Source organism: Schistocerca piceifrons, chromosome 1 (assembly GCF_021461385.2).
Source record: "Schistocerca piceifrons isolate TAMUIC-IGC-003096 chromosome 1, iqSchPice1.1, whole genome shotgun sequence".
NCBI lineage: Eukaryota > Metazoa > Arthropoda > Insecta > Orthoptera > Acrididae > Schistocerca > Schistocerca piceifrons.
In genome coordinates this window covers 512773059-513061416 of record NC_060138.1, presented here as the reverse complement: position 1 = coordinate 513061416, position 288358 = coordinate 512773059, and the positions used below count along the sequence as shown (strand labels likewise).

At 42.0% G+C, this 288358-nt stretch overlaps 1 protein-coding gene across 2 annotated transcripts; it reads right to left on the bottom strand.

Moving 5' to 3' along the window:
* Window positions 1–118727: 118727 nt before the first annotated feature.
* Window positions 118728–253315, bottom strand: LOC124797501 (inter-alpha-trypsin inhibitor heavy chain H4-like). Of its 2 annotated transcripts, none has more exons than XM_047260791.1 (17): window positions 253215–253315; window positions 233008–233174; window positions 232781–232891; window positions 230648–230786; window positions 229008–229122; window positions 225110–225270; window positions 212597–212800; window positions 208230–208383; window positions 194876–195219; window positions 193280–193552; window positions 183574–183667; window positions 182886–182930; window positions 168912–168974; window positions 159244–159306; window positions 143412–143530; window positions 141958–142126; window positions 118728–118943 (listed from the first exon to the last, which is right to left on the bottom strand). In XM_047260791.1, the coding sequence occupies exons 1-17, from the start codon at window positions 253293–253295 to the stop codon at window positions 118819–118821; spliced, it is 2427 nt and encodes an 808-aa protein (XP_047116747.1). In that variant the 5' UTR covers window positions 253296–253315; the 3' UTR covers window positions 118728–118818. The 2 variants fall into 2 exon arrangements, with proteins under 2 accessions (XP_047116747.1, XP_047116748.1); XM_047260792.1 differs by having other exon boundaries at window positions 141990–142126.
* Between the last annotated feature and the right edge of the window lie 35043 nt (window positions 253316–288358).

The window sequence follows — 288358 nt, the reverse complement described above, 5'->3', positions numbered from 1 at the left end:
GTTTGGCTACAGGAAGGGACAGCCACCAAATAAGCAGCTCCAACATTGCGCATAGTAATGGAGGCAGATTGAAGAAGGTTAATTTTTTTGTCGATTAAATTCAAGATGAGCTGCATGCGTGAGGAAGTATATTATTAGGACAAGAAGTAGGGTTCTATTTCGTGACGTCACTGTCGGTAGTATATCAAACAAGTTAATCCATCTCGCATGGTCAGTGGTTCTTTCTGTTGTGTCAATTGTGAAATGTGTCAGAAATCACGACCATTTTCTAGCACATTCGCTTGTTTAGGATCACGTACGTAATGTGACTGTCAAAGTCGGTTCCTGTACTTTCAAGCATTGTCCGACGAGGCTTCAGTTATAGGATCATATATCTCTACAAAGCGTGCGCCTGTTAATCTAATATCACAGAATAATTAGGATTTACGCTTCCAGACGTTTGTGCAGGAGTAACTGCCTCGCAGACTAAGGTGAGCACTGTCAGTTAAAGGGGGTATTTCTCTATGATGTAGCTGAGTGGGGTGGCGCAGTGATCAGCACACTGCACTCGCATCCGGGAGGATGATCGCTCCAGGTAAATGCCGTGTGGTTCCTTTGAAAGGGCACGGCCGATTTCCTTCCCCACCCGTGATACATTCCGAGCTTGTGCTCCGTCTCCAATGACCTCGATGTTGACGGGACGTTAAACCCTACTGTACTTTCCTTCCTTCCATTCTTCCTTCCTCGTCTACGATGCAATAGTATTCACAACATATATACAATCAGGCCTTCAAGAGTACGTACTGCCGCTAGCTGTCAGGCCAGCTAACTATAGTGAATCTGAATAGTCTACTTAAAATAGGCAAAACTCCACCAGTGGACAATGACATTGTCGTTATGGCTGCTTCCATAAATTCAAGCTAGAATTTCTAAAACAATACTGGCGTAGAAACAATGATTTATACGTTACGAAAAAGAAGAGAAATCAAAATATCAGTCAACGATTTACGCACAAGTATATGGAAAGCTAGCCCTATCACTTGATACTGAGTTACTGTTCTTGTGGTCTGAAGTCCGAAGACCGGTCTGATGCAGCCTTCTACTCTATACTGTTCTATGCAAACTTGTTAATTAAAAATAACTACTGAAACCTACCTCCATTTGAATCTACTTGCTGTATTCAACCCCTAGTCCTCCCCACTACAATTTTTGTCCCCCTCACCTCCGTCGAGTACCAAAGTGACGAATTCTTCGTGCTTCAGGATGTGCCCTATCAATCAACTCAAGGTTTTAGTTAAGTTGTGCCGTAAATATATTTTCTCCAATTCGATTCAATGCCTCCTCACTACTTACTAGATCTATCCATCTAATCTTCAGTATTCTACTACGTAGCACATTTCAAAAGCTTCTATTCTCAAGCTGTCCGAATTGCTTATCGTTCGCATTACACTTCCGTAGGATGTTACATTTCATAGAAATACCTCTATAAAATTGTTCCTAAAACTTAAATTTGTATTGGTAGCTAACGAATTCCTACTTTTCAATCATTCGTTTTGTGCTATTGTCAGTGTGCATTTTATATCCCCTCTACTTCGGCCATCATTAGCTATTTTGCTGCGCAAATAGCGAAACTCGTTTACTAATTTTGGTGTCTCATTTCTTCGTCTAATTTATTCAGCATGGCCCGTTTTAATTCGACTACATACCATTACCCTACTTTTAGTTTTGTCGATGATGATCATCTCTTTTCAAGTCATTATCTATTAGGTTCAACCACTTTTTGAAGTCCTCTGCTCTCTGTGACAGAACTTAAATGTTATTATCAAACTTACACTTTTTATTTCTTCTCCATCAACTCCCTCTTCTAACTTGTCCATAGTTTCTTTTACTGCTTGCTCAGGGTAAAGATTGAATAAGATCGGGGAGAGGCTACGAATCTACCTCAGTCCCTCCTCAACCACTGCTTCCCATACGGGCTCTTCTTCTGTTGTAACTGCCGTCTGGTTTCTGCACAGCCTTTCGCTTCCTCTGCTTTACACTTGATATCTTCGGAATTTCAAAGAGTGTATTCGAGTCAACGTTGTTGAAAGCTTTCTGTAACAAGAAATCCCTTGAGTACGAGGATCCAGGTTTAATCTTTAGTAAGGTCGGTTTGGAAGTGTTGTGTTAACAATTGTGATAGGGTAAAAAGCACTTGATAAAGGTTCACACCATCAAGATCGAAGGTGAGCTCCTTGGGAATTACAAACGGTGAATCTTAACGACGTGATAAAAACTGATGGAACGTGATGGCATGCAACCGAATGCGAAATGGTCCATCGTGGAGCTTTTCGAAAACTGGCTATCCTTTAAGGTGTAGCTGTGGATAGTGCGATAATATGTTTTACAGGCACGGAAAAAAACAAATAGCCAGAGGTTTAATTTGACCGATGACTTCAGGTGATATTAATGCTATGTCATACACTTTTCAAGAGGGATAGTTTGCTCTAAGAGAGTAATTTTTATACACAGTTCAGGAATCAGTCAAAGGCAAGTTGTTTCGAACAGCTTTTGGCCAGAAGCAGCGCTCATACAATAACTATAGTTGTCTTACGCCCAGTTTCCCGCTCTTGCCTGCTATGACGTAAATATTTCCTACTGCCCTTGCTAGATCACGCACAGGAGAAACAGTCGTAGAGTACGGAGCACCTTCAACTTCTCGCTGCGTAATAGGTAATTTTACAGCCAATTTACCGTCGTGGTTAACAGTTGGCGTAATTGTATGCGAATGAGTTAAGGCATTGATGTCAGTTGATCTTGATAGAACTCTCTTAGTAGCTCTAATCATACGTTTCCTCTTCAAATTCCGGTTGGTCAGAGTTGAAAACCAATTCCTTACTGAATGACGGGCTAAGTTTGTTTATCTCATCTACAAATTTTCGGACCGATTCCGCATTTTGCTGTGCAATATGTAGCTGACGCTTTGTTTGAAATTTCGCTATTTTACGTCTTCGAGCTCCGTAGCACTCTTTGAAGTTATGCAAGTATCCAATGCTTTCCTTGAAATCACTGGAAACTACGTCGCGCGCAGTTTGACGTGCATAAAGTACTAGCTGACTGTCATGCACGTCCTATAAGTTGTATGAAGCATCGTTGAAACGCACTAACACTAGTTTTTGTAACAAATCGTTCCAATGGCCCTGAGCACTATTGGACTTAACATCTGAGGTCATCAGTCCCCTAGAACTTAGAATTACTTAAACTATTCTGAGGACATCACACACATCCATGCCCGAGGCAGGATTCGAACCTGCGACGGTAGCGGTCGCGCGGTTCCACACTGAAGCGCCTAGAACCGCTCGGCCACCGTAGCCGGCTTTGTAACAAGTGTGTCTTGTCCTCCTTGAACATCCATAGTTCTTCTTATGAACAACATGGTCATATTACTGCGGACTTATTCAAAATCTGTTCATAACGGGTTTTTTTTTTTTACTATGCTGCCGTTTATCTGCAATTTACGTAATTATGTTTAGAGCCCGTTTGACGAACGTCGATTTTCATTCACTACGTTTCACTGGAGACAGGATTTGTAGCTCGCTGTCCGACAAGGATGATGAACTGGAAAACCCATCACCTGTTTTCATGACACTTTCACATGTCAGTCACGTGTCGTCATCACTGTACACCTCAAGTACAGTGTCCGTACAGTCGAGTGCATACGACACTACTTATTCCACTGACTCATTTTGCAGAAACGCTAATATTTCATCTACCATTTCTTTCTCACTCTGCGAAATTCCTTGGGTTCTTTTCCGATGAAATATCAACTATATTAACTGTTGTTGTAGATATAATGCAATATTTTCTCTGATTATCTTCGCCATTGCTCTGTTTTGTATCAAAACCACTAGCACTATAGAACTGTTGTTACTCGTCGCCTACTCATTTCAGCTACGCGTTGTGTTCATCATTGGATACCTTCAGTCCCGCCATCTGCTGCCACTAGCAGACAGTATTGTGCTTGCATGATAGAAAATACGTGGGGTGTCGTATGCTGTGGACATCATTGGCCTTGCAAGTGTACAAAAGATGTAAACGTAACTTTGCCATTATTCTTTTTGCGATTATCTTCTAAAAATAAGTCGTAGGGTAAGTAACGACTCGCGTAGTCGTGAATTTACCCGGAACATAATTCGTGTCATTAGTTTGCAAGCAGGTCTTATTAAATTGATATTTCTGTAATATTCACAGTTGTCAGTGCCTTCCTTTTTTGGAACGGGCGCTATTACAGTATTCTTGAAGTTCGAGGGTATTTCGCCTCTCTCATTTACGTTGCACACCATGTGGAATCGTTTTGTCATGGCCGGCTCTCTCAAGGAGCTCAATAATAATGAGGGAAAGCCCGCTACTCCAGGTGTCTTGTTTCGAAATAGGTCTTTCTTCACTCTCTAAATTCTTCATCATATACTGCGTCCTCTCTTTCTAATGTATTGTAATAAATTTCATTTCCTTTCCATATATTCCTTCTGCCTTTCAGTTTTCAGTTCTTTCTGGTTTGCGATCTGACGTACAACTACTTCTCTTTTCCCCAAAGGTTTGTTTAACTTTCTTGTACATGGCTTCTGTCTTTCTCCTAGTTATGCATGCTTCTACATCCTTACATATCGCGTGTACCCATGCCTGCTTTGTCATTTTGCACTTTTCTACAATCTCATTCTGTAGACATGTGTATTTTCTTTTGTCTGCTTCATTTGCTGAATTTTTATAATTTCTCCTTTGTTTGGCTAGATTCAACATCTCGAGGGTAGGAGTTATCCAAGGATTTCTATTGCGCGAGATGCTTTTGGTTGTTTGATCCTCTGTTGCCTTCAGTATTTCATCTTTTAAAGCTAGGCATTCGTTTTCTATTGATTTCCCTTACCTCGTTTCAGTCATTTGTTGTCTAACGCTCCTTCTGAAAATCTCAACTACTCTGGTTCTTCAAATTTGTCCAGGTACCATCTCCTCAGTTTCCTACCTCTTCATAACTTATTCAGTTTCAATCTGCAGTTCATAGCCAATAGTTTATTATCAGAGTATGCATGTGCCCCTGGAAAAGTTTTACTGTTTAAAATCTGGTATCGAAATCTCTGTCTTATCATTATGTAATCTATCTTAAACTTTCTTTTGTCTCTAGCTCTCTTCCAATTAAGTAACTTTCTTTCACGAGTTTTAAACCTAGTTTTAGCGATGACTACATTATGAACTGTGAAAAATTCTATCAAGTATCTTCTTCGGTCATTCATATCCCCCAGGCCATGGTCTCCTATTCTTTTTCATTCCCTTCTGTTCCAGCTACTGAATTTCAGCCCACCACAATTAAATTCTTTTATCTCATCATAAGTTCTTTCAGTTTCTTCTTTATCTGCGGAGTTAGTTGACATATAAACTTGTCCTTGTGTGATGGGTGTTGGCCTTGTGTCTATCTTGACTATGATAATGTGTTCACTATACCGTTTATAGAGGATTACCCACGTTCCTATTTGCTTATTCATTATTAGACCTACTCATGTATTACCGCTATTTGATTTTGTATTTATATTGACCAAAAGCTCTGTTACTCCTGCCATCGTACTTCACTAATTCCCACTTTATTTAACTTCAACTTTTCCATTTCCCCTTTTAAATTATCTAGCCTACATTCTCGATTAAGGGATTTAAAATCGCACTCTCCAACTCGTAGAATACAAAAACTGCACTGTCCAAAATTTTCATCCTTACCTCGTATATTCACATGTGTGGAGCTTCAGTATTTGTTGTTGTTCTCCACGTTCACCAAATACTGACACTATTGGTTTTTGCTATAGAGAGATCCGTCTACATATTTGCACGGTAAACGCAGCAACATGGCAGCTGCGTAATATCTGCAAAACATCGTTACTAAATGGTTGGTCTTGGGTATTTTAAAGTGTACCGTTGTATGTTCTTGAATCACTGGTAGGAAACTGTCGCTATCGGAGGTGGTCATGTAGGAAACGCTTAAAACTTCGGTGTGTTGAATTCCTAAGGGACCACACTGCTGAGGTCATCGGTCCCTAGACTTACACACTACTTGAACTAACTTAAACTGACTTATGCTAAGAACAACACTTAGACACCGATGCCCGAGGGAGGACTTGAACCTCCTGCGGGAGGGGCCCCGCAGTCCGTGCAATGTCACCTCAAACTGCGCGGCCACCCCGCGCGGCCAAAACTTCTGCTAAGGTTTCGAGTCCGTTTAGAAGTACGTGTTCATATAAATATTTTGAAGCCGAATCTGTAAAGTATTACGTCCAATAAACACTGCATACCAGAATATGTGGATTTTCCAACTTATAGTTCCGTACTGGCTAGAGCGTAAAGAAGGAAATGATTACCATCACCTGCAACCGAAGTTTAAATTCATGTCTCCAGCGGGAAGCGAATCTGCGACTATTGTATGTTAGGCACAAATACTATATTCAGTACAAAGACTTAATTATCCTTAAGGCATGTTAGTGATGGATAATTCTAAATGTAGTTGCCTTTAACGTCGCCAAATGGGAATTAATAGCCAAGTTAATACCAAGCAGCGTTTATGTGAAACATTTATCTCTGTATTCAAAATTTTAGTTATTGATGATCTTAATAACTTTTAATTTAGTTTTGACTCAATCCCTGAATTTTAGCATTCACATATAATACAGTTTTTCCAAAACTTTTCCGTTCTTACATGGAGGTTAGTTGTCCGCTGGAACTCGATATATGGCGTAATAGATCTTCCTTTCAGTTTCATTAACACCTTTATTTTAATACTTCACACCCACCCTATATCTTGTAAAGATAAAAATTAATAATAGGCTGTTGAATGTATACAAGGGATACGCCCCACTTCCATGTCAAAAATGAGGAAAGAGTTAAGCCTGCCATTCTGCAGCAACAGATGTAAACCTCAGCCTATCATGACCGAGGTGTAGATGAGAAGACAATGTGAAGGCTGATTTGAGGGGCCTAGGTATTGTAGGTGAATGGAAGGAAATAGCCCAAGACAGGGACAGATGGCGAAAATACGTTGCTGTGGTAATGGACTCTCGAGTCCGGTATGACTAGTGAATAATTAAGTAAGTAACATCATTTATTTAAACTCCCCTCGCATTTAGGAATCGTAACCTCTATAAAACAATACAACATTTTCAAATAAGCTTTAACTACGTCTCGTAGTAGATACCCGAGAACTGATGATAAGGTCTGTCAGTGAAGTGCAGTGAAATGGAAAGAGGATAAACCTTTCTGGTCAGACGAGTATTGAGTCGTAACAACAGCATCAAGTGGTATAATGGGAATAAGATTCGTCAAGAACGGGAAGAAAGGGCAGAGAATGAGTTGTTAGTAAATACAGTTCAGTGACAGGATTATTCTTATTAGAATTAGAAAACCAGCGGCAAGGCCAGTGCTTGAAGTATATATGCCGGCATCACAAGCAGCAGATGAAAACACAGAGGACACTGAACAGCTACCACTGTATGCAAAGGGAGACGAAAATTATGAAAAATCTAAAAATCATGGGAGACTGAAACGCTGTAGTAGGGGAAGGAGCAGAAGAAAAGAGTTATGCGTGAATGTAGATTTGGTTGTAGGAATGAGAAAGAAGAAAGGCTGATTGTGTCCTGCAGTAAATTTCAGTTAGTGATAGGGAATTCAGCGAAACTTCCTAGCACCAGGACTCGATATCAGATCTTTCCCTCCCATAGGCAAGGGATCTGCCAACTATAGTTTTTTTTCCCTTCTTACCCACACAGAAGAAACCACAAATAGGATAACACCGAATCCAGGAAACAAAAATAAAATAATCGTATGGCTTTATTGGCAGGTCTTTTATTGGTAGACCACCTGGTACAAGTATTATTTGACATCAATTCGGCGCCTTTCGTGTCAATGACGATGTGATGAAATGATTACAACAATCGAACATCTAGTCCAGTCCCAGAGCGAAAAAAATCTTCAAACTTAAAGAAGAGCAGAAGGGGGGGGGGGGGGGAGGGGAGTTGCGGGCAGTGAGTGCCCTTCCTGCCCAAATTCGCCTTCATCGGTGACGGCTTCAGCTGCCTCGTAGATGAAAATACCTTCTTCGATATTCCTTTGACATATGACGTTCATGTCATCATCTGTTACGTTTGTACTATGTCCTTTGTCCTTCTTGTAATCCTCAAATTACGAACTTAAAAACAAAAATCAGGCACATACATAATAACTTAAAATTCGTCACATAAAAGAAATACATGTTAGTGTCCTGACTGGAGAGAGGCAAAAAAAATTTACGTCACTTCGTAAAATGAATGGAACGGCCATTTTTATTTGTTTTTATTTTCTTAATTTTTTGTAATGTGACGTAATACCTAAACTTAATCATTTTCACTCAGTTATCATTGTCTTGTCTGTGTTGTTTCTGGTAATTATAACGAACGCAAGATAACAGAAAAGAAAAATGGTTGAAACACACCGTTCACTTCCTTCCACACGAATGTTAATTCAACCTCGGCACTGATGTTTTACATAACTGTGTATTTTTAAAAAATTGGCTTAAATTTTCTTATATTTATTTCCCGTGGTTAGATGCTTCGTCGTAAGATATAGCCAAACGTTTTCCTTGCATTTGGTGTCTTCTGTCAGATTGAAATGGATCGTATGTCCCTTAAGCCAAAAATTGCGTTTGTTTTCGCACTGGGGTACGTAACTCCATCCGGATGCAAAGAGTCTGCTGATACGGTCTCGTCTTGTCCCGGGCACATGTGCTAACTTCTGCCGAATGGTTTGTCAGATGCCCTTTAGTTTTTCACTCACAATTCTGTGTTCTTCAGTATCCGTTAAATTACAATTAGCACACAACGTATACGGAGTGGCCGAGCGGTTAAAGGCGCTACAGTCTGGAACCGCACGACCGCTACGGTCGCAGGTTCGAATCCTGCCTCGGGCATGGATGTGTGTGATGTCCTTAGGTTAGTTAGGTTTAAGTAGTTCTAATTTCTAGGGGACTTGTGACCACAGCAGTTGAGTCCGATAGTGCTCAGAGCCATTTGAACCCATTTTTAACCACAACGTATACACTGTTAGATGAACGGCGTGCAGTTTGGTCTTGGTAGTTATTTTTGTACTCACCGCTTTGTACCAAGTCGCTTTCACATTCGGAGGTAAATCCATATCTCCTTCCAATGGTAATATGGGTATTTCTCTTTTATCATATTTCTATTCTTCTATTAAAATAATTTCTGATATATACCTGTCATTTTTGTCCTATTTTTAGCAGCTGGCTTCATTACGATATAGCTAAATTCTATTAAAATTGCTTAAAATTATTAAATCCGTTTGGAGTGTGCCACACATCCATGGGCGGGTGCAGATGAATAGCAGTGATTTCGCTCCGTAAATGGACCGTTGGGTGACTTTGTCCACAGTTTGGAAGTGTTACATGCTTATAAAGGTTGTGATTTGAAACTTGCATGAGTGATGTTTAATCCATCGTTCTCTAGAGGGAGGGAGGGAGGGGGAGAGACAGAAAGAGAGAGAGAGGAGAGAGAGAGAGAGAGAGAGAGAGAGAGGAGAGAGAGAGAGAGAGAGAGAGAGAGACTGTGGAATTTCACGTTGAAATTAATGTCACGACTTAACGCTGTGTCCTAATGCCGAAATTATTCTCATAGCTATATTCCTCGGTAATGGTATAACTTGTGTCACATGAGTAAATTTGGATATTGTGCGTGAACTCGCAAGTCCTACTCTCTGAACCTCGCCCAGCTTCCGTGTGCTGTGTGCTTGGTGCAGAACGCATGGTCGCTAAGATTTTCTTGTAGTTAGCAGCCATGGTGTCTTTTATGTTACACCTATACTCAATGCCTAACGTTTCCATGTAAGAGACCAGTTTTATTTCGCCGGTGGGTTTCATGGGTAAACCTTGTCCTACGTTCAGTACAGTCTACTTGACTTTGTCTCGTTCAAATTTGCCCCTGACGGTAGTTCAACTCTGCTATGTGCTGGCACCAATTGATTTGCTGTAGGGTGGCAAGCAGAGGCTCAATAACGACAGCAAACAAAGCCATCGACATCAGGCAGCTGTGCCTCATGGAACCACTGACCTCAAAACTTCTCGATTTGATCATAATACATGATGAACCGTTTTATAGTATTTTAAGTATCTTGTTAATAAACTGTGTTGGGGACGCCATTGTCTCTAAAATGTTTACCTGACTTTTACGATGTCGAATGCCTTCTCGATATCTAATGATAATATTGCACGTCGAAGTTCAAGATCGTCTGCTATAGCTATAATGTCTTTATAATAACACTTGATCTGGAAGTTCCTTCCCTATACCAGCTTGTTAGAATAGGGCGACCACATGTTTTATCGTCGTGAGCCTTTCTACAAAGATACGATCCGTTATTTTGTAGTCATTGTTTAGCACTGGGATGGGTGGCAGGTTTCTGAGTGACAAAAATTGCGGGTTTTTCGGACCAAGTACAACGGTTCCTTCCAAGAAACCTTTGGGAATTTCGCAGTCAGGTAAGCTTGTTATAAACTAGCAATAATTTATTAAATACGTGTAATATGTTCGCAGTTACGCATATAGACAATAGCGGCTATAGAATGACGACAATGAAAATTACAAAGTACAATATCTCAATTAGGAATGCTGATAACGAACTAATTTATGTACGTAAAAATTATAATCAAAGTTTCTAAATGAAACCACTTTCCCTGCAATTAACTTTTATCCATTGACTAGAAATTACAGAATACAAGTAAGTAAGGAAATAATTTTGTGTGGGTCTGTTTTAGTTGTACACTGTAAAAAGAATAATAGAAAACTCCTTTATGTGACACAGGAAACAGAAAAAAACTCCAAGATGCTTCTGATGTGCGAAAGGAGATCGGCAACAGCTCGTTTTGAAGGCGCCGATTGGGGATAGGCCTTCGTAGGGCAAATACCGAGCCTTTGATGCTCATGAGAAGAGAGCTGCACGTATCAATGCCGCTTACTGGGAAGGCTCCAGCTGTCGAGCCAGTTGGAAAAAAAAAATGCTTCCAAAATAGTTAGCGAAAGTGGACAGGTATTTGACGTGTCGTCTCATTATGCAGAGTAGTGTTAGCATAAACGTCCAAAAAGCGATCACGTTCTTTTCTCCACCTCTGAAAAGATAAAGGATGGCCATTTCCCTCTATCTAGGTGACCGCATTCGTCTTTGACGGTGGAAAATACGCCTCGCCCGGACGGAGGAGCATACTGCGGACGATCATGTGCGGTGGCATCGGGAGATAAAGGAGCAGTGTCCGGTGGAGAAGGAACCACACGTCCGCCGCCGCACCGCAGATGAGACGGTGTTCGTCCGTGTCGTCCACATTAATCTCAGTTTGAGGGGTTCACGGGGGAGTGGACGGTGGGGGTGTCTGCCAGGGCCATGACATGGAATTCGTGTCCATGATTAGACTGCTGACACCAAAGTTTTTCAGATAGTCTGAGTAATCAGTTGTGCTGGCCACTGATGCAATATACATAGGGTTGTGTCAACACCTTCCGCATCAACTACAGCCTGAAGATGGCTCATTGAAGCACCGAAACAGGTTGAAAAAAATAAATAAAATCATAAGGAGGGCTGTAGACGTTTTATTTTATCACAATAGTAAACAGCCGTCGCCCAAAGACCTCCTGTCAAAAGGATGGACATACAAAGATGTGATGTACCATGTGGCGCTCGTTTCCGTGGTGAAGTATGGTTGATGTACTGCACGCCACACTGCCGGTCATCTAACCTCTGGGTGATGTCCTTCGACAGTGTCTCGGGAATGAGTCCGCATTAAGAGGTGATAAATATCTTGCGTAGTGGGAGTCCCAGTACGAGGAAAGTCTTCATGGACATAGCTGTGTTCCAGAGGAAAAATTTTTAATATGTGATAGCGCTGGTGCAATGTGAGCCAGGGCGATCGGAGGTAGACATGAACCAAATGCGAGTTCGTAGACGAAATGTCGAGTGATACAGCCGATGCCGTGATTCCACAACTTCAGGATTGTATGTGAGTAAAGAAATGTAGCGTGCGCGTTGGTATAGATCAGGGCAAGAACACCTCTTCCTTAGGGTGTGTGAGGGTGTCATACTTGACCACGAATATGTGAACTCTACTGACAAAATAACGGAAGGCCGCTTGGACCCGACGCGCCATCCTTGTAGAGACAGGCAAAATCTGTGCGATAGGTACTGCGGGGGATGCCATATACGTTAATAAAGTCTTAATAAAGTGAATTTCTCGGAATAACTAACGTCGAACACTTGTCCTGATGTTCTGAAGAAGACGCCGAAAGTTGACTGCCGTGGTGGGACAGATGTATCGAGTGAAAACTATTCCGAGTCAGCGTAGAGTCTCCGTCGTACTGAATAGAACCACACTATCATCCGGGAGCCCTCTTCCAGTGGTCATCGCGCAAGATTTGGCGACGTTCATATGGTTGTCCGCTCCACTCCCGTATTGTGCGATTCACTATGTTGCCTTTTGAACCTCTTCGTTGGTGCGCATTATAAAGGCGAGGTCTTCTGTATGGGCACGGAATCTGAATGTTTGTCCCCGCATGGTGGTCCATCATAGATGGCGTTGCAGGATGCAGAGAAGTGGTTCTCGTGTGATAGCGTACTTGATCGTTGAAGGGGACATCCTTGTTGGACTACCCACGCGATCGATATTGGAGGCGTCATCCGTCCATTGACGTTCACGCTAGACGAAACGTCACGAAGGAGGTGCTTTGTTGCGAGTACGAAGGCAGGTGGGAAGGTGTGGCATCTCCTCCCGTGCTGCGTGTGCGGAGTCTCACCCGTGTTTTGTTAATTATTCGCCTAAACTTCTCATGAACGTGTAAATTTTTGAATAATATTGCACAGGAGACGACACAATAACTAACTAATGCTCTAGCTGTATCCATGTGTGAGAGTCAATGCTGCGATAAAATCACTGATATCTGATAAATGTAGTCACTTCTAGCTACTGAGCAGATTTAAAAAGAGTTTTAGTTCATTTTTCTAGTTTCAGTATTGTCGGAAACAATGCTGGCGGGTGACATGACAAGAATGTAAAAATCGGCCATGAGCGGGGCCTGCCGCAGTGGTATAAAGGCGGAGAACGTAATGTTTTAGGCTATAGTGAATCTATGTCCTAAATGTTCCAGCACAGTCTGTGAGCTAGTCAAAGATCTGCCAAAGATGATGGCCTTCACTGCATGAATTTCATGCTGCTCACCGCCTATCGTATACTGATGGAGAAGCTGACTGTCTTCTGACAACGCTACATCGCAGAGTGCTGCCAGTACTGGACTTCAACACAGAAGTCAGCAACAGTGTCTTTTGGGATCCACGTTCCTGTTCCATACTTAGGCGCCTTCAGGTGCTGAAGCTTACCAAGGGTAGGGAGGAGATCAACTGACGCACCATTACCTACACCAGGTACATCGTGCATGGGTCGTCAAGGGTTAGCGTAGAATTCGGAGTGCGACCGAGTACACTTCGCAGCCAGCGCGAGAACCACTTCGCGTTGGGCAAACGTCGCACCGCCGGGGTGTCATCACCTCCTGGAAGTATAAACGGTGAGCTGACCCAACAGACGTGAGCTAGAATCTAACTCGCAGCTGAATTAACGAGTTGAAAACATTGTGAATAACTAACCGAACTCTAATAATGTTTTACTGGCGTCGTTGACGCTTCACAGGTTCCCAACAGGTACACTGACTTCACGCAGAGGTACCTCCGCTCGGCCGCCTGTTCTACACCTGCCACAACTTCTCTAAGAAAACTGTGTCACCAGCCAGCAGCAAGAGACCAGTGCTCCAAAGAAACTGATTTCTATTTTCTGTAGGATGCTGACGTACGTAATTGGCTATAAGAATCTATAACAATTGAAGAATAAACTCGTCCTAAGTACACATAATATCACCATCAAAATACTTCTTGAATGAAAGCGTACACCAGTATACATATCACTAAGCGACTAAAGCAGCAACAGTTGCACGACGCCTATCTACTGGCTTTCAGGGACGACAAAAGTTTGATTTACAGTATTTTGTATGTTATAATTACTGATCGAATTTAAAAATTTAAAATTATTTAATAATCTATTAATTAAGAGGTCTAACACAGTAATTCAACTATTAAAGTTAGAAACTGTCTATGGATCGGTGATTGCAAAAACAACCTAAGTCAAATTGATCTAATTTTAAGGAAAACAATGTAATTATTACATGGACTGTTAGAACTAGGTAAAACTTAAACTGAAGCTTAAGTAGCACCCAACAAGTTTATACGTAGTAGCTCACATCGACCTATTATGCTGTTTGGTCTGTAAATGACTTTTTTATACTGTTGATATAGATTGTTTTTGCAATCAATGCATTTGTTTATAAAAAAATTTCAAGATATGCAAAACCAAATTAATTAGTTTATTTAGAAAATAGTACTCTATTCTTGTGTTTCCTGCAGGACTGCTATACGAAATGCTAGATTTGTTTTGCAAATTAATACTCTTTTCAAAGAAGAAGAACATACAATAAAACAAAACAGTATTCTGCGTTTGCACTACAATAGGCCTACCTATCTTTCCTGTACATCTGCAGTACGCCACGTTAATATTTCATTCGAGAAGGATGATAAACATTCAATATCAGGAACTACAAGTCGTACACATTATTAATATTTTCCATTTTCTTCACCGCTATAGGTACTTTCGCATCCTTGTAACACTTTTCACCTGGCGATTGTGCTTGTTCCTATGATCAAATTTCAATGTGAAGTTATTGCTCTGAAGGCCAATAATGAACTTCGTTCCTTCCGCAACTCCTGGCATTAATGATTTATAACGGTAATGACGAAATTTTTAAATTTTTAAGGGCACCATGCCAGCCAGCCCTTGAAACATCTCGTCTCGGTGTCTTAATTAAAAAAGCAAGTCTTCTTGTAAATTAATGGCCACCGCTTCTTTAAGTTTACCATTTCATTTCCAGCCACCAGCTGCACTTTAAAATTACAGTTTGTAGTTACTATAAGCTTCATTAGTTCCTGGATTGTGGACATTCTCTTTAACTTCTTGAGAGTTATTTTTGCTACTACAAATACCCTATCACACGCCAGGAATGAATTACCGCGGATGGGGTGAAAGTGTTCCATCATTTCAAATAGTCTAACTCCATTAAAGCTAGGCAGGTGATTCTGTTTGTTCCGTCCCCTGCAGTTATCGCAAAACGGAAGTAACTTTTTCACATCTTGAGCTATATATTCATTGATTTAGCTTAATAGAAATGTACGAACTTCATTGGGTTCTTTCTTCGCATTCCCTTTGCGATAGAGATAAAATACAAATAACCTCGTATGTAGATTATGTATACAAAATACTACAACAGTTAACCGGCGCAGTCAACTTGCACTGGGACACGAGGAAGTTGAACATATTGCAAGTAGTCGAAACATAGAGCAGTAGATCCAGGATCAGTCTCAGAATGTCTTTTCCGTTTTGCAGAGCATCATAAAACTTCTTAGAATTTCGGATAGGAGCAATCTTCTCTATTACTGCTGTTGCTGACTTTTCGACCTCATTCAGTGTTTTTGACTTAATTTTCAACGTCAACTCTTCGGAGGTGCAGCACGTGTATACATTAGATCATCAGAAAGCAAGTGAAAACATTCACGGAGACCCTTACTGCAGTAGACGTTTTTCTCTGGCGATTTTGGATGCTTAGCAATAAAAAGTTGGTGCATTTTTTTTACAGCTCACATTGTATGTAATGGATAGAGCGGCTCCCATAATGATTTTTCATTTACGGGGAATAATGTAATGTGAACTGTAATTTTAACAATTTCCTCTGATGAAATACCATTAACGCTCTTAGCTTTCCCCCTTCCATCTTTCGGTGTCCTCAGCAAGCGAATCTTTTTAACTGTCTCATCACTTAATACATAAATACTTAGAAAAGGTTCTCTACATACCCCAGATCGTTTGTCTCCAACCAGAACAAAGTCACTAAAAAGAATATTCATGCCTCCATCCCTTATTTCTTGGGTAGTACCTTTTTACATCAGTAGCTATGATCAGACCTTTTACATTCCATGTTCAAAAAATATATTAGAGTTCTGTCGTCTTCTGCAATAATACTAAAACAGCCTCTACGACACTTGCAGTCTTCTCCTGTTACTTTTATCGGAACTGTTTTGCATCTATAATTCACATATTCCTCTTCCTGAATTTTAGCTTTCTTCATATTACTCATATTTTTCCGAGAGACACACCGTAAAACTCAACGCGCTCTTTACGTGCAGCAACTTCCCTTGTCAGCACGACCTCCAGACTTGGGTCTAGTCAAGCACATGTGTGATACGATGGGATGAGAAGTGACTCGTGCTACTTGTCAACCAGCAACTTATACAGAAATTTGTGAACAGGTCGAGCAGGCGTGGCATAACATATCGCAGGACAGTATCCGCCATCTGTGAGATCGACTGGATGCCATAGGTAGTGCTGCTTTGCCGCCTGTGGAGGCTACACCACGTATTAAGATGGATGTTTCAGGTGGGTTGATACCTGGTACTCATAACCGCTTGTGCTATTGATCGGTAAAAGTTACCGTTTCATACACTGTTGCAATAATAAATGTTGGGTGTATTGGAAAGCTCTAAAAGGATATACTATTTTTTTCAGGCAGTATGTGCGGAGACAGAAACGTTTTCGTAAAGTGGTTAGGACTCAGCACATCAAAAAACAGCTGCATTAATTTCCAGTATATTCGTTCGTATATTTAAAAAATAAAGTAGCAACCCCTGTTGTATCATAACACATATTGTTGTATATTTTATTTCAAAGAGCTTCGGCAACGCTTACATGTACTCTGGCACTGACCTTTTAACGGCAACGGCAGTAGAATGCGTGTGCCCCAGTCCCCCCTCTCCCTTCACGCCATTCTCATCTGCTGCTCTGTGCCATGGAGCAGGTCACGTCACAACAGCAGCAGCACATCCACAGGGTAAAATGTTCGCCAAATGTCCCAGAACACTCCTGCTAGTCAGAATCAATACCGCTAGTGCAGCATTCCCCTTCACTAGAACAGATGAGGTGAGGAGCAACCGCACCGTCATCTACGCCCTTCACGTTGGAAGTCGGCTAACTGTCACTGTGAAGAGAAAGGGTGTTACGTGAACAGAATGTGCTTCAAACAGGAAATGGTCTCTTTTGATCCACCTGCAGATTATGTGGAGTAAGTGTGATTTACGTGAAGATGTGTTCTTTTACAGTAATCGACGCTGCAGATGGTCGACTTACACTGGAAACACCAGTCCTTTTTTCTCCCTTAATAGGCAGTGCATTCACAATCAACCTAGGGATGTAACAACGTAACAACCTTTTGGTACCCATGGTTAGTTTTGGATCTTTCAGTTGGGTGGCCCAACAATTACTCCACAGATTATACAGGGTGTTTCAAAAATGACCGGTATATTTGAAACGGCAATAAAAACTAAACGAGCAGCGATAGAAATACACCGTTTGTTGCAATATGCTTGGGACAACAGTACATTTTCAGGCGGACAAACTTTCGAAATTACAGTAGTTACAATTTCCAACAACAGATGGCGCTGCAAGTGATGTGAAAGATATAGAAGACAACGCAGTCTGTGGGTGCGCCATTCTGTACGTCGCCTTTCTGCTGTAAGCGTGTGCTGTTCACAACGTGCAAGTGTGCTGTAGACAACATGGTTTATTCCTTAGAACAGAGGATTTTTCTGGTGTTGGAATTTCACCGCCTAGAACACAGTGTTGTTGCAACAAGACGAAGTTTTCAACGGAGGTTTAGTGTAACCAAAGGACCGAAAAGCGATACAATAAAGGATCTGTTTGAAAAATTTCAACGGACTAGGAACGAGACGGATGAACGTGCTGGAAAGGTAGGGCGACCGCATACGGCAACCATAGAGGGCAACGCGCAGCTAGTGCAGCAGGTGATCCATCGGCGGCCTCGGGTTTCCGTTCGCCGTGTTGCAGCTGCGGTCCAAATGACGCCAACGTCCACGTATCGTCTCATGCGCCAGAGTTTACACCTCTATCCATACAAAATTCAAACGCGGCAACCCCTCAGCGCCGCTACCATTGCTTCACGAGAGACATTCGCTAACGATATAGTGCACAGGATTGATGACGGCGATATGCATGTGGGCAGCATTTGGTTTACTGACGAAGCTTATTTTTACCTGGACGGCTTCGTCAATAAACAGAACTGGCGCATATGGGGAACCGAAAAGCCCCATGTTGCAGTCCCATCGTCCCTGCATCCTCAAAAAGTACTGGTCTGGGCCGCCATTTCTTCCAAAGGAATCATTGGCCCATTTTTCAGATCCGAAACGATTACTGCACCACGCTATCTGGACATTCTTCGTGAATTTGTGGCGGTACAAACTGCCTTAGATGACACTGCGAACACCTCGTCGTTTATACAAGATGGTGCCCGGCCACATCGCACGGCCGACGTCTTTAATTTCCCGAATGAATATTTCGATGATCGTGTGATTGCTTTGGGCTATCCGAAACATACAGGAGGCGGCGTGGATTGGCCTCCCTATTCGCCAGACATGAACCCCTGTGACTTCTTTCTGTGGGGACACTTGAAAGACCAGGTGTACCGCCAGAATCCAGAAACAATTGAACAGCTGAAGCAGTACATCTCATCTGCATGTGAAGCCATTCCGCCAGACACGTTGTCAAAGGTTTCGGGTAATTTCATTCAGAGACTACGCCATATTATTGCTACCCATGGTGGATATGTGGAAAGTATCGTACTATAGAGTTTCCCAGACCGCAGCGCCATCTGTTGTTGAAAACTGTAACTACTATAATTTCGAAAGTTTGTCTGCCTGAAAATGTACTGTTGTCCCAAGCATATTGCAACAAACGGTGTATTTCTATCGCTGCTCGTTTAGTTTTTATTGCCGTTTCAAATATACCGGTCATTTTTGAAACACCCTGTATATACATGTAGCACTTGCAGACGCTACATCTCTGCAGTGCCTATACAGCGCAACAGCTGACGGTTTCAACTGCTGACTTAGTTAATGAACTAGTTTCCTGGTGATGTTGGGGTTGATTTGGGAGAAGAGACCAAATTGCGAGGTCATCGGTCTCATCGGATTAGGGAAGGATGGGAAGGAAGTCAGCCGTGCCCTTTCAAAAGAACCATCCCGCCATTTGCCTGAAACGATTTAGGGAAAGCACGGAAAACCTAAATCAGGACGGCCGAAGGCGGGATTGAACCGTCGTCCTCCCGAATGCGAGTCCAGTGTGCTAACCACTGCGCCACCTCGATCGGTTTTCCTGGTGATGTCTTCAAGTTTCTAGGTGTTGCAATCTTTTGGCGGAGGATATGCTGTCTCATGAGATCAGATACGAAGCTGCTTCCGTAACTTAGTAACAATATTAGCAGCCATGTTCTATGGGGCATATATCTACTATTGCTCTGAACATGATGTGTTGGTAGACTCTTCAGCGTTATCATGCCAACTGAGAAACTAGCAATGTCATCTGGAAAGTCTTGTAAGCCAAATATCTGTGTTACAAAACTATTCAGTTACTTTAAGTAGGTTAACGACGTCATATTTATTTAATAAAATTGCAGCCAAATAGCCATATACAGTTACTTTGCTTAACATTTTACATTTTACATTTTTGCATATTCATTTATCGATTTCACTCTTTTACTGCACAGTTCTATGTGATATCGTTCACAGGCTTCGTTACACAGATCACATACACATGTTGCTGTTGGGTCGTGACAAGTTTTGTTTTTGCAGATTAGATGATGAAAGCCGTGAATAGAAAGTCTAGTTACGACATGACGCTGTTCGAAGTTTGGTGCTGTCCATGAGCGGTTCGTCATTGCTTCGGTGCCATAGAACTCCGGCCATATTTTTTCTCGTTTCTCCTCCATGATCTTCAGTTGCTTTCTGGAAGCCCTGGTGTGTGGCATCATATATCGAAGTCTGATGTCTTCAATTAGAAATGTCTCTCTCGCTAGCAGGTACATTAGTCTAGATCTTGTTGTCTTTGAGAGACCTAGTGCTCTTTTTAGATGGGTCGATATTACCTTTTTTAGTGTTTCTAGGTTTTTTCTGTCAGGTGGTCCCATATAACTTCCATCCCATAGGCCAGGATTGGCAAGATTTTTGTGTTGAATAATTTCATGGCTGTTTCTAGGCTGGGTAGGCGGATGTTTTTGTTGTCCTGTATTGCTGTTATTGTTTGGGCTGCACGTTCTGTTGTATGTTTTGTGAAGCATTTGGCTGTTGGTTGCAATGTCACTCCTAGGTATTTAAAGTCTGATGAGATTTTTATTTTTTGTCCTCTGATGCTGATTTCCGCATGCTTGGGTGTTTTGCCTCCTTTTCTGAAAATTACCATCTCTGTCTTTGTTATGTTTATGTGTAGTTTGTGTTCACTGCACCATCTGTCTGTTTTCTCAATGATTCTCTGGAGCTTTTGTATATCTGTTGAACCTACGGCTATGTCGTTAGCGTATGCATGTACACACACATCTTCTTCATTTTCTCCAATTCTGAGTACTTCTTCAGTGGCAAGAATGTACAGCAAAGGTCTCATTGGGTCACCCTGTAAGACTCCGTTCGATTGCAGAATGGAGTTCGAAAAACAGAGGTTGTCTGATATTGTGATTAAGTTGTATTCGAGGATTGACTTGATTATTCTTGCCCATAAGCTATCTTCTCCCATTGTGTTTTTCAGTTTTCGGACTATTATCTCTTTCCAATAGGTCAAAGGCTTTGGTAAAGTCTATGAACACTGTGTAGAGCATTTGTTTCTTTTGTAGCGCTTCGTCGATGTTGTTTAGAAGAAGCCTGACTGCCATAAGTGTTGATCCTCCAGATCTGAAACCCATTTGTTGTTCTGGGATATGACTGTTCACAGAGGCTCGGATTTTTTGTGTTATTATCTTTGAAAATATCTTGAATTGAGTATTTTCCAGGGCTATGCCTCTGTACTTGTTTGGGTCCATTGGGTCTCCTTTACCTTTGTAGAGAACCTTTATTGTCGAGTGTCTCCATTGTGTCGGAATTCTTCCAAGTTCCAGGCATTTGTTAAATAGTTTCGTCCATGTGTGTTGGAGAGTCTCTTTTGGATCTTTTATATGTTCATTATATATATTATCGGGTCCTGCTGCTTTCTTGTTCTTCAGTGCTCTTCAGTGCTTTTATTACTTCTTTCACATCTTCTTCATTTAGAGGTTCCCATATATTGTCTTTTTCCTTAGTTCGATGTTGTCTCTCATTCTTTGGGGGTGTTTTGATTCCTCGTTTGTTCAGTATCTTACTGAAATGTTCTTCCCATTCCTTCAGGTCTATATTTGGTGTCTGAGCCATTTTTCTTGGTGTTGCTGCTATGTATGGGTCTTTCTCTGCTTCATCCGCTTCTCTTTTGCCTCTCTTTCTATGTATTCTTTTTTCTTCTCTTCTATTAGTTTTTTGTATATTCTCCACTCTTCTGCGTACAGTTTGTATGTTTCCTGGTCATGCTGGTTTCTTAGTCTATGGAGCGTTCTTAAAACAGTGTTCCTTTTGCTGTAGCATTCAGCATCGAACCTTCTTTTTGCCGTCCTTGTTTTGGGGATTGTTTGTATCACTGAATTTGACGTCATATTACACTACACATAAACAGCAGCACTGCAAATCTCACAGCACTGGCATTAGTTGGACCATCTCTATTTCAATTTTACTTTTTGTCATATTGTAAAGTGTCAATTAATTTTGAACAGTTTCGTGTCATTACGTAAATAATGTGATCCTTTCAATCTATTATGACAGCAGCAAAATATCCTAAAGCAAATAATTCGTGTAAAAATGCTTTATGCCTTGAAACTGAAGTCAGTGTGTGTGCATGTTCTAGGAAAACCAGTATTGTAACCAGCTGTACAAGGGTTCACCCAGAAGCGGTAAAGACCATCTATGCGGCGGTGGCTGACAGGAGCAACGCGCGCCAAAGATCACCCTGCGCGAGGTGACCGCTATACAATGAAACGACAGCCACAAGAAATTATAAATTGTTTGTTAAGGAATAATTGTAGCGCCCTAAGTTTGTCTAGATTTACGGTTCAACTATGGTTTTGTGGAAAGAAGCAGTCAGTCATTATCGAGGAGCCGAAGAGTAAGTGAGCTCGAGTCGGTAAGACGACTGTTGTGTTAGTGCATGTGGGTCGAGACATGTTTACGTATTTCGCTATCGATACTTTGCTAGGAGAATCCGTTATCGATTATCAAGACAGTTGGAGAGTTTCCGTGGATTTTGTCGGAAAAGTTTCGGAAGCTTGCAATGAGTGGATTTAGATTTTTAAATGTAGCGTTAGATAATGCAGTAGCGATATTAGGGCACAATCAGTGGAACTGTTTGATGGATTTTATTTGAAAGTAGCTCTTCGTAATTTTGTTTTGTACTTGACCTGTAATCAAGCGATCTTTGAGTGATGGGCTTAGTGTGGCGTTGATGGTATGCTGTGTTAGTTTGAACACTGGTATTTGTGTGTCGTAGGTACGACCGTAAGTGGAAGTTTTAATGCCAACAATTGTGTCTGAAGAGGTCCGGTTTGTTGCCTGTGATAGTTTGTTGCACACTCCAAGGGATTTGGGTGTTGCGTATTGTCTGGAGATTTTGGGATAGGCACACTCTAAGGTAGTTGAGTGTTAGCCTTTTGTGTACATTTTTGGGAGATATTGTTATTATCAGGTAGAAACTTGTTGCACACTGTGGAGTCCTTAATAACCGAACGTCGTTCTCGAGTTTTTCTTGATCATAGGATCAAGTACAGGAACAAACAGACCGAAAGTGCATTGTGATTACCGGTGTATGTAGCACTTACTCATTGTTAGTGGCCGGCCATGGTGGCCGAGAGGTTCTAGGCGCTTCAGTCCGGAACCACGCGACTGCTACGGTCGCAGGTTCGAACCCTGCCTCGGGCATGGATGTGTGTGATGTCCTTAGGTTAGTTAGGTTTAAGTAGTTCTAAGTTCTAGGGGACTGATGACCTCAGATGTTAAGTCCCATAATGCTCAGAGCCATTTTTGAGCCATTGTTAGTGACGCGATTATAGAGATTCCCTTGCCTAGGTGAACCATCGGAATACGGAAAATCCAACTGCTACCATTATTCAAGTAGTACGTAACAAGAGACATTCCGTTTGATTTGTAGTGGGTACGCGGGAGGCCAACATCTGCAGTTGTTGAGTTTTTGAAAATCTGAATTTAAGTTAGGCTTCAAAGTGGTGGTGGCACGTAGATTTTACGTTGTATTTTTCTTCTTTTTATTTCGTTCAGTGTGGGGATTAGATCTGTGGTCCATCGCTCACATCAACTTTATCCTATGCAAAGATCTGATTCATTGTAAAGAGCTGGAAGAAACTCTGATTCGTCAAAATTAAAACCAAGTCCCCGTATTATTATTTTACCCATTATTCTAAATAAACTGAAAGAATAATCCAGTTTTGAACAATGAAAAGGGGAAAAAATAAATGTTGAGAGTTTAATGATATGACTTACAACACGTTGAGCAAGCACGCTCAAGGCAGCTATGTAGTATAAATAATTGAATGAGGAATCTTTAAAAAGAAAGCATAGAATTGTTTTATCAAGGTTTAACGACATGAAGTTTACTATTTACATAATTTCTTGAGAATTGGCGTTACAGTTAAAAATATTTTAGTTGACAATTATAAACCAATACTCAATGATTTACTTATGAAAGAATTTTAATTTAGTACAAAACACAATTTTTAAACTTTATTAGCAGAGGTATCGCTAAAAGGGGTTGTAAATAACTATTGTCTATTTCCGTAGTAACAAATGCATCTTTAGCCTGAGACGTCAACTGCTTTATAAAAATAAATGCAGAACCTTTTTATTCATTTTAAATGCGTAACCGTTGTAATTAAGAATTGGGAATAATCAAATGAAATAATTTAATACCAATTGCAGCGCTGCTAATATCTGAGTAACGAGTTAAGAGGTATCAGTATTACGTGGTAGAACATGACTGTCAAGTACAATTTTCATTAATAGTAATTTGTATGGGACACTCGTTTAAGGTGTGTTGATGATCGCTATAGTTATGTATGAGATTAAAGAGATCGGTGGGATTTTTATGATATTATAGTGTTCGAAAGGTTATTTACCAATTCCATCAGGTACACGAGCGCTGATTGCTTTCAGAAGTGCTCATACAGGGTTTCAAAGAAACTGTTATCTTATGAGAGGTTAGATTGACTTCTATTGCGCCTCTCTGCAGATTATTAGCAATTTATTGCATCTTCATTTACTTTTACTGGATTGGGGTGATGCCTGAACCTTTCATCAGGGCTAGATTCGTGGACGCTCGTAGGTGGCAATTCCGGTGCAGTGCAATATAACATGCCATTTAAAGATAAAAATTACCTAACAGATGAACACTGAAAGATGTTTCTCCATGCTTTCCACACCACCCTCCTCTTCAACCTCAGATTACTGAACAAAATCTATTTCACGTAACATAAAGAGAAAGCTGAATTCAGTATCTGGTATGTTAATAACTGTGCTTAAACAAATGTATCACAAAAATATATTTTTAGATTATCTTGGTTACAACAGCACTGGAAAAATCTACTTCAAAGCAAGGAACCTAATTAACTAAGAAGTGGCACATCAAAAAGTGAAGCGAAACATAATTAGTTTTTGTTAATTTTAAAACATTGCTACACAACGTGATGTGTCGCTATTATTGTAGATGGCCAAAAAGTTAGACAATAATGTTACGTGCACAAAGTATCTATGCGTCTTTTAATTTGATTTATATCATCTGTAAAAGTTAGTTTAGTGAGGTTGTTCCATTCAAGCTTGTTTGTAATAACACATATGGAACATTACGTTTTCAATTTTCCACCAGTTTCGTACCACTACCTTCACTAACAAAAAGTTTATATTTTTCGCTATCTTGGTTTGTGTTCGGCTGTTTTGGTAAGTGTTGTTTAAAACACTTTCAATAGCTGTAAAAATCAATAACCTTTTATTGTCAGTGCATTTATCGGCGTTAGTTAATATACGTGCTACAATACACTTACATGGCCGCTCTGTTTCGGTAGCCGACGTCTCTGTAGCTTAGACAACTTTTCTAGCCGGCATATGAGAACAGACTGAGTACTCAAGTAATAAGAGTAAATGTTGATTTGAAGAGTGTGGCGGTTATTTAAAGTAATGGCAATAGAAGCTAAGAAAGCAATTATAAGCAAGTCTTTTTCTCCAAGTTTTGAGTGTTCAAGAACTTGCCTACACCGTCCGCGTGATATTCTTACAATTGAATGAGAAATATAGCAGGTAGTAACACCAAAATACACATAACAGAACACTGATGGAAGAAATAAAGTCTTTGAAATTAAGCATGATACTCTGTTAAAAGTTACTGGCGATCTGCATTTGTCATGAAATTACATAATCAAAAGGCAAGCATGACCACCCTGTGACAATGCCAACGTAAACAAACCAAATAATGATCAAGTTAATTTTGTGTTATACGTTACTGGTGACATGCGTTTGAATTACGGCCAAATATTTGATCAAGGTGTGTATTTATCAGCTAGAAGACAACATGAACGAAATATACATGTGATGATTACAAAACAGATCATTTTGCTACAGTAAAAACAGAACAAACACTGGGACCAAACGTAAAGTATTGATAGTATGCGCAGAAGACAATTGTCTATTATTGACCTTGTAAGTGTTGGACGCAGTAGTTTCGTCGCACGTGACGTTCACGCTCACTAAGATATGAAGCTTTCTGGGACAGGGGCTACTGTTTTGGTTTGGTGGGATATGTCACTAGAGTCAGGCAGGGCGTAGAGTTCGACAGCTGTGGTGTGAGCATTCGCCCAGCTCCAAGAGGAGCTAATGCAGTAATTAAAAGTATTTGCAACTTTCTAAGACCTCAGTATGGCAGTTGTTCAATTGCTGGCGGAGCTGTCGTACTGTCACAAGTGTCCTGTAGATTCTCAAAGTCGTAGCAATCATCAGAGTTCAGACACGAAAGACGTAGTCAGAACTCATGGTACGGTAGTAGGAGATATGTGAATTGCGCTTCTGAGCTACCTCATATTTGCAGACTAACTTCTGCTGTCAGTGTTCTAAGTTTCTCATGATTGCGGATGCATTCCTCCGATCTCAACAATAAAGTTTTGGCTGCTTCAGTTTGTGTGAGTATTTGGATGAGCGGATGTGGCTGTGCAGACGACCAATCCCCTGTAAATCATCGCTCCTGGCGCCTGAGAACACGGCCAGTAGCTGCCGCTTTCCGTGGTGTGACGTCACTAGCAGACTTGCCTCGGGCTGCAGCCAAGCGGACGCCCTACTCCTGCTATTAAACGATTAGTGCCCAGCTGCCTGGTAGCACGCAGCGTTAAGGGTGCCACCACAGTGGCAGTTCCGGGGACTTTACGTGCAGAGCCTCCCTGCTTCCTGGAACCTCACAGCCGTGCCAGGTTCAGCCGGGAACCAGACGTCGCTCTGTACGTCATACGGACAGCCGTGATTACAGAGTCGATCAGGATTCCTCTACGAAACTGCTTTGACGTCTTTTGCAGTTCTGTGTGCATGCAGTGTGACGACCCTGTCTTCCTTTGTTTTCCACTTTCATGATTCCAACTGGGTCTGCGTAAGTACTGTAGGCAAGCTAATCATTCGTCGTTGGTACTCGTTCACGAGTGAAGTAAATTATACAGCATCTAAGTATCACCAGAAGAACACAACACGTAGGAAACAATACGGCACCATCTCTCATGGGCTCTTTTTACATGTTTTGCACTTCCTAACCAAATAAAGTAGCCATTTACAAAACATACCAGTAAATAATATTAATTGGCTTCCTCTCTCTGCAAAATAAGTAGGTAGGGGCATACTGTTTCTCTTTAAAACCCATCAGCATGCCAAGTTTCCCACTTGAGAAATACTAGCTGTTCACGTCGAGGCCTTGCAACTTTCGCAACACAGCAAAAACTGGAAACCGAGGATGCTTGAAACTGAAAAGCAAATTTGTTACTATGACGGAAATCATGATAGCAGGGCAATATCCTTAGTAGCCTACCAATTTAAATGTCCAGCAATGTGCCTAGTAGCATTGCAAACACAATCCCCCCTCCCCTCGCCTCCTCGACACATCTAAGATTATGGCAGGGAATTCCTGGCACTTTACAGAGACTTACCTGGGAAATGTACTGATTTTTGACCCTCTTCCAGGGGAAAGACAATAAATAGGTCATATATGCCAAAGTGGAATGCAATTTGTGATTGTACTGTTAAGGATATTAAGTACCATTATCGTGGTCAATCATGGCTCTCCTGCACAGCTAGTCATGACTGAGGTAATTCTTTGGCAAATGCCAACAGAACTTCAAAATCACAAAAGTTTCTGTCATTTTCGTGCAGTGATATTGCTCTCATAATGCTTCAATAAACTGTTCGAGAACTCCATTGAATTGCAATCAGTTTGGAAGTGAAACATTATCATCACGTATAAATTGGGAATACTGGAGCGACCACCATCGTTAGCGTCTACAAGACTCATGTTTGTTCCTGCCCAAACACTTTGTTGAACTCCTGTCCCCATTCAACAGTATATCTCGGACCACTAATGTTGGAAGTATAAATAAAACGGCGAAAATGGGATGTTTTGATTGGCTGGTCTGAAGAGCATTCCACCCTCCTTGTGTTTGATGCTAAAGGTCGAGGTACGTTCCTATCAGTAGCTTAACAGGGAAACCCTAATGCAGATTTCTGCGTTGTCCTCCAATAATAATAGACACCAAGCTGCAACAGCAGCACGTGAAGTTCACTCGGATTTCCCACTTAGTTAGCATCGTCCAATTCTCACTGAGCTTGGTACAAGTATCCCAGTAATGTGCTCTTTTTCACGGCCTAGGTGGAATCACAGAAAGCTGACTGAGAGCCATTCTCCATTAACTTAACCAAATTCATGAGATTGACGCCGCCAACAAGCAGGTACTCCCAGAGTTAAACTGAAGGAGCTATGAGTACAGGAAAAAAGTCATTTCCAAGGCTACTGGAAGAAATACAACGCCATTAGACTGTCATATGCGAGAACTTTTACGAGTTATCCCAGCTAAGCGGAGATCACCAATAGCCGATGAATCACTTCACAACACTGACACTGCGAGGCACGAAAAGTGGGCTGAGACTGTTCAAGACTTGGATTTTAGAAAGTCAAGTAGAAAGGCCTTATCCTTACTGAGGTCTGCGGGATGGCAGTAGTCCAATGGAACATGTGTGCAACTCTCTATCACAAAATGAAGTAGCTAATAATATTGTATTAAACTCAAGAGCTCCACAAGATCAAGAGCGTACAATTACGGTTAAGAAAGAGTTGAAGACCGCCAAAGCAAGCTGCAACACGAAAACCAATTACTCGATCCCCTTCAGCTTGGAAGAAATTACAGTAACTTATAGTATTCTCAACCTGTTGAAGTGACGATCACTATCTTCTTGTAACAGAGTGCTGTACGCGAGGATTGTCACCCGAGATGTACTACGTCAGTTACACCACCCAGTTTTTCTATAGTTCTCCGATATGGCGTCTTCTAAAGCTACCTCTCTCACTCAGCTGACGACGTTTCGTCATGTCTTCGTTGTTGATGTGATGCTGTACTGTGGGCATTGTAGAAAATTCTGCAACTATCTTTCAATAATGAGCAATTGATTTTTGTTTCTAGGGATACCACTTGTGTCCTGCTATAATTCTTAACTCAGCATTGTTAACTTTACGCACGAAGTGTTATCCAACATGCACTACGTGACACTTGTGTATGATAACACCAATTAGTACTGTTTCACACAATTCTTAATCAAACGTGGCCACACTGCCGTTGGCAGTAATAATGCAATAGTTCTTAACAACTGGGTAGAGCCATAACCTGCAGGACCTTACACTGTGGCAACCGCCACTCCACTTTTTTCATGTACCTTTGTGTTTCAATTACCATTTAGAATGAAAGAGTTAACGCACTAAGGAAAGTCCTTTAGAATGACCTCATGTGCATGACTCTCGCAGTGGCCGCTGCCACACGACTTTTCAGCGATGACATCAGAGTTTCTGCCTCAAACTTTTTGACTAATCATGGTCGAAAAGATTCCCTGCAACCCAAAAGCGTCTGCTTCTCTCAGCGAATAGGGAGCGGGGCGTTGTGACACCATAAACCCGTTACAATAACGCCTCTATCTCGTACAAGATCACCAACAGTAGGGCTAGTTTTCCATAATTATTACACATTTCCGCCCTTAATTTGTTTTTCGAAACGAAATTCTCTCGTTCAATAAAAATACTGAAAAATAAATGAGCCAGGAACTTCTTTGACATGTCGTTTTAAAATCATGATAAGAATTCTCATTTAGTAATTCTATACTGCTAACAATAGAATTCGAAACCCCCAATATTCTACCATTGCGACGCATAAGCTTAAATGGAAAGAAGACAAGCATTTCTGGTTAGATGAGTGTAGGCTAATACCAACAGCAAAAAAAAAAAAATGCTATAATGAGAATAGGATTCGTTACGATTAGGAAGGTAGGGCAAACAGGTCCTGTGAACAGTTCAGTGATAAGGCTGTCGTCATCAGAATCGACGCAAAGCAACATCGACAAGGATAATTCAGATATACATGTCGACTTCGCAAGCGGAAGATGAAAAGATAAAGTTAGTATATGCAAATATTGAAAGGGTAATTCACTACGTAAAGGTAGATGAAAATCTAATCGTAATTGTGGTTGGAATGAGTTCTTAGGGGAAGGGGCAAAAGAAAAGGTTACTTGACAACGTGGTCTTGGTACTACGAATTAGAGTGAAGAAAGACTAACTGAGTTCTGCAATGAACTTCAACTGATAGGAGCGAATACTCGGTTTAAGAATCAGAAGGAGAAGGAGCTATACATGGGAAAGGTCGGAAGATACGGGAAGATTTCAGTTAGATTCAATTGTGGCCAGGCAGAGATTAGGAAATCAGATACTGTATTGTAAGGCGTATCCAGGAGCAGATATAGATCCACATCACAATTTAGTAGTGATGAATAGTAAGCTGAAACTTAAGAGATCAATCAGGAACAATCTAGGCGCAAAGAAATTGAATACGGAAGTACTAAGGACTAAAGACATATGGTCGAAGTTTTCTGAGGCTATGTATACTGCGTTAAGAAATAACTCAATAGGCAGTTCAGTTGAAGAAGAGTGGACACCTCTAGAAAGGACAATCACACGAGTTGGAAAGAAAACCGTCGGTACAAAGAAGTTAACTGTGAATAAACCATGGGTGACAGAAAATATACTTCTGTTGATCGATGAAAGAAGGAAGCGCAAAAATATCCTGGGGAACTCAGGAACACACAGATACCAGTCTATTAGGAATGAAATAAATAAGAAGTGCAAAGAAACTAAAGTGAAACGGCTGCATGAAAAATGTGAAGAAATTGAAAAAGAAATGATTGTTGGAAGTATTGACTTAGCATATAGAAACGTCGAAACAAAAGTCGGTGAAATGCTAAATGCAGAGGAGAGGACTGATAGATATAAAGAGTACGCTGAAGGCCTCTGACGGGGAAGACTTGTCTGGTGATGTGATAGAAGAAGAGTCAGGAGTCGATATACAAGGTGGGGCACATAAAAGTGGCCCGGAGAAAAGAGTTCCAGGGCATAAAGAAACACAGCAGACGAAAGGAAATACAGTACTAACCTGACTATATAAGATGTTGAATGTGACCATCTCTTTTCACATTTTGGCCCTGGTCAACAAATTGCTGATGGTGGATCGAAGCTGAACAGCAAGAATTGCGGCATTCTCATCCGAAATGTTTTGCTGCAGTTCTAGAAGACTATGAGGGTTGTTGCTATGCACCGTAGACTTGAGGGCTCCGCACACAAAGCAGTCGCACACTGGCAAACCAGGTGACCTGGGTGACCAACTAGGGCCGCGACCAGACTGACCTCTGCTAACAACTCCGTCAGGATTAAAGAATGTGTAAATGTGCTCCAAGGTTCGGACGGTGGTATGGAGAGTTGCTCCATCTTGTTGGAAGTAACGTAGATCTCTTCTTCTTCCATTAATGCTAGTATTCACTAGTTTGGGCTACTTTTATTTGTCCAACCCTGCAGAAGAGATAGTGGATCCACTATTAGAATTTAAAGGAACTTTGGAGGATTGAAGATCAAATAAGACACAAAGGATAGCTGGCGTTTCATTGGAACTACTAAAATCATTCTGGGAAGTAGCAATAAAGCGACTGTTCACGTCGGTATGTAGAATATATGAGTGTGGCGATATAACTTTCTGAAAAACATCATCTACACAGTTCCCAAAATTTCAAAGGCTCAAAGGTGCGAGAACTATCGCACAACCAGCTTAGAAGGTCATCATGATATTAACCAACTTGGTTGGGAGCGTCAGTGATCTTACTTGTGAAAATTCCTTACGAGAAACAAGTCACGGTCGCAAAGTATCATTATTTAAAATGATTGGTTTCGGGACATACAGTAGGCTGTCATAAGACTGATTGCACTAAAGGTTATAGAAGTGCATGGCAATTAAGGAAGTCAGTCTTGCGTAAAGTGTACAAAGATTGGATTAAAATGGAGTAATTTTTTACCCATTTACTAGAGCTAGCGATGTGATGAGCACCTGCATGTTGTCAAGACGACAACTCCTCAAGTGGTTCAGCTTCCACGAGTTAAATAGTACTTGATGGCGCGCCAATTTTCTGCATTACGTCAACTGCAACAAGTAAGATCTTAGTTTACAAAAAAATATTTATGACGTGCAAAAGATGTACAAAACTAACAATATAGTTATATGTTTATGATCATATAAGTGCTGCTGTTTAAATAAGCAGTGCAGGTCGTTAAAAAAACTGCTTAACTTTAAACACAAGTGCACCAACACAGAGGTTGTGTGATCGTCGAACGCCAACTGGTGCTGCTTGTTGGTACTTCAATGCGACGCCTTTCCCATAAGAATAGCGGTGTGTTGGCCGTTACTTGGCAAAGATCGTGCTGTAGCACGCTGTTGTCTGGGCAACGTTGCATAGTGCCTACTGGCGTCCAGAGATGTATGTATATTACGCCGCTCGCGTGGGCTTGTCAAAGTGCATGCTGTAGGACGCTGTTGCCTAGGCAACGTTGTTAACTGCCTATTGGCGTCCAAAGATGGATGTAGATTATCTGTTCCCATGGAGACGTAGTCCTGGTGGCCGTTACTTCGGTTGATTCGGCGTTTCGCTCGAAATTTTCAACGTTGTACTTTTAAAATACTGTGGTTTATAAAATGCTGGGAGAATAAGACAACATTTTCACTAATTATAATGTGTGAATCCCCCCCCCCCCCCCCATGAGCCATGGACCCTGCCGTTGGTGGGGAGGTTTGCGTGCCTCAGCGATACAGATAGCCGTACCGTAGGTGCATCCACAATGGAGGGGTATCTGTTGAGAGGCCAGACAAACGTGTGGTTCCTGAAGAGGGGCAGCAGCCTTTTCAGTAGTTGCAGGGCAACAGTCTGGATGATTGACTACTCATCTGGCCTTGTAACACTAACCAATACGGCCTTGCTGTGCAGGTACTGCGAACGGCTCAAAGCAAGGGGAAACTACACCCGTAATTTTTCCCGAGGGCATGCAGCTTTACTGTATAGTTAAATGATGATGGCGTCCTATTGGGTAAAATATTCCAGAGGTAAAATAGTCTCGCATTCGGATCTCCGGGCGAGGACTACTCATGAGAAAGAAAACTGGCGTTCTACGGATCGGAGCGTGGAATGTCAGATCCCTTAATCGGGCAGGTAGGTTAGAAATTTAAAAAGGGAAATAGATAGGTTAAAGTTAGATATAGTGGGAATTAGTGAAGTTCGGTGGCAGGAGGAACAATACTCCTGGTCAGGTGACTACAGGCTTATAAACACAAAATGAAATAGGGGTAATGCAGGAGTAGGTTTAATAATGAATAGGAAAATAGGAATGCGGGTAAGCTACTACAAACAGCATAGTGAACGCATTATTGTGGCGAAGATACATACGAAGCCCACTCCTACCACAGTAGTACAAGTTTATGTGCCAACTAGCTCTGCAGATGACGAAGAAATTGAAGATATGTATTATGAAATAAAAGAAATTATTCAGATAGTGAAAGGAGACGAAAATTTAACAATCATGGGTGACTGGAATTCGGCAGAAGGAAAGGGGAGAGCAGGAAACGTAGTAGGTGAATATGGATTGGGGCTAAGAAATGAAAGAGAAAGCCACTTTGTAGAATTTTGCACAGAGCACAACTTAATCACAGCTAACACTTGGTTCAAGAATCTTAAAAGAAGGTTGTATACATGGAAGAAGCCTGGAGATTCTGACAGGTTTCAGATAGATTATATACTGGTAAGACAGAGATTTAGGAACCAGGTTTTAAATTGGAAGACATTTCCATGTGCAGATGTGGACTCTGACCACAATCTATTGGTTATGTACTGTAGATTAAAACTGAAGAAACTGCAAAAAGGTGGGAATTTAAGGAGATGCGACCTGGATAAACTGACTAAACCAGAGGTTGTACTGAGTTTCAGGGAGAGCATAAGGGAACAATTAAGAGGAATGGGGAAAAGAAATACAGTAGAAGAAGAATGGTTAGCTTTGATGGATGAAGTAGTGAAGGCAGCAGAGGATCAAGTAGGTAAAAAGACAAGGTCTAGTAGAAATCCTTAGGTAACAGAAGAAATATTGAATTTAATTGATGAAAGGAGAAAATATAAAAATGCAGTAAATGAAGCAGACAACAAGGAATACAAGGGTCTCAAAAATGAGATCGACAGGAAGTGCAAAATGGCTAAGCAGGCATGGCTAGAGGACAAATGTAAGGATGTAGAGGCTTATCGCACTAGGGGTAAGATAGATACTGCCTACAGGAAACTTAAAGAGACCTTTGGAGAAAAGAGAACCAGTTGTATGAATATGAAGAGCTCGGATGGAAACCAAATTCTAAGCAAAGAAGGGAAAGCAGAAAGGTGGAAGGAGTATATAGAGGGTCTATACAAGGGCGATGTACTTGAGGACAATATTATGGAAATGGAAGAGGATGTAGATGAAGATGAAATGGGTGATATGATACTGCGTGAAGAGTTTGACAGAGCACGGAAAGATCTGAGTCGAAACAAGGCCCGGGAGTAGACAACAGTCCATTAGAACTACTGACAGCCTTGAGAGAGCCAGTCCTGACAAAACTCTACCATCTGGTGAGCAAGATGTATGAGACAGGCGAAATAACCTCATACTTCAAGAAGAATATAATCATTCCAATCCCAAAGAAAGTAGGTGTTGACAGATGTGAAAATTACCGAACTATCAGTTTAATAAGTCACAGCTGCAAAATACTGACGCGAATTCATTACAGACGAATGGAAAAACTAGTAGAAGCCGACCTCGGGGAAGATCTGTTTGGATTCCATAGAAATGTTGGAACACGTGAGGCAATACTGACCCTACGACTTATCTTAGAAAATAGATTAAGTAAAGGCAAATCTACGTTTCTAGCATTTGTAGACTTAGAGAAAGCTTTTGACAATGTTGACTGGAATACTCTCTTTCGAATTCTGAAGGTGGCAGGGGTAAAATACAGGGAGCGAAAGGCTATTTACAGTTTGTACAGAAACTAGATGGCAGTTATAAGAGTCGAGGGACATGAAAGGGTAGCAGTGGTTGGGAAGGGAGTGAGACAGGGTTGTAGCCTCTGCCCGATGTTGTTCAATCTGTATATTGAGCAAGCAGTGAAGGAAACAAAAGAAAAATTCGGAGTAGGTATTAAAATCGATGGGGAAGACATAAAAACTTTGAGGTTCGCCGATGACATTGCAATTCTGTCAGAGACAGCAAAGGACCTGGAAGAGCAGTTGAACGGAATAGATAGTGTCTTGAAAGGAAGATATAAAATGAACATCAACAAAAGCAAAACGAGGATAAAGCAATGTAGTCGAATTAAGTCGGGTGATGCTCAGGGAATTAGATTAGGAAATGAGACACTTAAAGGAGTAAAGGAGTTTTGCTATTTGGGGAGCGAAATAACTGATGATGGTTGAAGTAGAGAGGATATAAAATGTAGACTGACAATGGCAAGGAAAGCGTTTCTGAAGAAGAGAAATTTGTTAACATCGAGTATAGATTTAAGTGTCAAGAAGTCGTTTCTGAAAGTATTTGTATGGAGTGTTGCCATGTATGGAAGTGAAACATGGACGATAAATAGTTTGGCCAAGAAGAGAATAGAAGCTTTCGAAATGTGGTGCTACAGAAGAATGCCGAAGATTAGATGGGTAGATCACATAACTAATGAGGAAGTATTGAATAAGACTGGGGAGAAGGGAAGCTTGTGGCACAACTTGACTAGAAGAAGCGATCGGTTGGTAGGACATGTTCTGAGGCATCAAGGGATCACCAGTTTAGTATTGGAGGGCAGCGTGAAGTGTAAAAATCATAGAGGGAGACCAAGAGATGAATACACTAAGCAGATTCAGAAGGATGTAGGTTGCAGTATGTACTGGGAGATGAGGAAGCTTGCACAGGATAGAGAAGCATGGAGAGCTACATCAAGCCAGTCTCTGGACTGAAGACCACAACAACAATAACAACAACAATGTGTGAATATATGAGTATAGCATAAGGGCAAAAAAATTTTACTAATTAACAGAAATTTCTAATAAGAACTATGCGGTTATGTCAGTTGTAAAATAAATAAAGTGGCGTTTCTAAAAGGTTTGTTTTTAAAATGCAAATTGTTTTTGCAGTCGTGACTATTTCTTCGTTAGTAATAACTAGCTCACGCATCAAAGTTGCTGACAACAATAATATACAAAAGATTGGAAAAGAAAATTGTGGATGCGTTAGATGATCAGTTTGGCTTTAAGAAAGGCACCAGAGAGGCAGTTTTCAAGTTGCAGTTGATAATGAAAGCAAGACCAAAGAAAAATCAAGACATGTTTATAGGATTAGTCGACCTGGGAAAAGCTTTCGACGATATCAAATGGTGCACAATGTTCGAAATTCTGAGCAAAAAGGGGTTATAGTTATAAGAAGGGACAGGTAATGTACAATATGTACAGGTTGCGGCAGAACCGACTAAGCAGTTTCTACCGATTACCGCTGGGGCTGTGGTGGGGGTAGGCAGTTGCACGTGGTCTGCCTTTGTTCAGTCGTTGACCCCATTTCAGTAACCAACATGGTCTGGACCGGTGCACATCGTGCTTTTGCCGTTCGCGCTTATTATGAAAACAACAGATCTGTGATCGCTACACAACGAGCTTTTCAGTTCAACATTCCACGCAACAATGCCGTTCCTAATGCAAACACAATTCGTTTCTGGATTCAGCAGTTGGAGTAAACTGGTAGCACACTAAGAACACTAAGAATAAATACATATGGCCAACGCAGATCCATCATAATGCCAGAAAATGTGCAGCGGGTGTGAACAGCAGTTCAACAATATCTGCAACGTTTTGCTCGACGACATACTGTTGCATTGGGGATTTCAGACAGCAGTTTCAAAAGGATTCTGCGATGGGATTTGAAGTGCCTTCCTTTCAAAATAATGATTGCGCAAGAATTACACCCAGAAAACTACTTCAACCGTCAAATCTGGGTGAGAAAATGCCTGCTCAGGGCCCTCCGAACGCAGCTTTCTTCAATAGTGACGAGGCACATTTTCATCTTAGTGGGTGCGTCAATAAGCAAAACTTTCGCTGCTGGGCTGAAAATAACTCCCGAATTATTCGTGAAAGACCGAAACATTCTTTTAAAGTGAGAGTGCGGTGTGCCATATCACAATTTTGGGTGGTAGGCCCTTACTTTTTTGAGGAGGAACGAATGACTGTGACAGTGAATTAAACACGTTGTGTTTGAATGTTGCAAAATTTTCTGCAACACAGAATGGACGAGATTGTCGAAGAACATGGACTGGGGGACTTGTGGCTCCAACAGGATGGAGCTACTGCTCACACAGCTCGAATTTCACATGATATTTTGAGAGAAATGTTTCCGGGATGCCACGTCTCTTTGAGGGGTGATGTCGGGTGTCCTGCATGGTCACCAGATTTGAGCATATGTGACTACTTTCTTTGGGGACATCTGAAGGCAAAGGTTTTCAAAAGCAGTCCTCACACCCTACCAGAGTTAAAAGAGCGGATTATTGACGAAGTGAATGCCATACCCTGAAATACGTGTGCAAGAGCTGAACGAAACTTCAGGGATCGACTACAACAATGTAATGATGCTAAAGGCCACCATCTTGGGGACATTATTTTCAAAACTAAATGAATGTAAAATGGTATTTTGTACTAATTTAGAAAATAAAAACTTTTTTCTGTTTACATCCAGATTTACCTTTTATTGCTCCTTAAAACTGCTTAGTCGCTTCTGCCACACCCTATACAGGGGTCAAGAGGGAAATCGTTTATAAGGCAGGTATGTAGTCTTTCGTTGTTTCTGTTCAGTCTATACATCGAAAAAACAATGAATGAAATAAAGGGGGTATTTAAGAGTAGGATTAAAATTCAGGGTGAAAGGATATCAATGATAAGCTTCGCTGATGAAATTGCTGTGCTGAGTGAAAGTGAAGAAGAATTACATGATCTCCTGAATGGAATGAACTGTCTAATGAGTACAAAATATGAACTGAGAGTGAATCGAAGAAAGACGAAAGAAGTGAGGAGTAGCAGAACTGACAACAGCGAGAAACTTAACATCAGGATTGATGGTCACGAGGCAAACGAAGTTAAAGAATTCTACTACCTAACCCATGATGTGACGAGCAAGGAGGACGTCAAAAGCAGACTGGCACTGGCAAAACAGACATTCATGGCCGAGAGAAGTCTACTAGTATCAAATATAGGCATTAATTTGAGGAAGAAATTTCTGAGAATGTACGTTTGGAGCACTGCGTTGTATGGTAGTGAAACATGGACTGTGGAAATACCGCTACAGAGGAGAATCGAAGTAATTGAGATGTGTTGCTACATAAGGATGTTGAAAATTAGGTAAGAACCGATGAGGTCCTGCGTGGAATTGGAAAGAAAAGGAATATGTAGAAAACACTGACAAGGAGAAGGAACATGATGATAAGACATCTGTTCTGCCACAGAACATCTGTTCTGCGACGTCACCCTCAGGGTCGGAGACTGTTCAAACAGCAAGGAGTCACCACATGAGAAAAAACGGACAGATCTCAGAAGTTGATGTGACGTGTAACAAGCATTAGTAGTGTTACATTTGCATCACATTTCACCATAATACTATCAACGTGTCACATGATGCGAAGGTCGTCACACCCGTTCTTAGACACATTTCACCTTTTCTTTTGACGTCTCTGCGATGGTGGTCAGAACCGCGACACCCAGCGTTATTACCAATCGATTTTTTATGCGTGGCAAGGACCCCATTTCGGACATCCAGCGGCTTAGAATCGACATGGAAAGGCCTCAGGAGATTGCAGTGAAACCAACCCATCCATTGGGGATCTGATTCCCACACCGCAGTCGAAAACGACAGTACTAAGTGCAGTGCGGAACAGGACGACGTTCTTGACAATGTTCGACAATTACCCACGCCGATCCCCCTCCCTGGACTATTAAACTCTCCTCTAAGGGCACTGTGGAGCTACAACCACACTGAACGCGATGTAACCTCTTTCGAGTGTAGTGCGACCTAACATTTTTCTCTGGTAAACACTAGCGAACATTCAAAACATTTGACGGAATTATAATGTTTTTTATGCTTTTTCAGCCCTCCGTTTCACGGTCTCCTGTGGCGTGATCACGGAGGGGTGCTACATTCACGTGTGCTCGAGTAAAACGGCGAAGGGTTCCTCTAAGAACCCTGTCTGGCAACAGAGTCGATGAACCCACGCACCTTTATTGAGCACATTAAAAAATGTACGTCGCAGAGACATTCAGCAGACTGGTGCACTACCGCTCCTCTAGTGCCACCTAACGGATGTCGAAGGGGCTGCTTACGCAAGAGCAGTCGCGAGCGACCACTCAGCTGAATGGGTGTTGAAGCCTCTGACATGTACATTTTTAATGTGCTCAACAAAGGCACGTGGGTGGCACCCTTAGGGCCCTTGCGTTTTATTCACGCACATATCAATATTGCACCCCTAGGTGATCATGCTACAGTAGAACGCAAAACAGGAGGGCGGAAAAGCAGAAGTACCCTTTGTTGCTTCGGATCACGTTCAAATTATATCGCATGCTTTTGAACGGTCCCTAGTGGATCCACCATGCACACCAGAACAAAAATTGCAGTCGCACTGCACTCCAAAGGGGCGAAATCGCGATCAGTGAAGTTGTGGTTCTTTGTTTATGATGACGTGGTGTACGGTAAGGCGTTGAGTGACTGTAGCAAGACGCAAGACGGCCCAGACAAAATTTCCAGTTTGCTGTGATGAATGACAGCTTGCCCTGAATGTGGAAGAATGTAAGTTAATACGGATGAGTAGGAAAATCAAACCTGTAATGTTCAGATACAGTATTACTAGTATTACTAGTGTCCTGCTTGACTGGGCGTAACGTTGCAAAGCGGTATAAGATGGAACGTCTAACATTCTGCGTGGTGTCTGTTTGTTCTAAGTCATGTCTTCCTACCACTTTCGCGCAACGGCGCTCTGAGCGTGTTTTTTTGGGGAACTAACTAGTTGGAACCTGGGACCTGTTGCTGGTAAGGAGATGCCAGACCACACTTGACATGTAGAGTTCAGAAGAGTTCAGTGAGACTAGCGATGATATAATCAACTGCAGCTCCACTACACTCCCTGTAAATGAATCTTAATACTAACTAAATTTGTTGGAAAGGGTTCCAGGTTTTCCTATTTTTAGTTAGCTGGTAAAATAACGTCGAAAAAGCAGCTAAGTTTACCACTGGAATATTTATTCTACTCACAAAATATTGTTTATAAATTGCGCTTTTGCTGAAAGGAAACATTTTAATACAGGATGATAAAAAGCAACTGCGTTCAACAAAAATGTGAACGAATATTCCCTGAATGGGTTTCCAAATTCTACAATGGATCGAAGGATGACCTATGCCATATCACATCTATGATCTAGGTTTAAATTAAGTTTCATAAAAGAGAAAACTATCAAAAATGGTTTACAGTGACCCTCAATTATCTTTAATTACTTATTTAACTTGTCGTAAATTACAGTGGCTGATGTGGCTTCTCAATAATTATATAATAGAAAAATCATAGCGTTTCAGATTTAACTTCAAGTAGCAAATGTGAATACCACGAAGTTTAATTAACGATCGACACTAGTATTATGTAAAAAGGGGATGTAACAGATGAGACTTCTGCAGTTATGAGTGAAGCCTTATGCGCTCTTGTGCGACATCACGTGTGTTCATTACCTTGTCGGTGGTTAGTCAGCGTCAGGGTCGGCGGGTGGCGCAGCTCCACACACCTCGCCGTTTCGGTAGCAACTCTCTCGAACTTCTCCTTACTACTGTTTACCGAAGTTGCATTAAGAAGAAGATATCTGACTGTGTTTTCACCTGACCAATCAGCATCTCAATGTTAACCTTAAGCTCCGCCTAAAAAAATTCTGTCTATCTAATGAGAAAAGTTATATTTTTCGTGGTGGGGCAGTGTTTTTAAAGTTTGCAACACAACAGAGACGCGAAAAAGTCTCACGCTAAAACTTGCGGCTCGTGTGGCCCTTTTAGTGTTATTGTAAGATCTACACTGTTCTTCTGGAGGGCTCTAGCTTTTAACATGGGCTGGGGGTGGTCCTGGTGGTTAGCTGGCGACGTGGGTGTCCGTCCCTTATCGTAGGGCCTTCTAGCTTAACACGGCTCTGGTCTCGGCTTCTGTTCTCATTTCTCCCCTCGGAACTGCATCTGTTTCATGGTGGGAAGATATGACATACAGTTAGGCATTCTTGTGTTAGTCTGTGGTTCCATTCGCTCACTCGTTGATCGTATTACTCTGGCTAATTTAATGTCAGGATTTATTTGGAGCTATGTGACGTATTGCAGGATTTGCTATCATCTCAGGGTTTTCGTGGAAGGTGTTGGAATTGCCTGACACCTTACATATCACCACCCTTCGAACTTAATTTTTGCACTGAAGTTAGGCAATGATTGAATCATTGTCTAAGTCAGTCAAAAATTATTCCTTTATCTAAATTTTGTTGCCTGCTGTTCAGCCACATTATTCTAGTTCTATGCTAGTTCGTATTACTAATTTATATTTTTATATTTTTCCACATTATTCTCAAAAATATGTTTATATTGACAAGAGAATAATATTTTTTTGCTATTATCATTATTAATTTTTGATTATTTTCTTTCTTTATTTAAGTGTGAAGTTTGTTTTTTAGTAAGTTTGTTATCGAAAGTGAGGAGTCTTTCACATCGATTTTCTTAGAAATATTTTTTTTTGTAAATGTAGTAATTAAGTAAAACCCATTCTTAACACATTTTCTAAATATCATGTATAAGTAAATACTGTGAATATTGTTGGTCATTATTCAAAAAAAATGTTTTTTTTTCTAGACATTCATTTCGACATTGTTACACTAAAAAATAAGAATTATTTCCAAGAATTGCTTTGACAGAGAAATATACATACATAAGTACTGAGATATTATCGTAACAAATGGTTCAAATGTTAAAAAAGGGAAAACATCCACCAAGATAATTTTTTATTCTTTGTTTTTATAAGGAGAAAATAAGTAAGATATAGTTATTCTTTTATTTTTATCAGCAGAAAATAAGTAGCATATAGTTTTAGTGTTTATTATGCCTTATTTTTTTTCTTTATACACTGTCCATTTCAGAACTAATGACTTATTTTTATGTATAGTCTATTTTTACTTAAGTCCATAGTCAATGATTGTTATTTTGTAGTTTATTAGCTGTCTGGTGTGCTTTACTTATTTAGTTTTTCACACGTTTGTTTTGCACAATTCCTACATCACATGATTTCACACATTTTCATGATCCTATGAATGTTTATGCATGAGGTTGAAGAAATTTTTTGCACGAAGTTGATGGACTTGAGCGAGATGGATGTGGGCAAATATTTGATGTAAAGCCTCGTTCGTCGTTCCTTGTTGGCTTTGCAACTGTGCACTGCTGTTGTGGAGGTCCCATAATGCAATGGAGCTGTGAGTGCGGAATCTCGTGCATTACTATCTTTGTATGCGTGAAAGTCATCGTTATATGTCGCTGAAAGTGGTTGTTTTTCGTTGTAATACTTCGCAGACGACTAGTTTACAATCAGATAGGGATTTGGGAAGGTATGTCGTCTATTCTTCACCCATCTTCTTTCTTGTTCTCAATCTTGCGAATATTCAACTTCCGTTCTTCCTACTTTTTCTCTGCTTCTTACTTCACTCTTGGTTCTTCTCAAGGCAGGATATGGGAATATTCATTGATAACTAGTCGCTTTGAAGTTCTCCTCTTAGTAACAGTTTGATAAATTGTTTCGACATGTCTTTTCTACTTTGTGGAAGTTTTCTTCAGTTTCGTACTTCGGCGTTGCTGTTTAATAGTAGTAGTGCGACTTTTACACATATTTTTGCCGAAGCCGTCTTCTCATCAGGCCGTTTTTTGCTCGCTCTGCTGAGTCTGACTGACTCCGCGTCCCGGTGTTTACGAGTGGCGAAAGTCTGGTGTTTGCTTGTCTGTCCCTGCAGTGTTCCCCTTAGCGGTAGATTTACTGCCGACATCGGATACAAGAGCCCTTTGTTGGTCTCACTGTCCTTTCCCTTCTCTCGACGCTTCTGCCTTGTAGGAATCGTGTCTTGTTAATTACGTCCTTTTCTTTCTTGATACTTCTCTTGTTGCAACTTGTGGGTCGTTGCATCTGGTTCTTGCTGGAGTTTTTTACAATGGTTCTTACAAAAAGTTTTACTTATAATCATCTAATATATGTCTAGTACCTACATTGTTTTACTCCTTTTTAAAAAGCTTTACAAATTTCGGCGCCCTTTCTGTTATATCCTAGCCAGTAATGCCAACAAACTTCGGCGCCCTTTCTGTTATATCCTAGCCAGTAATGCCACCCGAGCCCGCTGCCAAAAGGTTGGCAGCATCAAAGTCCGGACACCGTCCGCATAAGCAGCGCCAGCGAGACAGCAAATCGCCGCAAGTCTGCGCGCGCCACCGCTGGCTTCTGGGTTCTTAAGCGCGGGAGTCGCGAGCGCTAGGACAGTTCTGTATTCGCCGCTCAGTTGTATACTCGCCACCGAATTTTGTACTTGCTAGTCAGTTGTGTGTTCATAGCAGCAGAGTTGCTGTTTGTCGTCAGCCGACGCTGACCTAGCCGCTCCGACTCGAACTAGACAGATTTCTGTAGACACGGAGTTCACTACTGTATTTCTGTATCTTCGTAATAAAGATAAGTACCGACTTTTATTTAATTAGAGTGTTTGGGTTTTTCATCTTTCTGTTCACTGTTCCAGCGGACCGGTCGGCCCGCTAATAAAAGTGTGGCGGTGACTTCGTAAGCCGTTTCTACAGTGAATTGTTTGTCGCTACGAACACCGCCACAAAACTTTCCATGTTACAATTCTAAGATATAGTGAGTCTTAACACTTCTACTAGAATCCTCAAATTCGTTTTTTATTTTTGTGTAGTGTCATGGTGTATAGCATTTTAGTATTTCATGCTGTTGGACTATCTACACTTTATCCCTTCACCTTAATCTATGCTACTATTGGTGTTATTTTTTTTAATCTACCTTTTTCTTCACCTTCCTCTCTCTTCATTCTTCTTTCTCCTGATGATCGTATCTACAACATAAACTTGAAATATTGTGCTAATTATTTACCAGTAATAAAATTAATCTTCAAATTTTTTGATATGGCTCACATGTGAAGTCCTAAGGTTTTGCCTGTTTTTGGGTTCATTAGTTCTACAGCATTATCATGAGCAGTTCGGCTAATTATGACCAGTCCTTTGTATGCAGTGTAAAACTTATGTATTTTGTGTTTCTGTTTGCTGGAGAGATGGTGTGTTTTTACAAATACTTTCCGGCCTACTGAGAATGTTCTTTCAATTGCTGTTCTATCTCCTCTTTCTTTTCTTTTAATAGCTGCCTTTCTGATGGTGGAGAGTGCTATTGTTATGACTTGTTTGTGCTGTCTACGTGGTACAGTAGGAAATCTTACATTTTCTCTGGTTATGTTTGGGGGTTCAATATTTTTAAGTACAGTAACTAGACGTAGTAGTGTAGTGCTATGTGGCATTTCATTTATTACTTCTTGAAAATCTTTAAGGTATATATCCCAAGTGTTGTGTCTTTTGCCTGCATGTAATCAGCATAAAGTGCCTAAGTCCTTTGTAGATCGTTCTGCTGGATTTGCATTCGGTTTGTATTTAGATATGTAGATGGGTTTTATTTTGTGTTGATTTGACGTGTTCTGTCATTGAATTGATTTGTATTGTGGGCCATTATCTGAAATTATTCGTTCCACCCTATCTACTTGTTTGAGGAAATCTTGTCTAAATGCTTTACTTATAGTAAGACCTGTTGCCCGTTTTAATGGTGTCAAGGTAACATATTTAGAAGTAAGTTCCAAAACGACAAATATGAAAATATATCCATTTTTAGTGCATGGGAGGGGCCCCATCAAATCCGTTGCAGCAGTTTGTTTTAATTTTTTACAGATTATTGGAAACATAGGTGGTTTGATTTGGAAAGTGATGTGTTGCCCTCATACATATTTTGTCTTTGACTAATACTGTTCTAATTCATCTTTCCATATTAGGAAAATGGCTTGTTTGTTTTATTTTTAAAAAGCATTTCTTTGGTCCAAAGTGACCATTACTTAAATTGGTGTACCATATGTACTTATTAATTACTTCATCTGGGATATAAATTTATCATTCATTCGTTGCAACATTTCGTCTAAAAAATAAAACATTATTTTTTTGGAGATAGTGCTGTCGAATGTCTGGAAAATCCTTACTTCTCCACTTGTGTTTTATTCCTAGTATTTCGGGATCCTTGTCCTGTTCTTTGCCTATGTTTTTCAATGCTGTTGTAATGTAGTTTTCGAAAGGTATTTGTTTCATGTAGTACATTGTAAACTGGTCTTCTGTTGCTTCCAAACCTATGTTATTGGATGTACCCTGTGGACATCGTGATAAAGCATCTGCTAATACATTCGCTGGTCCAAGTATGTGTGTAATAGTGAAGTCAAAATCTTGTAGTATCAACATCCATCTGGCTATCCTCCCATGAGTTAGTTTGGCGGATAACAGAAATTCTAATGCTTTTTGGTCAGTGTATACTTTTGTTTTTCTTCCGAATAGGAAGTATCGAAAACATTGGAAGCCCCATACAATGGCCAATGCTTCCAGCTCCGTGACTGAATAGTTTTTCTCGCTTTTTGTGAGTACACGATTGGAAAACGCAATTGTTCTGTATGATTTGGGCCCTGCCTGTTCGTATTCTTGGAATAAAACAACTCCTAAACCTGTTTTCGCGCTATCAGTGGCCATAAAAAATTTTTGTGTTAGATCAGGATGTGCTAAAATCGGTGCTGTTGCTAGTGCGTTTTTAACTTTTAAAAATTCTTCATCGGCTTGCTGATCCCATTCCCATGGTGTTTTTCTCCAGTCAATGCACATAGGCGTGATGTTGCGAGAGAGTCGATCCAAACAAATATTTCAAAGAATCCCGTGAGACCTAGAAATCCTCTGAGAGTTTTCTTCTTATATGGAGTCCAGAATTCTTTGATTTCCGTTAATTTTTCCAGGTCGGGCTTTACCCCTTTCTCTGAAATTATGTGTCCTACAAATTTGACCTTTCGCCTTCGAAATTTGGATTTTGTTATATTTACTTTAACCCCATCTTCTTTCATGACCTGTAAAAACTGATTTAATGTGTCGTTGTGACGTTCCCAGGAGGGTTCTGCTATAATCATATCATCAACATAACACGTAACTTTTTGCAAAATTTCAGGACTGCGTATAGCATTAAATCCCCTAATATACGCTGCTGATGATATGCTTAAACCAAATCGTTTAAATTGGTAACAGCTACCGAATACGATAAATGCTGTAAATTTTCTACATTCTGGGGCCAATTCTAATTGCCAGAAACTAATCTGTACATCAATTGATGAAAATATCTTAGTACCGTGGAAGTTTTGTATCAATTCCTCTAATTTTTCTGGGCGATCTGTCTCAGTGATTATGATTGTGTTGATCTGTCTGGAATCAAGCACTAACCTGATGCTCCCATCTAGTTTTTGTACTAGATGGAGAGGGCTGTTATATGTGGAGGTAGCTGGTTCAATAATATCATCATCTAACATTTTAGATATCTCCCGGAATACTTTATTCCTATAGCTTAATGGGATTGTATAGGGTGGCACTCTAAATGGTTTGTGCTGTTTTACTGCAAACTTGTACTGAAAGTGTTTAATACTGCCAGTCTTAGGTAAAAATACCTCTCTTTTACTGTGTTCCGAAATACCTTGAACTTCTTGCAATTTTTCGTCGATTTCTTTATGGACTTCTAACGTGAGGTGAGGCGATTCCCCCTTTTGTGCATACCATTCTAATTTTTCATCCTCTTTATCTCGCATCATTCTTAATTGTTTGTTTATAGCTGGTATTTCTTCTAATTTTAGCTTTTGCTCAAAGAGAAGTGTGACATTCCCGAATGTTACGCTACCTTTCCCCATATCTATTAACGCTCGTCTCCATTTAGAAAATCTGCACCTATAAGCAAATCTACAGTTAGTTTAGGTATAATCATGAAGTTAGCTTCGATCTTTTGACCTTGGCACGAAAGAGTTAACCTTGTTTGTCTCATAACTTCGGCGGCATTGTTTCTAATAGGACCTGTTACTTTAATCTTACGTGTTTTCAGAACTGGCAATTCCTCATTGGCATTACACAGCATGAATAAATTTTCTGAGATCACGGTCAGTTCACTTCTGCTATCAATTACAATATTGACTGGGATCTGATTTACCATGGCCTTCACAATTGGTTGAATTTGAAAGGGTTGGTTCTGTTCTTCTTCTTCTTGCATCAACGAATCCTCCACTGAATCATACATGAGTTTTTTCAGGACTTTCCCCTGTGAATTCGAGCTTTCTGTAGGATAAGCTTCGACTGCTACTTCTCTCTCTTTTATTTCCTCTTCTCTATTTCTTCCTTCATTTACGCTTTCTTCAACATCCTCTACTTGGCGTACGTTATCCTCGTTATGGTGCGTTATCTGTCCTATTTCTCGCGATACTGCATCGTCTGTTGTACTGTCCTCTATTCTCCATCCGTCTTCATTCTGGGTCTCTACCTCAATTCGGTCAAGGTCTGGATCTGCCATTGCTAATATTTCAGATTCCCTTATTTTATGTTTTAAAAGCAATTCACGCGCCCTACTTCGCGTTAACATGCACTCATACGACCTCACACGTTTCATAAACTTTTTGCTCACATGACTTGACACTTATTATACACAAGACTGACAATCCATTCACTTACTTGTTGGGTCAGAACCAACTTGTCAACGATGTATCCGCCACCTGCGCGCTTGCATTGGAGAGAAAACTTTAGTCTGTGGTATTCCTTTTGCTCATTCGTTGATCGTATTACTTTCGTTAATTTAATGTCAGGATTTATTCGGAGCTATGTGACATATTGCCGGATTTGCTATCATGTCAGGGTTTTCATGGCAAGTGTTGGATTTGCCTGACACCTTACAAACGAGCGTGTGAGAACTGTGGTAGGAAGGCGAATGGTCGACCACCGTTTTTTGGGAGAATTTTAGAAAGCAATGGTTCACCTGTAAAGAAGACCGCATATAGGACGCTGGTGCGATCTGTTATTGAGTACTGCTCGAGTGTTAGGGATGTGTATCAGGTCTGATTCAATGAAGACATCGAAGCAATTCAGAGGCGGGCTGCTAGATTTGTTACCGGCAGCTTCGAACAACACCTAAGTTTTACGGTGATGCTTCGGGAATTCAAATGGAAATCCCTGTAGGGAAGGCGACCTTCTTTTCGAGAAACACTACCGAGAAAATTTAGAGAACCGGCATCTAAAGTTGACTGCCGAACGATTCTACTGCCGCCAGCATACGTTGTGTGTAAGGACCACGAAGATAAGATACGAGAAATTAGGGCTCATACGGAAGTGTGGCCATTAGTTTTTTCCTCGCTCTATTTGTGGGTGGACAGGGTACCCTCCGCAACGCAGTGTACGGTGTCTTGTGGAGTATCTATTTTTATATATATGTAGATGTACGGCCGTGTGATGTCCTTCGAGAAGGGTTGAATCGTACAGGAGGTGTTAGCAGCGTCAAAGGTTATCATGAACATCGTCCTGTTGCTCATCTTACTGCCAACTCTCTTTTTCTAGCCGAATTTTGTGAAAATTAACGCTGCTACGCGTGGGGTGTTTGCACTGACGCCCTTTGCGCCCCTTCATCAGTCATTTTCATGTCGATTCTGAGCGGCGGTCTGTCTCAAATGTTTTCCTCTGGTACCTGCAAGAAAACCGCATGATTTCAACTCCGGGTGTTGCGGTTCAGACCTCCATCGCAGAGGTTTCAAAAGAAGGGGTGGAAAGTAGGTAAGTGAGGGGGTTTGCCTAGCTTCTCATTGTGTGACACGTCCAGGATGGCGTTGGAAAGGCTTATCGTGAAGTTTGGTGCCAGTGTAACATCATTAGCCCACCTTATGCCTCAAACGAACTACTGTCTGGCGCAGTGAATGAATGGATGTTATTTTACAGGTTTCTTCCTCACTGTGTGGCAACACTTTTAGTCATTTTACCCACATTCGTTCATTTTAACACGTATGAGGGCGCTGACAACCTCGGCGTTGAGCGCCCGTAAGCTCCAAACACACACACACACACACACACACACACACATACACAGACAACTACAGTCAGGACGTTTTTCCGCATAAGTAGAAACTTTGCTATTTGAAGCGTCGCTGATCCCGCGGTTGGTATCGCAGGGGGCCACGCTTTTACTTTAATTCAGAGAAATGTTCTAGGCACCTTTGAGGCAAATTTTGAACTTATTCATCACAATGGGTGCCAGTTATGTGTTTTCGAAAATGTGATACATTCTTTTTTGTGGATTCTAGTACTGATTGTTAATCCACTTTAGCACTACCACTACAAACAATAATGTTGTCACTTATTCTAAAATATCAGCTTTACTTTTATAAAGATTTAAACTGTCTGTTTCTGTGTGGTATTTTTTCTAGCAACACTTTCCATTTTTGACGCACTGTCGTCTTCGTTCCACAGACCATTTCCTGTGCCTAAACACTAAACACAATACATCACAAATCTTCCATGTATCAGCACCTTGAATCTAAATGAATAGTCTTCTCATATACAGTAAAACTTGCTCAAAACGGAATCGCCTGGGACTAAAATAATTTTCCAAATTGGACAAGTTTCCGGATTACACAAAACTCAATGGGCTACGTAAAATTTGTCAGGTATCATGCACAAAAGTATCAGTAAAAAATTTTAATTATGCATGTTCTGTATTTAAGTACCTTCATTCCAGCATAGTAATGTTCATTTAGTGTATATTGGACAAGAGAACACAAAAATACTACACTAATTGATAAATAATACGGCATTTCTAAATTTTTAGTCGAACTTTAAATTCATTTATTATTGTATGTACATTCATATTACTCCCATGTTTATTTGCTTTGCATTTCACTGTTTTCGCCACATATCAAAGCGGGAAACTTGTTTTCTTAGGCGGTATTTGCCACCATACAATAGTTCCAACAAGTTGGGAGAAATTGTGTGTGCCGTAAATTGTATTACATCATTTATGCATGCAATGGCTTCTCAGGTTGTATTAATTTTTCTAGGGACATCATTCTGCTCCTCTTCTTCTTCCTTTGTTTCTTCCTTATCATCCTATGTGTCGCGGATTTCTGTTAAATCTGTTGCTGGAGTGAGTTGACAGAAAGTCATCCCTTCAAATGTAATCATCAGCATTACATGAATTGTTTCACATTTTCATTAATTCAGCAATTGCTGCTGTATTTTCTTTAACTTCGATGGCCACGGAAGCCTCTTGTTCTTGAACCCCAAACCCCGCTTTGTTGAAGCACTTGGTGACAGTTTCGGGTTTTATTTCCTTTACTGCCAAGCCAATCAAATTAGAACTATTTGCAGACTATAGAGCTTATAGACGAAGTTTACATTTTTCTCGCCAGGATAGAAGATGAAATGTGGCTTGATACTTTAGCTTATTTGGTAGACATTTTCTCAAAAATTAACAGTTGAAAATGATCTGTCCATAGGTCAAATATAAACGTTTATATTGTGCAACAGTGTTTCGAATCACTCACTCCAAAACTTAATTTTTGGGAAAAGTGTTTCAGTAGGAATCAAATCGAGTACTTTGATAGCCTTCAAGACTTCCTGGTGGAAAATAATCTTTCTGTGAACGAAAATATCAAAAACATGGTTAAAGCATATATGAAGGGACTTGAAAAAAATTACAGGGAATATTTCCCTATTTCCCTGTTATGTTCAATAATAACAACTGGATAACCAATCCCTTCGAAGAGTCAATAGTTGTAGAATCCGCATTAAGCGTAAATGAAATCAGCAGCTTCTCTTATTTTCCACTGATTTTCAGTTACAGAAAGGGTATAAATCTTGGTTATTAATTGGTTTTCGGTCAAGTTTAAAGAAGTTCCCAGTGATAGCGAATGGAGCCATAACGGATTATTACCGTTTTCATCCACTACCTGTGCGCAGAGTCGTTTTATTCATATGCTTATTTAAAAAATAGATGTAGGAACAGACTTTGTACTGAAAGTGATTTGAGACTGTAGTTAACTTCTGTGGTTCCTGACTTCAAAGCTCTGTGCCACGGAAAGCGGTGCAACCTTCTCACTGAATTCCAAGAAAGAGGCGAGTACAATAAAAACTTGTATTTAATATTGCAAGTAGGCTTACACATTATGTAAATTTTAAACCCTAACTAGAATAACTTTAGGTTTTAACCGTTATGGGTTAAGTTAATTTAAGGTTATTAAACCTTTTGCTTGGAATTAAATTTTATGAATGTCTGCTATATGTATATTTACAAGTAAGTGGTCCACCTAACTCGATCGTTGTAGAACTGGTACGAGAGTAGAAAAGCGTTAGGAACCTCTGATCTAGTGGATTTAAATCCAATTTGGAGAGCTTCACAGATTGCCACGTCTGTTCTCGTGAAAACCATGTTTATAATATATTTATTGAAATTGGCTGACAGGAGATGGCAGTTTTAAAACGTAAATCACTTCAAAAATGGAAAAATAAAACTGTAATGTGGCAGTCGGTCACGTGAACCTGTAACGACGGCCTAAGTCATGACAGTGAAGTGGTGAATATGTGCCAGTCGATTGTGCGGAATGAGCGTAGTAACAGTTGTCGACGTAAATGTGGGAGAATGACAGAGGTGAGCTATCTTGTTTGGTCGTACCATGACTACACCTTGAATGAAGGTATCCAGTATTTTCCTGTATTAACGCTGACTATCCAACGCTTCAGCTTCTAGCCAGATAATAAGACACAAGAACGGTGGTCGTAAGAAGATCCTTACCCGCAGCGACCGGAGACGAGTGCCATGCCTGGTAAACCAAATTCGATTTGATGCCCGGCAGGAACTGTTGCTTTCACTGAATGTAGGCCCGCCTTAAAACAGTTTCCAACCGAGCATTGCGAAGAGAACTGCATTGGACATGTGGCGTCTGGTAGCACGCAGAGGCCGTTGCTCGCAGCAGCACATCAAATTGCATGTTTGTAATGGGCCAAAAATCACAGAAACTGGACAGTGGCTGACCAGAGGTGCGTGGTGATGTCCGTGGAGTCGCTATTATGCCTTTTTTTCAGTAGACTGAAGACGTCGAGTGCATCGATAGCCTAATGAGGTGTTTAACCTGCAGGATATAGTTCAGGCCACAAGTGGTTCCGTGATGATTTGTTAGTGTTTTCTCGTACTATGACTTTGCCCCCCCCCCCCATGAACCATGGACCTTGCCGTTGGTGGGGAGGCTTGCGTGCCTCAGAGATACAGATAGCCGTACCGTAGGTGCAACCACAACGGAGGGCTATCTGTTGAGAGGCGAGACAAACGTGTGGTTCCTGAAGAGGGGCAGTAGCCTTTTCAGTAGTTGCAAGGGCGACAGTCTGGATGATTGACTGATCTGGCCTTGTAACAATAACCAAAACGGCCCTGCTGTGCTGGTACTGCGAACGGCTGAAAGCAGGGGAAACTACAGCCGTAATTTTTCCCGAGGGCATGCAGCTTTACTGTATGATTAAATGATGATGGCGTCCTCTTGGGTAAAATATTCCGGAGGTAAAATAGTCCCCCATTCGGATCTCCGGGCGGGGACTACTCAAGAGGATGTCGTTACCAGGAGAAAGAAAACTGGCGTTCTACGGATCGGAGCGTGGAATGTCAGATCCCTTCATCGGGCAGGTAGGTTAGAAAATTTAAAAAGGGAAATGGATAGGTTGAAGCTAGATATAGTGGGAATTAGTGAAGTTCGGTGGCAGGAGGAACAAGACTTTTGGTCAGGTGACTACAGGGTTATAAACACAAAATCAAATAGGGGTAATGCAGGAGTAGGTTTAATAATGAATAGGAAAATAGGAATGCGGATAAGCTACTACAAACAGCATAGTGAACGCATTATTGTGACCAAGATAGATACGAAGCCCACACCTACTACAGTAGTACAAGTTTATATGCCAACTAGCTCTGCAGATGATGAAGAAATTGAAGAAATGTATGATGAAATAAAAGAAATTATTCAGATTGTGAAGGGAAACGAAAATTTAATAGTCATGGGTGACTGGAATTCGAGTGTAGGAAAAGGGAGAGAAGGAAACGTAGTAGGTGAATATGGATTGGGGCTAAGAAATGAAAGAGGAAGCCGCCTGGTAGAATTTTGCACAGAGCACAACATAATCATAACTAACACTTGGTTTAAGAATCATGAAAGAAGGTTGTATACATGGAAGAACCCTGGAGATACTAAAAGGTATCAGATAGATTATATAATGGTAAGACAGAGATTTAGGAACCAGGTTTTAAATTGGAAGACATTTCCAGGGGCCGATGTGGACTCTGACCACAATCTATTGGTTATGACCTGTAGATTAAAACTGAAGAAACTGCAAAAAGGTGGGAATTTAAGAAGACGCGACCTGGATAAACTGACTAAACCAGAGGTTGTACAGAGTTTCAGGGAGAGTATAAGGGAACAATTGACAGAAATGGGGGAATGGAATACAGTAGAAGAAGAATGGGTAGCTTTGAGGGACGAAGTAGCGAAGGCAGCAGAGGATCAAGTAGGTAAAAAGACGAGGGCTAGTAGAAATGCTTGGGTAACAGAACAAATATTGAATTCAATTGATGAAAATTAAAGAGACCTTTGGAGAAAAGAGAACGACTTGTATGAATATCAAGAGCTCAGATGGAAACCCAGTTCTAAGCAAAGAAGGGAAAGCAGAAAGGTGGAAGGAGTATATAGAGGGACTATACAAGGGCGATGTACTTGAGGACAATATTATGGAAATGGAAGAGGATGTAGATGAAGATGAAATGGGAGATATGATACTGCGTGAAGAGTTTGACAGAGCACTGAAAGACCTGAGTCGAAACAAGGCCCCCGGAGTAGACAATATTCCATTGGAACTACTGACGGCCTTGGGAGAGCCAGTCCTGACAAAACTCTACTATCTGGTGAGTAAGATGTATGAAACAGGCGAAATACCCTCAGACTTCAAGAAGAATATAATAATTCCAATCCCAAAGAAAGCAGGTGTTGACAGATGTGAAAATTACCGAACTATCAGTTTAATAAGTCACAGCTGCAAAATACTAATACGAATTCTTTACAGACGAATGGAAAAACTAGTAGAAGCCAACCTCGGGGAAGATCAGTTTGGATCCCGTAGAAACACTAGAACACGTGAGGCAATACTGACCTTACAACTTATCTTAGAAGAAAGATTAAGGAAAGGCAAACCTACGTTTCTAGCATTTTAGACTTAGAGAAAGCATTTGACAATGTTGACTGGAATACTCTCTTTCAAATTCTAAAGGTGGCAGGGGTAAAATACAGGGAAGCGAAAGGCTATTTACAATTTGTACAGAAACCAGATGGCAGTTATAAGAGTCGAGGGGCATGAAAGGGAAGCAGTGGTTGGGAAAGGAGTGAGACAGGGTTGTAGCCTCTCCCCGATGTTATTCAATCTGTATATTGAGCAAGCAGTAAAGGAAACAAAAGAAAAATTCGGAGTACGTTTAAAATCCATGGAGAAGAAATAGAAACTTTGAGGTTCGCCGATGACATTGTAATTCTGTCAGAGACAGCAAAGGACTTGGAAGAGCAGTTGAACGGAATGGACAGTGTCTTGAAAGGAGTATATAAGATGAACATCAACAAAAGCAAAACGAGGATAATGGAATGTAGTCAAAATAAATCGGGTGATGCTGTTGGGATTAGATTAGGAAATGAGACACTTAAAGTAGTAAAGGAGTTTTGCTATTTAGGGAGTAAAATAACTGATGATGGTCGAAGTAGAGAGGATATAAAATGTAGGCTGGCAATGGCCAGGAAAGCGTTTCTGAAGAAGAGAAATTTGTTAACATCCAGTATTGATTTAAGTGTCAGGAAGACATTTCTGAAAGTATTCGTATGGAGTGTAGCCATGTATGGAGGTGAAACATGGGCGATAAATAGTTTGGACAAGAAGAGAATAGAAGCTTTCGAAATGTGGTGCTACAGAAGAATGCTGAAGATTAGATGGGTAGATCACATAACTAATGAGGAAGTATTGAATAGGATTTGGGAGAAGAGAAGTTTGTGGCACAACTTGACCAGAAGAAGGGATCGGTTGGTAGGACATGTTCTGAGGCATCAAGGGATCACCAATTCAGTATTGGAGGGCAGCGTGGAGGGTAAAAATCGTAGAGGGAGACCAAGAGATGAATACACTAAGCAGATTCAGAAGGATGTAGGTTGCAGTAGGTACTGGGAGATGAAAAAGCTTGCACAGGATAGAGTAGCATGGAGAGCTGCATCAAACCAGTCTCAGGACTGAAGACCACAACAACAAACAACAACATGACTTTGGCCCACTCATTCACGTTACGTGAACAGGAACAAGGACGTTTAGTTCAACATTGTAGGTGAACAAGTTGCCCTTTTGTTCTACACGTGATGAATATGCTGTGGACCCTTCCTTCTTCTAAATGACGAAACTCTTGTTTGTAGGGTTTCCTGGTTTTACGGTCATTCAGACACCCTATGACAGCTCTTCTGACCTAATAAATCATTTGATCTTAATCGCACAGAAAATTTTCAGGACCGTTGTATAACACTCCCTGTCCGCTACTGCTCTACCCTAACCTCAAAACCTGAAGCAGGTTGTAACATAAAACAATTTTGTAAAAGTAACTATGGCACAAAGCAACAGAGCAGTGTTACCCTCTGAGAGGAATTTTGTTAAGTTGACCGTATTGTTCCTAATGGAAGTGGCTTATCGGAAATGAAAGTCAGAATTACGTTAATATAGGAATAGTGACAAACAAAATTTTGCCTAGCTATACTGTTTATAGAATAAGGGAAACGGTCGCCAGCCTAATTAGGCAAGAGAAAGATTAACATTCTCGTTTATGAAAGTAGGTATAAGTAACTATAATGGACAACACAACAGACACAACCTAGACTTAGCAAGACGCGAGTGCAATGAACTCTAACACACATATGTTTTAAGATTGAAGCTAACAGTTAGAGCAGCAGGAACTATTTTCAAAATTATAACAGGTACAGAAAAACACTATCACTTTCAGGGTTTACACAAACTGAGTGGTCTTTATACTGTTAATATGAACACAAGAGAGACAAACACTTGGCATACATGATAATGTAACGTTTCACAACTGCAGCTTTCTCACTTTTACTACAACGAAACACAATGTTGACAAAATTGCAAGGAATTGACTCTCCTTTTTAGAATTTACTACAGACAACAACGTGATCATTTACTTTATAAGACTCAGCCTAAAGTTTGAAGTTGGTAACAGCACTTTAAATAACAGTTTCAATAGGAAAATTATTATTGGACAAATAACATTTGCTTTAACTCACTCTGTTACCACATTAGCTTTAACTATCTTTCAAATAAGTTCAAGAGGCATTATTTAACAAAGCTCTAGGCTTCAACGTACTTTGAGTAAGGACACTCGGTAATCACTTTACTTCAAACGGAGAGGACCCTGAGAGGTGTTATGATGAGGAGTAAAATCAAGGTAGGTAAATAAATTCCGATATGAATTACCTTATATTTCAGCACACTAACACATCCATTAGGCTGATCCTTCACTGTACATCAATATAGTATTACGTTACAGTGATTGCGCAATGTGGTGGCAACTGCATGTTGGTAGGTGGAATTACAGGTAGAATTGCCGGACTTTATCGTATCTTCATGGCGATGATTCATACAAATTCCAGAATAGATCCAGCTATTTATCCACCCATCCGAGGCATTGGAAAGAAGCAGTAAAAGCCTCTCTCTGAATCAGCATGATATGCACCTTTACATTGACATTGCACAGACTGGTAGCTCCTTTCCGACTCGTAGCTCGTCTCCGACTGACTATCAGTTCCACCTTTTCCACCTTGGCCAACCACAATTTGCGCGCGCTACACAGTTCCGTTCCCAAGGGGAACCACACTACCTCTTACATACAGAATAACTAAGAGCCCTAAGTGAGGATCAGCAGTTTACATAATAGCAACCAAATGTATTAAATAAAACAGAACATTTTCACATATTGACACTTCTACAAAAAATTATTCACACAAAATTACAATTACATATAATAAGTTCTGTTCCCTCCAAATGGGACAAAGAATATAAATTGCAGATACACTACTTTGCATAGAATCAAATCACGACATCAAAGGTTTGACAAAGAAAAGAATACACAATTTTATGCTATCGATTGAACACATTCACAGGCGATCAACAATGTAACATTAAATAAAGCAAAAGCAAAATAAATTCATACAGCATAAGAGCTGTGGTGTTACACATGCCCCATGTTTCATTGAAGTTTCCCGTCAGGGATACTTCAAGGAAACATCCATAACACCTAAGTGGTGCTGGCTGCAAAAAAAATGTATTCTGTTCCAACTTCAGTTGGGAAGAAAAAAAAAACATATTACAAACATACAGTATATACACTAAGAAACTTCATATCATTCTTCCAAAAGAGTTTCAAAATAAGGCATCTAAAGCAATTTTCAATTTCACACTGGTTTAAGGAAACTAATTTTGCATCATTACACAAGATATCTTTAAGCATGTTCATTTCATACACACATAGTCCAAATAATTGACAAACGGTACACAAACTAATCTACATATTAGTAGAAAAGGTATAGCGTTCAAAATAAAATAAAAGAATAAACACATATACAATAGCACAGAACATTTTAACTTAACAAAACAGAAGTTTGTCTCTCAATAATTTTAAAAGAATGTAAAATTTCACAGACACACAAGTATATTAATGATCACAGTACATTTTACAAGGTTCAGCAATTAATGAAATATTGAAAATATCAGTTTGCATCCACATATGTACAATTATTTATACAAACAACTATGAGAAACCTTTTCCAACTGACTCCTTAAATACCAAAGTAACTTTGCAAGGTTGTTTCAAAATAATTAACTTTAAAGCTGCTCTTCATTAATAGCAGTCCAAAATATTTGTTACACATAAACACACTAACATATTCAGAGCCTATCTTTAATCATCACTGCTGTGTTTTAAAACAGGGCAGTCCAAAACTACGTTATTTCAAAAAACCTAGTATCAAAAACATCTACATCCATTTAAATAAGATTCCTTTTACATTTTATAATAACTTTTCACTGACTTCAATAAGAATAGTCAGTTTATAACATATTGCTCAAAAGAAACCTAACTTAATTCACTGCTTGCCTCAGCACTAGCAGTCCATGTTACACATTCTACCCATTATTGGTTTAGCAGTCTTTTTACATACACATTAAGACACAAAAACACAATTTAGATTAAGAATACACAAAAAACACATTTTTAAATTGACACACTGCCCCATCCTCTAGTTTTGGCAGTTCATGACCACTTATCAGCTCCTTGCCCCACAATGGCAAGTCCTTTGGTTACTGCTCACATCGTATATTTTGTAGTCCTTAGCATCAGGACCACAGCATTTTTATTATTTTGTCTTGTTTTACTGCCCATCAACATATTTTTGAGCAGTTTATTGTCATCATTTCCAGGTTTTTTATCATTCTGACACACTTTTGGTAAAATTTGCATTAATGGTATAAAACATAAACCCTGCAACTTTGAAACAGCAATTAGACACTGGCAACAAAATCATTTCTTTTCAAATGACACAATCAGGTAACATATACATTAATCGAGAAAGAATTAAATGTCATATTCAGGGTCAAGTTAGGATAAAGTATTTCTTACTACTCCTTTATCATTGCTTTTCCACACACAGTAAGGTCATTACATACATCAAGATCAGGACAATAATTTCATATCCTATTGCAAGTGATTTCTGCCAACTCTTTTGCTGGCACTAGACACATACCTCACATCTACTTTACACATACCTTAGCCAGGTTCATCTCCTCAGTTTTAAACACATATACCGTTTTTCAACACCATATTTGCCCCTTTCTTTTTCAAAAACATTTACATTTAATTATATTATGGCATTCATTTACCTTTTCTTTTCAATATTCTTACCTTTTCTCATCCATATTTCTCTTTCCAATTACTTTTTAATTTCATTTTTCCTTTACAGTACCCACTATATTTTCATTATTCTTTGCCATTTTCTAGTGTACCCATATTATTTTTCCATTTACTTGTCCACAAACAATATACAATATCTTACATCATTGCCACACTATTCAATACACTCTGATAGAGAAGAAGGAAAGAAGATAGTAAAAGTTCTGAATGATGAAGAGGAAGGTTGGCAGCACGAAAAGAAATGGAAGTAGTGCTAGCAACGACTCGGGTCCCTGGTGCTCGTCAGGCACCTGACAATGCAAAGAGTGCATTGCCCCCTGAGGGTTAATAACCCTCTTCTGAGGACATGTATCTTTAAGTAAACCACATACTGCAAACATAAGCCCTTTCTGAATTTTAAGTATATTAGAAATAAATTATTATCTTGAAGAATTCTTTGCACTTTCATTAAGTTACCATAAGCATATTTATTCATAAAGTTTTCATGTTTCTCACACTACATGACCCTCTCATCATAATTAGACTGGCAACAGTAAGTGTTCAATTGAAAATAAACATTTCCTAAGCAAAGTTAAACAGTACACTATAATAAATAAGCAACAACCTCCAACAGGCCTCAAGAACAACAAAACAACAATCCACTTTCAGGTAACACTCAGATATAATAATAATAATAATAAATTCATGCATTATATTAACAACATATATACAAATACAGCACCCTGCCTCCAGTCTCTTTATTAACAAGGCAGTCTTTTATGGTTCATAAAATAGTTACTAAGTCTGGTGGCTTTTTAGGCCTCCTATTTTCTACATCTTTCACTAAGCTATTCAGATCTTGCCAACGTTTTGTTTCATCAGGTGGCTTTTTAGGTTTTGGAAATTCAAAATCTTTAGCAAGGTACAACATCTCCTGTTCTGCTATCATTTTATCAGGTGGTTCTTTTAGTTCCTGTAATTCACACTCCTTCAAAACATTTATTAAGGCTTGCCCCAGTATAGTATCATCTGGAGGTTCCTGCAAATTATGCCCCTGTGTTATACTACTGAATAATTCATCCGGTTTTGGCCCAGTTTCACTTTCTGTATCTTGCTTTGGTAAAATGTCACTAATTTTCTCATACCCTCTTTCAGTAAAAGTGTATTCACCTTCGTTTACACCCGAAAATTCATCTTCACTAGAGTCATCACTACTCTCTTCCTCACCATCAGATTCACTTAAAACCTCGACCTTTGCACAATAGGGAAAGTTAGCATATTCATTCTTATCTGTATTCGTATACCCTTCATCATCTGAGCTATCACTGATTTCATTTTCGTCATCAGATTCTAGCAGGAAAGCAACTTTTAAACAGTGGAGCAGTTCAACTTCGTTTTTCGACTCATTTCCTACACAATGCACATCGTTTGGACAGTCAGACACTTCCGTTATATAACTTTGAACGATTTCAGCCTTAACTTCATATTTAGTATAATCGTCATGTACTTCGATAACTTTCATTCCATTTTCCCCTTTGTTATCATTCTCAGGTAATCGTGCGAAATACTTACTAGACCCTTCTGCATTAGAATCATAAAACACTTTTCCATCAACAACAATTTCATCTGCACTGTTCATAATGTCATGATTACTAACGTCCTCCTCTACCCCATTTTTGCCTATTATTAATTGTGCACACGTCTTTTGCGTGGCATATTCTACCTCCCTTTCCTCTTTATTCATCACAACCTCCCCCACATTTACGTCTTTTACTTCATACACATCATTAACAGTACAAACATTCCCCTTTTCACTCGTCTTTCCTGTCTCCCTTTTATTCTTTAATAAAGTCTTTTCGCACGATTCCGATACCGAGTTATCTTTATCATATGACATATTAACTTTATTTTCATTTCTACATTCATCTACTACTGAAACCGGCCATCGGAAGTGTCCGATCCCGCCTCTTCTGTCTCTCTCTACGGCAGCCATCTTGTTCTGACGTCTGCCATTTGTGTCTGCTGCCAAGTGCAATGTACGAAAGTGAACGGTCACGTGACTTCGCACTGGGAACTAGAGATGGGTCGAACTCATTCATTCCCGTGAAGTACTTCATTCATTTCACTCTTTGCCGTGAAGCGTTCAAATGAAGTAGTTCATTCATGAAGTACGGAAGCCTGGCGAAGTTGCCCAGTTCGCCGCGGCTGCGCTCGCTTCGCCTCGCTCGTACAATAAAGCTTCGTAATACTTTATATTTTTACCAACAGATGGCCGAACTATGCAGTAACGTGCACGCAACGTTTTGCGTCTTACAGCGTCTGAGTTATCTTAAATACAGGATGGTCGAAGGGGACAAAGGAAAGAGAAACCGAGAAGCCTGTCACATATAAAGGAGGTATTACGTTTAATCTTGCTCGACATTTTCTCATGAAGCGCCAAAAAGAGTCTTCATCTGCCAAGTGAAACCTTATTTGTTGTATTTATGGACTGAAAACTAGGGCTACCAACGAAATGCAGTCCAAGTTTATGTTCCTTTTAAAATTTAATCCAAACTAGAATGAGTATGTTTACCACTGTCACAAAGTCTATATACCTACGTTAAGTAATTATTCAGAAGTTTTCCTGGAGATTTTATTTTTATTGAGAATAATAACCCTGTAAATTCAAAACATAAACTGTCACCTGTAGTCATTGGTACGATTTCAGGTAAAATCCCTCTTTATTTTATTCGAAAGCAGTTTTTGTGTCTGTTCACGCTTATACAATGGCTAGCAACACGCGATCGCGTAAAAGTAGTGAAATTTGGGGTTTCTTCGCCGATTTAGGTTATGTGAAAGGAAAGTGCAACTGCTGTTCTAAGTGTATTTCACCGCGTGATTCGTCGACAGGCAGTACAGGGAGGATTGAAGTGAAGGGAGAATGAGTGACGTAGCGCCAATGTAGTGGGAGAGGGAGAGGGGAAGAGAGTGAGTGAACGAACTAGAAAAAAAGTGTGGAGTGTACTATCTGTGGAGAGTTTGAAGTACCAGTTCATTGAAATTGAGTGGTTAGTTCACACTTCACTGGAGTGAAGCGTTCATTTAAACGACTCATTCACGAGCTCCCCATCACTACTGGGAACGCCACTATGTATCACTCCGCGCCCGTCTGCTATAGGCGCGCCCTTAACCTTCCTGCCCCACAGTTTACATCTTTCCTTCTCGAATCTAATATTTGGCATCTTTTCTTTGGGCCCAACACCGGTTTCCGCGTGAATCCGGCCCGCAACACACGCGGTCTTTAGTTTTCCATTTCGTCTCTAGTTTGGGAATTCCGTGCTATGTATCCTCTGCCGCGCGTCGTATAATTTCCTCTACCTCTCGCACGACCTCTTTGAATCGTGTTTACACGAAATCTATCGTTTTCCTGTCGTTCAGCTTGGTCATTACTTTCTCGCGAATAATTGTTGTTATTGTGGGGACGAGATTCGCGATTTCTTCGCCAGTGATCTTCATCCTCTACCCTTTCCAAGAACGCAGAAAAACTACTGTGTGTACTCCCAACATATCGTTTCGAATCCTCAGGCAGTTTCTGCCAAAGAACCCAAACGATCTCAGCTTCAGTTCTTCTAGCCTTCAAATGTATCAGTTTTCTGTACCATGATTCGCAGAATTCTTTCATGGTTTGCCTACCTCTGATGTCATACAACCTGGCCATTAGAAATTCACGCCACAACTGGTTTTGTTTTTGTTCTGACCAGTATTCGTCAATAAATTTTTGTTTAAACGTTTCAAAATACATCTGGTTAGTATCCAGATTCAACCCCCATCTTTTTGCTTCTCCTGTTAGTGCACTAATTACAACATTAATTTTTTCCTGATCAGACAAATATTCAGGAAAATTTCTTTCGCAATTCTTTACAAAGTCTAGGGGGTGCCATCCATTATGCCTCTTTGCAGGGTCGAATTTCTCTTCGCCCTCTAATATTTTACTGAGAGGCATTCTTTCAGTAATATGTGTAGGTCCGGTTTGTATTTTTCTTTCCAAGTCATACATTTTGCCTTGGATTTGTGAAGTGTTATGTTCACACCTCTTTTCGCAAGTAAGAATCTGTTTGGTTAGAGCCTTGCTTGTTTCTGTTACAGACTGTTTGATCTGTGCAAATTCCGCGTTACACTCTGTTTGTATTTCGGATTTAATACCGAATACCTTTTCGTCCACTTTAGTACAGACTAAGGGTTCTATTTGATCTTGAATTTTAATTACTTCCGTGTCAAATCTTTCGTTAATGTCATCAACTTGTCCCTGTATGTTGGCAATATTGCCATTGATGACAGTAATTTCGCTTTTAAGGTTTTTAATTTCATTACTCACAATGTCTACTTTTACATCAACTTTCTCAATCTGTTTACTAATATCGCTACCTTGTGTGGTAATTAACTGCCCCTGTGCTGCAATTAGCTGTCTTTGTTCTACATTTTGTTGCCCTAGTGCTGCGATTTGTACCTTAATATTGTCATTTTGCGCAGACAGTATTCTAAGCAAATCAGTCAGATCTGGTGTCTTTTCACTTTTAGATTCTACTGCCTTTTCGTGTTCAGATCCTACACCCCTTTCTGGTTTTGGTGATTCAAACATATCCCTCGATTCATCAGCATAGCCACTGTCTTCGACAACATCGCCTACATTGTCTTGCTTAGTACGCGCTACACACATAGCTTCGATCTGTTTATTAATGTCTGCGTGATAACGTACGTAATTTAACTCGCGCGTCATGCCATCTGTTGGTGTGCTGCCTGAACTGCTCTCGGTTGCATTTTGCTCTCGCGCGTCTAAATTTATTTCTAATTTCCTGTCCATTTTAGCTATTATTAAGTACTGATACCTTTTATTTTTAATTTAAACTGAACTTTCACTACTAGTTCTGTCAAGTAATGTACAGGTTCGTGCCGCTGGACGTTTTATGTTCACTCAATGTTTGTAAAATGCTAACTACTTATAATTTTTTCCGTCTGTAGGTGCAAACTGAACAACGTCCTGTCACGCGGCGCCACGTATAACACTCCCTGTCCGCTACTGCTCTACCCTAACCTCAAAACCTGAAGCAGGTTGTAACATAAAACAATTTTGTAAAAGTAACTATGGCACAAAGCAACAGAGCAGTGTTACCCTCTGAGAGGAATTTTGTTAAGTTGACCGTATTGTTCCTAATGGAAGTGGCTTATCGGAAATGAAAGTCAGAATTACGTTAATATAGGAATAGTGACAAACAAAATTTTGCCTAGCTATACTGTTTATAGAATAAGGGAAACGGTCGCCAGCCTAATTAGGCAAGAGAAAGATTAACATTCTCGTTTATGAAAGTAGGTATAAGTAACTATAATGGACAACACAACAGACACAACCTAGACTTAGCAAGACGCGAGTGCAATGAACTCTAACACACATATGTTTTAAGATTGAAGCTAACAGTTAGAGCAGCAGGAACTATTTTCAAAATTATAACAGGTACAGAAAAACACTATCACTTTCAGGGTTTACACAAACTGAGTGGTCTTTATACTGTTAATATGAACACAAGAGAGACAAACACTTGGCATACATGATAATGTAACGTTTCACAACTGCAGCTTTCTCACTTTTACTACAACGAAACACAATGTTGACAAAATTGCAAGGAATTGACTCTCCTTTTTAGAATTTACTACAGACAACAACGTGATCATTTACTTTATAAGACTCAGCCTAAAGTTTGAAGTTGGTAACAGCACTTTAAATAACAGTTTCAATAGGAAAATTATTATTGGACAAATAACATTTGCTTTAACTCACTCTGTTACCACATTAGCTTTAACTATCTTTCAAATAAGTTCAAGAGGCATTATTTAACAAAGCTCTAGGCTTCAACGTACTTTGAGTAAGGACACTCGGTAATCACTTTACTTCAAACGGAGAGGACCCTGAGAGGTGTTATGATGAGGAGTAAAATCAAGGTAGGTAAATAAATTCCGATATGAATTACCTTATATTTCAGCACACTAACACATCCATTAGGCTGATCCTTCACTGTACATCAATATAGTATTACGTTACAGTGATTGCGCAATGTGGTGGCAACTGCATGTTGGTAGGTGGAATTACAGATAGAATTGCCGGACTTTATCGTATCTTCATGGCGATGATTCATACAAATTCCAGAATAGATCCAGCTATTTATCCACCCATCCGAGGCATTGGAAAGAAGCAGTAAAAGCCTCTCTCTGAATCAGCATGATATGCACCTTTACATTGACATTGCACAGACTGGTAGCTCCTTTCCGACTCGTAGCTCGTCTCCGACTGACTATCAGTTCCACCTTTTCCACCTTGGCCAACCACAATTTGCGCGCGCTACACAGTTCCGTTCCCAAGGGGAACCACACTACCTCTTACATACAGAATAACTAAGAGCCCTAAGTGAGGATCAGCAGTTTACATAATAGCAACCAAATGTATTAAATAAAACAGAACATTTTCACATATTGACACTTCTACAAAAAATTATTCACACAAAATTACAATTACATATAATAAGTTCTGTTCCCTCCAAATGGGACAAAGAATATAAATTGCAGATACACTACTTTGCATAGAATCAAATCACGACATCAAAGGTTTGACAAAGAAAAGAATACACAATTTTATGCTATCGATTGAACACATTCACAGGCGATCAACAATGTAACATTAAATAAAGCAAAAGCAAAATAAATTCATACAGCATAAGAGCTGTGGTGTTACAGTTGGTAACAGCGAATGAGATATTACGACGAACATCTCTGCAATGTTGTTGCTCTGTGCGATCTAATTATCAATGTTTTTAGCTAGGTATGGCATATCTGAGAAACTTGAGGTCCATCTTTTCTTCGCCTAATTGAGTAGTAACTCCAAATGAATTGTTAGAGAATCAGAAGAGAAGGCAGAGTAGCTGGAGATATACACTCAAATCGTAATTTGGTACGATGACATGATGGTTGGAGTTTAAGCGAATCTTAAGGAACAATGTCTCAAGAAGAGGGTTACAAAAGTATTGAATTTGGAATTTTCTGGTGTTGTAGATATGTCGATAATGAATGGCGTGTGCCAATTCACTTGAAGAGGAATAGACCTCCTTAAAAAAGGAGAGGACAAATAAACGAGGAAGGTAACTGGAAAGAAACCTTGGCTAACAGAAGAATTACTTCAATCGATTGACGAAGGAAGGAAAACAGTTCTTCAGGAAAGGAGTGGAATAGAGTAGTATACACTAGTGAGCCAAAACATTATAACCAACTTACTGGATATTCTCTTGGTGTTTAACCAGCCGTGGTGAAACCGCCTAAAAATGGCTCCGAGCACTATGGGGTTTAACAACTACTCAAACCTAACTAAGATCATCAGTCCCCTAGAACTTAGAACTACTCAAACCAAACTAACCTAAGGACATCACACACATCCATGCCCGAGGCAGTTTCGAACCTGCGCCGTAGTGGTCGCGCGGTTCCAGACTGAAGCGCCTAGAACCACTCTGCCACACCGGACGTAGAAACCGCCTAGGAATCACACTCAGACCGGCCGGTGAAACTGAAAGACAATATGCAAAACGACAGCGAACTGTAGCGATTGTTTCCATTTGGCTGTTCCCATCACTATATTAGTGAATTCGTCCTATCATGTGCTCTTTAGAATTTCTCTTTGGTGGAAGCGTTCATGTTTCTCATATTCAGACGATAAAGCAGTCGGATCTTACAACCATAATGCGAGTAGCAGTGAAGAAATGATAACAGCTTCGTACACCAAAGCAGAGTGTTCGTTCAAAGATCTTTATTCATGACGACCTATTAGGATTACAAACGCTGTATGAACGCATGTTCTTCCCTTCACCATGTCTACATGTAGCGTCCTTAGAAATTCTGAGCAGAGGGAAAGTTTTATATATTGATAATAAGTCCAAAGCAACCATATGCCCTCTTGGACTATTCACTACAGTTACACTACTTCACTGTATATGCCCAGAATTAGAATTTCACTCAGCAACAGAGTGTGCGCTAAAATGAAACTTTCTCGCAGAATAAAACTGTGTGCCGAACCGAGACTCGAACTTGGGACCTTTGCCTTTCGCTGGCAAATGGTCTACCATATGAGCTACCCACGCACGACTCAGGCCCCGACTTCACAGCTTCACGGCTTTACATCTGCCAGCAGCTGGTCTCCTACCTTCCAAACTTCACAGAAGCTCTCCTGCGAACCTAGCAGAAATAGTACTCCTGGAAGAAAGGATATTGCGAAGACATGGCTTAGCCACAGGCTTGGGATGTTTCCAGAATGAGAATTTCACTCCGCAGAGGAGTGTGCGCTTATATGAAACATCGCAGGAGAGCTTCTGTGAAGTTTGGAAGGTAGGAGACGAGGAACTTGCAGATTAAGGCTGTGAGGGGTAGCTGAGATGGTAGAGCACTAGCTCACAAGAGGCAAAGGTCCCCATTCTCGGTCCAGCACACAGTTTTAATCTGCCAGGAAGTTTCAATCTATATGGTTACCTTTTGATCTAAGTCTGAAATATTTGAAAGGTCCTCGATCGAACCGATGTCTTAGTTAAAGAACTGGATTATCCTGTGGTATTTCATGACAAATGGCTGCGAAGCACGGAGAAAATAATGCCGGTGCCAAAACAAAGCCTAAATTTAGATTGCTGGCGACCAGAAATCGATTAGACAAATTATGTAAAAAATGAACGAACCACTTCTTTTTGTCGTGAAGACCTTGAATTAGATAAGCAAAATGCTGTGGATAGCGAAGGCGTTTCAGTTTTGCCCAGAAAGCGGGTATTGGAATTGAGTCATGTGATTCTTTTAGATATTAAGTATGAAGTGTGGGAGTTAGTGTTGCTATCTGAATTTTTCTTGGATTTGACTCCCATATCACATCGTGTTGACGTTATCTCTGGATGTCCCCAAACCATACTGAAAATCTCCGATCATAATCTCCGAAATAACTTGGTGAAGGAAAAAAATTACGTGAAGTGGATAGCAGCAATATACAACGAGTATTGTCAAAGGCACTGACTTCACCATTCTTGAATATCGTTACAATGGTGGTATTTTAAAACGGTCCAGCTACTTCTGGGGTTCCAAGATTAAGAGAGGAGACTTCAAAAGCCTCGCTTTTTAGGTAAGCCACGACACTTGACTAACTCGAGTGGAATGTCGACTGAAAGCAGGAGCCTCTCCACAAGGCAGTCAATTTAGAACTCTTGAGTTCTTGAATTGTTGAGGATTACGCATCCTTGGCTGTTGACGATGGTGAGGGACCTAGAGGGAAAGTTAGCTGCAGCGAAGGAACTGTTAAAAGCACGGAGAAATGTTGCTTCCAGTGCTCAACTGTTTCATAACTGTCCGTTAGAATGGTGAAATTGACAACTGCTTCCAATAGAACGTTGAATATATATATATATATATATATATATATATATATATATATATATATATATATATATATAAAATTTTTTAAGGAAAGCATTTCTTGCTTAATTTTGTAGAGCGAATATTGTTTGTATGAAGGTCTCCAGGAAGCTAGTTGAGTATACATATATAGTTTATATGAAGTAAGATTCGACTATAAAGATATAAAATATTGCCTCTCCGCTAGAAAAACACAGCTAAATCATCTAATGTAAGATTCACAATCGCAGAGCAGAAGAATCCGAACGTTGAGTCGCATAACTAATAAAGTTAAGTAGGTGTGTGTGTGTGTGTGTGTGTGTGTGTGTGTGTGTGTGTGTGTGAATTCCTAAAGAACCAAACTGCTGAGGTCATCGGTCCCTAGACTTCTACACTATTTAAACTAACTTATATTAAGAACAACACACACACGTATGCCTGAGGGAGGACTCGAAACTCCGGAAGGAGGGGCCGCTCAATCCTTGCCATGGCGCCTCAAACCCCGTGGCCACTCCGCACGGCTAGTTAAATAGGTTCAATCTCTTCTGACAATAGCTAGATTTCTCCTATTACAATCTTGCATTTAAATTTATGACTTACCTGAAATCACGTTGTAATTTCTTAAGTTCGTCAAAGCATCTCAAGTTCCTCAATATCCGTAAGTGATCAAAACTTTTTTAAAAATTACTATTACCAACAGTCAACTTGAAACTATATTAAACAAATTTATTTATAAAACAAAAATACTATTAGCTACAGTGTTATAACTTAACAAGTATACACGCATTAATTTGCGACACGTTTCCCATGTATGCTATTTCATAAATGATGATGATGATGTCCCATACTCCGAGGAGCGTAGGACACGATGTGGGAGGACCGCTGTGCCGACTAGGCAAGGTCCAAGCGGTGGTGGTTTGCCATCGCCTTCCTCCGACCGTAATGAGAATGAATGACGATTATGATGACACAACAATACCCAGTCATCTCGAGGCAGGGAAAATCCCTGATCCCGCCGGGCACTGAAACCAAGACCCCGTGCGAGGGAAGCGGGAACGCTACCGCAATACCACGAGCTGCGGATTTCCATAAATGAGTTTGTATTTGTACCTACGATGTGTAATATACGTTGTCTTTTATATGTCCTTTTAGTAATATCCTTGGAACAATGAGTCCAACCACCACAACTCTAACGAACTTGCAAATAAGGCTAGAACATCGTTCTTGTAGCAAAATTTGAAGACATGATAAATCGCCATTCGACATATGAATCATCTTTATGCACAGATACATAACACAAAACTGCGATCGCTAGCAGCTTTCCAATGTAAGTATGGCTTTTAGTACCGGGAATCTACGAAGAGATGTTCGGCTCGCTTTCGATGGATCTCTTTTCATTTAAACAGAGGGGCTGCATCCTTAAGAACTGGGATCTGTCAAGAAAGAAAGGAGTTTGGAATGTATTGGCTGTGGCCTGTAGTAAAGGACCAATCCCGGAATTGTTTCTAGCTTGAGAATCGGAAACCACAGAAAACCATTTTCAAGGTTGCCAGCAGATGTATTAGAACTACTTCGCCTCCCGAATCCAGGGATTGCTAACCCAGAGCCTCACGGCGCAGAGCAGCCGAGCACGGTGGCGAATTTGGAAAAACTGGTTGTATATTGTTTCCAAATAAAATAAAAGGAATCACAACATATGACAGAATTTTGATATTGCATGTTTTTCCTTTAAATCTACATGTTTCATCGTCTGATAGTGCATGAATATATACATATTTTAAGATTTAGTTGTTCCTGGGATTCATGGCTTCAGATATTATAGTATTATAACAGCGTAAATATATCTTAGACGAAATGGGAGGGCCACTCAGGGTACAGTCGGTTCTGGCGAATTCATGCAGCCCACTGAAAAAAATCACTTAGAAACGAAAGAGTGTGCTGTCATCGCAGAGTATTTCCGCTCTCCAGAACCCCCTTCCCATCGCTCCGTATCGGGACCGGTTTACAGAATTGAGTACCGTCCCGGTGATCAGACTGTACGATAATTTTGCCAATAATAATAGAATTCTGAGCAAATTTTTAAGGAAATTCAAAAATCAAATGGATCAAATGGCTCTGAGCACTATGGGACTTAACATCTGGGGTCATCAGTCCCCTAGAGCTTAGAACTACTTACTACTTCGAACCTGCGACCGGGGCGGTTGCGCGGTTCCAGACTGAAGCGCCTAGAACCGCTCTGGCACAGCGGTCGGCAAAGAAATGCAACCATCACCGTTTGGGCAACGTGTTTGTTGAGCAACGCGATTTTTGGGCTACACAGGAAATCCAAGTGTATTTTTATGCGCTGATTTTAATTTGATGTTTGTCTGTAACGATCTCTAGCGCTCCTCTGCTTTGTGAAGTACTGAAATATTACCACCCGAAAGCTCTACCCGTCTCCAAATAACGACTCTAGTGCTATAGACACGTAATTAAGCTATGACAGTAGTGCTTACATATTTTTAAGTTGTCGTAACGTTACTGGGCGGATCAAAATTCGTTTTCCTTTTGTTTCTTATTAAAAACTTATCCATTATTAGAAACTATCAGAACACCACACAGCACGATAACAATAAACGGTAGCATTTACATTAACTTCAACTGCATGAACTAAAACTTATTAACACCTCAAGTAGGGTCAACAATGGACCATATTTGGTCCTGACTAAAGTAGGAACAGGCGATATCAGATAGTGCTATCGTCATACCGATAATTTAAATCTATCGATGGTCTTGGTGGCTACCGATAGTGCGTATCCCTTTTTCATCGTATGATTGACAGTCAAAAATAAGAACGATCAGAAAGTTTCAGTTTGAAGATCCTACAGTCGAGAATTGATATGCCAGTCAGGCAAAATTGTCGTCGACATAGAGGTAATCATCCCACCGAAGCATCAGATTGAAGATACCCGTTTGGTAATCCGTAACTCTGCACATCCTTGTCCGACGGGACTCGTTGGTCCTACAAGGCTTCTTTTTTAAAGGACCGATGGTGGGTGCTCGAGTGTTTCCTTGGCGTAACTTCTGCGTCACGACATTTGCAACCCCTTCGCATCGTTCCACAAAGTCACTTTTAGACATACTTGCTGCCTGCTCTTCGGCAGCCAAGACAAGAATAACAGCACGTTGGTCCCGTTTGGACGAATTTGTTAATATCGTCGCCGTTTACCGCATGTACGTCGGAAAGACAACAATGAAACTCTGATCCCTTACTTACATGCCAATGCTTATATATCCACATCGGGGTCGGGCTACGTTTCAGATGCGCTGCAGCAACGCCCTCAGACGGAAACTTTTTGACCTCTTCTTGAACCTTTCAATTTCACTACACGGCAACGAGGTCTTGTATAATTTCATTTAGGTGATATGGGTTTAGCTAAGTCGTTGGAAGGACAAGGAATAAGCCAGCAACGATCGAAACGAAAGAAGTATATGTCCTGTCAGGTATTGTTCATAATCCATATGGTTGAATTTGACCTCCCTTGAATCTTGGAGCAATTTCCAAGTGCAGTCGTGCCTGACGTGGATGTAACACTATAGATTTCTTTATCACCAAGAAATTTCGGAGACACAGTGTGCTTACCTTTCTTTCTTAATGACATCATTAAAGTCGAAAATATATGGTGTGTATCTTCAGGTTATTAGTAACAGCTCTGCAGAAATTTTAGATAGTCAATTTAACCAAACGATTCGAAACAAATAAAGGAAACCCGTCTGTTTCAGAAATTTTCGTTGTTTATTATTATTTCTTGCTTCACTTACGTTCCATACACATTACACTTCAAACATGGGCGCTAACACTGCGCAATACTTGACACACACCAGACTAAAGAAATAAATGTCTCATAACGCACCTAAGTAAGCCTTACGCTTAGGGTTGCCATATTTACCTGGGACCTCGTCGGGACAGTCTCATATGGGGGCGTAGAACTGAAGAAAAAAGAATTATTTAATATATTTACTTTTTATGTAGAATAAAATTACATAGAACTTGTTGCGGCAGAAGTACTTGGTACACCATATTTTTCGTAATATTTCACCTTTCTCATCAAATCTTTTTTCCCTTTTACGTACTTAAGAAACTCCTTTAGAGTCACCTTGCGGTTAAACGGACACTGTAAGATTGATTCCACAGTCCGTGACAGCAGTCGATTTCTTTCATGAGCCCACTGGGCCGACACCACTGAAAATACTCTTTCCACAGTGGCTTTGTGTCTGGTAATAGGAAACAAAAAAATCACATAATTTTAGCAGTCGGCATTTGCGTTCAGGATTTTCGATTTCCTTAAGAAAGTAAATCCAGCTTTCTTCCTCTGAGTGTTTAGACTTCTTTTCTTCCGAGTCAAGCTTAGTTTGTAAAAAGCTCTACAGATACATTTAACCTTGAAAACAATTGTCGCCTGAAATTTTCACACAGTTTTCAAGTCAGATATGTATTAGTATTTTCAAGCATCACCCTATCTGGTATTTCAGATAGCATCATCCAAACAAATACTTGATATTCATGAAAAGAAAGGTCCCTTTTCTCTAAGTAATCAAATGTTATGATATAAAAAGCCATTGTCTCTGCCTCAAATTTCGAAACCAAATTGATTACTTCTAGGTTAGGGTCCTCATTCTTTAATTTCTTCAAATTCGTCTTGGTTTGCATGCCAATGAAATTGGCAGTCTTCCCTTTATTCAAACATTTTTGAGTGTCTATTAATATATTTCTTATTTCAGTTATCGAGGCTTTATTCTTCTCCAGCCTTTTTGTATTTTTTTCAAACAGGCTCAAGATTGACTGCAGAAACATGAAGCAAATTTCACTAATCGGACTACTGAAAAATACATGACATTATTTTAGGCGGCGCTTCTTCGGCGTAAAAATATTGTTCTGATGGGCATCAACGACAGTCGCGTTGTTCTTGAGTGAGATAGAAGAGTCTAATGATTGACATCAACGTTTAAGCAAAACTCTTTCAGCTTCTCTGTACCTACTCTGTGTATTGAAAAATAGTTAAATATTTTCATGATGATTATTTCAATATAGACTGTTAAGATTGCAGCAGAGCGCTGACATTCCTTCAACATATGTTCCTAGTTCTTCTTTAATTTCGTGGAACATGATCCGTTGGCCACGTCGATGAAACCCTCCTAAGTTGGCATTCCACCACAAAAAGCGATTAATTTGTGTAATGCAATTAGCAGTTGTGCTAAAGCGTCTAGACAAAGCTTTGCAAATGTCTCCGACGTTTCGTTGTTCAGCGAATGAAACTTCAATAGCGTCTGTTAGTTTCCGTCAGTTTCAGTAAAGTACTGAACAGCTCTTCAGCTTTGTGGTACGATGCGTCGGTGCATGTGCCGTGAAACGATTCTTGCAGTTATTTTGTAGATGCGGACACGGAGTGTAGTGGGATAATATATTTTACAATCCCTGTAGCTTTGGTTCTGGCTGTAAACTGCTTTGTGGCGACTGTGGATTCAGGATACATTGTGGCATTTGGTTTCACGATACAGTCAACTTAAATAAATAACTAATTATGCTTGACAACCTCATAAGCTGCTGTTATTTTTGCAGCAGCAACGAAGAATTCTTCCTGGGTATCATGTTTAATATGAATCTAGAAACAGGCTTTCATGTCGATGCTACTGCGAATCTGTTTGTATGATTCTTCGAAGAAATACGATGGCTCACATGTGCCTTACCTCCGTGAGTTACTGAAGTGAAGCAGCTGCAAATCTCGCACGACGTGATTGTGACACTTGCACTTGCATTTTTCTTTGATGGAACGTAGGACTTTTCTCAAAATCATTCTGATAACTAGAGTATGATTTTTTATTTTCATTGACTTTGCTGAAATTGGACTGTGCGCGCCGAATTATTTTAAATGTAACGAATAATTTCGCTCTCATTCCAGAACAGTGACTTGCTGACGAATCAGCAGTAGAATCAGTCCAATAACAAATGAACTTATGCCTTATGATTAAATGAATGCGTGGACACACTACAGCGAGTGGGAACGTGTCATTTAGAACAAACTTCGTTCTGTTTTGAGGTCTCTGCTTTTGAACTATAAATGCTGATCTTTCGACCGCTGCCATCTCCTCCATCGTTTTCAGAATTTAATGACCGCCTGGAATGCCATAGTGACCGGCTTAAGCCCAGTCCACACCATCAGCCAATGTTGTATCTGTTGCGCAGCTGAATCGAGCATGAATCTGCACTGCTGCGTTTCAGTTCTGCAACGTGTTCTCATGTCCCCGGAGTGTATAGTGAGTGTAAAGTGATACAAGATTTGAACCCCATCGAAAGGGCATTCTCTGAAACAATGTTGTACAACATTGCAGGTGTGGACGTGTTAAGGGGAAGTTTGGCTCAATCCGGCAAGTAGCCGTCAGTATTACTGTCTTGCGCTGGCGTGGTTGTATTTTATATTTTCCAATACGTGAACGACTGAAATTACTTTCAAACTAACTGTAAATCTTCAGCTAAACAACTGCTTATGGGATATTATACTCCAGCACGTGAAGGACTGAAATTACTTTGAAGCTAGTTGTAGGTACTCAAACGTACAACTGCTTGTGGCATATTGCACATATTGAATAAGAAACAGCGGAAAACAAGGACACGCATAAAAATGGAAGAGAAATATACCTGGTGGGAACACAAAAAATTAAAAGAAAGCAAGGAGAGAGAGTCTTCAAAAAAAAAAAAAAATTTCATGAATGACTCGCATATGAACCTCTCATGTTCCCCCAACCCGCCAATCGAGAGACAGCTGTAGAAGTGATGTAGAAGAATATATGTTACGATACTAGATTTTTTTTTAAGTTTGTGCTGAGGTCATCGGTCCCTAGGCTACTTAATCCAGCTTAACCTTCATGCGCTCGCGCGGGCGGTGAAGTGACCGCCTTTTTGCAATTTCGCGCCATACTTACTCCACAAAGGTAACGAGGCGGCGGGAGCGACATGTATTCTCTAGTTGCACATTTTTCCGACAGATGCTGCTCAAAGTTCGTCCAAGTCGCACCTCTCTGCCTCACAGAACAAGTTCAAATAGGTCTGAACACGTTCGGCGGTCAGTTTACCGCCTTGCGAGCGCTTACGAGACTTTGTTTTACTCGTCTACTTCGGAATGTAAGTATTTCTTTTTGTAATTCCCTTATAATTCCTCAATTTTACAGACTCTTCCAATTCTCTAGTGAATGTGCATTACTTTCTATAAATTTTTCCAGTCACAAATTCTGTTATTCTTTCTACTTTAGCGCTTCGTCATTCTAAGAAATTTCTGTTGGCAAAAGTAACCTTACGTCTGATGACATACATAGAATCTTGCCTGAATTGGAGAGAGAGGAAGCATAGGGGAAAGGCCATGAGGAATCCCTAGAAGATGACGTTCCCGATGACCGAGATTATGAACAAGAAGTGATTGAAGATGATATACATCAAAGTGAGTCGCAAATTGATTTCGAAAATGGGGGAGAAAACGACGTAGATCAACAGGAGCTACCAACAAATGACATCAGATTTTATATAGGTAAGGACATGAAAACTATTTGGGCTAGTAGTGCCAATATTACCAGCACAAAATTAAAGTCAAAAAATATAATCAAAACTCTATCAGGCCCTAGACGACAAGCCAGACAATGTGAAACTCGACTGGAAAGTTTTCAGTGTATAATAACTCCCGAAATGGTAGAAGGGATCGTAAGGTACACGAATATTTGTATTGAAAGGTAAAAATTGGCGCGTCAAGCACTGGCAGAAGGAAGCAGTGACTCTGAAGTACGTGAGAGGGACTGTAAGCCGACAACAGCGGCTGAATTGCTAGCATTCTTTGGTGCTCTGTTTTTGATTGCGGTCAAAAGAGGAAACCGTGCAAATTTCTCTGAATATTTCAATAGCAATGGAACAGGTATGACAATTTTGCGAGCCGATTTCAGCCTAATAGATTTAGATTTTTGCTACGAGCTATAAGATTTGATGACCTAAACACGAGATTGGAACGCCAAGCAACGGACAAACTTGATCCTATACGAGAAATTTTGTCTTCTTTCATTGCTAACAGCCAAAAATCAATCAGTTTAGGGGAATTTGTCACTGTCGATAAGATGTTGGTTGCGTTTAGAGGACGATGTTCATTCATCCAGTGCATGTCTCAAAAACCAGCCAAATACGGGTTAAAAATGTATTGTGTGATGCACGCACTTTTTATACATATAATTCAGAAGTGTACTGCGGAAAACAAGTGCCACGCCCTAACGTACTCTCCAACAAACCATACGACTTGGACGCTAGATTGGTTGAATGCATAGAAGGAACAAATAGAAATGTAACAACTGATAATTATTTTTCAAGTTACCCGTTGGCTGAATACCTCCTTAGGAAAGGTCTCACTTTTTTAGGTAGAATGAGAAAAAATAAAAATGTTTACAATATTGTGTGACATATCCTATGTTGATATTCTATGGAAGTATGACCTTTAAAAACGGAAAACCTCAAGAGATTGGTCAAAACTCTCGGGCGGTCGGCCGACCGCCAGCGCGAGCGCACGCGTGACTATTTCTAGCGCGAGCGCATGAAGGATAAACTAACTTACGCTAAGGACAACACACACACGCTTGCCCGAGGGAGGACTCGAACCTCCACGGGGGGAAGCCGTGCGAACCGTGACGAGGCGCCTCGGATCCCGCGGCTACCTCGCGCGGTATACTAGAAAACTGACAACTGTTATGAAATTCGATACGGAATAAGAATAAGGAAATGGGAGCTCTAAATTCATTTCTGATTTCCTGTAATTCATTCGGATATCTCTGCAGTGTAGCCCGTAGCCCTAGAAATTGCGATTCTTTTAGTTCTTATCTGTACTCTCCATGTATAAATCTTCCATCAGAATCTTCCTTGCCAAAACTGCCAGATCAAGTGCATTTTTTTTAATGGCATCATTAGAATTTATGCAAATAGTCACTTGGAAGAACCACTGTCCCATTTAGTTGGGATTTAGTTTCAGTAAAACACGAAATTTTGCAGCCCATATCCCAAAAACATTTTCAGTAATGCAGTGTGCATGGCTTAGGACTATATTTGACTAGTCTGTCAGTAAGTGATAATGATAGGTTGTCGTAGCCAGGATATAGCTTTATGACATTTCATAACAGAGGAAACGCATCATCTGGTACAAACACGAAAGGGACAAGGATTTTTCTCCTTGGCAATGAGGTGATCTGAGGCAATCCCAGTAATCCGTTTTTGCAATGAAGCATTGCGTATTAAAATACTTCACCAACAGAAATTCTTCCTTGACAGCCCACATCCAAGTATAATAAACTGTATTTGGCATTAGCTACAGCGGGCAATACAGTGCTGGAGAACCCGTTATGATAAAAATATGCTTCTGCTGAGTACTGGAGCCACAGTCAGTACGCGTTTTTCATCGACACTGTCGGCACAATTACGAAGTTTCTATATTCTTGAGAAATCGTGAACCACTGTGAACCATTTAGAGCTCGTGGTGTGGATGTAAAACGTTAAAAACAAGATCATTACTATAAGTCTTTGCTCTTATGAACCTACCTAAATAAAAAGTGTGAATGATATGACTTTATAAGGCACAGTGACACAAACGATTGTTTTGGTGAATACCATTTCTCGCATGTTTAGGGGATTTAACAATAATTATAAAAAACTAAGTTCCTTACTATTTTCAGATGTTTATTGTTCTTGTGGAAAATAAGTTACCAACCTTCAAATTTATTTCAGGAGCTGAATGCTGAAAACAACGATGCGGACGTTTAAACATAATAGTCGAAGAACAAGACGAGGAAAAGGCACTATGTGAGACAAAGAAATGCTGCTTCCTTCCGTCTACCAATAGTGCGCTCAAAAAAAAAAAAAAAAAAAAAAAAAAAAAAAAAAAAAAAAAAACTCGTAAAAATCCGATGTTTTTACAACGAAGCACTGAAATGCATGAAAACTGTGACCCAAGCTCTGGAAAATAGAAACAGTTTTACAGTCTGTGGGGACTTTGTTGTAAACTCATTGAGGACGAGGTGGAGACCAAATATGAAAATAACAGAAAGAAAATATTACCAGTATTCTATTCAGCTTGCAAAGAGGCGCTTATCAAGCGAATGACACGAGATATTTCATTCGACCTAATGATAATGTAAACTCTTTTTCTCTACACAACTTCACATTCCCTCCCCCAATCCAACAGGTATTCAATTTCTTGCGTGCAGTATCGGTTTCAACTCCATCTACCAATTCTGAGAGCGCTTCTCATAGGTTTTCCACCGGTTTGGTGGACATGATTCATCACACTTGCGTTGTAAGTCCTCTGAACACGATTTAGAGAGGTCTTCTGTTAACTATTGTAGCTAGATAGCGCTCTAAGACACACACAGAACACGCATTTGTGTATGAGTCAAACGCAGGCTATACCACACAACTGATACAAACCCAGAAAACAACGGAAGAAAAGATTGTGTCATAAGTGATCTGCCGCAACATTCTCTAGACTGCATCATCAGTCTACCATTATACAAAACCTCTTTCCAACCCCTCTCAGATGATTAATCCACCTACTCTCTAGCACCCTTTAACGCAGATCCATGTCACTTTAGAGGCAGATGATTCTTTTTTCCAGGACAGCATTAAAGACAGTATGTAACTCTATTACCTCAATGGACATACAGCAGAATGTTGTTCAAAACCATGCAGTAACTATGCTGTAAGGTGTTTGTTAACTGCCACCGCACGGTTGTGACTGGTAAGAGTACAGAAGCAGAGAGTTTAAAACCGTATACCCACTTTATAAAACTCTATAAGATGGTTGCCGATAGCTTCAGGGTCACACCTGGGCTTTTGATGCGACCTTAATTTATTTCTGTACATTTGGTGGTCACCCATTTAAACAATATTTTCCAGCTGTCTTATTGCCGTTTACGGAAAATGACTGTTTCCCTGGTTCCCGGTGCTTCCACGTAAACTTTTTCTCGTATTCCTCTTGCTATTACATCCTCGTTCCCATGTACAAGAATTTTCCTACCGGAAGCAGAAGATTCGCAAGCACTCCATCATTCCCGCTCACTTTCCCCGCATTTTGGCGTATTTTCCCTCATCGTATCTTCCATAAATTTTGACAATTTTATCGAATTTGTGTGACTTCTACCCGTACGATCATGACAAATTGTCGCCACGTATTTTACAATTGCCAACCCCTCCAACCATAACTCAAATGCACTATTTTTCTGTATGTGTGTGTGCCTGTATGGGTTTCAGGTGCCCCCTCCCCCTCAGACCATACTCCAAACCTACTGCTGGGCCGCGCCGAGCGGTCTAAGGCGCCATGTTATCACGGTCCGCGCGGCTCCCTCCGTCGGAGGTTAGAGTCCTCCCTCGGGCATGGGCGTGTGTGTTGTCCTTAGCGTAAGTCAGTTTAAGTTAAATTTAGTTCAAAATGGTTCAAATGGTTCTGAGCGTTATGGGACTTAACATCTGAGGTCATCAGTCCCTAAATTAAGTAGTGTGTAAGCTTAGGAGCCGATGATCTCAGCAGTTTGGTCCCATAAGACATTACCACAAATTTCCAATTTCCTACCGCTCGTGAATCCACCTTCATACACTGCACCAGACGTACAGTGAGTACATCACCTTCGAATCATACCCCATGCATGGTGGATCCACCTTCGAACCCTATCCTGAACACAATGCGCGGTGGATCCACGCTCGATCTCTATCTGTGACGTACGTAACCTTTTAGTGGATCCACCTACGACCTCTATCCTGATCCTATCCTGAATCTACCCTGTGCCATGGGGGGCCAGACATGTGCATGGAAGCATCTAAAGAGATTGCGTGATGTGAGTAAAATTGTTACAGAACAGTCTTCGCAGAACGGCAGTCACAGTACTGGAATGAGAATACCGCTCTATATCGTTAGCGTCAGTCAGTACAAGTTCGTAACACACATAGTACCCTTTGCGAAAGCAAAATATCCAAATGCATTGATTAAGTGGAACTCGGCTCATTCTGTTCCTTCATGAGACGTCGAATGTAGCAGGAGTAGTAGCCTCCTCCTTCCAGTCAGTTACCAATTAAATCGGAGACAATGTTGAAGGAAGGTTGGTTAAAAGCAGAGGAAGAGTTATGAGATCCATAGAGAGAGGCCATCTAGAGTTTCTCTCAGGGTCCTTAGCCGATAGATTCAACGAAGGGGCTCATTTCAAAATAGAGGCCAAGATGTTAGATCTATGAATCTCTGACTTTATCCTACAAATGTGAAAATAATTTGTGATTTCCTTCCACATGTGGGGAGATGGCAAATCGTAATAACATCTTACTGAATTTATACCTTCTCTCTGCTGATGGGTATTTGCTACACAGAGAAACAGTGATGTAGGCTGTGTAACAGGGTTCGGAATATGTCCATACATAGAAGACCCTCACAAAGTAATGGAGTTGGTGGTTTAGCAATGATACAGAAACTGAGAAAATGCTACAATGTCACTCGCTGATAGCATCACAAGACGTACTGCTGATGTGCCTATTCGTCAAGAGTGGTAGATTGCACCTCGAATAATTGGGTAAAATGCGTTAAATTTACGGAAAACCTGGTAAAATTGCGAAAATTGAAGGGAAATACGCAAAATTGATGAAAATAAGACAAAAAATGAAGGGTACTTACATGCTCGCTTGGGTGTATTAAAATGCTTCCATCAGTGGGGTTGACAACTGTCCCTGCTCTAAGTGCTTAATTCCTGCAGAAGACCCCCTTGCTTCACGTGTGGTTATGCATTGTAAGTCATAAAAATGAAATACGCAGCATCCAAAGATTTCGGGTCATGGTGACTACCGCCTAGGACACCGAAACAGCACTCATATACTTGGGTGCAATATGCACCACTGATATCAGGAATTAATGCTCTGTGTCTTTTCAAACATAGAACACCGAGACATCTGCTACCCCCATCAATGTGGAAGACGAGATTAAATATACTGTAGAGATGGCTGTTTGAAACACTCCACAATGCCGCAAACTCTTGCAGTTTCCCGTCCAGTTGTCTTCCAAATTTTTGTCAATAAGAAACACCGCCATTGTCGTTTATTTCAACCATTCTGTGTGTTGTGGTAGCAGCTTAGTTTACACAATGCAAGGTTCAGCTTTATGTGAGTCAATGGACTGAAGAATGTTAATGTCGATTTAGTACCTGACAAATACTTCCCAGTCATGGTAACAAATAATAATAATAATAATAATAATAATGGATGTGTGCACAGTTGTAGTCATACATTGATTCGATCTATTACAGCAAAAACCACTGTTTCACACAGATTATGAAACAGCTGCTGGTAAATCTTTCTGGATGTGAGGTTGTGGTCCAAGAAACTCTTGTGTTCCTGACGTTTCGTCCAGGACTGCACTGCACATACTCAGAGATGCTCCTCCGCTGAGTCTTGCCGACTGGTCGCTCTGACGTCCCAGAGCGACATACGACGTATGTCCACAAAGTAAGATCCGTTTGGCTATGTAAAACAAACGTGTACAGATACAGAAAAAATATTTATTATACAAAAATCTACAACTGTTAAACTACTTTCCTACAAAGATTCCGAAATTTTATAGGCACTTGTCATAGCGTGGCACAAGTTTTTGTATGCCTTCTTCATAGAAGGTTGCCGCCTGTGTATTCAACCATGTGGTAACATGTTCTTTCACCACCAAGAACAGATTTTAGGTGTAAGAAGAGATGAAAGTCGCTAGGAGCGAGGTCCGGGTTGTACGGAGGATGATCAAACGCGTCTCAGTGAAATTTCCGTAAGAGTTGTTTGTTTCACCTTCTCCCTTTTCCTATCACCATACAATATAAACATGACATCATACACATCCATTACAGTCACATACACTCAACAGATACGACGCAACTCTCGTACAGTGCGACGAAAATGGTGTCTGCGGACGCGGGGGAAGAGAAGCCTTTCCCATTATGCGGGTGAAGCTGACTCTCGGGCTCACCCGGCTTGTAACGCCACACGACTCTTCCTTTGCTTTCTTTACCATAGAACATTACATTTGACGAGCATGCAAGTTATCTACTTAGATACTTTCCACGCTGCTAAGGAGAAACAGGGGATCTTCTATCAGAGATTTTGAATTTTATTTCGCTTCGATACTGATAGTTCCTACCAGTACTACATGTACACGCGTATCTGCACGCAGCGCCTTGTGGTAGAGAACGCTAACAAGGTCCTTGTGAATGCCTCCCACATTAATGGTGACTGACTAGTCACCCAACGGCGCGTCTTCAGCGACGGCCAAGGCCAGCGAGAACACTGCGACGAGTGCCGTGTAACAACTGCCTCCCAGGAGCGCATGCTGTTTGTGACTGGCCGCGGCCACGCGGCCACCGTCGCCAATCAAAACACCGCCAGCAGTAGCCTGCCCGCCTTCGGCTTTCGCAGAACGTGACGTCTCCAGACGCCGATTCCTGGAAGCATCCGACCGCTGCTGCAGCTTCTACCATCCTCAATGGGCGCACACTATGCATACGTCGTCGTGTCACCTCGCGAAATATCACGTCTCAGCAACTTCTTTTCCCGTGCTGCAAAATACGCCAAGGACTACAGTTCTCGGGGTAGACGAAATATCAGCGAGACAGCTACTCAAGTAATGCGATTACGAAACATTTCTACAGTGAGCTAAAAATATAAATAAAATACACGTTTCTTTTAAGTTACCGGGCCTGCTTTATATAGCATTCACATTTCAGTAACAGGTTTTAGCGTCATGAGGAGACGAAACTTTAAATAGATGCATTCAATAGGAATTAAGACGACGTAAAAGTGTACATCGCAAATTACCATTATTTGTGAGGAGGACTTGATATTAATAGCCGGTATGTACGCGACAGCATGTGTACATACTGTGTTCCAAAACGGCGCGCATAAAAACATAATTTTCCGTTGCTCATACCTCGGGTTCTATTGGCGACCAAAATGTAGGGTCAAGTGTTTTGAATAGCCCTTGGACTAGGGACCGTTTGTATACCCAACAGAATCATTGCCTTAATGTCATTATCCTACAATAAAGAGTGGAAGTGTGAATATTGCACACTTCTTCCTTCTTAGGCAAATGGAGCAGATCGATTGGTTCTTTCTGCATTTGATATGGACTACGGTGGACTTGGTGGGACCTACGTAGGCACCATTCCTTCGTGGGCAAATAAAAAAGGTTTCTTAAATATTTTCGCCGTCACCAGCGAACCAAAACGCATCCGAAGATTACAAGACACCTTCGCACAGCAAATCTTGAAAATTTTCTTTACATCTTTATCCGTTTCCAGGATGTTCAGAGTTACATTACTTTTTACATCCTGCTGCAGCAGAGAAAAGAAGGGAACCATTGCAAAAGTGCTCCTATCGGAGAACAAAAAATGCGAATGAGTACCAGTTTATTTAAAAGACTCTGACTGAAAAGGGGGTTCTTCAGCACCATTAAAAATTTTCCCAAAACTTTGGCATGCGAACAGTGGTTGTGTTATAGAAAGAGCGCAGAAAACAATGGAAGTGAGAGAGAAAGAGAGGGACACAATAGTAGTGTAACATAGTTGCCAATGACAGAGCAGTGTTAGGAAAAGAGTGTAGGAGACAGTGCCGGGATAGCAGGAGGAATAAAGAGAAGGACAAAATGAAAGTGGGTGTAGCCTGTGATAATGAGAGATCATATAACAATGGCAAAGACGAAGAGATATATAGAGACAATGAGAAGAGACAACATCAGCAGGAGGGAAGAAATGAGATAGCAGTAAGAGAGAGCAAGAGATAGAGACAATGACACTGAGAGGAGACTACAAGGTGCGGCGCTTAAATCCGGACAAACGAATCTCTTTTTTAAAAGCAAATTTATTAAAACAAAATACAATGAAAATGAAAATGCATTTATATATAAGTAGTGGTATCTTTCAAAAGTATCATTACTCGATGTAACCCTTTCAGCCGCCATGACCGTCTCCAATCATGTCCTGAAGCGATCGCACCCACTCTTTAAAACAGCGCTGTCAATCTTCGTGAGTGGTGCTTCGATAGCGGTGCGTAGAGATGCGACATTAGGGTGCCTCGTCTTGTTGGTAACTCTTTCGACTACGCTCCAAACAAAGTAGTCGAGGGAGCTCAAATTCGGCCTATTCGGAGGCCAGAAGTCTTTTGACCAGAACATTTCAACTTTATCCGAGAGCCAGTTTTGGACTAAATGGTTCCTATGAGCCGGTGCATCGTCCTGTTGAAAGACATATTGTCTCGCCCGAAGCTACAACGGTTTCACGAAATTCGTCGAAACTTGCAAATAAACTTCTTTTGTGACAATTTGTCCCATTTCAAATAAATGTGGTGGCATGATATCACCCTCACTGGACACAACACCTAGGACGTGAACTCCGGGCTTCTCCGAAACATAATACTTCGCCACAATGTCGTAGACAGTTGATCTCGGGTACTCGAAGAATTGAACTACCTCAGTGAACGCCCCGCGCGAAGACTTACGATAATCGCGGCTCTTCGGTTGTACTCCTCATCTGTCCGTAGTATCTCGGCCATTTTGAGATTTTGACTGTTCACTAGATGCCTATGGCTTTCAACGACCCTAATCGCGACCTCCGGCGGAACTACGATATGACCAAAAATTCAAATCGAAATTTGTCCGGATTTAAGCGCCGCACCCTTTAGTAGTAAGACAGAAAGAAGGAGGCTGAGGCTGTGAGGAGGCAATCAGAGAAAGACAGAGAGAAAATCAGATACCATGAATTGGGCTCAATGAGTGAGTGGAACAGGGCAGCTGGGAGTGTATGGTGATGGGCGACTTACAATGACGGACTAATGGGTCCGAGAGAGTTACAACTGGGGGAGCTTGTGGCAGTTTGAGGTGAGCAACATGTTAAAAAAAGTGCGATTATGTTCGAATGCCAAAGTTTTTGGCAAACATTTAAAGGTGATGAGGAAGGTTGAATGAGGCCGCTGGTACCTCAGTTTTCAGTCAGTCTTTTAAATAAACACTAGCATATACATATTTCTTGTGCTCCGTTAGGGGCATTTTTCCGCTGGTAATTATTATTATACGTCGTAGTACAACTTTTTACACTGGCATGTGACGTATCACAGTGCAAATAATTGCACGGACCGGTACAAACTGCACTAAAAATTAAATTTAAAAATAAATAAACGTATGATAAGTAGGTATACCAGTAGCTGAAGTTGTGTGATTTTTTTTAGATCAGCTGCACTTACATTTCACATATCCATCTGGTTGACTTCCTCAGGTTGCTGTGTGTGTACCAGTTTTTCGTACTGAAACACCCAAAACAGAAAAGAGCACACACACACACACACACACACACACACACACACACACACACACACACTGCACATCCCCAGCTTCTCCATATCCTTTCTCGTTGTACACATAATGAGATAATTAAAGATGTTAAACTTTTCTTTTTTCTAGATGTATTTTGAATGACATTTTATGCTGTCTTGCTCTTTAATTTTCAGTATTATCATACGCTTATCACTAATTGCAGCCATTTTGTGCAAACGTGTATGTTTCAGAAAGTAGAAGCCTTTGTCAGTATGAGTAGTTGAAATACGGCTAAGTCCTAGAAAATTCATTAATATCAGGATATTTTTCTAATTATTCTTAAAATAAGTTATGTTTCATTCTCATTTATTTCTTTAGACAATGAACTGAATTTAATCTTTTCCGTTGTAGGGTCTTTCTGTGTACTTCTCTACCATTAAATTTTTTTTATTTTTACTTCCACAAGCGCGATCAATGAGTTCGGTGAAGAGAGCTTGCTGTATTTTACGTGACGCCTGTTCTATAAGTCTATTCTGATCGCTTTTTAGCTTCAAGCAGCATTGTTTAATACAGATTCATCAAGGACTCATCTTTACGAATAATTATCGCATCAATCTTGTGTTCACGAGTTCCTTGTAATTCTTTAAAGAAATATTGAAATAAATTTTTAAACATGAGCATGACTGCATCTCTCATTTAGTCTATTCATGTGCCACATCTAACTATGCCTTTACCGATCGCATGCAGTAATGCAAAAAACTATTTATTATTATTTAGTATTATATTATGTGTTACATTAGTTTCCTATTTCGCTGTCCTACTCAATAACGTTTCCTCCTTTAGGATAAAATACGCTGTACTACTTTTCATTGGTATAGTGTTCGATACTGAAACAATTTACGTACAGCCATCATGTACGTTAAGGACTCAAATAGTTTGTCTTCGATCATGGAGACATATTTATAAGGAACAGTCAAATGAAAACGAGACAGATGCAAAAACGTCAGTAAACAGTTTATTATTTCAAAACTAATCGCCGTAACTGTTTACACGTTAATCCTACCCCGAGACGAGACGGTCAGTACCCTCACTGAAAATTGTTTGTGGTTGCGTGCGATACCCAGACACATACCTCTTCGTCTGAAGCAAATAGACAGCCACGAATGTCTTTCTTTGGGACTCCAAAAATACGGAAATCGCATGGGGAGACATCGGAACTGTATGGAGGATGTGTAGGCTTTTTTCCTGCTGCTTTTCCCGCGTACGTATGTATTTCACACGAATAATTTCACATACATTTAACATTTTTCACATATATTTGTACACATATTTCATTCGTATCTCCAGAGACTTTTGCCCTACAGTTTTAACTGAATCCTTACGAAACTCGATATTTTGCCAGAAACTGATTATCATTTGAGGAAAAGGACTGTCGTTGGCAACTGTCTCATTCTCCTGTGGTTTACATCACACGACTCGTGAGAGGACGTTACATGTATCTACGGTATTGAGTTGTGTGCTTTATCTTTGGCTCCGAAATACGCTGGCGCAGTTATTGGCTCACTGCAAAGTTCATTCTGATGATAAGGTTGATGCACTGTAGAAAGCAAATAAGAGACAGATGGCGCCACATACTTTCAAAGAATACCAAGTCAAGCAATTGCAGGAAAGAAATACCAACAGTTCGTTTTCGGGCGTTTCTAAATGTCACTCATTCTCATTTTCACCTCCACCCATAGTGGTGGTGGTGAAATTTCTATACACATAGAACATTTATACAAATAATGAGTTATGTATGTATCACATTTGGTTGAAATTGCTCCAGCCGTCCCGAGTTATGCTTTTGTATCACCCCTTTTCACCAAAAGTGCTCAGCCGTAGCATTTATCTAAGTGTCTTACTGTTACACGAAGTGTTTCCAGACAGGAAGTGGCATGTGTGTGTATAAATTTCAGATCAGTGTCTATGCACCCGAGTCCCTCACCGACCGAATCTTATCTCTAATTCTAAAGGTGAAACGTCACCGTGACTGTCGCCAGTGAGTCTAGCGACCCCGAAAAGCATGAATTAGATTCTAATACCTCTCGTTATCGAATATTTTTACATGCTACGCAGTCTCGTAGTGGTGGTTGGGTACTTTATCCACACAATATTTTTATACAAATAGTGACGTATGTTAGCAGGGTGGTCAGAAACAGTTTGACAAGCTTGTAACGGTGTTACATGCTAGGTTATGCTGAGAAAGATTTATCAAGGAAAAAATTCGATACGTTCCGATTTAATTGGCGCTGCACTTGGCCAGTCATGCCCTTGAGCGCGCAGATTGAAGCAGCCGGCCAGAAGCAGTGCTGCCAAATGTGTTCTTCATTTGATTTCGTCAAACCGAACAAGAGAGCGATACGACAACTGGACGCTGGACGGTTGCAAGGATTTAACTCGATACCGTAGAATAGTTTCCCGCGTTTATTTATTGTCGTTTCCAGCTGTCTGCAAGTATCTCTTTGTCCCGCAGTCCCCACTCATAGTGCGCCCTCTGACGCCCAGGCGACGCTCGCCTCGGCCGCCATCATGTTGGAAAGTTCCGAAACTGGCAGCCGCGGGAGGGCGCCGGGTCCATCACGGCACATCCTTCTTCTCCCACAACGTCACCGTGGGGTAGCCACTTCCTGGTCAGATAACGCAGAAAGACATTATTAGTGCCGCCACTCCACGGGGACCTATAGTTAAATTGCTTTAGCTCCTACTTTCTTTCAGCATACATTTGTCTCCATTTAGGAATTAAATTTAAAGATAGCGTGCGTAGAGATAGTGAAGATGTTACATAACTACCGTGCCTCCCTTTAACAATACGAAACGTAACATACACTATATCTGCCTGGGATGTTATCTCGCAACCTTGAGAAAACCTGAAAATGAAATATATTGAATTACTCGTAGCCGCCCCGTAGCTCGTGGAATCTGAAAGAAAGTTTGGTGTCCTAACCGGCGGCACGTCTCGAAGATGACCTGAAAGAAAATTAGTAATTATTTTCTAGTATGGCGCCTAGCAATGATCAATGTTCCGTCTACTCAGGCCACGTCTACTCAGGACAAGCAAGGTTTATGTTTACATTTAATTATGAACCACACACCAGTTTGAAGTCATGAACAACTATGTTTTACTTTCGTTTACAACTTACGTAGACTGTTATAACAAGATGAACCTCAAACAATCGTTCTTTCCTCTTCGAGTCGAAGAACAGAAGAAGTCAAACAGAATACCTAGTTCAGACACAGAATCTCGGATGTTCGTGGAATATTCATCAAGGCATACATTGCAACATAATGCATTTGTTTACTTCAAATGGTTCAAATGGCTCTGAGCACTATGGGACTCAACATCTTAGGTCATAAGTCCCCTAGAACTTAGAACTACTTAAACTTAACTAACCTAAGGACATCACACACACCCATGCCCGAAGCAGGATTCGAACCTGCGACCGTAGCAGTCCCGCGGTTCCGGACTGCAACGCCAGAACCGCACGGCCACCGCGGTTTGTTTACTCTTTGGCATACATCGCCAGCCATTCATACAATAATTATCAATACATGACACTTACAAACTTCAAATTCATTACCACCCCAGGAGATACACTACAACCAGCTCAAAAAAGTTCATAGTTGAACATGATGATTTACAAATTAACTCACACGATATAAAGAAAAATAACTCATACTCCTTCTTTCCTCAGATCCTTAAAACAAGCGGAAAAAGTTAGAGTCCTACTGTGAAGCACATTCAGACCTCTCTAAATACAAAATCAGTTCATAAGTTAAAGAACGGTAGTGGTCGTTTACTAGCCAGAATCAAACATCTCCATGATCGAATACTACTTGTTATTCCAGGCAGGTCTGCCTTCTTCCAGAACTTGAGTAGAAATGTCCTGAGTCACTTCCTTGAGGCCGTCACTCAAGAAGACCCAGTCGCCATTTGATTTCCATAGTGTTCCACTACTGTCAGCTTTTCCATTGGCTAAAGGCCATCCCCACCAAAAATACATGTTCTTTAAGCTCTACAGACATGATTTGACCACTTCCGAGACTAAGATAATATATTACAACGATATTTAAATAAACAAATCGTCTACTACACATATAAGTAATAGTTGGTTCATAAATAAATATAAGTTGTTTAAACAATCATCCCTTTTTGACAGAAGCGTCTTTTGGTTCTCTTTTTCAATTGTAGCGACTGCTAACACATGCCATTGATCACTTTTAAATTAGCACAGTTTTAGTAGTACTTGCAATCAACATTTAAATAATGTTGTTGGCAAAATACTAAACTGTTCATTAAATAAATCCGCAAGTGTGACAAAATGTGAGGTACTGCTGCTGTGTTCATTTGCTGTGTAAATGTGGGGGTATACGGTGTTCGCCGTGCGGAGTGGCCGCGTGGTTTGAGGCGTCCTCGGGCATGGGTGTGTGTGTTGTCCTTAGCATACGTTACTTTAAGTAGTGTGTTAGTCTAGGGACAGATGACCTCAGTAGTTTGGTCCCTTAGGAATTCACATATATTTGAACATTTTGAACATACGATGTTCTGACAAAAAACTTGCGTACTAAAATAGATATAAAAGACGTCATAAGTCAATAAATAAAATAGATACAGATGAGTGGCTTTCTCATATGATAGCTATAGTGCTAGCTATCATCCGAGATATAGTATATTGAAGCCGCATGAACCGAATAGAAGTTGTTAATTCAGAGGTTCATTGTGTAAATGTTTATTCACTTCTATAGTTTTAAAGATATTGAAATATTGTTATGTCACTGGGTGTGCCTCATTTTTCTAAAACCGCAGGTGTGTTTAGATCTGCATTAATATTTGATTTAAATTATTCTGGTGTCTCAGAGAGCTATACGAAGCCGTCTTTCAGTTTCTCTCAAAGCCCGCCATTTCTGTGAGCATAGCCGGCTCCCTTAATCTATCGACGCGTCGTCCAAATTCCCCATACTGGATTTTCCGCGCATCCGGTCCTTCACAAACGCACGTGGGTCGCCTGAAGCAGCCTTGGCAGCCCATCCGGCCGGACCGTGCTCTTGGCCCTGGGACCTCACAGCATTGCAAACAAATTCATCTTACCTTGCGCCAATTGTAGGCGGCCGATTTGTTGCCCACATATGTATAACGTTACAGACTACGGCGAAGATCCGAATTACCTATCTAGCGATACGTCCCTTCCACCTCGGTCTTACCAGCGTTCACTAACGGCTTGATTATCAGTTATTCAGTTTGAATGTTGAATAGACGAGGCTACAGATACATAATGAATTTCTCAAGAGCAAACAGTATGGCCAACGCTTTCAATTCGTAAAGCTTGAATCCTCAGCTTAGTGGTGAATTCCCCCAACACATGCAGCTTACCTTCGAATTACGAACTTCCGTACACAAGTAGAATAAACCAACAAGATACTGGCACCTGTGATACTACTGTCGTGAAACGTAGGCCATAAAACGGTTCCTCCTTCGCACTAAGGAAAATAAATGGGAACAACCGGCGAAACCATAATCCTATTAGAAACTGTGGGTCTTCTCACATTTACCTTACTCCTATCCCTCGCCTCTAGTCAGTCAGAATCCTCTATGTTCTTTGGCTGGATGCCTGGACAATTTCGTTTAAAATGGTCAGCACTCCCACATCTATGATGCTTATACGTGGTCCCATTCTCTGTAAGAGATTGAAAAATTTATATTTATTTCAATGGGCTTCGATATCAGCTACGATAAATTTAATGTAGTATCGACTGATTTTAGATAACTCCAAAGGAGTTACACTGCACGCAGTCTGCGTACTTCAAACTCACAGGCCTTTGATCAAATGATAACTATCAGCGTCATTTTTTTTTTCACTGGAAATCTGAAATAAAGTTGAAAGTATGATAAATTATACTCCTCAAACAGATCCTTTGTAGCCGGCCGGGGTGGCCGAGCTGTTCTAGGCGCTACAGTTTGGAACCGCGCGACCACTACGACCGCAGGTTCGAATCCTGCCTCGGGCATGGATGTGTGTGATGTCCTTAGGTTAGTTAGGTTAAATTAGTTCTAAGTTCTAGGAGACTGATGACCTTAGAAGTTAAGTCCCATAGTGCTTAGATTCATTTGAACCATTTGAACAAATCCTTTGTATGTCTTTTCATTGTCTCAAAAAAAAAAAAAAAAAAAAAAAAAAAAAATTTGGCTATTTTTTGCTCATTCGAATGAGAACCTGGCCTTAACACAGGAATGGTTTCGGGCTTATGCCCATCTTCAGTTAGTTTGTATATTCATGTACATGAGTCCATATTCAGTAGTAGAAATCACTGTTTAAATCAAAAACAGATAATGTGATGACAAGTAAATATACACAAATGAAACATTAGGAAGTGCGTAAGCGATATGTGTTTTAATATATTATAGTACTTACGTATAATATTTTACAACACATTCGCTTATTCAGTACGTAATGTTTCAATTATATCTATGTAGTCAACATCACATTATTTCTTTTTTGTTTACACAGTGATCTCCAACACTGAGTATGGAAACGTGCATATGAATGCAAACCATCTGGAGATGGGCATAAACCCGAAATTGGTCATGTGTTAAATTGTGACTGGTAGCGGTTACTATACTACGCCGCAGCCGGAAAACATTTTGCGATGAACAGTTGCTGATGCTTTTGTGACATTGAGCTGCTTCCTGACGGAGCACAAAAAAGGGAATGACGTGAATGGAGAGGCGAACATATTCATTCCGCTGGCTGTGCAGTCAAAAGGTCATTGTCACACTACGTGTAAGCAAAGTCAAAGCTCGCGTTACGTATTCAAATCATCACGATTTAACTCTTTCGCTTTGGTATAAGACTTTCAAGGATGTGTTACTATACACTATACACTATACAAAAGTGTTGGTACTGTTTTTATTAATATATAAAAAGTTCCACTACAAATTAATTTTTACGTGAATTGCTGAGTTCTAACCACTTTGCGAAACTGTTGTCTTCTTACCCCATATATTATTTTCTGAATATGATTGTATAATGACTATTAACTCACTAGATCTTTGGGCGGTTAACTGTAACTTAAAAGCATAACCCCTGTGTATTTAGCGTAAATACAAACAGTTCACATACTGGAGCGAGGGGATGCACCTCTCAGTGATGCCAACATACATCGCCATGACGCTTACCTAGAACAATAAGGCCTCTGAATGAGTGAAAAGATTTATTCAACCTCTTTAGATATTGTGTTGGAATACCAGTTATAAGGAAAGAGAAAATATTAAACACATAGAACTTTTATTTTTGATGTAAAATGACGCTGTTTTTTCACACTGGTTTTAGCCCTTTTTCCTTTTTGCGGAATGCGGAAATAAATAGCAGCAGATGAATGAAGTACAAAATAATAACACACGAAGAAACCACGTTTATTAAAATATTCAGGGCTACTGTTGCTTGATCGAATGAATTTCTTGAGGATAACCAACGTTGCGTCCCCATGTGCAGTGATCATCTTCAAGGGAGTTGCAGCTTTGATGAATGTCTGATTTCACACCTTGCTTGCTAATGACGCTCAGAGACGTGACCTGACCTATTTTCAAAATTCGAGCTATTGTCGATTGCTGCTTTTCACTATTACTGTCACCCCATGATGGAAATTCACTCGACTATGGGATTATAGTGGGAATACATTAGCAAGAGTGACATTTATGGCCGTGAAAATTTACTTTTTCCACTCATCCCACTGCACTTTCATTTACGCTGTTAATTTCAAACAGCGACTGGCAAGAGGGTTGCATGAACCTTCGCGAATATGCCAACATCTGGAGATGCACAATATATCGTGGTTTAGTGCATGCACAGCGGTAGCAGTGAGGATATATGGATAATTTCCTTCACATTTTTGGAGCAGCTATAAGAATTGCTGCGGTTGAGAATAGTTTTACCGAGAAGGCAATACGACCATCGTAGTTTCAGATTTTTCGCGAGCCCTCACATTCTGGTGGTTGAGTTAAACGTATTTGTTGGTGGTGGGTGGGGGGAAAGTCCATCAATTTTCTGACTGATTTGTGTAGGTTGTCACGATTTTCTGTCCTATTCTGATCTCTTCCTCTTAAAGTAGCAGATTCGCTTAACGTCCTCGTGATTTGTTGTCCATTTTCCACTTCCTGTCTCCTTCCTCCCCCCCCCCCCCTCCCCGCCCCCGTTTTACACATTATTTTTCTAACAGTATGTATAGTGTAAGAACTGCTCCTACGGTGCCTTTGCAATGAATAAAGCCAAACTCACTGTCATGCAACGGATCTTAATTATATTTTAAACTATTCTAGTCAGCAGCTGAGATGTGTGAGATTGCAAGTTGAATGTACGGTAGTCTTTGCATTTAATTGCCGTTACCACCTTCAGCATCAGGTGGACGATATTCTTCTAAAAGTCTATTGTTGCGTCTCATGCCTCAAGGATTCAACTGTATATAATCTTTTGGATACTAGTTATCGTAATGATTTTCGAAATTCAGAAGGTATGGTACTGATCCTTTATGTACCTTGTTTTATCACAGGTCTTTCAAAGCACTGTTAAACTATAATTCTAGTATTGGTTCACCATATGTCTTTTGACATTTATTTATTTTTCTGTGACGGTAGCCACTTGTTTTTCTCCCTGTACATGATCGTTTCCTTTGTCTTATATTCTCCGAAAGTTATTTTGACTTCTCTACATGCTGAATTAGTTCTTCCAGTTTTTTCATATTTTTCATGCAGCCGTTTTAATTTAACGTCCTTGACTTTCTGTTAGCATCTACAGAACGTTAATTTTGCTTGGGTAAAACCAAGTACAGTTTTAAGCCCTGATGTCAGGAAAGCGCCAGATGATTCTGATTTAGGACGTATTTTGCAAGCGTACTTTAAATTTCCTGAACATGTGCATTAACTGCACCTATGTCTGCCACCATTACTCTAAAAATGGTATCACCAACTAGCAGCAAGACGTCAGTGCTCCAAAGATACTGATTTCTAGGAACGCAATGGGTGTAATTCGCTACAACAACAGAAAGCAGTTCAATCAGAAGCTCGTCCCAAGTACGCAGAATACTGTCATCCAAACATTCCATGGATGACAATAAACGTTGATATCACTACTAACAGATATATGAAAGCAAATTGTGGTTGTTAAAAGAAGTTATGCGAATTTGTGAATGATAATGTTTCGGTAAAACTATGCATAATACGATGAGAGACCCTGCAACATCACGAAAGTGTAGCTATGCTAAATACAATTTCGAAGGCGCCATTGTATTAACAGACAACAGAATGGCTACTGAATCAGATAAACTTAAGGATTTGTGCTATACAGTCATAGCAGAACTAACGCCTATTTTAGACATTTCAAAAACTCTTCTTGCGCATCTTCATTTTGAATATACGTTGAACAATTTTACACCAGGAGACGGGTAACTAAGCGACGCCAGTAACTGGAACTTTAATTTACCTTGTAACAACTCAGAAATGTATGAAGGTATCATTAAACATTTCATAACATCAAGGAACACTTGATATGAGGAAAACAAAAGAAAGCGGAAATATATCGAAACGGGCATCATATGTCAACAGCGCCATTAAAATATGAGATTCTAAATTATTTTTGTCGAATCTTAGCGAAAACTGAAAGTTCGCAAGGAGACTAATTAGAATCCTGTTAACTCTTTGCAATGAAATGAATGCTAGAACGTGTCGCACAGGATTTGAGGTTTAGGTAGCAGTAGTGTAAACGTGGGCTTATATTGAATAACTTTTATTAAAGGATATACCATAACATGGAGCGCATAACAAAATTATAATTTTTGTGCTTGATGAGGGAAATAGTCTCAGGAAAACTACTAATGTCAGAAATAAATGTCAGCCTCTATGCAGAAACAACAATGCTTGCTTAAAATTGGCAACAAAATAACAAAACTGAACACTTATTCCAAAGCACATTTTACGTATGCGTCTTAGACAAAAATTCTAGATTGGCGCATGTGACTCTACGAGTGGGCGCTTACTGGTATCAGCTCCTAATAACGTTTACGGACGGGTACACTGAAGCCCGGGATACAGGATTCGAAGGCTGCTAAGGAGGGTGGAAATGCCACCTTACAAAAATAGTTAATATTAACAAATTTCATATATTATTGGTATGAACTCCCAAGAAAAATGTTTGCTTCTCGGGGGCCAAATATGGAAGTTAATAGATTGAACCACTTTTCTTTTATGGTGCACACAGTTTTGAAAAATCTTTTGTCGAGAAAAACCTGTTTAAAGTTTTTGAAGAACTTTTATATGTATTATTAGTTCAGTTTGCGTAAAAACTACTTGTCATTACGTATATTTGATGTCGCTGAAGACGAATCTGGAGTTAGATTTTCAAAATTCATAATAGCTAATCCAATATGGCGGACCAAAAACTTTTATAACCAGGTCTGACCAAAATTTTACTAAAAAAGTCTTTTCATTACTTACGTTTAGTCTGCAGTTCCGGGATCGTATATCAATCCTTCCTTTAACTCGGATTGTTCCAAGAGAGCAATCCCCTCCTTTTGTTGGCTAGAAAAGCCTATCTGCCTGAGCTGGATACGCTGCATTCGGCAGCCTGCACACGTTGTTCGTCAGCTTTTTCGGTCAATACTTTTGTATGCGTACTGCAATGTAAATCATTTTGTGAACGTGCGTCACGGCACGACAACTTTTCTACCTGAGCTGGGCGTCTCCGGCTTAGATCATCCCACGGCGGCCGTGACACTGCTTCAAACAATGGGCTCCAAAAACTTTTGTAACGCACGGATTAAAAAACCTCTTCATCCCAACACTCCAGACGCATGTACCAATCGAAGATTGCAACAAAGAAATCGAACTTTCGGCCATTTTGAATGAGAACCTGGTCTTAAATAAAACCAACTTCTATTGTGACTGGTAGCGGTTATTATCCTACACCCTACAAAGGAACAGTCACTGGGTTCAACCGCAACCATTATGGGTAAAATACGTTTTCCAGATGTTCTAGCAATAACAAGCAATGCCAGTGCTATAACATTCCCCTTCAGTGGGACAGGTGAGGTGAAGAGGGACTTCGGCGTCGCCCACGTCCTTCACTTTGAAACTTAGATCACTGTTGCCAAGATCGGAGCGGATATTACACTGAATGGAGTGTCCTTCAAGCAGAAATTGACGCTTTTACTTCTTACACAGAGTATGTGGAGTAAGTACGGTTTACAGATGGGCGTCTTTTTTTTTTTTTTTTTTTTTTTTGTATGACAGAGCTTACGAGGTGTGATAAAGGTAAGGGAAAATTTTGTTTTTCTTAAATAACCTTTAGTTATGCATCAACATAAACGTTTTCCCCTTCAAAGTAATTCCCCTCAAATACAATACACTTGTTCAAATGGCTCTAAGCACTACGGGACTTAACATCTGAGGTAATCAGTCCCCTAGACTTAGAACTACTTAAACCTAAGTAACCTAAGGACAGCACACACATCCATGCCCGAAGCAGGATTCGAACCTGCAACAGTAGCAGCAGCGTGGTTCCGGACTGAAGCGCCTAGAACCACTCGGCCACAGCGGCCGGCCAATACACTTGTGCCAGCGCTTTTTCCAATCTTGGAAGCACTTCTGGAATTTACTTTTCGTTATGGTGCACAGCTTCTTCAGCGATTCTGTTTTCATTTCATCAGTACTGGCAAAACGACATCCTTTCATCCTTTACTTTAGCCTTGAGAAGAGAAAGAAATTTCAGGTGGCATATCCGAAGAATACTGTGGCAGAGGCAAAAAATCACGAACAAGCATTGATGTGTGAGCGGGAGCCTTATCGTGATGCTATTTCCACTGGTGGTTTTGCCACAATTGTGGTCGTTCTCTTCTGATTGCCTCATGCCTACGACGGATAACTTACGGGTAGTATTCCTTATCGCCCGTATGACCATGACGCAGGATCTCATGATGCACGATCCCATTGTAATCGAACTCGTCGAATTTTCTCGGTTTTGGTCCAACAGGCAGTTTCCATTGGGATGACTGGGCCTTGATTTCGATGGCATACCCATATAGCAATGTTTCGTAACCTTTTATGATTTTCTTTAGAAATTGTGGATCGCTGTGGACTTCATTCAGCAATTCCTGAGCGAGGTCCACGCAACGTCGTTTTTGGTCGAAATTCAACAATTTCGGAACAAACTTTGCTGCTATACGATTGATGTCCAAAATATCCGGAAAACGTGCTCGGCATGAGCCAAAGGATATGCTGACATCATCAGAAACCTGTCTGACAGAGATTCGGCGATTTTATAGAACCATTATCTTTAATTCTTCCACACTGTTTTCAGTAACTGATGTGCTGGAGTGCCCAGAGCGGTCTTCGCCTTCAACGTCTTCTCCAACCAAATGAAATGTTTTTACCATTTGTAAGCTCTTGTCTCACTCGTGGTAGATTCGCAGAGAGCCACATCAAGATTTCGAGGGCAGTGCTACACTGTTATTGCATTTTTCGAGCGAAATTTAATGCAAATTTTTTGATCCATCTTTTTCGAAGGTAAAACTTCGCCGATCAGTTGATAGCCTTTCCTACTGTCAACAATAAACGAAATATTCAAAACAGCTGAAAATGCAGACATACATCAAGAACCAACAAGATGACAAAAAAATTTGAAAAATGGATGTATGACTCCCGCGAAACTAAACAATTCTCGTTACTTTTCGATCACACCTCGCACATGCAGGACGAGTCAAAAGTAACTATACGCACTTCCTGGGTGTAATGTATGAATAAAAATACCCGCAAAATGTTAAATAAAGTATTATCTGAAATTGCTTTCTTCCAGAGGTACGCAGTAGATTAGGGAACACAAGTGCAACACTAACAAAATTAATTCTTTTCAGAAAGCGAAGGAATCCGAAATACGGAACAGCAACGTACTGTACATCATGCGGGCTTTCAGATAAAATGAAATGATGTGGATCATGTGGTGGCGCTCAACTACGTACCGTCAGACTCAAAGTTGAAACATTAAAGGTTTTGGCTGGTTTCGTTGTCTAGGGGCGGGGTTCCTAGTTGCCGCATTACAAGCCAAATACTGCTGAGCCTATAGTACACAATATGAATATACACATGAATCGAATGGTCGAAGGTTCCTATCACTCGGCAATCGCGAATGTAACGTAGAAATTTATAAGTAAAACATTAAATATACAAAAAACGGTAATGAGCGTTTGGCGTCATTTGCCGGTAGGCTCCCTACAGGACAGGTCCGGTCCCGTGGTGCAGGTCTCACTACATTCGACTCTACATGGGCGACCTGCACGCCGGATGGGGATAAAATGATGATGAAGACAACACAACACCCAGTCCCGGAGTGGAGAAAATCCCCGACCCAACCGGGAACCGAACCCGGGCCCCTTAGGACGGTAGTCCTTCTCACTGAATATTCAACTGTTGGGGCGGACATTAAATAGACATATATCAAAGGAATAGCACGCAAAAGTAGGCCAGTAGCCTAACGTCTCTATGCTTTCTAAAACACAGTAAATAATTGACCAGTTTCTTCATGAATAGTATATATCGATATAAACAAAGACGTAGACGAACAAATATATTTATAATCATTCCGCTACCGTTTTTTCGTGTAACTGTGGTCTGATGCGACCGATATTAATCGGCTACTTTGACCTCCAATAAGTCATGTACTATTCAAGTTGTTGTTGTTGTTGTTGTGGTCTTCAGTCCAGAGACTGGTTTGATACAGCTCTCCATGCTACTCTATCCTGTGCAAAATTCTTCATCTCCCAGTACCTACTGCAACCTACATCCTTCTGAGTCTGCTTAGTGCAGTCATCTCTTGGTCTCCCTCTACGATTTTTACCCTCCACGCTGCCCTCCAGCCCTAAATTAGCGATCCCTTGATTCCTCAGAATATGTCCTACCAACCGATCCCATCTTCTAATCATGTTGCACCACAAATTTCTCTTCTCCCCAGTTCCGTTCAATACCTCCTCAATAGTTATGTGATCTACCCATCTAATCTTCAGCATTCTTCTGTAGCACCACATTTCGAAAGCTTCTATTCTATCATTATTTAAACTACACTCCTGGAAATGGAAAAAAGAACACATTGACACCGGTGTGTCAGACCCACCATACTTGCTCCGGACACTGCGAGAGGGCTGTACAAGCAATGATCACACGCACGGCACAGCGGACACACCAGGAACCGCGGTGTTGGCCGTCGAATGGCGCTAGCTGCGCAGCATTTGTGCACCGCCGCCGTCAGTGTCAGCCAGTTTGCCGTGGCATACGGAGCTCCATCGCAGTCTTTAACACTGGTAGCATGCCGCGACAGCGTGGACGTGAACCGTATGTGCAGTTGACGGACTTTGAGCGAGGGCGTATAGTGGGCATGCGGGAGGCCGGGTGGACGTACCGCCGAATTGCTCAACACGTGGGGTGTGAGGTCTCCACAGTACATCGATGTTGTCGCCAGTGGTCGGCGGAAGGTGCACGTGCCCGTCAACCTGGGACCGGACCGCAGCGACGCACGGATGCACGCCAAGACCGTAGGATCCTACGCAGTGCCGTAGGGGACCGCACCGCCACTTCCCAGCAAATTAGGGACACTGTTGCTCCTGGGGTATCGGCGAGGACCATTCGCAACCGTCTCCATGAAGCTGGGCTACGGTCCCGCACACCGTTAGGCCGTCTTCCGCTCACGCCCCAACATCGTGCAGCCCGCCTCCAGTGGTGTCGCGACAGGCGTGAATGGAGGGACGAATGGAGACGTGTCGTCTTCAGCGATGAGAGTCGCTTCTGCCTTGGGGCCAATGATGGTCGTATGCGTGTTTGGCGCCGTGCAGGTGAGCGCCACAATCAGGACTGCATACGACCGAGGCACACAGGGCCAACACTCGGCATCATGGTGTGGGGAGCGATCTCCTACACTGGCCGTACACCACTGGTGATCGTCGAGGGGACACTGAATAGTGCACGGTACATCCAAACCGTCATCGAACCCATCGTTCTACCATTCCTAGACCGGCAAGGGAACTTGCTGTTCCAACAGGACAGTGCACGTCCGCATGTATCCCGTGCCACCCAACGTGCTCTAGAAGGTGTAAGTCAACTACCCTGGCCAGCAAGATCTCCGGATCTGTCCCCTATTGAGCATGTTTGGGACTGGATGAAGCGTCGTCTCACGCGGTCTGCACGTCCAGCACGAACGCTAGTCCAACTGAGGCGCCAGGTGGAAATGGCATGGCAAGCCGTTCCACAGGACTACATCCAGCATCTCTACGATCGTCTCCATGGGAGAATAGCAGCCTGCATTGCTGCGAAAGGTGGATATACACTGTACTAGTGCCGACATTGTACATGCTCTGTTGCCTGTGTCTATGTGCCTGTGGTTCTGTCAGTGTGATCATGTGATGTATCTGACCCCAGGAATGTGTCAATAAAGTTTCCCCTTCCTGGGACAATGAATTCACGGTGTTCTTATTTCAATTTCCAGGAGTGTATTTATCGTCCACGTTTCACTTCCATACATAGCTACACTCCATACAAATACTTTCAGAAACGACTTTCTGACACTTAAATCTATACTCGACGTTAACAAACTTCTCTCCTTCAGAAACGCTTACCTTGCCATTGCCAGTCTACATTTTATATCCTCTCTACTTCTACCTCCATTAGTTATTTTGCTCCCCAAGTAGCAAAACTAATTTACTACTTGAAGTGTCTCATTTCCTAATCTAATTCCCTCAGCATCGCCCGAGTTACCTCGACAACATTCCATTATTCTCGTTTTGCTTTTGTGGATGTTCATCTTATACTCTCCTTTCAAGACACTGTCCATTCCGTTCAACTGCTCTTCCAAGTCCTTTGCTGTCTCTGACAGAATTACAATGTCATCGGCGAAACTCAAAGTTTTTATTTCTTCTCCATAGTTTTTAATACGTACTAAGAATATTTCTTTTGTTTCCTTTACTGCTTGCTCAATATACAGATTGAATAACATCGGGGAGAGGCTACAGCCCTGTCTCACTCCCTTCCCAACCACTGCTTCTCTTTCATGTCCCTCGACTCTGATAACTGCTATCTGGTTTCTGTGCAAATTGGAAATAGCCTTTCGCTCCCTGTATTTTACCCCTGTCACCTTCAGTATTTGAAAGAGAGTATTCTAGTCAACATTATCAAAAGCTTTCTCTAAGTCTACAAATGCTAGAAACGGAGGTTTGCCTTTCCTTAATCTATTTTCTAAGATAAGTGAGGTGTCTGGCGGTGACACCACAGTCCCCAAGTACATCACCCTTGTACAGACCCTCTATATACTCCTTCCACCTTTCTGCTTTCCCTACTTTGCTTAGAACTGGGTTTCCATCTGAGCTCTTGATATTCATACAAGTGGTTCTCTTTTCTCCTAAAGTCTCTTTAATTTCCCTGTAGGCAGTATCTTCTCACCCCTAGTGAGATATGCCTCTGCATCCTTATATTTCTCCTCTGACCATCCCGCTTAGCCATTTTTCACTTCTGTCGATCTCATTTTTGAGACGTTTGTATTCCTATTTACCTGTTTCATTTACTGCATTTTTATATTTGCTCCTTTCATCAATTAAATTCAATATATCTTCTGTTACCCAAGGATTTTTACTAACCCTAGTCTTCTTACCTACTTGATCCTCTGCTGCCTTCACTATTTCACCCCTCAAAGCTACCCATTCTTCTTCTACTGTATTTCTTTCCCACATTCCTGTCAATCATTCCCTGATGTTCTCCCTGAAACTCTCTACAAACTCTGGTTCTGTCAATTTATCCAGATCCCATCTCCTTAAATTCCCACCTTTCTGCAGTTTCTTCAGTTTTAATCTACAGTTCATAACCAATAGATTGTGGTCAGAGTCCACATCTACCCCTGGAAATATCTTATAATTTAAAACCTTGTTCCTAATCTCTGTCTTACCACAAATATAATCTATCTGAAACCTTCGAGTATCTCCAGGCCTCTTCCATCTATACAACCTTCTTTTATGATTCTTGAACCAAGTGTTAGCTATGATTAAGTTGTACTCTGTGCAAAATTCTACCAGGCGGCTTCCTCTTTCATTTCTTACCCCTATTCCATATTCACCCGCTAGGTTTCCTTCGCTTCCTTTTCCTACTATCGAATTCCAGTCACCCATGACTATTAAATTCTCGTCTTCCTTCACTATCTGAATAATTTCTTGTATCTCATCATACATTTCATCAATCTCTCCGTCATCTGCAGAGACAGTTGGCATATAAACTTGTACTACTGTGGTAGGCGTGGGCTTCGTGTCTATCTTGGTCACAATAATGCGTTCACTATGCTGTTTGTAGTAGCTTACCCACACTCCTCTTTTTTTACTATTCAAGTTCCATGCCTGTAATTTATACCAATTTAGGTTTACACTAATAGCTTTCTAAAGACATGTCGGTCGACAAAATCGGATGAGCCGTTTACATTTTGGAAATTCGTTTCTGGGTGTTACTTGTATTATTTACATTCAGATACTAAACTTTAAACTAGTAAAGATATTGAAAATCTGATTACACCATCAGAATCATTGTGCAAATAATGGTAATGTACATGTTTCTTTTTGAGGTATCATGATTCATCTGGCTACTATTAATTTCTACACGAACTGTGAAATGTCTGCTATTATGGTTTCACAAATTCCGCCATCTTTGGCACTCCTGGCGTGTCTCCATCATCGACACAGCATCACCATGAAATTCCCAGCCACGCGGCTGGACCACGCGCTGGGGCTACCTCTGTTTACACAAAGATAGCGACGTGATCGACGTCTTCCTGTTTTAGGAAAGTTGCAAGCTCAATTTATCTCATTCTGCATGGTTCATCTACTATCTGCATCTACATGGATTCTCTGCAAATGCCTGGTGGAGGATTCATCGAACCACCATCACAGTAATTCTCTATTTCCAATCTCGAACAGTGTGCAGAAGAATCGAACATCAAATCTTTCCGTGCGTGCTCTGATCTCCCTTATTTTGTTCTGATGATAGTTTCTCCCTATGTAGGTCGGCGACAACAAAATATTTCCGCATGCCGCGGAGGAAGTTGGTAATTCAATTGTCGTGCCAAGATTCTGCCGCAATGAAAAACGACTGTTTTAATTATGTCCATCGTAAATCCTGTATCATGTCCGTGACACTCTTTCCCCTATTTCTCGATGATACAAAACGTGTTGCTCTTCCTTGAACTTTCTCGATGTACTCCGCTAATCCTTTCTGATAAGAATTCCACACCGCGCGGCGGTACTCCAAAAGAGAACGTACAAGCGTAGTATAGGCAGGCTATTTAGTAGATCTGTTGCATCCTCCAAGTGTTCTGTGAGCAAAACACAGTCTTTGTTTCGCCTTCCCCACAACATATTGTATGTGTTATTTTCAATTCAAGTTCTTCGTAAATGTAATTTCTAGGTATTTAATTGAATTTACGACTTTTAGATTTATCTGACTTAGCGTGTAACCGAAGTTTAAACGGATACCATTCAGCAGTCATGTGGATGAACTCACACTTTTCATTATTTAGTGTAAATTGCCACCATACAGATACCTTTTATAAATCGTTTTGCAATGTGTTTTGATCTTCTGACGACTTTACTAGCCGATAAACAGCAGCATCATCTGCTGAAAACCTAAGATTGTGTGCTAAAACTTTGACCTCTCTGATAGGAGACGTCAAATAACTCAGACGATATTTCGCAATCCCGCTTGTGAGGTACAATGTCAAAAGCCTTCTGGAAATCTAAAAACAGCTCAGGCATTTTCAGTCCGCTGCTCTAATCGTGTTACATTCTCAATTGCAACCCATGCATGAGCTCTTGGAGACGACACTAAAGGTAGGAGCCTAGGGAGTTAAGATCATGAGATCTGTCGGACCATGCAGCTGGTCCTGCACTTATCGGGATAAGCAACGCTGACATACTCTCTTGCCTCTCGATTGAAATATGCAGGGGCAGTGTAGTGCATAAATCATATACGTTGGTTCGTGCAGCCAGTGGGACATCATGAAGCAGACCAGCCAGTTCATGTTCCAAAAACTGTCTGTACACCCCGCCATTCAGGCACTGTGGAATAACAACCGGTCCGCGCAACTGACTATGCACGGTACCAAATGTTCACTGCAAAACAACGTTGATATCCTCGTACTGCAACTACGCGAGGACCCTCATGCGCCCACACGTGCACATTACAAGCGGTCATGACACCCGAACGAGTAAAGAGGCTCTCATCCGTAAACAGGACCCCGACGACTGAACAGTGGATCGGTGACTTGGCGCTCGAGTGACCACTGACAGAAATTCTGATGTCTACAGTAGTCTATAGGCGTCAGGTCATGTACCTTCTGCAGGTGATACGGATGGAATTGCTGTCTCCGATGCAGGCGCCACACTGTCGTTTGAGAAATCCCTCCCGTGGCGTACATACGGCGGGCACTTATGGTCGGATCTTCATCTACCATTTCCAATTGAGGCCCACCAAACCACGCCGCAACGCGAAAACCATATTCCTTCAAACACCTGTCCACAGCTGAGAAAGTCTCACGGTTTGGTACTATTCTGTTTGGAAACATTTCCATATACCATTGTCTTGCAGCTCGTGCATTGCCTTCTTCTGCGCCGTAAAGAAGATGCACACCCGCGTAATCACCAGTTGAGTGCGTCATCGTACCATACCCAAAGACTGCACTCTATGAACTACCGACATAATGAATATGTACAATACGTCTGGTGCCGCTACACTACAACACTACCATAGAGTACAAAGGAATGCACCAAAATCAAGTAAACAAAGGCATTTCGTGTCAATCATCAGTGCAGTGTAGAGGGATGTAGCAACATCAGTCGATATTGCAGGGCGAACACGACACGGCAAAGCCTGTACTGCCCCAAGAAGTAATGGCTTCCACAAATTATGCATCATAACTGGGAAATAAAGCAATTTCAGATAAACCTTTGTATAAGATTTTGCTCTTATTTTGATGCATACAATGCACCCACAAAGTGTGTATATTTACTTTTGAATCATCCTGTACGTATCAGTGCAGCGGGAAGAAAATGTCTGCAACAGTGGCTGCGCGAATGGTGGCTCATGAGGCATAACTGGTTCGTCGAGTATGGTGTATAAGTCAACAGTGGTCGACACTCCAAGCGATCGACTTATACTGCAAATAACAAATGATCTTTTTTCTACAATAGATAATACAGGCAGTCTAAGGATACGCCAATCTAACACCATTTTCCTATATGTATCTAGTTTCGAACCTTCAATTTGCATAATATCATAATAAATCCATCGGTTAGAGATGTATTCACTTCCGGAGACTGGAGCTGGTAATGGCTCTGTAGTTCAGAGTGGACGACTCCAGTTGCAGACTGTGTTCATGTGTTCGTTTCTTGGCGATGTCTTCGAATTCGTAGGTGCTGCAAACTTTTGGTACAGAATCTGCTGTCACGTGAGGCTAACTGGGAAGCTGCTTCAGTAAGTTAGTAGCTACATTAACAGGCTTGTTCCATGAGCGATATACATATCACTCCTCTAATCATAATTTTTTGGACGGATGTTCAGCGCATAGTGCCGACTGAGAAGCTCGTTCAGTAAACAAATAGTAATACTTTCAGCAAGTCCTGTCAGCCAAATATGTCTTACGTAGTTGTACAATTACTTTAAATTAGTTAACGACGTAGTATTACACTGTGCAAAGGCAGCAGCATTTCAAACGTTGTATCACTGGCAATAGTTGGATCAACTCTATTTTAATTTGATTTTTGTGATACAGTTCTATTTAAACAGAAAAAATGCGTTTTAGAGGCAGAAATTAAGTCTTTCAGCAGTTTTGTACTAATATTTTGAATAGTAAAAATGTTTATATTTTTCGTTATTTTTCAATATCATCTGAGATTGTGTTAAATATGGTTTAAATCAGTTTCAACAGCTGCAAAACATCAACACTTTTCTATTATCACATATCCTATAGTTGCTCGACCGATTAATCTGCTGGCGTTAGCTAAAAGAGATGCTGGGATAAATACACATGCTCTCTATTGCTAATTGACGCCTCTGTAAATTTCCCATTCACCATGACACAGGAAGCAGTCAAGTAAAAAGATTAAATGTTGTGGTGAAGTGTGTGACAGCTATTTAAAGTAATAGCCCAAAGTGCGTAGAAGTCATTAGCTCTTTTTTCCGGAACTATTGGCTCAAGAACTTGCACACACAGTTCGCATGTTGTTCTATGAATAAACGAGAAATATATCAGAGGTAGTAGCGCCAGAAAACACAGAATAGATCTGTGACGAGAGAACTAAACTAACTATTCTTACGCTGGCCGGAGTGGCCAAACGGTTCTAGGCGCTACAGTCTGGAACCGCGCTACCACTACGGTACCAGGTTCGAATCCTGCCCCGGGCATGAATATTTGTGATGTCCTTAGGTTAGTTAGACTTCTGTAGTTCTAAGTTCTAGGGGACTGATGACCTCAGAAGTTAATTCCCATAGTGCTCAGAGCCATTTGAACCATTAACTGTTCTTATGTATTGCGTTCTGAGAGAATTTGGCTCAGCAGATATGGCCCTTCAGGAGGCCAGTCTCTATAAACCACTGCGTTTGGCACCGGACTGCACGGCCGCCAGCCGTCAAGTTCCGGGGTGTGACGCCATCCTAGCAGACTGGCCTCGGGCTGCCAGCCAGCGGCCATCGGACTCCTGCAGTTAGACGATTAGTGCCCATGTCCCTGCTGCCACGTAGCATAGCAGTTCCAGGTTCCGCCCGGAACCAGATGTCGCTCTGTGCGTCATATGGAGGGCTCCAATATAAAAGTGCTCTCACATCTTATCCAGTTCTGCGAGCCGTTGTCGGCAGTGCAATAACCCTGCCTTACTCTCTTCTGTTGTTCTTTATTTTCCACTTTCACCACTCCCACAGAGTCTTCGTAAGTAATGAAGTCTACATTATCGAGACGTGGTTTTCATTGGTATTAAGGAAAACGTGGAAGGGAGGACTCAAAACCTCTTTATTTAACAATATGTAATCATAAATTGGTTTGCTTTACAAATTAACAAATTTGGGAAATGAATAAGCTCTTACAAGAGAAATCAAAACAAGAACAACATGACAATAATTACAAGTGCGCGGACCTGCAGCCTGCCTGTCATCGGGTGAAACAACGGTGTTTACTACCACACTGGACATAGTTACTCTTATTAAATGCCGTTCTACAACACATGAAAGCATGTAAGTAATATTTATGACAAGAGTGTTTCAATTACTCAAACAGGTGTCGCAATATTTTTTTAATTTGGTAACTGTTTGTCGAAAGGTTCGGGGTTAAGATGCGCATCTATGTTTAAAGGTTAATCAAAGTAGGAGACAATTACGACAATGATAAGGCTTGATTCAAAGCGAGCAAACTTTTCATCTCAATCAGCAACAAGGCGCGACTGGATCCCAACCCGTCCCTTTCGACAGTCTTACTCTAACTAAAGCCCTGGTGACAGTTGGCTGTTAATATGTGAAAAGTTAAATCACTTCTCAGTCATGAATCCGCTCTGAAGGAACGTTTTAAAACATTACGTATGAGCACTTATTACAAGAGAACTCACTCGGTGGAAGATCCAGATGAAAATACACCAATAATGAGCCAGTTTTCAAAGGCAGGAACGTACAGCTTAGTACAACAGATAGTTCAGATTATCTCAAATACAATTACAATCAAGGAATTGAACCGGTTAACATCTAAAACTGACCACAAGACTCCTATTTCTTTAACGGCAACTTGTGTCTTGGTACAGTTGTTCCGACTCTATTTCCGACCAGTAGATGATTCATTAAAACATAATGATAGCGTGTGAACTAGAAAGGAAGGGCAGTATAATAGTAGAAGATATTTTCAATCGACAATTAGTGTCTAGTAAAATACTACGATCTATATTTACGACCAAAGAGCCGATAGAGTAAAACTCTGAGGGTCGGGTACGAACCAGATAATAATTAGGACGTCGGGTAGACAATGACACCAATCACCGCGAGGATTACAGAATGTTACTCCTCCACCACCAGGATTACAGAATGTTTCTCCCCTTTATCAGCGAGCAGCTCCATGGAGCCACGGTGCGTCGCGGCTGTTGCTGAGTGATACCGAGACAGCCAGGTAGATGGGGGCAGGCTGGCCACGAGCAGTCGTCCGACACAAATGTTGCCAACCAACCGACGGGAAGTCGGCCTGCTGCTTATAGTCGACGCTGAGCCCGGTGAAGTACTCTGGCATCTTTCCTCTGCGCAGGCCCTCCTTGTAGCTTCGGCCGCTCGGACCTCGTGATCGCCTCTTGTCGCGACGCTACCGCCAGTCCCCAAACTTGGTGCCTTCCTTCTCGGGCCAGCGAACCCGTATATATATCGACGAGCAAAGAGCTTCTGAGGATACAACCCACAGATATCAACTCTTCCTCACAGATACTGGCAACGGGGACGCAAGAAGGATAGTCGATACTATCCTTGAGCTACTGGCGCCAGACAGAATAGTCTACTAACTTAATGGCCCACGGCTCAATTATCACTCATTCTTCGTACAGGTTGAAATTAGGTAGTATCTAGCACCAAATGCAGAACACCACATGTAGGTAACGGTATAATACACTCTCTCGTGGACGCTTTTTATATTTTTTGAGTTTTCTAAACGAACAAAGTAACTCTTTGCAAAACAGACCAGTACACAACATTCACATATTCACAGCCTGCCTCTCCCTCGGCAAAGTAAATAGATATTGTTTCCATTTGACACTCAAAAGCAAGCTTCTCGCTCGCGAAATAGTGACTGTTCAGGTAGAGGCTTTGTGACACTTGTTGACATAGAAAAAACCAGAAACTGAAGATAATTTAATGTGGAGGACAAATATGTTGGTATGAAGCAAATCGTGACAATAGAACAATATTCTCTTTAATTCCTATTAATTTCTTATCTATTTTTTATTTATTTTAATCTTTTTTTTTTTTTTTTTTTTTTTAGTCATCTTTCTTCTGACTGATTTGATGCGGCCCGCCACGAATTATCTCAGAGTAGCACTTGCAACCTACAACCTCAATTATTTGCTGTACGTATTCTGATCTCTGTCTTCCTCCACAGTTTTTGCCTTCTACAGCTTCCTCTAGTCCCACGGAAGTCATTCCCTAATATCTTAATAGATGTCCTATCATCCTGTCCCTTCTCATTGTCGGTGCCAGCCGGTGTGGCCGTGCTGTTATAGGCGCTTCAGTCTGGAACCGCGTGACCGCTACGGTCGCAGGTTCGAATCCTGCCTCGGGCATGGATGTGTGTGATGTCCTTAGGTTAGTTAGGTTTAAGTAGTTCTAAGTTCTAGGGGACTGATGACCACAGATGTTAAGTCCCGTAGTGCTCAGAGCCATTTGAACCATTTTTTCGTTGTCGGTGTTTTCCACATATCCCTTTCCTCTTCTATTCTGTGCAAAACTTCCTCGTTCTTTACCTGGTCAGTCTCCCTATTTTTCAACATTCGTCTGTAACATTATATCTCAAACGCTTTGATTCTTCTCTGTTCCGGTTTTCCCAAAGTCGATGTTTCGCTACCATTCAACGCATTGCTCCAAACACATTCTCAGAAATTTCTCCCTCCAGTAAAGGCCTATATTTGATACTAGTAGACATTTTCTTTCATAATTTTTTTAATTGTCATGACGAGGTATTCAACAAATAACAGTAGCCACATACGTCGTCACGACGACTGGAAAAAAAAAAAAGTATATATTCAAATCAAATCAAACATTATAAAGCATGTGTCTCCTAGGTGTTTGTGAATTTTGTGAAAAATTTTATGAAACTGGTTTTACCTATACTTTAAAGATTAACAAAATAATTGGCTAACTGTGAATTCATTTGGCTTTTTCTTTGTATCTCCTGATGTTGGGTGTTAAATGTGATAGTAAGTCAGTACAGCAATGTTAATAATTTTACTTGTATTTTATTTTACATTATTTTATTCCTACACAGATTGTAAATTTTATTGGAGACCGTAACTGCTTTACTATATGTATTACGTGCCCGCCCGGTTAGCCACGTGATCTTACGCGCTGCTTTCCGAGCGGGAAGGCGCCCCAGTCCCCGGCACAAATCTGCCCGGCGGATTAATGTCAAGGTCCGGTGTGCCGGCCAGCCTGTGGATAGTTTTTAAGGCGGTTTCACATCTACCTCGGCGAATGCGGGCTGGTTCCCCTTATTCCGCCTCAGTTACACTGTGCCAGCGATTGCTGCGCAAACACCGTTTCCACGTACGCGTACACCATAATTGTTCTACCAAGCAATCTTTTGGGATTACACTCGTATGGTACGAGACGTTCCCGAGGGTCTACTGGGGGCCGAACCGCACAATAACCCTGGGTCCTGTGTAGTACAGCGGTGGGGTGGGTGGACTGCTGTGGCCTGTTGTGGGGTTGTGAACCACTGAGGGCTAAGGCAGGACGCAGCCTCTACGTCATTTCTAGTTCGCCGGTTTAATACACACATATATTACGTAGTTCTTAGAGACAGTGCCACATGACCCACCAATGTGTTCTCTGCAAAGCCTTCCTTCATTACACAGTAGTCCTTAATGAACTGTGACAAGAGCCTGAACAACAGATTCAGAGGTCCTAGGGCATAAATAACAGCACCGAAACTGGTATGTAATTTAATGTGCAAGCGATAACATTTCTTGTTATTGTTGTAATCTTCAGTCCAAAGGCTGGTTTGATGCAGCTCTCGGTGCTACTCTATCCTGTGCAAGACTCTTCATCTCCGAGTAACTACCGCAACCAACGGCCTTCTGAATCTGTTTACTGCATGTTCCGCCATAACATCAAGCGCCGTCACGTCGGCCTGGAACGTTACAGCAGAGAGGGCTTTGAGGCAATGTCATCCAATAATAAGCTGACTGTGAGGATACCAAGATAACAGCGACATCTATATGAAGAGAACATAAGTGCTGCACCGCCTAGCTGCGGGGCAGGGGAAGACGAGCCATCGGCCAAACGCTCCAGCATTGACTTATGAACTGTTTTGTTTTGCTTGCATTTAACTTCTATATACCACAGGACATTGATTACTTGCATGCCGCCATTTGCTTGCGACACCTCTTTGTGAATACGCAAAATTAAGTGTTGTCAATTTAACTTACTGTAATAAACTCCATTAGTATGATTTGCTAGCGATCCGAGAAAACAGCTTCTAGGCACCCTACATTAGACGAGTGGGCAGGATACTACATTCGCGGCGAGTTATAAGAAAAACACAGTGGCTGGCGTGCATGGGATTTTCTTTTGTGTTTTGCTTGCGCTGAAATTCTCTCTTGTCCTTTATTTGCAGTGTTGTTTACTTGCTTAAACAGACTCTTATCGTGTTTTTGCTAATCAGTGTTTTCAGGTGGGCGTTGCAGAAGTTTTCTTTGCTTTTGTACTTATTTTTCTTACTTGCCTTATCTGTTTCTTGCATTTGTCTCTTCCAACATGCTCACCCAACCCATACCAACCCCTGATCAGGCGCCATAGCTGCCAGCATTAGATGCAACGCAATCAAGAAGAGGAATGGCTCGAGTGATTGCAGCAGTTTGAAGCCTACGTAATTGCTCACAATGCACCAGGTACTTGTGAAAGTTCCCTATTTTTAGTCTACAGTAGGAAGTGTAGTGTTCCACCTGCTACAAAAGTGAACTTTCTTAGGATCAGTTTATAGATTCGCTAATTAACTATTATGACCAACAAGTGAATGTCGTAGCAGCTAGGTATTAATTCTTTAATTGTAAAAAGCGGTCAGAACAAACTTATCACGAGTGGATTAGAAATTTGCATGGTGTGATGAGGCAGTGCATATTAAAATGTGCTTATGGTGCTTCAGATTCAGATGTTACGTTGCGTGATGCGATCGTGTACAATGTAACCGATCACAAACGCAGAGAACAGATTTTGAAGCAGTCCGATCCATTATTTCAGAAAGTGGTGCAAACACTAGATCAGTACGATTCAGGTGCTCTGTCGGCCGATAAATTTGAGCAGCCTACAATTTTTTGGGTTGAGTCCCTTGTTTGTGAGTGGCCCATTCGGCAGGGGCAGCTTGCGCTCGCCGCGCAAGCAGCGTAAGCAGCTCACTAAACAGGCGGCTACACAGGCGAACAGAAATAAGTCACGCACTCGGTGTTATTCACGACACAAATGCCAATACAGCCCCTCTTGACAAGCACAGTGCTACGCTTTTAACAAGAAAGGACATGTACAATCCATATGTTTACAATGAAACAAACACAAGAACTTGGCCCATTCACAAAAATCTAGTCACAAGTCCCATGTCATTTATGCAGTATATTCAGAGTCTGCAACAGGCATTAGCAAAACTAGCAAGCGAGCAGTTTCTTCAATGCTACGCTAGTTCAACAAACTTTCTGTTCATTTGCTTCTTTGTGGGAAATGTGGGAAATTTCAACTGAACACAGGTGCCTCTGTTACATTGCTAAATCGTTGCACACACGAAATGTTAGGCTCCCCACGCCTGTCTAAAACTAGTACACACCTGACGGCTTATAATGGACACGACACTCCTGTTCTCGGAAAATGTACTTTGCCTGCCATGTATCGCTCGCATATTTGAACAGTGACTTTTACAGTTCTACAATCACGCGACTGTGAGAACATATTTTGTCTTGATTCATCTGATTTGCTTGGCTTCATTCAGGACAATGTGTTGTCAGTGTATGCATACTATGCAAAATACAGGGTAGAAGAAAGAATTGCCAGAACTCTTTTTCTGAAGGTTTAGGCAAGGCTAACAATTTTGTTGCACATATTATTCTGAAAGACAATGCTTGGCCGAAATTTTGCCGGGCCAGAACTATTCCCATTGCATTATGGGACAAACTCGCTGCTGAACTAATTCCAAGATAGCGGAGCTATTGCGCCCATGCAAGCTAGTCAATGGGCAAGTCCACTAGCTTTGCTCCTCAAATCTACAGGTCACATTCGCTTCTGTGTTGACTTAAAGTCTACCGTCAATCCACAAACTGTGATTGATATTTATCCATTGCCACGCCCAGAGGATCTCATGGACAGACTAGGTACTGGTCGCTACTTTTCAAAAATTGATTTGCGGGACGCCTACTAAAATACCGCTTGATGAAGACTCTCAAAAAGTGTGTGTAGTGAATACTCATTTGGGCTTGTTTTAACATTTCCGTTTGCCTTTTGACAGTGCCTCCGCATCCGCCATTTTACAACGGTATTTGTAACAGCTGATGGCTCAAGTGACAATCTGTTCAAACTATTTGGACGATATTGTCGTAGCAGGTCGTACACTTGAAGATCACATTGCAAATTTACGTGCTTTGTTTCGTGTGCTATCTGATGTAGGAGTAAAGTGTAGACTGGACAGGTATGATTTTTTTAAACCTCAGCTGCAGTATCTTGGTCATGTCATAAACAGCCGGCCGAAGTGGCAGAGCGGTTCTAGGCGCTACAGTCTGGAACCGCGCGACCGCTACGGTCACAGGTTCAAATCCTGCCTCGGGCATGGATGGGTGTGACGTCCTTAGGTTAGTTATGCTTATGTAGTTCTAAGTTCTAGGGGACTGATGACCTTAGAAGTTGAGCCCCATAGTGCTCAGAGCCATTTTAACCATTTCATGTCATAAACAAGTAAGGTGTACATCCTCTTCAGTCGCATTTGTTAGTCATACGAGATTTGCCAGTTCGCTGCAATGTCACAGAATTGCAGTCAGTCTTAGGGAATATGAACTATTATACTCGGTCCATACTGACTGCTGCACAAATCGCAGCTCCACTGCATCGCTTGCGTCGCAAGAATGTCCCCTTTGTTTGGACAGATGAAAGCCAAGTAGCTTTTCAAAAACTTAAAGATGCATTGCTCAGTGATGGATGCTTAGTTCACCTTGATCCTGACAAAGCAGTTGTATTGCAGGTTGACGCTTCTTCTTACGGTATCGGTGCAGCGCTTTCGCACACAATTGGTGATAAAGACAGGCTTATCGCTTTCGCATCAAAAGTGTTGTCCAAAGCTCAGTGTAACTATTCGAAAATTGAGAAAGAGGCTTTGGCTATTGTATATGGTGCCGCCAAATTCCACCAATATCTGTATAGCAGAAGACTTGTTTCGTCCGACGAAACCGGTTCGTGTGCGAACTGTCAAAAAATTGCAAATATGGGCTTTGTTGTTGTCTCAATAGCAGTACGAGACTGTGTATTGTCCGACAGCTCAACATGGTAATGGGCACGCACTTTCACGTCTTCCGATTGTCCCTGATAGAGACTCTGACGCTTCTGCTGCATCTTGTTATCACATCGATGCTCAGGATTTTGAATTGCTTCAATCCTTTCCGTTTAACTATAGGAAAATTGCACACGCCACGGAAGCTGATTCAGATTTTAATATTTTGCTCACTTACATTCGCACATCTAGGCCTCACTCATCGCATAGCATACAGAATTCTGTCGTGCACCGTTACTTTGCCTGTCGGCATAGCTTCGCTATACAGGAAGGTGTGATTCTTGTTCAAAATGACAGTGGACAGCCACGTGTGTTGATCCCTAAGGCTTTTCAAAAAGAAGTGTTGCAGTTACTTCACCAAGGACACTGGGGGACTGTTAGTACGAAACCGTTAGCGCATCGACATTGTACTTGGCAGGGTATATACACCCAAACAGAGCAGATGACGTCACAGTGTCACTCATGTGCGGAAAATCTGTCCGCTCCACCACAAAAATTCTCTGCTTGGCCTAATTCGAAATCATCATAGCAACGTGTGCACATAGACTTTGCGGGACCTTTTTGGAACACTCGTTGGTTGATCGTGGTTGAGTCATATAGCAAGTTTCCTTTTTCTGTGCCAATGAACTCGACAAAGTCACGTAGCACAATTCAGGTGTTGTCCTCTATTTTTTGCCTCGAAGGTTTAATTGAAGTTATAGTGTCGGACAATGGCCCTCAGTTCACGTCAAATGAATTTGAAACACCTGTGAACGCAATGGAATACAGCATCTAACTAGTTCACCGTTCCATCCACGGTCACACGGCGAAGTGGAACATTTTGTCAGTATCTTCAAGCAGCATATGGCGAAACTTCTCTCCGCACTCACCAGGGATCAAGCATTGCAATTATTTCTCACCTCCTAATGTTCGCATTCACAAGAAGGACCATCGCCGGCAGAATTACTTCACGGCCGGGGCCATAGGCCACTGCTCCACATGCTCCAATCTCCTCAACATCCAACGACGAAGGAAGGTTGCAAGTGTCGCTTCGAGCCGAATGATATTGTGTTTTACAGGGTTTATAGCGGCAGCAGACAGTGGGAGCGAGGCGAGACCGTCCGTTGACTTAGCGCTTGCATGTATCTGATTTCAAGTCCAGCCGGCTTACAGCGCCGACATCACAACAGCTTCGCCGCTGTCATGTGCACCGTAATCCTTCTAGGTCTCTTCCCCCAGATTCACAGATCCCGAGGACACCGCGGCCACAGCAGCTCTTAAAGCGTGTCATCACGACACCGCGGGACGACCCTATGGAGATGAAGCCTTCGTCTTCTCCATCTCCTCTCGTTCTGCGATGGAGATGGACCCGCCCATACCGAATAAGCCGCCGCCTTCTACATCTGGTTCTTGGCCTCCGGAGATGGATGCATACTCTTCTGGTGGTTTTCAGCGGGATGGCAGGGCACGACGGGAAGCTTTACGTCCCCTGAAGCCACAGCTCCACGTTCAGCGTAGAGTCCGCCCTCCTGCTTCTCCCATCGTTGTCAAACTCCCTACTCGACGAAGGTCCGTGGCTTTGGAGAGAAAGAATGTTCCGGCGTAACATCAAGCGCTGGCACGTCGGCCTAGAACGTTACAGCAGAGAGGGCTGTAAGACGACGTCAGCCAATAGCACGCTGACTAGGACGATACCAAAACACGAGCGGCATCTATACGAAGAGAATGTAAGCGCCGCACCGCCTAATTGAAGGCCGTGGAAGACGAGCCATCATTCAAACGCTCCAGAAGTTACTTATGAACTGATGTGTTCTGCTTGCATTTAAGTTGTGTATAGCAAATGGTATTGATTATTTGCAAGTCGCCATTTGCTCGCGACACCTCTTTGTGAATACGCAAAGTTAAGTATTGTCAATCTAACTCACTGTAACAAACTCCATTAATAAGATTTGCCTTAATTGTTGTCTAGCGATCCGAGAAAACAGCTTCCTAGGCACACTATATTAGACGAGCGGGCAGGATACGACCCTGAAACTCGCAGATTAGAACTGTGTGACGGACTGAGACTCGAGCTCGGGACCTTTGCCTTTCGCGGGCAAGTGTTCTACCAGCTGAGCTACCCAAGCACGATTCACGCCCCGTCCTCTCAGCTTCAATTCCGTCAGTACCTCGTCTCCTACCTTCCAAACCTCACAGAAGCTCTCCTTTCTTCTAGTAGTGCTAGTCTGCATAGTTCGCAGGAGAGCTTCTGTGAGGTTTGGAAGGTAGGAGACGAGGTACTGAAGGAATTGAAGCTGAGAGGACGGGGCGAGAATCGTGCTTGGGTCCCGCGAAAGGCAAAGGTCCCGCGTTCGAGTCTAGGTCCGGCACACAGTTTTAATCTGACAGAAAGTTTCATATCAGCGCACACTTCGCTGCAGAGTGAAAATCTCATTCAGGATACTACGCTGTATTCATCTCTTGGTCTCAATCTACGATTTGTACCCCCTCTCCCCACCCCTACGCTTCCCTCCAGTACTAAACTGGTTATTGCTTGATCCCTTCTTCTAGTCAGGTTTATCACCAATTTCTTTGCTCCCTATTTCTGTTCAGTACCCCCTCGTTAGTTACGTGATGTATCCAACTAATCTTCATCTTTCTTCTACAGCACCACATTTCAAAAGCTTCTATCTTCTTTTTGTCTAAACTGTTTATCGTCTATGTTTCACTTCCATGCATGGCTACGCTCCTTACAAATACGTTCAGGAATGCCTTCCTGACACCTAAATCTATACACAATATTAACAAATTTCTCTTCCTCAAAAACGCTTTTCTTGTCATTGCCAGTCTACTTCTTATATCCTCCCCACGTCGACCATCGTCAGTTATTTTGTTTCCCAAATAGCAAAACTGATCCATCCCTTTAAGTGTCTCATTTCCCAGTCTACTTCCCTCAGAATCATCTGATTTAGTTCGACTACATTCTATTATCCTCATCTTGTTTTTGTGATCTTCGCCTTACTTCAACTGTTCTTCCAAATCTTTTGCTGTTTCTGAGTTTCTTACAGAATTTCAATGTCATCTGGAAACCTCGTAGTTTTTATTTCTTCTCCCTGGACTTGACTTCCTACTCCAAATTTTTCTTTTGTTTCGTTACCTGCTTGCGCAATTTACAGATTAAATAACGTCGTCCATAGACTCTCTTCCCAACCACTGCTTCCCGCTCCTGCCCCTTGACTCTTATAACTGCCACTTGGTTTCTGTATAAATTGTAAATAGCCTTTCGCTCCTTTATTTTATCCCTGCCACCTTTAGAATTTGAAAGAGAGTATTCCAGTCAACATTGTCAAAAGCTTTCTCTAAGTCTACAAATGCTATAAATATACATTTGCCTTTCCTTAACTTGTCTTCTGTGAGAAGTCGTAGAGTCAGTACTGCTTCGCGTGTTCTTACATTTTTCCAGAATCCAGACTGATGTTTCCTGAGATCAGCTTCTATCATTTTCTCCATTCTTTTGTAAAGGATTTGTGTTAGTATATTGAAACCGTGACTTATTAAACTGATAGTGCGGTAATTTTGACACCTGTCAGCACCTGCTTTCTTTGGACCTGAAATTATTATATTCGTCTATATAATATTCTTCTACATAATCATTTGTAGCCCTTTCATTTAAATCAATAGCAACATTATGCTGTTGAGAAGGGAATATTACGTGCAATGTGTAAACAAAATGAAACATATGTCGCAGCAAACATTTATTTCGTAGAATTTCGCAGTAGAGGAAAAAAGTTTACTCCTGTGTCTGCTAGCTTTGGCTAGGAGCAACCAAATTCACTGTGCATCCGTACACAAGGCGACCCAGCGACAGACGGACGCTGCGCTGTGAGCTGCAACCTCCCGATCACCCACCGAGGCTGGTGTCCTGCGCCCCGTCTGGACAGCACACTCCAACGAAGCTGCAACATATTTGTCCGCATTACACACAGAACAAGTACTACACTTCTCGCATGACTTATGGGGAAAGGTAGGGCGATTGTTCGGGGTGCGGGATAAGATTTATGCGTCGCTTCGAACAGCGAGAAAACATTCTGATGATCAGCGCTTGATACAGATTCACGCAGTTCATCGACAACACAGTTAAGTGAACTGCGTTATCGGCAATCAGCCATCTGAATAACGTATGACCGTCCAAATATCTAGGAGCATCTATCTGGAGCGCCCGTGAATGGTACGAACGCAGAAATTTAGTTGTCGGCATGGCAGAAACCAGTCAACGACGGAATTCCGAGGAAGTGCAATTTACCCACGAAAGAGGTCAATTATATTCTAGTTAGACACTTACCAAGTAAGGTTTTATGTAGGAGATCCAGAGAGCTAAGTACAAGAGTACCAATGCAAGCCGCTACAGACTTTCGGATGTGAGAAAGTCGACGCTTCATACCATTCATTCATATTACTTAACTCCGTTGAATATTACATACTTGCCTTGATAGTATCGTTACAGAAATTCTTAGGCATATGTGACATCGTCCCTCACGTTGACGACATGCGAATGGAAATGGAAGAGGATGAAGTGATATAAATAGACTAAGTAACCACCGTCAGACAACACATGCTGTCTTTTGAATTACACATGAAAATGCTGATGTTGCATCAGCTCAGTTCCAAGCTTTCCTTAACACTGACGTTTAATGTGTATATTGCATCAATAACATAGTCCATCAGATTGTTCACATATGTCACTGAACCCGCACAAAGATATAAACGACCATGTATGCGCAGTGCATGTGACGGATTGAGTAATGCAGCCGATCAGTTCCGGTCAAAACACAAGGAAGGAAGTACACTAGCTGCGTCGTCTGTAGCTCGGCCACGACCGGGAAGTCAATTTCTAAGTTTGATCGTTGTTAGAAAGGGCTCTCAACAACGGAAGTTTCCAGACGTCTCAGAGTGAACCAAAGCGACGTCGTTCAGACATGGAGGAGGTACCAGAGACACAGGAACTGTCGATGACTTGCCTCGCTCAGGCCACCCAAAGGCTACTACTGCAGCTGAGGACCGCCACTTATACGGATTTCAGTCCGCAGCTCATGGTCGTGCGGTAGCGTTCTCGCTTCCCGCACCCGGGATCCCGGGTTCGATTCCAGGCGGGGACAGGGATTTTCTCTGCCTCGTGATAACTGGGTGTTGTGTGCTGTCCTTAGGGTTAGTTAGGTTTAAGTAGTTCTAAGTTCTAGGGGACTGATGACCATAGCTGTTAAGTCCCATAGTGCTCATAGCCATTTGAACCATTTTTATACGGATTTGGGTTCGGAGGAACCCTGAGAGGAACGCCACCATGCTGAGTGGTCACTGATGGCAATGAAACGACTGTACAATACAGGGATGATATGCAGTATTTAGGAGAGGGACTCGTCTTAATGGACGTCAATTCTCGCGCTTGTCGAGGACGTATTGTAAATGTGTTCCTTCATGATAACGAAACCGCTGGATTAGAATGGTTAACATGTTCTCCAGACATTAACCCTATCGAACATGCCTGGGATACACAGTAATGGGCTGGCCTTGGATGAGATGACAAACCAACCAATCTCAGAGCTCTACGCCGTATCGCCGTTGAGGAATGGGGCAGCCTGAACCAACACTGCGTTGACGATCTAGTGGACAGTATGACACGACGAACACAGGAATGCATGAATGCATGAGGACGTCTTACCAGGCATTAAACATACCGTCGTACACTCCAGTCTGGAATACAAATTCAGAAAGTCTAGATTATTACTGTGCAACTTGCATTTTTTTTTATTTTTTTGTTTTTAGGAGCAATAAAGAAAGCTGAAATATTGTTTGTGTAAAGGGTCAGTAACTCCCACAAACATGGTGATACGAATTTGTTTTGCTGTGTGTATTTACAGGGTGTTTCAAAAATGCATGGTATATTTGAAACGGCAATAAAAACTAAACGAGCAACGATAGAAATACACCGTTTGTTGCAATATGCTTGGGACAACAGTACATTTTCAGGCGGACAACTTTCGAAATTACAGTAGTTACAATTTTCAACAACAGATGGCGCTGCAAGTGATGTGAAAGATATAGAAGACAACGCAGTCTGTGGGTGCGCCATTCTGTACGTCGTCTTTCTGCTGTAAGCGTGTGCTGTTCACAACGTGCAAGTGTGCTGTGGACAACATGGTTTATTCCTTAGAACAGAGGATTTTTCTGGTGTTGGAATTCCACCGCCTAGAACACAGTGTTGTTGCAACAAGACGAAGTTTTCAACGGAGGTTTAATGTAACCAAAGGACCGAAAAGCGATACAATAAAGGATCTGTTTGAAAAATTTCAACGGACTGGGAACGTGACGGATGAACGTGCTGGAAAGGTAGGGCGACCGCGTATGGCAACCACAGAGGGCAACGCGCAGCTAGTGCAGCAGGTGATCCAACAGCGGCCTCGGGTTTCCATTCGCCGTGTTGCAGCTGCGGTCCAAATGACGCCAACGTCCACGTATCGTCTCATGCGCCAGAGTTTACACCTCTATCCATACAAAATTCAAACGCGGCAACCCCTCAGCGCCGCTACCATTGCTGCACGAGAGACATTCGCTAACGATATAGTGCACAGGATTGATGACGGCGATATGCATGTGGGCAGCATTTGGTTTACTGACGAAGCTTATTTTTACCTGGATGGCTTCGTCAATAAACAGAACTGGCGCATATGGGGAACCGAAAAGCCCCATGTTGCAGTCCCATCGTCCCTGCATCCTCAAAAAGTACTGGTCTGGGCCGCCATTTCTTCCAAAGGAATCATTGGCCCATTTTTCAGATCCGAAACGATTACTGCATCACGCTATCTGGACATTCTTCGTGAATTTGTGGCGGTACAAACTGCCTCAGACGACACTGCGAACACCTCGTGGTTTATGCAAGATGGTGCCCGGCCACATCGCACGGCCGACGTCTTTAATTTCCTGAATGAATATTTCGATGATCGTGTGATTGCTTTGGGCTATCCGAAACATACAGGAGGCGGCGTGGATTGGCCTCCCTATTCGCCAGACATGAACCCCTGTGACTTCTTTCTGTGGGGACACTTGAAAGACCAGGTGTACCGCCAGAATCCAGAAACAATTGAACAGCTGAAGCAGTACATCTCATCTGCATGTGAAGCCATTCCGCCAGACACGTTGTCAAAGGTTTCGGGTAATTTCATTCAGAGACTACGCCATATTATTGCTAAGCATGGTGGATATGTGGAAAATATCGTACTATAGAGTTTCCCAGACCGCAGCGCCATCTGTTGTTGACAATTGTAACTACTGTAATTTCGAAAGTTTGTCTGTCTGAAAATGTACTGTTGTCCCAAGCATATTGCAACAAACGGTGTATTTCTATCGCTGCTCGTTTAGTTTGTAATGCCGTTTCAAATATACCGGTCATTTTTGAAACATCCTGTATGTGTGTACAGCGTGAGTACGAGTCTAATATTAGGGTTACACCTTTCACAAATCAAGAAGCCGCTGTTAGAGTCTGCGTAGAATACTGTGTCCGGTAATGCGCACGTCGCAGGGCACGCATGGGTAGAACGGTAATGGTGAGGGTTACGGGCAGGCGTTTAGAAGAAATGCGGAACACTGGAGAGGAAGTGCCATTCTAAACTGAAGCCTACACTCGTATTTCTTGTAAATATCAAGTGGGGTCCCTCGACGCCCACAATTGCATGGTGACCATTAAAGGTGGCTACACTGAGCCACAGCGCCAGAGATTACGCCAAAGAGTATTATTCCGCCGCCTCCACTGGCAGTGCTTATTGAGAAGTAGCAGTAGGCAGTGCTTGTTGAGATGTAGCAGTGGTGAGTCGTTGTTGAGAAGTTCCCATGGAGAGTGCTTGTTCAGATGTTGTCATATTGTTTTGATGGGCTAGACACCAGATATTGTTGGATTGGGGATGCTGTAATGATCAGAGTGTGCTTCTCGTCAATATATATGAAGGTAAAAAATTCCTTTTTTTTTAATTATTTCAATGTCTTAAACAATAATGCCTCTTGGTCACAGGTTCAGTCAACAAAGCATCTGGCTTGTGTTCTTGTATTAGACTGTATTTCTGGTTTCTATGTGCAATTATAGTATTTCAGGTTTTTTTAATTACTTCAGTATAAATGGTGTTTAAAATATCTGGTCTTATTGAGGAAGAACCGTGCCAGATGTGTACGTTGAATCACACTTCCACACACAGAACAGCTACACTTGTGTTTTGTTGTTTCCTAGGTTTTATAGTTGCTGGGGACTTAATTAATTAATTGTGTTAACGAAAGTTTTCTTTCATTCTTTGTTGTTATTCTATGCAGTCATATTGCGGAGTAATACTAGTCAGGGCCAACCGGTTACGAGACTGCGTAACCGGACAGACAGCTACTAAAATTAAAAATATTTGCATTATACAGATAATTAAGCCCCCATGCACGTGGCGACCGCTGCTTCGGATCGTCCCTTGGAATTCTTCTGATTGTAAAAATAGCAGACAGTAGTATTGTTGTAGTAATTTGTAGGTTAGTAATGGTAGTCTATATTGCATGTGTAGATTTGGTAATGAACATTTGTAGTTGTCTTGTCTTTCTTTTAATGGTATATTGGCAGAATTTAATTTTTGATGTCTTGTGTACAGGTCTGACAATTTTGTGCAATTGTGAAGGTTCTAATTGTTCGTTAGGCGTGTTTGTCGGGAAACATTTCGTGTGAATGGTATTGTTGGAGATAAAGTCTCATTGTGTGTAATTTTCGTATAGTGACGAGTTTCGTATGTTTTGTAAATGATTACGCGATCGATGAAAAAGGCAAAAATGATGAATAGTGAGAATGACGAAATTGTTAACATGGCGAACTCGCCAACACAGGAGAACAGGATGATGAATAATGGAGTTGAAAACAATTTAATAAGCAGGGAAAATAGTCCAGAACCAGTTCAAAATTTTTCACAATCAAAACATTTTCAGAATACGAGATTAACGACAGAAGACTCTGGAATAGTATCGAACACAGATAGCTTTACAGCTTTGACGGAAGAAGTTGGTTTTGCGGGAAATGTTAGGGGCGAAAAGAATTTCGAACCAGTTAATATGGAGCAATTGATGAGTGCAATATTTAATTTGGGATCTGAATTAAAAACAGTGGGATCACAGTTACGATCTGAATTTAAAACAGAGATGGGAACTTTGGCAACACAGTTAGACTCACAAATAGGAACAATTAAAACTGAGATGGGAACAATGGAAACACGGTTAGACTCACTGGGATCACAGTTAGGATCTGAATTAAAAACAGAGATGGGAACTTTGGCAACACGGTTAGAAACTGATATGGGAACAATGGAAACACGGTTAGACTCACGGATAGGGACATGCTTCAAAAACATGAAAGATGAATTAAAGAAAGAAATTAGAGAAGAAGTACAACCGATTTTGAATGCTCACAATAATAGATTAATTTCAATAGAAATCAGACAAAAGGAACAGGATAGAGAACAGGAAGAAAGAGATCGCGTGATAGTACAAAAATTTTCAGAGTTAAATGTACAACGTGCACACGATAAGGAAGAAATATTTGAAAGAATAGAGGAATCCGTACCAAATGACAGAATAAATAACCTAACACAACAGTATGAACAGTTAACTACTAAATGTGTCAATACTGAAACCCGAGTTGCGACACTTACGGAAGACGTAAATAAAAAGAAAGAAAAAATAGGTGACTTATCGGAAAGAGTGGAGGAGATTTCAGATAAATTGACAAATCTTAGTTTAAATTGGGACAGAGATTCGGATGATACAGCTCTATTACCATTTGCAGAAACCGAAGAGTACCAGAACATAAATAAGCATGTTGAAAAACATGGAAAATTTAATGAACGCGTTAAAAGGGAATTTGAGGCATTACAAAAGCAAGTCAAACAAATTGAAGGCGAAATCGTAGGAAAAGACAGCAGAAGAAATTTAGAATCACAGATAGCAGGGGGCTTTGAAGACAATAATTTATTTCATATACGGGATGCAACAAGAGAGCGCCAGGCGCGCGAACTTGACAATAATCGACATTCGGACTGGGACAGACGCGGTAGGTCTTTGTCGCCACGAGGAGAAAACTTTGACCATAAACACTTCTTAACTGGTCCGTGAAATCTTCTCGGGTGATCAGCCGAGTAAAGGCGTCGTCTTCTCGCAACGTTTCGAAGGGTTTCGTACCCATCATCTTCAAGCGAAGTGTCGAGATGCTGTGCTGCTGCTCACATCTTTTACTTTCCCCTCTTTGGGGAAGTGTGTGTGGGGGAGTTTGTAGCCTTTCGGCTTTTACTCCCCTGTGAACGTGTGTGTGTGATTTTTCTGTAGTTTTTTGGTGTCTGTGACTTGTGATGTTTGTTGTGAGTGAGTCTAGTACTTGCCTGATTCCGGGCGCCGACCAATCAGGTACCTGCGGAATCGGCCGCCGCGCCAGTGGTGGAGGGTTCGCGGCGCTGACCGGGCGTCGAGTCCCTGCCGGTTCCTAATACGTCTGTGGCCGCTACCGTCTTCGTGCCGGAGCGTTCTCTTCTAATTTTAGTTATTGCGGGATTCCAAGCTGTACTAAGTTGGAAACCAGTGTCTCGATTGATCAGGTTGCTGTTCAACCGAATTTCTACAGCCTCTTTGAAAACTGAATCCCAAAATCCTTTAGCGTCACACAGCTTCTTCGTACCCTCAAAGAGGAAGGTGTGTCCTTCGTTAAGGCTATGTTCCGCTACCGCCGATTTTTCTGTCTGACCAAGGCGTACATTTCTAATGTGTTCCGAGCGCCTCTGCGTGATGCAGCGCTGCGTTTGTCCGATGTATTTCGTACCACATTCACATTCAATACTGTATACGCCCGGAGTCTGCAGTCCTAGGTGGTCTTTGACTGAGCCAAGTATGTCCTTAATTTTACTTGGGGCATGAAAAATTGTCTTGATGTTGTGTTTCTCCAGAATGCGGGCAATCTTGGCTGTTGGCGGTCCCGCGTATGGTAGAAATGCCAGGCATCTGGTCTCATCTTCTTCTTCTGGTGTGTCTACCTTCCTGCTCTTGCGTAGGGCGCGCGAGATTTGCGTCTCATTATAACCTTTGCTGCGGAAGGTCTTCCTTAGGTGTTGTAACTCTGCAGGTAGGCTGTCATCATCACAGATACACTTGGCCCTGTGCACAAGTGTGTTAAGCACTGAGTTGCGTTGTGCTGGGTGGTGGCAACTCTGTGCATGAAGGTATAAATCCGTATGTGTCTTCTTCCTATACACAGCGTGACCCAAGGTGCCATCAGGGTGCCTCTTGATTAGAATGTCAAGGAAGGGCAAGCTTCCGTTTTCTTCCACCTCCATGGTGAATTGTATGTTGCTGTGTATGCTGTTGAGATGTCGCAGGAAGTCTTGCAGGTTCTCTCTGCCATGTGGCCACACGACAAAAGTGTCATCCACATATCTGTAAAAGGCTTTAGGTTTCAATGGGGCGGTGTCCAGGGCTATGTCTTCAAAGTGCTCCATGTAAAGATTAGCGATGCCTGGAGCTAAGGGGGACCCCATGGCTACACCATCCACTTGTTCATAAAATTTGCCTCCACACTTGAAGTAGGTGTTTGTTAACACATGCCGGAACAGCTTTATTGTGTCCTCACTAAAGCGTGTTTCGAGCAGCGCTAGGGAGTCCTCCAGCGGTACTCGTGTGAAGAGTGAGGTGACGTCAAAGCTGACAAGAAGATCTTCTTTATCCAGGCGAAAGCCTTGTAGTACCTTCACAAACTCCGCCGAGTTCTTGACATGGTGCTCACAGTGACCCACGATCGGTTTGAGCAGTTGTGCTAGGTACTTGGCTAGACCATATGTCGGTGAGTTGATGGTGCTCACTATGGGTCGCAATGGAACTCCGTCTTTGTGGATCTTAGGGAGCCCATATAGCCGTGGTGGTGCCGGTGCTCTGGGGTACAGCTTCCTGATGACGTCCTTTTCCAGTCCAGAGTCATTGAGCAAGGCGATGGTCTTGCGAGTCACGGAAGCTGTCGTGTCCTTGTCCAGTTGCTTGTAGGCAGTATCTTGTAGCAGTGAGTTTATCTTCTGCCAATAATCTTCTTTCCTCAGTATCACCGTGGCATTGCCTTTGTCAGCAGCTAGAACGACAGTGTCCTCATCCTCACGTAGGGCCTTAAGAGCCTTCCATTCAGCAGACGTTATGTTGTTCTTGGGCATTTTTGCCTTCACCAGGACCCTGCACGTCTCTCTCCTAACTTCCTCAGCTGCCTCCGTAGGGAGGCCGCGCACGGCTTGCTCGATGCTGCTGATAATGTCTCGCTTAGGTAGTGTCCTGGGTACTGGAGCAAAATTAAGTCCTCTCGACAGCACTGATATTGTGGTCTCGTCCAGTTCTATGCCTGCCAGATTGATGACAGTCTTGGCATTGGTTGTGTGGTCGGCATGTTGCCGGGCTTCAGACAGTCTGGTGAACTTGCCACATTGTTTTTCCGTGGCTTTTCTCTTGTGGATCTCACTGCTTGCATATGTGTTTCCGTCGATCCACTCCCATGTGTGTGGTGGGAGATAGGATGCCAATCGAAGGTGTTGAGTAAGCAGCATCCTTGCGTTCTTATCTAACTCCTGCCTGGTGACCCGTATGTGTTCGCGCACCAGGGCCGCACCGGCTCGTTGTAGTATGCGTCTGGATCTTGTCGTGCTAACAGGGTGTCGCAAGTTGGCAAATTTCGGCAACACTTCTTTATCTCGACACCGTTGTAAGAAGGCCAGTCTGCTAAGCAGCTTGCCCGTCTCGAGTCGTAGTTTCTGTAGCATCTGGTAGCTGCGATGGATATCCTCCCCGTAGAGGTATGTTAAATGTGATTTGAGACTTTCTCGGCGTATTCCATTCGTGAAATCTTCTCGGGTGATCAGCCGAGTAAAGGCGTCGTCTTCTCGCAACGTTTCGAAGGGTTTCGTACCCATCATCTTCAAGCGAAGTGTCGAGATGCTGTGTTGCGCGGTCCTATAAAGGCTCCTGGACCAGTGACTGATTACAGGCCGATTAGCCTCTTGCCAACTCTCAGCAAGATCTACGAGCGCCTCCTGCTAAGACCCATACAAGAACACATCACCAGAGAGCAAATTCTGCCGGATTTCCAATTCGGATTCCGGCAGAACCACTCTGCCCCACAACAGATCATGAGAGTGGTTGAAGCAGCCACAGAGGGCTTCAACCACAGAGGCTACTGCGGGATAGTGCTACTTGACGTAGCCAAGGCCTTTGACTCAGTATGGCATAGAGGGCTACTCTACAAGTTGTACACCCAAGGGTTCCCCGGGAGTATAGTTAAACAGATTAAAAGCTATCTCTCGAACAGAACTTTCTCTGTCAAAGTAGAAACGGCCACCTCCACCAGAAGGCGTATTCGTGCTGGGGTGCCACAGGGATCGGTCCTGGGGCCCGTTTTGTACAGTCTGTACACTGCGGACACACCAACGGCCCCCCTGGTGCACACTGCACAGTACGCTGACGATACAGCCTTCTACACAAGAAACGCGAACAAGGACCTGGTCATCCGTAGGCTACAAAGGGTTTTAGATGACACAGAAACTTGGGCCCGTCGCTGGCGAATCACCATCAATTCTGAAAAGACGCAGGCGATGCTGATCACCCGTAGGCTCGGAAGGCGCGAACCTCCTCAACGGCCCCCCCTCCACCTTCACCTAAACGGAACCCAACTCCCCTGGCGCAGAACCGCCAAGTATCTTGGCGTAACTTTGGACTCTCGTCTTACGTGGAAACCCCACATAGACGAGGTCCATAGGAAGGTCTGCGCCAGAATGTCCATCCTGTACCCAATCCTCAACTCATCCAGCTCCCTTTCCTGCTCAGTAGGAGTGAACGTGTACCAGGCCCTGATCCGGCCAGTCATGGAATACGCGTGTCCTGTCTGGGGATACGCGGCGAAGCAGCACCTGGACAAACTCCAGAGGCTGCAGAACCGCGCCCTCAGGAGGGCACTGCGTTTCCCCCCTGGATTCCCTATCGACGATTTGCATGCCGCTGCGGAAATCCCACTCCTGAGAGAGCGTTTTCAAGACCTGGCAAGGGCCTTCTACGAAGGTACTTCCAGGTCGGGAAACGCCCTCATCCACTCCCTAGGTCGGTACGACATGTCCCGCGAAAAACACAATCGCCCCATGACGATCTTCGACGACTAAGTCGAAGAGAAAAATCCCAATACCCATTCCCAAATCCTACTCCTACCCAAAATGCTACAACTATCTCGCCAAACCTCAGGCAAGTACCAGACTCACACAGAACAAACATCACATCTCACAGACATCAAAAAAGTACAGAAATAATCACACACACAAGTACACAGGGGAGTAAAAGCCGAAAGGCTACAAACTCCCCCTCACACTTCCCCAAAGAGGGGAAAGTATTAGATGTGAGCAGCAGCATCTCGACACTTCGCTTGAAGATGATGGGTACGAAACCCTTCGAAACGTTGCGAGAAGACGACGCCTTTACTCGGCTGATCACCCGAGAAGATTTCACGAATGGAATACGCCGAGAAAGTCTCAAATCACTTCTTAACTGTTCGTAAATTTAAGATCTTTCGCAATTCTAAGAACGACATACATCCATGTTCATGGTTAGATCAATTTATGTACGCACTTCCACCAAATTGGCCACTAAGTCACAAACTGGAATTTATGTGTGGATATTTAGAAAACGAACCGGCGACGCGCATGCGTGCACTTATTAGAGATTGTAATAATCTAAATGATTTTTATAATGCATTTCTATCGGCATATGGGTCCGAAAACACGCAAGACAGAGTCAAACATAGTCTTATTATGCAGCGTAATTTTAAACAGTCTGAGTTCCGCACGCCAGCAGAATACTTTGAAGACATGATTCGAAAGAATCAATTCCTGTCCAACCCTTATAGCCCGACTGAATTAATTCGCATTTGCTTAACTAAGCTGCCACAATCGATAAGACAAATTGCTTTAGCCGGAAGGTGTAAAGACGACATTGAGACTTTTAAGACGTTGCTACAAGAACTTGAGTATGACAACGACGACGGGACTCCTTGTAATTCTTTCAGTAACAGTAATTACAATAGATTTTCAGAGAAAAGGGATAGTGATGGAACGGACGTTATATGGGTAATTTTGAGAATGACAGACGAAACAGACAGGACAATAGATACCAGCCTTATGACCATAATAGACGTTCTAACGGAAATTACACAGACAATTATAATAACGGTAATTCCTACCGGAATGATCAACCATACGGAAACAGTAATCGGTATCAGCAAGACAGAAATTATTCATACAATAATAGAAATTCTTACTACAGAAATAACCAGGGTAGTAGATCTAACAGTGATTTCAGAAGTGACAGTCGAAATTACACAAGAAGTAGTTATGCAGACAGACAGGAAAGTAGAAATTTTAATAACAGACACAACCAAGAATTTTCATCTAACAGACAGGAAGGACCTAATTGGCATCCTCCACGTGACAGAACTTCAGAGAGACAAGTGCAAATCGTAGAAACCGATCCGCGAAATGACGCGAATAATCAAAGACGTGACGCAAACAATCGACAATGACTTGTAGCTTCGGCTTCTGGCAGCAATATAGACGATTCAGAAAGTAATGACACTACGACTTTACACTACGTACGCCTGGAAGACATGAGAGACATTTTGCTAGACGAAAAAGAAAATAATGTAGACGCATTTTTACATCCTGTTATTGAAGTATGTGTGGGTAAGAATAAGTTCACTGCAGTTTTAGATTCTGGGAGCCCATTGAATGTCATTAGTGAATCAGTTTTTCGTATATGTGTAAGAACTATTGCTTGTCCTGTGTTACCTGTTTCTAAAACTACAATTCGAGGAGCTATTTCTGGAAAAAGTGTGGAAGTCAAACAACAGACCAACCTAAATTTCATTTGTCAAGGATACGAATTTTCTGCTAATTTTATTATTGTTCCACTACTCAATACACAAATTATATTAGGTATGGAGTTTCTTAACACACATAAGGCAATTTTGAACTTTAAAGAAGGAAGTGTGAATTTGACTGTTGCCGGAATGCCGAAATGTTTGAAATTTTTTGAGTGTTTAACAAGATCTGAATCAGATACAAAATGTTTAAGGTTTCTTACTTCTGATGTTTTCGTTGAGCATTATGACGACAATGTGTTCATTCATGATAAACGACAATAGATACAGAGACGCGATGGATGATATAATTAATAGCGAAGAATTAATTAATGAAAAGGTTAAGAAAGCTGAAGTGCCAGATGACGTTGCAAGAGAAGAACTGCACCAAATTTTGACTTCACATGCTACAGTATTTAGTCATCACACGGGAACTATACAAGGCTTACAATATTTATTTAAAGTAAAAGAACACACACAATTTCGGTGGAAAACGTACGCTATTCCTTTGGCTTACAGAGACAAGGTTAAGAGTGAACTTCAATACATGTTAGATCAAGGCATTATTGAGCCAGCAGCCAGTCCTTATACCAGCCCATTACACGTCGTTCTTAAAAAGGATGGGTCAACTCGTTTGGTTCTGGATTCCAGACAGATAAATAATATCATCATTCCTGAAACTGACCGTCCACAAAATTTAGATGAACTTCTTCAACATTTCCATGGAATTAAAGTTTTATCCACGATTGATATGCGCGCAAGTTTTTGGCAAATAGAACGCCACCCTGATTGTAGAAAATACACTGCCTTTTTAGCCTTTGGTAGCTGTTATCAGTTTCGGAAATTACCGTTTGGACTTACTGTATCTTCAGCAGCATTCATTCGTAGTTTAAACGAAATTTTACCTGTTTATCTTCGTGACAATATTACTTCATATGTTGACGATATTCTTATTGCTAAACGTTCTTGGAGTGAGCATAACAAAATTTTGGATTCATTATTACGTATTTTTGCAAGAGTTGGCATTACAGTGAACTTGAAAAAATCTGAACTTGGTCGTTCTCAGGTGAAATTTCTTGGTCATATTATTTCTTCAGAAGGTATTCTTCCTGATCCAGAGAAACTAGACGCTATTCGTAATTATGCTGTTCCTAGTTTAGTTCGTAGTTTACTTGGTGTCTGTAATTTTCTTAGACGCTTTGTTAGATTGGACGATTTGGCCACACCTCGTTTATGTGAACTATCTGGAAGGAATTCTAATTGGTGTTGGGATGAGGAAGCTCAATCAGAATTTGAACAACTTCGTGATGCTTTAGTTGCTGCTCCACTTCTTTCACATCCAGATTTATCTAAAGATTTTTGTTTGGGGACGGACTCATCATACCTAGGTTTATTTCAAGAGATAGAAGAAAACGGCGTTGTAGTACATAAAACTATTGCATTTGGAAGTCGTTTTCTCTCTAAATCAGAAAAGAATTATTCGATTACGGAACTTGAAGCCTTGGCTGTTGTTTGGGCTTTCACAAAATTTCGCATCTTCTTGTATGGCAGGCATACTAAGGTTTACACTGATCATCGAGCTCTGGAATTTCTTATGTCAACAAAATTAACACATGGAAGATTGTCACGATGGGCGCTGTATCTACAGGAATTTGATTTTAGTATTGTTTACATACAGGGTTCTTCAAATATTGTTGCTGATGCTTTATCACGTGCACCTATGGGTTTGAAACAAAGTGCTGAGGAGGACTGCAAAGAAAACAATTATTGTTTGATGTATATTCAAGGTGTTGCGTTTGAGAATTTTATTTCGTCTTCGCTCCAGAACATCGCTAAGGAGCAAAACAAGGATCCAATCTGGAAGGACATTAAGGAGAAGTGGAGGAGAAAGGAAAGCGTAGCGATTAGACAGTATTATTTAGTTCGCAATGATATTCTTTTTAAACGAAAATCGATCGACAACTCTGTTTGGTTAGTTTGCATTCCTGATGAGTGGGTTAATAAATTGATTTGGTATATACATTTCAGTTATGCGCACTTTGGTCCCAGAAAATGCTATCATAAATTACGAGAAAACTGCTACTTCAGTAATATGGAAAAACGTATTCGATCTGTTCTTGCCAAATGCAAATTATGTCAAAAGGCTAAACCGCCAACTATTTCTCACAGAGCACCGTTGTTTCCTACCATTCCAGCGAAATTAAAGGAGATGGCTGCAGTCGATTTGTTCAGTCCAGTGGTTCGTTCTACTAATGGTTTTTGGTAGCAGTGGAATTGACATCAAAATATGTGTGTTTTACACCTTTACGCAAAGCAACAGCTCGTTCAGTATCTAATGCTTTCACAAACATTTTCTTAAAGAAGTGGGTCATGTTGATAAGGTTATATCACATAATGGATCACACTTTCGTTCTAAAATTTGGCTTCGTACTCTACGGCGTCGTAAGATTAAACCAATTTTCATTTCACTTTTTCACCCTCAATCTAACGCTTCAGAGAGATGGATGAAGGAAATCAAGAAATTGTGTCGACTTTATTGTCATCAGAATCACAGAACGTGGGATCAGTATCTTCATACTTTTCAAAACATTCTGAATGAACTCCCTAATGATTCAACTTCTTTATCGCCATTACTGATATTAAAAAATAAAGCACCGACAAATCGCATTTCTGAAATAGTTCCTTTCCCGCCTGCACGTAAACTGCGGCATTCTGAAGTTGCCAACCTGACTCTACGAAATATTGCATCTGCGGCTGCTAGAAGAGAGAAATCAGCTAAACGTCCTGGTCGTTTAAAAACCTTGTCAGTTGGTCAAAAGGTGTTAATTAAATCTCATCGTTTGTCTCACAAAGGAAAAGGCTGGTGTCGCAAATTTTTTCTGCTTTAAAACGGTCCATGTAGAGTTCGCAAAATTATTCATGATAACACTGTCGAAGTTGAAACTCTTAAATCTCGGCGCTCTAAGGGAATACATCATATATCGAACGATAAAATTTTTGTGGAATGACATACTTTTGAGAAACTAACAGCTACATGTAAACATGCAGAGAATACAAGGATACCGCGCTGTGTTTTGGCGGCGGCACATACTCAAAGCAACAGTCAAGTCTGCGCGCTGCACAAGGCAGTCATTGACCTCAAACAATTACTTCCTACGTCACGCGTACCTACAGCTGATCGAGCGCTCAGTGCGAATGCACTGACAGCCGTAAACAAATACACAGTCTAATTTCTCTGATTCAATTCAGTGTAAACCTATAGGGACTTGTTAAATTATGTTATTAACGTTCAGTATATTTAAGAACTTCAGGTGTCCGACGTTAAGAGGACTTGCTAATAAGAAAATTTCAGGAAGAATGTAATATCGAAGAAGAAAGTAATAAACTAAAAAGGTAATTATTAATTGAGTTTATTTTTCAGGAAACATATTTCCACTTAGGTATGTACTTTATACGTAATTTGCTGCTCGCGATTACGTGATTTATACTTTGTGCTAAATTTTATGTTCTATGAATTTACTTGTGAAGCAACGTGCTTGCGTACATTTACTGATTTTGACAATGATTGATTAATGAACAGGGTTGTTACTTATGTATATTATGCATCGCTTGGCTGCACTGCTTTTTCAATGATGTCACATATTTTTTTATTATGTGCCTGCTGTGCTTATTTATTTTAATTATAATTGTCACCTGATTAATTGTGCTGATATGGTTATGTATGTAAGTTATACTTTGTGATTTATCTGCTGGCGCCTTCATGTTTACTTATTAAGATTACGAATGAACATTTATTTGCCTATGCTGATATGATGCTAATGACCTGTTTATTATGTAAGATACATATTTGCTGCTTTGCGTATGGATTGCATATTTATACATTTCTGTTTGTTGTCATAACTACTCTTTAATTTGGTATATAGAAATGCTGATATGCGGTGTACGAACATGGAGTTTAGGTCACACTATGGTATTAATTATAGATTGTTCACTTGGCAGAGCCTCGTGGTAGGAATTGTGCTGCATCCACTTGTTGACATTATGTTCTCCACTGGTATATTTACTCGCTGTTGCATGTTTTGCTTACGCTCAGTGCCTTATATTTTTAAGATAAGAAAATGAACTGCTATAATTCTACGAACGACGTTGCTACAAGAAACTTCATTGAAGTCACATGAGCTGGAGGTTTTATGGAAACTGTATAAATTTATGTTACTAGGAAGGAAGCTAACGACATGACACACCAACACTAGGTTTAGACCATTGACAGTTATTACACTGCATTCTTCGTGAGCAATTGAAATAGCAAGTGACACTTGACACAATAAATACTCCACATGTTTGCTTCTATCTTGCCATGATTCTTAAGGTGGTGTACACACTGTGAATTATTACTATCATTCACACTCCGTACTCGTACTTACTTACTGAAAGTTATTCAAACTGAAGGCTGTTAGAGGTCATGTATGCATTTCTTTTATTTTATGATGGACAAAGTAACCAAAATGTATTTTATAATTCGTAATGAGTAGAAGATTGGGTCAGATGGATTATACAGAGGTTGTGTGTGGACATTGTGTCTTCGGATTGTATGGGATGATGAATTGAAGTTTGCACTAGGATTTTATCTGTACTTGTTCGAGGAGACTGACTAGAGGAAAGAGTTGTTATGGAAGTGAAATGATATTGGTGATAAGGTTTATATGTATCGACGTAAGAGGTGTTATTGAAGAATTGAGATTATGTGATGCTGATGATTATTGGAGTTTTGGTGGACAAAAGGTAAGGTAAATGATATTGATGATAAGGTTTATATGTATCGACGTAAGAGGTATTATTGAAGTATTAAGTTTATGTGATGCTGATGATTATTGGAGTATTGGTGGATAAAAGGTAAAGCAAGTCAGGAGCATATTTTTTTGTTGGTTTATATGGAACAAGGAGGATGAAGATGGCAGACTAGAACACTCAAGTAGAAGGAAGATTGTCTACACACACACTTTGTTAAATCACTAAGCAGTATATACATTTCTTTTTGGAGAGAGGAAGTATTTGCATATCTTGGCACACTGACAGTTGTTCAGAAACCGTACATTTTGATTTGGCTTGGAAAACATTGGTCTTGACGTGATGACTATGACGTTGACTAACTATTATTGACTGTTATACACTGCTGCCATTACTACTTGATACACATGTCGAACATCAAATTTTGACAGAATTGCATTTACACAGTTAACACTATTCAATTACACAGTAGTACTTAATGTGGATGAAAGATGAGTGAGTGTGTTTTGTGTGTTTTCCTTTCCTAATCCCAAACAATTGGTACCGACCTACCTCCTAAATATTATTTTACTTGTTTGTTGTGGCTTGCACTGACACCCATAAATATTATAGGTTTACTGATGTTAGTGTGTTTGTAATAGTTAATATGACAATTATCTGATATCATTTGTGTGTTTATTATAATTTGTATGTTTAGTGTAAGAGCATTGATAATAATTTTGTAAAAGCAATTGTGTGTGCACTCAAACTATTGTTCGTGCTTGCACCTGTTCAACATTGATGTGTGCCACTTGGAAATGTTTAATTACTGCTGATAAACTCTGATGAACAGTGTGATTAGTGATAGTGAATATTATGGACTGCTGTCTGCACCTGTTCAACATTTCTGGGTGCCACTGATGGAACTGCTTCTACTGAAATGATGTCACTTGTTGCTGTCTGCACCTGTTCAACATTGCTGGGTTCCACTGAAACTGCTTCTACTGAAATGATGTCACTTGTTGGTGTCTGCACCTGTTCAACATTGCTAGGTGCCACTAATGGAACTGCTTCTACTGAAATAATGTCACTTGTTGGTGTCTGCGCCTGCTCAACATTACTGGGTGCCATTGACTGAATAATACTTATGTAAACTATTATGTAAAATCACATGTATGCAAGCATTTGTATTCCTTACTGTATTTTATATATTAGGTTATTGAAGGGTCAGTGCAAAGTCAAAATTTATATAGTTATGTGACATTTACTTATTGATATTACTTTTTAATTTTTGTCTGTATTTTTTGGACGAATTTGGTGGTATTTTCACCACCAATGCTGGCAAAAATACCATCAAATTCTGGCCCGTGGAGGAGGGGCATATGAAAGGTGGCTACACTGAGCCACAGCGCCAGAGATTGCGCCAAAGAGTATTATTCCGCCGCCTCCACTGGCAGTGCTTATTGAGAAGTAGCAGTAGGCAGTGCTTGTTGAGATGTAGCAGTGGTGAGTCGTTGTTGAGAAGTTCCCATGGAGAGTGCTTGTTCAGATGTTGTCATATTGTTTTGATGGGCTAGACACCAGATATTGTTGGATTGGGGATGCTGTAATGATCAGAGTGTGCTTTTCGTCAATATATATGAAGGTAAAAAATTCCTTTTTTTATTATTTCAATGTCTTAAACAATAATGCCTCTTGGTCACAGGTTCAGTCAACAAAACATCTGGCTCGTGTTCTTGTATTAGACTGTATTTCTGGTTTCTATGTGCAATTATAGTATTTCAGATTTTTTTAAATTACTTCAGTATAAATGGTGTTTAAAATATCTGGTCTTATTGAGGAAGAACCGTGCCAGATGTGTACGTTGAATCACACTTCCACACACAGAACAGCTACACTTGTGTTTTGTTGTTTCCTAGGTTTTATAGTTGCTGGGGACTTAATTAATTAATTGTGTTAACGGAAGTTTTCTTTCATTCTTTGTTGTTATTCTATGCAGTCATATTGCGGAGTAATACTAGTCAGGGCCAGCCGGTTACGAGACTTCGTAGCCGGACATACAGCTACTAAAATTAAAAATATTTGCATTATATAGATAATTAAGCCCCCATGCAACCATTCAAAAATATCTGTCACCCCTGCCTTGGTTAGGATCTAAAAGAATTCCGCCGAAAAGACAGGAATTTATCTTCGGCTGGCATATTAACCATTAGTAGCTTTCAGAGGAGCATCGTAAGCGACGAATTTTGAGTAAAACCTATCACATTTCTCTGGCTGCCAAGTTAAAATTTGCTTCTTTCGCCAAAATACACCGAAATTTATAGTCTCACGTCGCTAACATGTTGTGCAGACAATGTTGCGAGAGAATTCTGAAACAGTGGTTGAATAAGTTTATTAAGTGAGGAACTGAGTTAAAGTAAGTACGACCTTGCAGTGACTGTGTTATTCTGATTACGATGTAGAGTTCCTTTGTACATGCATGAATATCCAAAGGATCAGGCACTGCGGCGACTACAGCCGCTATGAAATACGTTAAGTGTGTTCGCAACTGCGAATAAGGATAACCATCAGCTTTAGAATGGAATGACTCCAATGAAAATTTGTGCCGGACAGGGACGCGAGCCTGATGAAAAGTAAGGTCAGCAGCTTATGAAAAAGCACATCGTGGGTACAAAAAACGTGTAATGCCTTCACTTACGTTGTTGCAAAACCCACAACATTCCTCGTTTCACCAGCTATCGATGGCCCTTAAAAATTATATTCTTTCATCGAAAAATTCTGTAGTTATTGGAATAACACAGTGGATAATGAAATTTTGTGCAATTATGATACGGCAAAATACTCTCCTCTTTGCGTGCTATCATTCTCCAGAATCTCTTTTCAATATCTGAAACCGTCTATGAAATACTGTATGAGGAATGATGTGGGCATTTTCCTCTGGCTTTATAGCTGGCGAGGCGCGATCGCAAATGAGTGTGCTCTGTCAGATCAATTTTCTCGAGATTGGTGACAGACAGACACCTCTAAGCAAGTCTAAAAAAAATTAAACATGTTTGATAAATTTCATACGCAGCAACATGTAACATAACATGCGTCAAACGAAAAATCATACCTACCTCTATTATCCATTGCAAACTTTTCTGAATTTCACGCAGAGCCTTACTTCTACAAAAGTATCACAATAACTGTGACGAAATGGTGGGCACATCATCATGAACCTGACAGACAAAGCAAAAATGGAACTTTTAACGGGTAGTTTCTGAAAAATCGTTTGAGATAGATTGCAGGGCGTGTGCCTCGATTTTGTTATCGCCGACCGGCCGAAAGGTGGCAAACACTTGTCGCACTGCACTTCCTAGTAAACGAATGAACTAGTCCAGCGCTTTGGATAAAAATTAGTCACTGTGCATCGGCCATCGTTTTCTGCGCGGACTCTATATCAGTGCTGACGGGCTTCCTTCGTTCCCGCTGTAGATTACTTCATACTGGTGTTCATACTGGTGCTTCATGCTGGTGGTCAATAATGTTCAGGTCTGGGAATTTGGTGGCCAGCGGAAGTGTTTAAACTCAGAAGAGTGATCCCTGAGTCACTCTGTAGCAATTCTAGATGTGTGGGGCGTTGCATTGTCCTGCTGGAATTGCCCAAGTCCGTCGGAATGCACAATGGACATGAATGGATGCAAGTGATCAGTCACATCCGTGTCACCTGTCAGAGTCGTAACTAGACGCATCAGGGTCCCTATCACTCCAGCTGCAAACGCCCCACACCATTACAGAGCGTCAATCAGCTTGAACAGTCCCGTGCTGCCATGTTGCCGAGCAGGCATCATGTTTCCAGTCATTAACAGTCCAATGTCAGTGCTTAGTGGCCCAGTTGAGGCATAAAGCTTTGTATCGTGCAGTCATCAAGGGCACACGAGTGGGCCTTCGGCTCCGAAAGCCCATATCGATGAAGTTTCGTTGAATGGTTCCCACGTTGACACTTGTTGATGGCTCAGCATTCAAATCTGCAGCAATTTGCGGAAGAGTTGCACTTCTGTCACGTTGGAAGAGTCTCCTCAGTCGTCGTTGGTACCGTTCTCGCAGGATCTTTTTCCGACCGCAGCGATGTCGGAGATTTGATGTTTTACCGGATCCCTGATACTAACGGTACACTCGTGAAATGGTCGTACGGGAAAATCACCACTTCATCGCTACCTCGGAGATGCTGTGTCCCGCCGCTCGTGCGCCGACCCTAACACCACGCTCAAACTAACTACTGATGAGCTGCCATTGTAGCAGCAGTTACAAATGCGGCAGACACTTGCCTTATATAGGCCACACGGGTATACTTCAAGAGTTCCTTCCTTAATTCAACATCAGTAGAGAATTTTCACGAAGACACCTGTCTTAACCAGTGTGGGCTATTTTTTCTTCTACAGCATTTCCAACTTTTCTGTTATGTAGATCGCTATTCCACTCAATGCTATCTTCGTCTTACCTCTGTTTTCCTTCCGCCCATATTCTGCCAAAAGGATTCCACTAAGAATTCCACTTAATATTCTTCCAACTCTTCCTCAATTTGGCTAGAAGAGGTACAAACAATCTTAGCAATAGTCTTTGCCACCTTAGGGATTTTATACGCCTTCCGGAATTTTATTTAGTTTCCTCGTCGGTTCTTCCACCTAGAAGTTGCACAATAATGGGGGTTCACAGCAGCTCTGCCGTACATCTTTCTTCACAAGAACTGTCTTTCTAGTTCCATGATTTCTTTTGCTCCCAAAAACAATGACCCGTCCCTGTGCTGCCACTTCACTAGGCCCTGAATTTCGAACATCGTATTTCAGTTTGAATTGCCGAAATCTTTCTATTCTCTACGTCTACAAATGTTAGGAAGATACCCTGATTATTTCTCCACCTGTCTTCCATTACTAATAATAGGAAGATATCCCGATTATTTCTCCAACCGTCTTCCCTTACTAAGCGTAAATTCAGTACTTCTCATGCAGTATCTTTGTTCCTCCTGAAATTAAACACGTCTTCGTGCTAATCTTCTCACCTCTACGTAACCACTACACTCAACCTCCTCTGCAATCTAGTCTTCGTCCGCCCCTACAATCTTCCGCCCCTACAGCAGCTTCCAGCGCCGCACCCACTGTTCCTGGAATCCGTGATAGATGTCACACTATAATGTCCTTCCTCCCAGTAAGGGTCTTCCATAGCCTTCCTTCTACATTTAATCTACATCCATACACCGCAAGCCACAGTACGATGCGTGGCGGTGTGTACCCTGTAGCACTGATTTCTCTTATCTTTAAGGTCCTTACGCGAAATGTATGTTTGCGACAGCAGACCTTTATGTGGTCTCCTTTACAGATGAACAACACTTTCCCAAAATTCTTCATACCATAATCCTCACATGCTCGTTCCATTTCATGTCGCTCTGCAACGTTACTCCCAAGTATTTAAACGGCATGACTATGTTAAGCAGAACATCTCACCTATTCTTCTTAGTGCTTCTTCGTTTTCTGTTTTATTTGTCCACTTAAATTTTTACGTTCTTAGATACCATTACTTTCTAATGATCCTAGTTTCTTCTCCGAGTTTCTCATGTCCCACGTTTCAGTTGCATGTAGTGTTATGCTCGAGATGTCGACTTTCAGGAATACGGTCCTCACTTATACATAAGTGTCTCATACCACAAGAGTTCTTTTGTTGAAGACAACTTTCCTTGCCTGAACTAATCTACTTCATCGTTTCTCCTTCCTACTATTTTTCACCACTTTCGCCTCTGCTTTATTTATCTTTAAGCCTGTTCAGTGTGGATACGCTGTGAATTGCTTGCAATAGGTCTTGCAAGTCCTTCTTCCATCCAGCTAGAAGGACTGCCTAAGTACAGGCGAGTAAAAAAAGGTGAGAGCATGCACAACACTGAATATCAGGTTCACATTTACCGGGGTGCCATATGCGTTTTAAACATGTGGTAGAGTGCAAGATAGGGCTGGTCGTCACGCCGTCAGCGCTACTGTTGCCATGATGTTTACCTGCCGATCGGACCGCTCATAGCGCCAGAGATTTGTATTACAATCTGTGTGCACCACGAGTTCATAAACATAATTGCAGACATCTAGTTGAACTACAAAAAAAAGTCAGCACAATGAAATGAATATCAGTGCCCAGAGCAAAGAAAGATGGGGAATAGCTTTTCCGGTACAGTTGTTCTTGATTCGTCGCTCTCTTTTTCTTACCTCCATAAACATTGTTAGGAGGAGATACTGACCTGTCATCGACCACGCAGAAGTAGGGCAGGAAGTTATCCAGGCTGTCAGTGAAGTTGGGCAGCACGCAGTTGGCGAGGTGGCGGCACTGTCCGGGACCTCCGACAGGGGTTGTGCACTTACGCAGCTGCAACTCCGTCTGTGAAGAAGAGAAAACGTCCCTCAGCTTCGTGGCTGATATAACACAGGACGTATTGCAGGCAACATAACAACTCTCTGGTATCTTCGTTGTCTTCCCCGAACAAACAGAGTTATATTCCACTAGACAAGAAATTATTGATTTTTACAGACTATTTCCTGCTAGATGCTACATATACTTAATTTACAAAAGAATTCAGTTGGGGCTGTCCACATGTCATTGAGACCCACTCCTTAACTGTGATGTTTTGCTCCTAATTTTATCAGTGGGTTTTCGTAGCATTTCGTGAAGCAAAATATTTTACTTAATACTGTGTATGGGCCATACGCCTGGGAGATTGGCAACCCTTCTCGGGGCTTTGGTGTACCAACAGCCTAATCTCGAAGGGGTTACATCAGCAGACGAAAGACCTTCAATCTTGCGTGCTGTCTAGGCCAGCAGGAGACGGTACAAGTGCCACCAGAGATAGCTGGACCTGCGGACCTGTTTGCCCCAATGGGCCACGTGATTACGGGTAGTTCCTCTAGTATTTCCACGTGGCCTGGGTTTTTGGAGTGGCATAAACTCGCTTCAAGGCATCTTCCGGCGAGCTCTGGGGCAGACACTGGATGCGCCCGCAGTACTTCAGAGTCTTGATTCGAACCTTCACTACATACGACTCTGCACCAGCCACTGCCGACCAAGGGAGCCGGCGTCCGCCTTCACCATTACCAGGACATGGCGTCTACATCGGAAATGACCAGGAGCTTAGTACCGGCTGTGGAACTTCACTACATTGTTTTGTAGTACTTCCAAGTCAATATTAACTTTACTGTTTCGGCATTATGGCCGTCAGCCTAACTTTGGATGTTTGTACATTCAGTGCTAACACTGAACTTAAAACTATTGTAATGGTAAAGTTTTCTCCAAGAGAGGAGTGTTGTGGTGTATGTACTTCTCAATAAAACTGTTCTACATTGTTTACCAGGTCCGTGTTCTCATTGTGCCTGCGCCTGCGTATTACTGAGACGAAACTACCAACAACTTTATTTTGTTTTGCCAAAAAGAATTTCGAAATTTCGTGGTAGCTTGGAAATTGGGCACTCGATCACATATCCCTCACACCCTCGGAATAGCGCCTCGTGACTGAGTTGCCCAGACAAGACGCATCACCGGAGGCACAGTATCCTCAGTACAGAACACCTCTCAGCAATTTCACAAGACCCTGCATTTAAGTTTGTGTAAAACATTTTCTGTCCAAATTATCTCAAAGACCTGGACAGTAATGAAACAAGTAGCACCTTACCTGGTTGACAGCCAGTCGATAGGACTGTGCAGTTCCATTCACCTCCAATGTGACGTGTGAGACGTTTTTGAGGCTGTCGATCCAGGCGATGTCAGAGATATCCAGCCTCTTCTGCGGACCTGTAACAGTAATTATCTTAGTGAGTAACTGTTTCTCGTCGACTACTGCATATACTGGCCGGTTTTTTGAAACATTGGAGATCCTAAGGTAGAGCGAACTATAGGTTATGTTTGTTCCTTCGGTACACAGACGGGAAAGGAATCTAATTCGGAAGTGACATCCACCTCGAAAGCCAGCCTTTTCCTTTTTCAACTATGTGTCCATGAACAATCTCTGCATTTAAGTCATCATTTGTATGAATATCCTGGAATTTGATTTTAAGTTTCCCGTTTATCAGAATAATGAGCTTGTAATGTGCTTGCTCATTAATGCATGAATGGACTTGTCTAGACATTTCACACTTTTAGCACGCAAATATATGTATTTATTGCTCGGTGCAGTATTTCAATATGCATGTTTGTGTTGATACTGCTGTTGGCTCTATAACAATATGCCCAACACCTGGTGATTTTAAAATAATGTTCTTGGGGATACAGCCTAAACTCAGCTCTAATAGAACCTCAAATCAGTCACTCCAGTGCTAAAGGAAATACATGCTCAAATGTTATAACCTCTCCTTCTTGCTTCGCACTCCGCATTAGCTTTTAAGTTTCATCTTGTGTTACCTTCGATTTAATTTTAGCACATACAGCTTCCCTCCATGACTTGTCAGTGGGCTAGTTTTCCCATAGATTCTTCCATCTGTGAAAGCCAAACACCATGAAAAAACCAAGCATTTTTCCCACTTTAGTCTTCATTTCTTTAAAAAAATAATGATAACATCCATTGATCAGATCTCCATGAAATAACATATGCGCAAGGAAAACCTTGTATCATGTAATCGCACGTAGGAAGTATAATTACCTCAAAACCATAACCATTAGTTCCATGAGTCCTATCGATGCAAATGCTGTCACTGCCTTACTTCTTCAGAATTACACATTGAGCATTGTTCATAATGATGAGGACAAAGTCCTACCTTCTAAGGAGTGAGTGACGTTGGCTACTGTTATCGCTGGCCTTAATTACGATTACTTAAGTTTCTAAATTGATGCCGTCGTCTTTGGCTCATGACCTACTTTTAAATATATATTGCCCTGAACGATAAAATTCGAAGAAATGCCGTGACATCGACTGAAACACGATTCGACTCCTGTTTTCTGAAGTAAACTGACAAAGGGTTTCTCTCAGTCTGCTTCTTCTAGTCACCGAATTCCTGGAAATAAGCAAATTAAGTCCCTCCTGATGCGATCGGCACAGCATGTTTCATAGACAAGTGATCTTAATGCCATTTATTCGAAAGGACTGAAATATGGCACAATGGACATTTCATTTTCGTACGATTGTTTTCCGATGCATGTTAGTTTCTTTAGTGGCGTATTAAATTGCGCTCGTGATTGAAATGTTTGGCACACAAACCATACAACTTTGTATTTTTAACTCTAGAAGGACATTATTTAATTTTTCTGGGTGTGACTGTGACTTGTGTTCCCTCAGGTTCTTGTTACAATCATAACTTTTTCCACATTCTGAAAACGTGTATTTCTGTTCTTGATTCGTCACATTTGTGATGGTACTGTCCTGGTTCAAGAATGAGAAAATCATCACACATTCACAGCTTTCAAAAATTTCACACGACGACGATGAAAACTACTCTCTCGATAGATACTCAAAGATTAGTAGGCGTCAGGCAGCTACCTGCTGAACATTGCGCATTTTCCGCTTGCTACTTCGTGCAGCTTCGGCTCTTTTCGTGAGAGATCGGCTGTGGAGCCGCAGTAGCACCTCAGGCTCTAGAGACAAGTTCAGAGGCGGCTCTCCAGGCAAGTCACCTGAACTTGGAGCGGCGTCACGCACAGAGCACAGCCGCTGGGAGGCGAACTTGCTTGATCCCGCAGATCTCCGGCAGCGCGTTCGCCGTCTATCCTATTGCACACACACACACACACACACACACACACACACACACACACACAAAGCTTTCTTTTTTTGTCAGGGCCATATTGTCCCAGAATTAAAAATAAATTTCATTGTTCAGTTCTGACCAAGACATTTGGGAGGTTTCCCTTAACTGAAGACAAATACCAGGAATAAAACGCTCCTCCCAAATATCCCCAATTGGGACACCGGTAGACCCACTGCCATCTCGCTTGGTATCTGGCTGAACAGATCCTAACTCTAAAATACATCATAAATCAAATAGTGTGTTTTTCATTTAGTGACAGAGAATGAAACGGAACGAAAAAGGGACTCCTACTGCTGTATTCTCCTTCTTTTACGATGAATTAGCTGACCTCTGTTGTTGTGTTTGTGATTTTGTTAGTAATAAATCCTTTCACGGCTATTTAGAGCTGTCATTTAGAGGAGAAGCAGTTCATAAGAGGTCAGTCATCGAACGTGTGCATAAATAATATCGTCAGCTCTATCAGAAAACCAAAGTCCTACCTTTAACCAATCACGTCGAGAAAAACTCAAGGACCAGGAATGCGTTAATCATACAAAACATGTTAGTACACAAAACAAAAGACATTTAACAGTCGAGCTATTATTGTGACATATATCAGCACTTAAAATAAATTAAGACTGAAAAATTCATATTATTTACCTAAAACACATCAGTATAAAAAATAAAAGTAAAATTCAAACCTTCCAGATCTTGACAATTTTCTCAAATGAACACAAACTCTATTTGTAATGTGACATCTACGTAAACATGCCATACGTCAAAGAATGTACATTCGAAACTATAGTTTTATTGGCCATTTCAAAACTGGAATGTCAGTTACGATTATACGAATGTAAGGAAAATACAACAGTCAGTCCCATAGCAGAAAAAAATCTCCGAGCCGGCCTAAATCGAAACTGAGTCCCTTCAGTTAGCAATCCGCGGCACTGAACTCGCAGCTACCGAGGCGGACGAAAGCGACACACCATTTAAGGATTATTATTACTTCCTACTACCTCACGTATCCAATAATGGCTTGTAAGTTTTATCTAAGAGGACCGATGACGAACGCGTCATTAGAGGGTAGTGTTGGACATGAGAGGCACGTGGTCGTCACACAGATATCCTAGCCGTTAACGACGGCCATCCGTAGTGGAGTCGCTACTTCACACTCAGCGCTGTTGAACACTTTTCATTCCGTAGCTCAATAGATTCGCATTTTTTCCACCAGCGGGAATTCGCAGCAGTGTCCGATATCCAAACTGTGTCCTGCTTGTGACTGTGTGGCATACTGACCTCCAAGCCACTTCCTGATTGTATCACAACGGAAAACTATCTAGAGTAAAGCACCTCATGTTGATGCACGCACAAAAATTACATTATCTTACTTAATGTGGGCCACATTTCAGCTTCGTATTTGGTTCGAAATACAAGAACGAAGTTTTTGGTCAAGTTCTAGTGCGTAAAAAAGGCGAGTATTTTCCCTGTTTGAGTAAGTCCCGTCATTTACTTATGTGGTATAACACACTAGTTCATTACTTTCCTTCGGGCAGGTATCACAGTCGCACAAAATGTATGAAATGATGAAAGTCGCACCATCCTCTGTAATTATTGTTTACTTTTCACTATTAGCTAATTTTATTCTGTTATGCCATTTACAAACGACGAATGAGAACAAGTCAGAAAGCTGTCCAGTGATCAACATACGGAGGGGAAACAGAAAACTTACGACAAGTAGGCGTGCATAGAACTGGTGTAAAAATAAATTTATTCCTGAAATTGAAATTAACTATAATAGGTATAGATGTACTATCTAATGTGATATATGAACATTTATGCCAGACCGGGAGTCGAAAACTGATTTCCCGCTTGTACTGGCAGGAGAAAAAGTATACATTTAGCTCCAGATTGGGTGAAGACAATTTGAGCAGGGATCTAATCCCGAGGTCTGGCCACGATGCCATCCCTCCGCCTCACATAGGGCATCACAAAGGACTGGCCTTTTCTTTCTAGTTTTAGAAAATAAAACTTGATAGACATAAATTCAGAAGGAAACAATTCTTTTCGTCTAGGAAGAGCGCAATGAGGGAAGGCTCCATAACAAGGGGAAAAAGAAAACAGAACTATCGTATACCTTGACGAGTAACAAAGTGCAACATACTCGCAAATTAAGCACGACAACGTGGAAGCCTCTGCCCCATACACTGGCGAAAAACACGGCTTTCGGGATCCTTGTGACACCCTACTACGTGTTGGAAGTAGTTTCTGAGGAGCCATACGAGAGAATTAGTTTTCGTCCGAGGGAAAAAAGAAAAGTTCGAACACAGAAGAAGTTCAACCGAGAAAGCAGTTTCAGCTGATTTGCTAAGGAAGCCCGTCGACGGATACAGTCCCCGTGTTCTCGTCCTGTGTGGTAATGTATCAGGTTGTGTATCGCAAAGATTATTCGGACGAGGAACAATGCGATGGAGGCGTTCGCTCTACACTCAGATTATGAATGACCCTATATCAAGGGAGAATAGGAATACGAATGTGAAATCACACTGTTTCCCGAATATTAATGGCGCGGCAATTTCAGCAGGTTGAATTGGTTCAAATGGCTCTGAGCACTATGGGACTTAACATCGGTAGTCATCAGTCCCCTAGAACTTAGAACTACTTAAACCTAACTAACCTAAGGACATCACACACATCCATGCCCGAGGCAGGATTCGAACCTGCGACCGTAGGGGTCACGCGGTTCCAGACTGAAGCGCCTAGAACCGCACGGTCACACCGGCCGGCAATTTCAGCAGGGTTGAGGGTTTATTGTACTCCAATATGGAAGCAAAGATTTGGTGGGGTGTCAGTTACTGAATGTGGGCTCACAGAAAACTTATTATATTAAAGAATTCACGTATGTGTCGCAATTTAGAGCGGATCCGACCAACACTTGCAGGGAAAGTCAGACTGGCCAGTCACAGACACGTAAATAAGCGAGATGTAATGGAATGAGTAACTTGAGAAGATGTTACGTTGTATAAACAATGCTGAAGCCTTTACTTTGATAACGGGAAGCTCCAATTCTCCAATGGAAAGGGGCCTCGCTATCACTTCACACTGGAGTAAAAAATACGACTTTTCCATAGGATACCACCGCATAATTGCATCGGTTTGCGCGCTATCATAGTGAGAAGCATGAACTTTCGTGCAACGTAATATGCGTTACAGTAAATATAAGAATCTAAGATCCATTCTCTGTTAAGGAGGCTAAGGAAGCGAGGTTCGTGTCCACGCATTGCCCCTTCGATTCGTCACCTCTAACCCATTTTCATCGGGTAGCGATCCGCGGCAATCCCTAACGATTTGCAGCGAACAACCACCGTTGCCCATGGAATTACTGCGGGTTCCAGAAAGAGAACGAAAGGACTCTAATATGTCATCAAGATGAGGTAGGAATACCATAACATCATCCACGTGCTCTCACACCGAGAAGGCTTCTCCCAATATCTTCCAGCTACCTAATTCAGCAGCAATACGGCGAAGCAGAATTTCTAGGGACAAGATAAAAAGCGACATGGAGAGGGGTCTTCCCCGCGGTAAACCCCGTCGGATTGTGATCTGGGAAGTAAACTCCAAGAATTTTCTGTAGCATTGTCGACAAACGGATATTCATTGCATGCGCGACAGTTTTCTAATCAAAATTAAGGCATGTGTGTGGGTGGAATTTATTAGTGACTGGACGTCTGATTGTCTTCGTAATTACAACGATTCTACCAACCTTGAAAGGAGAAGGAAACAACCACCCTGCCCTCCCCCCCCCCCTCAACGTGTCACTTCATTTACCAATGACGTAATGGTGTCACCTATAACAGGCCGAAAATGTACATACCATTCCTTAGGAATACCGTCGACTCTCGGCAATTTTTGTGATGGTGAAACAACAGTAAGGTGACATAGTCCATCTTGAGCAAAGTCACTCAGAAATTCATCATTTAATGCATGAATAACCACGCAATATAAGGGAGGAGTAAATGCATCAGGAAAATAATATCAGTAGCATGGACATCATAAAGGTCGGTAAAGTAACTATAGATCGCTCTGGAAATGTCAAGTTGCCTAGTCATTATGTGACCTTCGGTGTGTGTGAGGGACGCGATACATTCTCTTTTTCGACGGACCTGCAACCGGATGATATAAGGAGATAAATTCATCCCGTAGGAATGAGCCGGATTTTGCTCGACTCTGAGTCCTTTCATTTGTTGTCTCTTTAACTGAAAAAGCTTCGCCTAAACATGGCGGACCTCCATAATCCATAGGGGATCTTATTTGGCACCTTAATAAAATTGTCGTAAGACGAAATAATAAGATTCCTGGGTCTGCCTGAGGTCCCTCGTCATGTCAGCGCCGTAACGCATTAACCCAATCCAGAGCAGCAGTTTTGCATCCCCTGACCACCATTCCATAAATGAAAACTAACAGTCCTGTAAATACAAGTTACGGGCCAAAAGCACTCGAACGATAATCTCGAGGGAAGGATCCTTTAAAAGACGTGTAGTCAACATCCAAGGGAGACGATACAGTTTTACTGGTTGTGGCACGTAATTTAAGATTACAGCTAATTCACAGTGATTAGTGAAACAAGTGAGTATCATGTCCATCGCTAACAATTGCTCATATAAAGAATCAGAAAAATAAAAATTATCGAATTTGCTGATGGAAGTAGCCGTAAAATGAGTACACCTGAGAAGAGTGGGACAGTGACTGATCCACGTATCACTTACTTGTGAGGAGCACAACACATCATCCACTTCCTTACTGAAATTTAATATGGCGGTTTGATCCACAGGGCGCAAAACTCAGTAAAAATCTACGCCTCACGGAAGTTGCTGCGGAATTTTGAGAAATAAAAGAACTATACCCTCTTTCTAGAAATGTGCTCGGTATGTGGAATGGCCAGATCCTGAAGGGGCATAAAGAAGAATTAAAATATCACAAAAGGGCAGCCTATTCCTCAACTTTGTTCACATGAAGGTAAGAAAAGTACACGCCTGCATCTCATTATTACAAAACAATTCAGATGATTACCTGCAAGTGACCTTTAAGGTCGTATATCACAGACCATGGTAGAGTTAATGGATGACTCTAAATGTAAAGTGCTGGATCTCTCCCTCTAACCTCTCGCAGCAACTCATGTCAAACTCGTTGTACACAAAGTTTAATTCGATAAATTTTAGAGCTGTATCTACGTTTGAGGCATATGTAAATTTTAAGAAAGCCTTTGACGGTGCTGATTATACGACACTCCTTGAAATTTTGGAAGTTCCGAGAACAAATTATTGAAAGTAGCAAGGACAAAATAGAGTGAGCGAAAAGTTATATACAACTTTAACAAAAACTGCAGTCGAAGGACATGAAACTGAATTCAGGGAAACTAGGTTGTATACCCTATCCCCGACGTTATTCATTCTGTAGTCTGGGCAAGCTATGAAGGAAAAAATTTGGGAAGTGAATTAAAGCTCAGAGGCAGACAAGGACTTACGAGAGCAGTTAAACGGAACGGACAGTGTTTTGAAAACAGTTAATAATATCAACACCAACGAAAGTAAAATAAGGGTATGGGAATGTGCTCTAATTAAATCAGGTGATACTGAAGAAATCTGATTAGAAAATGAGATGCTAAAAGTAGTAAACAGTTTCTGGCATCATCATAACAGTAAAAATAAACCACTCTTGTAGAAGTCTCTGAACATTTCCGTCATCAACAATACGCGTCCACGTCTTCTAATGTCGTCTGCACCTACCATCAGGTTGGTGCCTCTGTCTTTTCTCATTTCTTCGAATCCAGAGAAGCATTTCCGTGGTCCGTCTCTCAACGTGGCTGCATGCTTTGACAACACCTATTCAATTTCCATTATGGTTTGCAGTAGCTTCCACAACGCAATTAATGCAATGTGAATAGAGAGCTAGTCTGCATTCCTAACTCGATTAAAATGCCACATGGCAAAGAAGAGCAAAACTGTGTTTCTAGTGCATGGCAAACAACACCAAAAACCTGGAAATTTTGGAATTACAGAAGTCTTTATGAGAAAAGGAGTTGTGCCGTATAGGATTAAGTGTAAGATACAGATCACGTCAAACACGCACACAAGGTAGCAGTTTTTGACCCTCATGTTTTGGAAACTGACTTTAAGGACCAAATGGTAGCAGATTCTTGGAGTCTTTCACATAAACTTGAAACAAAAAAAATTGGATCATCCACTGTATTACCTAACGTGATGACGACGGACTGGGAAGCATCAGCGCAGTGCTTACTCAGAGCTTTGCTGCCAGCCGATACGACGATGGACGTTACAGCGTACCATCAGCAACCTCGTTTTGAATTACTAGAGCAGCGAGTGAGTAATAGTGTTGTGATTCCATTTACACAGGAGGTAGCGAAGCTGGCAATAATGAAGTTAAACAAGATGAAAGCACCAAGGCGTGATAGAATTACTGAAGAAGTGTTGCATCATATATGAAACAGCGTTATTAATCGAATGTCTTTTGACAGGAAGGTTCCCAGAATCTGTAAAAATCTCTAATATCATTATACTAAAAAAAGGGGAAGGCAAAGATCGAAAGGAACCGAAATCTTACGGGCAGATTTGTTGGTAAATGTTCTGGCCCTGTGCCGCCGCCTGAGGGACCACAGACAGGTAGTAAGTAGGCAGAGTCCCCTGCAGTACGGGTCAGGAAAGGAAAGTTTATCAAGAATGCGATAAATGATTCACTGAACATTGTGAACACCTCAGACATCAACTATGTTATAGGCGTAGTGATTCATGTAGCTAGGGCGTTTGATGATCTATGGTAGCCTGTGGTGTTCAAAAGACTCAAACAGATGGCCTGTCCTGGGTGTCTCTATCAAAGTCTACGAAACAGGCATGCGCTGTTACAGTGTTCCGGAAAAAAAAATGTGAAAAACATCACCAGAAGACTACAGGGCTCCGTTTGCGGTCCAGAGTTCTGGGCTGTTGGCATGCCTAGAGCCTATAGTATATGCCAGTACAAGAGGTAAATTAGAGGAAAATAATAGGGTAGTTCTTGAAAAACTGAATAGCTGGTGCTTAGAAAACAGACTAACCATAGCAGCACACGAAACAATTTCCATGTTACTAAAAGAAACATTATCAAGAACGAGAAACCTGAGAATCAAAATTAATGACCATCTTGTGAAAGGAGTATGTAGGGACCCCGGTATCAACAAGGACGAAAAGCAAAACTTTCATGCAAAAAGCAAAAGTTTCATGCACATATAGATCTACATCTACATCTACATCCATACTCCGCTAGCCACCTGACGGTGTGTGGTACATTGAGTACCTCTATCGGTTCCCCCTTCTATTCCAGTCTCTTATTGTTCGTGGAAAGAAAGATTGTCGGCATTCCTCTGTGTGAGCTCTAATCTCTTTGATTTTATCCTCATGGTCTCTTCGCGAGATATACGTAGGAGGGAGTAACACTTTCGCGATTACTAAATGATCCTGTAACGAAGCGCGTTGCTCTCCGTTGGATCTTCTCTATATATTCTAGCAACCCTATCTGGTACGGATCCCACACCGGTGAGCAAGCAGTGGGCGGACAAGTGTACTGCCACCTACTTCCTTTGTTTCCGGACTGCATTTCCTTAGGATTCTTCCAATGAATCTCAGTCTGGCATCTGCTTTACGGACGATTAATTTTATATGGTCATTCCATTTTAAATCACTCCTAATGCCTACTCCCAGATAATTTATGGAATTAACTGCCTCCAGTTGCTGACCTGCTATATTGTAGCTAAATGATAAACGATCTTTCTTTCTCTGTATTCACAGCACATTACACTTGTCTACATTGAGATTCAATTGCCATTCCCTGCATCATGCGTCAGTTCGTTGAAGATCCTCGTGCATTTCAGTACAATATTCCATTGTTACAACCTCTCGATATACTACAGCATCATCCGCAAAAATCCTCAGTGAACTTCCGATGTTATCCACAAGGTCATGTATTTATATTGTGAATAGCAACGGTACTACGACACTCTTACTTCGGAAGATTTCTCTCCATTGAGAATATCTCCATTGAGATATCGCCTGCCAGAAAGGCATTAAAATCCTGAACAGAACAGCAACAACTGTCCAAAGAAGATTTCAACTGCCACCAAGTGCAATAAGAAAATACGCTATTGTGGGCTACGGGTCGAGCGTTTGGCTCATACAGTCAGAAAGTTTAAGGACACCACAGACAAGTGTACTTCTGCGCCTGAAAGGAGCGTATAGAGCAACAGTGTCTGAGATGCTGCTAGTGATGAGGCTACGGCTAGAGCTAGCTGTAAGAAAGAGAAGTGCACAATATTAGCTCCAAGAGAGTGAATATGGGAAGGTAAAGAAGAGCCACATTGAATAAAGCAATAAATGCATGCTTTGATAGACAATGGTGAGAATGGGACAGAGCAGAAACATGGAGGAGACCTTACCAGTTACCTCATAACACATAAGAAAGTTCAAGAAGGTCACGCTTTCTTCCACCGAAGGGAGTTACACTGTGCCTGTCGAGACATGATCTGTATCCCAGTTGCTTACTGAAAATATCACAGCGCGCGACAACCATTTGTGCATGTGGGCAGTAACCAGCTCCCCGAACCGTGTTGTGTGGGAATACCCCACTAGACAAGATGTTCCACACTACGGTCTTCGGTAATACAACAGCCTATAACTTTTTTTTTCTTAGTCAACTGTCTCCTGACTAGTTAAATGTGGCCAGCCACGAATTCCACTCCTGTGCCAACCTCTTCGTTTCAGTGTAGCACTTGCAACCTACGTCCTCAATTATTTGCTGGATGTATTCGATTATATGTATATGAGTGGGGGTGGAGGATGAGGGCCAGAGGAATGACTTCACACAAAAATTATGAAATCATCATTGGAAGTTAACACAATCTTAAAAACAGGAAGTCTACATATCAGACTTTCGAAAAATGATGGACAGCATGCTTGTCGAAGCAGCCAAATATAGAATTTTAAAAAGTGAGTACATAGACTTATTTTAAGTCATCAGTCTTTTGATTGGTTTGATGTGGCCTGATACGAATGCCTATCCTGTGCCAACCTCTTCATCTCAAAGTGGCACTTGCAACCTACGTCCTCAATTGTTTGATGTATGTATTCCAGTCTCTGTCGTCCTCCACAGTTCTTACCCTACACAGCTCCCTCTTGTACAACAGAAGTTATTCCCTGATGTATTAACAGATGTCCTAACAACCTGTCCCTTCTTCTTGTCAGAGTTTTCCATATATTCCTTTTCTCACCGATTCTGGGGAGATCCTCCTCATTCCATACCTCATCAGTCCACTTAATTTTCAACATTCTCAAATGCTTCGATTCTCATCTGTTCCGGTTTTGCCACAGTCCATGTTTCTCTTCCAAACATACGTTCTCAGAAATTTCTTCCTCAAGTTAAGGCCTATGACTAACAGACTTCTCTTGCCCAGGAATACCCTTTTCGACTGTGCTAGACTGCTTTTTATGTCTCCCTGCTCATCATGAATTATTTTGCTATCTAGGCACCAGAATTCCTTTATTTCATATACTTTGTAATCATTAATCCTGATGTTAACTTTCCCGCTGTTCTCATTTCTCATTGCTACATACATTCAACATATCCTACAACTTAGCTTTCACTGAGGATAGCGATGTCATCAGCGAACCTTATCATCGATATCCTTTCATCTTGAGTTTTAATCCCACTCTTAAACCTTCCTTTAATTTCCTTCATCGCTTCTTCGATGTACGAGTATAGACTGAACGCTAGGGGCGAAAGGTGACGTCCTTGTTTTACTCCCGTTTTAATCTTCGTCTTCCACCCTTCTTGTTCCCTCTTGGTTCTTGTACCTGCTGTATACCATCCGTCTTTCCCTATAGCTTACCCTTATTTTCCTCACAACTTCGAACATCTTGCACCATTTTACTTTGTCGAACGCTTTTCCCTGATCGACAAATCCAATGAAGGTGTCTTGATTTTTCTTTAGTCTTGATTTCACCGTCAACCGCAACGTCAGAATTGCCTCTGTGATGCCCTTCTCTTTACTACAGCCAACCGATGTTCGCCTAACACATCCTCAATTTTCAATTTCCATTCTTCTGTATATCATTCCTGTCAGCAATTTAGATACATGAGATGTTAAGCTAATTGTGTGATAATTCTCTCACTTTTCGACTCTTGCAATCTTCGGAATAGTGCCGATGATGTTTCTCCGAAAGGCAGATTGTATAACGCTAGACTCATACATCCACATACCAAAGTGTACTTTTTCTAATTATTCTCTTTCATCGATCAAGTGAAGTATTTGTTCTCTTATCCATGGTTTCTTCTCAGTTACCTTCTTTATATCTATGTTTTTCTTTCCAACTTCTGTGACTGCCCTTTTTAGAGATGTCCATACCTCCTCAACGGAACTGCCTACTGAGCTCTTCATTATCGCAGTATCTATAGGCTCAGAATCTTCAAGTGTATCCCTTCATTCCTTAGCTCTTCCGTATCCGCCTTCTTTGTACACTGATTCTTCCTGACCAGTCTCTTAAACTCCAGCCTAGTCTTCATCATCTGATCTGTGATCTGAGTCTGTATCTGCTTCAGGGTGCGCCTTACAAACCAGTAACTTATTCCGGAGTCTCTGCCTGACTATGACGTGATCTAACTGAAATCTTCCCTTATCTCCCGGTCTCTTCCAAATGGACCTCCTCCGCTTGTTATTCTTGGACAAAGTATTCACTGTTACTAGCTAAAATTTATTGCAGAACTCATTTAGTCCTTGGCCTCTCTCATACCTAGTACGAAGCCCATATTCTCTTGTAACCCTTTTTTTTCCACTCCTTCCCTGACAGCCACATTCCAGTCCCTCATGACCATTAGATTTCCGTCTCCTTTTATGTGCTGAATTACCCGTTCAGTACCCTCATATGCATTCTCTATCTCTTCATTTTCGGCTTTGGTCGTCGGCATGCATACGGGATCCATAGTTGTCGGTGGTGGTTTGCTGTCTGAACTGATGACAACAACCCTATCGCTGAACTGTTTGCAGTAATTCACTCTCTGCCCTGCCTTCCGATTCATAACGAATCCTACTAAAACTCATCTGACCAGAAATCCTTGTCCTCTTTCCATTTCCCTTCACTGACCCCCCCCCCCCCCCCACTACATCTTGATTAAGCGTCTGCATTTCTGTTTTCAGATTATCTAGCTTTCCTACGATGCTCAAACTTTTGACATTCCACGCCTCGACTAGTAGAACGTTTTGCTCTCGTTGTTTATTCACTCTTTTTCTCATGGTCACCACATCCGAATGTGGAACTATTCCGGGAATCTTTTGCCAATGGAGAGATCATCATGACACTTCTTCAATTACAGCTCACATGTCCTGTGGATACACGTTATGTGTCTTTAATACAGTGGTTTCTGTTGCGTTCTGCATCATGCCATTGATCATTGCTGATTCTTCCACCTTTAGTGGCAGTTTCCACCTCAAGGTCAAGATAGTGCCCTGAAGCTCTGTCCGCTCCTCCTTTCTCTTTGACAAGGCCGTTGGCAGAACGACGGAGACTTTTTATACCGGAAGTTTTCGCCCTCCATTGACGATGATTTTTTATTCAGGTTTCGAAGGCAGGGTTGACTTGTTTGGGGGAGAAGACCAAACAACTAGGTCATCGGTCTCATCGGATTCGGGATGAAGTCAGCAGTGCCCTTTCAAAAGAACCAACCCGGCATTTGCCTGGAGCAATTAAGGAAATCACAGAAAACCTAAATCAGGATGGCCGAACGCGGGATTGAACAGTCGTCCTCCCGAATGCGAATCCAGTGTGCTAACCACTGCGCCACCTCGCTCCGTCCGAAGGCAGGTTTCGAAGACGGGACCGAGGTCGTTTTGATTACTAATCAAAGAATTTAACCTTTTTTATTTCATTTTTTTCGTCACTGCTCCTTGCATTTGTTCGGGGCGGACGTCCCATGATACCCGTTCAAGTTCGTCTTTGATCCATTCACTCAGTTTTTTATTATTATTTTTTTATTTTTTATTACAGTGGGCAGCTAACTCCTAGACTGCGGGTAGTTTCTAATGCAGTAAGCAATGAGGAAGTGTGGCGTAAGCTAAGCTCGCTGACTGCTAAAATATCGTCTTATGAACCGCATGCCAACATGGCTGAGAGACAAGGAAGAAGAAGCCATACTTCATGGCAACGGGGAGCTCTGTAGTAGAACAGCCACCTACAACAACCTTCCGGAGGCTGTGAGGAGATGAGCCTCGGACGGACCAGGAAGGATTTCCTGAGACGCTGACATCCACTTCCAATCTCCTCACCTTCAGCGGCACAGGGGCATGGCAGCTGGGAATCTTGAGTTGTGCCTCAAAGCACCACTGGATAGCTGTCTAGAATTATAAATTACAAAATTTGTGATCCAGTAATGAAACAGTGTGTAATGGACCAGAAGCATATGCATTTTTATTCCGGATGAACATATGTGTGTGCGCCAGATGGCCAAATGCTAGTATGTAAACTTTTTTCTGTTCTAAAAATGATTAATTTTTTAAATTTTTTACGTAGAAAATTTACGCAGATTTTTTCCCCTTAACCACCGTAATGCTTAGTTATACCAACCCCTTTTGAAATTATGCTAAAATTTTATGTGCTATATTCGTGTGGAACATTTGGTCTGTTCTAGTCTCTAGATGACAAACTGAAAGAAAATGGTAACACAGGTTCCTCATCTGGTCTGATTATATTAGTTATGATCAGATGATGGTTATCACAACCGAAACAAGTCACAACGAATACAAAGAAAAGTAATTTCCGCTTAGATGTCTCTTACTATTCTCGCATAAAGTATAAATCGCTGAAGTTCCAAAATGTTACCAATATTTCTTATTCCTTTTTTCTCATACTCCTTTCAGTACCCGCTGCCATCCCCTCATTGTTTATCCTTAACAGCCGCAATTGCTGATCATCACAAAGAAAATATATTTTCGTGATTGAAAAATTGAGATCAATAGTACCAGTGTTCGTTGTGGACGGAATTTTAAAAGAAAAGAACTTTTTGATTCCACGATTGTCTCCAAATAGCTGAATCATAAATCCAGTGGAAATGATTTGAAACATAACCAAAAACAGCATCTGCATGAAATATCAAGAGTCTTTCGTTAAAAACTTTTAAGGGTGGTGAGGAATTGCAATCACATCTGGGACCTTTCGGGAGTGTAACTGGCCCAAACTTTCTCTTCATGGACGATAAAACTAAACGAGTCTGCTCTTATCTGTTCTGGAGAATGAATTCTTGTTGTTATCCATTGCAAGGCCTGACCATCGAGCTCTTCGGAAGGATGAATGCAACGCAAAAAAGAAAAGGCAGCCCATCAACCGCCTTAATCAATGGAATCGGTTGCCAGCAGCGCTCTTGAATCACTTCACAAAGATGATGCCACGTTGATGCAAAGCTGTTTTGTCACTGTGCAGGAGTTTTTCAGGTTTTGCCATTTTTAAACGTGCTTACGTTGGCTTGACAGCTCTTACAGTTACAGTTTTTGGACATTATTGGATGCTAAATTGGTTGTAATAGATCTTTACCTCGCTCTCTAACGCTCTCATCCTCCTGTACAAAAAAATATGCTGTCTTCTTCAATTTGTTTAATATGTGGAGTCTAGTGAAGTACAGTTTCCCAAGTCACCTGATACCTGCTTTTTGTGGATTTACACTCAATTTAAGTTAATTAAAATAAACACATGCGCAACTTACTTTGAGGAATATGCCGATGATGCGAAGGTCCGGAATTATGTGAGACGCTCCTCAAAGAAGACACTGTAACACACACACAGCAAAAATTATATCAACTTTTAAGGTACAACTGCACATTTACTAAAATCTGAACATTGAATCAGGCAGTAGAATCATCATGCCTTTCCCACATGATGTAATTTCGGGAGGCAAGTGAAGAACCTAGCAGTACATTAAACACAGTGGTCAGTTTACAAACGTGATAGAACTGTAGTGTTTTAGTTAACCGTAGGGTTTTAGCTAAACGTCCCAGAACAAGTCATCAGTGATATTTTCAGTCTTCTTACTGGTTTGATGTGACCCGCCACGAAATGCTCCCCGGCGTCAAGTTCTTCGTCTCAGATTAGCTCTTACATCCGACGTCCTCAATTATTTGTTGGAAATACCACAATAAAAGTGTTCCCCTGTATATTTTACCCTCTACAGTTCCCTCTATTACCATGGAAGTTATTCCCTGATGTCTTCACAAATATCCTGTCATCCTCTCCTTCTTATTGCTTCTTCCTGTCGGTGTTTTCCGTGTGTTCCTTTTCTCGTCTATTCTGTTTGTACGTGACAGAGTAGCGCTTGTAAGTAGGCTGTTTAGGTTTTTATGTTGGTAACGCCACGTAGACCTCTATATGAAAATCACTGACTGTGCTGTGTGATGGCTGTGGTTGGTTTGCATTGTTGGAGTATATGCTATTGTAGTGTTGGGCAGTTGGCTGTTAACAGCGCGTAACGTTGCGCAGTTGGAGGTGAGCCGCCAGCAGTGGTGGCTGTGGTGAGAGAGATGGCGGAATTTTGAGAGCGGACGATCTGGACGTGTGTCCATCAGAAAGAGTAAATTTGTAATATTGGATATCATGGACTGATATATATATTATGACTTTTGAACACTATTAAGGTAAATACATTGTTTGATCTCTATTCAAATCTTTCATTTGTTAACTATGCCTATCAGTAGTTAGCGCCTTCAGTAGTTTGAATCTTTTATTTAGCTAGCAGTAGTGGCGCTCGCTGTATTGCAGTAGTTCGAGTAACGAAGATTTTTGTGAGGTAAGTGATTTGTGAAACGTATAGGTTAATGTTAGTCAGGGCCATTCTCTTGTAGGGATTATTGATAGTCAGATTGCGTTGCGCTAAAAATATTGGCTGTCAGTTTAGTGTTGATCAGAATAAGTAAAGATCGAAATGTCTGAGTACGTTCAGTTCTGCTCAGCTGTTTGAAAATCAAATAATGTAAGAGGTTTATCAGCACAGTAATTCATTAATTTTTCTAAGGGGACGTTTCACGCTGAAAGCTGCAACAAACCACTGAATACCATAACAACAATACATCTGTTATTCACGTTAACAGGTCTCATATTTTGTAATGCCTTCAGCATAACGTAACTATTATTAGGTGAATCTTCAACGACTATCAAATTCATACCGAATTTAAGTAAATCTGACCCTTCACAACTGACTGAGGACACTTATGGGCGGAAAATACCAAGTTTATGACATCATTATTAGCATACAAATAATTCTCTCTTTCATAATTCACTGTACATCCCCAACTTCAGAAATACACATCCATATTTTCCAATATAAACTACCGCCTTCCATCAGTTGGTACTTCGGGTTTTGCTTATTTCATCGAATACTGAGAAGAATTTCTTTTTTCTTTCAACATGGCAGTATACACTAACTACAAGCATTTAATTTTCATTATAACTTGCAGTAGCTTCCACACTGTACACTATGTGATCAAAAGTATACAGACACCTGGCTGAAAATGACTCACAAGTTCGTGGCACCCTCCATCAGTTATGCTGGAATTCAGAATCGTGTTGGCCCACAGTTACCCTTGATGAGAGCTTCCACGATTCCAGGCATACGTTCCATCAGGTGCTAGAAGGTTTCTTGGGGAATGGCAGCTCTTTCTTCACGTAGTGCTGCACTGAGGAGAGATATCGATGTCGGTCGGTGAGGCCTGGCACGAAGTAGGCGTTCCAAAACATCCCAAAGGTGTTCTATAGGATTCAGGTCAGGACACTGTGCAGGCCATTCCATTACAGGGATGTTATTGTCGTGTAATCACTCCGCCACAGGCCGTGCATTATGAACAGGTGCTCGATCGTGTTGAAAGATGCAATGGCCATCCCCGAATTAGTCTTCAACAGTGGAAAGCAAGAAGGTGCTTAAAACAACAATGTAGGCCTTTGCTGTGATAGTGGCACGAAAAACAACAAGTGGTGCAAGACCCCTCCACGAAAAACACGACCATACCATAACACTACCGCTTCCGAATTTTACTGTTGGCACTACACACGCTGGCAGATGACGTCCACCGGGCATTTGCCATACCCACACCCTGCCAAGAACAGGAGCACGTGAGTTTCTTCTTCCTTCTACACAGGCCACGCAGGAAGAAATTTTGCAACCAGCTACAAAGAACATATTGATGCCCTTCGACTCAAAAAATTAAGTAAGTCCCGTTTTGCATCACATGTTGCTCATCATGAACACTGTTGATGATATCAATAACAGTCTTTCTGTCCCCTGAGAAAGACTACAGATGAACCTGCTTGAACAATTAGAAATTTTCATCCACAAATTAAAATCACCACAAAAAATCCTGAATGAACAGACTGAGTCAACGCAAAACCTTTTCTTCCAGAATTTCCAGGGTTTCTTGGCACCAAAAACACCACAAAAATGATAATAATTCATCGTCTTGCATAAATCTTGTTCTTCTTGGTGTGCAACGACTATGGTACTCCGTAACTTACAAAACGTTTTTAATTATGTATTAAATATTCACCTCTAGCTATTTACCTTTTGTATGCAGTTAGCAACATTTACTGAAATGTAAAATCTATACTCGTAATATTAGTATCATAATAAAATGCAACTCTGGCCAAAGACTATTATGTATTAAAGTGCAGTATCTGTCATATCCATATTCTTTGTAAAAACATCCAATGTTTACATCCTGTGAGCCAATTTAAAACCAAGAGTACCTACATACTGTGTTTATTTGTGTACGAAGCTTAATAATGCACGTTATAAGAGCGATCTGATGTGAATACGACAAGGCAGTGCACTGTAAGCACCTAAAACATAAAAACTTTCTGATTCGTAAATGTTTCCTCACCGATTACTGAATTTCCGTCATTTCCGCCAGCAGCATCAGCACTGCATCTAGCTACACTTGGTCCACAAGATAATGTTTCTGTAACCCCTCCATCTGAAGATGAACCTGCAGTGGCTCGAAAACATGTTCATGGCTGAATAAATCGTAAAAAAAGCGACTGGTTGCCTATTTATTACCAGATAAACGCCAAAATAATATTAATTGTGGTCAGATGGTGGTTATCATAACTGAAACTGGTCACCACCGATGGAAAATCAAAATCGTTGAAGTTCCAACACGTTACCAAAATTTCTTAGTCCTTTTCTCTTACGTCCCAGTCTTACTTTCACTTCCCACCGCCATTCCCTGATCATCTACCTTGAACAGCCACGAGCGTTCATCCTCACAAAGAAAATACATTTTATTGGTTGAAAAATGAAGACAATAATACCTGTGTCCACTGTGCACAGATTTTTTCGAAAAACACTTTTTTGATTCGACGATTATCTACCTAATGCTGAAGAATGCATCCAATGGAATTGATTTGAAACATAACCCAACAAATTATACGCAATATATATTAACGGTCTTTCGTTGATAACTTCGAAGGGAATGAAACGAAACGCCATAAATTCACGTAAAAGACTGCACGAAAGCGTGTGCACAGGTTACAACATAGAAACACTGGTACCATGATGCGTTAAGTGGGCGGGAACTTGAAAATTTTTAATAAAAGTAGGACTTGAAAAAAGTGATGAGGAGAGTAAGCACGAGAGGGGCGTTGTCTGATCCAGCTGATCGGAAGACGTTGCATTTATTACAGAATTTACGACTGTACACGGTACTCAGTAAAAAGTAATACATGTCTTCCTACGGCTTTTAAGTAAGGTAGAAGGCGAAAGGGGGGCGGGGGCGGGGGGGGGGGGCGAGGAACCAGCTGGTTAAACCCGATTTCGGTATTTTAACTCTGAATAACCGATATTTTTCAGTTTTTGTTTCTTCTAGGTTATACCAGCTGGGTATTTTATTTTTTACTGATTACCGAGCAAAAAAAAAAACGAAATACTGATCAGTCATAGATGCAGTGGTAAAATATTTCGTTTTTTTTTAAACATAATTTTTATTAATAGAATTTCCATTTGTTTCAAATATTGCGTTGTCATATAAAATGGGCAAAGCGGTCAGTGCTATTTGACTAAGAATTCCGGCAGAAACGAGCAACCAACACATGACATAAGAAGAATGCTACAGCATTGCTGAGGCAGTAAAGTCCTTGTTGCCATGTTCCGTGACTTAATGTACGCGTGTATGTGCAGTGTGCGAGACTTGCCCCCGTAGTTTCTCGCACGTAACAGAATGAAAATAGAAAGTAGCTGATCTGCCTGTGTCTACATAACACGCCTTTATATCCTTGTAGTCGTTGAAAACGGACAAATTACACTACAGGCCAGTTTGGGTGCATATATACTGAGAAATCAGTACCCAGAACAACCACCTCTGGTCGTAATAGCGGCCTTGATACGCCTGGGCATTGAGTCAAACAGAGTTTGGATGGCGTGTACAGGTACAGTTGATCATGCAGCTTCAACACGATACCACAGTTCATCAAGAGTAGTGATTGGCGTATTGTGACGAGCCAGTTGCTCGGCAGCCATTGACCAGACGTTTTCAATTGGTGAGAGATCTGGAGAATGTGCTGGCCAGGGCAGCAGTCGACCACTTTCTGTACCCATAAAGGCCCGTACAGGATCTGCAACATGCGGTCGTGCATTATCCTGCTGAAATGTAGGGTTTCGCAGGGATCGAATGAAGGGTAGAGCCACGGGTCGTAACACATCTGAAATGTAGCGTCCACTGTTCAAAGTGCCGTCAATGCGAACAAGAGGTGACCGAGACGTGTAACCAATGGCACCACATACCATCACGCCGGGTTTTACGCCAGTTGGTGATGACGAATACACGCTTCCAATGTGCGTTCACCGCGATGACGCCAAACACGGATGCGACCATCATGACGCTGTAAACAGAACCTGGATTCATCCGAAAAAATGACGTTTTGCCATTCATGCACCCTGGTTCGTCGTTGAGTACACCATCGCAGGCGCTCCTGTCTGTGATGCAGCGTCAAGGGTAACCGCAGCCGTGGTCTCCGGGCTGATAATCCGTGCTACTGCAAACGTCGTCGAACTGTTCGTGCAGATGGTTGTTGTCTTGCAAACGTCCCCATCTGTTGACTCAGGGATCGAGACGTGGCTGCACGATCCGTTACAGCCATGCGGATAAGATGCCTGTCATCTCGACTGCTAGTGATACGAGGCCGTTGGGATCCAACACGGCGTTCCGTATTACTCTCCAGAACCCACCGATTCCATATTCTGCTAACAGTCATTGGATCTCGACCAACGCGAGCAGCAATGTCGCGATACATTAAACCGCAATCGCGGTAGGCTACAATCCGACCTTTATCAAAGCTGGAAACGTGATGGTACGCATTTCTCCTCCTTACACGAGGCATCACAACGTTTCACCAGGTAACACCGGTCAACTGCTGTTTGTGTATGAGAAATTGGTTGGAAACTTTCCTCATGTCAGCACATTGTAGGTGTCGCCACCGGCGCCAATCTTGTCTGAATGCTCTGAAAAGCTAATCATTTGCATATCACAGCATCTTCTTCCTTTCGGTTAAATTTCACGTCTGTAGCACCTCATCTTCGTGATGTAGCAATTTTAATGGCCAGTAGTGTAGTTACGAAAAATAGAGTTCTTCATCCTCATTCTTCACCCTTTAGCACCGACTATACGTATTGCCCAAACAGTCGTATGATCCCCGATGACGACATGATTTCCGAGCAGAGTTTCAAAAAATTTGACATCAATAGCGGAATAGTGATGACTCCTTGTAGCATTCAACCATGTACCACATTTCGAGAAAATCAGTGACCAGTGGACAGACAAAGTTTTATTTTATTCGGCTATTTAACTTAATATTTTGAATCTATTTGTTTTGAAACTGAGTGAGTCTTTTTGTTTTTTTTTACAATGTTTGATCGATTTCTGCGTTTACACAGGAATTAATGTGAACAAAAAACTGGAAATAGTTTATTTCAGAAACTGGTTATTTTGAGCGGTTTTAACTGCAAGGTTAAAAAGACATGGAAAAAATTATATAACTGAAAACCGGTTGTTTCAGTGGTAACCGCCTACCGTGTTTGAAGCGTATGGTGCCTGCATTTTTGTTTACTCAGTGTAATAATGTATTGATACGGGTTATGCCTGCAGTCCCCACTCTCGCATTAGTCCAAAAACAATAGTAGCAGCGTCCCCACGGCTGAACAGTGCAGTCATATCACACAAATAGCATGGCGATTAAACAATACAGGATCTGTGGGTATTGTAAGGGGTGAAAGCACGAGTTTTTCGGGAGCGGGTATCTGAGGAATTGGTAATATGTAATAATCAGAACTAAAGTAATATATCCACAAACGCTATAATGATTTTATTTCACAAACAATGGCGAAATGGCACTTACAAAAGAGGGGGAAGAGGCTTCTTACACCATTCATGCAGTACTTCATCAATTTTTATATCTAGCTTTTTGTGAATATACATAACCAGTCCGTTTAATCATTTAACTCCCGCTGTGCTGCCTAAGTAAGTCTTCAAATACCACAATGATGAGAACGAACGTTCAGGTGTTGCTGTAGCTATTGGCGTTCTGCAGATACGTTTCAGGGTCTTATGGGCCTAGGGAAAAATAATTTCATTTTACCTATTTAAAGATATAATAAAGTAAAATAAGTGAATATCTCCTTGGTTAAGGGAATTTCTTCTCTAAATCTTTGTTTCACTGAAGGAAGTCTCTGGTGATGCATCAACATCAGTAGGCCACTGATTTACTAGAGCATCAACAGCAGTTCGTAAGCTTTTCCGATAACAATGTTTCTAAGTTTTTTTGGATCCCCTTCCGGTTTAAAAACTTGTCTTTGAGCTGGCTAATCAAGTAGTCTATGCAAAGATGAGAAACTGATAGCCTAAAGTACTCTTAAAGGCTCTCTATCTCGAATCTACAACTCTGTGTTGTCTCCCCGTGGTTCTTGGAATTTCCTGCTAATTCCAGTAAATTGAGACACAATTTATGCTTCCTTAGACACTGGATGGAAATTTGCTCGAAAAAATGTTCACTTCTTTTTCTAGATTCCCACACATATCGATCAGTTATCAATCTGAATGCGCGCGTGCGCTTCTGTCTGTGTGTGTGTGTGTGTGTGTGTGTGTGTGTGTGTGTCTGTTTTATTTTAGTCCGCCGGCCGGTGTGGCCGTGCGGTTCTAGGCGCTTCAGTCTGGAACCGCATGGCCGCTACGGTCGCAGGTTCGAATCCTGCCTTGGGTATTGATGTTTGTGATGTTCTTAGGTTAGTTAGGTTTAAGTAGTTCTAAGTTCTATGGGACTGATGACCACAGATGTTAAGTCCCATAGTGCTCAGAGCCGTTTGAACCACTTATTTTTGTCCTTGGCGATCTTTTAGAGTGTTGAATCGTCTTTTGTTACATAGTATTGTTTGGTCATTGATAAATTTTTTTGCTCTATGCACTAGCTTTTTGGATGGCGTAATTTTCTTCTGTTGTTAAAAAATGGTACAAATGATTAATGTGTTTTACATTTTGGAGGTCTGTTTCTCTGCCACTGGGGTGAGGTTGTTTTTAATGATGTGATCTGCAAATGTGGAATGTGCGCTGCCACTTTCCATTGCTCTTAGAAGTTCTGAGTGAGTAATCGTGAAATTTCTGCATGCTTGTCCGATGTACACTGAATCACAGTGTTCCCAGATAAGCTCTCTTACGCCTGCATTTTTTGGGCTGTTGGATATTTTTAATCTTTTCTGCGGAGTGTTTGTTTGATATGCCACATGTAAATCTTGTTTCCTCACGGTGTTTCTTATTCTGTGTGTTATTTTGTTGACAAACGTCAGGGTGTGCCATGTTTCTTGGTTTCTGTGGTTTCTTCGTCTCGTGTGCCGTGTTTGTTCTCTGTTGCATGGTTACTGTTGGTGTGATGTGTCGTGACACTGTTGTGTTTGTTCAGTGTCAGTTGTGTTTTTATTTTATGGTTTGGCGTGTCAGCAGTGTTTAAACATTTTCAGTGGCAATCTGACTCATTATGTTTAGTTCTTGTGTGTAGCTGTCTGTATCCACTGGAATTCGGTTCAGTCTGAGTAGGAGGTATCTGAGGCTGACCTGCTTGTGGGTTGTCAGGTAGATTGCCCTGTTGTGAATATCTGTACTGGTTGATTTAGGTTTCCTGTATACTGAGAAGTGGCGTTTTTGGTTTTTGCTTTCTGTTACTATGTCTAGGAAATTTAGTTTGTCTTTTTCAGTTTCAAGTGTGAACTGAATTTTTGGATGAGACGTATTGATGTCTGTGTGTAACTGCAGTATCTGGTCACATGTTCCTTCTGTCAAGAAAATTATCTCGTCAACATAGTGGTACAAATGTATTATTTTGTACCATTTTGGATTCATAATTCGTTCAAAGATTTTGTTTTCGAAGTACCAATATGCAGTGCAGTTATTCTCAACAGAGAAAACCACCTAACAGCTCACAAGCAGGCCAGCCAGAGATACCTCCTACACGGACTGAACGGAATTCCAACTGGCAATGATGGCTACACGCAAGAACTAAACACAGTCGGATAGACTCCCACACAAAATGGTTAAAAGTAAATATTGCTGACGGACTAAACCATAAAATAAAAACACAGGTGACACCAAACAAACACAGCAGTGTCACGACACAACACACCAGAAACAACCACACAATAGACAACACACAAGGCACAATAGGTATAGAAACCTCAAACAACAAGAAAATGTGGCACACCCTAACATTTGACAGCAAAATAACACGCTGAATAGGAAACACTGTGATAAAACAAGGTATACTTGTGGCGCATGTACTACACAATGGTCAGTGGATAGTACCAGCACAGTACAGAGATGAGGTACTGCAACCACATGGAGGCCTCTCGGGAGTAAAATCGCCCCTGACTTCCTCTATATGGACGATAATTTTCAACTATTCTGCATTGATCTGTTCTGATGGATGAATTCCTCGTATACTCTCCACCTCAAGGACTGACCAGCGAGCTCTTGGTGGTGAATGGGGGAAAGAGGAAAAGGAAATGGCATCCTGTCTGTTCTCCTAAGCAATGGAACTGACTGCCAATAGGGCTTTCGAATCACTTCACAAAGATTATGCCATGTTGATGCAGAGATTTATTGTCGCGGTGCAACAGTTTTTCTAGTTTTGACATTTTTAAATGCGCTTGCATGGGCTTGAGAACTTGGATGCTAAGTGGCTTGTGATCTATCTTTCCTCATTCTCTAACCCTCCTAAATTCCTTTCAAAAATTATGGTGTTATATTCATTTTGTGGACTCTAGCGCAGTACAGTTCCCTAAGTCACTCGATACTTAGTCTGTGGAGTTACATTTAATTTAAGTTAATTAAAATAAATACGTGTGCAACTTACTTTGAGGAATATACTGTTGGTGCGAAGGTCGGCGAGTACGTGGGCGGCTCCTCAATGCATACACTGAAACATAAACACAGTGAAGCGTATCGAATGAATGCTAAAAGTGCAGGTGTATACTGAATTAGGCAATAAAATCGTTACACATTTCCCACGCAATGTAATTTCGAAAACCAAGTAAAAAACTTAGGAGTGCATCAAACTCAACTGTCAGTCTGCAAAGCTGATAAAACCGTAAGGTTTTAGCTAAATCGTATGGTGTTAGGTAAATGTCCCAGAAGAAATCATCACTGACTACTTCAGTCTTGACTGGTTTGTTGCGGCCAGTCACAACTTCCTCTCCTGAGTCAACTTCTTCACGTCAGAGTAGCAGTTGAAGTCTACATCCTCAATTGTTTGCTGCATATGTTCCAATCTCCGTCTTACTCCAGAGTTTTTACCCTCTTGTACCTTGGAAGTTATTCCCTGATGTGTTAACAATGATTTCGTGTCAGTGTTTCCCATACATTCCTTTCCTCGCCGATTCTGCGGAGAACCTCCTCATTCCATATCTCACCATTCCACTTAATTTTCAATATTCTTACGAAGCACCGCATTTCAAATGCTTCGCTACGCTTCGCGCCTCTTCTGGTATTCCCACAGTCCATGTTTCTCCACCATACTATGCAGTTCTCGAAACGTACATTCTCAGAAATTTCTCCCTCAAATTAAGGCCTATGTTTAATACTAGAAGACATCTCTTTACCAGAGCCATTTTTTAATGCAGTCTTTTTTACGTCCGTCATGGGTTATTTTGTTGCCTAGGTAGCAGAACTCCGTAACTTCATCTACTTCGTGATCACCAATTTCTCATTTCTGCCATTTCTAATTACTTTCGTCTGTCATCACTTACACTCAATCCTTATTCTCTACTCATTAGAGTATTCATTCTGTTCAACACATCCTATAATTATTGTTCACTTTCACTGAGAATACCAGTGTGATCAACGAATCGTGTCATTGATATCCTTTCACCTTGAATTTTAATCGCATTCTTGAATCTTTCATTTCCGTCACTGCTTCTTCAAAAATGGTTCAAATGGCTCTGAGTACTATGGGACTTAACTTCTGAGGTCATCAGTCCCCTAGGACTTAGAACTACTTAAACCTAACTAACCTAAGGACATCACACACATCCATGCCCGAGGCAGGATTCGAACCTGCGACCGTAGCGGTCGCGCAGTTTCAGACTGAAGCGCCTAGAACCGCTCGTCCACACCGGCCGGCCAACTGCTTCTTCGATGTATACACTGAACAGTAAGGCGAAGACTACATTCCAGCCTTACACTCATTTTAATCCGTGCACTTCTTTATTGATCTTCCACTCTCATTGTTCTCTCTTGGCTCTTGTACATATTGTACGTTACCCGTCTTTTCCTGTAGCTTACCCCTATTTTCCTCAGAGTTCCGGACACTTTGCGTCATTTTACATTGTCCAACGTTTTTCCATGTCGACAAATCCTACGAACGTGTCTTTATTTTTCTTCAGTGTTGCTTCTCTCGTGCCTTACCTCTCCTAAAGCCAAAGTGACAGGCATCTAACAGATCAATTTCCTTTTCCATTTTACCGTATATTATTGTTGTCAGTAACTTATCTGCATGAACTGTTAAGCTTGCACTTGTCGGATCTTTCAATCTTAAGAATTATGTGGATAATGTTTTTTTTTTCCTAAAGTCTGATGGCATATCTTTAGTCTCATACAACTAACACACCAACGTGAATATTCATTTTGTCTATACTCCCCGCATCCCCCCCCCCTTCCGCCCCCAAATGATTTTAGAACTTCCGACGGAAGTCATCTATCCTTCCGATCTTGTTATATTTTAAGTCTTCCAAATCTTTTTTAAAAATTATTATTCTGGTACTGGATCCTCTTCTCTCTTCCCCGTCGACTCCTGTTTCTTCTTATTTCATCACGCCATCAGACAAGTCTTCCCCCTCACAGCAGCCCTCCACCTGTCTCCTCTCTTCTCTGCATTTAACAATGGAATTCATGAAGGATTTCTTGACTTTTCCTTAAGCTGAGTTAGTCCTTCCGACAATCGTTCCTTTTTCAGTTTCATCGCATTTTTCGTACAGGCATTTCGCCTTAGCTTCCCTCGACTTCCTGTTCATTTCATTCCTAAGTCATTTGTATTTATGTATTCCTGAATTTTCCTGGGATTACTTTCTTCCTTCTTTCGTCGATCAACTGAAATACGAGTATTTCTCCTGTTACCTATGACTTCCCCGCGCTTAATATGTTTCCACAGGACATCTGGCCTGTAATTGAAAAGTATCCTGATGATATCAGCATTGGCAAAAGTTTCCGGACTTGTCCCTCATTCGGATCTCCGGGAGGGGAGGCCAATGGGGAGGTGAGATAAAGACTGAATAATCAACGAAAGTGTAGCATTCTATGAGTGAGGAAGCTAAAAAATCTGAAAAGGGGAATGCTATGGCTCAATCTCGATATATTGAACGTCAGTGAAGTGAAATAGAAAGAAGACAGGATAATATTTAACAGCAGCAGAAAGCAGTAGAACCAAAGTAGGATTCGTTATTAATAGGAAGGTAGAACAGAGAGTTACTTTGAACTGTTCAGTGATAGGGTTATTCCCATCAGATTCTACAGCAATCCAACAACGACAACAATAGTTCAGGTATATATGCCGGTATATATGCCGACGTCGAAAGCAGAAAATGAAGATAGAAGACGTAAAGGGAGATGAAATCTAATAGTCATGGGTATTGGAATGCGGTTGTAAGGGAAGGAGTGGAAGAAAGGCGCATGAACGCACCCTCAGAGAGGTCTTCAGTGTACTGTTTCCACCTACCCGCTCTCTTGGAATTCCTACTGAACTGTTAATGGGCTCGTTCTTACTATTAATTTCTTCGTAGGCTGTTTTTACTTATCTGCATGCTGAGTCAGTCCTGACAATCATTCCTTTTTGGATTTCTACACATTTAGCTTCCCAGTATTTCCTGTTTATTTCGCTCTTAATTGACTTGTATTTTTGGACACCTGAATTTTCCTGCACATTTTTTTACTTCCTTCTTTCATCGATCAGCTGCAATATCTCTTCTACTATCCACGTTTTCTTCCAACAGTACCAACGTTTTTAATTTCAACTTCTGTGATTGCCGTTTTTAGATACCTCCATTCTTCTTGAATCAAAATGCTTACTGAGCTGTTCCTTAGGGAACTTCAAGCGTATTTCCTCATTCCTTGATACTTTCGTACCCCTCTTCTTTGCTCATTGATTCTTCCCTACTGGTCTCTTAAAATTTAGTCTGTTCTTCATCACTGATCTGAGTCTACATCTTTTCCTGGGTACGCCTTCCAGTTCAATATCTGATTTTGGAATCTCTACCTGATCATGATGTAATCTAACAGGAACTTTCTAGTATATCCCGGATTTTCCCAAGTATACCTCCTCATTTGATTCTTGTACAGAGTATCCCCTATTAATTACTAACGGATATTTATTGCAGAACTCAATTAGTCTCTCTCCTCTCTCATTCCTACTACCAATCCCATGCTCTTCCACAAACCTTTCTTCTACTCCCTCTTCTATTTTTCCCATTTATTCTAAATGCAAGCAGTGGCAAGGTTCGAACCAGGAACCGAGAACGTTTCGATTATTAGTCAAGGACGCCATCCCTAGACAAAGGATCGACAGTTATTTTTTTAATGTACTCCAATCTACGCATTCACCTGTAGTATTTACCATCTACAGTTTCGTCTGGTACCATGGAAGTTATTCACTGACGTCTTAAAACATATCCTCTCACCATCTTCTTCTCAATATTCTCCATATTCTCCTTTCCTCACCGATTCGGTGCTAAACCTCCTTAGTTCTAATCTGTCCATCTAATTTTCAACATCCTTTAAAAGCGCCACATCGCAAACGCAATGATTCTCTTCTTTTCCTTTTTTCCAACAGTCATTCCGTACTCATCAGACTGCTCATTCCTTTCAACACGCTCCATAATTGTTCTTCAGCTTGAAGGAGGATAATCAACTCCATCAGTGAATCTTGTCATTGATATCCTCACACCCTTAATTTTAAGCCAACTACGGAATCTTACTTTTATTTCCGTCATTGTTACTTCGATGCATATATTGAATAGTAGGAATGAAAGACTGCACACTTGTCTTACTTTTTTTTTTTACCCGAGCACTTCGTTCTTCGTCTTCCATTTATATTTTTCCCTCTTGGTGTTCGTACATGTGGTGTGGAGTACAGTTTATTTCTCTTTTCTGAGAATTTCAAACGTCTTGCCGCATTTTACATTGTCCTACTCTTTTTCCAGATGGACAAGACCTATTAATATATGTTACTTTTTCTTAAGTCTTGCTTCCACGAGAAATCACAATATCAGAATAGTCTTTCTGATGACTTTACTGCTATAATCGACTCCGACAGCGGTATGGAATTATTGCAGCTTGAGATATAATGGAAGTGATCGATTATGGGAGCAAAGTCGTTTGCAACACGTTGCGGCATACTCTTTGATTCGAACCTAACTTGATACTGCGGAAATTGTATTTTTGTTATATGCAAGACGCAACATTGCTGACTGCAGCTTCCGTGGATAACAAACAAACGCGGAATTGTTTTTTCAGATCTCTTTAACAAATCTATATTTCGAACGTTGTAAGCAGGTAAATCCATTACCTCATATACCATAACTTAGGATCTATAACAAATAACAACTAAAGATCACAGTACGATAATAGGTATCGTCGGGAACCTTCTCTTTTGACTTATAACAAAACTGTATCACGTAGGGCCAAAGGCTCCTCAGTGAAATATCAAAATCCAAATAAATGATGTTTTCTAATATATAAAACTTAAGTTACAGGACAACAGATCGTGTTTAATACCTACAACTGGATTGCAAAAGCATCAGAAGAATCAATATAAAAAAAATATTTGGACATGTTAATTTCAATAGTTTGTTATCCATAATTTTGGAAATATGATCGTTGCATGAAATCTGAAGACCAGTTTTGGAATTAGCATGACAAATGCTTTAAGGTGATGCCCAACATTTTACAGTCACTTAAAATTTTGTAAAAATTACTTTGTTTATTTTGCTAAGATGGCACAACCAGACGTCTCAAGAATTGTTGTTACTACTTTTGTACACATTCCAACAGCTATAATTTGCAAATGGCAATCTTTTTTGTGTTAAGAGTATTATAAATCAAAGTATTGCTTGTCACGAGTGAGCTTATTTTTTACTATGAAGTTCATTCCTATACATCGTTTGAGTGACCTTACATCCTGTACTCTGGTGGGGAGAGACACGTCTATATGGCTCTGAGCACTATGGGACTTAACATTTGAGATCATCAGTCCCCTACACTTAAAAAAACCTAATTAACCTAAGGACATCACGCACATCCATGCCCGAGGCAGTATTCGAACCTGCGACAGTAGCAGCAGCTCGGCTCCGGACTGAAGTGCCTAGAACCGTCCGGCCACAACGGCTGGCTCGACACGCCTATATGTACATTTTTTAAAGACACAGCAGTTCATTGTAGGATGTTATTAGTGTGGATCGCGTGACCTATCACTGATGTAATTTTTATGAATATCTGGGAAAATTAAGTTGGTAACTATGAAACATTATGGCTGACACTTTTTTATCGTGCGAATCGTGATTTCTGTGAATGTGTGAGCGATATTTACCAATAAAGCACATATGGTGAATTATTGTTTCGACTTATTTTATTATTCTTGGAACATAGCACAAGGGAACCCAGGCGCTAATCTCCTGTAATGGACTGCAGCCACTTTAAATACATCTGTGTAATCGATAAAATCCACTGAATGGAATTGTGGTGCCATGTTAATTTAAGCGGGCTTAGAGCTTAATTGTTTTTTGTCACCCATCGATATGAGACTACCGCAGAGGTCGGAGATCGACCATGACATCCCCGTCAGCCCCGTCCCTCGCTACAGGCGACGCCACAGTCAACGTCAGTTCACCGTAAGCGGCGCTATCACATACGTCACACTCATGGACCCCAAGTCATATTACGTGGCGGGACCTCGTGATCCCTAACTGTGATCGTCTGCTGGAGCGGTCGCTTTTACTCGGTCCGTGTCTACGGAAACATTCGTACATCGGCCTGTTATTCTACGTGTACAACTGGCTACGTTTCTGGACTTCCGTGGATTTTGTTTCGGCGGGCTGTGTTCTCTTTCTGTCAGGTCAACCCTTCATAAACTTAGTTTAACCATGTGAGTATACAGTGGCGCAAAAATAGGAATGTTTTTTCTGACTACAAATTAATTCTTGTTTTCGTATTTACGCCATAGCAAAATGGTTCAAATGGCTCTGAGCACTATGGGACTTAACTGCTGTGGTCATCAGTCCCCTGGAACTTAGAACTACTTAAACCTAACTAACCTAAGGACGTCACACACATCCATGCCCGAGGCAGGATTCGAACCCGTGACCGTATCGGTCGGGCGGTTCCAGACTGAAGCGCCTACAACCGCTCGGCCACTCCGGCCGGCACGGCATAGCAGACAACCTGAAATTTAATACGTAAAGCTTCCAAAGTGCTTTCCTTCTTCAGGATTGTGTAGAGCCGTGACTGAATTCCTTGATGATGTTGATTATTTTAGACTTCATGGATCACTCTAAAAATTGTAGTAAAAAGACCCTTGTAGTTTTTCAGATGCAACTTTGAGGACTCTGTCCTCCAGATAACCACATTAGAACTAATCACACGCTTCGAGATCGGACCTGTAAGGTGGTCATTCCGCACCATCTCCGGTGAATCCTACAGGGAAACGATGTAAATTATGGAGATCTCCTGAAATCGAAGACGTCCACAATATGATGTGGACGTACTCCATCCTGCATGTTGTGCACAACACAGCAGTAAGCAGAGGTGGGCTACAGAGTGTAGTGCTGAAACTGTCATTACAGGACAGCTGGACAGGAGCAGAAACTATAAGCGGACAAGTTACCAGAGCAAACAGAAGATTTGCTCGATACAAAGACTCGTTACAAATAATGCAGCAAGAAACGGAGTCCAGCTCATTCAACAGGAGCAAGGATGAGGCTCTCTGTACTAAAGCACGAATGCTGGAGTCGGAACCGCGACCAGACGGAGCTGCGTAGCGTCATGTAGCGAAGGGGTTCCAAGTGCGAGTGGGCTGTGTGGCTGCCGCCGGCCTTCCTAAATGCGGCGCCAGAGGTACAGAGGCTCGTGGTACAGAGCGGCTGGAGGCATGGCTCGCCAGGCGCACACTTCTGAGTCCACCGGACCCCGCGAGAACCCTGTCGGCGTCGGACGGAAACTTGCAATTCCTTTGCCAGCTTTGACGCCCCTGGTGTGGTGTCGATACATGATACCACACTGCGTAAGCCAGTAGTGTCGGAGCATTCAGCCATGTTGTGCAGCCGGCACAAATACAAATTCATGTTCCAGCATTTGTTTCTATTTGACCAGTTTGACAGGTCCGTCACTAGATTTGTGCACAATAAATCACTGTGCACTGATTGCGCTCCAGTCAATAGCCTTCTGTTGATGAGGTGTAGCAGCAGCTTAGACTCTCAGTAAACTAGTGGGGTCAGCTCTGTTTGTTGACGTACCCACAGAGGTGAGTGTGCCTCACCACTAAACCACCCATGATTGCTTTTTGAAAGGTTTCAATCATCTCATTTTGAAAAGAATATCGTCATTCCAGATACCTGTCCTGCAAAAGTTGACATCATTGAATTTTGTGAGGAATAAAGTTAAATTTCTCTTTCATTAACTTCTGGAGAGACCGTCTTGTTATCTTTAGCTATTGTGCTGCATGTCTTGTTGATTCAGTGGGCTCCTCACTGAATAAGGCTTGCACTCGTTCACAAGCTCCAGGTTTATAACTGAGGCTGGTCGTTCCTGACTGGCCCTTTCTGGAATCTCATAGCAATCTGATCTTTTCAAAACAGTTCATCAGGCTGTTGAAACGACAGGGAAAACATCACACTAAATCTGTATCAAAGGATTCATAAATATTGTCAGCACATTCTGACGTCAGTTCCATACTGTAAACTCTACGAGAAATGGTCATTCCAGATACTGCTGTTCTTGGACCATATGCTCTGTCGAAAACGCGCCTCACCACACCGATATTGCCCGCATCTCGTGGTCGTGCGGTAGCGTTCTCGCTTCCCACGCCGGGGTTCCCGGGTTCGATTCCCGGCGGGGTCAGGGATTTTCTCTGCCTCGTGATGGCTGGGTGTTGTGTGCTGTCCTTAGGTTAGCTAGGTTTAAGTAGTTCTAAGTTCTAGGGGACTGATGACCATAGATGTTAAGTCCCATAGTGCTCAGAGCCATTTTGAACCACACCGATACGTCCAGAATTTGCCTAATATGTCATTACGATCAACAAATGCTTTTGCAATGTTATTTCTTCCATACAGAAATATGAACTGAGACATCAGTGAGTGAGCCACAGAATTTTCAGAGCTACAATACAAGACTATAAGAAGGAGAATAATTTAGGGTATGCAATTAAACTACAGTAGACAAATACTCTCTAACAACTATTTCTCGTTTTGTGCCACTCAGTACTTTGTGTGTAGTACATTTAATAAATTGTGTTCGTAATTACAACGCACTACAGTGGCGACGAGAATTAGCGAACTCACAGTGCACCGATAAATCAGGAGAAATGGATCCGAGTTTTACGATATAGTGGTTCCTACAACAGCAGCAACAACATCGACAGCACCTGCCTTACTTCAGCAGCAAACGACAGCGTTGTTTATCAGAAATGATAAACCTTCGGCAGAAGCGGTGATACCATCGTTTGTAGACGGCGTTAACGACTGGTAAACATATTTACGTCGTCTCAGCCAGCACTTTGCTGCTTACAAGGTAACCTATCCTATTCACACATTGAGAGATCACATTTTTTCTTTCGCGGCCTTTGCACGGTGTGTTTGGGGTGCTTCATAAGCTGTGCCCACGAAGAATCCTCATATGTCTTTAGCTGAACTTCTTACAATTTTATTGGATCATTGGGTTTATCAATCCCAAGTAGTGTGTGCTACGTTAGAATTTTACCAGCGATGTAAACGCAGTCGGAATCGTATGAGGACTGTGGCGCAGACCTTCAGGATCTTTGTTGTCGATGTGAATTTCTATGCTCCGAGGAAATATGTCAAAAATTGTATACAGACTCAATTATTAGGGTTCTATGTTAACCCAGGTAAGGACGTTTCCACAGGCCTTAGGACATCCTGATTTTTCCTTAGAAGAGTTGGTTAGAATTGCTCAGGCATTAGAATTCGCACGAGGAACAGAAAGTGGTTCGAACGCTCAGTCCGTAGTATCCGCCTCACCGTTGGGGCGACGGCAGTCACGCCTTGTAAGCGTATCAGGAAAGCCGAAGCGCTTCGGTAAACATGCCGGTCCCCGGGAACTTCCCTTCCCTAAGCACTAAAGGCGACAGGCATGAGGACGGAGCTGCGGATCTTCACGTGCAGCCGAACGGTCGTTCTCTAGTCGTAGTTTGACTTCTGAGAACTCATCAAGCTACGCACCCGAACGAAAATAGTTGTCCAACTTGTTTCAGCAAATATCGTCGATCGTGCTGCCCACATCGTTGGCTACTTATTTTGGTTATGGGACTAAAGGTAACTATAGTAGTGCTTGTAAATCGCCCGCCTCTCGCCGGAACAGAAATAGAGACACGTCAGTGACAGTCGGTGTGATCCGAACGAAGCAGTGCACAACAATCACGCTTTAATAAACCTGGAAAAGTGAAAGACCTGTAACATTATTACTAACGTTAGACAGGCGTACCAATGCGGCCACTTTCAAGTAGATAGGTGTTTCCGTCAGATCACCGAAGTTTAGCACTGTCCGGGTCTGTCGAGTGCTATTGGCAAGCGGGCTGCACACAGTCCTTGTGAAGTCAACTGAGCATCCACGTGACTGGAAGTAGCGGCACCAGTCATGAAAGCATCTGGATGAGTGTTGTGCTGACCACGTGCCCCCCCCCCCTCCACCCCACATTCCGTCCCTGTACCCTCATCCGATGATGCCTAAGGTTTGAGAATGATACGGCGTCCGGCCTGTTCAGATACTGTTTGTTTGTTTCGTATGATAGCAACTAGGATGAGGCTCGCTGTACTAAACACAAACGATGGTGTCATAGCCATGAGGCTCCAAGTGCAAGAGGGCTGAGTGGCTGCTGCTGGCCGTCCTAAACTGCGGCGGCAGATGACACGAATCCAAGAGTCATTGGAGGCATGGCTCAGTGGGCGCGCACCATTGGGTCCGCCAGATCCTGTGCGACCACTATCGGCGTCTAATAGAAACTTGCGACACCAATGGGGTGGTATAGATATGAGACACCGTCATTATACGCATAATTTAGAGGAAGTATGACATGTTTCAGCTATTCGCACAATAGTCTGTGATGGTGAAGAACACAAATAAATAACTTGCTTCCTACAATAGCAATTTGCTGTATCGGTATAATAGCTTTGTCCACAAAGTAAGATTCCTTGTGTCGGGTTTTAACTGAACCAGATAGATTTGACAGATTAATCAACTCAGAGCCTCTTGTCTGAATTGCATTGACTATCTCCGACATGATTTGGAACATTTGCATGATAAATCAACATGGCTGTGAAGATAGATGCCCGCTGTATTTTAAATTCTGGGCATCTGAAGCTGTTGAACAGCATGATGTTAAGAAGATTTCCACTAAAAGCTGATAAATACGACTGGTTTCGTGTCCTGAAACATATTAAAAAAGAAAAATGCTCTTTCCCATGGCGGATCAGAGACAGATCTTATAATGCTTCGACCTCGGATCTAGGTAGCAAAACTCAGGCAGAAGGGAAAAGCTGTGGTAAATATAATGAGGCGGGTTTATACAGCATTACATGCAATGATTGTCCTAAGAAATACACTAAAGCCCCAAAGAAACTGGTATGGTCATGCGTGTTCAAATATAGAAATATGTAAACAGGGAGAATACGGCGCTGCGGTCAGCAACTCCTATATACCAAGTGTCCGGCGCAGTTGTTAGATCGCTTACTGCTGCTACAATGGGTGGTTATCATGATTTAAATGAGTTTGAACATGGTGTTATAGTTGCCGCACGAGATATAATTTTCCCACATGACCATTTCACGAGTGCACCGTGAATATCAGCGATCCGGTAAAAAATCAAATCTCCGAGATCGCTACGGCCGGAAAAAGATCCTGCAAGAATGGGACCAACGACGACTGAAGAGAATCGTTCAACGCGACGGAAGTGGAACCCTTCCAAAAATTGCTGCAGATGTCAGTACTTGGTCATCCACAAGTGACAGCGTGCGAACCATTCAACGAAACATCATCGATAAGGGCTTTCGCAGCCGAAGGCCCACTCGGTACCCTTGATGACTGAACGACACAAAGCTTTACGCCACGCTTGGGGACCGTCAACATCGACATTGGACTCTTGATGACTGGAAACATGTTGCATGGCCGGACGAATCTTGTTTCAAATTGTATCCAGTGGAAGGACGTGTACGGGTATAGAGACAACCTCATGAATCCACGAACCCTGCATGTCAATAGGGGACTGTTCAAGCTGGTAGGAGATCTGTAATGGTGAGGGACGTGTGCAGTTGGAGTGATATGTGACCGCTGATACCTCTAAATACGACTCTGACAGGTGACACGTACGTAAGCATCCTGTCTGGTCACCTGTATCCATTCATGTCCAGTGTGCATTCCGACAGACTTGGACAATTCCAGCAGGACAATGCGACACACCTCCATGCGTCCTGAATTGTTGCCGAATAGCTCCAGGAACACTCTTCTGAGTTTGAATACTTCCGGCGGCCACCAAACTCACCAGACATGAACATTATTGAGCATATCTGGGATGACTTGTAAACGTGCGGTTTAGCAGAGATCTCCATCCCTTGTACACTTTCGGATTTATGAACATCCCCGCAGGATTCATGGTGTCAGTTACCTCCAGCACTAGTTGAAACGTTAGTCGAGTCCATGCCACGTCGTGTTGCGGCACTTCTACGTGCTCGCGGCGGCCCTACACAATGTTAGGCAGGTTTACCGGTTTCTTTGGCTCTTCAGTGTATGTAGGACAAACTGGTAGGTCATTTCGCAAGATATTTCAAGAACACCATAATGTAAATAATCCCCGATCTGCATTAAAAACACACTTCCGTGAAACGGAACACAGAGTGACAAGTTCATTAAAAAGTATAAAAATTGTGGTATCACCGCCAGATACCACACTTGCTAGGTGGTAGCTTTAAATCGGCCGCGGTCCATTAGTACACGTCGGACCCGCGTGTCGCCACTGTCAGTGATAGCAAACCGAGCGCCACCACACGGCAGGTCTAGAGAGACTTACTAGCACTCGCCCCAGTTGTACGGACGACGTAGCTAGCGATGCACGCTGACGGAGCCTCACTCATTTGCAGAGCAGATAGTTACAATAGCCTTCAGCTAAGTCAATGGCTACGACCTAGCAAGGCGCCATTAGCAACATTGCATGTATCTGTGGAGTCTCAGTTATATCGTCAATAGCGATGTACCAAGGATGGATTAAAGTTAAGTATTCTAGGAGCTACGTACTTTTCTTTATAGCATCCATTACGTATCCTGTTACAGACCTATTTCTTGCCTGCGTGAGCTAAACGCGTGCCTTCCGGCTACTTCCGTGGCGTGGCTGTGTTGCTACGCCACAACAAAAATACTTCATGAAAAAGAAAAAAAGCCATATTTAGAACATGTTAGTGGAAGTACAATTTTTATATATAAAAAACAGAATGTACAGTTCACGTTGAATAATCAAAAATGGCTCTGAGTACTATGGGACTCAACTTCTGAGGTCATTAGTCCACTATAACTTAGAACTAGTTAAACCTAACTAACCTAAGGACATCACACACATCCATGTCCGAGGCAGGATTCGAACCTGCGACCGTAGCGGTCGCTCGGCTCCGGACTGTAGCGCCTAGAACCGCACGGCCACTCAGGCCGGCGAGCGACCCAGCGCTCACCTTGTTAGACCGTCTTAGTCGCTCGTGCGCGCCACTTCCGCTCTTCGTTAAACGTGGTGCCCTCCCATCGCCCCTGTAAGAAAGTTCCTCTTTATGCCAACCTACACCGTCAGTTGCACTGGCCCCAGTTAATCACCTTAGTAATTACTATTTTATAGCCCATTGGCCTTTAAAAATTTTCTCTAGCGTCCCATCAATATGCAATATATTTTCTTCTTTTAAATGGTGGCAAATCTCAAAACAAGGATCTGAAACTACATTATCCACGCACCAGTAATATTAACGAAATTAATGGATCACGTCTTGGTCACCCTTCGTTTGTCAATGTAATGTAGCTAATATTCACTGAATAATATACGTTGACTAGGAGCGATTGGTGCACCTATGACCTTTTAAAATTGTGGGTAAGATATTATCTTTATTAATTTCAATAATCCACAAAGTTGAGACATTGTATATTTCCCTGTTCCATGTACGTTGCTTCTGATGCTGGGATTACAGGTCGTGAAACCGGTTGTTTACCAATAAAACAACAGTTTTAACAGCTGTAAGCGGACTTCTTTTTAACGAGGTGTACAGTAACATCGAAAGCAATGAATGTGTATTTATCTAGGGACCCCCGTCGGGTAGACCGTTCGTCCAGTGCAAGTCATTTTAGTCGACGCCACTTCGACGACTTGCGTGTCGATAAGGATGACATGATGATGAAGATATCACAACACCCAATCCCAGAGCGGAGAAAATCTCCGATCCACCTAGGATTAGAATCCGCGCCCTTTGCAAGATATTCTGTCAATCTGGTCACTCAGCTACCGTGGCGGAAACATTGAAAGTAGAAGGTGTACAATCAAAATTATTTTATCAGACAGGCTACAGGACCAGTACCAAAGACGACTTACGTGAAGAAGAGTATCCAAGGCGGAGAGCTGAACGCGCTGGGTATCCTGTAATTAAAAGATACATACCATTTTACTAAACGAATAACCGGTACGGCGTATTAGAAAGTTCTCTAAAGCATGGCCGCACTTATATGCCATTGTACTCAACGAATAAATAATAAGGTGTGTTAGTGAGTTCTCTAAAGTATGGCTACACGTCTTTCTACCAAAAATTATGTATTACGTGTCCTATCTCGTGGAATAGACTGTTTCGTCATTACTTAATTTTCTCTATAGAACATTGAACGTTATTTTAAGATATCATGCACATCTCACAGAGTGGAAGCACGAGCACAGGGTCATAAGCGTTGATGTAAATGTTTGCTGAAATCTTGTTTTCTGATCAGAAGAATAGTTGAGAGTACACCAATTAGCAACACACTAATAGCGAAAAGAACCTCTGGTTTGTTGAGCAAGTTCCTGAAATGGTCACAACAGAGTTACGTTTTTCGAAAGATAAGTAAGTAATCACTCTAGACTACTTTGATATTCCAAAGTATGAAATCTGTCATCAAATGGCAATTTTTTCTTTTACTTCTTTAAAATGACGCGGAAAAGAGGCACCATGTCAAACATAAGATGCTGTGAAAGTTGTTAGTTTGGGAGTGGTTTATTACGAAACCTTTGCGATTGAGATGAAGATACTCACCTCTTCGGTTCCCTCCAGCACGTTCCAGGTCCACAGCAGACGTGTCGTTAGGCTTCACCACCACCAATGATGTCACGGGAGTTACGAAGGAGTGCTGAAACACACCACAGTGCCATCTCTCTAATCGTTGGTCTCATTCTAGAGTCCAGTGTTCATTAGCGTCAACTCCTATATTTCGTGAAGTCTGCGTATTTATCAGGCCGTCTTTAGTATGGATAAGAGCATTGATTGCTGTGTTAAATATGAGAGTCTAGTTGATCACCCTTCACTCACAGCTCCAGGCAGTGTTGGCTTCGGTCTCGCATCTTGAGGCTGTTGCAAATTGGTACCACTGTGGGGGGCCAGACAGGGAGATCAGAGGGACGCTCAGCACGAGCCACATCTTCCCTGATCAATCTACTACTGTGGCCGCCTAAGGTACTGCTATCACCTGTGGTCGAGTGGGGGGTCGTCCCATGGTGTGGCGTACCCAGTTCGCTTGAAGAACAAGTTTCAGCTACTATCTGTGGCTGACGAAGTCCCTGAGCCAAATGAAGTCGATCGCCCTGTTCCAGAGAAAGCCTCTCAGCATCATTCAGAGGGTGAGACTGCTGGCAGTTGGGAGCTCCAGCGTCAGACGCGTAATGGGGCCACTTAGGGATATGGCTGTGAGGGAGGAGAAGGAATCCAGTGTGCACTTTGTGTGCATAGCAGGAGGAGTCATTCCAAATGTTCCAAATGTGGAACGGGTGCTTCCGGTTGTCGGGGAGGGAACAGGGTGCAGCCAGCTGCAGGTGGTGGCTCATGTTGATACTAACGATGCGTGTCGCTTTGGATTGTAAGAGACTTGCTGAAGTGCTAAAGACTGCCAGTCTTGCTTGTGAATGAAGGCGAGGGTCACCACCTGTAGTAGATTCGATAGAACCGACTGTGGTCTTTTGGTACAGAGCCAAATGGAGAATCTGAATCAGAGGCTCAAATGCTTCTGCCATGTAGGTTGCAGATTCCTCAACTTGCACCATAGGATGGCGGATTTCCGGGTTCAACTAAATATATCAGGAGTCCATTACATGCGGAAAGTGGCCAAACAGGTAGCAGGGCTGTGTGGAGGGGACTGGGTGGTTTTTTAGGTTAGAGGGTCTCGAGAAAGTGCAGCAAGGGCTTTAGTTCCGAAGGGTGCAGGACGAGCACAGGACGAGGATAGACATAGTAACAATCAGTACTGCAGTAGTAAACTGTCGAAGCTGTGTTCGAAAAGAACCAGAGCTCCAAGCGCTAAAAGAAAGCACTGAATCTCAAATTGCTATAGTTACGGTAAGTTGGCTAAAGCCAGAAATGAGTTCAGCCGAAATCTTTACAAAGGACCTTACGGTGTTCGGGAAGGATAGATTAGAGACAGTTGGTGATAGAGTGTTTATTGCTGTCGGAAGTAGTTTATCTTGTACACACCTGATCTCACTTCTTCGCAACAGAAAATCCTGACCAGATAGGAAGCATCATGACAGATACAGGGAACTGTGACCACAAAGTTGTCATAGTTGGACTGAATATCGTAACAGCTGAACCCACCAAAAACAAACGCAAAATACACTTATTTTAAATAAGCAGATAAAATTTCGCTTGACGCCTTTGTAAGAGACATTCTCCACTCCTTACAGTCTCTCTATGTAAGCGTAGACTAGATGTGGTTTAAACTCAAAGAAATAGTATCGATGGAAAGTAAGAAATATAGAAATAAATGAATAAGAGGTGATACTGATCCGACTTGGTACACAAAATGGGTCAGAACGCTGTCTAAAAAACAACGAAAAAAGCATGCCAAATTTAAAAGAAAGCAAAATTCTCAAGATAGGCGATGTTTTACTGCAGCTTTAAATTTAGAACTGACTTCAATGCGAGATGCCTTTAATGGTTTTCACAACGAAACTTTGTCTTGAAACATGGCAGAAAACCCAAAGAAATTCTAGTCGAGTGCAAGGTAAACCAGTGGCAAGACGCAATCAGTACCTTCACTGGGCTGTATCAATGGTTATTTATTGATGACAGTGTCACTAAAGCAGAGATACTAAACACGATTTTCTGAAATTCCTTCAGAAAAAAAGACGAAGTAAAGATTTGCAGAACTCTAATCAAGAACAGCTACCAACATGAGGAACTTAGAAGTATAGCCCGTGAGGAATAGTCGGTGTAGCGATGCCTGCGGTCCAGATTGTATATCAGTCAGGTTCCTTTCAGAGTATGCTAATACAATAGCTCCATACTTAGCTACCATGTGCGATCGCTCGCTCGTAGAAAGATCCGTACCCAAAGATTAGAAATTTGCTCAAGTCACACAAATATCAAAGAAAGGAAATAAGAATAATCCGCTAAATTACAGACTCATATCACTAACATCGATTTGCAGTAGTGTTTTGGAATGCATACTGTGCTCGAGCATTATGAATTACCTCGAAGATAATGATTTATTGACTAACAGCCAACACGGACTCAGTAAACATCTTTCCTTTGAAACCCAACTAGTTCTTTATTCTTGCGAAGTAATGAGTGCTATAGACAGTGGCTGTCGGATTGATTACATATTTTTAGATTTCTAGAAGGCTTTTGACACCGTTGGTCACTAGCGACTTCTAATTAAATTGCGTGCCGATGGAATATAGTCTTAGAGGGAGACCAAGAGATGAATACACTAAGCAGATTCAGAAGGATGTAGGCTGCAGTACGTATTGGAAGATGAAGAAGCTTGCGCAGGATAGAGTAGCATGGAGAGCTGCATCAAACGAGTCTCAGGACTGAAGACCACAACAACAACGTGTGACTGATTCGTGATTGCAGTCAGAAAGAGCACATTTTGTAATATACCATGGAAAGTCATCGAATAAAATGGAATTAATATCTAGTATTCCTCAAAGAAGTGTAATGGGTCCTCTGTTATTCCTGTTCTACATCAACGATTTAGAAGACAATCTGAGCGGTCTTCTTGGATTGTTTGCAGATGATGCTGTCATTCATCGTCATGTAATATAATCAGATTACCACATCGAATAGCAAAATGATTTAGGCAAGATATCTGAATGATGCTAAAAGTGGAAATTGACTCTAAATAATTAAAAGTGTGAAGTCATCTACATGAGCAAGACAAAGAATCCGCTAAATTTCTGTTACATGATAAACCACACAACTCTAACGCTGTAAACACGATTAAATACTTAGGGATTACAGTTACGAATAACTTAAATTGGTATAGTTACAGAGATAATGTTCGGAAACAGCAAATCAAAGACTGTAATTTATTGGAAGAACAGAAAATGTAACGGGTTTACTAAAGAGACTGTTTATACTACGCTTGTTCACCCTGTTCTGGAGTATTGCTATGTAATGTGGAATCCGCATTAGACAAGATTGACGGAGGACATAAAAGAAGTTCAAAGACAGGCGGCTCGTTTTTCATTACCACGAAATAAGGGAGAGAGTGCCTCGAATTGGGCTGGCTGTCATTAAAACAAAGCCGTTTTTCACTGCGGCAGGATTTCTCCTGAGAGCGCGAAATTATTTTGTTGGCGCCCACTTGCGTAGGAAGAAATGATCATCGTAATGAAGTAAGAAAAATCGGAACTCGCACGGAAAGATTTAAGTGTTTGCATTTCTCTCACGCTGTCCGAGAGTTGGACGGTAGAAAAGTATCTTGAAGGTATTTCGACGAACCATCAGCAGGCAGTTAATTGTGAATTGCAGAATAATCGTACAGTCTGATTATAAAATCTGAAGGGTGACTAAGATAACACCACATGATAATTTCATGTCGTTTTCCCGTCGTCAAGCCTATTCCACCCCCACTCCCATCGTTTTGATAGTATCAGACATGCACCAATGTGGCCAATAATTTGCTTTGTACCTTCTTACTGTGTGCAACTATTTAATTTGAAGAATATTCCGTATGAAATAACGTTGGTCGAACAACAAAGTTTATTCAACACACCAAGGAATGAAAGAAAGTAGTTGCTAGTGAGCACTGGTGCATATCAACTTGGCGAGTTGAAAATTTGTGCCAGGCTGGAATTCGAACCTGGATCCGCTACTTGCTAGACATACGTGCTGAAGAGCGGGCACAGCGGTCACCACAATTGCGCGGACTACCCCAGCACGCCTCTCGTCACACCCAAATTGTCAACTTACGCCACACACAACATATGTAGTGCCCTTTCTCATTAGCCTCATTAGTTTCAGTGCAGATGCACAAGAAGCTCGAACCCTTAACGGAATCGACGAGATGCCCTGAGTAATGAGCCTATCGAGCAGGGGCACTACATCCGTGGCGTGTGGTGTACGTTGAGAATTTGGGTCTGTCCGATAGAACAGACACCATATACAGGGTGTTACAAAAAGGTACGGCCAAACTTTCAGGAAACATTCCTCACACACAAAGAAAGAAAAGATGTTATGTGGACATGTGTCCGGAAACGCTTAATTTCCATGTTATAGCTCATTTTAGTTTCGTCAGTATGTACTGTACTTCCTCGGTTCACCGCCAGTTGACCCAATTGAAGGAAGGTAATGTTGACTTCGGTGCTTGTGTTGACATGCGACTCACTGCTCTACAGTACTAGCATCAAGCACATCAGTACGTAGCATCAACAGGTTAGTGTTCATCACGAACGTGGTTTTGCAGTCAGTGCAATGTTTACAAATGCGGAGTTGGCAGATGCCCATTTGATGTATGGATTAGCACGGGGCAATAGCCGTGGCGCGGTACGTTTGTATCGAGGCAGATTTCCAGAACGAAGGTGTCCCGACAAGAAGACGTTCGAAGCAATTGATCGGCGACTTAGGGAGCACGGAACATTCCAGCCTATGACTCGCGAATGGGGAAGACCTAGAACGACGAGGACACCTGCAATGGACGAGGCAATTCCTCGTGCAGTTGACGATAACCCTAATGTCAGCGTCAGAGAAGTTGCTGCTGTACAAGGTAACGTTGACCACGTCACTGTATGGAGAGTGCTACGGGAGAACCAGTTGTTTCCGTACCATGTACAGCGTGTGCAGGCACTATCAGCAGCTGATTGGCCTCCACGGGTACACTTCTGCGAATGGTTCATCCAACAATGTGTCAATCCTCATTTCAGTGCAAATGTTCTCTTTACGGATGAGGTTTCATTCCAACGTCACCAAACTGTAAATTTTCACAGTCAACATGTGTGGGCTGACGAGAATCCGCACGCAATTGTGCAATCACGTCATCAACACAGATTTTCTGCGAACGTTTGGGTAGGCATTGTTGGTGATGTCTTGATTGGGCTCCATGTTCTTCCACCTACGCTCAATGGAGCACGTTATCATGATTTCATACGGGATACTCTACCTGTGCTGCTAGAACATGTGCCTTTACAAGTACGACACAACATGTGGTTCATGCACGATGGAGCTCCTGCACATTTCAGTCGAAGTGTTCGTACGCTTCTCAACAACAGATTCGGTAACCGATGGATTGGTAGAGGCGAACCAATTCCATGGCCTCCACGCTCTCCTGACCTCAACCCTCTTGACTTTCATTTATGGGGGCATTTGAAAGCTCTTGTCTACGCAACCCCGGTACCAAATGTAGAGACTCTTCGTGCTCGTATTGTGGACGGCTGTGATGCAATACGCCATTCTCCAGGGCTGCACCAGCGCATCAGGGATTCCATGTGACGGAGGGTGGATGCATGTATCCTCGCTAACGGAGGACATTTTGAACATTTCCTGTAACAAAGTGTTTGAAGTCACGCTGGTACGTTCTGTTGCTGTGTGTTTCCATTCCATGATTAACGTGATTCGAAGAGAAGTAATAAAATGAGCTCTAACATAGAAAGTAAGCGTTTCTGGTCACATGTCCAAATAACGTATTTTCTTTCTTTGTGTGTGGGGAATGTTTCCTGAAAGTTTGGCCATACCTTTTTGTAACACCCTGTATACAAAATTTATTTTGTTTCGTGGTATCCCTTTGTATATGAGTGATCAAAGGCCAGCAAAACAACTAGGTCCTGTTTTTTACAGCGCTCTGACATAGGTGTTTATAAGTCGTAATTTTGCTCAATTTTCCCATGACTGTACTTCGTTCTGGGTGCCAGCACAGTGTCGTACTAACTGCATCCAAGTGCTAGTAAGATGCCGTGCCATATATACTGATGAGCGAAATAATCATATTCCGTCTGGAACTCGTTGGTAATTCCTTTGTGACGAAGTCCCCTCGTTGCCAGGCCATCAACCTGACCTTATAGAAGGCATTATCACTGATTCTGTGTATTAGAGGTTCGATCCAATTGTGATATCAACTGTTGATTTATTTTAAATGGATTTTATTCCAAAACAAATGTGAATTTTATAAAGAGATTCTTTTTAATTGAAAATTTGAAACCATCCTCCCACGAAGTAATTATCCTAAAAGAATATTTGCCCCTGTTGAAGTGTTGTTTGGAAGGAGTTTTGTTTGCCATAAATGTTTGCTTTACAATGATAAATCAAAAAACGCATTTTAAAGAAAGAGGTACATGCTCCATCTGCTGTGCATGGTGTTCTGTGGTAGCTTGCCTTTCGAGCGTTATCCGTTGCATTTTCCCATTAATTTCATTATCAGGAGATAATCCATCCTCTGCATGGACACGAAGTGCACCCACAAAGACTGCAGTCAAGGAGGAATTTACATAGAACATCGACGGCACGTAGAACAACTATTGAAAACGCTAGGGTTAACTATGGAGGTCTACGGTCTCCCTTCCTCCTCGTCAGCAAGGAACTTCAGAAAGTCTGCCTCCTGGCTACGACGATAAATGGGTGACTTGGAAGTCTTCGAATGGATTGAGATCTGGAGTTGGCAGATCAAAGGTTAATTTGGAAAGCTGGGGCTACACCGATCTGGCTGATATTCATTGTGACTGTGGAGAAGAACAAATTGTTCATCATACGCTTCAGAGCCGACTGTGTCCAGCCTTCTGCTCAAAAGACGAACCTATTCAAGGAACAGGAAGTGCATTAGAAGTGACGAAGTTTCGAGAAAAAGTAACGTAGTCAAAAATGGGTATGATAAGGGTGTTCATTAATTAGTTATAGAAAAGTAAACTTCAATTGTGAGAAGGATAAACAATTTAGAGAAATGTTTGGCGTACCACTGGATGTAGTATACCTTCAATTTTTATTCCCGCCTGACACTACGTTTGTGTAACGAATTAATAAACTCCCTCCATGTACGTTTCTGATACGAGAATGAATAAATTATCAGATTGTGTCAGGGTTACATTGAACTCGTACATTATCAGATAATTGAGGCAGTTCAAAATAATAGCTTAATGTGAAGCTATTGACTCGGAACATAGCGCTCTGTAGAACGCGGAGTATTTCTATCATTGAATAACAACCAAACAGAAGCACATAAGAAGTAGAAGGTACGCTTTCAGAATGTACTTCCCATTGTAGGGCTTCTTCATTTTCAGTTCGTGTATTGAGCAGAGGAAGAATGATTGCTTAAATGCGACATGCAGAGGGTTGTAGAATATTTCTAGGTTTCTCAGTTAATGCTGGAAAGTAATTTGCAAGCAGGCTTTTGCGGAACGGTTGGCACCTATCACTAAGGCTTTGCCAGGTCGCGTTTCTCGCCCCATTCTTGAAGCTGTCCCACACAAAGCAGCTTCCTACACACCCTTAGCCTTGATTCCTTCCCCTTTTACAACTACGCCTGCACTTTTCAAGCCACTAGTTAGTAAATGACGAAGGGTACATTATATCAGTTTTAGCGACTTTCTGGCCATTCTATTCGTGTACAGAGAAAGGGTTCTACGAAAAGGTGTTACCACTTATATGTGACAGACTTTTATTTTGTTTTAGTTTTTATTACTTTTATTTTATTTATTTTAATATAGAAGCACACACTATATACACAATTCCAAATGAAACTAGTGTACTTCATCGATCTGTACTCGTTCGTTCTCAAGGCATATGCAAAGTCTTTTCGCCACGCAGGTCATAGCTCGTACACACATTTCCCTAGGTTTAGAGCGGGTAACTTGTATTATAGCTTCTTTATGGCCATTAAGGTCAGTAGGTCTTGTGGCACAAACGCCTTCTTTCACCATTCCCCATAGCCATTAATCACATGGAGTCAAATCGGGTGACTTTGGTGGCCACGCCAAAGGTCCACCTCTTCCAATCCACCTTGTACCAAGTATTTCATCCAGCCAATGTCGAATCTTTAAGGAATAACGTGGTGGTGCACCATCTTCCTGGAAGTAACAACAAAAGTCTGCAATGAAACTTCCTGGCAGATTAAAACTGTGTGCCCGACCGAGACTCGAACTCGGGACCTTTGCCTTTCGCGGGCAAGTGCTCTACCATCTGAGCTACCGAAGCACGACTCACCACGCCCGGTACTCACAGCTTTACTTCTGCCAATATCTCGTCTCCTACCTTCCAAACTTTACAGAAGCTCTCCTGCGAACATTGCAGAACTAGCACTCCTGAAAGAAAGGATACTGCGGAGACATGGCTTAGCCACAGCCTGGGGGATGTTTCCAGAATGAGATTTTCACTCACCGGGCGTGAGTCGTGCTTCGGTAGCTCAGATGGTAGAGCACTTGCCCGCGAAAGACAAAGGTCCCGAGTTCGAGTCTCGGTCGGGCACGCAGTTTTAATCTGCCAGGAAGTTTCATATCAGCGCACACTCCGCTGCAGAGTGAAAATCTCATTCTGAAAAGTCTGCAACATATCTAGGTGAGAGTTTACCATTAGAGTCTTATCACTGAAAAAAATATGGACCAAGAACTCCAAACTTTGAAATGCCTCATCGTACTTTTTCGGAGAGGATCGAATGTACTCTTGTATTTCATGGAGATAGTCTGTAGTCCAAACGGCGTAATTGTGCTTATTCACGTTGCCACTGACATGAAATGTGGCTTCATCTGACGTGAAAAAGACAATATTAGGGTGTATGTCCGTTATATCTCATAACATTTCTGCAGCTCGTGCAGGAGCAGTTTTTCAGCGTCAGATATGGACTGTATCATTTGAATGTGCTACTGCATCATTCACAGATCAATGTGGAGAATGTTTTAGATACTTGTCTGCGCAATTACGGTTTCCAATGCTAATCTCGTACTTTATTTTCCTGGACTCCTAATCATTGTACCTGGAACAGTTATGATGTTATGTTCAAATATTTCTTGGACGTCCCTTGTTCCCTTTACAGTCATTGGTCACATACCAAGTGTGCACAAATTTTGTATGCAGTCGAAGGATCGTTAAACGGCTTGAAGAATCCTTATGAAACCATTGCTGAATTGTTTTCCTTTCTATTGAAGGTGATAAGACACTTCCATCGAAGCTGCTGCCTTCATTCTCTCTTCCAAAGTAAGTCGAGCCGTTATATCTAGCTTGCAACAAATAAAGTTTACAATTATGTAGTACCTTATGAGTGGCGACGTGTTTTTGGAAAACACTGTATAACTGTCAACACATACATGTGTTCGTGCTTATCTTACTTACATGAGCTCTACATGTGATATGTGAAGGACGCAGCAGGTTTGTTGCATTGTTTTTCTCTGATACGAGCGCACTGTATTTTTTAAATATGATGTTTCGAATACATCATCTCCCAGAGTTCACCGATAATGAAGGTGCTTATGAGTTGACCACAGTAAGTACATAGTACTCGTACACAGAACTGAGCAAAATTGCTTCAGATCACTTGAAGCACACTCACCTTGAGAGCGATTTCCTTGGCCCTGTCCTTGATCGTCTGGTTGGGTGTGGCGGCGTCCATGTCCAGCAGCTGGCGCACGGTGAGGAAGGCCCAGAGGCGCTCCCCAGAGGAGGCCTTCTCCAGCCTGGCCGGCGACCTGAACAGCTGTCGGCCCTCCCCCACCACCACGGGCTCCAGCAGTGGCGCTGCAGCCTGCAGCCTGCCAGATACCACCAGCTCGCTGCCGCGGAACAGCGTCGGGAACCTGGTCCGCGTCAGGGAGTCCTTCTCCACCTGCCAGGCACACACTCATTACTACAGGAGAAATCCATATGAGGTTAGGTTTGTTCAGTTTGAGAAAAGGAAGTGATACTGCATCTGGCAGGCTGCTTGAATTTAATGTGTAGAAACCTGAATGGCTAACTTCAAAGCCAAATAACTCGAAAACGGCGCAGCTCATCGAATGTTTATCTTAACAACCATTTCTCAACATCCTTACAAACTTTCCAGGCTTTTTCTGCACCGTGCCACATGCTGGCAATGCCTCCAGGGAGCAATCAGTCTCACAGTGGACAGTGGTTATAAAGTTTTGGCTCATGAGTGTCCCATATTTGAAGAACAGAGGCTAGTGCACGAACCCAAGTTGAGCTGGCTGAGTTGGTTGACTGCTGTCAGACAGACACTTACTTGCTCGTATTACGAGTATTACAAATGATTTCTTGTTTACGTCCACTCATGGGCGATGCAACAATTATTAATATCGAATATTTTTACATATGTGTGGCAAGACGGGCACTGTAACAACATTTGCTTATTGATTAACATTACCAGATTATATAAACAAGTACGATTTTAACTTTAGCACTTTTCATTTTACTAGAGCGAATTATCTGTAAAAGATACTATGATCTGTAATGAGTGTCACACACAGATTCACACTTCAAATTGATCTGAAGATGGCTCAGTAATGAGCCGAAACCGGTGATCAGTAAAGAAAATCTGCGATCGTGACGCAGGATTTTTATCCACACGTTCCCTGTCTACTGCCACTGCTTCTTTGCTGATTAACACAATACTCCCTCCCTCCTTTCACATACAGGCTGGTCCACCTCTCGCGATATCTGGCGAACAATTCGGCGTTACCAGAGTGAGATTTTCACTCTGTAGCGGAGTTTGCGCTGATATGAAACTCCCTGGCAGATTAAAACTGTGTGCCGGACCGAGACTCGAACTCGGGACCTTTGCCTTTCGCGGGCAAGTGCACTACCATCTGAGCTACCCAAGCACGACTCACGCCCCGTCCTCACACGTTTACTTCTGCCAGTACCTAGTTTCCTACCTTCCAAACTTTACAGAAGCTCTCCTACGAACCTTGCAGAACTAGCACTCCTGAAAGAAAGGATATTGCGGAGACTTGGCTTAGCCAGAGCCTGGGGGATGTCTCCAGAATGAGACTTTCACTCTGAAGCGGAGTGTGTGCTGATATGAAACAATTCGGCGTTACATTAAGATGTTCGGATTCTTTCCATCAGACAGTGCGAATTGAAGTGAAATCGAATGAATATTTTTTGCAACACCTAGTACGTGGAAGCTGTAGCGTCAGGCTCTCGAACTAACCTGTCCATCCCCGTATGTGAAGTTGACGCTGGAGAGGAGCGGCGACGCGACCTGCCGGTAGAAGTTGCGCAGCTGCAGGTGGGCGTCCGCCGCCTCGTAGATGCGCCTGCCGAAGCCTCCGTTGCGCAGGGCCAGCCTCCGCAGGAACCCGAAGTCCGCGTCTTCGCCGAACGCCAGCGTAAACAGCGTCGCTCCCCTCTCCACGTTGGCGGCGCTGAAGTCGCGCTCGATGTCGTCCGGCGACCCGCTGGGCTGTCCGTCCGTCAGCAGCACCAGCTGCGCCGCCCCCGCCACCTTCTGTGACACCCGCAGCGCCGTCTCCAGCGCGTCGTGCATCGCCGTACCTGCAAGCCGCTCCGTACCTCATTCGTACGCTCGATTTCCTCGGTTTGGAATGTCTGTTTGACCACTGTTTGTACGAAAGTGTACCGAGAACTGTAGGAAAAATGGACGGAAGAGAACTGAACAGTTTGAGACATCGTACTTTTTTTTTTTTTTTTTTTTTTTTTTGAGCGCTATGGGACTCAACTTCTGAGGACGTTAGTCCCCTAGAACTTAGAACTAGTTAAACCTAACTAACCTAAGGACATCACACACATCCATGCCCGAGGCAGGATTCGAGCCCGCGACCGTAGCGGTCTCGCGGTTCCAAACTGAAGCGCCTAGAACCGCACGGCCACTTAGGCCGGCCATGGTTCTTCTAGCCTATTTTATAATCCACCCTAGCACAACAAGTAATATTAAGTTAAGATTTCCGAAGGGCTTTCGACACCCTTCCTCATAAGCGGCTTGCAATGAAACTGCGTCCTTGTGGAATATCGTATCAGCTATGCGACTGTATTCTTAATTTCCTTTCAGAAAGGACGCAGTTCGTATTAACTGACGGAATGTCATAAACTAAAGCAGAAGTGATTTCTGCCGTTCCCCAAGGTGACGTTATAGGCTCTCTGCTGTTCCTTCTCTATACTGTTTAAGTGATTTAGGAGACAATTTGAGCAGCCGTCTTAGGTTTTTTTTTTTTTTCACTGTCTAGCAAAGTCATCAGAAGATCAAAACAAAGCCTAAACGATTTAGAAAACACATCTGCATAGTGTGAAAATTGGCAATTGGTCCTAAATAATGAAAAGTGTGATGTGATCCACATGAGTACAAAAAGGAATCCGCTAAAATTGCGTTACACGATAAATCAGTTAAATCTAAACGCCGTAAATTTAACTAAATACCTAGGAATTACAATTACGAACAACTTAAAATGGAAAGAACGTTGCGGCGAAGGTGAACCAAAGATTGCGTTTCGTTGGCAGAACGCTTAGAAGATGCAACAGATCTACTGAAGAGGCTGTCCGTTTTCTTTTTGCGTATTGTTGGGTGGGTTAACGGAGTACATTCAGAAAGGTCAAAGAAGGGCAGCACGTTTTGTACTGTCAAGAAATAGGGGAGAGAGTGTGACGGACATGGCACAGGATTTGGGGTGGACATCATTAAAGCAAATGCGTTTCTCGTTGCGGCGGGATCTTCTCACGAAATTTCAATCACAGCTTTCTCCTCCGAATGTGAAAATATTTTGTTGACGCAGACCTACATAGGGAAAAACGATCATCATAACAAAATAAGGAAAATCAGAGCTCGCACTGGAGGATATAGGTGTTCGTTTTTCCTCGGGCTGTTCGAGAGTGGAATAACAGAGAATTATTGTGAAGGTGGTTCGATGATCTCTCTCCAAGGTATGGGGATGCAGATGTGTAGGTAAAATAGAAAAATATTTTTTGTGCTTAAAAAAATTAATACTTGAGGAGTTTGTACAAAAAAGTGCCAAATTAATATTAAGAGTAATAAGCATAATGTTCGTTTAAAAACAGAGAATGCGCTATGTCCTTATACAAGCTCTGTACTAGTAGTACATAGGCCATAACTTATAAGAATCTTGTGTCTTCGTGTCTCTTGACATTCTTGTCTGTCTTGTGTATCTTATCGCTCTTGTAAGCATATATTATTTTCAGAGTGTAAAATATGTATCTGAAAGGGATTCGGTTTATTCCTTCGTGGAAATTATTCGTCGACATATGAGCCGAGATGTTAATTTTTCGCCGGCCGGGGTGGTCGAGCGGTTCTAGGCGCTACAGTCTGGAACCGCGCGACCGCTACGGTCGCAGGTTCGAATCCTGCCTCGGGCATGGATGTGTGTGATGTCCTTACGTTAGTTAGGTTTAAGTAGTTCTAAGTTCTAGAGGACTGATGACCTCAGCTGTTAAGTCCCATAGTGCTCAGAGCCATTTGAACCATTTTTTTGTTAATTTTTCGTGCTCATGACGTTGACTAGCCATGTATTCACGTATGAAATAAGAGATTGAAAACAATTCGACACTTACAGTGAAAGTTAGTTTTATTGTTCATAGGGGAAAAGGGGATACGTTTTTTAAACATAAATATCAGTGATAGCGTAGGATCCCTTTCATTTAATTTCGAAGACTCATTAACGTCATAGCATTCGATCAGAGACTTCTATTCCCGTAGCCAATAGAACGAGAGTGTGTACAATCACTGGCTCGGATCTCGGCAAATTTCAGTGTTATTTGTGAACTTCAATTTACTTAATTGTGGGTCGGTGTTTCTAAAATATTGGGCACTTTGCACAAGAAAGTAACTAATAAACAACAAGGACGCATAAGCACTCTTTCTTATTTTTATGATTTTACCCCAAACCTGAAAATATAAAGCGATAAGAGAAGTTTACGCAACCACCCAGGCCACGTCGCAACACCGAGGAGTAAAGTACAACAACACAAAGAAACATCATTCACTGTGGAAGGATGTTGAAAATCAGATGAACTGATGAAGACTAAAAAGGTTCTCCGCACAATCAGTGACCAGAGACACTCGTGCAAAGTTTGACAAGAAGAAGCGACTGGACGGTACATGCGTTATGACGTCAAGGAATAAGTTACATGGTACTTGACGGCCCTGTAGAGGGTAAACGCTGTAGGGGAATACGGAAATTGGAATGTGTGTGTATGCAATTTCAGTCTTTCTCGGCGTATTCCACTGATGAATTCTTCTCGGATTATCAGCCGAGTGGTGGCGTCGTAACCACTCGGCTGATAACCCGAGAAGAATTCATCAGAATGTGTTGTGGTCTTCAATTCGAGGACTGATCTGAAGCAGCTCTCCATGCTACTCTATGCTGTGCAAGCCTCTTCATCTGCGAATAACTACTGCAATCTACATCTTTCTGCATCTACATAGTGTACTCATCTCTTGGTTTCCCTCAATTAACAAACTGGTGGTCCCTTGATGTCTCAGAATGTGTCCTATCAACCGATCCCTTCTTTTGGTAAAGTTGTGCTACAAACTTGTCTTCAGAGTTCTGTTCAGTGCCTCCTCATTAGTTACATGATCTACTTGCCTAAAACTTTGCATTGCTTTGTAACATTACATTTCAAAACATTCTACGCCCTTTTTGTCTACACTGTTTGTCGTTCATGTTTCGCTTCCATACATGGCTAAACCTCAAAAAATACACTCCTGAAAATGGAAAAAAGAACACATTGACACCGGTGTGTCAGACCCACCATACTTGCTCCGGACACTGCGAGAGGGCTGTACAAGCAATGATCACACGCACGGCACAGCGGACACACCAGGAACCGCGGTGTTGGCCGTCGAATGGCGCTAGCTGCGCAGCATTTGTGCACCGCCGCCGTCAGTGTCAGCCAGTTTGCCGTGGCATACGGAGCTCCATCGCAGTCTTTAACACTGGTAGCATGCCGCGACAGCGTGGACGTGAACCGTATGTGCAGTTGACGGACTTTGAGCGAGGGCGTATAGTGGGCATGCGGGAGGCCGGGTGGACGTACCGCAGAATTGCTCAACACGTGGGGCGTGAGGTCTCCACAGTACATCGATGTTGTCGCCAGTGGTCGGCGGAAGGTGCACGTGCCCGTCGACCTGGGACCGGACCGTAGCGACGCACGGATGCACGCCAAGACCGTAGGATCCTACGCAGTGCCGTAGGGGACCGCACCGCCACTTCCCAGCAAATTAGGGACACTGTTGCTCCTGGGGTATCGGCGAGGACCATTCGCAACCGTCTCCATGAAGCTGGGCTACGGTCCCGCACACCGTTAGGCCGTCTTCCGCTCATGCCCTAACATCGTGCAGCCCGCCTCCAGTGGTGTCGCGACAGGCGTGAATGGAGGGACGAATGGAGACGTGTCGTCTTCAGCGATGAGAGTCGCTTCTGCCTTGGTGCCAATGATGGTCGTATGCGTGTTTGGCGCCGTGCAGGTGAGCGCCACAATCAGGACTGCATACGACCGAGGCACACAGGGCCAACACCCGGCATCATGGTGTGGGGAGCGATCTCCTACACTGGCCGTACACCACTGGTGATCGTCGAGGGGACACTGAATAGTGCACGGTACATCCAAACCGTCATCGAACCCATCGTTCTACCATTCCTAGACCGGCAAGGGAACTTGCTGTTCCAACAGGACAATGCACGTCCGCATGTATCCCGTGCCACCCAACGTGCTCTAGAAGGTGTAAGTCAACTACCCTGGCCAGCAAGATCTCCGGATCTGTACCCCATTGAGCATGTTTGGGACTGGATGAAGCGTCGTCTCACGCGGTCTGCACGTCCAGCACGAACGCTGGTCCAACTGAGGCGCCAGGTGGAAATGACATGGCAAGCCGTTCCACAGGACTACATCCAGCATCTCTACGATCATCTCCATGGGAGAATAGCAGCCTGCATTGCTGCGAAAGGTGGATATACACTGTACTAGTGCCGACATTGTGCATGCTCTGTTGCCTGTGTCTATGTGCCTGTGGTTCTGTCAGTGTGATCATGTGATGTATCTGACCCCAGGAATGTGTCAATAAAGTTTCCCCTTCCTGGGACAATGAATTCACGGTGTTCTTATTTCAATTTCCAGGAGTGTACGTTCAAGAAAGACTTCCTATTCTCTATGTTAACAAATTTCTTATCTTGAGAAACACTTTTCTTGCTTTTGCCAGTCTACACTTTAAAAATCCTCTTTGCTTCACCCATCACCAGTTATTTTCCTGCCAAAATAGTAAAACTCATCTACTGTTTCAAGTATCTCGCTTCCTACTCCAATCCCTCAGCATCTCTTGATTTAATTGGACTACATTCCATTATCCTTGTTTTGCTTTTATTGTTATTCATCTTACATCCTCCTTTCAAGTGTCTGCTGATTTCGTTCAAAAGCTCTTATAAGTCAACGTCATCGCAAAAGTGAGGGTTTTTATTTATTCTCCCTCAACTCTTATTCCTACCCCAAATATTCGTTTGGTTTCCTTTACCACTTGCTCAATGTACAGGTTGAATTGTATCGGGGATAGGCTATAACCCTCTCCCACTCCCTTCTTAACGACTGCTTCCCTTTCATGCCCCTCGAACCTTGTAACTGCTTACTGGTTTCTGCTAGTTGCAAACAGCCTTTCGCTCCTTATATTTTACCCCTGCTCCCTTCATAATTTTAGAGAGGAAAGCAGAATATATCGAGCAAAACATTGAGGACCGTGGGTGCTAGGGCTACTATGAGATGAGGGCACTGGCACAGGAAAGGAATCCGTGAAGCGCTGTTCGAGTCCAGTCATACGACCAACTGGAGCCCGGATTTTTAAGTAAGTGTAGACTGTGGACCCATGCCATGTTGCGGAGAGATCGCAACGAGGAAGGTGGAAGCGAACGTATCGGCAGGCGACAGTCAGTTGAACTGGAGACGCCGGCCATCCGGAACAGCGGCTCGGACTCGCCAACGAGACTGCGTTTCTGCGCCGGCGCCAAGTTATTTTGCGCGAGCTGTACCACCAGTCATCTCGTCAAGTAATATTTCACGTAAGCTCAAGCGGAAGTATATCACACGCTAAAGAAACCCTTTCCAAATTTTACTACACGTAATAGAGGGTAATCCAACTATTTAACGCATGGCGATACATCGATAACAAAAGCAGAGGATGTGAACGAAATTCAAAATTTCCATCGTTGTCGCCCAAGCGCGGGAAATCTGGTGCTTGCATGTTGATGCATAAGTGAGATATCTCCTGTCATACGTGAAATGACTGATTCTGTGCATCAGCCATTTTATTTGTTAGAAGTTAACAAACGCCGTTTTGTCATGAACACAGAGAAGATTTTGTCAGCGATGAAATCAAAAATATCCAAATGTCAACAATATTCACAGATGGCCTCAGCAGTTTGAAGATACAGCATGTTTGCACAAAGAAAAAATTACCGGTTGGCCACGTTTAACGGCACAAAACGTTGAAAGAGTAGCACGTTGTTCGTGTGACCAAGTTGAGTCATATACAGCAGCATCTATAAAGTTTGTAAAAGTGTTTCTAACATCCTTTTAAAAACTCTCGAGTTCTTATAGATTTATTGGTATCTATTGTAATAGTCATACTAATTTTAAATTACCCCTTACAATCAACTACATAAGATACTCAGGTTTATTGGCGCACTTGATATACAAGCCACCTACCAAAGTGACGTGGGTATAAGAAAGCAGCCTTTAAGAGCTTTTTATTAACTTATTGTTGTTATACAGGGTGGTCAGAACAGATTCAAAAGCCGTGAGGCAGTTACACGATAGGCTGCGCTGAGAAGTAATCGTTAACAAAAAAATATTCGAATACTTTGCTCCGTTCCGAGTTAATTATTATTGAAGTTAGCCAATCATGCCGTTGGGAGCGCAAATTCAAGCGGCCCGCCAGAGATGGTGTGCTTCGTTCGGTTTTCTAAAACCGGAAATGAGAGCGATACAAAAATTAGACTTCAGATGGTAGTAACGATCGAACCAGAGCCAAAGGCTGAACAGCCTCGTGCGCTGTCATCCTCGCTATGAGAACAACCGACACGGAGTGTGTCTGGCGAGCCGCTTGAATTTGCGCACCCAACGGTAGGATTGGGTAACTTCAATACTAATTAACTCGGACACGCAGCAACGTATCGAATTTTTTCTTAAGAATTACTTCCTATCACAACCTACCCTGTAACACCCTTACAAGCTTTTCAGACTGCGTCTAACCACTTGGAAAAGAAGGTAACTTTCGTGGCTCTTTATTAGGAATACTCTAGCAAAGGGAAGCATTAATTGCCTTGTCTCAAGCTAGCGAAGATTACGGCAGGAGGCCGTTATTTTGTTACTGTTTGCAAAGTTCCTGTTTTCAACCCTGCTGGCGAAGATTTAACGCCAGAGAGATAGCTACGTAATTTATTAATATTTGCCTTAGTGCTTTACTGATTTTGGATTTATTCCCAGTCTTTTTTGCGTTATCAAGCGGTGTGCAAGAACAAGACTACAGGAACAAAGTAGAACTGTGATAACGATGCGGCACTCTCTAAGAAGAAAGCAAAGCAGGACGACACACTAGTGAAAGATACGAAAAGAAGAAATTTTGCTGAACGAAATGAAGAGCTAGACGAGGAGCAAAGGAGGTCAAAATAAAAGTCAAATTACTTTAAAACGTGTAGCCTATTTAGCAGTGCGGCAGACTCCGAAACACACACACGAGAGGATTGTGATCCTTGGTCTGGTACAACAGCCAATGGTCCTTAGACGGTATCTCACCTCGTTTAGATAAATCCTGGAATGGTTCCCGGTCTTTGCTCAGGAAATATGATACATACAAACAGTTAACATTTAATAACACACAGAACAAAATTGCCACTACTCATAGAGAAATTGCGCACACTACTTCCTTCCCTTTGGTTACCTGACGACAGAAAGTCCATCAGGCCACAGAGTTAAAATTAAAATGTGCCAAATCATGAAAACAGTGGACATCACACGAGGGATAAGTGCCAAAAAAACGAGAGGTGCAGGATGTTACAGCATCATTGTACTGGATACCTCAAATTCGAAACACCAAAGAGACAGTTATGCAAAACTCACCGAGAATCCAACTACCTGCAATATTTGCAACAACACCCAACCCACGTACTCACATAAATGTAAGACACTCCTCCTATTTCAAATAGAAACTGAGTATAGAATCAGAAGAGAAGGAGGTATATTTGGGAAAGGCCGGGAGATATGGGAAGATTTCAGTTAGATGACATCATGGTCAGACAGATTTCGAAACCAGATAGAGATTCGAATCACAGTTTAGTAGTGATGAAGAGTAGGCTGAAGTTTAAGATATTAGTCAGAAAGAATCAATACGCAAAGAAGTGGAATACAGACGAATTAAGAAATTAAGAGTTATTCTTGAAGTTCTCCAAGGCTTCAGATACTGCAGTAAGGAATAGTTCAGTGAGCAGTTCAGCCGAAGACGAATGGACATCTCCAAAAGGGGCAATCACGGACGTTGGAAAGAAAAACGTAGATACAAAGAAGATAACTGCGAAGAAACCATGAGTAATACAAGAAACACTACAGCTGATCGACGAAAGAAGAAATGTAAACAATTTTCAGGGAAATTAAGGAATACAAAAATACAAGTCACAGGAATGGAATAAATTGGCAATGCAGGAAAACTAGGGCGAAATGGTTGCATGGAAAATGTGAAGAATTCGAAAAAGAGGTAACTGTCGGAAGGACTAACTCAGCATATAGAAAACGCAAAACATCCTTCGGTGACATTAATACCAAGGGTGCAATGAGAATTCCGCTATTAAATGCAGAGGAGAGTGCGTATAGGTGGAAAGATTACTCTGGAGACATCCATGAGGGCGAAGACATGTCTGATGCCTTGACAGAAGAAGAAACAGGAGTCGATGTGGAAGAGTTAGGGGATCCAGTATTAGAATCAGAATTTAAATGAGCTTTGGAACACTTAGATTGAATAAGACACAGGGGATAGATAATATTCCATCAGAATTTCTAAAATCATTGAGGAAAGTGGCAACAAAAGGATTACTCCTGTTGGTGTATAGAATGTATAAGCCTGGCGATATACCATCTGGCTTTCGGAAAAGCATCATCCACACGATTCCGAAGACTGCAAGAAGCAACAAGTGAGAGATTTATTGCACAGTCATGATAACAGCTCATGCATCCCAGTTGCTGACAAGAATAATACGCAGAAGAATGTAAAAGAAAAATGCTAATGTGTTGTATGACTATCATTTTGGCTTTAGAAACGGAATCGGCGCCAGAGCGGCAACTCTGGCGTTGCAGTTGACAATGGAAGTAAGACTAAAGTAAAATCAAGACACGTTCACAGGATTTGTCGACCTGTAAAAAACGTTCGGCAATATCAAATGTTTCAAGGTGTTCGAAATTCTGAGAAAAATAGGGTGAGCTATATGGAGAGATGAGTAATACGACCGATGGACGGAGCCAGGAGGACTAGCCACAGAAAAAGAGCATTCCTGGCCAACAGAAGTCTACTAGAATCAACCATCGGCCTGAATTGGAAGACAAATTTCTGAGAATTTTTTTCTGGATCACAGCATTGTATGGTAGTGAAACATGTACTACGGGAAAACTGGAATAGAAGAGAAGCATCTGAGATGTGCAGCGACAAAGAATGCAGAAAATTAACTGGACTTACAAGGTAAGGAATGAAGAGGTTCTTCGCAGACTCGGCGAGCAAAGCAATGTACGGTAACCGCAGATAAGAAGAAGGGACAGGATGGTACGACTTCCATCCTACTAAAGGGAGCTGTAGAGGTTAAAAACTGTATGCAGAGGTTAGGATACATCCAGCGTATAATTGAGGTCGTGGCTTGTAATCGCTGTTCTGAGATGAAGAGGATGACACGGTAGGGGAATTTGGGGGGGGGGGGGGGGCATGAAAGCATTCAGAAGACTGATGAATAAAATAAAGGAAAGTAACCGCCTGTCAAAGAAAGAATAACCGAGACTGCCAACTTCTATGGTACAAAGTCGGATACTGTAGGACAGTACTCTTTAAACGATTTTTCCCTTCAAAGATGCCTGCATTTACTTTTCAGTCAGTCAGTTTGAGTTATCTGAAGATAGATTTCTGGAGTCTTGGATTAGGTGTTAGAGTCGAGCACGGAGTTGTATGATAGCACTGAGCAGTAATTAATATGACATGTGAGAGTAATTCAAACGATGAGTAAGGTGGGGAAACGTACCGCTGGTGAAGAGATTGTGGTAGGAAATTATACCGAGGTAACAAGGTGATTCAGAGTAAGTGAAATAATTACGAATAACATAAGCGCGTCATTAATAAGAAATGTTAGCTTATGTTATGTATACTAAATCTCTCGGGTTTAATTGTACTCTTTAAATCAAGATGAACAGTAAACTACTTTCTATAAACATCATTTGGTAATAATTAAAAATACTTGCCCATAGTGAAGGTTTTATCGAAATAATGGTGAAGAGTGTGAGTAATAACTTCACTGTTGGGCTTTAGACTACATGCTTGTCAAATAAATAGTCACTTTATTACTTGCTTGACTTGGTCTAAATTATATAACACGGAGATTCCACTACAGCTGATCATCTGAATTAATATTGCTCATGATTATTTAAATTGAGAAATAACCGCGTGGCCACTGCCGACGGAGGTTCGAGTCCTCCCTCAGGCATGAGTGTTTGTGTTGTCCATACCGTAAGTTAGTTTAAGTTAGATTAAGTAGTGTGTAAGCTTAGGGACCGATGACCTAAGCAGTTTGGTCCCATAAGATATAACCACAAATCTTTTTTGTTAACTTTCGTGTTTTTACCTGTATGTGAACTCTACCACCAAAATAAATAAATAAAGAATGATTGAAATTACAATGAAATGAACACGCTTAGCTGCTTACAGGCGTTGACGTACGTCAACGGGGACGGATGAAAACGTGTGCCCCGACCGGGACTCGAACCCGGGATCTCCTGCTTACATGGCAGACGATCTATCCTTTTTTTTCTTTTGTTCGTTGCATCTGCTCGGGGCGGACGTCGTAAGACACCCATTTAAGTTCGCTGTTGATCGACTAACTCAGTGTTTTATTACAGAGGGCAGCTAGCCCTCTGACCGAACACGCTGAGCTACCGTGCCGGCATCCATCTGAGCCACCGAAGACATAGAGGGCAGGGAGACTGCAGGGATTTATCTCTGCCACGCCTCCCGCGAAACCCACATTCTCATATATATATATATATATATATATATATATATATATATATATATATACATATATATATATATATATATATATATATATATATATATATATATATAGTCTGATTGCCTTAATTAAACTGGGGTCATATAGCAACCGGAAAACACAGGATGAGAGAGAAGGGACAGGACTGGGGGCTAACATTTTTCAGAACAGTCTAATAATCACAGAGAAGAAGGAGCATCGACGAAATAATGCTTTCCAGTAGGTAACAAGTCAGTAGTGGAGATGCTGCAACATGTCAACATTCAGCATCTTTTCTTTCAGTGACAGTCCATATCTAGTTAGTAATTAACTAGCGTTTATACAATCCCGAAGCAGCCTCCGAAGGCAGGTAGTGACCACCGAGTGAGTATATATTGAATGGGGACTGACACTGCACCAGTGTTACAAGAAAAAGCATAACTCGTTGAGTTAAGCTCTTCCTCTGCTCTTGGATAAGAGAGCGACAGTAACTCACGGTGAATTACTGTCGCTCTCTTACCAATCAGACGCAGAACAACGTAATTCTACATCTACATCTACATCCATACTCCGCAAGCCACCTGACGGTGTGTGGTGGACGGTACCTTGAGCACCTCTATCGGTTCTCCCTTCTATTCCAGTCTCGTATTGTTCGTGGAAAGAAGGACTGTCGGTATGCCTCTGTGTGGGCTCTAATCTCTCTGATTTTATCCTCATGGTCTCTTCGCGAGATATACGTAGGAGGGAGCAATATACTGCTTGACTCCTCAGTGAAGGTATGTTCTCAAAACTTCAACAAAAGCCCGTACCGAGCTACTGAGCGTCTCTCCTGCAGAGTCTTCCACTGGAGTTTATCTATCATCTCCGTAACGCTTTCGCGATTACTAAATGATCCTGTAACGAAGCGCGCTGCTCTCCTTTGGATCTTCTCTATCTCTTCTATCAACCCCATCTGGTACGGATCCCACACTGCTGAGCAGTATTCAAGCAGTGGGCGAACAAGCGTATTGTAACCTAGCTCCTTTGTTTTCGGATTGCATTTGCTTAGGATTCTTCCAATGAATCTCAGCCTGGCATCAGCTTTACCGACGGTCAACTTCATATGATCATTCCATTTTAAATCACTCCTAATGCATACTCCCAGATAATTTATGGAATTAACTGCTTCCAGTTGCTGACCTGCTATATTGTAGCTAAATGATAAGGGATCATTCTTTCTATGTATTCGCAGGACATTACACTTTTCTACATTGAGATTCAATTGCCGTTCCCTGCACCATGCGTCAATTCGCTGCAGATCCTCCTGCATTTCAGTACAATTTTCCAGTGTTACAACCTCTCGATATAGCACAGCATCATCCGCAAAAAGCCTCAGTGAACTTCCGATGTCATCCACAAGATCATTTCTGTATATTGTGAATAGCAACGGTCCTACGATACTCACCTGCGGCACACCTGAAATCACTCTTACTTAGGAAGACTTCCCTCCATTGAGAATGACATGCTACGTTCTGTTATGTAGGAACTCTTCAATCCAATTACACAATTGGTCTGATAGTCCATATGCTCTTACTTTGCTCATTAAACGACTGTGGGGAACTGTATCGAACGCCTTGCGGAAGTCAAGAAACACGGCATCTACCTGTGAACCCGTGTCTATGGCCCTCTGAGTCTCGTGGACGAATAAGGCGAGCTGGGTTTCACACGACCGTCTTTTTCGAAACCCATGCTGATTCCTACAGAGTAGATTTATAGTCTCCAGAAAAGTCATTATACTCGAACATAATACGTGTTCCAAAATTCTACAACTGATCGACGTTAGAGTTATAGGTCTATAGTTCTGCACATCTGTCCGACGTTCCTTCTTGAAAACGGTGATGACCTGTGCCCTTTTCCAATCCTTTGGAACGCTACGCTCTTCTAGAGACCTACGGTACACCGCTGCAAGAAGGGGGGCAAGTTCCTTCGCGTACTCTGTGTAAAATCGAACTGGTATCCCATCAGGTCCAGCGGCGTTTCCTCTTTTGAGCGATTTTAATTGATTCTCTATCCCTCTGTCGTCTATTTCGATATCTACCATTTTGTCATCTGTGCGACAATGTGCGACATGCTGGTTCTTGTAACATTTGAGCAGTATCAGTCCCTATTCAGTACGATATATACTAGGTGGTCACTACAAACCTCCGAATGATTTTACGAGACTGTACAAACACTGCGCTGAAGTTAATGTCAGAATCTGACAAGGAACTCGAAGTATTCTCAGAGTGCACAGCTCACCTCCCCCAGCCTTCAGAGATGTGACGTAGTCCTTAGCGAGCACGACGTTTTCAGGGGTCGCGGCGACCACAGCGGCCGTGTCGTTGCCTGCGCCGGACACGTGCTGGTCAGACGAGGAGGAGGGGACCGCCACGTCGGCATGTGGCCGCCACACCTGTTGGCAAAGCGAGCGAATGTATTCCCTTGTGTAAACCCGACTCACACATTTTCAGACGATTGCCGTGAACATATAGAACAAAGGTGTCGAACCGGAGAGATGGAGCTACCAAAAATCACAAATTAATTGACTGTATTCTTTGTGCAACTGTGAGCAAGATGTATATTTTTACACTTCCTAAAAAAAAAGTGAAATATCCAGAAGACATGGTCGGATATCAATATTGCTTCGTACAAACCATTTGCAAATAAATAACTGATTAGAATTGCAATTGACTGTGAGAGGCAGAACAGCCGCCGAGTGCAATATTTTTGTTCGTGATTAGTGGTGTTACCGAGCCTGAGAGACCATATAAGAGGCGTGAAGAGTGTCAGATATTGACTAATAACTGTGAAGGACATGCAGATGCCGCCTGCTCGTGAAAGACAACGTTATGGCACCATGACAGACTTTGAAAAGGACCTCTTGTAGCTCTCCGATTCGTCAACTGGTAGAATGGCAAATTATCAAGATTTGTGTAGCGGTCTGATGTGACAGTAAATCGATGATCGACTACGTGGGAATGCGAGGACAGCGTACTCGTGGTCAAGATTCCGGTCGCCCATGTCAGGCCATTGGAGGGAGGATGGCCGTACTGTGCACCAAACATGTTGTAAGCCCTTCCAGCTGCGCCTGCCACCCGCGAACAAGTAATAGCCTGCCTGCAAAATTCTGTGTCATCCTGCACCATTGGTTGGAGAACAGCAACAGCCAGAAATGGCAATTAGCATCGTAGGATGATCAGCAGAAGAATCACACAAAGGCCACGAGGAGGAAATTTCTGAGAATATACGTTTGGAGCGCAGTACTATGCATGGTAGTGAAACATGGACTGTGGGAAATGTGCTGGCGCAAGCTGTCGCCAGCACACCAATTTTGCCACCTTCATAATAAGTGCCCTAATGTGTGACTCTGTAGTTTCCATACTGTCATTATACTAAAAACAGTGCAATAAAGTTTAACCGCAAATACTATGAAGATGCAGTTACGAACGATTCCCCATTTTATGCGGTAATTACACTTAGTGCCTGGGTATTGTGCACATGAGCAAGGAAGCTTAAGTTATATATATATGTGCGTGAAAATAATCGCCATTAAATTTTCTGCCTGTTTATGTGAGGAAATAAGAATATTGAAATATATTTAGAAAGTTACATACTATATGTAGTGACAGTCATTCCCACACTTCAAAAATTTTTAGAATGTTCATTTTTTGGGTAAGCAGTCATTACAAATATAGTCTCCGAGTAACTTCTCCAGTATGGGCAGCCTGATTGCAATCAGAGAATCCAATACAGCTGTACTACAACTTTTTGACGTTACCTACTTCTCCACAGATGCAGCACGCAGCAATAGGTTCTTTACAACGCGTAGCGAGACTTCAATGCATCATTAAACAGTTTATCGTTATTATCTTCAATGATTCTGGTGTTTTCTTCTTACTTATGTTTTTCTTTTCTTCTTTTCAGGCTGTTGTTTCTTGTCATTCATTACTTTTTTCTTCGTTATCAGATTCTTTTCCACGGTGGCGCGCACCTATTCTCATTCAGCGCACCATTACTACAGTTTGCCATTAGATACAAACGCGATTAGAATCTGTATGCTTTGCTGTTATATTTAGAGAGCAAATCCAAGCAATTATACAATGAATTTCAAGCTCTGAGAATAAACTCAGATAAAAGTAAATCAGTAATAATTGTAAGCCTACTTTCTTCTTTTCTGTCTGCCGAAAGTAAGAGGAAAGTGGCATTTTTCATTTGTCTCACGCATTCCACTATTCAGATGGCGCCTGTATTCTTGTTTCTGTTTGTTACCTTCAGGAATCAGAAGAGGGCAGCAGTATTCAGAAGTTATTTTTATCGCCAACTGCCAGTACTGGATGTGTGTGATTGTCAACCGCTCACAATCGCCCAACTCTGGCTTACTAAAAAATAAAATAAAGTGAAATAAAATAAAAAGCACGTAGACGGAACAGCTAGTAACATCTCATGGAGCATACAGTTAATGTGCCACTGCATTGAATAATACTGAGAAAATAAGTGTCAAAGCTTGCACTCTGTAAAATACCTTATGTAGAATGTTTGTTGAAGTAATGTTTTAAGTATTGATATGAACGTAAACTATGATTATTCCGTACTTAAAACACAAGGCGTCCGTTTTCAGCGGTGCTGTCTAACGATTATGGCATAAAATTGTACAAAAGAATTTTGAAGTTTGATAACAAAATCGTTATCCTAATTGGAAGATTTGCAGTTACGAGCACATTGACGGTCTTCGCATAGTGGTCGGCCTGTTGTTATCAACTAGTCGCTATGTTACATTAAAAAGTTAACCGCCTAAAAAGGGAAAGCAGTCTTCACTAATCGGAGAGCTCATAAACCACAGTATCGTAAAATCTTCACAGGAGATCAGAATGAAAACAAGGAAATACTTGCAATTGTCCTTCAGTGTCTAATTTAAGTACGAACTCGAGATTTTTACTTATTCCATCGTAATGACAATGGCGATAGATGAAGGGATTGAAAGCTCGAGTTTTCTCAAGTTTTACGCATGAAAAACTGAATATTTCATGTAATAAATTCATTGCGAGAAACCATTGTAAGATGTAAATTATTTGGTTCTTCGAAGTCAGTCAATCACTCAGAAAATTAGCGTCGACCAGATACGTCAGTCTCACATTTTTAAGTCTTTGCATATGGTTTTCCATTGCTTCCACCGATCTGTTACGGCATCTCAAGTGTGTATGTTTGTCGTGTGGATGACTTCGATGAGTGCGTGTACAGTTTGCTGTTGGGTTTGTGTCGCTATGGAGCAGTGAGACCTGGTGCCCGCACACAGTCTACTCCCCTCGAATAGCACCAAGGCGACAGCCGTGCCTAATGCCACCGTCCGACTAATGGATCAGCATCTACAGTGTCACTTGTCGTCACTCCATGAGGCACTGCTGAAAGTTTAGAATTTAATGTACTGACACAAAAGCTGGTGATCACTTTAAAAACAATTCCTCCTCCCCTTGTCTTAGAAGTACTGGTCGTAAAAATTTCTACCATCACCAGTACTCGAACTGGACACCTCGAAACTATGTGTTGGATACCTCTGCTACGACGACAGGTTTTAGTTAGACACGAATGAAAATTTATATTCTACTGAAGTCAGTGATTTATCAAAACTGAGGAAAAATGAGTACCATATTACAATTAATTTTTGCTTGTTTGGTTAATAGTATCGCACTAAAACAGCACAAAGTAAGAATATAAATTTACTTTGTCATAATAAAAGAGCTACAGATTGGTGTTGGAGGAAAAATCTGTCTATCTTAATTTTAATTCAAAAAGGTCTCGAACAACAACAAATGGACTATGAATTGGACAGAAAACGTGTACACGTGGAACTGCCAGAAATTTCCTTTCCTAACATATGAAAATTTCTAAAGTTATTTACAAAACGTGGAAAATCTGTAAATAAATTCCTAACAAAAAAGTTTCTCCAAAAAGTAGCAATAGACAATGGGGTAGGATTATGATATTATATGAATAGCATAGAAGATAGAATGCTTTCTTTTTAGGTAATAGTTTAAATTATAGAGTTTCTTTTTGAATAAATTCCTACGTTAAACATCATTACGTTATTAATCATAAAATTTATAAATTTTTATGTACAATTTTAAGTAATAATCGTAAGATAACTTCAGTGAAGACGGAGGCCCTAGATTTAAGTAGAGAATAATAACAGGTTACGTTTATGTTAGCATTGAATACGATACTCAACCATTCTATGTAAGTTATTTTACAGAGTCTAAGCTTTGATTCCTCTTTTATCAGCACAGTTTAACGCAGTGACATATTAACACCGTGTTTCAGCAGTCGCCACTAGCTGTCCTGTTGCAGCCATGTTTAAAATCTTGTCCTGTCAAAGGTTTTTCAGAGATACGTTTCGTTACGTTTCTTTTCTATTTTTGATAAAGCAGAATTATTCAGTTTATCGAATACATTCAGCGTACTTTACCCATAATTATCTTATTAACATCGTAAAAACTTTTGTCACTGCCTATATGCATAAGGCACCATCCTTATGAGAAAATAAATCAGTATTAAGGGACAAACATATAATTCCCGCGATATATGAGGTCTCCGATGCTTTTGGCCACACGTAAACGTATGTTCATCCTTACCTGCGATTCAGAGGAGAACGTGATGAGCGTGAAGTTGTCTCGCGGGCGCAGCTCGTCCAGGATGGAGACCATGGCCTGCCTCAGCTGGTCTATCTTGCGGCCGCCCATCGACCCACTCACGTCCAGCACGAACACGACGTACTTGGGCAGCGGCGGGAGGTCCGCCGGCGAGTAGAAGTGCACGAAGTAGCCGTCATCACTCACCTGCTCAGAGGAAATATTACAACACCGTCGGTGTTCCCTTACAGCGAAATGGCAGTACTTAGTCTGGAAAAGCAACGTTATCCAAACGAAAAAGATCTGTTGGCCACAGCGAAAGGAGAGCGCAGATAAAAGTAACCAGCTGAGTGCCGTTAGGAATGAAGCAACCTACAAGAGAGTAGGCAGTGCTCCGACGTTGTAAAAGAGAAACGTATATATCTGACTGGTGTCTGTTCTGTCGGACATGTCCGCACAACAGATGCCACTCAGATATCTACGTTTATGAAAGAAGAGGGGCACGCCTCCTCAACATTTGTTTCAGTGCGGATGCACAAATAACATCCCAACTCCCATGGAAATCAAGATTTGAAGAGGGATGCTGCATTGCAGCGTGCAATATGTTCGAAATTTTACTCGGTCAGGGACCACGTCCACGTGTTCGAAGCGGTTGCTGTTCAAGAATCAGTACGAGATCCTCACTCTCCCGCGGTGCAGGGGCGGTTTAGGCTTGTATCATGTCCCTGACAAAGCGATAGCCCTTATTGTCAGCTCTCAAGGTGCTGTGGCGCCGTTGTCCCACGTTCCTCGCCAACCTGTTGCTGGAAGCCATAGCACCACGCTCTCTCTCGGCCCGTATCTAGCTTTCAGACATCCTACCACCCTTCTTTTCCTTCCGCCATTTTTTCCTCGAACTGTTCTATGTCCGTACTGCGACACTGCCAACGCGCCTCATGTCTATGCGAACTACAATTTTCTTCATCAACAGAGGACACCGAATGTGGTTGATGGAAAGCATCCCCACGTCGACTGGAGTGCCGTCTGGTGAACTTAATGCGCTCCTTATCTTGCCTCTGACGTCCAGTCTACATGGTACCTTACGGTGAATTAGAAGCAAGTATACCGGTTATGCCTTCACGGGATCCACCTTACCGGACTCGGGATACTTCCCACAAATGACGACGAGCTCCTTGAAATGGATTTGAGGACACGCAGTTCACTACTTGTTTGCTATCGGTAAGAAAGAGACCTCATTTTCGGCATATCGAAGCGGAGTCTCTCAATAAGGTGGTTTCCCTTTTGACCAAAACTTGCCACCCAGTTTGTAGCTTTCGTGCTTGTGGTCGTCTTGGTGATATCCCGTGTCCATCATACCCCACCAGTCTTTGAATATGATACAGTTATCTTTCATAGGAATATCTTCCTTTAAACTGATCAGGAACTGCAGGTCAATCTGAAACGAAGGGGTGTTCATTTTATTTGGGGTGCGCAGAAAAGTCATTCAGACAATGGCACCAGCTAATAAAAAAGGAAACAAGATACAGGAGTTACAGGAGTATGGCTGGAGCTCGTCAGAAATTTGACCGACTTTGTCCTGTTTGATGACTTCTGCTTTTGCCTCTGTTACTTCCTTTCCCTATCCTCCATCTTCTTTACCTCAGTCCAGCCCCCCTCTCTTCTCCATTTTCCTGGTAATTCCCACATCCTTACCTCTGGGTGCCACTCCCCCGCCAATGATAGGGCTCCCTCAGAGGATGCCTCTTTCAGGTCAGAGGCCAGGTGCCACACTTCAGCCAAGGGACACACATTTTTCCATAAGATAAGCTCAACAGCCATAAAGTTTTTTTTATAAAATGCATTTTAACCAACAGCTGTTTATTTGTCCTGTTATATACCGGTTTCAGTTATTAACCATCGTCCAGGATGTAGGGTACAACAGACTTAACTTGATAATTTCGATATTGTTCAGCTTCATAGGAATTTGGAATGATTTAAACTAAACTGTTGTACCCTACATCCTGGATAGTGCCTAATGACTGGAACCGGTAGATGACTAATAGGACAAATAAACAGCTGATGGTTAAAATACATTTTATAGATTGACACACACGTCTTTGTGCCTAGAGTTCGCCTGCTCTCTTTCAGTTCCCGATCTCGCAGAAGCTTGCTCTCTGTCTGTGCCCTCCCTCCTCATCTTATGAAAGAGAAGATGAAGAAACGCAAGTCCCAGGACAAGCCCTCCCCCCCCCCCAATTCCAATGACCCAAGAGGTACCATCTCACCCCTCGCCCCCCCCCCCCCCCCCCCATAACCTTGGTCTGACCTCTTATTTATGGGTGTCACACCATCCTCATTGGTGGCAAATGGTGCCTCAATGTCATGACTGGCTCCAGTCCTTTTGCTTCCCATCTGGGTTGCCGTTTCTATCCTCATTCAGTAGAACTATAATGGATACTGCCGTCACCTCCCAGAGTGCAATACCTTATTGCCCTCTACACAGCAGCTCCAGGAATCTCACTGTTTTAATGCTCAGTCACACACCCTTTGTGGGTTCTATACTTTCTGTCGGAAACGGGTTGGCCCTTTGAGGGCTTCCAGTGGTGTCCACACTTTGGTCCATATGGATATTGTTATTACGTGGATCCCATTTCATACCACACTGGAAGCAGTTGCTGTCCAGGTCCACTTGGACTCTGCAATCACAGTTTGCAATCTTTGTCTCCTTCCTGACAGCTCACACAATTCTGCTGCTTTAACTGGCTTCTTCAGCAGTTCCCCTTTCTCTTCCTCTTCCTTGGGGATTTGAATGCCCATCACCCTTTGTGAGACAGTGCTTTTTCATCCAGTCATGGGCTCCTCTCTGATCATTTTCTTGGGGACCCTGACCTGTGTCTTTGAAATAATGGTTCCCCTACTCGTTGTAGTATTTCATATGGCACTTTCTCTGCCATTGATCTTTCACTCTCATCTCCTTCTCTTCTTCCTTCCTTACAACACGATGACCTCTGTGACAAAGATCACTTCCCGTTGATTCTCTCGTACCCTTCCCGCCTCCTAATGACCAGGTTACCCCACTGGTGTTTCCATCGTGCTGACTGGCCTCTGTATACCTCCCAGGCAGTTTCTCCGCAACCTTTACTGAGTTCTATTGATGAAGTCGCCTATGATCTCAAATGGTTCAAATGGCTCTGAGCACTATGGGTCTTAACTTCTGAGGTCATCAGGGCCATATAACTTAGAACTACTTAAACCTAACCAACCTAAGGACATCACACACATCCATGCCCGAGGCAGGATTCGAACCTGCGACCGTAGTGGTCGCGCGGTTGCAGACTGTAGCGCCTAGAACCGCTCGGCCACTCCGGCCGGCGCCCGTGATCTGTCCAGTAAGATAATACAGACTGCTGGCGTTGCCATTCCTGACTTGACAGGCTTCGTTCACCGTCGGCCAGTTCCATGGTGGATCATGGCCATAGCTACCGCTATCCATGATCGTAGTCGCACCTTGCAACATCTTAAGCGACACTCATCCTCTGCTGGTCTTATTACTTTTAAATCGTCATGCCAAAGCCCATTACTTACTCAAACACAGAAAATGGGTGTATTGGGAACGCTTTGTCTCCTTTCTAGACTCTTCTGTCTCTTCATCATGAGTGTGGGCCACTCTCCACACCCTACAAGGTTGTCAGTGCCAGTCTTCCATTTCAGGCCTTGCCCTTCCAGGTGGCCTTTGTACAGATCCATCAGTGCTCATGGAACACCTCATGACCCATTTTGTGATGGCTCAGCATCAGCCTCCTATCAAGCTGCCTTCCTTCTCAAGAAACAGTGGGCTGAAGTTTCCCACTTATATTTTATTCCTTGTCAGGTGGGATCCTTCAATGAACCATTTAATGAATGGAAGCTTCTTCTGGCCCTCTCTTGTTCCCACAGTTCAGCTCCTGGCTTGATTTCATACATAACTAAGTGCTTCAACACCTCAATTTTCCATGACAGGTGTTTAACTGTATTTGGCTCCAAGGTATTTTCCCCTCTCAATGAAGATATAGTATGAAGAGAAAGTATTGTGGTTCCTGTCCTTAAGCCTGGCAAGGATCCAGCGATCCTTGATAGTTACCAGACAGTGAGCCTGACTGATGTCTCCTGTCAGTTAGTAGATCAAATGGCGGCTTGTCAGCTCAGTCGGGTCTTTGCCTCTCGAGACCTTTTATCTCCTTACCAGTGCAGCTTTTTGGAGGGGGGGGTCTCTAATCAGTCATCTGCTTTGTCTGAAAACCGCTATTTGACAGGCCTGTTCTCAGTGTTGCTAACTTATCACAGTCCTCTTCAATCTTAATAAGGAAAACGACAAAGCTTGGCGCCATCACATCCTCCTTACGCTGCATGAGTGGGGCATTTGGGGCCCCCTTCCAGTTTTTATTTCACCTTTCCTGTCCCACCAGTCATTTGGAGTCTGGGTTGCTATTGTTCTCAGCTCTACGCAGACCCAGGATAACGGCATTCCATAGGGCTCCACATTAAGAGTTCTCCTTTTTCTCATAGCTATTGATAGTCTTGTGGCCTCTGCTGGACCATTGGTACGTGGACGTTTCATGCATTTGGGTTGCCTCCCACTCGGTGGCCTCTGCAGAAGAGTGGCTCCAGGATGCCATCCGGTGCACTTCCACTGTTTTCAATTCTCTCCCTTAAGTCGAGGGTGGTGCATTTCTGTCAACATAATATGGCCCATCCTGATTTGCAGCTCTACCTCAAAGCCCACCGCCTGACTGTGGTCCCCCAGTTCCGTTTCTTAGGTCTGCTTGCTGACAAGAAGATTACTTGATTGCCCATATTCATCATCTGAAGATTGGCTGCTTTCGTAAACTCACTGTTATTCACTTCCTTGCCCATAGCTCTTGGGGTGCAGATTGTTTGATCATTCTCCGCCTACAATGGGCAGTAGTTCTGTCTCATCTGGACAACGGTTGTCAAGTTTGTGGATCAGTTGCCCCTTCCACGCCGCTCCTCTTGGACCTGGTTCACCATTGTGGTTTCTGTTTAGCAACCAGTGCGTCCCACAGTAGCCCTGGTGAAGGTCTTCTGGTTGACACTGGGATTCCTCCCTGTTCAATTCTGTAGTCTCATCTCTGGTTTCCTATGGCATCACTATCTGCTTTTTCGCTCCTCCTCCCTTCTATTCTATTCTTTTCATTGCTCTGCACCGTCACACACCCACTGCCTCGACTGGGTTTACTGGTTGGGCTCCATCTTGCTTCTCTCAGCCTTGACTTCCATCTCCCCTCCTCGTCCTCTTCCTCACATTCTCTCCCGATCACTCTCCCCCCAATCCCTTGGTTAGTTCCTCAGCCCCAGATTCCTATGGATTTATGAGGTTTGAAAGCCTTCATTGGTCCAGTGGCGTTCCATTGCTCTGAAGCCTCTTACAGGAGTTTCAGGATGCCGTTGTTCCCTACACCTTTGGCTCTAAATCCACCGATTATGTGCAACATGCCTTCATGTCTTCTGTTAGCAAGGAACACCATCTCTCGTCACCGCGTGTGGTGGTGTTTATTGCGGAACTGATGACAATCTATAGAACCATCTGCTTCATTAAACAGTCCTCACTCACCCAAGTTCTGTTATGTACATACTCAATGAGTAGCCTCATAGTTTTTGCCGCCACTCCTTAGTTTCTGCCATCCATGATCTTCTCGTTGATCTTGCTGATGCTGCTTGTTTGGTTGATTTCCTTTGGATTCCTGGACATGTCTGTGACCCCTCTGGGGTGGGTTTGGGGCTTTGTATCAAATCCCTTTTTACTCAATCGTGGGCCAGATCTTGGGAGGCTACCCCACTGTCCAATAAACTTAGCGCCATCAAGGAGACTCACCATAAGGCTTCTTCCTTCTACCTCTCCCAACTGGAATCTACCATCCTCTGCTTTCTTTATATTGACCATATTAGGCTGACCCATGGGTTTTTATGCAATGAGTCACCGACAGGCCTCTCCTTGTGGTGACCCATATTTTGCTGGATTTCCCCCACGTTTTGGCCCTTCACCCTAAACATGTCCTCCCACCGTCCTTGTCTCGGTTGTTAGCAGACGATTATCACATGGTTACATCCGTCCTCAGTTTTCTTCCAAAAAGTGGTTTCTCGACTCAGGTATCAGTCGAATTTTCCTCTAGAATTTAACTAGGGTAGGCCTTCATTATGGAGATCTTGACCTTGCCTCCACACCGGCTCTCCCCGCCTTTTCCCTACATTTTGTCTTGTCCATTGTCCTGTTTTGTTTCCCCTTTTCTTGGGTCTTCTTCCCCTGGAGCTGTCCGCATTGCAAGGTCATAATAGTCTGGTACGGTATGGTTGTCGGGACAAGTCGGTGGCGGTGCTCTTCCTGTTTCTATCCACCCCCCTCCTACTTTTTCCTTTTCTTGCTGCTCTGACATCCCTCTTCCCTCTTTGTTTGCACGTTATCCCTTTATCTTGACTGAACTGTGCTCTTTGTGTTGTTCCCCCCTTGATTACTGCCATCTTAGACCATGGAACCGATAACCTCACTGCCTGATTTCCCTCGCCCCCAAAAAAATCAGCCAACCACCAACCATAACATTGAACAATACACTACACCTAGGAAGTGACTGTTAGCGTTATGGTAAGCAAAAGAAAGTTTTGGAGCACATTTTGAAGCGGTATTGTGAGTGCGCTTTATGAATAATGCAGCTAATGGGCATGTGGAAGGCAACAAGCTTCTTATTCCGATTACTTTTCAATGTGTCACACTTCGTCGTCCTCTCTGTACCTTTCCAGTATGCATGAGGGCATGAGGTGTGAATGTCCCCCGCTTCGAAAGGTCAAGGGCTGTTTAAAAGGATTGTCAGTAGATGCGACAGGCTTCTCGAAAGAGAAACTAGGGAAGCTAAACACAGGGACTCCTTGAGGCAAGGTCAGTTCTGAGGGCGAAGGATGGCCTTCAGCCAATAGGAACATGGCAGTTCGAACGACTGCCGGGGTGGCCGGTCCGTAGCGACGCGGCTAGTCTGGTAGCCGGGACGTACTTAGGAGCGGACGCAGTGCTGGAGACGCTCCGCCTGGAAGCTGGTAACACGTGAAATGCAGTACACCACAGCAGATACAGTTTTTTCCCTCTTTGGCTCGTCTCACGAGCGTACTTGAAAATTATGTGCTCAAACTTCTCTGTGGGTAACTTCCCAGCTCTAAGCGGACGAGCTTTTGCCTTTATGTAGTAGCGGTATTTTGCATAGTGCTTCGCGGTGTGCTTCATCGTGGCGACTCATGGAAGGGTTGTGCACTGGCGTGCGATACTGAATTCCCTTCATCTCCTCATAGTGTGACCATTGATAGGCTGATAATACGAGACCAATTAGCCATTTTAATACTTGTCAGCACCGTTGTTGGTACGGAACAGTGATTCCAAATTATGTTCAATTATAACATCTAAATTTGTAATAAAATTTCAGTCACCTAAAAGAAAGAAGAAAAAAACGAGTTGGAATTTTCAGACAATTACTTCTCGTCTCCCAAAGCTCAAATCCATAATCGTAACAGTAAGAAGCTCCTTATTACCTTACTAAATAATGTCAAATGAACTAGCATTCCCCCCGTTTTTTGATAACACAGTAGGAATGTGGATGTAGTACTGTAAAAATGCTAACGCTTACGTCCCCCGTTACTGAGTGTGTTGGTTTTGTGTATGTGTCTTGTTATCCGTTGCGTGCACTAGTGTTTTATAAGTAATTAAAAATGAGGGTCGTTCTCATACGAAATGTTATCACGCACATTCAACAACAGCATCCAGTAGGGGAGATAGGAATATTGTGTCATACTAGTATATGAGCACCAAATAATCAAGCAGGCAAGCAGCGAAAAGCAGCAACGCAAACAAGAAAGTTGGTTACTGCGCACTTTGTGTGTGTACGTACTTTTTTCCTGAATGCCATAGACCTACGTAATTCCAAAGTGATTTAACCACTTCTGATTGTGTCCAGTTTTGACATGTGGAATAAATTAGCCGCAATAGTGGAATACGTACGTCCCATTCTAGGACTACAAGAAACGGATTCCGTAAAAACTAAAACTATCGATAAAGGTACGAACGCTTGATTTTGCGTAACTGATCATTCACAATCTAAAATTAATGACAACAATAAATTATTGTATTTGTATGCAGTGACACTGATGCCCGACTGTCTGTTAAAGAACATAAACCAAGAATGCTAATCGTCATCGCTGTTTTATTCGTGAATTGTTATAGAAAAATATAGATGAAACATTAAAAATGATGCGATTGGACACTAATTTAGGGTGACGCATATGAGATTATTTATTTCACCCACCCAAACAAGGGATGTCTGGGATCCGTTTTCTATGTTTCTTCTTCTCCGCTTCTGCAGCTGCTTTCCTCCGGATACTTAGTGGTGCTATACCCATAATTTGGTGCATTTTATTGACAGCAGTTGATCGTAGACAGTCGGTCACAGTGGGACAAGAGTCGTTCAAACCTGTATCAACGTGTTTGGCATGTGCAAAACTTTTGCGAGAATGGTTCAGAATACTCCACTGCGGAGAAACATAGCGCCAGGGCAGATGTTAAAAAAAACTTTTGGCTGTGCGCCCCAGGTGGTTCCTGTAAGGAGACGGATGGTGTTGTGTGCAGACACTTCGAGCTTTACTTCTTCGCAGTGAACTTAGAACGGAAGGGAGCTGTCCATCCTTACTCCAAGGTATTTGGGAGTATCGCAGTGGAATAGCTGTTCTCCTCTCCAAGTAAAGTTCAGTTTTATTTTAGCATTTCTGTTTCATATGGGGTAAACACAAATTTGTGTGTTTCTAGGATTTGGCCTTAGCTGGTTAACATTATAGTACCTAGCCAGCTTTTTGAGAGCTCTTGTTGCAGGTTCTCCACCTCCTCAAAGGTTTTACCTTGGGCAGCAATTGCTGTTTCGTAAGCACAAATAAATCCTCTAGTTGGTTGGTTGTTCGTGTGAAAGTTATACAACAGCGGGGATAGCACGATTCCCTGAGGGAAACTATTTTTCTGAATCCTCCACCGACTTTTTTTATTTTGTAGTATGGCGAAGTATCTCCTACTTTGCGGAAAACATTGGATGAACTGTGTTTAAACGACAATCCTTTGCGGCTGGATACACAATTCTGAGCAGATTTTTCTGGTTGGCCATATCATAAGCTGCAGTGAGTTCACCGAAAACCACACCAGTGGCTTGACATCTTTCTTAACCATTCTCAATGTGTTGGACTAAATTAAGGATCTCTTCACAACAAGACATTCCTTGATGGAAGCCTGACTGCTCTCGTGAGCCTTTTGTCAATGTATTCTGATATTCGATTTAGAATCAACCTTTCCAGTATCTTGCACAAATGGCAAAGAAGTGAAACTGGACGAAAGTTTTTGGTTCTGTTGTCTCTTCCCAGGCTTTAGAAGTTCTGCTACTTTGTCTTTGCAACAAATCTTGAGACTTTGCAATTTTGAAATACAGTGTTCATATGATTTAATATCCACTGTTCTGTAGCAGGTCCAAACAATGTAATTTGTTCTGCCCGTAATATGTCTAAGCCTGCAGCTGTATGGTTCTCATAGACTTGAATACCGTATTCAGTACGTTTAGGTTGAAAGTAGTAGCGGGGCAGTCTTTCTCATCAACACGTCTCGCGTGATTGGAGTTTATAGATCTTCCCTTAGGCTTACAGTTCAGAACTGACTGACTGGACAGTTTTAGCAACAGTTATCTTCGAGAGATTAGGAACATCAGTTGTTGGGTTACTTTGAGGGTATTCTAGAATATCCATACTTTTCGATTGTTCTCTTTCATATGTAGATTTGGTACTAGGTCGCATCTTTTTTACTTCGGGAAGCTAATTCAAGATAAGGGAGATCTTCACCTGTTTGGATTCTTTCCTCAGAGAAGGGATCATTCTCTCCAAGAGAGCCTCGAAATGTTGAAGTCCTGGTATGTGGTTCGTTCTTCATCCTCTTGGGATATACTTGTGAGCCAACTTGAACTTATTTGATATAATCGTCATACATCTCCGGATATGGATCGAGTTTTAGGACTTTCATCTCAAGTTACTGTGTGAAATTCTCCCATTGTGCTTCTTGAAGTAGACAATATCTTGTTTCACACGTGCTTCATGGGAAGAAATAATAGGTCGATGTTGCATCTGCTTCACTGACTTGCAAACATTCTTACTTACTTGCTGTGCAAGATGTTTACTGACAAAAGTGTTATCTGAGCTATATCCACGACGCCATCTGGCACTGCTGAAGGATGGTGACATCTTCAGGTCACTGATTAACACCAGCCCCATTTGTTAATCCAGTCTTCCATTTCTTCTCTAGTTTTATATGTTTCCCTTTAGCCCCGTGATGTACTGTGGCAGTTAAAGTCATCAACTGACTGTGAGTGTAAGTTAGGCAGTTCAAGTGGCTCCATGAAGCCGAAGTTAGGTGGTTTACCTACAGAGATCACCGGGCATGACTGGATCTCAACCGCCAGGAGCTCTATGTCGTAAAGTGATGTTGGGCCTACTGAAATGATGTTTGGACCACGTTTTACTGTACACTGCTCTACCATTCTTTGTATTTCATCTTTCACTGATGAGATTCATTCCACTAATTTTGTATGAGTTTAAACGTTCTTAAAATAATCATAATCAATTCGAACTCCATAGCTGATTGACGTCAACGTGTATGACTTACGAGAAACACAACAACTACATTGATACACATTCATTGTGCTGCGGCGGGTCTCGTTCGTTAGATCATTATGATGCCGCGTTCTCACCGTGTCTTGATTTAAGACGTCTAGGTGTCTCGTGTAACAGTAGAGGAAAAATCTGGAGATGACTGTCATATAAACATTCTGCCGACCGCTTGGCGGAAGTAGGGCGAGCAGTAAGTGCACGAGATACAGCACCCCATGTCTCTACCAGGCTCTCGACAGAATGTTTATACACTGACGACATAAACGAAAGATTTAGGCGTGTTTCTACATCTGAAACATGATGTCTATTCCATTTTCGTGTTAGTAGCATAATATTCGCTTTAGTATGCGACTATAAGGCTACAAGTCATGTTTGCTTTAAGCATAGGTTGTGATGGCAGTAGGCGTTTGTTACCTTTGAGAGTGGATGTAGCGAGATGGCGTTACTCAAGAACGTCTTTAAGGCGGAAAAGGTACTGTTATCAACACCTCACTGAGTATGAATACGGTCGGGTAGTAAAGCTACCAGAAGATGAATGTTCCTTTTGCAATATTGCAGAAAGACTTGCCAAAAATGAAGCCACTGCGACTGTCATGAGAATGTACATTCGCAAAGAGACCGGACTCCAAATGTCGACAAGGCACTACCAGGAACGAAGACAATCAAGTACGGCGTATGGGTCTGGCGCATCGTACTGCATCTGCAGCAGCAATTAGAGGAGCATTTGGCACCACGCTGACACCACGAACTATTCGATTACTTCAAGGACAGCTCTGAACCACATGCCAGATAGATTGTATTCCCCAGACCACTGCCATTTGTGACATCAATAGCGTCAAGCGAGAGCTAGTTAGAGGGCAGGGCGGACGTCTGTTGTGTATTCTTATGAGAGCTGGTTCTGCCTCGGTGGCTGTGATGGCCGTGTGTAGGTTAGGAGGAGGCCAGTTAAGGGCCTGCAAGCAACCTGTCTTCGTGCTAGACTCACTGGACCTGCACCTGGGGTTATCGTCTGGGGTGAGATTTCGTAGGACAGCAGGAGCACTCTCGTGGTTATCCCACGCACCCTGACAGCAAATTTGTACGTCAGGCTGCAGGTTCGATGTTATGTGCTGCCATTCATGAATGCCACTTCAGGGGGGTGTATCCCAGTAAGATAACGGTCGCCCACGTGTCGCTGTTGCAACCCAGCAAGCTCTAAGAGCGTTGACATGTTTTCTTGGCCTGCTGTCTCACTAGATCTGCCTCCAATCGAGCACGTGGTGCATCATCGGACGACAGCTCCAGCGTCGTCCACAAACAGCACTAACCTTTCCTGTATTGACCTACCAAATGCAGCAGGCACAGAACTTCATGCCACAAAATGACATGCGGATCTGTACAACACAATACTTGCACATTTGCATGCTTGCATTCAGCATTCTGGCAGTTACACAGTTTATTAATGTACCAGCATTTCACATTAGCAGTGACTTATCTCGCGCATACATTAACCTGTGATCTTTCAGTGTCAAACATTTAAATACGTTACTTAGACAAAAGTATTCCCGAAATTTCATCACTCTGGATTAATTATTTTTTTGCTGTTGCGATTTTTTCCGTCAGTGCATGATCGTCATATGCAGTTTCTTCCTCTAATGTTACACAAGACAACTCGGCATCATGATGATGTTCTAACGAACGAAACTGGTCGTAACACAAAAAATGTGTATCATTGCGGCTGTGGTGGTTTGCATTAACTGTTAATATTGGTATCTAAGTTAAGGACGATGAGCTGCCAGAAATTGTTGATGAACGACGAGAGGGGTGACTCACGAGTATCTGGTTGGGGCTGGCGGCGTGGTCGACGTCGTAGCGCACCAGCAGCTGTCCCTGCACGCCCTCCGCCCTCAGCGCCGCCTGCTCCTCCCTGCTGGGAGACCACCGCACCTCGGCTGTCGTGGCCGAAGGCCTCTCCGTGTGCGCCAGAGGGTTAGCTGCGTGAAGAATCGTATGTACTAAGCGTTACGGCATACTATTAAATGGTTCTTTATTCACTACTTCAATCCTCATTACTGTAAGAAACTGCAAGTAGGCACCATACAGTTATCCACGACATGATTTACAGTAAGGTAGATGATTAAGATAAATACAATGTGTGTATTTAGATGATAGCGCTATGTTGAAATAGCGGTCGAAAAATCCAAGTAATGAATGCTACTGATCGATGAGATGAGTGAATGCATGAATGGGAGGATTTGCTACATACACTGACGGAAAAAAAGATCGCAGCACCAAGAAGCAGTTGCTTGACATAAACGAAAGTTAGTGGGCGAGTTTCTGCATCTGAAAGATTATGTCTGTTCAAATTTTGAGGCGGTCACCTAAGAGTGTCACTAGTAGCCTCTCTATGAGGTTGCAAATCATGTTCAAGGGTGAGACTGGACGTCGTAAGTTGATGTTAGTCAAGAATACCATAGGACGAAAAAGACCCTTTATCAACACGTTTCAACGTGATCGTGTAAATACGACTACGAGGAGCTGGATGTTCTTCTTGCGATATTGCAGAATGACTTGGCAGGAATATACTCACTGATAACGATGGTCACGAGAAATTATGGTAGCACAAAGTGCGAACTACGGACAGCCACGTGGCTCTGGCGCATCGTACTGCATCTGCAGCAGCAATTTAAGCAGCAGTTGGCATCACAGCGACACAATGAACTATTACACATCGGTTACTCCAAAGTCAGCTCTAGCGTGTACTCCAGAAACCACCAACATCTGCGACTTCGTTATTATCAAGCGAGAGCTCCTTGGAGGGCAGGGTGGAGGTATGTTTTGTTTTCTGACGAAGACTGGTTCTGCCTCGGTGCCAGTGATGGCCGTGCGTTGGTTAGCAGGTCTTTTGGGACCTGCAACCAACTTGTCCGTGTGCTAGATACTCTGGACCAGGTACACCTGAGTAAATGGTCTGGAGTGCGATTTCGTATGACAGATGGAGCTCTCCTCGGTTATCCTACGCGCCCTGACCGCAAACTTCTACGTCAATTCAGTGATCCGATCTGTTGTGCTGCCATTTATGAAAAGTCATCCAGGGGTGTTTTTCAGTAGGACAGAGATCGCCCACATTCAACTGTGTTAAGCCAACATGCTCTGTAGAGTGATGACATGTTGCCTTGGCCTGTTCGAGTACATATGGGACATCTTCGGACGACAACTCCAGCATCAGCCACAAACGGTATTAACCGTCCCTGTATTGACCGATCGAGTGTAGCAGACATGGAACTCCATCCAACGTACGTAAAACACAATGGGTGTACGTTTGTATCCTTGCATTCCACATTATGGCCGCTACACCGGTTGTCGACATACCAGCATTTCATATTTTCAATGGCTTATGTCGCGGTTTCATTAACCAATGATCTTGCAATGTTAATCATGTAAATATGTTACTAGACAAATGTATTCCCGAAATTTAAATATTCTAAATCAATTGCTTTTTGGTGTTGCGATTTTTTTCCGTCAGTGTAGTACTGCCGAGTTTCTAAGTTACGGGGAGAGGAAAGGGAGGGGGGGGGGGGGGAGACTCTTATTACTGACCACATAGGATAGGCAATAGTTATAGATATCGGCGATGATTCCTAGCACATTTCTTATTACCTATTTTGGCCAAAGCCATCATCAGATCAAAATAAAACTCAGTTTCATGGAAGAGGTAATTGTACAGCGAAAGACACACAGTTTCTTACAAAATAAATCTCAGTGCCATAGAAAAACTAAATTTAGCAATCATCAATTAATGTTACCATTTTATAACAGATACTTACCGAGCCAGTACAGTTTATATGAATTTCTGACATATTTGGCTCTCAGGTAGGTAACGCTCATATACAACATTCTCTACGCAAACATTTTTATTAATTTAGGTCACTGAGTGGTACAATAGGAAAAAAAACATCGTGAACTGAAGCTACAACGACACTGGAACCTTTTAGCCTTCAGGACCATCTGGCATTTTTATTTGCAAAGCCCAGTGGTTTTAAGATTCAGGTCAGTTGGACCTCGGGATGTTTGCTAATACTCATCATATCCGTAATTGCAAACACTTCGCTGCCTCTACAGAAATAAATAACCTTGATCAAGCGATAGAAATGCCGTCTGCTGTCTGGTGTCGTTGTGGGCCCGCGATGTAGTAAGGAATTTTTATGAGGAAGTAGATAAGAATCGGGAATTACTATAGTGACGACTCTGGCGACAAACGGAGAAGTCCATTGTCATAAATGACGCCGGCCGCGGTGGTCTAGCGGTTCTGGCGCTGCAGTCCGGAACCGCGGGACTGCTACGGTCGCAGGTTCGAATCCTGCCTCGGGCATGGGTGTGTGTGATGTCCTTAGGTTAGTTAGGTTTAAGTAGTTCTCAGTTCTAGGGGACTTCTGACCTAAGATGTTGAGTCCCATAGTGCTCAGAGCCATTTGAACCATTTTGTCATAAACGACTTTCACGAAGAGCAGACTGTAATGGCCCCGATCCTGCGAACCAAAACATCACAAACGGTGAAGTTCGTTGGCTGTTCGCGTGCTACTATCGTGAGCATCTGTGGAAAGTAGTTGTAGGACGGTAAAGTCAGGAGTAGGCAACAAGGTGTTAGAAGTCCAAGCGTCATTACGAACCTTTGGAAGTCGGAGAATTGCCCAGTATGCAAAGCAAGATACGCAGCGATCTACGGCACATGTGGTCACAGAGTACTATGCTGGTGCAGGCACAACCGCCTCCGACCACACTTCACCGCACATTGTTCGAGATGAGGCTTCGCAGTAATGACCCCTACGTGTTCTCTCGTCCAGCTACGTCGTCCATTACAACTGCAATGGTCACGGTATCATTGATATTGTACAGTCGATCAATAGAAACGGGTCGCCTGGTCGGATGAACCACGTTTCTTGTTACATCAGGTCGATGGTGACGTCAGGGTGCTCGAAACGAGCACCGCGGCACGGACACAGACTGGTGGGGCCAGTGTTACACTATGGGGCCGTTGACCCGAATTTCCATGGGACATGTGATGACAGTCGAAGGCACCAAGACAGGTGTGGACTCCATGAAGATTATCATGGATCACCTGCATCATCCGTGGTGTCCTTCCCGTCGGTGATAGCATCTTCTCGCAGCAAAACTGTCTGTGTCACAGATCCAGAATCTGGTTACAGTGATTTGAGGATCGTGTCAGTGACCTCACGTTGATGTATGGCCACCAAATTCGCCTGATCTGAATTCGCATCTGAGACGCTATCGTGTGTCAGCTGCGCCCTACATATCACCGGCCCACAATTTTCGTGAATTGCCTGTCATGTACGTAGACATCTGGTACCACATACCTGCGGAAGTCTACCAAGGATATGTCGAATCCGTGCCATACAGAATCGCTGCTGGTCCAACAAGCTATTAAGAACGTGATCATAATGTTTTGGCTCGCCAGTGTCTTTCTCCCGTGTGCTATAGCTAAGCAACCAAGTTTTTATCAAACAGTATAAATCATACCTGTTGTCAGTGTGTAGTTCTTTAAACTATTATACACAATACCAAAATACCACACAAAATTCTAAATGTAAGTGGGGAATGGAGTTGTGAATCAGGTGATTTCACCTTTAAGTATATGCCATCTACCTTCCTCAGTGTATAGACAAAAAATTACAAATGAAACGCCAGAAGTTGATAGCAGTGGTGTACTTACTAGAGTTCTTCTCTTCGTCTAAGACCTCGTTGCTTTGCTGCAGACTGGGGACTTCGAGGAGGGTGATGTCACTCGTCTCGTTGATGTGCACCTCCACAGACAAGTCGTTCACGATCTGTGTCAAAAGATGGAAGTAAAGGGAACACACTGTCACTGGGTAAACAAAGTTCTATGAAAATATTCATGCACCTAACTTAAAATAAGTTCAATACGTTAGTGACAATAACTGGTAATGTTGAGTATAATCAGATCCTCGATTTTGATTCCACACATTTCAAGCAAAATTTGTACAACAGGACTTCACAATGCATCTTCCATACTAAAAACATGTATGCAACACAATTTCGTCTTTCACATGTTTTCAGGACAAAGTGGACGTCAAAGAACGGCAGTTTGGAAACACTGTAATCACCTGTGCGGCAGTAAAGTCTACTACAGACAACTGTCATCCTAGCTGTTGAACAAATTATCATTGGTGTGATGGCGCTATTGAAACTTCAACTGTTAAGGTAGGGTGTATGATGCCGACGCTGATCAGGCCTGAAATCTCATACGGACTACAGTTCAGAGATAACTTTAAATATTCCATGAAAGCGTTTATGCATCGAGGCAACGTCACATCACGTTCCACACTTCATTTCTTCTATTATCCCTTACAGTTATTTACAAAGAAACTGGACTGCACATTCCCTGTCGAAAATTTGAAGTGCATAAATTAAAATATCAGTCACAGTAATCTCTATTAGCCACATGTTACTGAACACGTAAATGGTAAAACATTCATCCTAAATAAAGACAAACGGAGTCGACATTATAAATCATAACAGCCATCCTTGCGATACACAAGTTTTTAACTTCATAACAGGTCGGAAAAAAGTAACTCCCACCTTGTACAGGACTGGCCTTAAAGGTTCAAGCATTACTTCTGCTTTTGGAAATTGGAAATTTGTAGTAAGATCTTATGGGACCAAACTGCTGAGGTCGTCAGTCCCTAAGCTTACGCACTACTTAATGTAACTTAAACGAACTTACGCTAAGGACACACACACACCCATGCCCGAGGGAGGACTCGAACCTCCGACGGTGGGAGCCGCGCGGACCGTGACAAGGCGCCTGAGACCGCGCGGCTACCCCGCGCGGCACTTCTGTTTTTGGTATCATTGTTAGCTGGGAGACCTTGAGACACAGCTTCAGTCGTCTAACTGAAAATGGTTTCCCTTCCTTCGTAAGTATTATACCCATGACTCCAAATTTGTCTCAAGTGAATCAGGTTAATATAGACGTCTGATTTTTTATGTCGAAGAGAGTTGACAAATTCCAATGTTAGCATATAACTTGCTCTTGATTAGCACCAAGATCCTAAGCTCAATGTTCCAGTCATATGGATCCATCACCACCACCAGGGTCACTTGCCTCCTTTCCATAAAACAGTTCTGAGAGTTAACTCGGACTGTAGCTTGCAGTATCATTTTAGTGTAACGCACAGTGCTTCCAAAGTCTAAGCACTGGTGCAGTTTGGAATTGAGAACAACAATTATCTACTCAGATAATGCACAAGTCATTAACCCACGCGGCTTGTCTGTTCCGTGGCAGAATGAGAATGACAACTAACTGCAGTTACTTGAGTAGAGCTGACGTACCTGTCCGGGATTGAGGTTGATGCGCAGGTGGTAGGCGCCCAGCTCCCTCTGCAGCAGCTCTTCGTACGTCAGGTTGAAGGTCACCTTCTTCTGCGCCTCTACATTCACCGACACAGATACCACGTTTGAGTCCCTGGTGCTGAAACGTAGAAATGTTGCATCTGTAAACCAGTATTTTAAGCACTTGATCGTCGCCTAAGGGCTGATGGACATCTAGCGTAACACGATAAAAGAAGAGAGCTCACTATCAATGTCCTTTTTCAAACTCTGAAAACACTAAGAGCATTGACTGCAAGAAAGCCAATTACTTGTATGTGGCAAATTTCTGACATAGACACTTCCAGTTTACTGTGACCGCCTTACTGCAGTCTTGCTGTCTAATCTTTAAGTGCTCCAACCGCGTTAGCTCGGAGCAGCCTACGTCCTCAGTTATTTGCTGGACATACTCCAGCCTCTGACTTCCCCCAAGAGCTTTTAACTTCCACAAGTCCCTTCCCCGATATTCCCCACAAGTGCTACCACCGTTTCTTCTCCTTGTCGTTGTTTTCCATACGTTACTTCATCCACGAGTTCTGGAGAAAACAATCTTATTGCTGATCTTATAAGTCCCCATAAGTTTGAAAAGTGTTCTCCAGCTAATGTTCAACATTCGTCTGTAGCACCACATCTCAAACGCCTCAACTCTCTTCTTTTTCTTTTTCCCACAGTACATAATCCACTAACATAAAATGATGTGCTCCAAACGTACATTCTCAGAAATTTCCTCCGCAGATTAAGGCCGATGTTTGATGCATGTAAACTTCTCTTGGCCAGGAGTGCCCTTATTGACTGTGCTAATCTGCTTTTTATGTTTATTCCTTGCTTCGCTCGTCATACATTGTTTTGCCTCCAAGGTAGCAGAGTTCCTAAATTTCCGTTACTTCGTGGTCCCCAATTTTGATGTTAATTTCGTCGCTAATTTCATTTCTATTACTCTTCATTTGTTTCGCCTTTTTTTGGATCTACAATGAGTCCATATTTTATAGTCATGAGACTGTTCACTCTGTTCAACACGTTCTGTAATTCTTCTTCATTTTGACTGAGGATAGTAATGTCATCAGTGAATTTTATCATTGATATCCTTTCACCCTGAATTTTAATCCCATTTTTCAGTCTTTCTTGTGTTTCCGTCATTGCTTCTCCGATGTATAGGTTGAACAGTAAGGGCGAAAGACTGTACTCTTGTCTTACACTCTTTCTAATCTGAGCACTTCATTCTCGGTCTTTTAGTCTTATTGTTCCTTCTTGCTTCTTGTACAAACTGTATATTATCTGTTTCTTTCCGTACTTTACTTCTATTTTTTTAAGAATTTCGGACATCGTGCACCATTTTACATCGTCTAGTGCTTTTTCGAGGCCCACCAACCCTATAACCCTTGAGTTTTTTAAATCTTGCTTCCATTATCATTCCCAACGTCAGAACTGCCTGCCTGGTACCCTTACCTTTCCGAAAGCTCATATCACTGCAGACGCACCCCAAGCGCCCCCCCCCTCCCCACAATCACACACACACACACACACACACACACACACACACACACACACACACACTCCTGTATATCCTCTGCATGGCCAATAAGAGCAAAACCCCTATTCATCTCCTGTAGGCGCGTGACACCACTTTCCAATCCCTTATCCAGCGTTACTGAAAACCTAGTCCTCTCTCCAACTCCATTTTAACTAGTTTGCGTCCCAGTGCATCGATAGGTCGTTGAGACAAAACTTTCCAAACCCAAGTCAATAACTACGGCATGAGCCATTCGTAGCTTTTCTGATCAGCACTTCCATGTAACCACTCATGGCCACTCTGTTCCATCCACTGAAGCTCGAACAATGCCGCAGAAGTTTGAGTATGTTCTACAGAAGTACAGATTGCTGCCCCGGAAATGAGCTGCTGTTATAACCATTGGTAAGTATATCGGTAATATTACCCGAGCACCACACACTTTGAATTTGAGCGTTAAAGTCGGTAACAGCTGTTCGTTACTGCCTACATTCCTACGACAAATGCTCCATATTTCCAAACTTACTAAACTACGAGTGCAACATTATTCATTAACTCTGTGGTAGCAGTAACCACGCTGAGGCCGCTACCTGAGCTGCACGTGCGCGGCGCCCTGCCCGGCCTGCACGGCCTGCTGGTACTCCTCGCGCGCCTCCTCCTTCCCCTTCACGTACGCCTCGTACGCCTTGCCGTCCATCTCTCTGCAACAACACAACACGTCACCTTGTAGTGCACACCCTGTCACTGGCGTTATTCGTGATGCCACACGTAAGAGAAGTTTCGCTGATAGCAGGCTGCTAGCGGGTCTGCAACTCACATGACGAATCCCGATATGAAGGCAGTCTCCGGCAGGACGGCGTCGAAGCTGATTTCTCTGGACACGTTGGCGGTGTTGGCCACCCTGCTGGTCACCACTGTCTTGGCGTACCGGTTCCGCACGTGGCTCACCACATGGAGGCTGTACACGTCTGGTGGTGGATACTCCTGAAACAAGGCGTAAATCTAGTGTTATAAATAAGAAAAAAAAGTTATGATTTAAAATATCACTGACTTTGGAGGCGACTTGCTGGCCATTTTGTGGGAACCAGATCAGAATTTTCAGTGAGTCTTCCTTTTCCTGACCTTGTCCCGTGTCTTCGCAGTAGACGTGTTGAAGGTGTCCATTATAATTGGCCATCATCCATTTATTTTGTTCTTATGTAGCTTCTTCTCGCGAGCAGTCTTTGCTGTCACATCTGTGACACACTCATCCACTTCGTCATTTCCACGGCTGCTTCATCTATATGAGTCTATCTGCCTGAGGCCTTTGACGTGTGTACGGCATCGGCCAACGTCTAGCGATGGCGACGTCACACCATCCTTGCAGGTTGTAAGGAAAACAAGGCGTTCTGCTTCAGTCTATTCCGTATGGGCTGTCCTGGGAGTGAGGGCGTGTTTTCCTCTTGTGTGATACGGTCTGTGTGGCTGGCTTGACGTATACTGAGAGGGAGTAAGCAATGTATGGAAGCCCGGAGGTTCTAGGCACTTCAGCCCGGAACCGCGTGACTGCTACGGTCGCAGGTTCGAATCCTCCCTCGGGCATGGATGTGTGTGATGTCCTTAGGTTAGTTAGGTTTAAGTAGTCCTAAGTTCTAGGGGACTGATGACCTCACATGTTGAGTCCCATAGAGCTCAGAGCCATTTGAGCCATGCATGGAAGCAGCAACGGGCTTCTATTAACGAAGTGACTATATCAAACATACACAGCTCATCTCTACTGGCCTCTTCTGCAACACAAGGTAACGCGTTCCTTTATTTACAACGTGCCACACTATACTGGAACTCTGTGGTCGCTTAGGGTATGTTGTCGAATGAGTATCTGACAGAAAGCCGCGGTTACAATCAATGTGGCGCATATACCGTTCTGTTTATGTGCTGTTTGATTCCTGATACTGTGTGGCAACACCATATCTCATTCACCAAATGTTTTGCTCTATGTATCGCTTTAAATACACGCTGTAACGGTTTTAAGCGTTAATTACACCTGAGATTGGACATGGTGAGTTGTCGTTAGTCAAGAATAGCTTCAAGGCGACAAAGACGCCAACGTCAAAACCTCACTGAGTTTGAACGAGATCGTGCAATAGGGCCACGACAAGCTGGATATTTCTTCTGCCATACTGCAGAAAGACTTGGCAGGAACGAGCCACTGTATGTGACTGCTGGCAGCGGCAGTCACGAGAATGAACGGTCGAAGGAAGACCGCAATCCGGACTGCCATGAGGCACTGCCCAGAGGGAAGACCACCATATCCGGCTTCTGGCCCTGGCGCGTAGTACTGCATCTCCAGCTGCAGTTTGAATAGCCATTTGCACCAAAATGACCGAACTAACTGTTAGAAATGAGTTACTTCACGGTTAACTCCAAGCCAGACGCCGTGTAGCGTGCATTCTACTCATCACAAACCACCGCCGTTTGCGATTTCAGTGGTGTCAAGCGAGAGCTCTTTGGAGGGGACGGTGGAGGTCTGTTGAGTTTTCTTACCGAAGCTTGTTCTGCCCTGGCGGCCGTGATGGCCGTGTGTTAGCTAGGAGTGGGTCAGTTATCGGCCTGCTACCAACCTGTCTTCGTGCTAGACTCGCTGTACCTACACCTGGGGTCATGGTCTGGGTTCCGATTTCATATGACAGCAGGAGCACTGTCATGGTTCCCAAGTACAAAGATTGCAAATCAGTACGTCAGTCTGACGATTCGGCGTATTGTGCTGCAATTTATGAACTGCATTCCATGGAGTGTTTTCCAACAGGATAACGATCCACCCATACGGCTGTTGTAACCCAACGTGCTCTACAGTGTGTCGACATGTTACCTTAACCTGTTCGATCCCCAGATCTATCTCCAAAAGAACACATATGAGGCAGAATCGGTTGATAGCTCCAGCATTAAACGTCCCTGTTCGACCGACCAAGTAGAACAGCCATGGATCTCCATCCCACAGACTGACATCCGACACCTGTACAACTCAATTCAAATACGTTTGCATGCTTACATTTAACATTCTGATGGTTACACCTGTTGTTAATAAACCAGCATTGCGCATTTGCAATGGCTTATCTCGCCCTTACATGTGATCTTGCAATGTTAATCACTTAAATACGTTACCCCGACAAATGTATACCATAAATCACATTACTCTACATTAATCACTTGTTGGTGTTGCGATTTTTTCCCTCAGTATGTATGCAGGCTGTCCGTAATTAAAGTTTCTGTATTTTGTCGAAAGAGAACCACTGCTCTGAACGACGTTAAATTTGAAAAACTAGCTATTGACCTAGGGGGTAACGTCATGGAACAAAATAAACTTAATGAAAATTTTACCACTATGTGATACCTTAAGCGTCTTAACCTAAATGAGGTCGGCTACAAATGACAGACGAATTGCAGTGCGATAGGCTATGGTTTGAGTTGCGCATTGCACCATCCGTACTGTTCAATGTGCCCGACTGCACAAGTTCGGCACTCAATACATTTGCCACTGTTCATTAGGTAAGCCTGTCCACCATGGCAAGATCGCGTCACTTCGGCTGAGAAAAATCGGTTTTTAATTGTCCTGACGCGGAAAAGAGCATAGAAAGAAAATTGACATCGGTTTTTAATTGTCCTGAGGTCAAAAACTGCATAAAATGCAAAATGACATATTTTTCTAACCGTCATGAGACTGGCGCAAGACATGTTCAGTACGTTGTCCACAGTTTTGCGCCACACGTTGAAATCGAAAAACAGCATGTTCCACAGCAAATCGAAGCGTCTTAGGGTTCACGTTCAGAATGCGTTGCGCAATTTGTGCCTTCAGTTCAGCTGCGTTTGTAATCGGAACACTGAACACGGCATCTTTCAGATAACACCAGAGCCAGAAATCACATGGATTAATATCAGGTGAATTGGACGGCCAGACTGTAGGGAAATAACGGCTGACAATTCAAGCATTCCCGAAATGCCTCCGCAGCAGCCGCTGCACTGGTTGTGCAATGTGCGGAGGAGCGCCATCTTGCATAAAAATAATCCTTTCCACACGTCCACCATGTTGTATTGTTGGAATGATGTTGATGCCCAAAAGAGTCCCATAGTGTTTACCTGTGACCGTACACGTAATAGGATGCGCAGGGCTCACCTCTTCGAAACAACACAGCTCTGCGATAAACTGTCGTGTCCCGGGAGATAGTTCGAAGGACACGTAAATACATAGCAGGGGTCTTACCTCAGGCATGTACTCGATGAGTGGAAGCTTGCGTGGGCTGCTTTTAGAGCTCCGTCAGCTGTTAGATACAGGCTGTAAGTGGTGCAGAATACGGAATTCGGTCAGGATAGTTAAGGAATCAGGGTAGAAATCCTAAGTGCCCCCACTTGCCGCGTAACACTTGATGACTCCTCTGGCACTATCTCCACCTAACTTCCCATCAGTAGCCCATCTGTTTCTCTGAAAACCTATCACCGTAGCAACTGGGCTGTCAAGGCTCGTCAAAATTTAGTACGACGTACGGTGACATGCGACGTAGAAACGGTGTCGACTGAAGACTTCGTTGTCTTACTCTTATTTCTGTGTCGATTTGCCCCTATTTAAGTGGTCCGTAGGCGGGCTTACAGGGCACTCTCAGCAGCTGGTCACTTAGTCTGTGCTCTTCCAGTACGATATTTGGTCACATCTGGAGACTCCTTCCTGTTGCTGGCTGCGCCTCGGCATGCAGACGGTCGCGTAGCCCCGCGTGTGACTCTCTCACAAGGCGCCTCGAGGTCGGTTCGCGCTATTATCATTTTCAAACACTGAGGCAGTGTTTCCTGGCTTCCATGTAGTCGATTTCTAGACTGCCTCAGTGGAAGAATTCTCTGATTTTATAATGCATATCTCTCGCGGAACTGAGATTTGCAACAAAACAGTCTGGAACCGCGCGACCGCTATGGTCGCAGGTCCGAATCCTGCCTCGGGCATGGATGTGTGTGATGTCCTTAGGTTAGTTAGGTTTAAGTAGTTCTAAGTTCTAGGGGACTGATGACCTCAGAAGTTTAGTCCCATAGTGCTCAGAGCCATTTGAACCATTGTTTGCAACAAAACGATGTATTCAGCCCGCACCACACAGTCACCTTTGCGGAATGGACTGGTACCAGTCGATGCGCGTGTGGATTTTGCCTGTTTTTCTGCATATTGACTTGTCCTTGACGATGGAAATGGGCTTCGCCTGTCCACAGAATATTCCATGGCGATTCATTGTCCACTTTCATGTGAGCGAGAAATTTCAGAGGAACGTTTGTCTTGCTCGCAAGTAAGCAGGATACAACTCCTGAACGTACGTGATACTGTATGAATAGCAATGCCGTGTTCGCAGACGTGTGCAACGTTCGAGCAATTCCCCGTCTTTTCCATGTTTGCGTATCAACGGTTGGCCGCTCTAGCATTGCTGTGGCCACATCTTTAACAGACGTCGGATCAACTGCTTGTCTCCCTCTACAACATTATATTTCAAAAGATCCTGGCTTTTAGAATTTGGTTCTCATTTGCTAATAACCCTTAGCAGACATCGAACCAATGCCTCTTGAGTGTCCTAAACTTCTGTAGGGCTACTGGCGCACAGCCACTGATCTTGTGAAAGAGCTTTACCAGCAACACGCGTTCTTTCATGAAGACAGTCAAGTTGGGCGTCTGCGAGGAAAACTGAGGAACAGCCGTGGGCTGCGGATATGTTGGTGTGCATATTGTGACACTTACAGCGTCATCTATTGATCAAACTTTCGTAATTGTTTTCCACGACGTTTTCTCTGAGTCAGTGTTGTGCTGGTGAAATTTGACGTCATTCTTACCTGTGGTACTCTTTCTGCAGCGTTTTGAAAGTCGAACTTCAATTATGGACACCACGTATATATTCACATACACATTATGCAACAGGTCTTTGTACGTTTGTGTTGAGAGCACAGCACAAATCATGTAACATTAATCTGATTGTTCTGTGTAGAATCCTTGTGTTGTTGGGATCAAATAATGATTCTAAAGTTAAAAAGGAGCTTCCTCGTGGTTATGGATATTTCGTTCGTTATTACACTACTATTGACATACAGCAGCACTGAATAGTCACTAAACTTGCACTGATGCCTTATGGGGAGGTAATTACAGAATTGTTGCCCTGTTTTAATTTGATCGATAGTTCAGTTACGGCCATGTCTTCCCCGGCCAACTTATTCAAATATTAAGCATTTCTTTGCTTCAGTAAATTGTTGTAGTTTCTGATTACTGAAGGTAAGCTTCTGTCGAGAGTTCCATGGCAACAGCTTTTCCGTCTTCTCGTTATTGTACTCTGTTGCAACGTTATATTACTGGATCATCATACTCAACAGACCACTTCACATGCAATTAAATTTCCATTGCGTTACGTATGCATGTCTGCTATGAATTACACCCGCGAATAGTGAGATCGCGTAATAATATTCGTTCCTTTGGGCTTTACTCACTTGTAAAGAGGGCAGCCTCAATCAGAGCCTTTTCAAGTGAAACTTTAATATCCACTTACGGAGCGAGGCGTTCAGTAGTTAGCACAGTGGACTCTCATTCGAGAGGATGACGGCTCAAATCCACGTCCGACCTTCCAGATTTAGGTTTCTCGTGACTTCTCTAAATCGCTTCAGGCAAATGCCAGGAAGGTTTCATCGAACTTGGGAGGCCAATCTTTTCCCCATGTTTGACACGATCAGAGCTTGTGTCGGTCTCCAGTGATTTCGATGCTGTCGAGACGTTAAACCCTAATGCTCCGCTCTCCTTCTTTTTTTTCTTTAAAATAAAAAAAAATCGCCCACACAGGCGAACGGGCTGTGACATACCCGTTCAATAGGTGGTTCTGCTGGCCTGTGTTTGGGGTCCTCTACTCCGCCCCCCCCCCCTTTTTTAACCCCCCCCCCCCCTCCCCACGGCCAGAATTGTGTTTGTGATCCCCATCTGTCTGCGTCTAGTGTTATCCCACGTGAAGATGTGAGAAATGTGTAACTTGAGGCGGGACATTGGTGCCAGCTAATTGGTGTGTGGGAAATTGCATAAAAACAATAACCAGTATGGCCAGCATAACGTCCCTCGTCGTTAATCCGCTGGCCGAATCCGATCCGGGGCCGGTGCCTCCATGAATCCCACAAGCGGCGTGCTAATGCGCGCGGATATCTGGGAGGGTTTTCCTACAGTAAGGTAACATATACGAGGGTTATTCGGAAAGTAAGGAACGATCGGTCGCTAAATGAAAAGATTAAGTTTTGCACAAGTATGTTAAGCAGTGTTTCTAGTATGCCCGTCGATCGCGTTACGTCGTTCTTTTTAGTTTTGAGCACACAGGGAGCGCATAAAGATACCTAGAACAATAGTGTCTCCCGCCAAGTACGAGGTCCTGGTGAGAAATTTTGCCTGAGGCTATGCAGCCAACATTACATAACTGTCGTGCATTTTCTTCTTCAAGACAATTCTCAGCCGCATTCTGCAGGGGCAATGAAGAAGTTTCTGCATCGTTTTCAATTTGAAATGTTTGATTACAGCCCGTAATTGTCTCACTCTGAGGTTCATCTCAGCTCACATGAACCGCTGGCTATGAAGACAACATTTGGGCACAGACAACGAGCTGTAGGCCAGCGCAGAGAATTGGCGGAAAGCACTGGCGGCTGCCTTCTATATCGAGGGTATTGTAAAGTTGGTGCAACGCTACGATAAACGTCTAAGCCGGATCGCGACTATGGAGATAAGTAGCTGGAAGTTGTAGCTAACTGTTGCAAATAAAACTGTTTTGATTTTCACTGTGGTTTCCATTTCGCGACCTATTGTTCCTTACTTTCCGAATAGCCCTCGTAAATAGGTGACAAACCACTGGAAACAGTAATTACCGCAAAATATCTAAGAGTAGCCACACCGAACAACCTAAGAGGCCGTTTACAAGTTCCGTTTAACACGCTACAAGAGACCTCAGAGTTGCACAGAATGCCTAATAAACGAAATACGCTGTAAATGCGCTGTATGTTAAAAAAAAGAGGACAGCAAATACGCAAGATCAAAGACGAGAGAAAAACTCGCCGTGCGCAGTACTTCAGAGGAAGACATTTCATTAAGACTACGGATAGAAATGGTACTGGCAGTGAGGAAGTTTACCTGTCGAAACTGTAGTTTTTTCATCAACTTCGAATGAGCGGTGGCATGGAATCTTAGAGAATGCTGCATTTCTCGGAAGAACTAACTAATTTTCTAAGCAGTGTCCTGTTTCGTTAAATACAAGGTCGCATGGTAAACGATAATTATCCTTGTTCATCCTAAATTAATTTCGAAAAGGGTATTAGCGAATAAATATCAAGCTTCCCTTCTCCTTCTGTCTTCTCATCAGGTTTTTTTTTTTCGCCCGTAATGATCGTTTTTACTGTTGTTCACTACCACGATGTTTAATGCAGTGGCCACACTAAAAGCAACACTTGCACAATTCCTCTCAGCTCTCCGAGTGTGGTTTACTGACGTGCGCTTTGTGGCCCGTCTAGCCACAACAGTTTAACATTCCAAGCCGTGTTTACGATCCAAATAAGTTAACTATATTAAATTCTCTATGACTGCAGATGAGCAATGTTAAGAAATGCTATGCTCATGACTGCCGTTTTCCGTCGTGCACTTCCATCCGTGTCAGCCTTCGCTACTACTTGTGATACGCGCTGTCTACAAATCTTGCATTTGACCGCTTCTGGCGCCCCTCTCAGCTTTGAGCCCCTGTATACTGGGTTTACGGAAATTCCCGTTACAACAAATGGCTCTAAGCTCTATGAGACTTAACATCTGAGGTCATCAGCCACCTATACTTAGAACTACACTACTGGCCATTAAAACTGCTATACAAAGAAGAAATGCAGATAATAAACGGGTATTCATTGGACAAATATATTATATTATAACTGACATGTGATTACATTTTCGCGCAATTTGGGTGCATAGATCCTGAGAAATCAGTACCCAGAACAACCACCTCTGGCCGTAATAACGGCCTTGATAAGCCTGGCCATTCAGTCAAACAGAGCTTGGATGGCGTGTACAAGTACAGCTGCCCATGCAGCTTCAACACGATACCACAGTTCATCAAGAATAGTGACTGGCGTATTGTGACGAGCCAGTTGCTCGGCCACCATTGACCAGACGTTTTCAATTGGTGAGAGATCTGGAGAATGTGCTGGTCAGAGCAGCAGTCGAACATTTTCTGTATCTAGAAAGGCCTATACAGGACTTGCAACATGCGGTCGTGCATTATCCTGCTGAAATGTAGGATTTCGCAGGGATCGAATGTATGAAAGAGCCACGGGTCGTAACACATCTGAAATGTAACGTCCACTGCTCAAAGTGCCGTTAATGCGAACAAGAGGTGACCAAGCCGTGTGAACAGTGGCACCCCATACCATCACGCCGGGTGATACGCCAGTATGGCGATGACGAATACACGCTTCCAATGTGCGTTCACCGCGATGTCGCCAAACACGGATGCGACCATCGTGATGCTGTTAACGGAACCTTGATTCATCCGAGAAAGTGATGGTTTGCCATTCTTGCACCCAGGTTCGTCTTGAGTACACCATCGAGTAGCTCCTGTCTGTGATGCAGCGTCAAGGGTAACCGCAGCCATGGTCTCCGAGCTGATAGCCTACGCTGCTGCAAATGTCGTCGAACTTTTCGTGCAGATGGTTGTTGTCTTGCAAACGTCCCCATCTGTTGACTCAAGGAGCGAGACGTGGCTGCACGATCCGTTACAGACATGCGGATAAGATGCCTGTCATCTCGACTGCTAGTGATACGAGGCTGTTGGGATCCAGCACGGCGTTCCGTATTACCCTCCTGAACCCACCGATTCCATATTCTGTTAACAGTCATTGGATCTGGACCAACGCGAGCAGCAATGTCGCGATACGATAAACCGCAATCGCGATAGGTTACAATCCGACCTTTATCAAAGTCGGAAACGTGATGGTACGCATTTCTTCTCCTTACACGAGGCATCACAACAACGTTTCACCAGGCAACGCGGTCAACTGTTGTTTCTGTATGAGAAATCGGTTGGAAACTTTCCTCATGTCAGCACGTTGTAGGTGTCACCACCGGCGCCAACCTTGTGTGAATGCTCTGAAAAGCTAATCATCCGCATATCACAGCATCTTCTTCCTGTCGGTTAAATTTCTCGTCTGTAGCACGTCATCTTTGTGGTGTAGCAATTTTAATGGTCAGTAGTGTACTTAAACCTAACTAACCTAAGGACATCACACACATTCATCCCCGAGGCAGGATTCGAACTTGCGACCGTAGCAGCCGCGTGGTTCCGGACTGAAGCGCCTAGAACCGCTCGGCCACAGCGGCCGGCAACTCCCGTTAAAACTTCTAGTAGTTGTAGAGGGGACTGAGCAGACAATATTTTGAATATATTTCGGAAACGTACCGTTTCCGTGCTATACCCATTTGAAAATATTTTTTTAAGTAGGTATTCAAATGGTCATCGTGGCAGGGAGCGCTTACGTCGGACTGGCTGGTATAATTTGACGTCTGTCCTACCTCTCTAACCTGGTTAGAACCTCATTCACGTGTCTGTGAGTGTCAGAGCCACGTGGTCGAGTACATATTTCCATAATACACCAATATGAAAGTTCTGTATGGTGAAGCTCAAGGTAATATAAGAGCTGCTGGTCGCCATTATCAACATCGTTCTCCACAACGTCCAGCTCCATCTCATACCCTTTCCGCCACACTTATGCAATGGCTTCGAGGAAGGGATACTTGCACCGTCTGCAAGCATAACTGAGGTGCTTCAAGAAGACGCTGAACATCCGATGTGGAAGAGGTCGTGCTGTATTGGGTTGAAGAGGACCTATCAACGAGTGCACTAGTAATTTCTTTGGTTATTAATGAATGGAACTGTAAAACGTGTGATTTACTGGGCCACATCCAATAAACTACTTGCAGAAGTGGTCGCATTACGAACAAGTTTTCAAATGGTTGTAGCACGGAAACACGTTTCCGGACATGGGTTCCTATTCGAACTATACTCAAGCCTCTCTATGTCCTAGATGTTTGTTACGTGAATTTCCGAGCACTCTGTAGAAATCCTTTAGTTGCACCGCCTCTGGCGCCCCTCGCTGATAACCTCGTCATTGAGCGTAAGTAAGTTCCTTCTGGCGCCCCTCTAAGTTTGGTGCCTCAAGCCGCCGCTCGTGTCGCTTTTGGCTCAAATCGGCCCTGACTAAACTGCTAAGTATAGAAATCCGCACGTCGACAGCATATATTAACAGGGTATAAAGGTTTTCTATTTCAATTAGTGAAAACTTTACTTGAAAACTGAAATTGTCTATGTACAGATAGTAAAAGGTAGTTTTTCCTTTTAAGTGATAGCAAATAAGAAGCCACTGATGGTGCTGTAATTTCAGCGAAACATGTCTCAATAAAGAAGGAAAAAAATGTGTTCCTGCAAGGAGTAACTTATCAAAAAATCTATTTATTTCAATTTTGTTTCAGGAGTAGACAAAAAATGAAGGTGTATTGTGTATGTGCGTCTATGAGAGTGTCATTGGGATTCAAAGAGAGTCAAATCGACAGCTGACTCGGCATGTGCAGTGTACCTGATCAGGCACTGCCATGCATAGGAAAAGGCCGCCACAGAACCAGTAAGCACATCGAATCGCTGTTTTCGCTAAGTTGTACTACACAGTGTGGGAAAATTTCTGAAGTACACAAATAATTTTTATCATTAATAGCTAGCTTTTTGGAATGGAGGTACAAACTTTTCTGTGTCGTTTGAAACAGCCATCGCAATATAGCTCAGTGACATAACAAGTTGGAATTTGATCGAAGGGCCCCACAAACCACTGCCCCACCGTCAGAAGACGCGGTTCTACAAACGTCTGTACCAAATGTTGGCAACGTGACTCATGGTTCGTGTGTACACCTGAGCACTTGAAGCTCAGTAGTGTGTGCTCTGCTCTTATAGAGGTCAGTGAAGTTAGCCACAAGAATATTCAGACTTTCATGATGTGAGCCAAAAAGTTGTTATGGTATTTGTTTATGGTGAATGTCGCCAACCTGTGGAGCAGCGATATGGTTTGTATGATGAAATATGTCCTGACTGTTCCAAAAGTTCACGATCTGTCTTTGCAAGCATTGTAAAAAATTTCAAGAAACCGGAAAAGTGAAAATAAAGATAAGCCAACTAAAAACAACAGCAGTTGATGAGAGAAATGCAAATAACATTAGAACAGCGATAACGCACAGTTCATATATCAATAACGGGTAGCCTGAATACGTAAGTGGGATCAGCGATAGGTGTCTTCTGCGAATATTACTTTCTATCGCATTCAGTCCTTTCCACAGCTCCATAAACAGATTCATGCTAATGACATGAAACCAGTTACTATTCTTCGAGTGGTGGCGTCGAAAATTGCAAAGTGATACGGCGTTTCTGTATCACGTTTTGTATACGGATGAAGCGTTGTTTACAAACCACGGGCAAATCGATCTGAGTTATACTACCGGTCGCTTGAAAATCTGCGCTGGCTGAGAGAAGTTAACACAGGACGAAAGTGGTCTGCCAACGTGTGGTTCAGGCTTTTCAAGGATAAATTCATTTGTCCCTTTAGTGATGGTATCCTAAATCCCCACAAGTTCGTAATACATACGCTATAGCAATTCTTGGAATATATACCTCTGTACATAATGCAATAGATGTGGTACCAACATAACGGATGTTGTGCCCATTCCGCACAGATGATTTCAGACATCCTTAACTGAATATTTGAAGGTCGATGGATCGATGATGCAGGAAACGCCAAATGATTTGCCTATTCACAGAACTAAGTGAACAGGGCGAGCGTGGAATACTGTATCCCAAGACAGTAGTCGCCACCTGCACGAGCGACTGGGTGCCACAGTCAGCACCTGCTTTGCCGCCGGTGGAGCTTCACCATGTAATACTGTGGGTGTTTCAGCACGGGCCGATATCTGCTTCCTCAGAACAGTTTGTGCTATTGATCCGTAAATCACTCCATATGTACTGTTGCAACTATAAATCTTGAGAGAATTGGTAAGCTAGAAAAGGGTATACTAATTTTTTTTCCGACTGTATATATCGATGTATCCGGACGCATTCGGTTCATTTATGTGGATCGCAAAATCTGTTCCCGAAGAACCGGTTGAGTTGCAGACACTCCAATTAGTTCGGACATGATGCAACTGAGATTGCTTCTATATTCACTGGATGTGAAGCTCGCTGGTTGTGTCCTCAATGCTCTTACGAAGCCGTATTGCTTCTACATTGGATCTGTCGAGAAAGAAAAGCGCTCTGACGAGAACATTCTCGTACATGCCGATCGTGGATTTTTACCTGTCTTTACCACAAACCATGCTGATCTACCGGCCATACATATTTTGAAATCCCATGATACAATTATAGTATAGCTTTCTGTATCAGGAAGCAGCTTCTATTAATAAGTTAAAAATAGCTACTAACTATTAAAGTTAGCAGTTTGTAGTGGTGTCTAACCTACATTACCATGATCCAGGGTATTTTTAACATGTCATCCACTGACAAACTAACATTTATGATCTAACACGCCGTCGAGAAAAAAGAAATAATACGCCTCGCAAGACAACGTCGATTTTCATCCGATAACGCCATATTCCACCTGGAGGGAATAAGATGTACTGATAATGGTTTCAACATTGTCCTCCAACAGATACCGTAGTTGCACAGCTACCAGAGTGCTATCTTTGTATATCCTTTAATTCGGAATGCTCACAGCCAGATGGTTCAGTGTAGTGCAAACAAGTGAAGCAAACAGGCTAGCATGTCACAGAGACGCACTCGTGCTTCTCACATCTCTGACCTTCCGAGTGGCGGAATGGTTCTTTCAGAGAACTGACACACAAGTTGAACATGATGCGTCAGTTGTGCAATGATGCTGGAATTAGTGCTCATGTAAACATTCTCACACCAGTAGACAAAGTTCTGGACGCCCACCCAGAAAAGACGCCCACCAGGGTCGTCGAATTGTAAGGGCAGCACTGACAAGTCGTACAGCTACAACAGCACAGGTGAAAGGTGTTGTGAGCCTAGATGTGTCAACACGAACTGTTACGAACAAGTTATTAGCTGTGGGACTTAGGGCACTGACTCCTCTAGCCCGTCTTCCACTCATGCCACTGCTCGACGGGTGTGGTCAAAGGATCACGTGCAGGATGGCGTGGCGCGCCGTGGTCTTCAGCGATGAAAGCAGATTCTGCCTGCATGCAAGTGACGCTCGTTTTGTGTGCTACGTAGATCTGGTGAGCGCTGTCTCGTAGAGTGCATCCGTCCAAGACACACTGGCCGCACCTAAAGTCTTATGGTCTGGGGTGCGATGAACCGGACCTCAGGACTTGTCTCCAATCGAGCACATGTGGTATATGATGGGACGAGAAGTGCCTCGTGCGGCACGTCAGCAAATAACTACATGTGGAAGGGGATCAAGAATGGAATGACGTATCCCAAGACAGTATTTGCCACCTGTACGACCGACTGGATGCCAGAGTTCAAAAGATGGCTCTGAGCACTATGGGACTTAACATCTGAGGTCATCAGTCCCGTAGAACTTAGAACTACTTAAACCTAACTAACTTAAGGACATCACACACATCCATGCCCGAGGTAGGATTCGAACCTGCGACCGTAGAGGTCGCGCGGTTCCAGGCTCAAGCGCCTAGAACCGCTCGTCCACACCGGCCGGCGATTCCAGAGTCAGCGCCAACTTTGCCGCCTCTGAAGCTACACCATGTAACAAAATGGGTGTTTCAGCATGGGTCGATGTCTGTATATCTATTCTATATGCACTGTTGCAGCTACAAATCTTGAGAGAATTGGTAAACTCTAAAAGGGTGTACTACTTTTTTCCGGCTGTATATATCCATATTTGAGGACGCATTCGGTTCATTTATGTGGATCGCAAAGTCTGTTCCCGAAGAGCCGGTTGAGTTGCTGACACTCCGGGTAGTTGGGACATGATGCGATTGAGGCTGCCTCCGTATTCACTGGATGTGAAGCTCGCTGGTCGTGTCCTCAATGTTCTAAAGAAGCCGTATTGCTTCTACTTTGGATCCTTCCCGACAGAAAAGCGCTCTGAAGAGATCACTCTCATACCTGCCGATTTTGCATTTTTACCTATCTTGACCACGAAAACACTGCTGATGTATCGGCAACACATATGATGCAATCCCATGATACAATTCTAGTATAGCTTTCCGTTTTCTGATGTTCTACGTCCTTCCAAAGTAAAGTTCTTGTCATATTGAGTAAATAACAAATCATGAAATATTTTTAATTCTTTTTGACGATCCAGTAACCAAGCTGACAACAGCTCCAACCCAGTATTTGAATATTTTACCCTTACGATATGCTTTACTACACCATCTAGATTTCAGCCTCAGGCCATTTTCAAGTGCTACAAATGTCAAAAATCGTCTAATTTGTATGGAACACAACTCATCGTTACAATATATCATGTTTATAAAACCAAAGCTATATAGTGTAGCTATGACTTGTGTTCCACATAGGTCACACTTGAAAATGACCTAAGGCTGAAATCTATATCTTGTAATAAAGAATATTATTTAGTAAAATGGCGGTTATATCTTTCCAGTATTTGAAGGTCCCTTACCGACTGTCGAGTATGTAAAAAAACCGATCGACACCCTGTTGTGAAATGAAGCAAGGTAGTACTTTCTCTGTAATGTCGCTTGAAAAGGCAATCATTTTGTTTTATTTTAAAATACGAAACCTCTTATCCCTTGTAGTAGTTTTTGTTATTTTGAACACTATTCTGAACATTCGTAACAATTTGTGACGAGGCAGCAGCAAAAGTGACGCTCTTAGTGTTTTATGGCACGTTCTAGCGAAGCCCAGTTGGAAGAACTCTGTCCCGCAAGTACCTATATCCGTTTCCAGAAAGAATTTATTAGCCGAGCGGTCTAAGGCGGTGCAGTCATGGACTGTGCGGCTGGTCCCGGCGGAGATTCGAGTCCTCCATCGGTCATGGGTGTGTGTGTTTGTCCTTAGGATAATTTAGGTTAAGTAGTGTGTAAGCTTACGGACTGATGACCTTAGCAGTTAAGTCCCATAAGATTTCACACACATTTGAACATTTTTTGAGAATGAATTTTTCGCCCTTTAGCAGTGTGTGCACTGATTTGAAATTTCCTGACAGATTAAAACGTTGTGCGGTACCGAGACTCGAACCTGAGACCTTGAGACTCGAACCTGAGTCCTTTGCCTTTTGAAGGCAAATGCTCTGCCGGCTGAGCGATTCAAGTACAACTTACGACCCACCCTCACAGCGAAGGGCAAAGGCAAAGGTCCCAGATTCGATTGTGGGTCCGGCACAAAGTTTTAACGTGCCAGGAAGTTACAGATATTCTCATTCGATTTTCAGCTCGACACACACTACTGAGTTGTGTGCTTCGGTCCATGCAGAGAAACCTTTGGTACGGAGTAAAACAAACTGAGACCTCTCTCACAAAAATTCATTGTGATTCACTGCAGATAAATAAATGGAAACCAGATCACATTTTAACGAGTGTATAATTTAATTTTCTGAAGTTCACAAATCCACAGCGGGCATGGAGGTGTTCAGCAACAGTCCAAAAGTCTCTCCCCCGCGGGTCTCAAGAGAAATACGGCCCTACAACGAACTTGTCACGAAAGTCAGGTCGTCCACCACACTTCGCGAATGCATGGCTCCGTACAGATCCCATACGAAATCAGTACGTAACAGAAAAGGTACCAAATGAAGATCTTAACTTTGTCGTGTACTGTACAGAACGTGCATGAATTTAAAAGCGCAGCCAAGAATTATTAAACTCGACTGAAATAGTTACTCGCTGTCCGCCGGAGACGGCTGCTGCCACTCTTGAGACATGCAGCGTCACGTGCTGAGTGTGAGGTACGGCCTCGGCCTGTCTTTCTCGTCGCCCTCGCTTCTCCGCGTCTGTTGTCAATAGCTTTCGTCACAGGCTCTCTGACGTCATGCGTATGCTGTCACTTTCCCCAACGGCGTCAGCGCGAGAGAAGAGCGTACTGCGTTCCGGTCGCATTTCATAATCAGGAACAAGAAAATAGTGTACAGATAAACGCAAATACTCTGTCACAAAACCAGTGTCAAATATAAGACATATCCAACAAAATACTGATTTTTTCTGTTCCTAATGTGCATAAGTGAGGCCGGTACTATTAGCTCATCGTAAGAAGATGTTATATTTCATGTCGGTTCTTTTGTGTATTGTTCAAGCACGGCCACTTTTAAATTGTAGAGAAAATTGTCACATGTATGTAAGAACCTGTATTCTGAAGTGCATAGTGTGAAAGTAAATCAGAATTTTTGTTATAATTATGCATAAAACTTTAGTTTTGTAGACTGTATAATCTTCAGTTTATCTAATAATTATCATTTTTAATCACCAGATGTGCAGCTAAAACAAGCTCTGACAGGCTACTTAAAATAAACTATTATAATGTCGTAGGACTTTGTAAATTAAGAAAACGTTATGAAATAATCTTTTTAATTAGAAATTTTAGGCAATATATTTACACTAGAGTGCATGTCAGTATTAGCAGATGTTGGTTTAAAAGACTGTCATGCAAAATAATGAGTGTCGTTCATGTAATACCCTTGTGAAACTATAAAATTCGACCTTACTTCTCTCCTGTTAAAAAAAAATGTAACTGATTTCAGAAGAGGAATAACGTGTTACGAACATTACAAGAAATATGTGTGGATACTACACATGTCATGATTAATTCTGATATGCTTTTCATTTACTTCTCTCACAGGAAACTTAAAACCTAGTGAAGCAAAATTAGCAGCAAGTAATAATGTCGGACTTATATAGAGGGCGATCAAATGAAAACGAGGCAGATGGAAAAAAAGCACGTAACCCATTCATTATTTCAAAAGTGATCGCCATAACTGTTAATACAATTATCCCACTGTGAGACAGATTGTGAGACAGACGGTCAATGTCATCATGGACAGGTGTTTGCGATTGCCTACGGAAGCGTGATTCTACTCAGGCGTGTACCTCTTCGTCCAAGCAGATCTACGGCCATGAATGTCTGTTTTCAGGACTGCTGAAATCTGGAAATCGCACAGGGAGAGATCGGAACTTAATAGCAGCTGTGTAAGGGTGAGACCACATTTTGCCAAGGTTGTTTCGACTGATCTGCAGAAGTTTCACTGGGAGGCCTTTACACGTCCGTCACACAGTCCCAATCTTTCCTCGTGCGACCTCCATTTGAAAGCCTAAACAAATAGCTTAATGGCCGTCGATTTGCTTCGGACGAGGAGATGCAGACTTGGACAAAATCATAGTGCTGTAGGCAACCGTAGACATTTTACCTTGAAAACATTGTGCCTCTTGTCTCACATGGGGATAAATGTAAGAAGAGTTATGGCGATTACTTTTTAAATAATAGTTTACTTGCTTTTGTTTTCCATTTATCTTGTTTTCATTTAACTGTCACTTCTGTAGCATTATGCAGGGTGAGGTAGCTAAGTCGTAACAAAAAAATGGTTCAAATGGCTCTGAGCACTATGGGACTAAACTTCTGAGGTCATCAGTCCCCTAGAACTTAGAACTACTTAAACCTAACTAACCTAAGGACATCACACGTACATCCATGCCCGAGGCAGGATTCGAACCTGCGACTATAGCGGTCTCGCGGTTCCAGACTGTAGCGCCTAGAACCGCACGGCCACTCCGGCCGGCTAAGACGTAACACCCCTTGCATCTCTCCAACCGTGATATATACAAGGATGCCGTTTGGACAGTGAACTGCAGGGAGAGGGGCTACTTCAATACGTCACATTTCATGTTTGTGCTATTTTTTCTTACAGATACATGAGGCTATCTTTAGTTTTTTTAAATGGAACCCTATGTTAAATTCTTGCCTAACGTGATGGGCTTAAAAACACGGTTTCAAATATGTGTATATCATAATGTTTACGCGAATAGTTTTTGAGACACAGATATGTTCTCGTATCGTGTTCGTACTTCGAAGCGGCGTTGTCCAATGCGACCATTCCTGTTGACCACTGAGGAACTCAACAGGGAAGGCGTTGTTTTCCTGCTTCTCGATAACGCCGCAAGGTGACGCACGAGGTAGCTGGAATGACGGGTATAAATGGTCTGCTGGAGTAATCAAAACAAAAATTGTGTAGACAACAATGTTATTTTTTTCGTTTTCCTTCTTGCCAGCGGTTTTACAGAAAACATGTAAGATGCATTTATCGGTTATGATTAGAATACTACTACAAAATTGCCCGAAACTTTGTAATCCTACCCATACGCAGACAGAAAGTGTACGAAATACTAAGCTTCTATCATCGCAAATGCAGAGCTGGAGAGGTCTCTCTCTCTCATAACATGTATACCAATGTTCCCAACCGGTTTACTCACTCATTTTAAGCGACTTCAGTTCCCAGTGAAGATCTCATTTGCAAAAACAATAAACAAAGCTCAAGGTGAAGGAGAGGAGTAAGAAAGAGGGAGGGGAAGGGGAGTTGATAAACTTAGTGGTGGTGGAGGGGATGGGCAGGAAGATGGGGAAAGAGTTTTAGGATGTATATCCAATTCCCACACACATTTAGCAATTCCGACACCTTCCCGCATTGACCAGTAAATCATTAAGTGAATTTGCATAAAAGGGACAAATAGCGGCAACCATATTCTTTATATACGTAACAAATGTGTCTTTCAAACAGTGAGCTTTCATGAAGTGTCCCAACAAAATTATCTACACCCGCACCTACACTCCACAAGGCAGCCTATGGTGTGTGGCGAAGGATATTTTGAGTAAATGGTTCAAATGGCTCTGAGCACTATGGGACTCAACTGCTGTGGTCATTAGTCCCCTAGAGCTTAGAACTACTTAAACCTAACTAACCTAAGGACATCACACACACCCATGCCCGAGGCAGGATTCGAACCTGCGACCGTAGCAGCAGCGCGGCTCCGGACTGGAGCGCCTAGAACCGCACGGCCAGCGCGGCCGGCTATTTTGAGTACCCCTGTCGCTTTCCGGTTGGGGTCGCGAAGGGTGTGCGGGGAGAAGGAACGCTGGTAAGCCTCTGCGTGAGCGCAGAGCGCCTCTGTTGCAGCGTCTGGCACCGTCGTTGGACGAGTATCTCAGTGACCACCCTGTAACGAAACACGCTGCCCTTCTTGGTTCGGGTCTTCTCTCATTCCTCTGTGAAGTGGTTCTATTGATTGTTCGGCAAACGTGTAATCATACAATAACGAGTCTTTCCACATATGTATGCGCAACACGCTCTTCTTTAAATATTTACCATGTCCTTACTTTTCCTCGTGTGTATAGGACAATGCAATAACATAATGAACAAATTATTATGTACTAAGCATAATTACAAATGTATAAGACGTGATTTATTGTCAATATTTGTACGGTATGTTTCTAAATATGACTCAAATAAAGATAAACAAGATTATAGAACGACGCACACACTCAAAGCCAGTTCGAGAACGTTTTTCCACCCGAGCGACTAATCCTTTGGCTCCCCCCCTCTCTCTTGTACACTTTCGGTTAGTTTTCGCTACTAATTGTGATATACACTGTATACAAATCTTTCACTGGGGCACCCGGCGAACGGTCTACCCGCTGGGAGGCCCTAGCCACACGACATTATATTGTTACTGCCCCCCCCCCCCGCGGCCGTTCTAATTATGATACGTTCTATACGGAAATTTTAGAATTGTGGCGCCTCCTCTGCCTCCTCTCAGCTTGGTGCCTCAAGCGACAGTTTGTGTCACTGGGGCCTTAAACTGGCTTTGCATAAATTGCAGCTAAGATTTTTAGAATTTCAAGCTGAGAAATAAGCGATGCTTCTCAGAAAAAGGCTTAAAACGTATACAACATGATACAGAGGTACAACGGGGTGCCGTCCAAGCGCATCCCACTGACTTCTGGCTGAGCGAGAACTCACCGGCACGTCTTGTGAAGAGACCCACGTAGCGACCAAGGCCAGTGCAAGGACCGCAACAGTAGCTGCCGTCTCGGTCCGCATGTTGTCTGCGACTGGCCGGAGACGCGCCGCCGCCGCCTTATAAGCACTGACAGCACCCAGCAGCTGACGCGTTTCTGACCCGGGTTACTTGGAAACGACGGCAGTTGCAAGTTCTGAGAAGCTGGCATACATTCTTCTGTGTAGATTAGCTAGCCAATTCTTGTATTTCAACAAAATGCGTCTACACTGAATGCGATAGCGATACGCACATATCCAGATGACGGTAGTGTCGCGTACACAAGGCATAAAAGGGCATGCATTGGCGGAGTTGTCATTTGTACTCAGATGATTTACGTGAAAAATAGTGCCACCTGATTGGCCGCTCGACCGGAATTAACAGACTTTGAACGCGGGAAGTTAGTTGGTGATGGACACATAGGACATTCCATTTCTGAAATCTGTAGGGAATCCAATAATCCGAGATCCACAGTGTCGACAGTGTGCCGAAAATACCACATTTCGGGGATTACATACCACAACGGACAACGACCTAGAGCCCCGGCGTTTGCGTAGAGATGTCAGTGCTAACAGACAAGCAATACTGCGTGTAACGAAGCCAAATTTGTCGTTGATGGCTTGTGGCAGCATACGAATGACGCGAATGGCTTTGCTAACATCACGACATCACCCACCGCTCGTCTCCTGGACTCGTGCCCACATCGGTTGGACGCTACACGACTGTATCGCTGTGGTCTGGTCAGATGATTCCCGATTACAGTTGGTAACAGTTGTAGCGTTCGAGTATGGCGCGGACCCCACGGAGCCGTGGACCCAAGTTGTTAAAAAATGGTTCAAATGGCTCTGAGCACTATGAGACTTAACATCTGCGGTCATCAGTCCCGTAGAACTTAGAACTACTTAAACCTATCTAAGGACATCACACACATCCATGCCCGAGGCAGGATTCGAACCTGCGACCGTAGCGGCCACGTGGTTCCAGACTGTAGCGCCTAGAACCGCACGGCCACACCGGCCAGCCCCAAGTTGTTAACTAGGCACTGTGCGAGCTCCTGGGGATTGTGTGGGCTGTGTTTACAAGGAATGAAATAGGTCTTCTGGATGTTCGTGTACTTGGAGATCATTTGCTGCCATTCGTAGAAGTCATATTCCCAAACAACGACTGAATTTTCATGGATGACAATGCACCGTATCACCGGGCCCATTTTGTTGGCGTTGGTTTGAAGAACATCCTGAACCATTCGAGCGAATGATTTAGCCACCCAGATCACCCTACATGAAGCACATCAAACATTCATGGGGCATAATCGTGCACAAAATTCTGCACTGGCAAATTATTCGCTATTATGGACGGCTGTGGAGGCAGCATGCCTCAGTGTTTCTACAGGGGAGTTCCAATGACTTGTTGAGACCATGTCCCGTCGAACTGCTGCACTACGCCGGGAAAAAGAAGGCCCGACACGTTATTATGGCGTATCAGGTGACTTTTACACCTCTAAGTACATCTGTTTATTAGTAGCCTAGTTACTAACACGGCCCATTTAGTTTCTGCCGAAATTGATTTTCTGTGAATTCTTACGCTAAAGATGATGTAGGATCTGAATGTAAAAGTATTTTTTGACAAAAAGAGGATAGATGTAAGTTAATTTAGAATTAGAAAATCTACCACAGTTAAAAAGAAAACCTAGTTAGTAGATTGAAGATCGGTAAATCTATCCACAGAAGGCACGTGTTTGGGCAAATCGCACATCGCAGAGATCGGCCGCTGATGGCTCGTAATTCCCAAGTAATCTGATGAATCGCATGCCACGAAAAGGCTATGTATGGCATTGTGGTTCCCTGTCTGCAACTCGTTTGTCTAATTGTTAGGCATTGTTGTCTGCTTCCGCTTCGCCAAGCTCAAATTGAAGGAATGAAAGAAATGGTTACGGGAGAATATGGGCTTGGCAGCAGAAATGAGAAAGCAGAAAGACTGAGTGAGTTCTGAAATAAATTTTAGATGACAGTAGCAAATACTCTGCTCAAAACTCACGAGAGAAGGAGATGGTGTACATGGAAAAGACCCGGCAACCCGGGAAGGTTACAAATGGATTATATTATGGTCAGTCAAAGATTGCGAAATCAGATACTGCACTGTAAGGCATACCCAACTGCATATATATCAAATCACAATTTAGTAATGATGAAGGGTAAATTGAAGTTGAAGATAATCGTCCGGAAGAAACTGCGTGGAATTAATACTGTAATGACGAGAGGGGGACGAAACGCGTTTCAAATTCGCTAAAGAGGTAATTTCTACGACGAGGTATAACATACTAGGCAGCTCAGTCGAAGACGAGTGGACATCTAGAAAAAACAACCACTTATGTTGGAAAGACAAATATTGGCAAGAGAAATGTTACACAGAAGAAACCTTGGGTAACAGAGGAAATACTTCAATTGATCAACGAAAGAAGAAAGTGCTAAGTTATTCAGGGAAAGACAGGAACACAATGTATATAAATCATTTAGGAATGAAATAAATGAGAAGTGTTGGACAGCCAAGGTGAAACGGCTACTGGTCAGATGTGAAGAAATCGAAACAGAAATGATTTTCGGGATGACTGACTCAGCGTACAGAAAAGTTCAAACAATCATCGGTGAAATTAAAGTGATGGTGGTAACATTAAGTGTGCAATGGGAGTGCCACTGTTAAACGTAAAAGAGACAGCAGATGGACTGAAAGAGTTCACTGAAGGCCTCTATATGGGAGGACGTGCCTCATGATGGGAAAGAAGAAGAAATTGGAGTCGATATGGATGACATAGGAGATCCAGAATTGGAACCAAATTTAAAAGAGCTCTGGAAGGTCTGAGATCAAATAAGGCAGATGGGACAGATAACATGCAGTCGGAATTTCTAAAATCGGCCAAACGACTATTCAGTTTGGTGTGTACAATATATGACTCTGGCCATGTTCCATCCGACTTTCGGGAAATCATCCACACAATTCAGAAGACAGCAAGGACAGATAAGTGCGAGAAGTATCACTCAGTTGACTTAAAAGCTCATGTATCCAAGATGCTGACAAGAATAATATACAGAAGAATTGAGAAAAAAATTGAGGATCTCTTTGATGATGCTGAGTTTGCCTTTACGGAAGGTCTAAGCAACAGAGAGGCTGTTCTGACGTTACGGGTGATAATGGGACCAACACTGAAGAAAAATCAAGATACGCTCAATAGGATTTGCGGACCTGGAAACAGCGTTCGACAATTTGAAATGGAGCAAGATGTTCGAAATTCTGAGAAAAACAGAAGAAAGCTATAGGGAAAGACGAGTAATACGGAATACGTAAAAGAATAAAGAGGGGTCAATAAGACTGGAAGACAAAGAACGAAGTGCTCGGATTGAAAAGGGCGTAAGACAAAAATGCAATCTTTCGCCCCTGCTGTTGAATTTATGCACGGAAGAAATAAAACAAAGGTTCAAGAGTGGCATTAAAATACATAGTGAGAGCATATCAAGATAAGATTTCCTGATGACGTTTCTATCCTCATTGAAGATGAGGAAGAACTAAAGATTCTGGTGAATGGCATCAACGGTCCAAGAAACACTTGTAGGGACTGAGATTAAACAGGAAAATAATCAGAGCGGTGAGAAGTAGCAGAAATGAGAGAGCGAACAACTTAAAATCAAAATGAGTGATCACGAACTAGACAACGTTAAGAAGTTCTCTACCTTCAATGCAAAATAACACTTATGGATGAAGCAAGAAAGACGTAACAAGCAGACTATGACAGGCAAAGGAGGCATTGGTGGGCAAAAGAAATCTATTGGTACCAAACATCGATTTCATTTTGAGAAAGAAGTTTCTGAGTATGTACGTTTGAAGCACAGCATTATGACCAGTGGAAAACCGGAACAGGAGAGAATTGAAGCATTTGAGGTCTGATGCTACAGAAGAATGCTGAAAATTAGATGGATTGATAGATTAAGAAATGAGAAAGAAACAGCGAGGAACGTATGGAGACCAGTGACAAGAAGAAGGAACAGGATGATAGGATATATGTTAAGACATCAGGGAATAACCTCCATGCTATGAGGGGGGAGCTAGGGGAAGACAATTACTGGAAAACATCCAGCAAATAATTGAGTATGTAGGACGCAAGATGAACAGGTTAGCACATACCTTGTAACGCCGGAAATGCATATACTCCTATTTCCATCTATTGTACTATTATTTTTTTTCCTTGTTTTGTTACCTCAAGATATGACATTTCTGTCTCTTTATATATTGTAATTGTTTTACTGTTTGTATATATATATTTATGCACTCATGTCGATGTATAATTGGTTTGTTTCGTAAATATTATTTGTATTTTTACGCTGGGTCTTGCCTAGGGAAAACTGCTATCGAACGATTACGTCGATAGGTCGTGTGACGAATCAAAGTGTGTAGGATCTTTGGTAGTGTTAACACTGCCGCGTGGAGCGCGGGCAGAGCAGTAGGAGTCTGGCTGGAGTAGCGAGTGGAGCAGGTGTGTTGTGTGACGCTCCCGCGAGTTGCCGCGCTTTCGGGGTTTGGCAGCATGTAATTGCGCTCGACTCACGATGATAGTTTCTGACATGGTGTCGCGGACGGGAAGCATTAGCTGGCGCACATCAAGAGCCCGTTTCGCTTGGTGACCTTGTCGAGAAGAAGGCGCGCCAACATCCAGCTTCTGCAACAGCGACGGCCGACAATGAGTGACTGTCGCCACCTCCTCGATCGACGGCTTCAAACCTTCAATCAACCAACAAGGAAGACTAAAAGCACGTAAAGTTTCAGAACTGTATGGCAGACCTCAGCTTTTCAAATTGTTCCATTTGCCTCGCAAAATTACAGCAACTTAGCATGAACCTTTGTTGCTCATTGTCCCAATTGCATTGCCAAGCAGGGTCCCTTCCTTTTCCGAAATGAGCCCGAGGGTCGTTGAAATTCAAACGCCAGCATCATTCGATCTCACTGCTTTAATTTCAAAGTTCAGCTGGCTACAATATTTAGATTGCACAAGCACAAATTAAGAGTGCGAGTTTTGTTACCGTATTTTAGTTACCTGTGACTGCAGCTCAGCTTGGTACGTACTAAATTTTACTATTGTTAATTGTTCAGGATCATTTAATTCAAGTTCAAAGTTAAATCTCTTATTTCTAAATTGCGTAGATTCAAGTAGTTTTTGAAATGATTGTTGAGGTAGTCCAAGACTAACCGTATTTTACTGAATTTCGATGTGCTTCAGAAAGAAAGCTCACTATTCACTTCAGTCACTAAATTAACTTTCGATTTTCCGGTTATTAATTCTTTTGCTAAATTAAGTCAGAGTGTAGCGAAATTTATTACTTCTGACAAACTTTCAGTTTTCACACTACACGTGTCAACCTTCAGTTGCCACGCTTCTAGTGTTAATTATATGTGTAATAACCTTTCTTTTTCAGTTACTATAGTAATTATCCTTAGGACTGGCGACCGTGATTTCCCCCAAATCTCAAATACCTAATTACCGCTAGTTAATTGTTAACGTAACGGCTGCACATTCACCTTCTTTATTAACTTTACCCCTTTTCAAAATTAATTTCCGCCAGTTTCATTAGCACATTTCCTTTCATTTAGATGTAACCCTTTCCTCCCTCTTTACCGACAGGTTAACTTCGGTGACGATTGCTTTTCCAAAACTCCCATTAGGTACACGCGGTTTCATTTTTCACTGTCATTAAGGTCGATAAGTGAGGGGGGAGGTTACACGTGGCGACCTGGTGACAGGACAATCTTCAAATTTGAGGTTGTTCTGGACACGAATTTTGCATTGTGCAAATCTCGTAACAAAGTACTGGTTACGAAATGGTCGATACGTCAGCGAGAATATTCGTGTGAGGAATCCTAATTAGAGTTGAGATTTTGCATTTATATTGAAAATTATTAAAATGAGTGAAGGCAACAATTACCAAAATTTGGTAGACTTGGATACGGAACAATCTGTCGAACAGTGGGAAACGCGCACCACGGTACCCATTGTTCAGGGGCAGGCGGCTAGCATGAAAGACGCGACCGCCGAAACGCAACAAAGAGCAGAAATGAAATTCCAAACTTTAGAAATTGTTTCGGAATCGGAAGTGAAAATCGAATCTGAATCCCTTGATGACGAATACGGGGGGACAATTAAAGAGGAAGCCGCTACGGAAGTAAAACCGGTAGTTTCCGGGAATTTAACTGATTTATTGAATGTTTTGATTAACGAAATCAAGAGTCAATCGGCAGAAATTAAAGCTCAGGCTGCCAAGCAAGAAGCTCAGGCTGCCGAGCAAGCAGCTCAGGCTGCCAAGCAAGTAGCTCAGTCTGAAAAAATTGAACGAATGCTAGACAATCAGAACAAAGCTATTAATGTTGTTAACAACAATGTTGAAGTTGTTAACACAAAAGTTGATAAAATCAAAGACGATATTGTCGTGATTAATACCGAAATCGGTAACCTTAAACAGGAAATGATAGGCGTTCAGGCGGAAATTGCGAGCATAAATACTCGTTTTGATTCCGAAATTAGCAGAATCGAGAAAAGTGTAGGAGACGCAGTTGCTCCGATCATCGAGAATAAGGTGACGGAACAAATTCAATTAGTGAGAAAAGAGGATCAACAGAAGGTGGAAACTTTAAAGGCTTTAGTATCCGAAGTAGATACCAAAGTGACGAAGCAGGCTAACACCTGCGAAGAGAAAAAGAGGGAAGTGGAAACGCTTGTGACAACCACTTGCCAAGTGATTACGAGGGTGTCGGAATTAGAAAGGAAACTTGACGAAAAACAGAGCTATGTGCCAATCTGTGCACATAGTTCGGAGTTGTTGACGAAAGAGGAGCGGTTCGACCCCTTGAAAAAAGGCGGTATACACCCGACGGATTTCATTAAAAATTGTGAAAGAGTTTTACCCAGATCATGGACTAATGATAGAAAAATTAATGCGGTTATTGATGTGTTGGCTGGTGATGCCAAGCGTTGGGGCCTAAACCTCAACATTACGAACCTGACTTTTGACGAGTTTAAAATTTTGTTTCTGGCTGAATACTGGTCAGAGCAAAAACAGCAAAGTGTCTGGCGCGAATTTGTCGTATCGAGGCCTTTCGATGCGAATTCGCGCGGCTCGATGAAGGAGTTTTGTGAGGGCTGGATCCGCAAGTTGGAATATTTGCGTGATCGCCGCACGGAATCCGAAATAGTCTGGGAACTCTACAAAAAGCTTCCAGATGATACAAAACGCTACGTAGGAAGCAATTACAGGACAATAAATGATTTCCTGGAAAGAGTGGAGGACGAGGACAATTGGCGCAATAATCGCGACAGTGGTAGAGGCCGTGGTAACAACAATGGGTACCACAGCAACCACACCAACGATAACCATGGGAATAATGCATACCGCAACCATGGCAGCAATAACAATAATGGTTCGGACCGTAATAACAATCGGTACAATGCAAATAATAACCGGAATGACGGAAACCAGTATCATACTAGCGTGATACGGGCTGCGCAGAATAGTAATAACGCCAGAGGGTGTGACCAGCCGCCTCAGCAGTATCCGGGGAGCGTATCTGCTGGGACGAGACAGGGAAACCATTAGCCGCGCCGGTGAGGGGCCGACCGGGCGTGGAGAAATTTTGGCGGCCCAATAACAGGAGAAAACCCAGGTGTCGTCGTTATGAAAATTCCGTATGGAATAATCAACGGCGGGAGAGTGTGCCAGTGTTAGGAGAAAGGAGTGCGCCCACAAGTAGTAGATCAACTGTATACACGGCAGTAGAAAATACATTCACTGTCAGTGAGAACAATTTAAGTAGTGTTCCGGAAATCGATTATAAAGTGGCAGCTGTAATACCCACAGCGGAACTGGAGATTGAGTTTAAGAATGATTCGCAAGTGTTGAAAGAAGATCAGATTTCGGATAAAACGTCCGTCATCGAGCGAGGAGATGCAGAGAGGGATGAGGTCTGGTTAAGGCAGTTCGGTCGCTTATACGACGAACTAAGAGATTATAGGGGCCTGTACGGGAGAAGTATTTATGGGGAGCGCGGGCAGGATTTGCCGCGTCTCGTCCCGCAGGAAGATAGTGATTGTGAAGTGATAGAAAGTTCTGGCCCTAACCGGCAGACTTTACTAGAAATAGTTGATGTTAATGGGGAGCACGAGCAAGATGCGTCGTGTTTCGTCCCGCAGGAGTTGAATGTTGAAGTAGTAACGGAAAGTTCTGGCCCTAACCGGCAGACTTTACCGAAAGTTGTAATGGTAGAAGTAGCCGACCCATCCGACGCAAAACTCCAGTTTAAACATTGCGAGAGTATTAAGGAGAAAGATTACGAAAATTTTAGTGATAGCCGGACACGATTGGTAGAAAAGCACGTAAATTACAGCATGTATGAGGTTAGAGCTGACATTATACGGTCAGAAGATAACAGTGTGGGTTGCGCAGATCTAGAGGAAGTAATTGCAGATACTACTGGGCACATGTCTCCAGGTAGATTGGCAGATGAGATCAATCTGATTAAAGAGGAATCAACGAATGTGACAATTAGTGAATTGATAGCAAAGCAACACTCACTAGTTGACGAGTTACAGGTATTGGAGGCGACGCTACAGACTAAGCCTCAGGACAAACGTGTTGAAATTAAAACTGTATGTGAACAGAGGCTGAAAAAGCCGCCAGATAAACCGGATTTAGGATCAAAGCCGGATGGTTTTTTCTGGAATGACCTGGGTATAGACGAGGATTTACTGTGGGAAAATAAAGAAACAGTCGAGGACAAGTGTAGACAGATAGTAGTGTCTGTTAATATGCACGACCTACAACTAAACGTGTTGATTGACACCGGTGCAGAATTTAGTGCTGTATCTGGGAAAATATTTGAGTTACTGAAAGACAGACCTGGCATCGTAGTTATGCCAGTAACAGGAGTGAAAATTATCGGTGCTACTGGGAAGGCCAGTAAACCGGTCACAAAACAGATTTTTGTCAACTTCGAGATATGTGGGGCACGATTTGAACAAGAGTTTGTCGTCGTGCCAGACTTAACTACGGAAGTAATTATCGGGTTAGATTGGCTATTAAAGTACCGTGCAGTGATTAACTGCGAAAGCAAAACTTTGACATGTATGTCACTAGATAAAACAATGATAGTTAGTTTTGACGAGGCAGGAGACGGTGTGCATAGGCAATACCAGCCTATACACATTGTTAACTGGCCGAATGACATTGACGTAGGAATGGGTTTGAACTGCCGTAACATGAGGAATTTCGGCATTGACAAAAGTGTAGAAAGTGAATTGGAAGAGATAATCAAATTCCCTCCACGAATTAACATTAGTATTGGTGTGAAAAAAGATCGTTTGCGAGAAGTAATGAAGCTTAAAGCCGATGCTCGCATACGTCGTCATGACGCTAAAGCGCGTTTTGCTAAGTTTGCAATCGGAGACTTAGTACTTGTAAAAGCTCATGAGAAATCGAGCGAGTTAGAAGATTTAAGGATGTGCCATGTTGCGATGCTTTTGCCTGACCTAGAGATCATTAAAGAACTTGTAATTAACAAGTAATTAATTTTGATTAGACGTTTAACCAACTGAAAAATCCAAGCTGCTAGTTTAAGTTTTCAGCTGAGTCACAGTAGATTAAGCAATGTAAATATGATTTTGTAACTAGCTGTAAGATTTCATAAATATGTGATTTACTAGTCATTGCCGATGTACTTAGACGCTGTTTTAAGTTTCAGGCTAGTACATGCGTGTGATGATGGACAGTGTTGAGTTATCCACTGTGATAGTATTAAGGGACTCCTTGAGATTACTCGGGAGTGAGTTTTTCCTAAAGAACTCAGTGAAACGGACGTTCTGGAAACGCCGTCATAAGGGCGAGTGAGATCAAGCGCGCCGCACACGCGGGCGCAACAATACTGGCGAGGCGAGCCGCTGTCGGCTCTTGTGCCGCCGTAGGCTCTCCGTGCCGCTCTCGGCATTCTTTGTACTTGCGGGTACGAAAGGCGGAGTAGTTTTTCTTCCCGGACAGCTGATGTGAAAGAATTCTGCTGTCAATACTTATGTTTTTTTCGATCTACTGAATATTATTTTCTTGTTTAGCATTAAGTGGACTCTCATGGCAAGCGTATTAATTACGAAAAGGTTATATAAAATGTGTATTCTATGTAATTAATAATTAATTTGCGTATTTTCATCTACCTGTTTTTATGACCATGTACTCTGATTAATTTTGTAAATAAGTATTCCATTTCTTGATACTGTTGGGAATTTTGACAATTTTAGAATAGCTAAACCATTTTCTACGTTTTCTATGAATTTTAATATGTTGTCAACCTGTTTTATTTTGTGCAAGATGACAGAGTGGAATAAGATTAGGAGTGTCTCCACTCAATTATTATGGTCTAAAAATTGATTTATGCTTAATTAGACGAATGCTAAATTTTGTTGATGTTTTGAGCATATGCATTTCCGCTGTTTCTTTTTTGGGACATTTTCTGAGTCTGTTTACGTTACACGAACATCCTCAGACAATGTGGGGCACGTGTAACGCCGGAAATGCATATACTCCTATTTCCATCTATTGTACTATTATTTTTTTTCGTTGTTTTGTTACCTCAAGATATGACATTTCTGTCTCTTTATATATTGTAATTGTTTTACTGTTTGTATATATATATTTATGCACTCATGTCGATGTATAATTGGTTTGTTTCGTAAATATTATTTGTATTTTTACGCTGGGTCTTGCCTAGGGAAAACTGCTATCGAACGATTACGTCGATAGGTCGTGTGACGAATCAAAGTGTGTAGGATCTTTGGTAGTGTTAACACTGCCGCGTGGAGCGCGGGCAGAGCAGTAGGAGTCTGGCTGGAGTAGCGAGTGGAGCAGGTGTGTTGTGTGACGCTCCCGCGAGTTGCCGCGCTTTCGGGGTTTGGCAGCATGTAATTGCGCTCGACTCACGATGATAGTTTCTGACATGGTGTCGCGGACGGGAAGCATTAGCTGGCGCACATCAAGAGCCCGTTTCGCTTGGTGACCTTGTCGAGAAGAAGGCGCGCCAACATCCAGCTTCTGCAACAGCGACGGCCGACAATGAGTGACTGTCGCCACCTCCTCGATCGACGGCTTCAAACCTTCAATCAACCAACAAGGAAGACTAAAAGCACGTAAAGTTTCAGAACTGTATGGCAGACCTCAGCTTTTCAAATTGTTCCATTTGCCTCGCAAAATTACAGCAACTTAGCATGAACCTTTGTTGCTCATTGTCCCAATTGCATTGCCAAGCAGGGTCCCTTCCTTTTCCGAAATGAGCCCGAGGGTCGTTGAAATTCAAACGCCAGCATCATTCGATCTCACTGCTTTAATTTCAAAGTTCAGCTGGCTACAATATTTAGATTGCACAAGCACAAATTAAGAGTGCGAGTTTTGTTACCGTATTTTAGTTACCTGTGACTGCAGCTCAGCTTGGTACGTACTAAATTTTACTATTGTTAATTGTTCAGGATCATTTAATTCAAGTTCAAAGTTAAATCTCTTATTTCTAAATTGCGTAGATTCAAGTAGTTTTTGAAATGATTGTTGAGGTAGTCCAAGACTAACCGTATTTTACTGAATTTCGATGTGCTTCAGAAAGAAAGCTCACTATTCACTTCAGTCACTAAATTAACTTTCGATTTTCCGGTTATTAATTCTTTTGCTAAATTAAGTCAGAGTGTAGCGAAATTTATTACTTCTGACAAACTTTCAGTTTTCACACTACACGTGTCAACCTTCAGTTGCCACGCTTCTAGTGTTAATTATATGTGTAATAACCTTTCTTTTTCAGTTACTATAGTAATTGTCCTTAGGACTGGCGACCGTGATTTCCCCCAAATCTCAAATACCTAATTACCGCTAGTTAATTGTTAACGTAACGGCTGCACATTCACCTTCTTTATTAACTTTACCCCTTTTCAAAATTAATTTCCGCCAGTTTCATTAGCACATTTCCTTTCATTTAGATGTAACCCTTTCCTCCCTCTTTACCGACAGGTTAACTTCGGTGACGATTGCTTTTCCAAAACTCCCATTAGGTACACGCGGTTTCATTTTTCACTGTCATTAAGGTCGGTAAGTGAGGGGGAGGTTACAACCTCACTTCATCCAAACCAGGATCCACAAATGTTTATTTTTTCCCCTTGCTCCAGACTCAGATCCCCAAGCTGTTGAAGCTGAAGAAAACGATTTTTGGACAACTTAATTCGTTAACGAGAAATTACAGAAAGTGTGCAAGGCATCTTGAGATTCATAGCGTCTGACAGACAGCATGCTGATTCTTGACAACATACTAAAGATATGCGACCACCGTTATCGTTTTAGTAAGAGATTGAAGATTTAAATAAACAAAAGCGTTACAAAAAATTCACATGCATTTTTACGAAAAATTTAGTTTTTCTGCTGATAAAAGCTCGGCGTAAGATAAAGTCTGTGGCGTATTCGCGTGACCGGACTGTCGCTCTGACGACAACTAGAATGCAGCTCTTCTGGCCGCTCTGCCACAAGGCGGGGAAGAGCTGGTGAGCTCCTCATCCCGGCCACCTCGTACCCCCAGGAAACGACCTTGGTGTAAATTTTGACAGGAGGCTGAGAGAAGTCGGGGCCGTTCTGGAGAGATTGGAACGAGGAAAAATCCCCGCCCCCACCCACAGTTGAACCCAGGGCAGCAGACCAGTGTTCTACCCGCTAAACAAACACGTCTACTTTTGCTGCTAGTATTTACACTAATACTGGATGAAAACAACAAAAAAGTCAAAAAAATTATTTACAAATTTCAAATTTCCATGAGTATGTCTCAACGTTTTGTTCTTTGTTAAAAAATGTAACATATAACAAACGTTAACTGTGGCGTTAAAGATTGACCAGTAGTAAACTAGCAGACTGCAGATACAAAGCTCTCGAGTTAGATACCCTAATTTTTATTTGTCACTAGCTGTACCCAGCCACACTTTGCTGTGGATCAGTCTGCTTAAATGGAAAAGAGAAAGCCCACGTTCCTAAAATGTGTGGGAGTTGGATAGACACCCCAATCTCCCGTGTCTCTATCCATCTCCCCATCCCCCTTTCTTTGTCCGTCCCCTCCTCCTCTTCCTTCTCCCTGTCAATCAACTCCTCCCTCTCTCTCTCTCTCTGTCTGTCCATCTTCTCTTCCTCTATATCTCCCCATCTCCTCCTCTGTCCACTTCTTCCTTTCCATGTTCTATGTCCAATTACTCACACCCCTCCGTCCTCTTCCCCCCTCTCTCTGGCCTTGAGCATTGTTTATTGTTATTACAGATTCATACTATTCAGTGTCATTCTAATTATAAATCAATAGGTCAGTAATACAATTTTCCTGTTTGCTGACATCGTTTCACCATTGTGTATTATGTAAATATTAAAAAGTTAATAGCCTATATCTGTCTAAAAGTTTGTAACAGTAACGTGTAAAAATGTGAGGTAAATCAGAAAGGCACAGACGTGGACAAAACGAGCGAGACCCCTCGCCTTTTCGTTATGCTGATCCGCACAGTTTTAAAGTCTACTACACAGCATCACAGGCGCAAGGCGACGAAGTGCTACCAACATACTATACATAGGCGTGAAGAAGAAAAACAATCCGAACTTTGTCAGACTGTTTTCAATCATGTGTAAGACTATATTAATGCTGATTTGTGTGTTAAACACAACACGTAAATATAAGATATAAATGAAAGAAGAAACGCTAATTAGTATGAACTGTACTAATGAAAATTAATTTCGCCTTATCGAGATAACATACTGTTTTAGTAAGACAAAGTACCCCAGATCGTTACGAATTAGCAAAATATTATGCGCATTCGGCCGCCAAACGGTCTGTGTCAACGTTCAGATCAGTCATACTGGATTACCGTTGCTGAAGTTTGACGTCCATCCTTTATGTTTTACATAAAGAATATAACCTTTAAAATTTACGTAGCAGCGCAGAATATTAATACACAGTGTATAGATCAGGAGCCTAATCCCACTGCCTTTATTTTATTCTCACAGATAACAAGAGAAATAACAAAACTCTCAGAATCAATATACAGAATTCAAGTGTCCAATGGATTCAAAAGTTTGCTATAATAGCGAAAAATTGCTTTTACTGACTCCTTCATGCATACGTTTTCTCAGTCAGACGATGTTTGAAGCTAGGACTAACAAGGTAAAACAATTTTCCACAATCTGTCAAATTGGAAGTCGAAGAGCAAGTTACATAAATTACGATGACAACAAACGTTGTTCAAGTAGACTGATCACTGTAGGCATTCAACGCTTTTATTGTGTGTTTCTTGCACAGTATGTAAACTGGCAACGCCACCAACACACAATACCACTAAGCTATGTAGCAACTGTATCAAAACAGAGCATCCTCGTTGTCCATGTTATGCGTAAGACGACTAATTCGCAACATAAATGTCAATGTAAGCAGCAGTTTCTGCTGGAACGTGCTTCCCGGACCAAATATAATACATTTCCTACGTCTTCAGTGCGAATCATGTAGCAAAATAAAAATATCGAGTGGATTTACTAACATAATTATGAACCACTCAAGAACGTAAATCGATGGTCACATAGTTGTCAATCGTATTCTGCGCTGTTGCCGTTGTCCATTATACGAGCAGCAGGAAGAAAACGTTCTCTCGGCTGATGTGCTGAGATAGCACCAGCGAAGCTCGCGCTTCGAAGATGCCACAGCATCGTCTGCCACCACTTCGTGGGAAACGAAATACCTCAAGTATAAGCCAATGTGTTGTATTCGCATATCAGTGACTATGACTTGGAGCTAAAGTGTGGTTATGGGTTATACGTATGATCAGATTGCGAATCTAACATCATAAATAAAGACGAGGGGAAATGAATTAGGCGTCCTTCCTCTTCCCTAACATCAAATATATTTTATTTATTCTATCCTAAATGAACTGCGCAGAAAATCATTCACCAGAAGGGAATAACTTTCTAGCAACACCAGACGATATTAATAGCTTGCCGGCGCGGGTTAGCCGTGCGTTCAACGGCGTCATATCGCGGCCCTCCCGGCTACTTGCGCCGTCGATTCGAATCCTTCCCCGTTCATGGATATGTGTTAGGTTAGGTAGGTTTAAGTAGTCTAGGGGACAGGTGACCTAAGCAGTTTAGTTGCATAGTTATTAGAGCCATTTTTTGACCTTGCGCGTAAATTTTCTTTACATAAACGGCCGTATCTTTAGATTGCGTTGACATAGAAGCTCACTTTTTACACCAACAAGGGACCGTATAACGCAGGAAGTGCGATACATTTCCGCTTATTATGTCCACCCGTACTCTAGGTAAACGGGTTTCAAGGGTTGGGTAGACAGATAGACGGTCAAGAAGGTGAGACTAGTAGGGTTCCAATTTTACAGATTTAGGTGACGAAATCCTAACAACGAAAATAGCTACGACACTTACTGAAGATGAGGACCGCATAAATAATTCCCCGTACTCTTTATTCGAAATGCTCTAGTTGCAGTCGATACATCAGAATATTAATCGTAGGTACGCTTTCGATCCAAATCATGTTTACAGGAATGCAAATAAAATCCATTTGCCTACACACGTGGTAATTCAGATTCCTGTATTAATGCCATCGCGTTTTAGAAGTACGAGCATTCCCATTGCTAGCTAGCTTAAGAAACACTTCGGCTGATGAAGGTTTCCTGGCTGTGGCGAGACTAATGGAGAATTCCAGACATTGTAGAATACGTTTGGCAGCTACGTAGCCGTTTATTCCCTGGGGTGGTGCAGAATTATCCTACTAAATTTACTCGCTAATAACAGTTTTTTTGTTATTTCGATAAACATCCCGCATGATTGTGACATAAAAGATGACATGAAGGTAGAAAATTCATGTTTTTGAGTCCAGAAAACTCTATGCAACAGAAACTGCAGAACAATTTGCTATATTCATTGCGAACTTGCCGGCTTCTTCATGTCTGGCGTAATAACAGAGAGCTGTTTGCCTGGGCTGTCTTCTAGCGTAGTGAAAGGTGTTTGCTACTGCAAGGGAGGTCTGGTTTGTTTTCGGTTCTAATCTCTATGGAGGCAGATAGACTATCAGTAAAGCAATTTTAAGAAATTCTCGCGTCCCCAATACGTTTTATTGATACCTTTATTCTGTACCGGCGCCCTGTGGATGTTAATATGAAACTCTTGTAGAATTTCATAATTGTTACTGCCTACTTTTTCCGCTTCTGTCAATAACTGAAATGACTAAAGTGTGAAACTGAATTAATTTTAACTGAATTTCGTTATGAATCTTCACGCACTGCTAAATTTGCACACTTTCATGGTAGGTCAGCAACAGTAATCCAGTATGACTGGTCTGAACGTTAACATAGACCGTTTGGCGGCCGAAGGCGCATAATATTTTGCTAATTCGTAAAGATCTGGGGTACTTTGTCTTACTAAAACAGTATGTTATCTCGATAAGGCGAAATTAATTTTCATTAGTACAGTTCATACTAATTAGCGTTTCTTCTTTCATTTATATCTTATATTTACGTGTTGTGTTTAACACACTAATCAGCATTAACATAGTGTTACATATGATTGAAAACAGTCTGACGAAGTTCATATAGTTTTTCAACTTCACGCCTGTGCATAGTATGTTGATAGCACTTCGTCGCCTTGCCTGTTATGTTGTATAGCAGACTTCAAGGCTGTGCGGATCAGCATAACGAAAAGGCGAGGGGTATCGCTCGTTTTGTTCACGGCTGTACATCTTGACATCTTTTACAACAATTTTTTGCCTTTAAGTGTTACATGTATATATTTACAATTTATATGTATTAAAAATAAACATATATTCAAGAATTAGGTACCTAAAAACGCGCCTGTATTAGAATTCAACGTTGTGACCATACTTCAAAGAAATCTATAGAAATTAACGGAGATTTGAGATTCTGAAGAAACGAACATCTACGTTTGTACTCGTATAGAAAAATTTTTCACTAATTGCTTTCAAATTTTGGCACAACGTTCCAATGGTATACACGGGTGTCTTTATTTATCTGTTTTTTTAAATATCTGTTATTCGTATGTTTATATATTTAATAACAAAGAAATGTTACAAAAATTTCAAAAAGCTACATGTACTTGTAATATTAATCATATATTAAAGAATCAGGCACCTAAAAACACGCTAGTATTACATTTCAACGTTGTGTCAGAATTTCAAAGCAATCGGTGAAGAACTTTCGGGTATACATAATTTTGTACAAACTAACATCTACATTTTTTATATAGATTTATCATTTTTTCCTCACCTGAGGAAATGTTTGTTAATGCGAAAGATAATAAGCTGCACCATGGCACGCAGCGAAAGTTGAACTATAACTGGCGAGGTAAGTCATCAGAGGTCGCAGGAAGGCGACGCAAAACGTGTCCAGCTGGAATATACCCAGTAAAGCACTGTGATGTTCAAACCAAGCTTCGGGTTGGTGAAGCTGTACCTTTCCTTATAAACTTTTGCAAACTGATCTAAAATTGTATTTTTTGGAGGGCTAGCTACCACAATATTTTGTATTTTTTATCTCGCAGAATGCCACGTTTATAACCGTTGAGCGCCGGTTGCTATGTGCCCCTTTAGCGTGGCAACATCGGAGATCGAACCTGCAGCTTGTGTTTCGTCCAGGAAATGTGGTGGAATAAATCGCAGAAGATCCCGAATTATGGTATTTTTGTTACGTTTCTATGTGGTGTGTAACCATAGGCTGTCACCATGTAACTATAAAAAATCTATTGTGTGAAATGTCAAAAAATTACAGGAAATATTAACATATTATATCAAAATATTACGCTACACTATGTAAAAGTGCACAAAATTGTCGTGAAATAGTTATTTTAGGATTTCACGTGAAATATAACGAGAACAGTCATCAGATACAATCCCCATCAGATATTATATATGTCACGACAACGTAGACGTAAGTCTCCCTCGTACTTACATTAATTAGAAACATAAAAATTAAGTACAGCGCAGTTGTTTCTGTAACTCGTGATACTGAAAATTATGTCTGCAGTTTTAGTTATACCTCAATAATTCACGAAATTCTGTATTTATATTAAAAGAATTAAGTCTACAATTCCTCAAGAACTACCGGAAATTGTATGTCTCAAACTTTGTGTGAGCAGGTTGTAAGGGGTCCGTAGGCCCTTACTATAAGTTTGCACTCGGCACAGGTCGGTAGGGCAAACAATCGATAGTGTCGTGTTGTGACAGCGAGTGTAGAGTTGAGTCAGTTTCCAGGTTGCGGGCCGAGCGGTGTGGAGGCCTGTTGCTGTAATGCAAGGATTTACCGACAAAGGGAGTGGCCATCGCCGCGGTTTAACCCCTTTGTGTTAGAATAATACGGGAAAGTGAAAAAGTATAATTACGAGAGTGATATTTCTGTGCCGATATTTGTGGTTCCACGTCTACCGCGCCGGCATCATTTGGATTGCAGTGTTGGATTGCAGTGACGATAATGAATAGCGAGGAAGCCTGTGCTGAGATTAGCCGTAATTAAATATGTATGACGAAGGCAGTGGCAGTCTCCTTCCTTTTGTGTTTTTGAGACGAATATAGGTCCTTGATTAGTGAAGCTGTGTTGGCGTTTCTTCTTGTCACCGGACATTTCATTATTACAGCATTTGAGAAGGACAAAATGGAATGTAACAACTCCGTAGCAGTCAAATCCGATTGCCAGCCCCATTAGGTACACGGTCACATTAATTAATATCTGTTTGGGCTGCTATCAGATCCCGATCGAGCGGGATACATAAATACGGACTTGTTACACCCTTGGCTTACCGTGAAAGGACAAGTGCAATTTTTGGACGAATCGTTAAGAACAATAGGTAATTTTATCTTGCTTAACACGAGAAAATATTTTTCAATGTTGGATCGGGACAGAGCATAAATTTTAAAATCGCGACAAGAATCAGTGCATTTTTGAACAATACGAAGTAGTAGCATCTTACGATTGTGACTAAACTGTTTCTTCTCGCCATATTTGATAAGAATAATAGTGTCGATAAACTGTGTTATAATGTGCAGATTCGTAAATCCGCGCGAAAAACTGTGAAAAGTGAACACCAAAGAAAGACACGTGTGAACATTAAAATAGCAAAACGAGCCAAGAATTCGTCACGAAAGCTTTAAAGAAGTGTTTAGTGGTAATATTGTGACCGAAATTGCTTTTTGAATAGTGAAAATCGGACAGCTTCAAGTGGACCCATAAACTGTTATGCGGACGACAATTTATTGTGGCGACGCAATTGTTGAGTGACGTCATGCAGACCCGTGTAGCAGCTGCGCCAAAGAGCTTCGATCTGCGAGGTGATTTCACACGTCATCCCAACTACCTGTGCAAGGAGTAGGTCAAGTACAGACGCACTACACCGACGGTCTTCAGCGCGACTTCGAGACACCGAGCGCCGACCCGGCATCTAGCAGCCAAACTACAAACTACACCCGCCTGCAGCGCCACGGAGCGGCCGATGGAGAACTACGACGACTCGCCACAGATCTTTAGCGCGACTTCACGTGGCTCTGGCGGCAGGACAGCGCCACGCCCACTTCAAACGTCAAAACATCGCGACTCATGGTAACGTAAGTTGGTGAGTGAAGACGACTGATTGACATAACATTAAATTGTAGTGTGCAGTCTTCGCGGTAAATAAACATTTGTAAACTGAGAGTCACATTAGGAAAAGTGCCCAATTACAGTAATTTCCGAAAAATTTGCGAAACATACTCTGAAATATAGCATATTTATTGATGCATGCAGCACAGTCTAAATGGTGATTATACAGATATGCTTATTGTTTTAGAGGATTTTACATTTATAGATTTTATGAGTGGTGTGATTTATCTTGTTTAGAACATTTTACATAAGCTGTGTATGTGAGAATTGATATTTGAAGTTATTAGGTTTTGAGAGTTGTTATGTTCGGTATTCATACGTATTGCATCAATTTTGGGATTAACTGAAGATACTGCAGTTACTGTTTGATTAGTTTCATGATAATTAGGAGTGTTTTGGGTTGCTAGAGTTTATTTTATATTACTTGCCTGTGCAATAAAAATAAACCAAACATGTCTACTGGAGATAAGCAGGTTTGTGAGGCAGTAGTTGAAAGGAAAGGGATAGGACAGGAAGACAGAGATGATTCAGGAATCAGTAGTTATGGATTGTAATTAGGAAGCCCATCAGCACATTCAACTAGTTATCCTGAGACACCGGGACAAACGACGAGAGATAAGCCAGTTTCAGAGGATGCAGATACACGGTCGATGTTAGCAGAGTTGCTAAAGGGGACCAAATAATTAGAGAATGGTTTACAAGAAACTAACGCAGCATTAGAGAAGGGTTTACAAGAAACTAACGCATCATTAGAGAAGGGTTTACAAGAAACAAGAGAATCACTAAAGGAAGATTTACAAGAAACTAGAGAAGAGGGAAGAATATTCCGAGAATCATTAGAGAAAGGTTTACAAGAGATCAAAACATTGCAAATGAAGATGGAATGTAATCTGAAGAAGGAAATGCAGGAGTTACAAGAACGAATGAAGATGGACATCAACGAGAGAGAGAAGGAAGCTACAGAAGAGCATAGACCAAGTCCAGGGAGACGTGGAGAAGATGGGAGGAAAGTTAACAAAAAAGATAGAAGACGATATTGAAGGAACTAAAGCCGAATTGGGAGAAAGTACCAACGAAGTGGAAACAAATTGCAATCATCGAATCGCCGAGGTGACACAGATGCAGAAACAATGTAATGATGCGGTTAAGGGGATAGGAGATAGGCAAAACCATCTGGCTGTCAATCTGAGAAATGCTATAGCCGTGCAATGAGAAGAGGATAACAAGAGGGTTGCAATGGAGGTCAGGCAATTACAACAGGGAGTGCAGCAATTGGAGAGCAAGACAGAAGAAATTGATAAACGAATTAGCAATGCCACTTTAACCGTTGGGGAAGGTAGAGTCGTTACCTTGATGAGCAGTGATAATCGATACGTCCAAAATAATACGGGGCAGAAATTTAAACCGAAAAAAGGGTTACAGCCAATGATATTTATGAAATGGTTAAAAGGAGTTTTCCCAACACATTTTAAAGACTCAGACAAGATTCAATTTGCAATAGATAGGAAGGAAGGTGAGGCCTTCACTTGGGGAGTCAGGAAGAACGAAGGGACTACTAGTTTTGATCAGTTTGAAAGGGAATTCTTGAAGAAATACTGGTCCAAAAGTCATCAGTGTGCAGCGATTGAGGACCTACTACACCGCAAGTCACTTGGTACATGGAGAGGAACATTGAGAGAGTTTGCCGAACATTTGTGGGAATTGAACGAGACCTTGGGACAACCCCTGAGTGATGACGTAATGATATCTGCGATAAAAAGAAGATTGAATCATAGAATGCAAGAAACAGTATCCGGGAGCCTAATTAAAGACAGGGAGGCCTTGATGGAAATACTGGAACAGCTGGAATCTGTTCGATCTCAGGAACACAATCAAGCTAATGATCAAAACCGAGGGGGAAGTAATGACCCAAGGAATCATTTTGGTAATTCGTCTAATTATAGAGGAAGAGGGGGTGGCCATAGGTACAGGAACCATGGTAGTGAACGGCAATGGAGAAATGATTGGAGAAGGAGTGAAGAACCAAGAGATCACGAGAGAGGAAGGGATAGGCGAATGAATGACACAGTGCATATAGAAGAGGTGGAGAGACCAGAAAACTGAATGACACTCCAGATGAGGTCCGGTCAGGAGTGAGAGGTACAAGGACCAGAGTAAACCTACTAAGACACGACAATGGTGGAGATCTGAGAGAAGATCTACTGGAGGAAAGAAGTAGGATTCCCAAAGAACCCATACTACCCATGATAAGGATCAAGCTATGTGGACTGAATATCGAGGCATTATCGATACAGGAAGTGAAGCATGTGCAGTATCCAAGAGGTTATATGAACAGGTACTGAAAGCAAATATTAACTTGCCTAGTTTCCCGGTGAGTGGAGTGAGAATTGTGAATGCGTTGGGTGCAAGGAGTAAACCTATTAAAGAACAAGTGTTGATTACCTTCGAGATAGAGGGAGAGGAATACGAAGCAACATTTTTGGTGGTGGCTGGATTGAACACATCAATTATTTTAGGGATAGATTGGATGAATGAAGTTGATGCAGTAGTAAGTTTTGATGAAGGTACTATCAAGGTCAAAGGAAGAAAGGGAGAAGAGAAGAGGTTAAAGTTTGCTGAGGGGAGTGCAATCGAAGAAGAGGAGGAATTCAGAAGGATAAGTTTGTGTTATGAAGAGGATCCCACCATGGGATACGGGGAAGAGGAACTAGAAGAAGAAGTGTTGATATACCTTGAGGGATTAGCACGAGAGAATAGACATAAAGAGGATAAGATCATTAAAAAGTTGGAGGAGATGACACACCTAGATGAGGGGACTAAGAGGAAATTAGCCACAGTATTATACAGGCATTGTAAGGTATTTTCTCAACGGCCAGGTATCATGAAAGGGGTGGAGCATAAGCTAAAGATAAAGAACCATAAACCGTTCAATATAAAACAGTATTCCATTCCCCAGGCGAAACGAAGAGCAGTAGATGAAGAGATACGGCGGATGATGGACCTTGGTGTTATAGAAAGGGCCAACAGTCAATATAACAACCCCCTATTTGTTGTTGATAAGAAGGATGGAAAGGTGAAGATAGTTTTGGATGCACAAACAGTGAACAAAATCATTGAGCCGGAGCAGGACAAACCTGAGACTATAGAAGAACTGATTCAAAAGTTCCGAGGGGCAAAGGTGCTTAGTAGTATCGACTTAACTGCTGGTTACTGGCAAATACCATTGGCCACGGAGTCCCGCCAGTATACAGCATTTACTTATGGATGGCGGTGCTATCAATTTAGAGTGTTGCCATTTGGGCTTAATGTGTCAGTGTCTGAATACATAAGAGCGATGGATAAGATACTAGGCAAGGAATTACTAAAAAAGGTCACCGTCTACGTGGATGACCTCTTGATAGCAAGCAAATCATGGGAAGAACATTTGAATAAATTGGATGCAATCTTGGCAGCTTTTGAAACCACAAGGGTAACTGTAAACCTGGACAAGTCGGAATTTGGCAAATCAAAGATAAAATTCCTGGGCCATATAATATCCGAGGAGGGTATCTATCCTGATCCTAGTAAAATGGAGGCTATTAGAAATTTTCCGACCCCCCATAGTAAGAAGCAGTTGCAAGCATTCTTAGGGGTTTGTGAGTTTTATAGAAAATTTGTCAAAGGATCTGTACTTAAAGCCCCAAGTATGAGGGAATTGACCAAGGTGAGGATTCCGTGGCATTGGAGTGCAGAGTGCCAAACCGAGTTTGAGAATATCAAGGAAGCACTATATAGTGCAGATATATTGTACCACCCGGATTTTTCCAAGGATTTTTATTTAGGAGCAGACAGCTCTGACTATGGACTAGGAATACACTTGTACCAAATGGAGAGGAGCGGAAATGGTGAGAGTGTAAGAACAATAGCGTTCGGCAGCAGAAGTTTAAATGCTTGGGAGAAGAAATATTCGATTACTGAAAGGGAGGCATTGGTAATTGTGTGGGGGTTTAAGTGTTTCTGGTATTATTTGGCCGGGAGGCATGTGAAAGTAGTGACTGACCATAAGGCCCTTACATTTCTGACCACAAGCAAGTTGAGGCATAGCAGACTAACGCGATGGGCCCTGGCATTACAGGACTATGACTTCGAGATAATTTATGAACCAGGAGCAACACACATAATACCTGATGCTTTGTCAAGATTACCAGCTGACTCGAGAGGAATGTTGGTGGACAGGCCAGAAGGAGAAGGGGTTAGAATTAACCTGATGAAGGGGGTACAGTATGGAGAATTCATAAGGAAATTCCTAAAGAATGTGTGCAGGGAACAGAACGAGGACGAGAAATTAAAGACAGTTAAAAACAAATACAGGTGTGCAGGAGAGGAAAGAATTCGCACATTTTATTATATTCATAATGGGATAAAAGAACAAGAAGAGTGAGGAGAACTGGAAACTCTGTGTGCCTGAGCATGCGGTAGAAAAATTAATTTGGTATACGCACTATAGTAATGCGCATTATGGACCGAAGAAGTGTCTGGAAAAGTTGAAGTTAGATTGTGCATTCAACAACATGGGAAGGTGTATACGTAAGATACTGAATACATGTGACACCTGTCAAAAATCTAAAACGACTACAGTACAGCACAAAGGACATATGCATCCAATTGTACCAACAGCAATTAAGGACATAGTTGCAGTGGATCTCTTTGGGCCACTTCCTGCCTCATGAGGGAATTACACACAAATCTTACTAGTGGAAGAACTGGTTTCCAAGTACATAAAATTTTACCCGTTGAAGAAAGCTACTAGTAGAGCCATCATTAACCATTTTGAGAAAGACTATTTTCAAAAGGTGTGTATTCCTAAGCGAATTTTGAGTGATAATGGGTCACAATTTAGGTCAAAAGAGTGGACAGAGATGCTTAATGAGCACAGAATAGAGCAAATTGCCATTTCTAGGTATAGGCCAGCTTCTAACCCTGCAGAACGAACACTGAAGGAATTGAACCGTTTATGCCGAACATACTGTCATAGGAAGCATGGTTCATGGAAAGAATATCTGGAAGAATTTGGGCAGGTCAGGAATCACCTCCCACATGATTCTACAGGGTTTGCACCATGTGAAGTACTGCTCAATCAAGAACCCGACAGTATTTTTCGTGAGTTGCTAGTCTACCCACCAGGAAGTTCATTGACTTGGGAAAGGAAAATGGAGCTAGTGGAATTAAGTATGAAGGAGAAGGCGAGGAAAAGACAGGAAAGACACGACATGCTAGTGAAACCGATAACTTACCGAGTGGGAGACTTGGTACTAGTAAAGGTTCATGCAAAATCAAAGAAAATAAACTGTGAAATACATAATTCAACCACGTTTATAAGGGACCACACAGGATTATGAAAATTGGTCATCCTAACACTGTGGAGTTGGAATATGCACGGACAAAGAGAGTGCATGGTAAGGAACATGTGGAAAACATAAAAAGGTACTACTCACACGAGAACAGGGATAACCCAGATGAGGAAGGAAAACTCGATTAGGGCAAATGTCTGAAATGAGAGTGGTCAAGCTCCTTGATGTAGTTGGGTAGGACATGTTTAGAACATTTAGTTGTTAAACGGACATTTGAAAAAGGGGAATGTTTATTTGCATTGTATTTTCTGATGTATTGTACCTAGAACTTCATATTTCATATCGACGATTACCTGAGAATGGGTGTAAAAACCTGTAACAACTAATTTGTAGTATAATAATTCATATGTCATATGTTCACTTAATAATTTTTGATTGTATGTTGAGTGTTACATTCAATATGGACTATAGAGGATTACTGCTGCTTGATAAAGAACTGTAATTTGGACAATGCCATGTTTATGAGATGTAATAACCTTTTTGTAGTAATTATTGTGGAGGCAGCCCGCTACCGGAGTCGAGGGATTATTTAGTGAATTGTAATTTCATTAATTATTTACACTGTGTGTTTTGTTCAGATGCAGTAATGTCTAATTCCCTTGCCGATTCTTTTACGCCAGAGGCTCCAAAGAAGTTTTCGAGGGCAGGGATGTAAGGGGTCCGTAGGCCTTTACTATAAGTTTGCACTCGGCACAGGTCGGTAGGGCAAACAATCGATAGTGTCGTGTTGCGAGAGCGAGTGTAGAGTTGAGTCAGTTCCCAGGTTGCGGGCCGAGCGGTGTGGAGGCCTGTTGCTGTAATGCAAGGATTTACCGACAAAGGGAGTGGCCATCGCCGCGGTTTAACCCCTTTGTGTTAGAATAATACGGGAAAGTGAAAAAGTATAATTACGAGAGTGATCAGTGATATTTCTGTGCCGATATTTGTGGTTCCACGTCTACCGCGCCGGCATCATTTGGATTGCAGTGTTGGATTGCAGTGATTGAATTTGCGTGTGACAATAATGAATAGCGAGGAATCCTGTGCTGAGATTAGCCGTAATTAAATATGTATGACGAAGGCAGTGGCTGTCTCCTTCCTTTTGTGTTTTTGAGACGAATATAGGTCCTTGATTAGTGAAGCTGTGTTGGCGTTTCTTCTTGTCACCAGACATTTCATTATTACAGCATTTGAGAAGGACAAAATGGAATGTAACAACTCCGTAGCAGTCAAATCCGATTGCCAGCCCCATTAGGTACACGGTCACATTAATTAATGTTTGGGCTGCTATCAGATCCCGATCGAGCGGGATACATAAATACGGACTTGTTACAAGGTGCTTGAAAATGGAAATCTTCCGAAACAGCTGTCTTAATAATCAGTAAATGTTTTAAGCAGTGATACTGGAACCTTAATTATAATTTCCTTTTCTGACATATATTTCACTGCAGGCCCATTAATCAAAAACTAACGACTCCTAATGATTTCATTGTTATTTTCGAAGGCTCTAATGAAGTTTACAAAAGAGAAATGCTCGTTTCACAATCATACAGCCTGAATTTCCTGACGTTCGCAAGGTATTTTTATAGTTTACAGTCGTAGAATTACATCAAGTTTGCTTCTTTTTTCTAATGAAACTTCATACCTTTTTTCTGTGGCTTTGAAAGAAGCTTCTAAGACAGCTTCAGCGACATAACGTGAACGGGACTTGATCAAATAGTGTCAAGATAACAACACCGCAAACTACTGTCCGTCGTCAGGAGAAGACGTTTCACACACGTCTGCTCTATTACACCAAATGTAAGCAAACATGCAACTTAGGTATGATTCATGTGTTTATTATCACATCTGTCACACCAAGTGCTCAAAATGATGACGTTGAGCACTGCTCCACGCTATAACGTGATTCAGGAGTATCAATAGTGCACAATTAATTTCAGCTGGAGTTGACGGCAGCGAAGGCCCGTCTTATAAGCCATTTCATGCCTACAGGAATCGTCGGTGTTTCCTAACAGACCTCTTGCTTTAATTTTCGTCACAGATAGAAGTAAGGAAGCATTAAGTTCAGTGGGTGTGCAGAGCATTTTGCGCTTCTGGAACGACCGCTCCAATGTCCTCCAGATATTCTCTTAAGAGGGTCCGTCATTACATATGTGGAAGGGATATCCGTCTTGTTGGTACCACACTGATTGCCTTACGTCCAGTGGGATATCTTCCAATAACTGCATCAGCATATATTTAGATTCCCATCAATAAAACAGGGACCAATGTTGCGGATCTTGAAAGACACGCATCGAAAGGTGATAGACCAAAAGTTGTTGTATTCATTCACTTCTTTAAGTCACCGTTGATTTTCAGCTGACAATTAAGTGCATATTAGTGCACCTGTCCATGATTTGTAAAAGATGCTTCTTCCTTAAAGAAAATTTTGCATAGTTATAGCACATCATTTTTCACTTTTCGTAGATAACGTTCGGAGAACTGTAACCAGTTTTGGGTGTCATTGCCATGAAGTTGTAGATTCAGCGAAAATTGAAACGGATGAAATGCGACGGAATGTAGTGTTCGCGGAACAAGTGTTTGATTGATCCCTCTCGCACTTCAGAGGTGCCTCTAAGTGACATCTGAATTGCATCTTACTGCTGCTAAAATGTTGATTTCATATCTTTCATCAGTTGCTCTTCTTTTTCTTTGGTGTACTTTATTCCTCACACTTTCAGTTTCTAGAACTTTTTTTAATAATGTTTGCAAAGACAGATAGCGAGAGCTTGGCACTATGTGAATAATTTTCAGCATTCAAACGCTCCACCGCTCTGATAGTTTGGCGGCATTGGTCATAAAAGATATCCACTTTCTCGACTATCGTATACATTCTCAATGTCTCAGTAGTTTCACGAGCAAGTTAACCGATTGCTACAACAGCAGAACACGGACTGATGGGCTTCAAACACTCAGGTAAACACAAGAACCATCCTGATTTACGTGTTTGCTTACACTTTGTGTAATACGGTAGGCGTATGTGGAACCTCTTCTCCTAAGGGCGGGACAGTGGTTAGCGGCGCTATTATTTTTATACCACTTGATCAAGTGTCATACATGTTATGTCGTCAAGTTTTCTTAGAAGCTTCTTTCAAATACCAGTTGCTGTCGTAATTCGGCGACTATAAACGATGAAAATTACTTGCGAATATCAGGAAATTCGCCATACTGTCCGCTATAACTTGGCTAAAACTGCAACTCAATATTCTGGATATATTTGGGGTAACAGCGTTAATATGAAAATGGAAATTGCAATGTGCTTTCAGGAAACAAACACTCGGTTAACAATGAAGAACTGACATGGTTATGAATTGGTAACTAGCTACTGCAGAACGAGGAGTTATCTGTCTATGTCAAACATGGTATGAACATAAAGTATGACGTTACAGATGTAAGTGAACTGTGACAGAAGCAAAATTTAAAGCTGCAGGTGCAATGCAGCCAAAACAGGAAATTGTAGTTACTTTCAGTATATTTCCAGCCAAATCACAATAAAGGCTTGTTTGTGTAATTGCTGGAGAAACTGATATTCTTTCTATTTGAAGATAAAAATTATGTAATGTTAATATTTGGTGACATCAATAAGGACATTATGCAAAATAATAGAACTGTTATCCGTTTGGTAAATACCTTAAGATTTCTTAACTCCTGTCTAAATGACACACCCACAAGTTGGAAAGTATGCGTAGTCTAAACAAAAGTGAATTTGACACAGTCAGACAGTGCATTTCTAACAGAAAGGAAGTCATCAGTCAGTCACGATTCAGTCTGTACTTTATTGCTGAATTAGATTTCAGTTTCAGTATAGCTACATTCAGCGCCAATGAAGTTGAGTCACGTCGACTCAGAAGGCTTGTAAATGCACATGTAACTATACGACCTTAGCATGTATATGCTACGTATATGCTAAGGTCATATAATAAAATGAGCATTTGCAACTCTTTTAAGTCTACATGACTACTTCATCCACACTAGAGACAGTCGCTGTGGACAAGGGTTCTAATGGAATGCAACTTGAAAACTATGCATTTCTGATCATGAGGGCTGATGGCTCAGACAACTCTTAACAGTAAAATAATAATTTTAACTTGTACTGAACACAGAAGAATTATAAGGCCAATCTATGTCTAAAACCAGTCGATAAGTAAACTGAATTCAATAACATTAAGTAAAATAACGAACACTGCAGACATTAATGAATCGCTCAACAAATTTTAGACTTGCTAACGGAAACTTTTGAAGCATGTTGTTCTAAACGTTACAAGAAACAAAGCGGAAATGTTTAATGTTGCTGTATTGGAACAACAAGCAACATGAAGGCAAGCGGGAAAGTGAAACAAGTCCCCAGCTCTAGCAGAAATTGTATTTAACATAAGAAGATACTTGGACAACAGAAAACAGTTACTGAAAACAAATAATCCAGTTGTAAAAGGTGTATCTCATGGATCTGTTCTTGGCCCGTTTGTTTTCATTACAATATCGCATTTATATAAATGATTGACCCCCGTTTCTCCAAGTGGTGCAATGATATGTGTAGAGGAGACAACACTCATCACAAATAATACCAACCCTAAAAATCTGAAACACAACATGGTTCTAACGATGCAGAGATGTGCAAAATGTACTGGTGAAACATAGCAGTAAAACTGAAGACACTGTATTCAATGTGAATGGTCCCATTCATGATAATAAAACAGTGAATGTATTAACTCATACATCGAAAGCGCGCCGTGCTGTAATAGACAAGCACATGTCATCTGTCTGTTGCACAAGATGAGCAGTATCAGTTATACACTGGTACATGTTTCTTACACTCCCATATGAGTTGCGAATACTAGAGTGAAGTAATTCTGTACGCTCAATATCGGAGTTTAAATAGCAAAAGAACGCTGTCAGGTGGATTGCACAACTTAGTTCACGAGAATCATGTAGACATTATTTCAAACAATTAAATACAATGACTGTACCCAGCCTGTTTACCTACGTTAAAGAAGATCTAAGTAAGTTTGACTTAAGCACAATTCATCATTATAACACAATCAGTGGGCATGCAGTCATTGTGCTATAGGCTAGGCTAGCAAATCTACAAATTTCTTGCTCCTATCCACTTCAACAAATTACCTGGAAATGTCTGCACAGTGCATTAAATAAATTCAAAACTGCTGTTGTGAAATGTATGAAAGTAAAAAATTCTACTCTGCTCAAGAGTTCCTTGAGTCTGTGAAAAATGACCTACACTTCTTATGAGAATGAACTACCTATAAATAAACAAGAGAATTTATTTTGTAGACCGTAACTACGTATGAAGCGCTGTGTACCTATTTTATTTCTGTCTTCAACTGACCGTCATTTAAAATTTTAGTTATCTATTGTCTTTGACATTTACCTAGCTATGTAGTGCATTTATCTTGAACATTGATTTATTGTATAATTATTTACAATTATTGTCACTTACTTAATTATAGAGTTTATATATCTCCTATTATTTTCCTGTAGTTGGTGGCCTTTGCGCTAGTAATTTTTTTAAACAATTGGCGGCACCGAATACATGTAAAGATGAACATATATTATTTGTATTTGGATCGAATTTTTCCGTTGCTGTAGCGTACTTCAGACGTGACGAAAGTTAGAGCCAACGGAAGCTAGCAAGACTGTCGCGCTACTCTGTTTCGAAATACGAAACTGCTGGTGCGCTTCATGACGTAATCTCCTTCCCGCGGTAGCCGCTAGATGGCTGTCCGAGGCTACTATGAGATCGGCTGCGGGCTGCAACTTATTACCAGACCGTTCAAACACAGGCCGATCTGTTACCGCCCACTATCCGCGTCAACTACGTAAATAACTAAGATATTATTTCGGAATAACGGTCTATCTTGCTTCAGTAGCACAAAATTTTTTTTGGTGGTCATCAGTATTCTGGCTATTTTGATTGGCCCCACAATGGATTCCTCTGCCGCGCAAAATTCTTCATCTTACAGTAACAGTGCATCCAAAACCTTCAATTATTTCTTGAATATATTTCAGTCTCTATGAGACATGAATTTTTCCCGGCGTGTACAATGTTCAAATTACTTGTGAAAATGCAGCCGAATGACCTCGTCGACAACCGCCGATATTCCGACAGGTAAACATAGAATCATATTTCAAGCCAAAACTTAAGGAAGGAAGCGGTGTGCAAGGGAATTTAACCCAATCAATACCAACGTACTTTTGATACCGCGCATTACCAGGGGGAAGGGCGGGGGGAGGGTACTTTATGCCCAACGAAGAAAAAGTTAAATGAAAAACTAAATTCGGTAATTGTTGTTGAGTTAATATTAACAACATACTTTTTAAAGAAGTACTGAGAAGTTAGTAGTGCCAGAACATCAAAGTATCTTTGAACACATCTTGCCAACATAAACAAATTTTCACTAACGTGTACTACTAAATGGAGAGAGGGGACATTTCGTGTCTACCCTAACAATTTTCTTATATGCAAATTTCCTTAACTCTTGTTGATGTTTATTCTCAACAGCATAACATTTCAAAGATATGTTGATGTATCAGTAAGATTCCGAACCTGAAAATATAGAAAATGATGTTCACTGAGGAAAGTGACATCTGCTACTGATACTGAAATTTTTGGGTTAAATTTCACTGCAAAATTTAAATCATTTATGGAATAAGGTAGGAGAATTCATTACAAACAAAAGACACTTTTTTAAAAAAATATTTAAAATATGAAGTAATTGACTAGATTACTATACATCCAAAAGGTGGCCACAAAGTAGACCCCCCCCCCCTTTTATGTGAGGTTTAAGACTTCGATTTGCAGAGCGTACACACATACACACACTGTAAACAATAGCGCTAGCACCAACCAAATATGAGCGACGTCACAAGTTGTCGATAGTGAAAATAAATAACCAACGGAGCACGTAACACTAACTATGTCCCTTTTTTCTGACAAGAGAGAGAGCGGTATCCCACGTAGAATTTAAGCAAAAACCATCATCTCTATTTATAAGGTTACTTGCTAATTTAAACTGCTTTCTTAACAAAACTGCCCCAACAGCTGGAAGTGCGTGGCAGAGTCTCCGTCTTGTTATATTCCATAGGATGGCTGGTGCCAAGACAATGTTCTGCAATAGCATAACTGATCGGCTATTGTAAGCGTGTGTGTCGCTTATGCTCGGTGCACAGATCGTCCACGGTTCTGATAGCCTTACCAACATATTACACGCCGCAGCTGGAGGGAATACGATGGACACCCGCATTACGGCGTGTACGGAACGCGAAAGGACCTAAATCTCAGATAGTGATCGAGATACACGTTTCACGCCATATTTTCGCCAAACACGATCAATCCTGTGGGAAATACTCCCTGCAGAAGGCAAAAAGGTCTTACAGAAATGTTGATGTAACTGTATTTTCTGGACAACACTACTGAACACACTTTAAGCAGAATGGGTATCCAGAGCCTACGGGTTGTTTACAGGCAATATGTCAAAAAAAAATTATCGCTTCATTCAAGCAAATGCTGCCATTTCCGTCTTCGTTAACAGTTTGATGATTTAAGGGCGTCCATTTCTTGAAGCATTGTTACAGACTTAATTACGCATACAGGCGGTTATTGCACTACTACAGAATACCATTATGATCAATTCAAAACTCTTATATCATTTCAGTTGATTTTTTGTGTGTCTCTGTGTTGATGTTTTTCCACACTGTTATTATAAAGACAAACTCTGTTCCAGAAGAAAATGTTAGCAGGCTATTATTCACTTTTATTGATTATCAGAGGAAAATTAGTGCCATAAATGGGAATCAGAGACTGTGTTTTTCAAATAGATACAGACGCTTGAGTCCCAAATTCATTTACAAAATCAGTGCAGAGTTTAACTTTCATCACAAGACGGAAAGAGATCTTACAGTTTCAGAAACCTAAGAGTAAAGATTTCATCACCCCGCGGATTGGTTTGACCATGGTCATGGTCTTGTTGGAGGTGTTATTGCTTGACTTACTCCATGCGGCGTCCCAGGTGAAATTCATAAACATTCCCCCTGGATTTTATTAATGTAAATATGTGGTAACACGCTCTGTAAAGAGTCCAAATTAAAAGGATAAAACCCCTAGGAACATATTAACCGTATCAGAGATGCCACAGTTGCAACCAAAATGTAATCTATAAATAAACAAAGATTATCGACATGTGAACATATAAACAATAGTGCAAGGACCCTCGACCTCACTTTTTATCTATTTTTTTATTTTGTTCGGTCGCTTTGTTTTCTCGCTCGATTCTGATTTGCACTGACTTTGACCTGATGCCAATTTAGCAGGGTGTTCAGCTTTCGATCTTATCTGGAGAATAAATTTTTAATCAGATTCCGGGTATAATAAAATGTACAGGAATCATTCAAAAGTATTGTGTTCACAGACAACATATCTTTTATGTTTCCGTCTTAAGTGTCACCTAGCCGCGGTGGTGACCAAATGTAAGTTGCGTGCGTCCTTTACTTAGAAGGTTAGAAATTGTGGAATAATTTAATACGGAACCTTTTCTTTTGGCCCGCGTAATTTTCAGGCGCCATTTCAAACGCAGCTCTCGTTTTATCTTTAAATTTCTATAGAACCTATCATGTTTACATTACGAAGACCAGTTGTAAATTACGTTTTATTTTCCGATAGGAAACAGCATTATATTTCATGATCAATTTACTGATTACAAAAAGAACCGTCTTCCAAACTGGGAGCCGCAGCTGTAGTATAGTTGCTACGAAATTGTTAAATAATTCACGTAAAAGCATTACAATAGAATCAAAGAAACTATATTTCATGGAAAAAGGCCCCAGTTTTCTTTGGCGTTGCAGTCATTGCTAATTATTTCAAGTCAGAATATACGGAAAGTTAATATTATTCTGTTACTTTACGTAACTTCAATTGATTTGAAGAGAGGTGGTGACGTTAAATTCGACTTCCAAACTGACTTCCCACAGCCAGTTGGGTGGAATCTACATTTCTTAATGTGAACTCCCAACCACAGTGAAAACCGGACTTTTTCACATTGACAAACGTCGCCAGGGAAGAAAGACGTCAGAAGTAACAGTCAAGAGTCCTGGAACTGGCCACTGATCCACGCTCCCGAACATTACATTTAGTCAATACAGGGGGCTGGTCTTAACATCCGCCGCGTAACGGCAGCATCACGCCATGTGGAAAGGGTCGATGCGTTTTCTATACGATGGAACGGGTGAAGTGTAGGGCACGGTTGGACTCGCATAAAATTTTCTGCTCTTCTCCGTACGCCTTCGCGACTCTCACTACCAAAACTGTTTAAGAAGGGCAGCATGGAGTTGCAAATTGCAACTAGCAATTGTGACACGTGTCTATTTTGAAACACCATGCAATAACAGGTATTCACTTCTTACACTGTACTCCTACAGTCATTTTCTCTTTGCTGCAGACTAGCCGTATAGGGGAAAGGCTACAATTCCTCCTCTGATCAGTGGCAGCATATCTATTTCCACGACAAGCGTGATTCTAACGTGGCTGTACGAGGGTCGACTGAAAAGTAATGCCTCTACCTTCGTAGCTCTTCAACAGTTGGCAGCATTGGTATGCGGCAGGTACTGGCTTGTTCCGTAGCCTCTCCTCTACAGCTCCAGTTGGCGGGAAGCGTTAGCACTGAACGGTTGTGTTGTTACAGTGTAAAATATGGAACCCAGCGCAAACGGTCGGTCAGTGCGTCTTAAGCAACGTGCAGTCATTGAATTCTTGGCAGCAGAACGTGTCACCCCAAAGGAGATTTATCAGAGAGTGAAAGCAATTTATGGTGATTGCGTTGGTGGGAGTACTGTGCGTCGTTGGGCAAGTAAATTTAAAGATGTTGAGGCGGGAACATCTGACCTGGGTGTCAAACAAAAAGTTGGACGGCCTGTGACAGCAATCACCGAGTTTCACAAGCAAAATTTTGACAGATTGATTCAGGAAGAT

Coding starts and splice junctions, on each gene's coding strand:
- LOC124797501 (XM_047260791.1), bottom strand. CDS start 253,295: ATGCGGACCGAGACGGCAGCTACTGTTGCGGTCCTTGCACTGGCCTTG. Junction 230,787..232,780: donor GCCGCGCACGTGCAGCTCAG/GTAGCGGCCTCA, acceptor TCTACGTTTCAG/CACCAGGGACTCAAACGTGG. Junction 183,668..193,279: donor CCAAGGAAATCGCTCTCAAG/GTGAGTGTGCTT, acceptor GGTGTGTTTCAG/CACTCCTTCGTAACTCCCGT.